This window comes from Triturus cristatus, chromosome 1_2, assembly GCF_964204655.1.
Source record: "Triturus cristatus chromosome 1_2, aTriCri1.1, whole genome shotgun sequence".
NCBI lineage: Eukaryota > Metazoa > Chordata > Amphibia > Caudata > Salamandridae > Triturus > Triturus cristatus.
In genome coordinates, this window is record NC_140580.1 from 62,634,468 (window position 1) to 62,878,260 (window position 243,793).

A 243,793-nucleotide genomic window follows, 5' to 3' on the forward strand; every position below is an offset into this window, starting at 1 on the left:
TTCATCTGGAACAATTCAATACTGTCTCCTAACACTTCTTTTGAGTGTAGAGGGCGTATAGTGTAATGTTCATAGAGTTCTTCTTTTCTGGACTTCTCCGCTTTTTCGATTTGTCCACTTGTAATGTCTGTTTCATCTTCTAAACATATTTCTTGTTCTTCTACATTTACAGTGTTATAGTAAATATTGTTTTGCACCAGATATATTTGGTGACATTGACTAACTCTTGCCGTATTTTCCTACTCTTTGTAGGTACACCATTAACAAGAATGACTACTGGTTCACTTTCCTCTCTTTCTACACCAACAGTTTCAAAACATTTCTTAAAATCTAAAGGTAAATACACAACTCTTTCTTTTAAACCTCTATGTAGATCTGTTGGAGGCAGCTTACCTGTTTTAGGCTCCATATGAATTATAGCCTGAAACGGGTGCACAGATTGAATAAGGATGGACTCATATGTATTTAAATCTTTAAGTTCAGGAGGTATAGCTACTAAGTGTAGGTCATTATGAACAGCTCTAGCTGGCATTTTGTTCTCTTCTAATTTATTGTAACATTATTTACAAATACATTGTTGACTACCCAACTCAAAACGACCTTCCACAAACAAATAAACAGCAAATTCCCTCCATTTATCATTGTTTTCCTTTTCACAATTTAAAAACACATCTACATTCCTAGTTTGAATTTTATAGTGACTACGTTGGCAACAGATACAAATATAGTTGGGAATTTCACCAGAAACTACTTTAAACTTTGCAATTTCTTTTTCAAACTTCACATCAGTATTATCTTCCATCTCTTCTTCAACACCTATACTTATCAAACTCTCACTTTCTCTACACTCCTATTGACCAGCAAAGAAACGTAACTCTATATCATCACAAACATTTTTTACATCCAACACTGGACCATGCAAAAGAGCTGTATTAATTTCAATTAGACATAATGAAGGGCTTTTCACATAGTATAATCTTCTAACTAACTTCTGAATTTCTGAATGATGTACAGCTAACATTCTTAAATGATGAAAACGACTTTGACACACTTTCCTAGAAAGACAAGCCAGAGAATGACCATGCAACCCTGTATATTTTCTCACTTTGCAAGGATCCAGTCCTTGTAATATCTTAATCTTCTGTTTCACAGTTTTTTGCCCATATTCTCTTAAAAAATTTAGTAATATATCAATAGATTCCTGTCGTATACTACAAATACTACTACAATGCCATGTAAACACTGGAGCCTGGGTACGTCTTCCTTGCACTTCCTCAGCTATTACTTTTTCCACATTTCTAGGAACCATCTTTTCCTTTTCAATTGGAGAACCATTTTTAAGTTTGTAACAACAACCACAGGTATCAACTGCGTGAACTAATGTATTTTGTTGAAAATAGCTTTCTTCATTAAAAAAAGGTTCTGTACTAGAAGTCTGCTTCCATTCCCCTGAAAATATTTTACAAAAGTGAGATCTATTCACAATTCTTTTTCTTTTACATTTGTCTTTCATAGACTTCATTATTGTATTTAAAGTTGTCAATCTGCTTAAAACTAAGATAAACAATTTTCTTTTCAATTCAAATGATTTTTCAATCACGCTTAGAATCTCCTTTTTTTTGTTTGTAAAATGCTGATCTCTTTTTTGATTTTTTACATTTTTTTAACAAATTTTGTAAGACTATTTTTATATAATCTTTTTCGAATCTCTAAAAATTGTTTCCTTCTCCTTTCAACATATTTGTTTTCTGATAATCCAATTTTGCACTTTCTTGTACATTTTTCCTTTCCTTTGTTTCACTGTATATCTTTTTTGTCTCTCTTCTCTATTTTCAAAATTTGTTAGAATCTTTAAAACTTTTTTCACAAATTCTTTACTTCTCTTACCAGAAGGCTTTATCTGTAAGGATCCATGTTGTACTTGATCTAATTGCTCCTTTCCTGTTTTCTTTACATAGGCCTCTTTTCTTTGTTGTCTTGTTGTTTGTCATTGTAACTCTGTCTTAATAGATATGCAAAATATCTGTAAAAAAAAGAAAAGTTTTGAGAACAATGTAGTATAATTAAAATAATGATATTGAAATATTCACGTTTAAATATAAAAATATATACAATGATACTACCACAATGATTAGAGCAGTGGAACGGTACTACCTGGGTAATTGGAAGAGTGCATGAGTAGTGTGTAGGAGATTAGAGTACAGCATGGATAGTACACAGGTGATTGTACAAGTGCATGGTTAGTACCTGGATCATTGCATGAGTACATGGGTACTGCCTGGATGATTACAGTACTGCAAGGAGTGTGCATGGTGAATTTACAAGTGCTTGGGTATTGTCAGAGTGACTGGATAACTACATGATACTGGCTGAGTATTTGGAGGAGTGCATAAATAGTGACAGAGCGATGGCTGGAGTGTGTAGATAGTTCTCAGAGGATTGTAAAAGTGCATGTATTAGTGCCTGGACCATTGCATTACTACATGGGTACTGACTGGATGATTAGAATACTGCATGATGAGTGCATGGTGAATTTATAACTCCTTGGGTATAGGCGGAGTAATTAGAAAACTACATGGTGCTGGATGGGTGATTTGAGGAGTGCATGGGTACTGACAGGGTGATGACTGCACTGCAAGGCTAGTACTTAGGGGATTATAGTATTCTATGATTTAGTGCCTCGATCATTGCATGAGTACTTGCATACTGAGTGGATGAGTACACTACTGCAAAGAGACTGCATGGTGAATTTATAACTGCTTCGGTATTTGCAGAATGTTTGCATAAGTACATGCTGCTGGATGGCTGATTGCAGGAGTGCATGGGAAGTGACAGAACAATTGTAGTAGTGCATAGGTACTACCCGGGTAATTGGAGGAGTGAATCAGTAGTGTGTAGCTGGTTAGAGGTCTGCATGGATAGTGCACAGAGGATTATAGCAGAGCACACATTACTGCCTGACTAATTGCATAAGTACATGGATAGTGACTAGATGATTACAGTGCTGGAAAAACAGTGCATGGTGAATTTATAAGTGCTTGGATCTTCTCGGAGTCATTGGAAAACTACATGCTACTGGATGGGTGATTGGAGGAGTGCATGGGAAGTGACAGGGGGTTTGCTGGACTGTATGAGTACTACCTACTTATTAGAGAAGTGAATCAGTAGTGTATACCTGATTCGAGGCCTGCATGGATAGTGTATAGAGCTTTGTAGCACTGCATATGTCAGTGCCTGAGTCATTGCATGACTACATAAGTAGTTACTGGATGATTACAATACTGCAAAGAGAGTAGATGCTGAATTGTGCTTTGATATTGACAGAGTGATTTTAAAACTACATGCTGCTTGATGGGTGATTGAAGGAGTGCATGGGGAATGGCAGAGGGATTGCTGTACTGCATAGGTACTACCTGGATAACTAAAGGAGTGAATCAGTAGTAGTATGTAGCTGGTTAGAGGCCTGCATGGACAGTACCGGCCTGTGGTGGGAGTGCTGCCGGGCGCTGACGTGGGGAGGGTCAGGGTGGGGGGTAGTAAACTGCAGAATGCAGCAGCACAGAGGTAAGTACATAAACAAATCCATAAAATTAATTTTGTTGTGCGCGCTGCATCACATTTGGCGATGCAGCGCACGCAACAAAATTAGTTTTATTTATTTGTTTGTGTACTTACCTCTGTCTGGCTGTATTCCGCAGTTTACTACCCCCCGCCCCACGTCAGCACCCGGCAGCACTCCTACCACGAGCCTTTACTGCATACAAGGTGCCTGAGTGATAATATCTCTACAAACATATCTCACACCTCACTTTTGTGCTGCTGCTTTACCATTTTACAACTACTTATAATGTTACATCTAGCCAAATATAAAGCAGGAACCGTTCACATGTCTCTGCTATAAGTCACACCGTATTCCTGAAAACATGCATGGATATATCTATATCTTAACACTATGTACACGTCATAAATTCACAGAACAAACTTCAAATTTAGATCAAACACTAAAAATGATTTGGTATATTTCAACTATACCTCTCTAAACTCTTATAAAAACTAGTCTAATTACTAAATACTTTAACCGAACATATACACTACCAACTTGAAAGCAACACCTACAATTATGCGGTATACTACAAATATACATATCCACACACTGAAACAAACTACCATAATCAGTAATCCATATTCCAAAATACACATAATACTATACAGAATCTATATCAAACAACATTTTAAATACATTACAACATGTCAAAGTTATTGATTTATATTTTACTTTTAAAAACAAAGCCAACACATAATACACTTCACAAATGTATAACTCACCTTTCAAATTGATTTGTAGATTATGAAATATAAGAAACTCAGAAAAGATTTTCTTATGCGCACAATCAATATGTATAGCACTTCTCTCACCAAAGCAAAACCAAAAATGGAAAGTTTCCCTCTCTATCTCCGCACATATACATGTAAATAACAAATCACATTGCTTCCAAGATTATTTCAAATTCTAAAACACATTTATTTTGGTTACACATATCAATCCTTGCCAAATGACTTCGAACTGAGCCCAAACTGCTGCTGGAATTTTATGAAGTCGCAACTCCACCGTAACCTGAAAGCGATGGCACCGCAATCCACACGGGAGTTCCAAAATATATTACAAATAATTTTACCACTTTTTTTTAATAATACACCAATTCTAAACATACAACTGAATTTGAAAATCACACTGCAATAACATATCACTTTAATATTTATAACAACTTCATATTTTAATGCCACAGTTAACTTTCAACTCTACCCCCATTCTGCTTAATACCTGTTTCCATAGTAACAGTTCATGGAACACTCAACTGAACTCACAGGTCACAAGTTCAGCACATTTCCAAGCTCATCACACAATGTTGCAAATACAAACTGCAGGTGTGGTTGACTTTACAAAATATGAGCTTATTCTATCTACTGTACCTTTCAAACATGTTTTACTAACCAATAAGAAACATGCTATTTAAAGACTGAAACATGTACCCTATTTTCCACTGTACAATGTTCTTCCACAACCAATCATTCCTCTTCTTTTTAAAAAACTGCATCTTACCCACCATTTTAGATACCTCTCATTCTAGCAACTGCCTACTTCAGCTACAGACATCTTTTCAGTGCATCCAGACTTCCCTTCAAGATGTTTAGAGTGTGGATTGTAGGACACAGCTATGTTTTCTGGTGCAAAAGGTATGCTGAACACAGAGGTATTGACAAAGATCTAGCTTTATCAAATATGAACATTAAATGGATTGGACAAAGAGGATTAAAGTGGCACCAATTAATGCCTCTGGTTAAAACCTTCGTTATGTTATGTTATGTTACAGAAATTTATAGAGCGCACGTATACCCGGGGGTGTCTTGGCGCTGGACATAACAATGATACAAGAATACTATTGCCCTAATGCTGGAAGAGCCAGGTTTTCAGTTGCTTCCTGAAAATCGTCAGGGAGCTGGCATTTCTGAGGGAGAACGGAAGAGTGTTCCACAATTTAGACGCTCCGTAAAAGAAACTGCGTCCACCCCAGTGAGTTTTAAAAATTCTTGGAACAGCGAGCAATCGAGCTCCAGTGGACCGCAGCTGTCTGGTGGGACAATACCAAGAAAGATGATCCTGCAGGAAACTCGGACCAATACCATGCAAGGCCTTACAGACGATGCACAGGGCTTTGAAATCAATAGGCTGGGGTATAGGAAGCCAGTGGAGATAGCGGATTCCATTGGAAACGGAGTGATATTTGGGTATATCCAGTATGAGGCGAGCCGCTGCGTTCTGGATCATCTGTAGTTTATGCAGATATTGCTTCTGTGCGTTCAAGAAAAGGCCATTACAGTAGTCAAGCCTAGATGAAATAAGGCAGGAGACCACTGTTCTCCTGGTGTGATTAGGGATGTATGGAAAGATTTTCCTGATTTTCTTGATAAGAAAATGCGAGGCCGACACTACCGCGTTTGTGTGGTGATGGAAAGTGAGCTTGGCATCCATAAGCACGCCCAGGTTCTTTGCCTTAATCACCGGAGTGGGCGGGGAACCCAGCTCAACGGGCCACCACAGATCATTCCACGGGGGCTGAATGCTCCCGAAAATTAGGACTTCTGTTTTGCTGGAGTTGAGCCTCAGGCAGTGTGCTGTCATCCACTTATTAATTGCGCTCATGCAATTCCTGAACTGTGGAGCCGGAGACTGTTGGGATTTGGAGGCCGCCACCACAATCTGAGTGTCATCGGCATAGGTGGTCAGACTGAAACCGAAATCCTGGATAAGGGGTGCTAGTTCAGAGACATATATGTTAAATAAAGTGGGGCTTAGAGAGCTCCCTTGTGGGACACCGCAGGGAAATGTGTAGGAGTCTGAGTTAAAACCATCCATGGATACGGTGGATGATCGATCGGCAAGGAAGGAGGCTATCAGTGCGCGTGCTAAGTCTCCCACTCCTAGCTTCTCCAGACGTCTCTGCAGAAGGCCATGATCCACCGTATCAAATGCCGCAGAGAGGTCGAGGAGCACCAGAGCTGCTGCACCTCCGCCATCCATAACTGCCCTGATCTCCTCTGAGGCTTTGATCAATGCCAACTCTGTACTATGGTCCTTGCGGAAGCCAAATTGGGTGTGATCCAATAGGCCATTAGCATTGATAAATAGGGACAGTTGGTTATTCATTATTTTATCCACTATCTTTGCTGGTAGCGGCAGTCTGGCAATGGGCCGATAGTTGGTGGGGTTAGTTGCATCGAGAGTGTTTTTTTTTAATAAAGGTAAAATGGAAGTCTGCTTCCAGCTAGTCGGAAAAACACCAGAAGAGAACATCAGATTATAAATATCGGTGAGTGGGGAACTCACCGACTGTACCAGTTCTTGATAGACCCTTGGGGGGCAGGGGTCTAGAGGTGAGCCCGACTTAGCTTGAAGGACAAAGTCTCTCACTGTGTCTATCGAGATTGCAGAGAATACAAATGCCCCTGACCTCATGATTGTGCACTGTGGTGGCAATGACCTAGGCACATTAACTGGGGTAGGTCTGGAGATGCTAATGAAGGACACCTTTGCAGAACTGATGTTGCTTATTCCCAAAACTTTCTTTGTATACTCTAACATATGCCAAAGACAGAAATGGAAGTGGTCCAATCAATTTTGTCCTCAGATTGAGAAAGCCAGAAAAAATGTCAATGAAGCTGTTTCTGCTTATCTGAGAGACCATAGGATGGGCTCCATATACAACAACAATCTGCGTTTCGATATGGATGGCATCTACAGGAGTGATAGTGTGCACTTTACAGATAAGGCAAACAGAGTCCTTCTCAATAACCTAAGGCTCTGCATCAGCACTTACATGTAGCTACAAAATTCTCCCAATAAAAACAAGGGCTCTTTTTAGAGCTACCCAATAAGCCAACATATAACCTAGCTGTACAATTTTTTAAAAATATTATTAATACTTGGAATCGCACACCCATCACGTTCACACTAAGGAGCCGCGCACCCATCGCGTTAACACTAGTGGGCCGCACTGAGAGCTAACATACAGCTCCATTTGCCCAAAAGCAACCCTGCTTTGCTTCATTGAAGCGAGAGCAGGTTTTCCTCCTCTCGCTTCAACTAAGCAACCAGGGTTTGCTATGACAGTTGCTATGACAATGTCCCAGGGTGAGCTCCCTGGGACATTTCAGGACCTGGCCCTGGGGCGTGGCGGTGCCCAGGGCGATCATGGGCCCCAGCAGGGGAGCCGCGTGGCCCCCCTCCCTCTATTTTCAAAACCCCGGAGAGATGGTGTTCCCCGAGACTACAGGGAGCACGTGAAGCCCCCTCTGCATATTTAATTAAAGCCCCAGGGGGTGCCGATCCCCGAGGCTTGGGGAGGGCTCGGAGGCCCCCCAAAAATGATAAAACAAACCCGGGGAGGTGACGTCCCCAGGGCTGCGGGAGGGCCGTGTGCCCTCTCACACCTAATTTACATAGCACTGGGGAGGTGACGGTCCCCAGAGCTGTGGAGACCCAGCAGGCACCTACAATATAATTACAGAATTGCCCCCGGAACCTGGCCCACCCGGGGGCTCATTTAAATGAATTGGGGGAGCCCCCGGTTCATTTTTTCAAATAATTTGTCATCCGGATTCACGCACACAGCGCGCATTCTGACTTGTTTTTTTAATTTAAATAAAAAATATTTTTGGGACTGGAGGTCCTTGTGGGACCCCCGTGAGCAGCACAAGAGGGTCAGGGTGTTTCTACCCTGCCCCCTTTTCTTCTCTTTTAATCCTTTTTTTGACTGCTTTCTTGTGACTCGCTTCTCTCGAGTCACAAGATGGCTGCCAACACTTCCTGGTTTGGAGTGTTGGCAGCCAATCATAGTGAATCTCGTGGGTGTGGCACCCAATCACTGTGACGCACGCGGTCAGGAGGGTGTGTGAACCCACCGCTGCCCCAGATATCGAAACTTTTATTTTTCGAATTTCTCAGCAACCACTTAATGGATTTACACCATTTAATAAAAAGTCGCTTTCTGAACCAAGCTCTACCTTTTCGCCAAATTTGGTGCAATTCCGTTCAGTTCAGACTGGAGCCTGTAATAAAATTTCCAATGGAAATTAACATGGAGAAAACACTTTTTGGGACCTCCCCTTTTTTCTCAGCCCCTGCTTGGCGAATCACCCCCAAGCTTTCAAGACAGGAGCTAACCTGGATAGACCTTTTTTGGGGAGAATTACGCGAACATTCCAGTAGGTAATATACATATAGATATATATATATATATAAATATATATATATATATATATATATTCACTGAAAAAACCATAGGTTTCAGGCACGTTATAGTTAGGAATTAGCATTTAAAAAACCTTAGAAATTCACTGAAAAAACCATAGGTTTCAGGGGCGTTATAGTTAGCTGGACATTTCCCTCGTACAAAACCCTAGAAATTCCCCTGTTATAGTTAGTTCAGCTAACTATAACTCCCGCCCCCCCAATGCACTGCTGATGATGTCACATATTACATCACTCATGACATGGTCAGTGACATCACTGATGACATCACTGATGACATCTCAAATGACATCACTGATGACATCACTGATGACGTCATCCATGTGATAAATTAGTGCATCTTCTCACACCGTAATATAACCTTTGATACACCGACTCAAAATTTCAAACGCCCATTTTGACAACCATAGATACTCCAATACCAATAACTACACACCCACTCATTGACTTTTAGGTCTACATACATGCCCACTCACTCACCTGTACAGTCACTCATACTTACAGTCACTCTGTGCATTTACATACCTATATAGACACTCACACACCGCCAATCGTCCATTGAGGTACTGACACATCTAGTCAGTCATGCAAATAATTAATCACAGTCCAATTTACTCACCTATACAGTTAAACAAACTCAAGTTCACTTACTCATAAAAATACTAACAAATTCTGTGACATCCTGCAGAAAAAAAAACAGCACATGACACAGATATCCTTGCACTATGGCGCATACAGCCACTCCCAAAATCACTCACTCTCACATATAGATAGTTATATACTCTTACACACATATACACTGCGTTTCACATATGTAGTTACTGACACATGTACAACTGAGATATACATTCAATCACTAACACACCCATACATACACTCACCCAACCATACAGTCCATCACAGATGCACTCTTAAAACCATGCACCCACTGAATCACCCACTCACACATCTAGTCACAGAGTCACACACACCCTACCCACACAAACACTCAGGCACCCATACAGATACTCAGACAACCAATCAATAACCCATATATACACTCATATAGCTATTCACCAAACCATGCAGCCACTTATACACCAACACACAGACACATACAGACAGTCACACAGTTTAGTCACTAGTCTGCAGTAAGATACATTTAATGACTCACTTATAGAGTCAGTTACACACCTAGAAAATCATCCATTCACACACTTGTACACCCACTTATTTTTCAACAGGCCTTTCCCTATATATATTAAACATAATAAAACTGTTCAGAAACACATACTCAATGGATGATGTCATCAGTGATGTCATCAGTGATGTCATCAGTGATGTCATTTGAGATGTCATCAGTGATGTCATCAGTGATGTCATTGACCATGTCATGAGTGATGTAATATGTGACGTCATCAGCAGTGCATTGCGGGGGCGCGAGTTATAGTTAGCTGAACTAACTATAACAGGGGAATTTCTAGGGTTTTGTACGAGGGAAATGTCCAGCTAACTATAACGCCCCTGAAACCTATGGTTTTTTCAGTGAATTTCTAAGGTTTTTTAAATGCTAATTCCTAACTATAACGTGCCTGCAACCGATGGTTTTTTCAGTGAATTTCAAAGGTTTTTTAAATGCCAATTCCTAACTATAACGTGCATGAAACCTATGGTTTTTTCAGTGAATTTCAAAGGTTTTTTAAATGCTAATTCCTATCTATAACTTATCTTTAAAGATATCATGAAAAGCATTCTTTTTTAAAAGTAGGGTGCACGGAGGAGCCTAGCGCGCAACCAAGATGGCCGCGTAGGCTTACGGCTCTCGAGGGCCTCCGCAACCTCCCACGTCTATCCTGACTTAATCCTGGTTTACTTGACGGGCTTTTGCAGATGAACTTGCGCTGAGGTGCCACCCGTTTTCTAAATTCAGATCGGACGCCGGGACCCGGAATGGTTGGACTCTGAAGTTTGCGGCCTGCTCTTGCCTTGGTCCCGATCTCGAGCTGGTGATGTGCCCGGGCACGAAGTGAACAACAGCGGCTGGCTGGGCTTGACCTGTCACGGACCCCGCACTTTCACTTTCGTTTTCAAGCTTGCTCTTTGATATCGGCCGCGCGACTCTGGTGTTTCCGAGGGGCGCGGATGGCGAAGTGTCTGGCCTGACTCTCGGATTATACATGGGTTGACTGTCGGCGATGGCTGTGCTCAACTGACTTAGCTACCTGGTCCCTTTTTTCCTGGTGCGGGCGGGTGCCGGCCTTGGTGGCCTCCGGATGATGGCGGCGAGACTAGACGGAGACAAGTCGAAACCCAAGTCAACCCGAAGGGGTGCCTATACCCAGGTCAATAACATGGATCGTTATGCGCTGGCAAAGGGATCCCCTGGTGGCTCGCATAAATCGCCTGAGAGGTCTAAGGAGGTCTCCGGCCCATCGTCGGAATTGACCCTGCTGGACGTCATGGGCGCCATTGAGGAGATGAAGACCGCTGTGGGTCAGCAGTTTGATACCCTGGCTCATAAACTGGACGCGGTCCTGATCGATGTGAATTTGGTCAGGGCAGACCTGTCCAAAACTAACGAGCGGGTCGACTCCTTGAGTCAAGCAGCGTCGAGTCTAACTGTGGACGTGGCCGCCCTGCAGACAGAGGTCCGTAGGTTGCGGCTAGCCAGTGATCTGATGGACCGTCGACTCGAGGACTCCGAAAGCAGGGCTAGACGGAATAATGTCTGTATCATTGGAGTGCCGGAAAGATCGGAAGAATCTGCTGCGGATCTTTTTGTCGAGGATCTGGTGACCAATCGTCTCGCGCCCAAGGGACTGAGTAAGTTCTTTGCAGTGGAGCGGGCCCACAGGATTCCGGGTGGTGCGCCCAGGGTGGGTGCTCCCCCGCGGCCTAAAAACGCCCGGCTCTTTAACTTTCGGGATAGGGATGCTATCCTTCAGGCGTCGAGGGTCGCCGGGCCGCTGAAGTTTGAGAACTCTAACGTCAGCTTTTACCCGGACTTCACGCAAGCGGTCCAGAAACAACGGCTGGGATTTTCGGGTGTCAAACGGCGCTTGAGGGACATGGAGCTGAAATATGCGATGCTATTCCCGGCGAGGCTGCGGGTTGAGTTCCAGGGTCGTTCCCACTTTTTCGACCGGCCGGAGGCGGCTGGAGACTGGTTGGATGCCCTGCCACGGGGACAGGATCGAGACAGTCGGACAGCGGAGAGCGGACGGGATTTGGTGACGCAGGACTAGAACTTGGTTCCTGGTGATGGACTGAACTGGTGGTGTTTTGTACCTTGGCTCAACTGGACCCTAGATTGACACTTTCTGCCCTTCAAATGTTTGGGGGTTGTAGGCAGCTTATTGGGGCCTTTTCCTCCTTCTGGGGTTCTTTTTGTGGTATATGTTAGGGCGACAGGCACACTGCGAGTTGGGGGGGCTGTTCGGGCTCAAGCAGGGGTACAGGGAGGGGGGAGTTATGGTTTTGGGATTGTGGGGGAGGGGGGTTGTTGGGGATTGTTTGTTTGTTTCGCAAGGCAATGTGCAGTTCTCTGTCGGGTTGTGCTTTCCGGGATGTGGGTATCATGCGCGGAGGTGGGATGGGGGGTAGGGGATTGAGAATCCTTTCGTGGAATGTGAATGGACTTGGGGACAGGATCAAGCGCGGGGTGGTGTTGCAGTTTTTGAAGCGGGTTTCGCCCGACATTGTTTTCCTGCAGGAGACACACGTGATCGGGAACTCCTTCCATGCCCTAAATAGGAGGGGTTATCGCCTTGCCGCTCACTCTGGTTTCACTTCTGGCTCTAGGGGAGTGGGCATTTTGGTTAGGGCCTCTCTCCCATTGGAAGTTGATGAGGTGCTTCACGATGATAGGGGGCGCTATGTGGCATTGGTGGGGAGATGGGAGGGCAGGATTATCTCGCTTGTTGCTGTGTATGTACCCCCGGGGTTACAGACGGCTACATTTGCTGATTTGGGGCGTTTGGTCCTGGGACTCCCTGGGGGGGCTCTGGTGTTGGGGGGTGACTTTAACGCCGTTGTCTCCGGGTTGGAGGACCGTCACCCCCCCAGGGATCTCCCTAGGGCTCAGGCCTGGTTGAGTGGCTTTTTGGACACGTTGGGACTTGTAGATTGCTGGAGATTGATGCACCCGGGTCAGGCGCAATACACCTTTCACTCGGGGGCCCATGGGAGTCTCTCGAGACTTGATTACATGCTTATACCGGCGATCCAGGCTGGGATGATTGGGGAGGTGCGTCATTTAGCTCGCGGTATTTCTGATCATTCCCCTATATGGTTGCAACTGAGGGTTGTCCCTGGGGCGGAGGGGAGAGTTGCGCCTAATAGCCCCTGGTATCTACGTAACCCTACGATCCGCGCGGAACTGGTCAAGTCCACTGATCACTACTTTAATGATAATGTGGGGTCGGTGCCATCGGCCGTCTCCCTATGGGAGGCTTATAAGGTGGTGGTCAGGGGGCAGGCCTTGTCCCTTATCTCCCATGCTAAGAGGTGCGAGAGAGCGGAGGTGGTTCGCCTGGAAACTGAAATAGCTGAAATGGAGGAGGACTTGGAGCGGGGAGTTACTAATGAGAAGGTGCATGTTCTCAGCCTCAAACAATCAGATTATAGGGCGCTGGTTACAGAAGCCGCTAAAGGGATGAGTAGAGAGCAGCAAGGACGACTGTATGATGTGGGGGATAAGGCCGGAAAGTTGATTGCTTGGTTGGATAAGAAGGAGAGAGCGAGCAGGGTGGTGCCCGTTGTGGAGAGAATGGATGGAGTGCGTGTGACTGACCCGGTGGAGATCGTTGACTGCTTTGCGGCCCATTTCCGCGGGGTATACTCTCCGGTCTCTGTGCGATCGGAGGAGGATTCTCATCTTTTGCTTAGAGACATTACATTGCCAACCCTATCGGAGGCTGATGCAGTATTGATGGAGGCGAATTTGTCGTCAGATGAGATCGCTCTGGCCACCCGCTCGATCGCATCGGGTAAAGCTGCGGGTCCTAATGGTCTTCCCATCGAACTATATAAGTTGCGTCCCGATAAAATAGCGCCGCATCTTCGGGACATGTTTCTCGCGGCACGTGCGGCGGGCTTCCTCCCCCCCGACCAACGCCTCGCCAACATAGTTGTGATATACAAAGAGGGGAAGCCGCGAGATCGCTGCGCCTCCTATAGGCCCATTTCGCTGTTGAATGCGGAACCCAAAATTCTGGCCAAGGTATTGGCTAATCGGCTGGTTCGGGTCGTGGGCGACTTGATTCATCAGGATCAGTCCGGTTTCATACCTCATCGGAATACCGCTCTAAATTTGAGGCGGTTGCACGGCGTGCTTGCTAAAGCGGAATCTATACGTGAGCCGGCCATCTTGGCATCTTTTAGATGCTACTATGGCGTTCGACACATTGGAGTGGCCATATATTTGGGCCGTGTTGGCGAAATTTGGGTTCGGCCCTGAGTTCATTGGTTGGGTAAAATTACTATATGCTGATCCTCTGGCTCAGGTGGTGGTGAATGGTAGGGTATCGGCTCCCTTCGCACTGGGGAGAGGTACGCGGCAGGGATGTCCGTTATCACCCCTTCTCTTTGCACTTTCTTTGGAGCCGCTCGCCGCCTGGTTGCGTTGGGAGCCGTCGCTGCGAGGCATTAGATGGACGCCGGAGTTTGAAGACCGTGTCTCCCTCTACGCGGACGACATCCTTCTGTATCTCACCTCTCCTCGACAGTCGCTAATTGTATTGGTGGACTACCTAAATTCTTTTGGTCGTAACTCCGGCCTGGTCATCAACTGGGCCAAGTCGTGTGTTTACGCCCTCTCGGGTGAGGCCCCCCTCCTGCCACGGGATTGCCCTATCCAGATTGCTACCCTGGGGTTCAAATATTTGGGAATCTTTATCTCACTTGATCCCGCGGTCCGCTATGAGCGAAACCTTCTCCCTCCCCTCCAGCGATTGAAGGCCGACGTCGCGAGGTGGCGCCGACTTCCGCTCTCGCCACTCGGACGGGCGGCATTGTTTAAAATGATGTCGCTACCTCGCTTTTTATACGCTTTGCAAAATACTCTAGATGTCGTGCCAGCCCGTTATTTCCAGGAGGTGGAGGGTCTTCGGCGCCAACTGTTTTGGGACGGGCGGCCGCGGATTGCTCTCGCCAAGTTGACGCTCCCCTGGTACGATGGGGGGGTCGCCCTCCCCGATATTAAACAATACTATTGGGCGTCTCAGTTGGCGTCGGTGAATCACGGGATATACGGTCCTGCCTTGAATCCGGCCTTCGAGATGGATAAATTTCTGCTTCCGGGCGGAGACTATAATAGAGCGCTGTACTCGGTGACCCCAGACACGCGGTTGACAGGACCCACGCAGGTTGCGGTACGTGTGTGGCACGCGGCGAATGCTGCGATGGGGTGGAGGGATCGCTTGACTCGGGCGACGCCGTTGTATGCCTCTGCGCGGTTGGGCTGTTTGTGGAGATCGAAAGGCTTTGAGAAATGGGATATGATTGGTATATGTAAGGTGGGTGATCTTTGGGCGAAGGGGTCTTTCAAAACGTTTGAAATGCTTAAAACTGAATATAAATTAAACGATGGAGAGTACTTCAGGTATGCTCAAGTCTACCATGCTCTATGTTCGGCTTTTCCAGACGTTGCTGCTATCCCTGAGTACTCCCCACTGGAGGATAGAGTGTTGGATGGCTACGTGCCCGACAGCACCATCTCTCTGATTTATAAGAAACTTATTAACGATCGCGCGGACTTGCTGCTCCATCTGCGGGAGGCATGGACGGGCGATGGCTTGGAACTGGACGATGAGGACTGGGTTTCGGCGGTGGCCTCCCCGAAAGAGGTGGCGATCCCGGCCCGCTTACGATTCGTACAGCTAAAGATCCTTCATAGAGTGTATGTCACTGGGCCCGGTTTGCTGCACATGGGTTACTCGATGGATGGACTGTGTAAGCGGGGATGTGGCCTGTCGGGTACCTTTCTCCATATCTTATGGGAATGTTCGGAGGTTGTGCGATTTTGGAACGGTATTCACACTGTAATGGAGGAGGTCACGCACGTTGCTCTGTTGCCAGAGGCTAGGAGGTGTTTGTTGAATGTCTGGGAACCGAATGATTGTAATGCGGCACAGACGCAGTGGGTGACCTTGGGGTACATGGTGGCTAAGCGTAACATTGCACAGCTGTGGGGCTCCCCGAGGCCGCCCACGATCGAGGTCTGGAAGGAGAATATGGACTGGTGTATGTTCAGGGAAAAGACGGTGTATGTGGCGAGAGGCAAACCAGGGAAGTGGACTAAGGTATGGGGTCCATGGAATTTATATCGAGGACGTATCTGCACCCCGCCTCTGCCATTAGAGAACGATATTGCTTTGTCCCCCTAGCCACGCATTCTGCGGGATGGTGTGAGGTGTGTTCCATGCTTTGCTCTCCCGTTGCCCCCCTCTACCGCTTCCAGACAAGCACTGCTCTGGACACTGTACGTTGTTCCCCGTCCTGGGAAGAGCACGCTGCTATTTCGGACTCTCATTGCCTTGAGTGTGTTTTATATTTAATAAAAAATGAAACTGTTTATTCCGATTGCTATTGGCCTATGGCCGCGGCCTGTTACATGTGCTTACGAACTGCCGGGGGCTTTGCCTCTGGTTCAGTCGAATGTGTGGTGTTGCACTGCGGGCCCTCGGGCTCCATAGCGGCCGGCCCTGGTGGTTGTAAGCCCTTGTCTGTATTTTATTGTGTACCAACGGTTTCTAATAAAAATTTTAACAAAAAAAATAAAAAAGTAGGGTGCACATTAGTTTTGTGGAAAAGCATCTTTGTGATTGGTTAAGAAAAAGCAGTTTCAACGTGGAGTACATATCATAGGATAAAATTTGCTCAGCTCAACCACACCTGCTACTTGCATTTGGAAGGCACTGTTGGAACTTAAAACAATCGTGAACTTTTAACCTGCACGTGTCGTTAAATGTTCAAGAAAATGTTGCTTAAAAATATCGTTAAGTTTTAAAAAATTGATGAACTTTTAACCTGCACGTGTTGTAGAATGTTCTAGAAAGTGTGTTGATAGAATACGTTGCACTTCTGACTTCTATGTGTTGTTGAATATTAAAAAAACGGTTCATATGGAAAACTAAAAAGAAACCAATAGAGAAGTTTTGAAACCTAAAAGAATCAAGGAACTATTCTAATTTATTCTTTACATGTATTTGTGTGCAGCAACAAAATTATAGACACAACAGCACTAGGAAGAGGAAGAAGTAGGGAGTGGGGGGAGGGGGGAGATGGGTAGAATGGCACACATGCACAATTAAGTACAACACACATTTAGACTAACAATGGCCAAAATGAAACACACCAACAACGAGCACAAGTCACACAACCCACCAACATCACACCACTAAACAAGCATAGAAGTGAAAACCACGCTGCATTCATACAGGATGTGTACAAAGGCCAGTCGTTGGTGTTGTGGGATGTCTGCGACCGTGGTCATCATGGATGAGATGCCCAGCATGTGGCACATGGTCGAGTTCACTGTGTGTTATGTTGCCAAACGGCTACTCCTCCCTCCCACGAGCCCCCACACTTTTGTACGGTGTGCTGTTGTATCTCATGCACTCGTACGGCACACCATTGTAATGCCTATTTGCGCATGTCCTGCTACATTCCAACTACACCATCACAGTGCCGTTTGGAGGTGGTGCATGCCACTTTACAACATCGACTGCTGCGGCTCTTGTAGCAGGCCACACCAGAACACAGAGACACACTTGCCGCACTTCCTGTACACGGACATGTCTGAGACACCCCGTTCCTCTTGCCGGATAGGCACACTCCTGCACTGACCTGTGAACCCCAGACCAGCACACGCAAGTTGTGCATGCAGGAGGATGCATGCGTAGCTACACGTCCAGGCTCACTGCCAACGCTGAGGTGACAGCACACTGTGATGTTGCAGGGCTCGTGCCTATCATGCTAAGACAATGACCACAGGGACACACTTACTAAGATGTGGGATTGGGGGGCATTGGCGGTCCTGGAGTTGTTGAGATGAGTCTTCTGGCCCTCATGGGTATCCCTGTATCATGCTCATTGACTCTATGGCACCTGTGGGTGTTCTGGTGTGGCTCTTGGCTGTGTTCCCTTTCATGGTGCAGGTAGTTGTCCTGCTTAACACCAGCAGAAAGCAGGTGTAAAATCCCTGGTGCTAACGTGTCTTATCGCCGGAATTTGTTTCGCATTGCAGTTGGTGTGAAAGTTGTGATGTGATTTTTTTCGTGTGCAGAACAATATACGAACTGAGCAGTGTATCTCGTCAAGATCCAGCACCTGACGCACTATTCCCAATCAATATAAATACAATGAGATTTCTTAATAGATTTTGTGTGTACACTGTAAGTGCAGCCAATACCTCAGTGCAATTCAATACAGGATTTTAGTATTTAGAATAAATTGGAAAGGTGCACCTCGTGTCTTTTTGCACGAGAACGGCTAGTCTCCATTTCATTATCAGCACTTTAACGGAAGTAAAGTTGAGATAAATCTAACACACTATTCAGAAGTTGGTGCAAACTGCAGATATCACCAGAATTCCAGCGATAAGTGCCCCAAAATTTAACACCATGGTGGACTCCATCAAATAACAGTAATAAGAACAAGAAAGAGTCACACAGCAGTTAAGAGAACAACCAAAAACGTTATTAATTTTTTTTCTTCAAACTTTATTTTTTATAATCATAAATAAGTAAACGATAAACTATTTTCAAACTTTATTTTTTTATTAACATATATATGAACGATAAACTAATAAACAAAATGTAACAACAATAATACAAAACAACAAGGCGGAACACTCCTGTGGACACCATGGATGTCAACGACAGACCTGGAAAAACAGAAAGATTGTTAAAAAAAAAACAACATGGTATTCTCAACAAAATACCACAAGAAACAAATCACAGATATATAAAATGCATACAGCTAACAAGATTTTATAAGTTTAACTTACAAAAATTGTAAATGTTGGCGCTATAAAATATTTCCCGAATCTGAGGATTTTTTTTTGCAGAAGGCACCACGCCCACAACGTTTTCCTTCAGTGGTGAGGAAATTAGGCACTGAGTGAATGATTAGAGTACTGCAAAGATAGTATCTTGGTGAATTTATAAGTGTTTGGGTTTTAGCACAGTGAATGGATTAATACATGGTGCTGAATGGGTCACTAGAGGACTGCAAAGGGAGTGACAGGGTGTTTCCTGGAAGTGTATGGATACTGACTGGGGAATTGAAGGTGCGAAAGGCAAGTGTGTAGGTGGTTAGACGACTGCATGCATAGTGGATAGGGGTTTGAAGCAGTCCATATACTAAGGCCTGGGTCACTGGATCAGTACTTGGGTACTGACTGAATGATTAGAGTACTGCAAGGAGTGTGCCTGGGTGAATTTATAAGTGGTTGGGTTTTGGTGCGGTGAATGGATTAGTACATGATGCTGAATGGGTCACTAGAGGAGTGCAACGGGAGTGACAGGGTGTTTGCTGGAAGTGAATGGATACTGACTGGGGAATTGAAGGTGTGAAAGACAAGTGTGTAGGTGGTTAGAGGACTGCATGCATAGTGGATAGGGGTTTGAAGAAGTCCATGTGCTAAGACCTGGCTCAGTGCATGAATACTTAGGCAGTGACTGAATCATTAGAGTAGTGGAAAGAGAGTGTCTTTGTGAATTTATAAGTGTTTGGGTTTTGGCACAGTGAATGGATTAGTACATGCTGTTGAATGGGTCTCTAGAGGACTGCAAAGGAAGTGACAGGGTGTTTCCTGGAAGTGTATGGATACTGACTAGGGAATTGAAGGTGTAAAAGATAAGTATATAGTATGTTAGAACACTACATGCATACTGCATAGACATTTGAAGCAATCTATTTGGTACTTAGAAACTGGCTAAATATTCACTACTTCTAGGACAGTGCTTAGGTAAAACTTTTAAATTTTCAGTTCTGCCACAGTGAACAGAATAGTACATGGTACTGCACCTTAGTGTCAAACCCTGACTCATTTTATCAATGCATAAGCAAAGACTACCTTCTAATGCTACTAAAACTTGACAACATGACAGGTTTTAAAAGAGTTATCTGCTAAAAAATACACGATGTTACCAAATGCTTCTCTCAGAGTGCTTCCCAAATGCACACAGACTCACAGTGTGATTCTAGACAAAAACCACTATACCTAGGAGTTTACCAAAAATCATTCACTACTGTGGAAGTGGTAAGGGAACTGCACACAATCTTCATATTTCAGGACTGCACTTTTATGTCAAAGCCTGACTCATTTAATCAAACCATAAGCAAAGACTGGCTTCTAATGCTACTAAAACTTGACAAAATGACCGGTTTTAAAACAGTTATCTGTCAGCAAATACACGATGTTACCAAATGCTTCTCTCACAATCCTTACCCAAATGCAAACAGACTCACAGTGTGATTTTAGACAAGCAACACTATCCTAGGAGTTTACCAAAACTCATTCACTAGTCTAGAAGAGTTAATGGTACTGCACACAATCTACATATTTCACGACTGCAATTTACTGTCAATGCCTGACTCATTTGATGAAAGCATTAGCCATAACTGTCTTCTAATGCTACTAAAACTTGACAACATAACATGTTTTAAAACAGTTATCTGTCAGCAAATACAAGATTTTCCAAACACTTCTCTCACAGTCGTTCCCAAATGCACACAGACTCACAGTGTGATTCTAGACAAACAACACTATCCCTAGCAGCTTACCAAAACTCATTCACTACAGTAGAAGTGGTAAGGGAACTGCACACAATCTACATATTTCACGACTGCACTTTAGTGTCAATGCCTGACTCATTTAATCAAAAACCAAAGGAAATGATAGACGGAGTGTTGAACATTGCAAGCACTCACCCCCAGTCAACTGATCTGGGTTTAATCCATCACCGTTCTTTAGCCCACTCTGCCACCCCAGTTCAGACATGGCCATATGCAAATCAGTCTGACCCTGTGCCTCATGGGAAAAGTCCAGCCCGAACTGCCAAGCCATGTCTTCCCTGGACCGGAAACAAGCTTCCTAGGACCGGTTTCTGGCATTTCAGCCGTCTTCAGCCAGGCTTGCTTGAATCCAGTGGCAAAGTGAGCAAGGGACTCACGTCTGAGCATACCCTGCCAACTTATGGCGAACAAAGCAAAAACCAAAGGAAATGATGGACGGAGTGTTGAACATTGCAAGCACTCACCCCCAGTCAACTGATCTGGGTTTAATCCATCACCGTTCTTTAGCCCACTCTGCCACCCCAGTTCAGACATGGCCATATGCAAATCAGTCTGACCCTGTGCCTCATGGGAAAAGTCCAGCCCGAACTGCCAAGCCATGTCTTCCCTGGACCGGAAACAAGCTTCCTAGGACCGGTTTCTGGCATTTCAGCCGTCTTCAGCCAGGCTTGCTTGAATCCAGTGGCAAAGTGAGCAAGGGACTCACGTCTGAGCATACCCTGCCAACTTATGGCGAACAAAGCAAAAACCAAAGGAAATGATGGACGGAGTGTTGAACATTGCAAGCACTCACCCCCAGTCAACCGATCTGGGTTTAATCCATCACCGTTCTTTAGCCCACTCTGCCACCCCAGTTCAGACATGGCCATATGCAAATCAGTCTGACCCTGTGCCTCATGGGAACAGTCCTGCCCGAACTGCCAAGCCATGTCTTCCCTGGACCGGAAACAAGCTTCCTAGGACCGGTTTCTGGCATTTCAGCTGTCTTCAGCCAGGCTTGCTTGAATCCAGTGGCAAAGTGAGCAAGGGACTCACGTCTGAGCATACCCTGCCAACTTATGGCGAACAAAGCAAAAACCAAAGGAAATGATGGACGGAGTGTTGAACATTGCAAGCACTCACCCCCAGTCAACTGATCTGGGTTTGATCCATCACCGTTCTTTAGCCCACTCTGCCACCCCAGTTCAGACATGGCCATATGCAAATCAGTCTGACCCTGTGCCTCATGGGAACAGTCCAGCCCGAACTGCCAAGCCATGTCTTCCCTGGACCGGAAACAAGCTTCCTAGGACCGGTTTCTGGCATTTCAGCCGTCTTCAGCCAGGCTGGCTTGAATCCAGTGGCAAAGTGAGCAAGGGACTCACGTCTGAGCATACCCTGCCAACTTATGGCGAACAAAGCAAAAACCAAAGGAAATGATGGACGGAGTGTTGAACATTGCAAGCACTGACCCCCAGTCAACTGATCTGGGTTTAATCCATCACCGTTCTTTAGCCCACTCTGCCACCCCAGTTCAGACATGGCCATATGCAAATCAGTCTGACCCTGTGCCTCATGGGAACAGTCCTGCCCGAACTGCCAAGCCATGTCTTCCCTGGACCGGAAACAAGCTTCCTAGGACCGGTTTCTGGCATTTCAGCCGTCTTCAGCCAGGCTTGCTTGAATCCAGTGGCAAAGTGAGCAAGGGACTCACGTCTGAGCATACCCTGCCAACTTATGGCGAACAAAGCAAAAACCAAAGGAAATGATGGACGGAGTGTTGAACATTGCAAACACTCACCCCCAGTCAACTGATCTGGGTTTAATCCATCACCGTTCTTTAGCCCACTCTGCCACCCCAGTTCAGACATGGCCATATGCAAATCAGTCTGACCCTGTGCCTCATGGGAACAGTCCAGCCCGAACTGCCAAGCCATGTCTTCCCTGGACCGGAAACAAGCTTCCTAGGACCGGTTTCTGGCATTTCAGCCGTCTTCAGCCAGGCTTGCTTGAATCCAGTGGCAAAGTGAGCAAGGGACTCACTTCTGAGCATACCCTGCCAACTTATGGCGAACAAAGCAAAAACCCAAAGGGAAATGATGGACGGAGTGTTGAACATTGCAAGCACTCACCCCCAGTCAACTGATCTGGGTTTAATCCATCACCGTTCTTTAGCCCACTCTGCCACCCCAGTTCAGACATGGCCTCTTTTGTACCGCTTTGTTCGCCATAAGTTGGCAGGGTATGCTCAGACGTGAGTCCCTTGCTCACTTTGCCACTGGATTCAAGCAAGCCTGGCTGAAGACGGCTGAAATGCCAGAAACCGGTCCTAGGAAGCTTGTTTCCGGTCCAGGGAAGGCATGGCTTGGCAGTTCCGGCTGGACTGTTCCCATGAGGCACAGGGTCAGACTGATTTGCATATGGCCATGTCTGAACTGGGGTGGCAGAGTGGGCTAAAGAACGGTGATGGATCAAACCCGGATCTGTTGACTGTGTGTGAGTGTTTGATTGGTTCTGATGCTCCATCCATCACCACCCTCTTTTGTACCGTTATGACTCATTTAATCAACGCATAAGCAATGACTGGCTTCTAATGCTACTAAAACTTGACAAAATGACAGGCTTTAAAATAGTTATCTGTCAGCAAATACACGATGTTAGCAAATGCTTCTCTCACAGTGGTTTCCAAATGCACACAGACTCACAGTGTGATTCTAGACAACAACCACTATACCTAGGAGTTTACCAAAAATCATTCACTACTGTAGAAGTGGTAAAGGAACTGCACACAATCTTCATATTTCAGGACTGCACTTTTGTGTCAAAGCCTCACTAATTTAATCAAAGCATAAGCAAAGACTGGCTTCTAATGCTACTAAATCTAGACAACATGACCGGTTTTAAAACAGTTATCTGTCAGCAAATACACGATGTTACCAAATGCTTCTCTCACAATCCTTACCCAAATGCACACAGACTCACAGTGTGATTTTAGACAAGCAACACTATCCTAGGAGTTTACCAAAACTCATTCACTAGTCTGGAAGAGTTAATGGTACTGCACACAATCTACATATTTAAGTACAGCACATCAGTGTCAAAGCATGACTCATTTAATCAACGCATAAGCAAAGACTGGATTCTAATGCTACTAAAACTTCACAACATGACAGTTTTTAAAACAGTTATCTGTGAGCAAATACATGATGTTACTAAATGCTTCTCTCACAGTGATCCCAAATACACACTAACTCACAGTGTGATTCTAGATAAGCACCACTATCCCTAGGAGTTTACCAAAACTCATTCACTACAGTGCAAGTGGTAAGGGAACTGCACACAATCTACATATTTCACGACTGCAATTTACTGTCAATGCCTGACTCATTTAATGAAAGCATCAGCCATAACTGTCTTCTAATGCTACTAAAACTTGACAACATGACATGTTTTAAAACAGTTATCTGTCAGCAAATACACGATGTTACCAAACACTTCTCTCACAGTGGTTCCCAAATGCACACAGACTCACAGTGTGATTCTAGACAAGCACCACTATCCCTAGGAGTTTACCAAAAATCATTCACTACTGTGGAAGTGGTAAGGGGACTGCACACAATCTTCATATTTCAGGACTGCACTTTTGTGTCAATGCCTGACTCATTTAATCAACGCATAAGCAATGACTGGCTTCTAATGCTACTAAAACTTGACAAAATGACAGGTTTTAAAATAGTTATCTGTCAGCAAATACACGATGTTACCAAATGCTTCTCTCACAGTGGTTCCCAAATGCACACAGACTCACAGTGTGATTCTAGACAACAACCACTATACCTAGGAGTTTACAAAAAATCATTCACTACTGTGAAAGTGGTAAGGGAACTGTACACAATCTTCATATTTCAGGACTGCACTTTTGTGTCAAAGCCTGACTCATTTAATCAAAGCATAAGCAAAGACTAGCTTCTGATGCTACTAAAACTTGACAACATGACCAGTTTTAAAACAGTTATCTGTCAGCAAATACACAATGTTATCAAATGCTTCTCTCACAATCCTTACCCAAATGCACACAGACTCACAGTGTGATTTTAGACAATCAACACTATCCTAGGAGTTTACCAAAACTCATTCAGTAGTCTAGAAGAGTTAATGGTACTGAACACAATCTACATATTTAAGTACAGCACATCAGTGTCAAAGCATGACTCATTTAATCAACGCATAAGCAAAGACTGGATTCTAATGCTACTAAAACTTCACAACATGACAGGTTTTTAAAAAGTTATCTGTCAGCAAATACATGATGTCACCAAATGCTTCTCTCACACTGATCCCAAATACACCCTAACTCACACTGTGATTCTAGACAAGCACCACTATCCCTAGGAGTTTACCAAAACTTATTCACTACAGTGCAACTGGTAACGGAACTGCACACAATCTACATATTTCAGGACTGCACTTTTCTGTCAAAGCCTGACTCATTTAATCAAATCATAAGCCATAACTTTCTTCTAATGCTACTAAAATTTCACAACATGACAAGTTAAAACAGTTATCTGTCAGCAAACACACAATGTTACCAAATGCTTCTCTCACAGTGGTTCCCAAATGCACACAGACTCACTGTGTGATTCTAGACAAACAACACTATCCCTTGCACTATACCAAAACACATTTCTTCATCTAGAAGTAGTACTACATTTTAGTATAGAAACATAACATAACTCATTTCACAAATTCATAAACAATGACTGGTTTCTAATTCTACCAAAATATAAAAACAACACAGTTATCTATCTGCAAACACATGAAAAACACAAATGCTTATCACAAAATGGTTTCTACATGCACACACACACTGTCAATAAGATTTTAGAGAAAAAAAGTACTCCCTACACTTTAGCAGGAGAAATACATTAGTCTGATTAAAATCAAAATAGTCTACATACATCCCCTCACAATTAAATAACTCATCTTTCAAGTTCTTTTGTAGATTAAGAAGTATATCAGTCACTCACCATATTTTCTTTTACAGAATCTCTGCACTGTGCACCTCTCAGCAAAAACAAAGAATAGAAAAGTTTCCCTTTCATTTTCCACACATATACATGTAAACATCAAATCACAATCCTTCACACATAAACTCAAAGGCAAACACACATTTCTATTGGTTAAACATTTCAACCCTTTCCAACTGAAATACATTTCAACCCTTCCCCCAATCTGCCTTCTGCCTGTTACCATAGAAACAGCTCATGGAACACTGCACTGAGCTCACAGGTCACAAGTTCAGCACACAATGTTACTAAACAAGACAGGAAGTGTGCTTGACTTTTCAACATATGAGCTTATCATATATAATGTTCCTTACAATCTGTTTTTGTTAACCAATAAGAATCATACCTTTAAAAAACAGAAATATACACCCTACCTTGCAGTGTAGAAAGTAGTCATACAACCAATGATTTCTTGTCTTTTTTCCAAAAATATTGCCGTGGATCCGCGCACCCAACGCGTGAGAATCCGTGCACCCAACGCGATAGGATGTGCGCACCGTGCGCGCATTTTGCCGTTTTTTTTTAAATAAAAAAGGGGGCCCCAGGGGTCCTTCTGGGACCCCCTAAGCACCTCTAGAGGGTCAGAGTATTTCCACTCTGCCCCCTTTATATGTTTTACACACTTATTCCCCTTGCTTCTTCAGCCTCGCTTCTACCGAGGCAGAAAATGGCCGCCAACAGTTCCTGGTTTCGAATGTAGAGAGACACTCGACAGCCAATTAGCATTCAGTGAGCGATTGGGAGGGTGCGCGCTCGGTTCGGGGAGGGTGCGTGTAGGGTGCGCGGATCCTCCACGGCCATAGATATTTATGTACTTTTAACTCTCATTTTCTCAGAAACTACTGAACGGATTCACACCATATATGCAAAAGGCACAAGTCCGAACTGAGGACTACCTCTTTGCCAAATTTGGTGTCATTCCGTTCAGCGGTTCGGGCTGTAGCTGCGACAACAGATCCTATGGGAAATTGCATGGGGAAAACGCGTTTTGGGACCCCCCTTTTTTCTCAGCCCCTGCTTGATGAATCACCACGAAACTTTCAGGGTAGGAGCGGAGCGCAGCTGGCCAAAAGTTTGGAAGATTTCGCGAGGATTCATCAACCAGCGCCAGACTTATTGGGAATAGAATGTTGCGGTTTTCCTATGGAAAATAGGTCCTAACTATAACTACCTACTGGCGACCGCCAGTACGTAATATATATATATATATATATTATCTACTGGCGGTCGCCAGTAGATAGTTATAGTTAGGACCGTGTTTCCATAGGAAATCCGCAACATTCTATTTGGAATAACTTTGGCGCCGGTTGACGAATCCTCGCGAAATTTTCAAAATATGTGGGGCGCTCCGCTCCGCTCCGCTCCGCTCCGCTCCTACCCTGAAAGTCTCGGGGGGATTCGTCAAGCGGGGGCTGAGAAAAAAGGGGGTCCCAAAACGCGTTTTCCCCATGCAATTTTCCATAGGGACCTTTAGTCCAAGGTACAGCCCGAACGGCTGAACAGAATTACTTGAAATTTGGCAGAGAGGTAGTCCTCAGGTCAGGGATGTGCCTTTTGCAGGTCTGGTGTCAATCTGTTCAGTAGTTCCTGAGAAAATCAAAAGTAAAATCATTTATATATGTGGGCGGAGCCTAACCACACATCTCATCTTGAGATCTGATTGGCTGTCAGCACTTCATCCAAGAAGTGTTGGCAGCCATCTTGGGACCAATATACATGATAGCACCTCATTAAAAAGCATTGCAGTTAATAGAAGGTTTTAAGACTTTAGTTACATTATAAATCATTTGTTGATGGTACCATACTCATTTTAGGAATTGTGGTATGTTCTAAGGTGATTTCACCATGTGAAAAAGCCTTCTGCTGGGATATCATGATTGAGAGAAAAATATTTTCTCATGCTTTTCCCACAGAGGTTTGGAAGGTGATCTATAAGCTAAACTGAGAGCTTATTTTCTGTAAATTCACATTATCTTTCTCAGTCATATGAGAATGAAGTCTGACATTCTCAGTAAAACATGTACATCCAACAAGGGCAGAGACTGTCAGTTGATTCCTTTGTGTTCTACTGCAGCTTCCCAGAGTGTTCCAAAGAACAACTAGAGCGCTAACAGTCCAACTTATGATAAACGTATGGCACACCTGAAGCCATCTTGCTTGGATTAAAGTGGTAACTCTTAAAACATTTAATTTAAAAAGGAACAAAATGAGGGGGTTCATTTTTCCATAAAAAGTATGATTAGTGCTGCAGAAAGAAAAATTAGGGCACATTTTGAGTGACTTCTCAAATCCTCTTCTATTTCATTAAAAAATTCTGACATGCAGACTGAAACATGCACTTTCAATACCAGCAGCAGTTTTCCCTGGTGAGCAGGCGCTTTACTACAGTGATCTAATGAGCAAAAAGAGTGCTAACATTCTGAATTTATGGCAAATGTGTGACACATCTGAATGCCTTTGGAATCAAAGTAAAAAACTGAAAGTATTTCCTACTGAGGAGACTGCAGTAAATGAGGAAATTAGGAAACTTCATAACAAATAAGTCTGCCAAGATGGCCACCAGAGACAAAAGAGCCCAAATGTAGCCCAAATATCACCCAGATGTAGCCCAAGTATAGCCCAATGACAGAATGTTCCAGAGTGTTCTTAAAAACAACTAGAGCGCTTACTGTCTTCATTATGACAAAAGTATGGCACACCTGAAGCCATCTTGATTGGAATAAACTGGTAACACTTAAAACATTTAATTTAAAAAGGAACACAATGAGGGGGTTCATTTTGCCATAGAAATTATGATTAATGCTGAAGAAAGAAAATGTGGGCACATTTTGAGTGACTTCTCAAATCCTCTTCTATTTCATTAAAAAATTCTGACATGCAGACTGAAACATGCACTTTTAATATCAGGAGCAGACTTCCATGGTGAACAGTAGTTTTACTACAGTGATCTAATGAGCAACTAGAGTGCTAACATTCAGAATTTATGGCAAATGTGTGACATATCTGAATACCTTCATGATGGAATCAAAGTAAAAAACTGAAAGCATTTCCTACTGAGGAGACTGCAGTACATGAGGAAATTAGGAAACTTCATAACAAATAAATCTCCCAAGATGGCCACCGGAGACAAAAGAGCCCAAATGTAGCCCAAAATCACCCAGATGTAGCCCAAATATAGCCCAATGACAGAAGTGTGCAAGACACTTATTATGTTGTGTTTTTGCAGTGTTATATAGTGCAGACTTGTCAGGTATTGGAGTGCTTTACATGAGCATTGGTTACATCACACAAGAACAAATTCATTTTGGTTGTAGACATGGGGAGACTAAGTGATTTGACCAGAATCACAGAATGTCGAGCTGAAGCAGAAACTCCAACCTGGTTCCCCAGTTGCAAAGTCTGCAGTTCTGGAAGTAACACCACATCCTCTCCCCTAAGTGCAACATTTAATCAAGTGGTCAACTGGATAAAAAAACATAAAGGTAACAAATAATTTAAAAGTGCTTTCTCGCTATTTGAAAACTTTAGTCTTTTAGAGCACTAACCATAATTTTTATGCCAATAAGACCCTCTCATATATGTAATTTCTAAAGGAAATGCTCTAGGTATTACAGTTTTGATTACATCAAGATGACGTCAGGCGTTCCACACTTTTGTAATAAATATAGAATGTTAGCAATCTAGTTGTTCATTAGGATACTGTTGAGAGGCAGAGGCCAGGGGCACGGACTCTGAAAATTGAAGGCAGGTAGGAGGGTGCAAAGGCAACAATTTAACCACACTGAGCAGGCAGGAAGGGCCGTGGCAGCACAACAGACTATGGAGGGCAGTGGAAAGGGGGGCAGGGGCAACAAACCAACAATACAGGACTTGCAAGAGAGGCTGTGGCAATGTAATAGACCATTGTGGGCAGAAGGAAGAGGCAATGGTAGTACAACCATACATGCCAACAGACCCGATTCAGCCAGGAAACGTCCAATGTTTTTAAGCTCAAATGGGCTTTATTTTATCTGTCTCCTGTCTACAATCTCCTCTTTTTCAATGTAACTTAAAGGGGAAAATCAATACCCCAGTTTTTTTTCAAAATCTCCCTCTTACCAAGTTCAAAACGTTCGCAAGTATGGTACATTGGATCATGGAAGGAAATGGGGTAGGGACATGGACTTGGATAACAGAGGACAGGAGGGACATGGAGAGGTGCACCAAACTGACCCTGCAGGGCAGGCATCAGGGTTTGCAGCAGCACAATACACCACACAGGGCATGCGGGACGGGAGTGCAGCACAACAATCCATAGAAAGCAAGAGGGAGGGGACAGGACCATGCACATGGACAACAGAGAACAGAGGGGCAAGAGGCAGGGCCATAATGGACAGACAGGAGAGAAAGCTGCAGCATAACAGACCATAAAGGGCAGGAGGGATGGATCAGGGGCATTACAATGGAACAGACAAGCCAGGAGGGAGGGAGTAGGGGTCTGCATATGTAAACAGAGGGCTGGGGGCAAGGGGGCAGGGCAGGAGCAGCAAGATAGCCATGGAGGTCAGGCAGGATGGGCACTAGAAGCAAGACACACCATGAAGAGCAACAGTGAGACTGTGATGGCATACACACAGACCATGGAGGGAAGGTGGGAGGGGTTCAGGGGCAGCTAACTGACCACACAGGGAAGGTGGGAGCGGCCATGGCAGCACAGAAGACCATGCATGGCAAGTGGAAGGGTTAGTGGTAGCACAATGGCTATGATGGGCAAGAAGGAGGGTGCAGGGGCATGCACAAAGGACGATGGAGGATAGAAGGGAGGGTCAGGACCTGTGCACAGACAAGAAAGTTCAGGGGAAGGGGCCTCACAACAGACCGCACGGGGCAGGCAGGAGGAGCAGTTGCAGCACAACAGACCAGGGAGGGCAGAAGGGTGTGGCAGTACAATGGACCATGTAGGACAGGAGGAAGAGGATAGGGGCATGGCATGTGGACAGGCAGGGTGGAGGTGGCAGGGACAGGTTACAGTCATCTGACAATGCTAGGCAGGTGGGAGGGGAGTGGCAGCTCAACAGAACACTCAGAGTAGATAGGAGTGGCAGGTCCATGGAACATGGTGGGCAAAAAGGATGGAGCAGGGGCATACACAAAGACATCGGGGGGCAGGGGGAAGGAGAATAGGGGCAGCAAGCTAAGCACAGAGTTTAAGCAGGAGGTCAATGATGGGGCATAGAATTGGGCAATGGAGGGCAGGAGGAGTGGACTGGTACATCATACTAAATTGAGGGCAGTGGCAGCACATCAGACCATGCATGGCAGGAGGGAGGAGGCTAGTCCATGGATTCACACAACAGAGGATAGGGAGGAGGAGGATGGGGCAGCAAGCTAACTGTTCAGAGAAGGCGGGTATTAGGAACTTTATTGTTTTTAAAACGTGTGTCTGTGCGAACTACTTAAAATATGAACAAGTATGCAGCATAATCTCACTTTTATTCAGGAAGAAGAGGACGTTTGTGACTGTGACTCCGGGCTCACTTGGCAGAAACACCCCCTGACCCTCCACCCCCTATCGCAAAATGTAATGCCCGTGAAAAGGGTAGGTGAACACAGTGTTATATAGAACATAGTCCTGAGAGCACGATTGAAAATGAAAACTAGATATAGTGTATGGTATAAACTATGCACCAAAAAGTGTGATATAAATTGAACTGGGCGTGAAATATAATATGCAATACATTGTGCGCAATGACAGATTCATTGGAGAGCGCGAGATAGCACAGGCACTAGCGCGTGCTATGCGATATGTGCCTTGGAGTGTAATATGCACAGGGCAGTGTTGTGTAACCTAACTAGTCTCTAAAGTTGTAATATAAAATATGTGCTGGGGAGTGTAACGTTGCATATGCACTGTGACAAAGATATGGATCCCAGATTGTAATATGTATGGCATAGCACTGTGCGTTATAACATAGGCATCGAGGAAGGCACGTTAGATGGGGCAATATAACCCGTGCGAAGACAAGTGTGGCATGACATATTCACGGGGTGGTGTTACAGTGCACATGGGCTAAAGAGTGTCATAGCATATGCACTAGCTAGTGGAATACAACACAGAGGTGTGTGGCACTCAGCAGGCAATGGTGGGTGTAACACAGCATTGGGCTCTGCCAGGAGCGCGCTGTGACTCTCAAGTGATGTTCGTCCCCTTTCCAGAGAGTAAAATAAAAAGTATTACACATCCGGCAGTGGATGTGTGTTTTATTAACCGTGAGGGGGGTTTCTTGCATAGTTTTGGTCTAATTTTTGTCGAATCCCCTTTGAATGGCTTGGTGTGCATGTGTATTCAATGTGCCGTCAATAGCTACCCATGTTTGTATAAATAAACAACAAGGGTGTCTACCGGGATTAGGCACGGTAGGGCATCAGACATGTCAGAGCTTCACTAGTGGTGTAAATACATTCCACGTGGATTCATTGTATGCATAGTCGCCTTTTAATGAATATCACGCAAATCGTCATGGTGATAGGTACGTACGGTTTGTCCAGCATGTCCTAGATGTGTCTATAAATATATATTTTTAAAAAATAATAAAAAACAGTGGCCGGCCCTGGGGATTGGGGTCAAAAAAATATAATTAGGAGACAGGCCCTGGGGGATGGGGTCATCAGGGCCAATAAATTAGAATAAGAAGGGGAACCACACAGCCCCCCTTCTTAAAAAATTAAAATAAATAAAAGACTGGCATCGTGCCGGAGGCCACACCCCCTCCTTGCAGCAGTCTGCAAACGCGCCCCCTGGCGAGTTGTAAGTTGGGGAATTAATTCCTCTTCAATACTGAGGGTCCCTGAGGGCCAACTAGCCCAACAGGCATCTCCAGTATGCACCAGGGAGCTGCGCTGCAGACAGGTGTTCTGAGGCCAAGCCCCTTTTTACACCTCTCTGCAACGCAGCTCTGTGGCACTTACTGGAGGTACCTAGTAGTCTAGTTTGACCCTAGGGACCCTTAGGATTCAAGTGGACTTAATCTCTCAACGTAGAACAGCCACAGGGCGCGTTTACACAGTGGTGAAGGGAGGGGACGGGGCCTGAGGTGACGTGTGCAAACACGCACTATGGCACGTTTTAAATTGGGGATATAATTTTCCTTCAATACTGAGGGCCCCTGGGGGCTAACTAGCCCACCAGGGGTTCCAGTAAGCGCCACTGAGCTGCATTGCAGAGAGGTGGTCCAGGCCGTGCCACTTTTTACATCTCTCTGCAACGCAGCTCTGTGGCACTTACTGGAGGTACCTAGTGGGCTAGTTGGACCCTAGGGACCCTCAGGATTCAAATGAACTTAATCTCCCAACTAAAAACGGACACAGGGCGTGTTTACACAGTGGTGAAGGGAGGGGACGGGGCCTGAGTTAACGTGTGCAAAAACGCCCTGTGGCCTGTTTTAAGAGGTAGTTTTAATCCCCCTGCCCTATTATATACTAGGGGCTTACAGAGGAGGTCATGCTAATCACAGGCGTACCCCAACGCATAATGTTCCTGAGTGTATGTAGGTGTTTTCACTGTATTCTAAGTGTCTTTTAACATAGCACTGGCTCTAGGACTGGTTAGTCAGACTCAGTTACCACCAGTATCCGTCTGAAAAAGTTGAGGGTACAGGATGATTTTGCAACAAGGCTTCTTTCTGCTCTTCTTTTTGTTCTTTCTGCACGTTATCCTTCTTCCTGCACTTTTCTTCGTCTTTGAGGACTTCTGTTGCTTCTTTCTGCACTTCTTTTTTTTCTTTCTGTGCATTTTTTCTTCTTTCTTCACATGTCCTATCTCTGTAGGCATAGTTAGAAATTAGCATTTAAAAAACCTTTGAAATTCACAGAAAAAAACATAGGTTTCAGGCACGTTATAGTTAGGAATTAGCATTTAAAAAAACCTCAGAAATTCACTGAAAAAACATAGGTTTCAGGGGTGTTATAGTTAGCTTGACTTTTCACTTGTACAAAACCATTGAAATTCCCCCGTTATAGTTAGTTCAGCTAACTATAACTCGCGCGCCCGCAATGCACTGCTGATGACGTCACATATTACATCACTCATGACATGGTCAGTGACATCACTCATGACATCACTGATGACATCTCAAATGACATCACTGCTGACATCATCCTTGTGATAGAGTGGCAGACCTCCTCTCACCCTAATATAACCTTTGATACACACATTCAAAAATAGAGACTAAACTTTTCAAAACAATGGACATACCAATACCAGTTACAACAACCTCTTCAGTAATTCTAAGATCCACATACACATCCACTCATTCACCAACAGTCCTATACAGTCACTCATACATGTATTCACTCATCATATGTACTCATACACCTATACATCCTGTTACACAATGCCACTCATCCATAGAGTTACTCACACACATAGTAATTCATGCTAATAAAGAATCAAACATACATTTATTTGCATATACAGTTATACACACACTACCACACTTACTTCTACGGAAACTTACACATACTTAGTCTTTTAAACAATCACTTATAGAAACACATACTTATTCATACAGGAACTCTTTCAATCTCTCACTCTCACATATACTCACTTATATACACCAATAGTCACATATACTAGTTTAAAACATATGTAGTTACTCATAAATACACTATTGAGACAGTCATTCACTCACTAACACACCCATACACATACTCATCCACCCATACAGTCCTGCACACATGCTGTCTTCAACACATACAAAGAGTGAGTCACTCATTCATGCACCTATGCACTATGTAATACCCCCCACCGAACCATGCAGACACTCAGACTGCTACTCAAAAAAACAACTAATAACCTATATAGACACCCATGTAGCTACTCACTAACCATGCAGCCACTTATACACAAAGTGAGAGACTGATACAGATATTTACATATTTAAACATTACTCACTAAGCCATGTATTCACTATGATACACTTAATCAGTCAGTTACACAATCAATTTTTCAAAAACAAATCATCCATTTAGACACTTATATACCCATTTATTCTTCCATCGACCTTGAGATATACATATATAAAACATATTTAATTTTCAGAAAAACACACATTCACTGGATGATGTCATCAGTGATGTCATTTGAGATGTCATCAGTGATGTCATGAGTTATGTCACTGACCATGTCATGAGTGATGTAATATGTGACGTCATCAGCAGTGCATTGCGGGCGCGCGAGTTATAGTTAGCTGAACTAACTATAACGGGGGAATTTCAATGGTTTTGTACAAGTGAAAAGTCCAGCTAACTATAACACCCCTGAAACCTATGGTTTTTTCAGTGAATATATATATATATATATATACACATTTATTTCACTTCAGAACACGTTCAGAGGGAGAGGGTGTTGGCATTTACGGCCCACCCTGCCTCACTTTATTGTGCTTAAACCAAGCTAACTACTGTCTCTTCTGTATACCACCTAGGGAGTTTCTAGGCAGCCTCTTTATGCTGATTTCACTAAGAAGCAGTTCTTATGGTCTGCACACTTTCCTTTTCTCTCTTTTGAGATATTGTTATCTCTCACACTTGAGATGCCTTCTTTATTGGTTTTGAATGGGGTCTCTTTCCACTTTTTTCCTCACTTTCTTGATGAGGCCCCTTGGAATGTTTACAATAATTTCGAGGATAATGTGCATGAGAGCAAACTACAACTCTAATTTTTGGGCGGCATTGAACCATGCACCCCTTTGTTCATGCACTCTGTTTGGTCTATCTTTCTGTGTGCCACCCACATTCTCACTTTTCTAGGATATTCTTCCTAGTTCACAAGTTGTGGCTCCCTATGTCTACTTGTGACACATTGACTAATTTACCTATATTATTTTACTTCACTACATAGGGCATTGTTGCCCTAACCCAGATCTTTTTCTATAATTATTTTGTAGATGTCATTCATCATGGCTTCCTGATGAAGGCTGTAGAGCCGAAACGTGCATAGGTCACTATTGGTCAAAATCTATTAGCCATGTTGTATTTCTATGTTTGAACCCATCTAGTGGAGCTGAATTGAATCCACTCCATCTCATTGTTGCAAGCCATGATATATAATGAAATACATGTGATCTCAACTGGACCACTAAAATATAATCTATTAGAATGGGATGTGGTACATATCCCTGTTTATTAAAAAATTTAGATGTAGATACACACTCCATAGGTTAGTTTTCTATACAAATTAACAAACCCATTGTATCTTTTGTAGAAGGATGAATGTGATAGTGTGACTGAATACTCAGGCTTATTCTATCCTTTTGTAGATGGATGAATACATTGCTCTTTTAAAATATTTATAATCATGAAGAACTTATTTTGGATTATGTAATTAGCTAATGTACATCGATCATGTATTTTGTATAACTTGTCTCTTTGATACTATTACATTGTTTTTGATATAGATATTGATCTGGGTTTTCGTCTTTCCATTTTGTTTGCCCACATTTTCAACAGTTGCCTCAGTAGTTATATTTACATTTGTTGTTCAGTCCCTGAATTAGGAACGCATCCAGTTACAGGGGTACCCTCATTGTTTGTACAATTGTTGATTGAACATATGACACTGGGTTGATTTATGTTGGCATGATCAGTTGTATTGTGCGGCAGGGCATGTTGCCTAATTACGAGTCTGCGGACTGATGGGGCCCGGCGGTGGCGGTCCTCCGACTGCCCCATTACAATTAGGGTAGTCGGATCGCCATCGCCCACGCTCAGCCGCCACAGAACCGCCGTTCCCTGACAGTGTTGCGGCAGTCACAAGGCTGCAATATGCTTGGCAGTTCCTCCTCCAAGAACACCGTGGCAGAGAGGAAACAAAGGAGACCCTACTGGGCCCCCGTGTACCTCTGCGACCTGGGGTGAATACAGGGGGGCACAACATGTACCCACCTGTGTGCATGCACCACAGTTCCAGCACGGCATGGACTTTATAGTCCATGCCATGCAGGAACTGTTTTTTGGCGTTCCCATTAAGGTGCCCATTTTCAGGGCACCACCATGGGAACGTAAAAACAAAGCCTGTCAGACAAGAGAAATACTCGTAATTTGGCGGGCAGCCCGACCCTGCCATCGCACCGCCAAACTCATAATCAGGCTCCTGGTGTGATCCTGGTATTGTGCGGGGTTACATTGCCGGTGTGAGACTACCATTTAAATAGAAATGGCTGGATCAAACTTAATGTTATTCTGTTGCCTTTTTGGTAGATAGGGTTGCATGTTTTGTGTTTTATCACTAAAGTATTATGTACCGTTTGGGACAGACTCAAAGAAAGAGATTTGTTGTGTGGGGTATCTTTGAATGTTGTGGTGGGCTGTTATTTGCAGATAATTGTTTTTTTGGCGAGCAGCTTAGGTGCTTTTGGGCAGTTTTAGTGTTTTCCTTAGGATGGGGCAGTTTGGTGGCGAGCACGGTTCCAGAGCACTGAAAGCTATGGGAAAAAAGACTCCTCAAATTTTATCTTTAGGTGTTTTTTTTTATTTAGTAGGTCTAGCGGGATCCGAGAGTGTATGTGGTTTGATATTTAGGGGCCATGATGTGACGGCGCACTGGGCTTTTGTCCGGTAGGCTCCATGTAAAGGGTCATACATTTGACTTTTGGGTTTCTGGAACCTTATCGATGCCTCATATTTTTATTGTAAATACTGGTTTCCGTTAGTTATTATGTTCTTTATTATTGCTTTCTTTTATCTTATTATTTTAGGTGAATTATGATATTTGACTGTTTTTTTTCTTCTTTTCTCCAATTTCATTTCTTGCAGGCTCTGATTAGTGGTGATGAGACATTCCTCCCTGCTCGGGCCACTCACTACTCCTTTCATTTGTATTAGCCATATTACATTGCTTATTGTTTGTTCATACCACTGGCTTACCCAAGACGCAAATTATGCAATCCTTTGTGAGTCTGGGTATAGCCAATGTGAAGCATTAATCCTTCATAATACCATTGCATTTTTTAAAATAGGTATTGAATTCACAGATACCCACCCTCCTTCCAGGAGGAGTCTTCACGTAACCAGCTGTTCTCCCATCCTGAATGCAAGATAGGCTGCATCCAAACCTAACCTGCCACTGAAGCACATAATCTTAGAATTTGTGAGAAACTGAATATTTGATGAATAATCTGAAACAATGTTCAGCAGCAGAAACACAGAAAAAAATCCTTCTTCACATGTAGAATGAATTAGGGACATTTGCTTGGAAGATGTCAATTTAGAGAGGACCAAAAGATTGCCTCCACTATGATTTCTCCTCTCAAATTAAAGGGGGATAGGGCTCAGAGAGGAAAACATAGTGCCAAGTCTTTTTGAAAAGTTGAGCAGCCTGAGAGGAAAATTGCTCTTAAAGACAACTGATATGACATACTTCACTGCAGAATGTGGAAGAGGGATAAAACCCCCATTCAGACAAAATGCAGTACTACCTAAGAGCACAAAAACTCCAGACCTCATCTAAACCAGAAGCCAGCAAAGACTGCACTCCAGCCTTGGGATTTCTGTCCAAGTGCAGTAAAGATGGCCAAGCACGGTTGTGCAAGAATGCTGAAAACCACCAGGAAGTATCTGAATGATTTGTGTAGAATGAGAAGCCACTCTACAAACAAGAAGCCAGAGAAGTTCAGGTCAAGAGCACCTTCAATCGATGTGTGGAAAATGAAATGTGCATAAAGACACCCAAATCTTCTCCAAAGTAGCAGACAGAGTGAAATGGAAAAAGCTGGTAATGAGTTGAGAGGCAACAGAAGATTGAAGTTCTAGATTGTGGAAGCCAGATCGCCCTCACCTATGAGCTCTGCCACATAAAGTAATAGAACTAACCTTCCTGACTGCTGGAAGGTTTGTCTCTACTAGGTGTTGGAGAAACTACCTGCAAATACATTGACTATATAAAGGAGAAGACTTGTATAACCTAACAGGTCACTGGAGTGAGCACTTACCCCCATCGTAAAGGCCACCGATAATGAAAAGAGAATCCCCTGTTATTTAGGAGCAGTTTGATGTGTGAGGAAGAAAATGATGTAAATTGCCTGGATCTAAATATTACACAATTAAATGTTATATCCGCATTGTCAGCACAAGTTTAAGAAAAAAAGAAGTCAGCCGCAAACCTGAAGGACCAGTGACAAACTCCCAAACTTTCCACCCAGAAAATGATCCTCGAAGATTCATTTGAGGGTGTGGGGCACCAAAACAACATTGATCAACATTGATCAAGGCTGCTAGTCATGGAAACTCCTGAAGGAGACTTTTTATACCCTAAAGATTCCCATTACATAACAACAACAAAAAGAAGAGGACTGTCCATTCAAGTTCTGATGATCACTGTCACAGACAATGAGACAACTCTGATTACAGGAACAAAGATTGACAAATTCCATCTGATGCCCACAATAGTCTAAGTGCCCAGTGTACAAATAAACCCCCAAACTGGATCCTACTGGATTGAACTTGGAAGACTCCATATTGCCAATGGGAGAAGGACAAACTGAGAGATAAACTGATGCAGAGATAAGGAATATTCTAAATATGAGTGGTCTGTGGGGTGGGACCCAGATGTTGAACTGTGCATCTGCCTGTCTTGCCTCTCTACATTTGCCACCTGCTTCAGTGTGAATAAGTACAAGAACATCTTGCTACATTTCTCTTAGTCAGAATCATTAAAGACTCAAGAAGTTTGTATACCTCCCTAATCATAATTTGCAGAAAGAGAGTAAATTGCCGTCAGGAACAAAATCAGAAACAAAATCAAACATTGCATAACGTTATGCAGAGTGACCACCTACTCCCTGCGGGAGAAGACATTGAGCTAACATATCAGCTACCTATTTTTCAGAATAACCCAAAACTTGCCTCTGCTCACAGGACGAAATATGAAAGAATCAGAAATAATTAAGTAGGGACAAAAAGTCTGTTAGACTCACCCTGGAATCTAGGCCGAAAGAAGCAAATCAGGAACACACCGAAATATATTAAATGAAATGATACACAAATCCAGATTATGAGGACTGGGAAGTTAGGGTTGAGAGAAGTATGCCACACCGTGTGATATTTTACGCCCTCCTTCCCACTCATGCGCTTGTAATTTCCAAGATCTTTAAGAGGGAAATGTAGCTTCTGAGACTTCTGGGCCATCACAAACATAAAATGGAGAAATTTAGATCCTTCTAGATGGTTTGTTTTGTCATGTTATATGAAAAAAGATCAGAACACTCCATCTATTGTTACTAAAAATTATCTAGTACATCAAATATTTTTTTTTTTTTTTTTTTTTTTTTTTTTTTTTAAACCGTTTATTGCAATCTCAAGAATATACAAGTATGGGCCTACAACCTTTCGGCCGGCCGCTAGAATGACAGGAGCATATGACATACGTACAAAAACACTTGGCGTTGCAAAGGAGCAAAGTAGGAGGTACCAGCGTCGTGGGCCACATCACTCTGACCCCACAATACGGTTTCATTTTATACAAACAACACAAAAACCACACCCGCAAGGCAACCTGCAATCGAAAGTAACAGCACGTGCTCCCCGAATGGGGGACCCCAGCCATCCACAGGAGTCTAAAGAGGGGAAGGGGAACAGATCGAGGACTGGGGGAATTCCGTGCTCAGGGCTAGGGAAAGGAGTCAACTAAGGGGACGGGGCTGGTGAGGCCGCAGGCAGCAGTGGTGGCGCGCAGATACCCCCGCGGTAGGCGTTCCAAGGGCCCCATACTTTCACCCATGCCCCAGGCTTACCCCTCGCCACATACACCACCTTTTCTCGGAACATGCACCAATCCATGTGTTCTTTCCAGGCCGACACCGCCGGGGGCCTCTGGGATCCCCACAGTTGAGCAATGTCACGCTTAGCTATCATATATCCCAGAGTCACCCATCGCGTCTGCGGAACCGAGTAGTCAGTTGGTTCCCACACATTCAGCAGGCATCTCCTCGCTTCAGGCAGCAGCTCGACATGCGTAACCACTCGCAGGACCTCATGCACACCACGCCAGAATCGCTCCACCTTCGGGCATTCCCACAAAATATGCAAAAAAGTCGCCAAAGCACCACACCCACGCTTACACAACCCATCCTCAGCATAGCCCATACGCAGAAGCCTCGGCCCCGTCATGTAAACCCGATGGAGTATCTTAAGCTGGACGAAGCGAAGGCGAGCCGGTATGGCCACCTCCTTCGGAGAGGCCACCGCGGAAATCCAGTCTTCGTCGTCCAACTCCAGCCCGTCGGCAACCCAAGCCTCGCGGAGGCCAGTCAGCAGGCCCGAGCGGTCATTAATCAATTTTTTGTAAATAAGTGAGATCGTGCTGTCCGGAACGTGGCCATCCAGCACTCTATCCTCCAGGGGGGAAGACTCCGGGATGGAGGCGACGTCTGGGAAGACTGAGCCCAGCGCGTGACGGACCTGCAAGTACCGAAAGTATTCACTGCCCTGCAGCTGAAACTCCGTCTGCAGCGTCTCGAATGTTTTAAATCCCCCTCTCGTCCAGAGGTCCCCCACTTTACTGATGCCGATCGTGTCCCACTTCTCGAAGCCCTTCGAGGTCCACAGGGAGCCCAATCTCTCAGACGCGTACAACGGTGATGCCCGGGTCAAACGGTCCTTCCACCCCATAGCTGCGTTAGCCGCGTGCCATACTCGTACCATGACACGCGTAGGTCCCGTCAGGCGGGGGCCGGGCGCGCCAGAGTAGAGCGCTCGATTATAGTCGCCACCAGGCAGGAGCATCTTGTCCATTTCAAATGCCGGGTTTAAGGCGGGCCCGTAAAGGCCATGATTAATTGCAGCTAGCTGGGAGGCCCAGTAATACCGTTTAATATCCGGGAGGGCAATCCCCCCGTCGTACCATGGGAGCGTCAACTTCGCCAGGGCAATACGCGGCCTCCCGTCCCAGAACAGGCGGCGCTGTAGACTCTCCACCTCACGGAAGTAGCGCGCCGGGACTAAATCCATAGTATTCTGGAGAGCGTACAGGAAGCGTGGCAACGACATCATCTTAAACAATGCCGCCCGGCCGAGCGGCGAAAGCGGCAGGCGCCGCCAGCGCGCGACGTCCTCCTTCAAGCGCTGGAGGGGGGGAAGCAAATTCCGCTCGTAGCGGGCCTCCGGGTCCAGAGTAATGTAAACCCCCAGGTACCGAAACCCCTGTGAGGCAATCTGGATCGGACAGCCCCGCGGGAGGATGGGAGCCTCCCCGGAAAGCACATACACACATGATTTAGCCCAGTTGATGACAAGGCCTGAGTTGCGGCCGAATGAGCGCAAAAAATCAACCAGGACAATCAGTGATTTACGCGGGGAGGCTAGGTACAAAAGGATATCGTCAGCGTATAGGGACACGCGGTCCTCATACTCGGGGGTCCAACGGAGACCACGAATGGAAGGGTGCCACCGCAGCCACTCCGCCAGGGGTTCCAAGGCCAGCGCGAACAGGAGCGGCGACAAGGGACAGCCCTGTCGCGTGCCCCGTCCCAGCTCGAATGGGACCGATACTCTTCCATTCACCACCACCTGCGCCAATGGGCCCGAATACAACAATTTGACCCAGCTAATGAACCCCGGGCCAAATCCAAACTTCGCCAGCATAGCCCAGATGTATGGCCACTCGAGCGTGTCAAACGCCATGGTGGCGTCTAAGGACGCCAATATGGCCGGCTCCCGCACAAACGGGACACGCGCGAGCACCCCGTGCAAGCGCCGCAGATTAAGGGCCGTGTTGCGATGGGGAATAAAGCCGGACTGGTCTTGGTGGACCAGATCGCCCACCACGCCGACCAGCCGGTTGGCTAGCACCTTGGCGAGGATTTTGGGCTCCGCATTCAAGAGCGAGATAGGCCGGTAGGATGTAACCCGGTCTCGAGGTCTCCCTTCCTTGTGGATCACCACGATTGTAGCCAGACGTTGGTCCGGCAGGAGGGAGCCCAACGAGTGGGCCGCCAGGAACATCGCACGGAGGTGGGGTGCCAGTACATCCGGTCGCAACTTATACAGCTCGATAGGGATGCCATTCGGGCCCATGGCCTTGCCGGATGCGACCGAGCGTATGGCGAGGGCAATTTCGTCGGAGGTAGGAGCGGCATCTAACGACACCCTGTCCTCCACCGAAAGGGAAGGCAGCGCGATATCCCTAAGCAGGGCATGGGAATCCTCCTCCGAGCAGGGAGAAACCGGGGAATACACCTCGCGGAAATAATCCGCGAAACAAGAGACAATATCTTCTGGCTCGGTGACACGCACACCATCCATCCTCTCAATCAGCGGGACCACACGACTCGCTCTCTCCTTTTTATCCAACCATGCAAGCAATTTACCAGCCTTATCACCCACATCATACAGTCGCCCCTGTTGCTCTCTATAGAGGCCCCTGGCCGCCTCCGTGACGAGGGCCCTGTAGGCCGCCTGCTTAAGTTGTAGGACATGTAGTGCAGCATCCGTCACCCCACCCCCTAGATCACCCTCCAATTCAGCGATTTCGGCCTCCACCCGAGTCACCTCCTCCTGCTCGCGCCTCCGGGCATGGGAAATAAAGGAGAGGGCCTCCCCTCTAAGAACTGTTTTGAAGGCTTCCCACAGGGAGATAGCCGAAGGGACGGACCCCGCATTCTCATCAAAATACCGCTGCAAGGATTTAATCAAATCAGCGCGAATGGTGGGGTCGCGCAGGTACCAGGCATTGATTGGAGCTACTCTGCCCTCCCCCCTCGGGAAGACATCAATTTGCAACAGGAGCGGGGAGTGATCTGAAATACCCCGCGCCAAATGGCGCACCTCTCCTACCCTCCCAACATAGGCCGCAGGGACAAGGACATAATCAAGCCGTGAGAGGCTACCATGGGCACCCGAGTGGAAAGTGTACTGCAGCTGCGTGGGATGTTTTAAGCGCCAGCAGTCCACCAATCCCAGTGTATCTAAGAAGCCGGACAGCCACGCCTGCGCCCGGGGGAGGTCCCTAGGGGGGTGACGATCCACGGTCCCAGAAACCACCGCATTGAAGTCCCCCCCAACCACCAGAAGCCCCCCCGGAAGGTCAAGGAGGAGGCGCCCTAGGTCTGCAAAAGTCGTAGACTGTAACCCCGGTGGGACGTACACTGAGACAAAGACAACTACTTTACCCTCCATTCTCCCCACTAAGACAGTGTAGCGTCCCCTCTCATCATGGCGCACCTCGTCTATTTCCAACGGGAGCGAGTTCTTCACCATGATGCCCACCCCCCGTGAGCCCGACGTGAAGCCCGAGTGGGCCACCAAGCGATAGCCACGCCGATTCATGGCACAAAAGGAATTACCAATAAGGTGTGTCTCCTGCAGAAAGACCACATCTGGCGAAAGTCGTTTCAAATACTGCAGGACCACACCTCGCTTAATCCTATCCCCCAGTCCGTTAACGTTCCAGGACAATAAAGTCAGGTCCCTACCCCCCATCACATACAGAAGCCATCATTCGTCCCCCGGAGAGCACCTTAAAAATACCAATACAATAAAGGGTTTGCCTTGCGGTAAAAACAAACAACACCCCACCCCAACCCACCCATCCCAACAGAACTCCCCCCTCCCTGCACCCCTGCATGAGCCCAAACAGCCCCCCCAAAGTGCAGTGTGCCTGTCGCCCCATGAATGATTAAACTAACTAGTCCCCCAGAGGAGGAGGGAGAGCCCCCAAGAGACCCCGTACCACCTCCACAGGAGGGAGACTTAACGAACAGTCAAAAATGACGACAATGTTGTCCAGAGCGAGGCCTACTATTAGTCCCTCAGTCCTGATCCGGCGAGCCCCCCCCTCCAACCGCGCCCCCCCCACCCCCCCGGCCCCGATCCCAGGGCAAGGAGTCCAACCAGTCCCCGGCTGCCTCGGGACGATCAAAAAAGTGCGTGCGGCCATCCACCTCCACCCGCAACTTAGCTGGAAAAAGCATCGCATACTTGAGGTTCAGGTCCCGTAGACGACGTTTGACTCCGAGAAAGCTCAGTCTCTGCTTCTGGACCGCTGGGGTGAAATCAGGATAGAAGTTTACATCCATATTGTCAAGTCTGACCGGTCCTTGTTGCCTAGAAGTCTAAAGAATAGCGTCTCTGTCCCGAAAGTTGAAAATCCGGGCAATGAGAGGCCTCGGAGGGGCTCCGGCCTTAGGTCTTCCTCCGGGAACCCTGTGGGCACGTTCCACCGCAAAGAATTTACTCAGCCCCCGGGGCTGGAGATGGGTGAGAATCAGGTCCTCCACAAACAGGTCCGCCGCCGCCTCCTCACGTCCCTCCGGCACCCCGACAATGCGGACATTGTTCCTCCGGGCCCGACCCTCGGAATCCTCCAGTCGACGATCCATCAGGGCGCTCGCCTGGCCAAGCCGGCGCACCTCCTTTTGGAGGGCCGCCACGTCCGCTGTAAGGCCCGAGGTGGTGTGGGCCAAAGAATCGACCCGGTCATTGGTCTTGGATAAATCGGCCCTCACCAGGCCAACATCCACGTGGACCGAGTCAATCTTTTGCACCAGTGTGTCAAAGCGCTGGTCCACCGAGGCCTTCATCTCGGCGATAGCGCCCATGACATCTCGCAGGGTCAGATCCGCGGGCAGCGCAGGAGCATCAGTCGGGCCCTCAGGGGACCTATGCGGCACCTCGGGAGATCCCTTCTGGAGGGTGTAGCGGTCCATGCTGTTGGACTGATGGGCTGCGCCACGGCGGGTCGATTTCACCTTTGCCCGGTCGCCATCTTGCTTTGTGGACATGGTTTCAGTCCCCAAATCGTGCCAATCACCTCGGAAAAGGCCGACAAACCAGTTCACGGGCTCCGGGGGGGGGCCACCACAGGTCCGCAGGACGGATCACAGCCGGCGGGCCAGCAGGGCACCCCAACGAGGCCACACCACCGCACACCGCCCCGCAACCCAACCTCGCCTACGCAGCAAGGAGGGTGCAAAAGCGAAAGTGAAAGTGCGGGGTACGCGAGTCGCCCAGCCCTGCCCGCCGCTGTTGATCACTTTGTCTCCGGATCGCCCCACAACTCCAATCCGGGGGGCCGGCGTGGAGAAGGCCGCAAATCTCAATCGGTGCTCCCGCCGGTGTCCGAGGTCCAATTTGGAAACGGAAAACGGGTGACACCTCAGCTCGGGCTCACCAACACAGTCCCCTCATCTAGGACAGGATATTTTCAGGATTTATGTAGGAGGTCACGGAGGTCCTCGGGAGCCTCGCACCTACGCGGCCATCTTGGTTGCGCGCTAGGCTCCTCCCCCACATCAAATATTGTTGATCACAAATATAGATTAGTGCACAGACTCCATTTGTATTTTCTTCGAGAGATTCTTATTATTCGCATCTTCTCTTTTTCTTTTTGTAAAACCGTTTATTCACATGTAGCCAATGCGTTTCGTCTCACACAAGAGACTTCTTCAGGGCTTATTAGGCAATGACATCTATGTTGACTGGTGTCATTCCGATAGTCAATCTATTCATGGATGTCTCTCCCACCTTATTTACAGGAGTCGATAGTTGTATCTTTTTTCAGTTTAAGTCTTCGTGATGGTTTATCCCCTGTTAAGTTCACTGCCAAATGATCAATAGTCATTTGTTCAATTATGTTTTCTGTTGGTACCCTATCCTTTCGGACACCAAGCATGCCGAATCCCACCGAGCAGCTTTTCTGTAGTTAAATGGCAATCCTATTGAAGAAAAAACGAATGGAATCTGTGCACTAATCTTAGCCTAATAATATGTACTGGATATTTCTGATGGAGATGGACACTTCTAGCTGCAGATTACTCACATTTTAAATATTCCCTAGTCATCAGATTGTATCAGGAAACCTTTTAGCTGTACCTCGGATCACCATCAGGGGGCGCCGCAGGGCAGCGCGGCTCTTCTGTGACACTGGTCCGCTCCAGGAATGACATGCAGAACCTTTAAAGGTGCCACCTCTGCGCACTGTCAGTTCCTTTCTTTCTACATCACTACATGCGGATCCAGAACTTCCTTCGTGTTTCTCAAAGGCATTTGCCTCAGTGTGCAGGGGAATTCACCCCAAACAAAACAGCTCTTAAGCAATGTAGGGAGTGTCACAAACATATGTCTGTGACAGATCCCCGTCAGGTATGCTTGTGATGTCTGGGGCGAGTCATCACTCCAAGACCTACAACGACTGCGCTTCAATGAGCCCAAAGGCCATCAGTGACCCCGAGGCGAAGCTTCCCATCACCAAGCATAAGAAGACCTGTCACCAGGACGACTCCGAGTCGCTGTCTGCATCGAAATTTCTATCCCGGTCCTATTCCCGTTCCCTTAGTAAACATAGCCGTTCAAGTGGCCATTATTTATCCTGGTCAAAATCGTCTAGTAAGTTGAAAAAGACCCACAAGAAATCAAAGCAGGATTCTGCCTCTTAGCACCACTCGCATTTGCCTGTACAGGTGCTGGCGCAGTGCCTCATCTTCCGATCTTGCTTCTGCAGTGGGGCAACTTCATAGCTGATCCTGCAGTTGATTCCTGGGCTATGAACTATATTACATAAAATCTAAGAAGTCCGTACAGTTATGCTCTGGTCTCCATATGCGACTGTAATCTGATCCTTACTTATCTGATGTACATTTAGTTTGAACTGCTTCACAGCTGTCCTTACAGCTCCTTACTGTTAGGACTATGTTTCTCGTTAACATTACCTCAGGGTGGCATGTGATTGTGCTTCAAGCTCTTTGTATCAATCCACCATACAGTACCTTCTTACCAGACATACTGGTTCTGTAGACTTGAGCATCATTTCTACCCAAAGTTGGGATGCTGTTCCACTATCACCCAGCCAGCGTAATTCATTTGGATCTCAAAAGAGCACTCAGCGTTTACATTGATCGTGGAGAGACGCACCGGGCGGATGGTCCCTTCTTTGTGTGGGTTCTCTGGAGTAAAAAATGGAAAGGTAGTGCAGAAGAGAACCATCTCCCGCTGGACCCTGTTCGGCATTAAGACCTGGTGTGCACTGGCCAAAAATTTGCCTCCAGAATAACTGCATGCTCATTCTACCAGGGCCAAAGCTGCTACCATTGCATTAAGATGCAGAATCCCTCTCCTAGACATTTGCCAGGCAGCTACATGGGTGTCCCGTCATATGCTCACGAATCACTATTACCTGACAATCAAGTTTGCTGTAAGGGCCATTTTGCCTGATCGGTCCTGCATGACTTTCTGGTTTGAGCCCATTCAGAAACCCATCTCTAAATAGGTACTACTTTTGCATCTATTCAAAAGGTAAAGAATCTGCAGCTAGAAGGCTCGATCAGATTCCTTACTAACCCTCGCTTCCGCGTCGTTCTGTGATTGGATGCTATCCATTAATAAGAACCCAAGTCTAGGACTCTGCACACTGGTCACAACCAATTCGCTCTTGGGGCTCTGAGTCTGGGGTGTGGACAGCCTTGAAAGCAGCTGGCATCAGCGTGCAGGGGTGGTGCCTGTATAGGATCCACACGTCATTTCCAGAGCTGAATGGCATCACTGCAGAGCTGCATGGTGCCACCTCACAGCACGCCTAGGTACTGCTGAAATGTTTCTGGATCAAGTCTGACGCCTGGCGAATATTCAAAAGATGAGGAACCTGCGGCTAGATATAGTCTCTACCAGAAAGGGTATTATTGAAGTTAAGTAACTTGTTTGTTGCTCTTTGAAGGCCATGTGCTTCTGTAGGAAAGTGCCCTTTCTGCTTGGTTGCCCCTAACCTTTTTTCCAGATACCTGATGCAATTTGACTGAGTGTGCCCTGGGCCCCTCCCAATCAGGTTTCCAGGGCCGGTGTTCTTTCACTAAACTGTACCATTGTTTCCACAATTGGCAAAACCAAGGCCTACACGTAAGCCCCTTGTAAAGGGTACCTATGGTACCAAGGGCATGGTAACCAAGGGAAAGGCCTCTGAGGGCTGCAGCATGTATTGTGCCACCCTCAGAGACCTCTCACCGCAAACAAGCCCCACTGCCATTGTAGTCTGCATGTTTGGGTGCAGCTAAAAGTGAAGAGTCGACATGGCACACATTCCTGTGTGCCATGCCTGCCCAATACTGGATGAGGCCTAGGTAAGCTACCCCTAAGGTAGGATGTACTATGCTTCATGTGAGGGCCTACCTGCATGAGTAGCCAGGCCCCTATATTATCTAAGGCCATTTTTAGATATTATTAGTGCTCCGTAAAGCCATCCAGAGTATGTGGTCTGGAAACTGGTCCATGATGATTTTCTGAACCCTGGGATGTTTGGTAGCAAACATCTCAGAATAATAAACCTGCACTGATCCCAGTGCCAGATATATTATTCCCTGCACTGAAACAAATCAGCCTCTGGTGGGTTTCCGACTGGTGACAACCAGCCTGCCACCACAAGACAAGTTTCTGGACTCTTGGGGTGGGAGCCGTTGCTCCCTGGGCCCAGAAACAAAGTCTTCCCTCAATGGAGGTGTTCTCACCTCCCCCAGGTCAGGAAGAACCATCTGTGGCAGAGGAGCTTCAAAGGCCTTGCCGACTTTGCAGACTGACCTACAGCCTTGCCTGATATCAGGAGCAGACCCCCCTTCCTATCTCACCCCCTTTTTGACAGGAAGACAGGTGGGAAAAAGTGGAACAGCTCAGAGTGCCCACCTCTGCCAACCTCCAGACCCCTAAAAGCCCCCTAAATACAGTATTTAGGGGACAACGCTGAACCCAGAAACTAGATTCAACATGACAAGAAGAAGAAGGACCGAAGAGCTGTGCTGCAGAAGAGCGACAACAACTGCTTTGGCCCCAGTTCTACCAGACTGTCTCCTGCTCCGAAAAACCCTGCAAGCTGAAACCAGTGTGTCCTGCAGCCAGCAGCCTCCAAGAAACACAGGGATCTGCCCTGTCTTCCTAAAGAACCAGATTTGTCCAACACCAACCCAAGCCAGGACTCCAGATTCAGCCAGATCCACGAGTCCTCAACACTCTACACCCGACACCCACGGCCCGGGTTTGAGAGCCACAATACCCCAGCGAGGTACCCCCGGTGATCCTGACTTGTGTTCCAGCACTGGAGGACTTCCACCGACCTCCTCCTCGACGCCTGCAGCTTCATCCTGAAGGCTCCCCAACCGCGACCGGATCCAGTGAGAACCAGACAAGAAAGGACACCTCTGCACCTGCAGCCCCTGAATTCTGTGATGCCCGACCGACAGTGTCCTGGTGTCCAGCAACTCTTCAACTTCAACCTCCAGTTGTTGGTTCCCTCCATCCAGTCTTCTGGCTCAAGCAGCAGTCCTTTTCCACAACCACCATCCTTCATAGGAAAGCATTGGGGTCCCGACACCTCTTGAGCACTTTGCACCCTGCCCATCCTGCATCGCTGGTCGTGTGGACTTGGTGTCAACTTGGGACCCCCTTTGTCCTAACCTTAACTCTAGGAGCTTGGTTCCAAAGACCGAGTGGCATGCCAGTGAGCAGCTCCCTCCCGAGGTGCCACCCAGCCCCATTGGCTAACATTGGTACCCTGCACTCTGCACCCAGCTGCCCTGATACTGCTGGTGGTGCCCCTTGAGTGCCAAGCTGAACCTTGGGGAACCTTAGTTCTACCCCCCAGAACTCCATACCCAAAATCATTTACTTACCTGTAAACTTTACTCTTCATTTCTCTCCATAGGATTGTATGGTTGGTTTTCTCTGAAACATATTTTGTGCTGAACTGTCTTGTACTGCAACAAAAGTAACTTAGTGCCTTTAAAAGAGTTAAACTGCTTACTAATGTCCTGTGTTGTTTAAACTGTGTTAGGAGTTTGTTTCATGCAAAACAAGAAAAGGAATCACAAAGTAATCCAAAGTATTCTGAAAGTAATTTTAAGTGTTTTTGAACAGTTTACAAACTGTTTTCTCAACTGCAAAGGTATTCCGAATGTTCCTATCAAAACCAATGTTCACTGTATTTTGAAAAGTAACATTGTATGCAGAGTTTAACTTACCTGCGACTAAGTAAATATTGGTTCTAGAAATAAAACAACAAAATAACTTTTTATACAAACAATTGGTCTGGATTCCATCTTTGAGTGACATATTTTCTTGCTCGAGTGTGTACAACAAATGATTAACACTACCCTCTGATAATCCTGACTGCTCAACTAGACTACCACGAAAGAGAGTAATGTATTATCTACTCTAGGCTCTGCTATACCTCTGGGGATCCACTGGTATCTGTGCAAACTATACCTTACTTTGGTATAGTATATATAGAGCCAGCTTCCTACAGCTTCTATCTACCCCCTTCATGTTTCGTTAGCTCATGTGTCCTTTCTCACCTGTTTGCCCCACCCACTCCATGTTGCTCTCTCGCCTGTTGCTTCCCCTCGCCATCCCCACCCTCTGCGTTGCTTCACCCCATCCAAGCCCTACTCCTCTGTTGTCTGTTACTTCTCCTCCCCATGCCCATGTTTGCCAGTGCTTATTTTTAAGGAAACTGTGGTTAAACTGTAGAGAATAGTGTTGGAAGTGACCTAGAGACCCCCTTAGAGTAGACAGGAGTCTTGGAGGGACTCAAAGAGAGGGTATGACGTAGAAAGGAAGAAGATGAGTAGAAGAGAGACAGTCCAGAGAGAGGAATGAGGAGTGTGGAGAGGAAAACATAGCAAAGGACCGAGAAAGGGAAAAAGGATCATGGAGGAAGAAATGGCACACCACTTCCCGTCCCCAAAAAAACAGTGGTGGCAGGCCATGGTGAGAGGAGGAGAAAGGGAAGGGGATGAGGGAGCGAAGGGGAGATTAAAAGATTAAGAGTGACCCTGGGAGCAGAAAGCAATGCTTGCAGGACTGCTGAAGAGGAAGTAAATAGAGGGAGCAGGTCAAGTGAAGGAAGGAAGAGGAGTGAGGACAGAGAATGTCGTGAGACCAACAGAGAGAAAGAAATAAAGAGACAGAGGGGGGTAAGGAGGGGTAAAGAAAGAGAGTAAGAGATGGAAAGATAACCAGAGAAGGGAGATCCCCATCCCATTTGAGTTAAGGGCAGTGCTGACAGGATTCTGGAGAGGGTGTAAAGAGTTGGGAAGAAGACAGCGGGAGAGTCACAGGGAAGAACGCATGAGAAGATGTGTGGGCATGGAAGACTAGAAAAGGTCCAGAGGAGGAAGAGAAAGTAATAAAGGAAGGAGAAGGGAAGGAATGGAACTATAAGTGGGAGAGATGTGAAAAGAGAAACATGACATCTCATGCTACCATCGAGGTCAGAAGCTGCATAATTCTTTCCTCTGATCCTTGTCACAAGGCATATAATGTGATGTCATGAGATATGATCATCAAGTCAAAGGTTATGTGGTGCCATTTGTAGAGATTTCATCAAAATGCTAATTAGTGACTAGAATTTGATAAATCATATCAATTGTTGGTCTCAGAATATTGAGAAGCATGTAGTGCCAAAGAGTTGAAAGGGTCTCACACTTTCAGGACCACAGCTAATAGGAACAGCTTCAGGCAACTGGTTCTGGGAGTTCCACGGGTACAATGCCATAACCTTCGCAAAAATCTGTAAGCCAGGTGTCCATCTTTAGCTGCACTCTTCTAAGGCATCTTCATGGAGATGTTAATTGGAAGTAAACTCTCAGCATATCAACAACACTCATATTTGCCAACATTCTGTAGCCAAAAAGAGATAGGTTTTTTCAGTTTTTTAAAACTGAATTATTGGCATCACCGAAACATGACATCAAATGAACCTGATGATTATGACATCAGAGGCAACTGTATTATACAAGAACTCTCAAATATGGCAAATGGCTGTGTTGCTTTTGATCCAGATGACATCATGAGAAATGCATGACCTGGCCTAAATGAGTGGTCTTTGAGTTCTGATGACCTAAATGAGTGACCTTTGAGTTCTGACACCAGTCTTAAGCTCAAAGATCTTATCATCTCCAAATAAACCAGTGCATCTGGACCAGTTTTTTTATCAAATCCATCTGTTACTCTTCTACGAAAGACATTGATTCACCAAGAGTCCCAGTTATCCTCAACTTCTTGGAAGGTACTTGGCCGACATAAACTTCATATAAGAAATAAAGGGGAAATGAGGAACAGTGAGAGCGACACCAGAGCTCTATGAGGTCGCTGGTCACAATTATAGCCTTTGCAGCAAATAGCAGTGCCCATCAGTCTCCAGTCTACTAATTTAACAAACTGATCCTGGGCAAATGCTTTTTGCCCCACGCCTCTGTCCACTCCTCTGAAAATATGTCAGCAGAATCGAAACTGGTTTAACTGAAAAAATAAACATCAAGAGAATGCATTCTGGATAGGTGCCCTGCATGATGTTCTTTCACAGTTATAAGCTGTTTATCAGCAGGTGGCTGGATTTGCATCTCAACTGCTGTACGTGCTACTGAAGCTGCATTGTGCAGAGCCGTTCTTGTGATGCAGCTCTTGTCTCCCAGCCCCCGACAAGCACCTCTTTCACAGCTCATAAAGCAGTGAGAGTTTCATGCCTTTGAGAAAGTTAAAAGCGGTAAGAAAATCTGGAATGCTGGTGCTCCAGCAGTGCCTCTGTGCGGGCATCAGGACAGGGGCGCTGGCATGGTTTTAAGTGGGGACGGGTCCCTCCGGTGTTAGCCCCAAGCGACTGAACTACGCCCTTTTACAGCATCTCTTATAGACCTCCTTCCCGACCTAGCCACCAAAACATTTCTTTCTGATTGGAAATCCACTTCCACCTGTGCCTTTGACAAATGGTGGAACCTACTATGCTCAGCCAGAATCACTGATAACACCTTACATTCTAAACTTCATGACTCCTCGAGCCCCCGACGGCTTTGGGACGTGCTCTATAAATATCTTCAGAAGAACAAACTGCCATAAAGCCCTCTACTGTTATGTGCAGGGTTCCGACCGCTGTACACTCCTTTGGCCCGACAGCAAGGATTTGTAGTAAATCACTCCAGATTTAGGATTAAGAATGGTCTTTTAATTGGAGTAGATATGAATACAGCAACCTCCAGCATTACATTTCAGTACTGGTTTACATTAGAATCCTGTCCTAGCTGTGACTCTATTACATCACAGCCTCATCATACAGTTCTAAGAATTACCACATATCTACCCCTTATAGAAATAATTAAACAAAACATATTAAAAATACATGACACACCATAAAATTGAGGAATAATACAAAACACACTAAAACATAGAAATAAAATACATGAGACTTATAAATGAGAAGCCTTACACAAATCTCCTAAACTCCATTTCTTCCCGTCGTCAAGAAGGGCCACAGAACCTTCCACAGATATCACTTTATGGGGTTGAGAAAACTTACTCTCCCCTTTCTTTACAAATCCAAATCTTCTTATCACTACCCAATCACCTTCCTCAAAGACTAATTCCTTTACCGCCTTGCTACAATCAAACCCAACTTTGCTACGCTTCTGACTTTCCAGCACTCTTAATCTCATCCCTTCTCTATCAACCCAGATCTGCTTCTTCTCTTGCAACCACATTGGAGACTCCTTAGTTCCAGGCTCCCTTCCTTTCAAAGCAACAAAAGGAGAAATACCCGTTACTGTGTGAGGCGTAATTCTATGACCCCACATCATCCTTCTTAGTTCATCCTTCCAGGACAACCCATTCGCCAATGAAAGCTGAATAGATTCCATAATGATATGATTTATTCTCTCCACAAGACCATTAGTTTGTGGATGGAATAAAGCAACTTTATTGTGGGAAATTCCAAGGCTACATAAATAACTGCTCATTTCTGATGAAACCAGTTGAACTCCATTGTCCGTTACCAGTGTTTTTGGCACTCCTTCTTCCAAAAAGACTTCCTTAAGAAATGTTATTACATTGTTTGTAGTTACATCACCCATGGATTTACACATAAACCATTTGCTATGGTAGTCTACCAACACTACCAAATACCGGTTACTACTACCTAATTTCTCAATTGGGCCTAATATATCCAACGCCAATTTTTCCCATGGTCTTTTTGGAAGTTCTATGCACTTCAAAGGAGGATTCCTTGTGATTTTCACTTTGTCACTATTGCTACATGCATAACATTCCTTCACTAAATTCTCTACATCCTTGTCCATTTCAGCCCACCAAAATGACTCCCTCAATCTCCGCTTGGTCAAACTCCTACCCAGATGTCCCTCATGTACAATTCTTAATATCCTAGGTCTCAACAAAACTGGAGGAACAATCCTACTCCTTCTCAGAACTGTATCTCCCTGCAAACTCAATTCGTCTTTCACTTGTAAGTATTGTTTATGTCTATGCATTTCAGTTGGATCACTCCAACAGTTCACGATGAGTTCTTTCAATCCCTTGTACTCTTCATCTGTTTCCATTGCTTTACTCCATTCATCCTGATTTATAGCGAATTCATTATCCACTTCCACAACCAAATCTTCCAAAACTTCCATACAAGAATCATCCTCAACTGGTAACCTGGAAAGACAATCAGCTATCACATTTTTGTCTCCACGCACATACTCGACAACAAAGTTATAATGTAAGACAGATAACAACCATCTAGATATACGGGGAGTCACACTACCATCCAGTCCACGACCACCCTTGAATATGTGAACTAAGGGTTTATGGTCAGTTTTAACTACAAAAGATATTCCCCATAAATAATACTTAAAATATGCTATACCCCAACAACATGCAAGCGCTTCCTTTTCTATTGTTGAATAACTTCTCTCTGCACCTTGTAGGCTTCTAGAAGCAAATCCTATAATCTTTTCATCTCCTTCCGACATTTGTAACAAAACAGCACCAATTCCCACATTACTCGCATCACTAACCAAAATAGATGTTCTTTTTGGATCAAAGTGTCCTGGCGACCGTGCACTAGAAAGACAACTCTAAAAATTGCTAAACGCTCTTCCACACTGCGAATTCCATTCAAACACAACTCCTTTTTTTAATAAAAGTCTCATTGGTTCCACCAACTCAGTGACCTTAGGAACAAACTTAGAGCAATATTCTTCCAGCCCTAAGAAAGATTTCAATTGCTCCTTATTGATAGGACAAGGTGCTTCCTTAATTGCCTTCACAATACTATTCTTTGGTTTTATTCCTTCAGCTGATATTTGATGTCCAAGATAATTAACTACTCCCAACCTCACCTGGCATTTTTCTTTCTTTATCGTTAATCCACATTTACTAATCCTTTGTAAAACTTCCTCCATGAGCTCATCATGCTCTTCAAATGATCTCCCTACTACCATTATATCATCCTGGAAACACAGTACCCTCTCCAAACCTTTAAATATATTCTGCATAACGCGTTGGAATACAGCAGAAGCTGATGCCAACCCAAATGGCATCCTACAGTATCGAAATGCTCCCACCGGTGTCACAAACGAAGTCAGATGTCGTGATTCCGGATGTAAATTTATCTGATGATAGGCTGAGGACATGTCTAAGACATTAAAAACACATCCTCCATCCATCACACTTAGCATTTCTCCAATGTTGGGTAAGGGTTGCCTATCTACCCAGATGTTTCTATTAAGGTCTCTCAAGTCAATACATAAACGAATTTTGTTGCCGTCCTTAGGGGCAACGACAATCGGAGATAACCACTCAGACGATTCAATCGGTTCAATAACATTGGCTTGTAAAAGCTTCTCTAACTCTTTCTGTAGAGGTACCTTCATCATGTGAGGTATCATCCTAACTTTATGTACAACAGGTTTTGCATTACTTTTTAGAATAATACGATGTGTGAATCCCTTCAACATACCTAAATTTTCAGTGAACATACGAGAGTACTTCTCCATTATCATTTCACTCCATTGATCATTAACATTAATATTAGCCAAGCTTGCTACATTAGTTTCAATTGACATTACAGGTTTAGGTGCATTAGGGTTGAGAATAATGTTCAAGTCCTTCTGGTGTCTCCATCCTAGCAAATTCGACCCCTTGTCAGTGACATAGATCCTTCCGTAGACCCCAGCCTTTTTAAAAACAATGCTCATCCACTGCATCCCTAATATATTGATCTTTGCACCTCCATATCCGACTGCTTTTACATCAGGAGATAAAAGTTCACTCATTTTACCATTGAGTTTCTCCTGAAAAGTCTCTTTTGAGATAAGGGTAAATAGACTACCAGAATCAACTAGCAGATTTACTACTCCATCTCCCACAGCGACTTCACAATGGGGCTTTGCCAGTCTCTCTGTACTCTCCATCTTTAAGTTCATACTATTCTTATCAATGTTCGAGACGATTTCCATATTACTTTCCTTGACTATTTCTGTCGTTTGGTGTTCATTTAACTCTATTCCATCTATAGTCAAGAATATTTCTTCGCATTCATCTTCTTTCTTTTCTACTTCTTTCACACTGGTTAATTGCATACCTCCCTTTGACCTGCACGCTTTTGCTAGATGACCTCTTTTCCCACAAGTTCTGCATGTAGCATTCCTTGCACCACATGCAAAACTTGAACTTACATGCCCTGGACATCCACACCTGTAGCAAATTACGGGCCTCCTTTCTCCTGTTTTAACTGGTACATTTCCATAGCTTTTATATGTCGCTTTCATAAACTCCTTCTTTACATCCTTCACTTCTGCTGATACTTCTTTTTCAAGAATTATTAATGAAGTCTCTGAATTTTTCTTTTCTCTATCAATCTCTTTAATCCAATGATCAGTATCTTCCATGCTTCTAGCAATTTGGATGGCTTGTTCCAAAGTAGGATCCTTTGACAATAATTTTTCTCTGACCCTTTTATTATTTGTACACCTGACAATTTGAGCTCTTATTAAGGAATCACACAAACTTTGAAATTCACATGTGACAGCCAATCCACGTAGAGTTGCTACATATGACACAATGCTCTCATCTGATTTCTGCACCCTACAAAAAAAATTGTGCCTCTCAAAAACAATATTAATTTTTGGTGTGAAATGTTTTTCCAACATTTGCAACAATATCTCATAAATGTTTAATGGTTGGCCATCTCCCATCCCTAATGAAATTTCAGGCAGATCATCATAAATTCTCCTACCCTCTACACCTAAGAGATGTAGGAGTATGGCTTGCCTCCTAACAGGACCATATTTATCACCACCAATTGCCAACAAATATGTAAAGAAAATATTTTTCCATCGTTTCCATGGTATGGCAGGTTCACCAGGCACAGGCAAAAAGTTTGGTGGTGCCGACATGGAATCCTCAGACATTTCTGAATTTGGTATTTGGTAAAATAATTAATTAACACAAGTAATTAACACAATTAATTAAAATAATTAATTAAAACAATTAATGAAAATAATTAATTAAAACAATTAATCAAAATAATGAATAATATGTATTTCTTCCCTATATTGGTTGTTTAGTCCATTTTTCTTTTTGTTCCTTTCATAAGAAACCAAAACAGTGTTCTATTTCCTCCACTTCTTTGTTTTACTAGAATAGTCCTTCTTTTGTTTCTTTGATGACTTTGTTTTACTAAATCAGTCCTTCTTTTCTTTCAATTCTTTGTTTTATTAGATCAGTCCTTCTTCACTTTCTACACACCTGAAGCAGCTACGAACTCTTAAGCCTTTCAGAGAAAATTTTCCAGGTAAAATGACCTTATTTACTTGATGATATCTAACCCTTGAGAGATTTTTTGATTGTCAATCTTCGTTTTGCTCTGTTTTGGCAAGTATATTATTCAATTAACTGATATGCGCGTCATCCTCCGTTTATTCAAACAAGAACAAACACGCGCGTTGATTCATTTCTGTGCACCTTACTACTTAAACATGAAATGCGCACACGCGTTGTTTCAGCTCCGTGCAGCTTACTATTTCAACATAAATATGCGCATTGACGGTAAACGGCCATTTATCCAAGCAAGAACAAACACGCGCGTATTATTTAATTAATCAACACACGCGTTGTTTTACTTCTGTGCACCTTACTACTTAATTCTGAAATGCGTACACGTATTGTTTCAGGTCTGTGTACCTTACATTTCAGACATAAATATGCGCATTGATGGCAAACGGCACGATGGCAAAAGTCCTTGCATGTCTCGCGCTTTACTGTTCTAAATTCGTAGAAGAAAGCAGGTGCTTAGTAACCATCGACTGTGTTTACATCCAAACCCATGCATGCTCACCAGTGAAATCTTTAATGTCGATATTGTTTACTTTAAAAAAAAAAAATCATCAACTCATTTCCTTCTGTATCGTACGAGCATGGCAAATAGATTATACTTTCATTAGTTCATTCAGAGTTAAAAGATGCTTGTCTGGAAATGAAAAATTATCTAGCAGTGGCTTAAAGCACACGAAGTCTCCGTATGAACTCGAGCTAATTAGCTTTCTCTAGCCAGCAGCTTTGACCATAAAACTTCCTTGTCAGTGATTTTTCATTCACGCTTGAATGTACACTAATACAAGTTTCAGAGGTTAACTGCTTGAAAAGATTATCTTGAAAATAACTTCAGTTAAGTTCCAGCTTTGCTTTAAATGAATTATTTTGAAAATATTGTCCCTTTCTGCAGTTAAAAGAGTATTTTAGTTTGCTTCACATATCTCCATACACTTTTTCAATAAATAAACTTAAAGTTGATGAAGAAAACAGCAGGAAAATTCTCCAATAGCACCAATTTAGAAATTAGTGGCGTTTCAGAGGTGGAGGTTGTTCACTTGTCCTCTGCACAAGATCACTCATCGCCAATTTGTAGTAAATCACTCCAGATTTAGGATTAAGAATGGAGTAGATATGAATACAGCAACCTCCAGCATTACATTTCAGTACTGGTTTACATTAGAATCCTGTCCTAGCTGTTACTCTATTAAATCACAGCCTCATCATACAATTCTAGGAATCACCACAGATAGACTTTTGGGAGAGGACCGTTGTCCTTCTCCGAGAAATGCAGGCAATCTGGAGGACAGCCACCGAAGCTCCGGAACTACAGCTCCCAGTGGCCTGTGCGGTGGGATACGCACGCGCGCCGGAAGTGACGCGGCGTTGAGTTCCGGACGGCTACGTAAGCCGGAGCTGGAGAGAAGAATCCCGCAGATTATATTGGGTACGCCGCAGGACACGACCGAAGGATTTGAGCTGCCATATATCCCGGGTGGGGTAAGGGTGTCGGTAACACCACCAAGAGTCTTTTCTTCCTCATAGCGCTATCATTGTAACAGCCGCTGAAGTAGCGCATGGATTTTGATACTTAGCAAACATTTGGCAAGGGGGTATCGGATTCCGTAAACATCCCCGTATTTGCTCACAGTCTCAGTAAAGCTCATGCGCCTTGGCTGGTATCTTTACCAGGTGGTATATTGTTTACCCTGTGTACTTAAACTCCACCAGGAATGGTTGCTTTATTTACAGTACTATGAAAACGCAATACTAGCTGCTTCGATATTTTCCTGTGATAATTACATGTTATAAAGTGTGTGTTTGTTATGTCTCCTAGCAGGGGAAATGTGAGAGATAGCTGAAGTAAAGCATAAACCTTCCTCCCTTGTGAGGCCCGCAAACACACCTTTTCTGGTGGGTAATATACACCTCCAACTGAAGTGTCTCTGGTATAAAAAGGTTTTGAAACATAATTTATATACATGTTTGTTTGTCCACAGTTCTTACGTCTGAGTATTGCATATGTTCCTTCTAAGCCTTAGAAGACAATGTAGCCAAGAGAAGGTCTTGATGAATGCCTAATCGTCCTTCTACTTGCAGCTGCCAGAACTGGTTATTTTACTTTACAGGTAGACCTGGTTAAAACATTGTTGAACAAAGCATGGAATGAAGGTTACCGTTGTTTCAGCGTAGTGTGTCTTAATAAGCCTTTTCTTTTCACAGGTCTCCCTCCCCGCTGTTCCCTTCCTTTCCTTCCCCCAATTGACCCCCTTAATCTTCCGTGCCTTCACGGCAATTCGGAATTGAGGTTGTCAATAGGTGGACACATTGAGCAACGAACCGGTCCTGAGAGGCCTCCGAGGGACCGTGACATCTACAGTCTTTCCTCCTAATGGGGAAACTGCCTGGAGCTATATCGTGTAGCTAGCTTTATCCTACCCAGCGTAGCCATTCCTTCCTTGCTTCTCTCTCCCCTTCTCCTGTCCTTCCGTCTCTTATGAGCCAGCAGATTCTTCTTCTTTTTCCTTTTTGTGGTGCATTCCATTTAGAGGGCCTGATCTTTTACAATTTCTTCAAGCTACCTATAGTGTCCTGCTGGACACATTCTAGTGTTCTGCCTGTGTAATACACCCACATTAACACCCACCAGGTGACCCTGCTAATAAAAGGGGCCGGGCGCACGTGCCCTGGGCCAGTTCCAGTACACCACTATAGTGTGTCTGTGTCATCATTAGTGGCATGTGGGTCCTGGGCCCACGATACAACATTGGTGACGAGGCGGGTCTGACCCCGCGTGCATGCTGAATGCCACTCAGCGATCCCTCGCAAGCATAAGTGGAGCTAAAGTATGCAGCACCCCTATACCTGCTGACGGCAGCTCACAGCTGTACTAAATACAAGAGGAGAGAAGCGTCGCACCAGCATCGAGCTTGGGGTGCCTCATCGTTGCCTACCCTTGCTACAGGAAGAGAGAAAACCCCCCTCACCCCTGAAGAGCTCGTGAGCAAAGAAAGACACCAATAGCGTGGCTGACGAGCCCGCAGGTGAGAGGGGCATGTATAGGACTTCAGTGTCCATCCGGAACAACACATCCCCTGGAGGGAGCGAAATGGAGCTGGCAAGGAAGACGTGGCCCGTAATGCTGTAGTCCTGGTAAGAAAAGGGTAGTGACACTCAGGCACATGGTGTAGAGCGGCCCCGACCAGGGTGAGAATTCTGGCAGGAGGAGCCGCCCTGCCACGCCAGCATCTGCAAGTCCCCGTTTGCTACTCACACCCCTGTGCGGCCCTCAACTACCGAGAGACTGCTGCATCAGGGAAGAAGTTACGGCAGCATCACCCAGTGCCTCTACACCTCACGCCGACACTGGCGAGAGCACACCGCTACGCCTGCAAGAACCAGCTGCCGCATTCAGGCAGTTACTGTGCTGATAAAGCAGCCCTGCCACCCCTGTGCATAAGTGCGAACTCCAGCATGCCCTCATGGGAAATGACGACTATGCGGAGTGGCTGCACCGCCAACCAAACTCCGCCACCAGAAGCACTGCTGAACGCAGTAAGGAGGGCATCCACATCTCCTCCACACCAGCGAAACCCTGCAGGGGGCCGAAAGCAACAGTGTCCTCCCCCACACTGCCTCCAAATGGAGTTGCCAGTGACCCAAGACAGGCAAGAGGAGAGTCACACACTCTGCATGGCAAGCTGCCACCGCACCATGTGCTTCAAAGACACGCAACATGTGGCCAGACGCCACATTCGAACTGCAAGCATGGACCATGTCACACGAAGTGACCAACCCCACCGAGCATGCCTGCATGGAGGCATGAGCAGGCACCGCGATGGCGCAAGGTTGAGGTGCAAGCACGATGCCCTCGAGAGAAGAGGTAACCTGTCATTCTGGCAGGGGACCACCGTGGAAATTCATGAGGAGGGGATGCTGCCCACGAAAGGTCCTCAAGAGGAAGAAGCAATTCCTACCGACAGGACCGACCTGCAGCAAGTAAACACAGTCCCAAGAACTGGACACGACCAGTAAGATGTCCATGTGGCGCAAACATGAGACATGTGTCAGGACGCCACACTCGAGTGAGGAACCTGGTTGAAGGAGAAGAGCGTGGCAGGATGCCACTCTGCAAAGGAAGAAAGGAGAGTGGCACAACACCACAGGGCAAACAACTACCACAGGCGCCCAAGAAGGAAAGGAGAAGAGCGACAGGACAGAGGACTTGTGCCAGCACGGGAGAAAGTGTCCATCAGCACAAGCGAGCCACCGGGGTGCAGAGACGTCACTGGAGACAGCTTCGTGGGAGGACCAACCGTAAGCCACTAGCAAGCGCGATCTGCGTCCAGGCCCCACGCTTAGCAGTTCGACCGTCCGCTCACCTGTCACCAGCTCCTTGGCATAGATAGCACCACGCCTAGCAAGTACACCTGGTGGAAGACAACTGCAAGTAGTCACGAAGTCCCTCCAGTCCTCCTCAATCCATGAGGTCACCGAAAGCAAGAGATCACTGCCTGTTTGCCCAACTGAAGGAAAGTTACCATGTTCATCATCCAAAGCGCATCATCACCAAGAACATCAAAGGAGCATAGCACCACCAGAGTGCATCCAAACACTCGAGACAGCCGGAGCTCAACAAGACATTCCTGGCGCTGTGGGACGCTTGCCACCCAGGAACCTTCTCTGAGTCCCCGTGAACTGGAAGCCTGCCGAAGAAGAGCGTTCTGACCATTGGACCATCCACCCTTGGGGTTACACAAGGCTCGGCCGTGGCCCTGTTGAGAGTTCTGCAGCGATGCCTCAGCGTGCCCTACGAAAGGCCCGCACAGCCCACACGGTCACGTGGCAATCCAGGGGCAAGGGCCTCAATGGAATTCCTGTGAGAGGGGAATCTGGATCGGAGAGATGCGTCAGCAGCAGCTCTATGACAGGCACAGGGAAGCACGGAGGTTACAGATTAAGACTGGTCACACAAAGAACATCCGAGGAAAGCACAGAAGCTGAGCCCTGATGACGAGAACACCCAGACTAAGACACCACCCTCTGTGGTTATATGAGCGACTTGGCTGTGGTCCTGTTGGCAGTTCCTCAGCGACGCTATCATGCGACCTACACGAAGCCCGCAAAAGTCCACACGGCCCCATGGTAGCCCGGCAGGAAGGCCCTCCAGGAAACTCCAGTGAGAGAGGAGTCCAGGCAAGAGAGGCAATTCTGAAGCTGCTCGGCTATTGGGAATTGGAAAGATTGTCATGTACATCGCCTCCAAGGAAGAGCCTTGTTCACCAAGGTCATCCTCAATAGCCGTAGGTTTGTCGTCCACTGGAATCTGAATGCCTGCAAGATCTTCAAAGTGGACTTCACCACCGCTCCAGATGCACTGCTATTAGAACGATGTAAATAGACTTCCACACCGCGAGACCAGGCCGGTCTGAACTACATCGCCACGGCAGACTTAAGCATCCTGACCATACGGTCCAAAGCTCCAGCGCAGCCTGGCAAATGGCCTGAAGAGACTCATCTGGTGCTGTGTATTGCTTGTTTTCCTTATAGGTTGGACGTTTCTTTGTTTTCTTTTTCATTAAAGTTTGGGAGGGATCTAGTGTCCTGCTGGACACATTCTAGTGTTCTGCCTGTGTAATACACCCACACTAACACCCACTTATCACAGGCGTCACCGTTCGGGTGACCCTGCCAATAAAAGGGGTCGGGCGCACGTGCCCTGGGCCAGATCCAGTACCCTACAACTGTGTGTCTGTGTCATCATAATCGTCATGTAATGCTTCGCAACTACCATGTCTTTGTTTTTCTCTTTCCACTGACTTTTGGCGTGTACTGCACATTGTTGTATTATTTTGTATAAAATAAACTGGAAAAAAATATTTCAATAGTAATTATTTACAGCAAAATAATTGTTACTCATTTATTCTTAAACAACTAACAACCATGGACAAAGCAAACAGTACTAGCTTATTTTAGGTGTATATCAGTTCCTGTGTAATATATCAGAATGCATTAACAGACAGCTGAGAGAAGCACCAAAATAACCGTCGGGTGGCACACCACTGGAAATCACAGAAGCATAGGTTGCGTGTTTAAATTAATTAATTGCACAGCCCACGCCCCTTTTAGAGGCCCCGCCACCTTTTTTATCCCACTCAAAGCCCAGATTGCAGGACAAATCTTTAAAAATGTGGGATGGGTGGCTCCCCTAGCCGTGGCCCTCTAGCCCTGCTGGAAGAACTTCTAGCTGTCGCTCGGCATGTCCCGAGGTTCTGTTTAATACATCCAGGGAATATGCCATGGATAGGTAGGGGGTTTCCCCATGTCTGTTCCTGGGGATCCGTGTCTCTTCCTTAACGCACGCGCAGTGTCCGACTCTGGTCCATCGCGCATGCTGCTATAAACGTGTCCCCTTGCGGAGCATGAGCATTGAACGGACTGCTGGCTCTTATCCGGTGAGGTCTGGAGAGAGCTGTGTTTAGGGGGTCTGAGACCCAGCGCCCTCCTGCTACGTTGTGACAGCAGTGACACGTGACACTGTAAACTTTGTAGAAAGTCACGCTCAGGAGAAAGATGTTACAGCAACCGGCCGAGAAGGTGAGTTGGATCGTGCAAATAAGATATGGAAGATTTGCAGTATATTGTCAAAGAGCTGATCATCGTAAATGTTGGGAATTCGACATGAGAACTACGCCATGTGTTTGTTTTCCCCACCTCTGTTCATATATTACTGTTTTATTAACCTACTATGTGTCCGTTTTCTCATCCCACATTGCCGAAACCCCGGCAGGGATCATGTTGCTAAGGCGACTCTAGTTAAATTATGTATGGCAATGTCATTTGGACAAAAGTGCCATGTCCAGATGGATTCCACCGTAACATTGGCATTTTGTAGATTTGGCGGTTCCTAGTTTTGACCCCATCTTCCACTCATCCAGTAAATCGGGAGTGTAAGCCAAGTAAACAAGCATTTGCAATTCAATAGGTCTCGCATTTGCAAGAGTTTAGCTATTGGCATCGTACATGACAATGCATTTTATTTATGTTTTAAAAACCATCTCATAAATAAAAGGCATTGTTATTTACAATGCCAATAGCCCAAACTCTCGCAAATGTGAGACCTATTGCATCGCAAATGCTTGTTATTACTGCTATTTTATTCATTAATACAAGACGCCGACAGACATCAAAAGCTATCACTATCTGAAGATTAATTGGCTATTTCTTTATTTTAGGCAGTCACAACCGTTAGGACCTCAAACACTGTTTCTAAGTTGCAAAGAAAACAAACATACCAGCATTCAAATGGACTCAAAGTGACTATATATTTTCTGTCACGTTAACTGTATAATAGATGATTTTATAACTTTGTTTGTGAGTTTAGTCCTAAATTTGCTGTTGTATTTTAATTGAAAAGTATTAGTTTTCCACACATTCAGTGCACTTGTATTACTCGTACAGTTTTAACAAAAGGCATCTACTTAAAAGTAATGCGACAGAAAGAAGTGTGAAGCAAGCAATAGTAGGCTGCCTTGGCTGGAAATTGTTTCATTACCTCTACGTCCCTCGTCCTCGACCCAGTCATACCTAATGAGGTATTCCACTTGACAGGAAACAAAACAGGAAACGCTTTTAGTCTCCACCCACCCTCCTGTCAGGGGCTATAATTACACAGCCTGTTTTGTTTCCTGTCAGTGGACCTGACTGGGACGCTGGGGTAGGTGCTGGGCACTTACCTGCTTCGTGTTGTCCTGTAGTTTCCTCATCTGCTGGGCTCTGGGGGCGCTGATGGACCTTCGTGGGAGTTCCTCGAGTCGGGCTGCTTGGCTTCCTGGACTCCTTCAGGCTCCTGGTTGCCGGTTCTGCTGGGCTGCGCTGGTTTCCTGGGATCCTGTTGCTGCTGCCGGGTGAGTCCTTCCCTGCACTGGGGCCCACCGTTTGTTGTGGTGCCTTCTCTTTGTCTCAGATTTCCGAGTCCCCGGTATTTCTGGTGATCGGCTCTCTTGCCGTCACGGGGTGTTTACTCCTGGCGCATTGCCGCTCGAACGCGGACCTTTACGAAGAGCCCGGGGTGGGGACCGGGTGCTCCGTGTGCGGGCTGCTTCCCTGGGTGTACGGACGTTTTCGGAGCTCCTGGGATGGGGTCCGGGCGCTCCGTGTGTGGGAGCACTCTGGTTTGGCCCAGAGTGCTCCACGGTGCTGTTTCTGGCCGATCTGGCGCGGCCTTTGTTGCGGACCCCCCGGGTGGGGTCCGGGCGCTCCGTGTGCGGTAGTTCCTTGGGAGCGCTCGGCTTTGGCCCCGAGTGCTCCGCGGTGCTGTTTCGGCCCGCTCTGGCGCGACCTTTGTTGCAGAGCGCCCGGGGTGGGGTCCGGGCGCTCCATGTGGGGCACTTTCTCAGGAGCACTCGGGTTGGGTTCCGAGTGCTCCGTTTGGCTTGCCTGGGTCCCGCTGTCTGCGTAGTGCGCCCGGTTGGGCTCCGGTAGCGCTGTGCTGTTGTGGTGCTCCCTGCCTTTCGGGCTGCAGTTTGGTGTGTTTTTCGGCCTTCGGCGGCCGCGATGTGTGGTAATCTACGTTTGGGTCCTGACCACGCCCCCTCCCGCCTCGCTTTCTGTTCAGCTCAGCTGTTTTTTGTTGTGGGCGGTTTCCTGCTTTCTTTTGTTTAAAAAGGGGGGGGGGGTCGCCTTCTGTTCTGTTCCTGCCTTTGATTGGCTTGCTGGGTTCCTGTCTTTGGTGTTTGTTTCACTTGCTGTTTGTTCGTGATGGAGAAGCATCACAAAAAGCGGAAGCATGTGTCTCCCGTTTCCTCTTCCTCTTCCCCTGTGGACAGTGGGGATTCTGCCCCTGCGGGGAAGCGAGCCAGGTTGGATGACGGCAGATTGAAGCACCTGCTTTTGGAGACTTTGTCTGATCTGAAGTCCTCCAAGAAGTCTACTGGAATTCGTTCTGGTGGGGGCGTTGCCTTCTATTCGGACATTTCTTCTTTCGAATCTTCTGATGACGCTTCCTTGGGGGCGGTGGATCTGAAAGGCAAATATGTTTCCAAGGAGTTGTGCCTGACCTGCTTTCTCATGTGCGTGAGAACATGGGTTTTCCGGATGATGCTGTGGCCAGTACTACCTCGGATGCTGTTTTGAAGTAATTTCGGAAGCCTGTTGCTACTTCTCTTCCTATCCATCCATTTGTGATGGATGTCCTCTTGAATGAGTGGAAGGACCCGCATCACATTATGATGCCACGCTTCATGTCGAAACTTTATCCTTTGCAGGACATGGAGGAGTCCTTTCCTGAGTCGGTGCATGTGGATTCCATTGTCGCAAGTTTGGTGGGTCGTCCTTCTATGGCGGATGATATCATTCTTCGTGATGGTGTGGATAAGAAGATTGACTCTGCATTGCGGAAGTCTTATGCTGGTTCTCACCTTGCCATCCGTTCTGGTGTCTATGGTGCTTATGTTGCTCAATCTTTGTAGACTGACTTTAAGACTTTGTTTTCCACGGTGCAGGAGGGCGGCAGTTGCCTGGACTTGCTGGAATCCATGGAGCGTCAGGCCGAATTCCTCTCGGACATTGCCTTCGATTCTGTGAGCGCTCCTGCCTTGTCCTGTGGTTCCTCTATCGCTGCTCGTTGGAATCTGTTGCTGAAGGGTTGGAATACGGACGCCACCCAGAGGTCCAAGGCTTTGCGTTTGCCCTTTACTGGCCCCCATCTATTTGGGGACGCTCTTGAGGATAGGCTTCATAAGGTGTTCAAAGAGCGTAAACATTCTTTTTCCTACCGTCGGCAGCCTTCTCGTAAGGATTTTTCTTATGCCAAGACTTTTCGTCAGCCTTCCAGGTTTCAACAGTCCTCCTTTAAAGGCCCGAGAGGCGCTGGTAGGGGTTTCCCTCGAAAGTTCCAGAAGAAGCCTCCCCGTGATGCTGGACAGGGGCCGCAGCGTTCCTGACTATGCCACCACGGAGGTTGGTCGCGCTGGTGTTGCGCCCGAGGTTGGTGGGAGGTTGTGGTTGTTCCTTCCCGCTTGGCATCTGACGACCTCCGATCAGTGGGTGCTGGATGTCCTGGATCGAGTTTCTGTCCCTTCCTCCTCCCTCGGGCGTGGTGCGGACTCCGACTCCCTTGAGCCGGTCCCGTCGTCAGTCCTTGGTGGACGGTGTTCCAGCTTTGCTCTTGAAGAAGGCGATTGTGCCCGGTCCCCGGTTGGAGTGGGGCCTGGGGACCTATTCGATTGTATTTCTTGTTCCGAAGGTCACAGGAGGGTTTCGGATTGTCATCAATCTCCGGAGTCTGAACTTGTTTGTTCGGAAGATCCCTTTCAAGATGGAGACCTTGCAGTGGGTGGTTCCTTTGATTCAGGCCGGCTGGGTGTTTGCTACGCTGGATCTCCAGGACGCCTATCTTCATGTGCCTGTGGCTCTGGAGGATCAGATGTTCCTGCCTGGAGGGTCGTCATTGGCAGTTTTGTGTCCTTCCGGTTGGTCTCCGGTCCGCTCCCCGCGTGTTCACCAAGGTGGTTGCTCCCTTGGTGGCCCATCTTCACCTCCTGGGTGTGTCGGTGCTCCCCTACCTAGACGATTGGCTGCTCCAGGCTCCTTCCCCGGCGGTCCTGTCTCGGCACCTGTCCTTACGCTAGAGCAACATGGATTTCTTGTGAACTTTCCGAAATGCCAGCTACTTCCTGCAACTCGGAGGACTTTCATAGGGGCCGTCTTCGATTCGGTCCTGGGCAAGATGTTCCTTCCGGATTCCCGGCTTCGGCGTCTTCAGTGTCTGTTGCGGGGGTTGTTGTCCTGGGCTGCGTCTCCCCTCCTTCAGTGGCTCGAGGTTCCGGGTCATATGGCTGCTACTGTCTTCACGGTGCCCTGGGCCAGGGTTCATCTTCGGCCTCTGCTGTGGCATCTTCAACGTTGGGTGCCGTTTCCAGTTCAGGACTATACACTCTCTGTGCTGGTGTCTCTGGAGGTGGTGTCCGCTCTCCAGTGGTGGCTGGATTCCTCCAATCTCTCCAAGGGGATGTGGATTCGCCTGCCACCTCCATTGGTGTTGACGACGGATGCCAGTGCGTCCGGTTGGGGGGCAACTCTGGGTCAGTGGTCTGTTCAGGCTTGTTGGCTCCGGGTGGAGTCCCGACGGTCATCCAATTGGAGGGAGCTTTCTGCAGTGGACCGTTTCTTCCAGGATCGTCTACTGGGGTGCAATGTCCTGGTGAGGTCCAACAACTCAGTGACTGTGGCTTACATCAACCACCAGGGCAGTACTCGCAGTTCTTCATTGAATCTGGTGGCCTGTGTGATTGCGGGTTGGGCGGAGTGTCATCTTCTGGCCCTCTCTGTTCAGCATATCCGGGGTGTGGACAATGTGGTGGCGGATGCTTTGAGTCGCAGGTTTCCGTCTTCTCTGACCCTGTGTCTCTGCCCCCAGGATTTTCCGGATGATCTGTCGGAGGTTCAGGACTCCCCAGCTGGGCTTGTATGCCTCCCGGGCCGATGCCCAACTCTCCCTCTTTTGTTCTCGGACTCCGGAGTTGGGTGCTTGGGGGGTGAGGGCTTTGTCTCTTCAGTGTCCCCCTTGGTTACTGTACGCCTTCCCTCCCTTCCCCCTGATTCCTGCCTTCTTGCTGAAGGTCCAGCGGGTGGGTGCCCGGGTGGTGGCTGTCTTACCTCACTGGCCTCGGAGGTCCTGGTTCCCTTTGTTGTTGAGCCTGGCGGTGGACCCTCCTTGGATTGTTCCCCGCTACCCGTCTCCCCTGAGGTCTCCCTCTCCCTCCCTCCTGGTCCCTCTCACCCTGGCAGTCTGGAGGTTGAAGGGTTGTCTTTTGGAGTCTGGGGTTTGCCTGATCCCCTCATCACTGTGATGCAGGGGTCCCGTAGGAGTTCCACTTTGTCCTCCTACTCTAAGCATTGGGCTTCTTTCTCCTCCTGGTGTTCGGGGCTTGGTCTCTCTCCTGTCTCTTGTCCTATCGCTTCTATCCTTCAGTTTTTTTTTGGATGGGTTTCAGAAGAAGTATGCCTTGTCTACTCTGAAGGGGCAGTGGGCTGCTGTTCGGGCTTTCCGGGATCCGGCTTCGCTCCCGTCTTCGGATGGGTTGTTGGTTCCCGGTTGTTCCGGAGTTTCTCTCTGTCCTCTCCTTCTACTCGTTCTCCGGTTCCTCCTTGGGATCTTTCTTTGGTCCTGGGTGCTCTGCAGTCCTCTCCTTTTGACCCCTTGGAGACTGTGGACCTTAAATTCCTCTCTTTTAAGGTGGCTTTTTTGGTTGCTGTTACTTCTGCTCAGCGGTTGGGTGAGCTCACTGCCTTGCGTTGTTCTCCTCCCTTTTTGCATTTCTTGGATGACACAGTGATCCTTTCTTTGGATCCTGGGTTTGTTCCAAAGATTCGTTCTCGTTTTCATTGCTCTCAGGATTTCATTCTTCCTTCTTTCTGTCCTTCTCCTTCCTCGCCTGCTGAGTTGTTGCTTCACTCCCTGGATGTGAGACGTGCGTTGTCCCGCACTACGGGGTTTCGTTCTTCAGATTCTCTCTTTGTGACCTTTGGTCTGGCTGGTCGGGGTAAGGCTGCCTCCCGTCTTACTCTGGGTCGCTGGATCAAGGCTGTCATTTCTCTTGCTTATCAGGGCTCTGGGTTGCCTTGCCTTTCTGGGGTTCAGGCCCGTTCCACTAGGGGTGTTTCTGCTTCCTGGGCGGCTTTTCATGGGGTTTCCCTTGATGAGATCTGTCGGGCTGGGACTTGGGCGTCTGATTCTACTTTTGTTCGGCACTATCATCTGAACTGTGCTCTGTCTGACTGGACCAATTTTGGTTGTGGTGTGTTGCGTGCTTTGGGGGTTTACCCCCCCCCCCCCCACCCCCCCAATTCTGTGTGTTTATTAAAGTTTTTTCACTTGCTGCACTTCACTTTTTGTGTTCGGTCTCTGTTCTCTGTGTGGTTTGCCAAAGGCCTGCTTGTGGGGTTGCTTTGGTATGCCTCATTAGAAATGACTGGGTCGAGGACGAGGGACGTAGAGGTAATGCTATGATTGCTTACAGGTAATCCCCATTACTCTTAGTCCTACTCGTCCTCGACCCAGTCATACTTCCCACCCACCCTCCCTGTTCAGGTCTTTGTTGCTTGGTATGTCAGGATGTGCTTTATGTTGGCTATGTACTTATAGCCCCTGGCAGGAGGGTGGGTGGAGCCTAAAAGCGTTTCCTGTTTTGTTTCCTGTCAAGTGGAATACCTCATTAGTAATGACTGGGTCGAGGACGAGTAGGACTAAGAGTAATGGGGATTACCGGTAAGTAATCATAGCATTACCTCTACGTCCCTCGTCCTCGACCCAGTCATTACTAATGAGGCATACCAAAGGCTGGTAAGTAATCATAGCATTATTTGTATGACAGAAAGTGCATATGTTTCAAATCTCTTTTACAACTGCAGCATTGAAATGAGTTCAAGATTTTGAACAAGCAAACCAAACAGAGGCATGACCAAAAAACCCAGGATACACTGTGCAGGTTTCATCTCAACCTGTTTAAAAAAAGTCTCGCTTCAGCACCTAGGCATGGCTGGCATGCCATCTAAATGCTACCATTTCCTGTTTTTTTTCGCAAAACGAAGGTTCATTGAATTAACTTAATAGAAAGTCACGATATCACCATTTGTTCCCTTCAAAATAAATAATTAAATCAAGGCAAGAAGACAGAAAACATGACTAACTATTAATTGAGTTGGGATTTGTGTAAAACTAGACTGCATTATCGGCTTGCCTGTACCAGAAAACTCTTACCATTAAAATCATCAATTCTTACCTGAAAGGGTATATAATTCCTCTAATCTGTTGCCATCTCCTCCTCGTTTCTATGTTGTGATATAACTGTAAGGTTTCACAGGGCACCCGGAATGAACCAGAGATAACTTCAGCGAGTTGTGTTCCAGCCTGCAGTAGATAAAACACGTGATCACGGCAGGTAGCAGAGCGCTTTTCATTTGCTGAAAAACTACTCCAGCAGTTCGCACTTGGATCCAATACAAAAAAATGTAGTATTCCGCTCAGCACAGATGTATGTATGTATGTATGTGTGTTCTTATATAGCGCTCGACTAACCCTTGGGCATCTCGGCGCTTGCATTGGGAACCCGTCCTGGCTTTTTCCCCTGTGAGATAACCCGTACTGGGCATCCCCAAGGTGAAAGCCAGGCATCCTGCCGTGGGGGGGGGGGGGCCGTAATGGAGATTAAGCAAGCTATTGCCCAGAGTTGCAGAGTGTGAACCCATGATTCGAGTAGGCACCGAAGTGAGAATTATCGAGTCCGTGGACACTTGGGCTCAGACCCTGCCGCGTCGGGAATTGAACCCTGGTCCCGGGTCTGACTAAAGTTAATTACAGCAGCAGGAGAGGCAGGGACACTGGTCTCTGCTGCCAGCGAGCTCAGCTGTGAGGCAGGCCAGGCTGGAGCCTGCTGTCTGATTGGAAGGGGGAGGCAGAGCAGAGAAAATACACAAGAATGAAAGGGAAACCAGTGTGGTGCTCGTGAAACGGGCGCAGTGCTGAATGTCCACAATTTTTAAAACAAACAACCTAGCAGGAGCCAGGGAGGGAGGCAGCAGTAAAAAGGCTGCAGTAGCACAACTGTGGCATTAAGAGGAGGTAGGAGAAAGAATGCTATATTTGAATGTAAGCAGCTACGGCTCTGAAGCTAAACACAGACAAACAATAACAGAGCAGGAAACCAAGAAAACATAGTCCCCCAAAGAACAGATAAAGAGCCATGGTGGAATTAGACAGTACTAAGTCCCCGCTCTGTAGGATGAGCAGAAGAGAGAAAGGAGAGACAGACCACTAGCAAAGGACACTTACATAGACAAATGAAAAGCAATGTCAAGAAAGAGGATGGAGTTGATGCCCACAGAGCGATTACAGTGGTCCTTGGTGAGGATCTGGCATAAATTAACAATATAGACTAGAGTCAGTACTATATTCCTACTGTCCAGCCGGACAGTGAGATTTAATAAATATCAAGTTAAGGATCTGGAAAGAACAATTAAAGTGGGACACAAACCTGTGTCCTACACATTATAGAAAACCGACAGTAACGAAAATGGTCCAAACACGCAGCCATTGAGGACCACTGTTCTTATAAGTTACCAATACCCAAGGTCCTTGTATACCCCATTGGGTCCCCTTGTTTTTGTTTAAATACACAGAGTGATTACAGCAGATCTCGAAGAGACAGCTGCGCTGTCCAGCTTGACGTAATAAAAACGTAATTGTCCTGTCGGCTGCTCCTACCCAGTGGGGCAGAGTGGTACACCCACAGGCTGCACTCATGCCTACATTTTGGGACAAATAAGGAGGTTTAGAAAAAAAACAAGGGAACTAATTTCTCTATGAGCTTGCATTAAAGTGAACGAAGATTTAAGCGGGAAAAAAGTAACATAATGTCATTCATGGTGTAAAAAAGCATGTGTCTCCCACTTGATTTATGTATTGGAATATGTGACTGGTGGTGTGGGAAGGACGGCATCACACCTTTATGTCTATAGTTTGGAGACATGAAGAGAGTTGGATTAAACTGATTTTGCCTCTGGACACAACATCTCCTCAAACAATAGGTAAGTTTCCCACATCTTTATTACAATTAAGCCAGTGTGGGGAACTCTGCTTCGCTCGTGGAGTTTGCAGTTTTTTGCACTCAGCGCAGCTTGTGGAGTTCTAAAAAACTCTGCTCCTCGAAGCAGCGTGAGTGAGGAAAATCCAAAGCTAGACCACTTCCCAGCGAGATTTCCCAACGTGAATGGTCGCGACCCCTCCCGTTAAGAAACCTTCCGTTCACTTTGAGAAAGCAGCCGCTCGAGTAGAACTTCTACATGAGCTGCAGAAAGAAGCAGCTCCCTCTTATACTGGGCGAAATGGTGTTGGCGCTGATTTTATAGCACAGGACAAACACCCAGCACGAAAAATCAGGGCTAACGGCGCAAGGTAACCCACTCTGCCACTTGTGGAATACTGCATATCTTGGCAGAGTTTATTTGTCACTTCTCCTCGAACTCCACCCAGACTTAATTACAATACAGTGTCAGTAGACCCAGCTCCTGTACAAAAGTTTGGAAAGCCTTTCTAGGCAAAGGGCTTTGCCGTAAGAAATAAGGAGTCTGCTGCCCAAGGCCTTGCGAGTTCTCTGAATCTTTATGCAATGCCTTGGGATCAGTATCTTGAGCTACATCTGGGTTGTCCAACAGTAGTTCCACCATCTTAGTTATTCTCAGTGCTTACTTGTTAAAATGAAATACGTGCCAGATACCTCATCAGGAGGCCCCTGCAGCTTGCACCACAATTTCCCCTGCTAGCACTGCCAATCATAGTCCTAACACAACTACTAACCATCACGTTCTTACAAGTGTGACAATCCACACTATTACAGGCCACCCAAAGCTATAAGAATGTCTTGGGTGGCATGTATTAGTCTTTTTTTAATGAATTAATAAACATCTCTAAATTAGACAGACAGCACCACCATGTGGCAGACTGCCATAAGTGCCAGTGTTGACAATCAAGTGCCGGCGCCGGTGCCATGCACTGGAAACCACTGGCTCAAATTAACCACTGGTTATTCTAAGCTTTAGTCTGCATGGGATTCTGACTTCGACGTGTTTGCAAAGTAAGAAATATTACTGGTCACTACTTATCTGTCTTGTGAGCACTGACAAGGATGTCTCTGACAGTTATTACTGCCTAGCAATCTGGCTCAAATGAGAGGAGAATTGATGGCGCTATCCAGAAAGACTAATGAATTGAAAGTGAAACAGCTCATCTGTCATTAAAACTCATAGACTTCTTGCCTGGAATATTGCAAACATGGATCCTAAAATCTCTTGAGGTGAGTGTTTTAGCATGTGTTGGACAGAGGAGAAGGGAAAACAGAAGAACTATAAACAGCTCCAATTTCTGCAGCTTGGAGAAACCAGATGGAGGGTGCTGGCCACATATTCTCATCTTATCAACAAGCCAGAGTCCAAGTGTTTTAAGTAAGAAAAGTTTGGCTCGACAATGCCCCAAAGACTGTTTTACCAAGTGGTTGATGGGTTATGTTTTCATTTATGCATGGGAGCCTGCTATCGCAGTATGAAAGCCCATACCTAATTTCCCTTTTACAGGCAAAGTGTGACGTCTGTAATTAAGGAAATGTCATGGGTGCTCAACTGTAATGGTATTACAGTTGAGTTGTGATGTCATAATGCCTGTTTATATAACTATGACTGTGTTTAAAAAAAAAAAATATGAGTTGTATTAAACTGAACCCAATATTTTTTTTAAAAAAAACATCTGACTGCTCTTTGGTGTATTTAATGTTGCAGCCCAAATTCTAATTTTATTAATCCTGTCTCTTTCATATGAAAAAGCATCAACAAGGAAGTCATTTGTGGGAGGGTGATGGTGTGACAATGTATTATGAGGAATAAAGTACCTTGTGATGTACAATATAGGGATATTGCAAGACACATCGAAGTTTCATGACCTTACAGAGAAATTCTTCCTTCAACGTCGTTCCTCTATACAGTACCTGAACTCCTTGGTGAGTTGCATAATCCTTAGAAGGTACGAAGGAGGTACTTAATCCCATATGTAGAAGTACTGAGCAACATTACCGAACCTAGACCAACACCGGATCACAAAAACAGTTGATTATTCCATATCAACTACCTGAAAATGTTTACCACAAGAACACCTGCAAGCCCTAATCACCATAGTAAAGAATTCTGACATTCGTAATCTACAGAGAGAATATATCGTATACCCTTCGGACAAATTTCCTGACCTAAACAAAACAGAAAACATGGGAAACGGAACACAAAGAGACTTGATGAAGTACTTTAGTCCTTTTCTCCAGATAAGCTTGGATGAATTTCACTGCAGCTGAATTCCGCCGAGATGCGTGCAACACAGCTTACACTGACCACCACAATCCAGCGCTCGGCTCATTCAAGACAAAAAGCAGAAACTGCTTGATGCCCTTATCATCAAGGAATCCACCAGTGAGGGGAATGTCCCAGTCGATTTGATGCCTAAATAAGATAGAAGTTCAGTTCTAAACTACCCAGGTGTACCAAGAGCCTCTCACAGTCCTTCATCCAGATACCCTGTAACCAAAACAAGGTCTTTGTTGTTTCCTGTGAGTTATCTAAACTACATAAAACAGTGCTTTGACTTCTAAATTGAAGCATGGGGTCTTCTAACAACATACCAGGCCAGTCTCAATGAATGCTTGATATATATATATATCGATCCCAAATAAATTTCTTCATAGAAGGTACTATAACCCCCCTCCCCCCACCTTCCTCCTTCCAGTCGTCGGCTGGCTACAGGATTAGGATGAATCTGAGATTTGTGTCACCATAAGAATTACCCATATGCATTAGCTATAGCGCCGCAGACGCGCCGCTGGCACACTGAAGGCGCTGAAAAATCAAGCCCGTCTGCGCCCAGTGACAGGGACCCTGCTTCACGGACCCCCCACCGATACGACTCAGCCGCCCTCCTCGCACTCAACCCCGAAAGGAACAACAACTGCCAGCTGTCTACACCGAAAACCACCCACGGCCAGTTCTCTTGCCGACCCTGCTGACAATCCTTCACCATCCTCCGCACTCCCACGACCACCGCACACCTGCCGGATGCCAGCACCTCCAAAGCCCTGAAGTGCCTCCTCCTCAACGTGCGCTCACTGCACAGACATGCCGTAGAGATCTGGAACTTCCTCAACACCCTCTCGCCAGACGTCGCCTCTTCACGGAAACCTGGACCAACACCTCCTCTGCCCCTGACATCGCCACTGCCATTCCTGACGGACACAAGATCCAGAGGAATGACCGCCCCACCCGCCCAGGAGGAGGACTCGTGCATCGCACACAAGAGCTCCCTCCGACTCTCCACCTCCAGCACGAGCGACTCCCCTTTCGCCACCAAACACCTTCACTTCCAGATCCAGCCCAGCCCCAGAACAACGCTTCACAGCACCCTCACCTACAGGGTCCCTGGACCTCATGCCTCTTTCTTTCACCACTACCATTGCCGACCTCATCGCATCCCACGCCATTACCTCCATGGACTTCATACTCATTGGAGACCTCAACTTCCACCTCAACAACCGAAATGACCCCAACTCCACCGCCCTTCTGGACAACCTCGCCATCAGACTGAAACAGCTCGTCATCACGCCTACCCACAATGTTGGACACACCCTCGACCCCATCTTCGCAGGAGGGAACAACATCCGCTTCAGCCACAACATGCAGCCCCTCTGGATGGACCACCACTGCATACACTTCTCTTTCAACACTGCCACCGCTCACAAACCCACTCCACGTCCACCATGAAGGAACTGGAGCAAGGTCACAGAGGAGCACCTCAACTCCACCCTCATCCTCGACACCCCCGCCCCTCCTCAACCGACGCCAACACTGCAGCCAAGGAACTACATCGATGGATCACTAACTAAGCAGACAAGCTCGCAACCCTGACAGACAACAACCCTTGAAGGCCACCTAGTTCACCACCAACCTCCAAGAATCCTGACTAACCTGCAGACATCTCGAAAAACGATGGAGGAACAGGAAAACCACTGAACACCATACCATCTACAAGAACGCCATGACAAAATACCACCAACTCATAAGATCCATCAACAGGACCTTCATCCGGAACAATATCCTCAGCAACTCGAAGGGACTCGTCAGCATCATCCAGCAATTCACCAAACCCCCCAGCGAAGCCACCAACATCACACCATCCCAGGACCTCTGCAACAAGCTCGGCACCTACTTCCTCTTGAAAATCAAGGCCCTCTGTGACAACTTCAGCGATCAGACTCCAGAAACCGCCTTTTCCTCCAGCGACGACAGCCAGCCCACTATCACCGCCTGGACCCCGGTCACCACCGAAGATACCTCCACGACCATGCAGAGCACTCACTCAGGAGCCCCCATGGACCCCTGCCAACTGCACACCTTCCTCAGAGCCACCACCGCCATAACGCCCGAGCTACGACGCAGCATCAACTCCACCTTCGAATCCAGCACTTTCCCCGACGTCTAGAAAGGCGCAGAAGTCAACCCCCTCCTCAAGAAACCCTCTGCAGACCCGACGGACCTGAAAAACTACCGGCCCATCTCTCTCCTTTCCTTCACAGCAAACGTCACCAAGAAGATCGTCAACGCCCAGCTGACAAACTTCATCGAAGCGAACGCCATCCTAGACTCTTCCCAATCCAGATTCCGCAGTAACCACAGCAACGAGACTGCCCTCCTCGCCGCCACAGACGACATCCGCACGCTCCTCAACCAAGGCCACACCACGGCCCTCATCCTACTAGACCTCTCCGCAGCCTTCAACACTGTCTCCCACTGCACTCTCGCAGCCAGACTCCAAGAAGCCGGCATACATGGAACCTCCCTCGACTGGCTCCGCTCCTTCCTCGCCAGCAGAACCGAAAGGAAAAGACTCCTGCCTTTCCTTTCCGAACCCACAGTGATCAACTGTGGAGTACCCCAAGGATGATCGCTCAGTCTCACGCTCTTCAATATCTACAAGGACCCCTCGCCGCCATCGTAAGACAGCATGGACTCAACTCAGTATCCTACGCCAACGACACCCGGCTGATCCTCTCCCTCACGAAAGACCCCAAAGCCACCAGACTCAGCTTCCAGGAAGGAATGAAATACATCGCAGCTTGGATGAGCAGCAGCTATCTGAAGTGCAACTCGGAGAAGACAGAAGTCCTCGTCCTTGGACCCACCCCCTCAGCTTGGGAAAACATCTGGTGGCCCACCGCCCTCGGCAACCCCTCCATCTCCACGGACCACGCCCGGAACCTCAGCATCATACTCGACTCCTCCCTCACCATGACCCGCCAGATCAACGCCGTCACCTCCACCTGCTTTAACACCCTGCATATTCGCAAGTCCTTCAAGTGGATCCCCCGAAGCCAGAAAGACCATCACCCACGCACTTATAACAAGCAGACTGGACTATGGAAACCCCCTCTATGCTGGAATCATCAAATCCCTGCTACGCAAATTCCAGACCATCCAGAACACCGCGGCCAACTCAACCTCAACGAAAGATTCTCCTTCCGTACCCATAAGTAACCGCCACTCAGCTGACCTCACCCTAGCAGAAACCCCATGCATATGCAGAACCAGAGCGGTGGAAGAGCCTTCGCCTACGTCACGGCTACGGCTTGGAACGAGCTACCTGTCAACATTAGATGCTCCCCTGTTCGGCACACCTTCAGGAAGTGCCTTAAGACCTGGCTTTTTGGCTAACTCTGAGCTGCAACCACCTCCCTACCCCCCTCCCCCCCCCCCGCCCCAGCACCTTGAGACCCTCATGGGTGAGTAGCACGTTTCACAATTCTCTGATTGATTGATTGATTGATTCAACTGCCCATGGATGTACAATATTTGGGGGAGGAAGCACTTAAATTATTTTTCAAAAATATGGTTGAAATTTATTATGGAAGAGAGACAACCACGGTTGTAGACATGTCTACAGTTTGCACTGCTGTTAGCCAGGAGGTTACTGGCTATCGTGTGGACGATTAAGGACTTGCCCAGAAATATCTGCTGATTCTGGGACATGTGTCACATTATTGTGATTCAGAGTACTAGAACCTTGTGAACAGTAAGCAATATGTGGTAAAGTTCCACAAACAGGTGTTGACTGATCTACAGAAGTGACCAGAATTGTATGATCCTGTCTAATGGCACAGGAGCTTACATTTTCAGCCATGATCAGAGTCTGCAAATGAGCGAACTGCAAAAGATCGGGGTTTAACTTAAGTGGTTGGTGGATTTGTTGGAGTTTGGCCTGACTTGCCTGTTTGTTCATACTTTGATTCATGTTGGCTGTACTATTGTAATCCAACAAGATGAAGGGTGTTTGGCCCTCATTATGGCTGGATTACAGAGCATATTTGTAGCCTAGAACTCCTAGTTGAGGACATGTTGCAGGGAACTCTTTGCAAATTTTACCAATCTCCTTAACAAAGTCTTGATAGAGAAAAATCTTTCATTTTAAAGTGGACATTAATGAAATTATAATGCCTTATGTTCTGTCTAGGTTTTGTTTAATGTGATGTATTTTACCTACTGTGAATGGTATTGCGATAATTGTAATAAAATAGGCATGAATCTTTCTGGATAAGCCCTCTAATCATTACCTTTCCCATCTTTTAGTAGAACATGTCTAAGGCTTAGTGTTTAGTATGATTATCTAAGATAGTTAGAGGTTTGTGCATAAGGCTGATATGCTCATTAGATTGATCTTTTTTAGAAGGTATACAATTTGTTTCTTTTAACCTTAATTTAAATTTTAGAAGTCCCTACAGTAGCTTCTATCATATCTCTTCTATTAAGTCAGAGTGAGTAACACAGTGTTAACTATAGTAAAAAGGGAGAGGCACTCAGGCAAAACCAAACACAAAACTCTCTTTGGCATATTCACCTTATTGCGATTAGATGAAGACAAGAGCTTTCATCTCCACCATTCTGCCGTTTTTATCGCACCGGATACAGAACCAGCCTTTAAAAACAAAGGGTCAAATATTAGAGGCGGAGCTATGAAATAAATCTAAAATGATGAACACGTAATGTATCATAACTGGTATCAAAGGTAAATAGGCAAATTCAATCTTATAAAACAAGTCATTGAACCATGTTAGGGAAGGCAAACCTGAGTTGACTCTGTCTGTGATCCTCCCATACTGCATACTACTGGATGGTCTACGTGAATTGTCTTTTAAGTCAAAGTGAATGTGAACAAAGGACAGAAGAGCTAATTCTGTCACCCATAACTGTTGGCAATTTTGAAATTCATAGGAATTGACAATATTTTAGTGGGCATGAAATCAACTATTATAGAAATTTGTTGATGTCATTTTGTTGAAAATGTTGTATTGGTTGCTTTTAGGATTGTTTAGGATTTTAGCGTTTTGGCAGGAATAAATGTATCCATAGAATCCCAGCTTTTCCCCAATGCGGATGACTCTCAGTTTTTGTTATGTCTGAAGAACGGGGAGACTTCTCAAAGCTGCTATGCTCTTTATATATGGATGAATTAAAACAAACTTCTCAAAGCTAAATTCGAAAAAGATGGAAATTGTTGTCTTAATGGCCATATAGGATTCTGATCAGATCTTTACTGGCCCAGGGAAATGGGCACAGCACCTACACCCAATTTGATGGCAAAAAGTCTGGGTATAATAATCGAACACAAACTCTCAATGAGACAGCAAATTAATTATGTGGTCTTGAAAGGCGTTTTTATTCCTCAGACAACAAGGAAACTCACTGTATACTTTTCTTCTGTTGCACTGAAATCAAACATGGCAGCAATGATTGGAGGAAGGATTGACTATTCTAACAGTATTTAGTCAGGACTGTGAGCTAAAACGCCTTCAGAAACTTTAGAATGATCTAGCGCGGCTGGTGCTACAGGCTCCTTATAGAACACATACTCTCCAGTTGTTAAATCAAATTCATTGGCTGCTAATAGCAAAATCCATCCAATTCAAGGGCTATTGCTTAACCTTCAACGCTGTTCATGGCTTAGTCCCAGATTTCTTTTATAAAAGGTATACCTAGGCATACGCCTACTATAGATTTACGTTCAACCACGGCTTCTCTTTTAGTGGTACCCAGGTACCGTAAAGTAGAGTAGGAGGTTACAGGTTCTCAATTCTAGCCCCCAAGGTATGGAACTCCCTTCCAACATCTATTAGGACAGTAACATCCCTGCAACCTTTCAGACTGGTATTGAAAACATGGCTATTAAAGAAAGTGTTTGGTTCTGGAAGGTAGCAACTGACCTCATAAGAGCAGCACTTCCCAAGGGCTTAGCGCTATGATACCTTTGGGTGAACGAGTGTTATACAAGTCCTCATAGCCATAACCCTTTGTAATGCCTAATTGAAACACACTGAAATAGTAGCTGTTCTGGATTTTGAAGGTATTGCTTATTCCTAAAACAAAAGCAATTACATTTCTTCTCGTGCTTGTGTTAGTGTAGATATATAAATGATCAAGATTTGCAAGTTGATATTTCAAATGAATAAACATATAAATATTCATTATGTTAAGGTACACATTTTTAAAAGGCTTGTTGTTGTTGCACATAAAATGTATTTTTATCCAGTTGTAGCCGTAGGATGGCAGCTTCATTATCATATTTTCGCCCCATTAGATGGTTGCAACGTGGACTTTCTCAATGCTTAGGTTAATGATCACAATCTGCATCCTGATGGTCGAAGTGAGCAAGTCAATCGGGCCTGAAAGCAATATTTTGGTGGTTTTGAGGCTGCACCCAGAAGGCTGGGTATGATATCCAAAAGCAGATGTTATGTAAAATAGCTCTCAGCTAAAAGCTTCTCCACTTTTCTGTACTTCTGGATTCCATCCATGAATGTACCTCTAGGCTTACCCATTTGCCCTGTGCCATCTTTAGTCAGGTCCATGCATTCAATTCATAAAGAACTAGTCCTGCATCTCAAGCAAGCTAAAAGCACATACAATAAATATGCTGATTCACACTGTAAGTGTGCACCACATTATTCTGTTGGGGATTCGATTTGGTAGTCACCTTATTTACAATTCTCTGGTTCTCTCCCCAAATTCAAACCGCAATTTGTTGACCCAATCCACGTCATTAATCTCATCAATCCTGTAGCTAAGCGATTGGCCTTGCTTGCACATTGCAGAATACATCCTGTTTTCATGTGTCCCTGCTTATCTCTTGTACTCTCATCCTCTTTTTGTTAAACTCCTTCCCCCTGTTTTTGGATGAGCCTGAGGAAGAATAAATGTTGAAGCTATTTTGTATTCTCGTTTTAACGTTCGAGAATTGCAGTACTTCATTGTTTGGAAGGGGAGACAGTCCTTCTGATAGATCCTAGGAGCCAGACTTCTATGCGTACTTCATGAAAATGTCTGGGTTAAAAACAAGTCAGACTCATTATTCCAGCGAGTACTGCAAAGAGTTGCCTGACAGTGCTTCTATATTTGTGAATTTTCTACTTCCAGAAGTTCGTTTCCCCAGCCTAGGCCCCTCAATGCCCCCCCCCCGCTCCTCCCCACCCCATTTAACCTTTCTTTTTTTGTGGCTCTCTTTGCAGGTATTTCATAAGGCTTTTTTAATGTCTGTCTTCTGGCTAATCTTTGCTTAGCTTACAGCATTCCTTCCTGCTTACTAGTTCAGAACCAACCTGAGACCACTGTCCCGTTCCACCTTTTGAGTCTTCATGTCCCTTTGGCTCAATGGTGTTGAGTATTATACTGACATTGGTGTTACCTGACATTTACGCTATAAACAAATTATTGCACATTGAACCTACTCTGTTACAGGTCCCGGTGCGAATCGGATTCTCTTGTACTCCTGTTCTTTCTCTCCCTTCCCTTATCCAGTTTCCCCATAACCTGGCATTTCAGCTCCTTTTCCCTCTAAACAGGAACTGAGCATCCTAGGTGCTATGGAGTAGACGGGCTACCCTTTTAGTCCTCTTGATGGGCCCTAACACTTTCTGTTAAAAACCTGAGTGCCTTTGAGTTCTGTAACTTGCTAGCTGTAGGGATTAGAAATTTCAGTAATTGATCTTGTAAGTCTGATGGCCTGTGTACCACCATAGCAGTGCTGCAATGTGTGCAGAACAAGCGAAAGACTTGTTCCTGAAGAGTCCAGCCAAGTTATAGAATTTAAAGTCTATAAAACGTCCTTGCAGATTTCTTTGAGTGGGCTCCAATACTAATGGAGTGGTAGAACTGCTGAAAATTGTAGAAAAAATCGGAGTTAACCTGGGTTTAAAGACTGCATCTGTGGGCAGCAGAGCCTTAGCCATGGAGAAAAGTGTGAAGGCCATTTCTTCCATTACTAAGAAGTTGGGTGCTAAGAGGATCAATGTTATTTAAAAAAGTGTATGCTGGAAAAACCGTCACTGCAGTATCTTACGGGGCTGGGGTCTGGAGGATGGTGGCAATTGATCCACTCCAAAGAATAGAAGATAGCTTCTATAAAAGACTGTTAGCACTTCCAAGCAGTTTTGCAAATTACATGTGCCACACTGAGTTAGAGGCCCCATAAAGCTCAGATATAGTGAGACTCAACCTGATTATGTTATGGCATTTGATTTGGAAGAGAGTTATGGTCAGTGTAACCCAAAATATCATCAAGGACTGTTTGGCCCTATACAATGTACACAGGGTGGCCTGGCTGCAATATGTAACAAGCATTGGCATAGCCAATAGGTCTCGCCTTTGGGACCTTATAAGTGTTTAGCCATGCAACAGTTGCATAACTAAACACTTATAAGGTCCCAAAAGCGAGACCTATTGGCTATGCCATGCGGCCGTGAAAGTGATCGCGATCGTGATCAAACGTCAAAGCGGCCGTGCGGCGGCGAAAGTGAAAGTAATCGCGGTAAAAGTGGCGCGCGCTTCCGCACACATGCACTGTAGCTCTAGGCTGGCCTGGTAGCACTTTTTGGAGCCCTCCCAATAAGTCTCGCCAGACCAGCGCATGCGCTGGGTCAGGCGAGACCTAAAAACAGCACTGGGAAGTCTGGGGGTGGGGGGACTTATTTGTTAACCCTTCCAGCTGCAGAAAGAACTATGTCCAAAGATAGAATTAAGCAAACCTTTTGGACAAATCGGCAAGTGTTTGAGCTGAAGCTAGTCGCACTGAAAACTCAGTAAAGTTATATTTCACATGCCCCCTTTTCACCCAGGTGGACGAGTCGCATTTGATATTCGTGATAAACCCGTAACACCGTTTTATACTAGCTAGATTTCGTATGCATTTTATTCCGTTAATGATGGGTTTCCCAAAGACTACTTTTTTTTCACTAAATGATCTTGCAGCATGTTCCCGTGATAAAAGGTCTGCAAGTCTGATTTGCATATATTATTCTTTTGTGGTTTTTACACCTCATAGAGAAAGAGTTATATTCTCTCCCTTCTGAGAAAATTCAATTTTAAACAATGTCGTCCTGCACTCTATTGCATTATACAACCATCTAATCCTTTTACCTGCTATAGCACGGCATCGTTCTTATGGTCCTCGTGGACAAATAGGAAGGCCTGACAGAGACGGATAGGGGAGGAGAAAAGGGTGATGTCGGACTTTAAGACTGATGGCATAATGTATTTTATGCGTATGTGGGGTTGCCCTTTTTAGCTTATGTTTATATATTTAGTTTTAAATATATTTTAATGGCATTTGCTACATGATATCTCTGTATATTTGATGACAATATCAAACTACGAGACAGGTCGGAGAGATTGGATTAGCAATGCAAAAAGGGAATTATTGAAACCATCTTTTGAGGGCACAATGCACTTCATATTATTGTGATGATTTAGATCAAAAGCACAACGCACTTTAAATAGGTGGGGTGCCCACATTTGAAGCTTCAACACACTTTATATATTTATATCCATGTGGTATGTGTATATGTTGTTGATTACCATTAATGAATTTTTATCTTTACCCACGTGGTATTTTATCATAGATGTTTTTAATTATGTACTTTATATGCTCTGGGAACTTTGCAAAATAAAGACTTGAATGAGTGATTGATTGATTAACTGCATCTGTCAGACCTATACATGACTTTATCAGCTAATACCAGTTATTGAAAATGTTCATATCTCTCCTTCACAATCTTACACTTGTTAGGCCTGAGCAAGCTGACCCATCCCCCAATTAACAAGAAAGAGAAGCTTTGTAAAAGCCACAAAAATAGAACTGAGGAAGAACCATCAATTGGATATAAGTCACAGAGAAGCATCTTCTACTGCCTGAAATGCCTTTACATTAGATTTTTCTTTTTTACCTCAATAGCCTAACAAATCTGTTAAACACTTTGGAATCTGCTTTTATAAATGAAACTTGGGGGCCCAAACCCCCCAAAAGAGGCTGAAGCAGTGCTTTTTCATCATCAGACTTTGATGTAGAGTAAAAGAGAGCAAAACACAAAAAGGAGAAAGAAGGAAAAACCGTGAAAGGGAGGAAGTAGAAGTGAAAATAAACATGCAAGAATGAGATAAAAAGCCAGGGAGTGTCTGGTTGTAGATTAGAGAGGAAGGAGGTGTAATCAAGACTACAAACCCTCTGTATTTGGCACTGAGACGTTTGATAGCGCCGGCTGTGGGCTTCTGAGCAAAACTTTATTTGTATACAAACTATGCACTGTGCTAAAGATATATGTTTATTCACCAGGCCTAACCCACAGTCCATACCTGATCCAACATGCTCTTGGATATGATGACTTTTTGGATAGTGCCTACTAAAAAGTCTGCATACTTTCTCCATTTGTACTCTGCATAGATTTGCATTGATTACTATAGGAGCCCATGTAATAGTTACTCCCAGTGACTTTCACTGGAATGGTTTAAACTAATTTTCTCTACTTTCCTTTTTTCCATTATATTTTTCGGTTAAAAGTTAGTCTGTTTTCCTTATATTTTATATTCCTGTAAATGCATCATGATGTTGTGCTTTCCAAAAATATTGCTCCAGCGTATTCTGGCACACCCTAAAGAACTGAAATACATTTATAGTCTGTTGTAGTCATGTTATGTCATCCTTCTCCTAATCATGTCATGTTCCATTCCCTCTCTCCTTCCTCCACCATTTCTTGATGAGATTTGGGAACCATCCATACCCTGGAAGGAATGGGAAAAATTGATTGTTTCTTATCTTATAGCGATAGGGGCAATTTCTTTTTCTCTCAGGAAGCAACACATTTTATTACATAATATAGGTATTCAGGGAAGAAAAGTGCATGAAAATATAACTGATTCGGAGTGTGATTCGGGGGGGGCATCAAGAAGATGTTTATACGTCAACCCTTCGCAAGTTGGAAAAACATTTTGATCAAAGAGTAAACGTAGTATTAGAAAGATATTCATTTTTGTGCAGAGTGCAAGGGAAAAATTAGAAGGTCACAAGTTACATAGCAGTGTTAAGAGGAATGGCTAATTTATGCGAACTTGGTTCCTTGAGTGATTCCCTCACCAGAGACCAATTAGTTGTACAAATAACCCAAAAATTCAAGACAAGCTTCTAACTGGCAATCCCGATTTTAAGGTCGCGCTGGAACTCGCAAAGAGTGTTGAACACACAGCAGAATGCATTAGAGAAATGAAGCAGAGTAACATTTCAGACACAATACATGTGGTAAAGAACCCTTCTAGCCCAGACGCACCAACAAGTGAGATTGGAGAAGAAAATAAAAGCATGGATCAACTTAACAAGAAAACAGGATAGGAAAGAAGGGAGAGAATGAAGTGTTATCGCTGTAGTAACTACAACCATTTAGCTAACTATCTGTACTGTCCAGCACGTACTGTGGTGTGTAGGAAATGCAACAAGATTTTGCCAGATTGTGCAAGAATCTCAATATAGATAAGAAAAATGTACATACAACTTGTGAAGTGGGGGATGGAGGGGCAAGTACATATTCCACGTTGTGAGCCAGGTTGCAGGCGATGAAATGGAAAAGGAATACAGCCACCTCACTTGTGATATTGCATTGGATGGAGTTAAAGTGAAGGTCTATGCGGATTCACGATCACCTTATACATTCTTTTTTTTATTTTGTTTTTTTAATTGATTATTTGATTATATTAGTTTAAAGAGATGTTTCAGGGAAAGAGCTATGTAATTCAACAGGCTGACATTGGGATACAATAATGACCCAGTACTCTTAGAGGGGATGTTGACTATGCAGATTTCATTCAAGGGTCGCAGTACAGTAGGAAAAATGTACTTAACAAAGAAAATATCTATCTTCTTAGGCTGGGCTCACCAAAAAGATACGGAAATCAAACTTTTTTCCATCAACTCTGAACCTGTCTTCATGGTAGGAGAGGGAAGTCGTTGTGTTGATGTGTGTAAGGAATTCTCCAAAGTTTTTTCTGAGGAGTTAGGCTTCTTAAAGAATTAGTTCCGGTGGTACAAAAAGTTAGACCTATACCGCATTTAATGCAAGACCCACTTAAAGAGGAATTAAATAGATTGGTGTCCCAAGGCATTATAGAACCCATAAAGCGCTTGTTATGGCTTGCTCCGATTGTAGCCACCCAGAAGTTGAGGGTAGAGGCTTACGGCTCTGTGTGGATTTGAGAGACCTAATGCTAACATTTGTGTGGACAGATTACCCCTTCCCTGTATAAATAAGATGATTATTGTGATGGGGGAAGCTGAATTTTTTAGTTTTATTGACCTTTCCTCCACATACCATCAAATTGAGTTGCATCCTGAATCTAGATGTTTAACATCCTTTATTACACCTTTTGGGGCCAATAGGTTTTGCAGAATGCCATAAGGCCTTGCGTCAACGGCTGCAGTTTTCCAAAGAGTTATGCAGAAGGTCTTCTAAGGGATAAAAGGCGTTCTTTGCTTCCAGGGGGACATTCTGATTTATGGAGTTTCCGAACAGCAACACAATTTCACATTAAAAAAAGTTTTGAGGGCCCTCAGGAGGGCTGGGCTAACAATCAGGAAGGATAAGTGTCAAATTGGTGTGGAGTCTGTTGACTATTTAGGTCATACTATCTCAAAATTGGATTTGGTCAAGGCAGTGAGGGAAGCACCTCCTCCCATAAACAGAGGAACTTAAATCGTTCCTTGGATTGGTTGATTACATGTGTAAATATGTCAACATTTTTGCTGATTTAACTGCGCCTTTGAGATCCTTATTAAAAAAAGGAGTTTAGTTTCAATGGGGTTCGAAATGCCAGCGTTCCTTCGAGGCTACCAAGAAAGCTATTTTTGAAGCACCGTCTCCAGGGAACTTTGACACCCGCAGGAAAAATGTTTTTGACAACCGAAGCTAGTGGCTTAGGTGCATCATTGACTCAGATGGTTGAAGGTAAAGAAATACTTTTTGCATTTGCTTCAAGAGCTATAAAGGATGCAGCGCGCAACTATTCCACTGTCGAGCGTGAAGCTGTAGCATGTTTTTGGGCCATTGGCAGGGGTGGAGGAATCATATTTCCCGACGCCCGACCATATTGTTTTTATTGGTGGGCAAGAAGATTTAATGTCTATTGTGTCCGACGGACAAGTAGACATTAAATCACGTAAAGAAAATAGGCTGTGGGCACTCTGGAGCTCACAGCCAATCATACAAGCTTGCCGAGAGCCTTTGGAGACCTCCGATTGGCTAGCAGCCCATGACTTCACTGGGCTCTAGCCAGTGATTGGTTGGGGAGTGAATCGTCACTCAATCTCAGCAAGCAGTTGTACTTCGGGACCGTTGCGAGCGAGGCAATTACATTTGAGGTAAAATTAAAGCACTGCCATAGCGCCCGCCACCACTGCTAGAGTGTTATTTTGCCCAGCTTGCATACAGATTGCACTGAAATATTGGAATAGAACATGTCTGCCTGCTGACGGACCGTCTCTAATGCGGCGTCATTGTGGCTGCAGAAAGTGCAGGCTCTCATCGCTGCTATTGCCGACTGCGCACGTTTCTATTGGTATGCAGAGTGGATTAAAACTCCCTTTCATACCAGATGTCTGACACAGATTGGGCAATTTCTCTCACAAATGGGCGATATCTTTCCCATTTGTGTGAGAAAATGCTCAATTGGCCAGTGCCTATTTTTCGGGCTTAATTTAGCCCGTTGTGCGCATTTTTTTTTAAGCTGCAGCGGCGCCTCAGCGTAGTCGCTGCAGTTTATCTTTCCTAATTGTAAAAGGACACTTAACTGTTCCCATGACATTGCGGGCGGCATGGGCACTGCACATATCAAGTTGCATCACATTAGTGCCTGGACTTCATACTCATCTGCGGGAGTTAAAAATACATTTTATTTTTTAAAGCGAAAGTAGCCGTCTCAATGTTCTGATGCTGAAGGCTTTACGTAATGCTCGTTGTGACCGGGATTAGAAGTCACATTAAAAGTCAGAATTTCTGCTGAAGAACGCTCCCTCCATCGCAAAAGGTCACGAAAGGCTCTCCAATTCCATCACCAAGGAGGCATCTATGATGTTTGTGTTTTTTTGCTGGGCAATTGATCAGCTTAATGTTCCGGCGCCATAAAGTGTGGCAGCGCTGCACTGGGGAGAAGATAGAGGCGCGCATACAATAGCAGATTAAAAACCTCAGACTGAGAAAGTGAAGGTGGAGGCGCGAGGAAAGGAAAGCTCATGCAGTGACATCAATCGTGATCTACATTGGCATAATAAAGTTAACTGCAGGCGTGTGCTTATTTGGTACGGAAGGGCGCTGCCTAACTAAGTGTAAGGAGCAACTGTCACAGTGAGCCACACATTGATGTACTTAATTTTGCAACTTCAGCCGCGCCACGCTCCAACTAGAAGAGAATGCCTAAGGCGGGTCACAGGGAGGCACCTGATGTACCTTGAGTCTAGCAGAAACCTTGGTTTTCATTCCGAAGACTACAATGATCGCCTTAATATTGTATCGGCGTCTGCCAGAATAATGTCCCCTCTGGAGGCTCTGCATAGGTTCATATATCATTTGATATTTCTCGTGCAGCTGCCAATAGTGCTACAGTGAGAGATAAATGAACGTGTCCTTGTAGTAATGTAACTGGCGCTCATCTAAAGTGCTCCAATACGTTCAGGTCGAGTTTGCGCTTTTAAACTGCAAAAAATAATGTCATTCTCTTATTAGAAATACACTCTCAGTCTCAAGGTCATATGCAAGCGTAGTCAAGTCTTAAAATAACTCGGGCTAGAATATTGGAATCAAGTGAAATCTGGAGGTGGTGAGGAAGATATGAAAGGTACTACCATTAAAGAAGAAGAGAAAATGCTGATTTCACTTGGCAGGAGTTCAATTCTGGTGGTGTGTTCATTTGGTATGTGCTAGTTTATACAAATAGATATGCAGAGCTCTGCCGATGAACACAACTAGATCACTCTTGACTGTGCTTGAACAGCTCTGCAATGCACTTCAGTTCTGCCTCAAATAGCTCTGCAAATGCACATTCACGTTATATTATTTAGTGTAGGATTCTTTTGGTCATTGTATCTCTACAGTCTTACTTGAATCTTATGTTTGCGATGACTGTCCGTTATTTGTGATATGTCTGCATGCTCTGGGATAGTCCAGTATTCTAGATAGGTGTGGCTTGTTGGCGACAGATGTTCATTTTTAGTGATCCTGATTTTTTTTTTTAAGCGGTGAGTTAAGTAAGTACTGGTTGCAATTACTTGTGACATTGTGCAACATCCTGTTTGAGTGCTGAGTTTATCTACAGTAGTTATCTGCTATTTGTGATGTTGCAGAATTCTTGACAGTCCGGAACTATTTAGATAGGCTTTGTGAAAGAGAACCTGGCTTGATAAATTAAAAAAATTGCTTCCATGCTTAAATTGTGTGATCTTATATTTTATTTCACCAAATCTAACATTTTCTTCATAATTAAGGCTCCCTGCTTTCAGTTTTTACTGATTTTTACAGATAAATACAGACAGAAAACCATTTATTTTCTTATCTGTATTTATTTTTAAATGTGAATAAAAACGGAAATTGGGTGCTTTTTGAGTGATTCTAAATACACTTTTTCATTATTGCCAGGCCAATAACTGTGTGGATTGATAGGTCAGGGGGTTAAAAGGAATCTTAGCAAAGAGGCTTAAACAGCAGTAGATATGCACAAGGCTGATACTGAAATGTGCATATTTTCACATAAGTGCATTGATGTATCTTCTGCATGTGATCATATCACTGAAACCTGGAAGGCATTAAAGCGTGACTGCATATTTATTGGTTAAAGAAATGCGGAAATATACCAGTTTTAGCTTTGTTTTTTTCACAAAACTCATAATAAATATGGATAAATACAGATAAAGTTGACAAAAAATAAATATGGATAAATACAGACGGAAATGTCCCAAAAATAAATACCATAAAACCGAGAGCCCAATTCATAAGAATGGAAGCACTTTTGCATGCTGCGTTCAGAATACCAGCTGATCGTAGGACACATTTGAAGTGAGTCCATGGCATATTTCAGTTGTATCAGTTCCTACCTTCTTCCAACGCTGTTGTAAATTCCGTTTGAAGTCGACTACTGTTATTTCATGGCATTCCTGTGGACTCTCTTTCAACAATGGTTCTTTCTTAAACTTTGCCCAGGGAGAAAAACACATTTTATGGTGTTTAATTTGCAGCAGTTTAAAAGAATATATATATGGGGTGTAATTTGGTTCTTATACACTCTTCCCTTCCATTTTGGTTCTTTCCGTTTTACCTCCTTCATTTTTCCTTCTTTCTTTTCTGCCTTTCCTGGTTTTCTTCCCTTTTGTATTTCCTTTCTTTTCTTTCTTAATTACATTCCTTCATTATTTATATAATTTTTCTGTCCTTTCTTTTTGTCCCTTATTTCCTTACTTTTACCTTTCCTTTTTCCTTTCTGTTCATTCTTTCCTTTATTATCCATAATCTTTCTTGAGCTGTCAATTACACGTTATTTCTAACGTTTTTCTTTTTTTTCTTCAATGGTAACATGGGTGGTTGGTAGATTTGAATCACTTTTATCTAAACTTGTACTTTTCCAAAGCTCAAATCCTTGTTCTTACTTATTGTAAATCTTTTCTTGGCTTCTAGGTCTAGTGTACAGCCAGTGTAGCACCCGTCTTCAGTGTTTTCACAATTTGGCATGAAACAGAATTGTTACGAACCGTAGTAGCAGCATAGAGGATAGTTCATTGCAGCAGACAGCCTCAACCTTTGGTTCTCAAAGAGTTTGGAAAAGTGTAGGAGGAAACCATCATTCAAGATTTAGTGCAAGCTCTTATGTTGCCATAAATAGCTCAACACTTCTGGACAGTGAGTTTAAAACTGAATTAAGTATAGTCTCAGACTTGATCACTTTGTCCAGTTGATAGGCAAATATGTCCCAACAAAGTCTATTCAGCTTTGGATTAAAAAAAAGTAGTGATAAAGAAAACCCTGGAGAAGGAAACCAAAGAAAAACAACTGAGGTTGGGCCTTGCACCACTGAACTGAATCCCAACACAACTAAAAACCAAATGTATGATGCTGAAAAAAAATAAAACGAGTTTTTCAGTCACACTGGGTGGAATTTTGGCCATGGCTAGCCCTGAAGGAAAGTCCGGAGGGAGAAGGACCAAAAATTTACTGCACTATTTGCCAAAAATATCCTACTATAGCAGTCAGCTATTAGGGTTCAGGTAGAAATGCATTCTTAAGTGGATGTGACCAGTTGCGCATTGAACCAATCAGAGCTCATGAAACTAGTAAGGCACATATGACATGTGTTTTATGGCAGTGCCAGGAAATGAAAGAAACCACCTTGCAGTCTAAGACTCCTATAGCAGGTACCTCACATTCCAGTGTCCCTACGGAGCAGTCCCTCATCATGCAAGCACTGCAAAAACTGAAGGAGACAGAAAGAAAGAAACTGACCATCTTGTTTACCAATGCTTACCTAATTGCAAAACAAGGTAAGCCACTCTCAGACATGGACATCCTATGTAGGGCTATGAAGAAAGCAGGTGTGGAAATAGGAGAAAATTATGCAAACAACGAAAAAGCCTCAGAGTTCATTAGATGTGAGGCGGATATACTTCGACAGGACATCAAAAAAATAGTTTCAAATTCTCGCTTCATCTGCATTATTGCTGACGGAAGCACAGATAGTGCCATCACTGAACAGGAAACTGTGCTGGTCAGAGTAGTCAATGGTGGGAAACCCTACACTCTATTTGCAGATCTTGTTCCACTTGAACATGCACATGCTCAAGGAGTTCTGGACGGTATAGTTAAAGGAATCAAAAGGTTATCTTTGGATTTAGTAGATATGAGGTCTACAGAACATCCAGGCCCATCACTAATAGCTGTCAATTTCGATGGTACTGCAGTTATGATGGGATCTAAGGGAGGGGTTGCAGCACTCCTAAAGAAAGATATTCCTTTTCTTCTGCCGTTCCACTGTGTAGCCCACAAGCTTCAGCTTGGGATTCTAGATGCTGTAAAATCCCATCCCTCTATTTGTCAGTTTGAGCAAACTTTGAAATGGATTTTCAAATTTTATCGGTATAGTCCTAAGAGGCGAAGAGATGCCAAAGAAATTTCAAGAATAATTGATGAAAACTTTGCACATTTCTCTGATATTAAACAGGTTAGATGGGTATCCAGCAAAACCAGGGCTTTGGCAGCCATGCAACAAAACCTGCAGAGAGTGGTTCTACACTTGGGACAGGTTGCAGCTGGTAGTGATGATTCTGCTGCTAAGGCAAAAAAGTACCTCTCAGTTGTTACTAGTTCTACATTTATAAAAAACCTTTACAGTCTGAGAGATGTTCTGAAGCCAGTGTCTCAACTTTCAGAATTCTTTCAGTCTAATGAACTGCTTTTATTGCATGTTCCACCTGCTGTAGAGAGGTGTGCATTGACCCTAGTAGGCCTAAAGAGTGAGTTGGGTGAATATATGCAGCAGTTTAGAAAACTGTATCACCCTGAGGAAAAAAAGTTTGGACACATTTCTACTGATGGCTGGGAAATAAAGTTATCAGGACACTGCCCACCAGCAGCAACAATCCATAGTGACAGTGAGCTCATCGACAGTGTGGTTAAGTACATTGATAAGAGGTTTGAAAATTGTAATTGCATGCCGGTTCAAGGTTTTCAGGCATTTGATTATACACTGTGGCCAGAAAGTAGAGAGGAACTCTATACATATGGGCTCTCTGATATTGAGGCAATTGTATAACAGTTAAGGTACTTTTCACCACAGACGAGAGGTTGGCAATTGTGGAGGAGTTTTGTGGACTTAAAACCCATATGAAAAGCTTTCAGACCAAAGGTATTCCTGTATTGCCTGCATATTCCACCCTGCTAGTAACAAAACCTTCCTCGTTGACTAATATATTAAAGCTTGCGGAGATGATGTTCACATTCAGTGTATCTACGGCAGAAGCTGAACGTGTGTTTTCTGCCATGAATATCATTAAGAACCCACTAAGAACACGGTTAAATCAAGATGTTCTCCAAGACCTAATGCTTCTCAAGGCAGAAGGACCCAACTTTGAGGATTATCACCCCAGCAGAGCTATTGATCTCTGGCTTACAACAGGAGGCACAAAGCATGTGTGCGGACATAAAAGGCCACATCAATCATAACTGTTGAAGTATTGCTAATATGAGTCTTACAGCATCCTGCCATGCAAAATCATTTATTGTTGTATTTCTATATGTTTGGGTAAAAGGGATAATATCGCTTGTCAAGTTTTCTTAAGCATTATTATTGCACAGCATTTAAATGGTTTACTGATTTAAATAAAACAAAAATATATTAATGTTTCTCTGTCAGTCGGAGCCCTTATGTTTGATGTGGGACGGGAGTAGTTGGGACAAGTGGATTTTCCAGGACATGTAGATCTCAGTTGCATGTTGTCCCTTAGACAAGTAGATTATTTGGAAAATTCCACACCCCTGCATTGGTCATTTAAAATGTTTCTTATGGGATTTGCCTTTTACACTTCGTATAGACCACAAACCCCTTGTTTGTATATGTTTTCAACTAAGGGTAGAGAGATTACTACTCCCTTTATTGCGAAGTGGCTCATTGATTTGGAAGAATACTATTTCGAAATAGAGTATGTGTCTGGCACAAGAAATGTAGTTGCAGATTGTCTCTCTAGATTACTGTGCGAAGGGGAAGATGGAAATGGTAATAATGTTGTGGATCTGGTGGGGCTAGTGGAGGTCCCTGTTATCTCAAGCAAAGAATGGTAAGCATGCATGGGCAAAGATCCTTCTCTAAGACTAGTGAAGGAAACTATGGACCAGGGTTGGCCTATCAAACCTTGACAATGAGTTACGGATTTCTGGGCCATACACCATGAATTAAACACAGTCAAGAACCTGGTTATGAGAAGGGAAAGGCTAGCACCCCCCCCCCCCCCCCCCAAAGATTTAAGGGACAGGATAACAGAGTTAGCTCATGAAGGCTACCTGGGGAGTAGTCTTAGCAAATCAAAGGTTAGAGCCACATACTAGTTCCCCAGGATGGACATGATAGTGGAAGCTAAAGTTAAGGATTGCTTAATAGGTGCAATGAGTGATAAAACCAAATATGCTAGAGATGCCCCTTTGTCGCCTGTAATGGTACCTAGCAAACCATGGGACAAGTTAGGTCATGACATTATTAGTCCTTTGAAAGTTTCCATGTGGGCTGGAAAATGTATGCTGGTTCTGGTAGATTACAATTCCCATTGGATTATGACCAGGGTAGTGGGTAATATCAATGCCATATATCTCTGATAAATTTCCTAACTGATGCATTTATGACATAAGGGGTGCCAAGCACCATCATAACAGATAATGGTGTACAGTTCACTTCTGAAAAAATGTGTAAGTTCCTGAAGAAGATGTCTATACAGCATTATAAGACTGCATTATACTGTCCTAGGGCAAATGGCTTAGTGGAACGTTGAATCAAATGATCTGAGTATTTACAGCTGGTGTATATGTCAGGTCGATGAGCAGACAATGTCCTACAAAATATGCTCTGGTCTTATCACACTATATATTCGATCACCCAAGTGTCACCCTTTTTGACACTCAAGGGTAGGCTCTCGGTAACAAAAATGACTCCTAATTGGTTTGGGGGTGGTGAACCCAAATAGACAGACAGACATGAAATGAATAAACAGGTGAAGCTGGATCAAGAAGGGTACAAGAAAAGAAATGATTGTTAACATGGAACCAAGAAAGCCAACTGGAAGGTGGGTGATGTGGTTTCGACCAAACTTCTTGTGCCGCTCCAAGTTTTCCAAATCAATGAAAATAGTTGAGTTTAAGAAAAATGTAGTGGTACTAGAGCACGGGAGAACATGGAGTATGGACAGATTAACACAATGTCACTCATATTTGGAAAGTCAAGCCCCTTTACATTTTTCCGATGATGATTTGTCTCATAGAGGTATACACAGGGATGTTAGGCCTCGTAATGTCTCTACGTTTTTTTTCCTCTTCTATCCTTCTGCTATCCTTCCGAATCCAAATAACTGACTAGCCATCCACCACTTAAAATTTACTTGCATGTTTCACTATACTAATTCAACACTAATCCTCTATGGGTCCCGGGGTAGCGTGCTACTCGCCGAAAAAGCGCTTTGACGACTCGTATGGGGTAGTAAGCGCTATATAAATGCAATTACAATACAATACAATACGTTGCACCAAGACTACATTTTTAACTAACATTTGATTAAGCGTCCAGGCTACTGTATACTTCTTGCAAAGACTCATTTTCAACTAACATTTTGATCAGCAACCTAGATACTGTATGCTTCTTATCTGTTATGTTCCTGTGATTACATATTCTGTTTTCCATATTGCCGTGTTCTTTTTCATTTATATGAGGACATGTTTTTTTTAGAGGGAGAAGTATTGTAGTCATGTTATGCCATCCTTGTCCTAACCTTGTCGTGTTCCATTCCCTTGATCCTTCCTCCCCCTCCCCTTTCAGTGGCTTCGTATTTACCAACATTCCAGTGACAGTTGGAATGTCAGTTATGGAGCTTAGCGCTGAATGGAACAGCTGAGGTGGCAATGAAGCTGTCATACTTTAGCTTGAATATAAGTCTCTTAAGATTTCAAGTAGCGTTTATCTTCTTTTGTTATAGTCCCCTTCTGAAATTCTAAATCCCATGGTTTTTAGTAAATTAATATAAATATAGTGTTGGAGAAGGCATCGTCCGGGGTAGTAAGCGCTATATAAATGCAAATGCCTCATTTCGGGCCATTGATTTCTGTGAATCTTCCCTAATAACCTTGGTGAGAGTCGGACTCACATGGTAGAATGTGGATCTAGTTAGAAAGTAGCTATTTCGGGTTCTGGTTGATAGTACTCACCTAGAAGAATGTGGAGAAAAGATCACTTTACAGGTGTTCCTGCAAGGTAGAGTCTCAGGCTAATAGCAGCTGTCCTTATCCCGGGGTGCTGAGGTTATCAATATATGCCAGCTTCAAGATTTTTACATTGTAGGTATAGAGCAGTGGGGGTAGTACAGTGAGGGAGGATTCTTTTTTGTGAATAAATAGTCATAATGTAACCTATTTAACTGAATAGAGATGTAGAATAAGTGATGCCACATTTTGTGCTTGAGACACAGGTTGCCTACCACGATTCATCTGCATATTTCTCGGAAGAGGAGTGGAACATTTTACATCAATGGCAGGAGGAACTTCACCAGAATGTGATGAAAGAAATTGACCACGCTCTGGCCTCACTGGGTAATATCACACGCTCCATCTTTAACTAGTCTTTACAGACTATAAAATGTATGCTCTGTTTTTTTAAGAGTCTTGGAATGGATTTAGATGTTTGATCTTTCCTTTCCACAAAAGGTTTGTAATGTTGGTCAGATATTAGGCATAAAAGACGTGCTGTCAACTATCCAAATGCAATTGAATGGTAGGGCGATTTCAACAAAACATTGAAAGAATCAATTCAGTTGACCAAAGGCTTTGGGAAGAATTGAAAAGACGAAAAAGGGGTTTGGGCTGAGATCTACACTTTGAATCCGCCCTCGATGACAGTAGAAATCCAGTGTGAGCTTTTAACAAGTAATGGCTGAGGTCTGATTTCTCTCATTAACAGGTCCTGTTATTGCCACCATGGTCGTTTCATTGAGAGCTAAAGCAGGAGAAGAGCCATGCCTGACGGAGGACCATAGGGCAGAGGGAAGACTTAATAGCCATACTTTGCCAAGTAAGTGAGGTGTGCAGTAGTGTAAACCATGTAGTAATGGCTTAGGATCACTTTCCCCAAAAGCCATAGACACTCACCAACATGTTCGAATGCAGATACTCTTGCATAGATACATACATCACGACACTCACTTGCACCTGTGCTCACAGACTAAGAATGCTTAGCTGAGGACACTATTGATGATCTATATAAAAGATGGACAGACACCTCTGAGCTCATAGACTGCAACACTCCTCCAGAGACCGGGAAAGAGAAAGAGACACACACACACACACACACACCAGATTAATTGTTGGATTTATATTGTGCAGATGCTTCTCATATGTGTCCTGGTGCTAAATTCTCAATCACCAATAAAGACAAGTAATAAGACAAACTCGAAGGCTTCTAATCTAAAAAGAGGTGTGTTTTGAGTTTCTAATGGATGGCCAGATGGTAAAAAAACAATAAAGATTGTCTTGGGAAGCAAGAAGAAGAATAAAGATGGGAGATGTTTTGTAGAACTATATGAACTATACTATCAACAGAACAGTAAATTAGGCATAGGGCCTGATTTAGATCTTGGCGGATGGGATACTCAGTCACAAACGTCACGGATATCCCATCCGCCATGTTACAAGTGCCATAGGCTATAATGCACTTATAATACGGCAAACGGTATATCTGTCACGTTTTTAACGGAGTTTCCCATCTGCCAAGATATAAATCAGGCCCCTAGTTTCTTAAGGGTTACCCACTTCTGTACCAGGATCCACTGGCAATTAAAAACTGAGTTCACTTAGCTTCAGCATTTTGCATCACTTGCAACCAGTAGATCAAGCATTGACCTAGTACAGGCATGACAAAATTGTTGTTTATACTACCGTAAGTCTTCCCTCCTGGGGCAAGGTTATCTCCAGATGCTGACAGAAGAGTGAGCAGACACGATGCATGAGAGTGTAACTGTGGGTGAATGTTTGGTCCCTTAGAATGCCAGAAAGCGTTGTGACAATTGAAGCCCAAAACGCCTTCTCCAGTTGCTATACTTTGGGAAAAGTGAAGGTTTAGAAAGCTGGAGGTTTTTCAGTCTTAAAATTACTTGTAGTAAAAACATTTATGTTTTATCCAAGTATTCATTGACAATCAGGCACTAAAATCATTCTAATTACAATGAAGGCAGGTCGGCTTACTGTAGGGAAATAAAGTAAGTGTTTCCCCACTCCTGTTTATTACCACTGTGCTCCATTGTTAAGGTTCTATGAAGTGGTATTAGGTGTGCGCAAATGTGAGCACAAGATGCGGCACTCAGAACAATCTCAATGTTTTCTATAGAAGGAAATAACATTCAGCTATTTAGCTCCCATGGCAACTAAAGGAAAGTATGTCATTAAATAAAACTAACAGGTTACATATTTTTGTAGTAGGGTAAGGGCACTATTTAGGGCTTTTGATCACAATGTCAAGGTCCAGAATGCTTCACCCTAGAATAAGATATGCTATATGATGTTTGCTCATCTAGAAGCTTATAGGGGTGCACATACAAAAACCACAGTACACTCCATTAGAAACATGCAAGCATGCCTTCGCTATGGATATCAGTGCTCACAGACCTTGTCACATTCACCAGAAACTCGCAAGCCTACCTGTTTCAGATCTATTGGGCCACAGTGGTTGCAAGTGTAGCATGCAAGAGGGTATGTGCTACAGGTACACCTGTGCCCACAGATAACAGCACCTTCCAGACACAGGCAGGAGCACATGCACATAGTAGACTCAAATGAGCTCAAAGACTATAGTTCTCTCATCCAGAGGCACACATGTGCATAAATACAAACCACCTCACGGACTACAATGTTATGCTATGCTGATTTGTAGAGGGCATAATCACCCGGGAGGTATCCTGGCATTGTGCAGCTGTGAGTCTAGCCCAACCTATGCTTTAGTGGGACTACTCAAAAAGCCAGCTCTTAAGCAGTATGCTCACCCATAGAAACATGCACACTCTTACACATGTGAAGCAAACCAAACACACATTTACTTATTCTCTCTCTCTCTCTCTCTCTCTCTCTCTCTCTCTCTCTCTCACACTCTCTCTCTCTCTCTCTCTCTCTCTCTCTCTCTCTCTCTCTCGCTCGTTCTCCTTCTTCCTCTCCCTCCCATCCTCCTACCACAGCAAGCTCACCTTCCAGATGTATCGCTAGCTTAGCTGTCACACTCTGAATCTTCTGTGTTTTCTTTGTTAGTTTCCTTAGTGAGTCAGATACAGAATAATAACACAGAATAATACAACACACCTAGAAAGTAATACCATGAAAGACTCTGAGATGGCTGAGGTGAAGAAGAGAAAAAGAATTTAAGCAGTGAGTGAGGCTCAGTGTGAAGTACCAGGGGAACAGAACCACAAAGTCCAGATAAAAATATCAGTCACACGTGAGAGAGAGAGAGAGAGGGAAAAAATCAACGTGGAGAATGATAAAGAGAATAGATCTCACTAATGAATAGAGAAGGCGATATTAACCAAGTGCTGTCACAATGTGGAACCAGAGAGAAGAGGAAAGTGTTAGGCACCCTTGGTTGACCATATTTGAAAAGAGATGCTAGCGAAAAACATTAAATGTACCAAAAATAAGGAGAAAATAGACATTCCTGAAAATATCCACAAGAAAGAGAAATACACTGCTTAATGTGCAAAATAGACACATACACAGGGCAAAATGTAGATCACAACCTATAGGAATGTTATATTACTCTGTGCTCTGATGAGAGTGGGTAGTACCTGATGTATATGTTAAATTTGAAAGGTACAGTAGTTATCTTTGTGACACAGCACAGGCATGAGGTGCATGGAGAGGTAGAGGAGACAACGTTATTCTATTAAATAAAAGATGATTTACTCTCTGGATGCTGGTTGTAAAGAACAATGGGGCACATGCATCAAGCATATATTTAGCGATTCTAAAATAGCGATTTTTACCGTTTCGCTATTTTGGAATTGCAAAAAGCTATGCTTATGGGAATCACAACATAATCTCCGATTCCTTAACATTAGCTAATAGCGATTTGGAAATTGTGAATCGCTGTTAGCTAATGTGACTCCATTCATTCCTATGGACCTTCAGGCCCATAGGAATGAATGGTAATGCATTTGCAAATTGCGATTACCTAATTGGTAATCGCGAATGCAAATCCAAGGGTGCCCGGAGGCCAAAGGCCCCCCTGAAACACCCCCTGAAGCACCCCCCAAAAAAGGTAAGTGTGTACATGTAAAGCACACACATGCGCGCTAGTTGGCACTTTGAAAAATGCATTTTTGTGCATTTTTCAAAGCATGCACAAATTACCATCAACTTGATGATGATGTTTTTTTTTTTTTTTTTTTTTTAACTTTATTTATACTTTTCAAAGAAATATGCACAGCTTGAACATGGGTTGAGAATACAAGGTGCAATTACATCACATACTATACAAAGCAATGACATTGTCCCAAAGGCAGCACATTACCTAAACCATCAAGAAAACAGTTACAGTGTAGTATGCCCATGTTAGGGAGGTGGGCCTTATGACAAAGCTAGGATATTTCAGACCATCCAGGCCTGGATCATCTGACGACATCAGGTGACCCCAATGCTAGCGGCTGTACCCACTTCCAAATAGACTAATCTGCGGAACCTGTAGTAGCGACGACACCATCCTCGGCATTTTCCTCGGGATGTGACAGAAGATAACCTTTCAGGGGGTCCCAGATATCAACGGGTTTAGAGGCGGTGGGCAGAAGCTCCGCGTATCTGAGCAGTGTGTCCTGACAATGCACCATGTCCTGTAACCATTCTTTGAATTTTGGGGCCCTACCCCTCCCCCACCGACAAGCTACTCGTCTCTTCGCCAATAAAAGAGCCGTAGTCATGAATCTGCGGTATGGCCTTTGAATTGTTTTGGTGTAGCCCAATAGCGCCTGAGTTGGAGATGGATTCAGTGGGGTGTTAATCATCTCCGAAAGGCTCGAGTACACCTGCTGCCAATATCTATCGATGTCAGGACATCCCCAAGCTAGATGTAAGAAATCCGCCGCCGGCGCTCGACAGCGCCCACAGAGGTCATCCTCCCGGAGGCCAAATCTGCACATCTGAGCAGGAGTGCAATACAGCCTGTGCAGGAATTTATAGTGAATGATCCTGAATCTGCTGCTGGAAGAGATCTACTCCGTCTGTTGGCAGCAGAAACCCCAAATCTCGTCTTCTATGGATGTACCCAACTCCTCCTCCCATCTACTGCGCGCTCTGCAAGGCTCAAAATCAAGTGAGGTGTGAAGTGAATGATATAGTGTAGAGACCGCGTGTGCAGGAGAGTCCGCGCTGAGCAGCTTATGCAGTGGAGCCAATGTGGGTGGTTCGTCAGGGAACGTCTTGGTTACCGCCTGGATCCCACTGCAGAGGCGGATATACAAAAATGTGTCCATGGGTGTAGGTGTCCTGTCCCCAAACATATGTGCCAGTGAACGGAAATGGCCTCCCTGATATAAGTCCCCCCATGTCTTAATGTTAAGTTTAGTCATGACCTTTTTAAACAATTGTTCCTGTAACAAGGGCAGTGAAGGGTGGTACGCCAGTGGAAGCAATGGGGAATAAGCTAGTGGTGTCTGGACTTTTTGCGCAATGTGACGCCAGGCAAGGATGGAGCATGTAACAGGATTATGATATGCCGCCTGTGTCTCAGGTGTACTGAATAGTGCCCCCTCGAGCGGGACAGGGTCCTCCAGCCAATGTTCGACCGCCACCTGTGGCATAAAGGGGGGAGGATGAATCCAGTAATAGACAAAGTGGGCCTGTGCACTATTATAGTATAGTTCGAAATCAGGTAAGTCAAAACCACCTTGCACGAAAGGACGAGTCAACGTATCCCAGCTCAAACGGGGTAGCTTACCTCCCCATACCAGCCGGATAAGCTCAGAGCGCAAGAGTTGGAAAAAGGACTTGCCCGGGTGAAAGGGGATGTTTAGAAACAAGTAAAGGAGTTTCGGGAGAATAATCATCTTAATGAGGGAAGCACGACCCGCCATTGAAAGAGGGAGAGTGATCCACCTAGTCACACACGTCTGAATGTGGTCCATTGCACGACCATAGTTTGAGCGCATTAGTTCCTCTCGATCCCGAGAAATCATTATACCTAAATACCTGACTACACCGTCACACCATTGTAGTGGGTAGTCAAGGGGGAAAGGCTGCGCTGCCGCGGTAAGAGGAAGTATAGTAGATTTTCCCCAGTTAATATTTATACCGGACAGTACAGCAAATCGGATGAATTCCCTCAGGATAGGGTTAAGATTAATGGATGGCTCTCGTACATATAGCGTAATGTCGTCCGCATAGAGGGAAATCAGAACCTGTCTCTGAAAGCAGCGCAGAGCTTTTTCCCGATGGTGCTGACGGAGCCGGGCTGCTAGAGGTTCCATGGCCAGCCCAAATAGGAGAGGTGATAGGGGGCACCCCTGGCGAGTGCCCTGTGATATAGAGAAGGCCTCGGATATACGGCCGTTAACACTTACCCTGGCCATCGGTTTATGATAAAGGATCGTGATCCACCGCAGGAATCCAATGGGTAGTCCCATATTACGAAGGATACAAAGGAGGTAATCCCATTCCAGGGAGTCAAAGGCTTTGGTGGCGTCTAAAAAGACCGCCACCAGTGGTAAGTCAGGGTCGACATTTTGCAATACCGAGAATAAGGTCCGCAAGTTGTGGGAGGTGGCTCTGCCGGGAATGAATCCCGCTTGATCAGATAACACCAGTCCCTCCATCAATAGCTTCAAGCGATTTGCTAGGACCTTAGTCAAGATCTTAGCATCACAATTGATAAGAGAAAGGGGCCGGTAGGAATCGCAGGACCGAGGTGGCTTCCCGGGCTTAAGTAGAGAAGTGATTAAGGCCTCTTGCATCGACGGCGGCAGTACCCCGGACTCATGTGACTCCAGGAACACCTCCCTAAGCACCGGCGCCAGTAGGTCCACATAGGCCTTATAAAAGTCCACAGGGAGACCGTCCAGTCCCGGCGCCTTCCCGGACGCCATCTGCCCTATTGCGTCCTTGATTTCGTCCAAGCCAATGGGCGCTGCCAAGAATTCTCGCTGATAGTCTGGCAGCCAACCTAAGGTGAGCTCCCGCATGTAGTCATCCATTTCCAGGTCGCCCACCCTAGTGGTGGTATATAGCGATGCATAGTGTGTGGTGAAAGCGGCCAAGATCGATCGTGTGTCCCGCAAAAGTGTCTCTCCGTCACCCTCCAGCTCCAATATAGAATTAGACCGCTGAGGGGGCCTCACAAACCCCGCCAGAAACCGTCCCGGCCGTTCTCCCTCTCCGTACGCCCTAGCCGTATAGTACTTACTCCGGAAGTGAGCCTCCCTATCGGCAGTGGATTTATATTCAGTCAATGCTATTCTGAATTGGAGTTGTGCATCTGCGTTAGTAGCGAAGTCAGATCGGGTTTCAAGAGTGCGTAGTGTGTGTTCTAGTGTATGTAATGTGGTACGCAGCGCGCGTAGTACGCCCGAGCTCTTGCAAATACAAATTCCCCGCACCGTGACCTTCAGCGCTTCCCACATAGTCGCCATACACTCCACCGACCCCCTGTTGTGTGAGAGGAATTCCTCTATTTCTTGGCCCAACTCAGTTCGGAAAAGTTTGTCAAGTAAAATGTGAGAATGCAGTCTCCATATGCGTGATGACCCGACTATGTCAGGCAGCCGGAACCTAGCCAGGACCGGGGAGTGGTCGGAGAATGTACGGCCCAGGTGCTTCGCCACCGCCACCGACGGGGCTAGCCCCCGAGAGATTAAAATGTAGTCTAGTCTGGCCCAAGAGGCGTGTGCAGTATTCCAGTGTGTGCCTTCCAGCAAAGTCGGGTGTAGGTGCCGCCAAGCATCTATAACGTCTTGGTTGTCGCATAGGTCCCGCAAGTATCTGTATGTGCTAGTGTAGTGATGCGCAGAGGGGTTCGATCTGTCGACGGCTGGGTTAAGCACTGCATTAAAGTCCCCTCCCCATATCATATGTGTCGAACCTATGTCACGTATCTTGTTCCAAAGGGCCATGAAACTTCTAGGGTCATCGCAGTTGGGTCCATAAGAGCAGGCCAACGTGATTGTTTCATTACCAATCCTACCCCAAGTAAGGCAGTATCGCCCCTCCCTGTCAACAGCATCTCCCAAGGGAGTATAGGGGATATTTCTTTTTATCAGGATAGCGGTACCTCTAGCGTAGGAAGAGTAAGGTGCGAAGACAGAATGAGCCGCCCATCTGGAAGCAAAACTGCCCCTATGCTGCGGATCCATGTGGGTCTCCTGTAAAAATACTATGTGCACATTTGATCTATCTAATGCATTTACTATCTGTCGGCGTTTTCTAGGGTTTCCCAATCCCCTGACGTTCCAAGTAAGAGCAGAGATCAGTCCCCCCGAATTAGCATCGATGCTGCCGTCATGACTCATATCCCCAGCAAGTATGGGTCCATGCAATATAGGCCCGGTCAAGCGCCAATTCTATTGCTGCCTTTGCATTGAACGTGATAGGAAGGAACTCAGCATTGTGTTTTTTCTTGCAACACTTTTCATTCTCAACCATTACATACACAATTCCCTGTGAATACCCCCCCCCACCCACATCGACATCCCAACCATGTCGGACATGATTCCCTCCCCGCACAAACCCAAAACACCAAATCATCACCCTAGAGGGGAACACCCATGGTGGAGGACAATAGGGGTCCAGACCCGCCTTCCATCTCCCCCGATATTACACCCGCAGCACGCCAGCCAGAAGAGCTAGCGGCAATTGCGGGATGGGGGAAGGAAGCGCCAAAGCGATTAGTAGCAAAAGCACAAAGGAAACCTTTAAGTTGCTGGAGTTGTACATCTCGTTAGGCGAGTAACTGAAGCCCAAGTGCGAGACATGATCAGCAGGTATGATAACTACAGATCAAAGAGTAGAACTAAACATAACAGCAAACATGGGAATTATATGAAGAATAGAAGCAAAATCGGAGTATATCCACCCATCAGCCCAGTGCGGAGGTGGGCGAGCGGGAACGCGCCCGACCCGAGGGGGACCCAGCCCCACCCTGGGGCCGTTTGTTTTCCTTGAGAAAGTGTTCAACTTGTGTAGGGTCTTGAAATAGGTGCTGCTTGCCCTGGTGGAGTACACGTAGCTTTGCTGGATACAGCATTGAATATTGGATGCCACTTTGCAGGAGCCTTTTGTTTTACTGCAGCAAACTTACGCCTCGCATCCTGCACCGACTGGGTGAAGTCCGGGTAGAAGGAGAGTGTGGTGTTTTCAAACTGAACCGGTTGTTTTTCACGGGCTAAGCGTAGTAGAGTGTCCCGGTCTCTATAATTCAAGAAACAAATAATGACAGGTCTAGGGGGGGCCCCAGGTATAGGCCTGGGGCCTAGAGAGCGATGAGCACGTTCTACCACCAGTTGTTGGGAGAAGGCCTCCAGGCCGAAGAGATCAGTCAGCAGTTTCTCTATAAAGATTTCCATTTTGTCCACATTTGTGGACTCTGCAAGGCCAATAAGGCGCACAATGTTTCGGCGCGAGCGCGCTTCTAAATCTTCGTTCTTGTCAGCTATCACTTTTAAAAGCCTCTCCATTTGTGATACTTTGGTGGCATTGACCGCAGCCCCGTCCTCTAGCCCAGAAACCCGTTGCTCCGCCTCCTTCACTCTTTCCTCCTGTTGATCTAGTCTGTGCACCACAGAATCAAGGCGATTGGACATGTGGTCTATTTTAGCGTCTATGGATGCGAGACTTGTCTGCATATTGAGCAGAATCGCCTTCCAGTCCACCTCCGCACCATCATCCCCTTCAGAGTCACCATCCACCGTCTGTGGGGCTCGGGATTTTTTCTTGTGGGACTCAAAGGGAAGCTTAGATTGTTTGGCGTCAGTTTTTCCCATGCTGGCGGCAGGGGTAGGGGGGGCCCCAACCCAGGTGATCAGAACCGAGGCGTCCCCGCCACCCCACCGCCAAACAGAGCCGATAATTCAAGCACAGATGGGAGCAGTATGTGGCACGTCGAGGTGTTCGGCAAAGGTCCCACAGATGCCAGTACACAATTTAAATGATTAGGGGCGTTCTGGTGAGCGACAGGACGGCCCGCCTCGAGCTGCAGGAATGTCCTCTCACTCTTGAGGCCTCCACGTAGGTAATGCCCCACTCCCTTGCATTCAGTGGGGTACTGTGTCTGTGAATAGCGCAACAGAGGGCTCCCACGCTGGTACACGCCTGGAGCAAGGCTGGGGCTCCCCGAGAGCCACACATGCAAGGCTGATTGGTCTACATTGCCTCTTCACCCATGTGTAGGATTTATCGTTGTTTTTTTTTTTTTTTTTTTTTATATTATTTTCGTTTTCTCCCCTGATTGCACCACAAGGCTCGTTATACCGCCTCCGGGGGCTGGCCGGGTGTAAAAAGCGAGGCTGCCTCCCCCGATTGCCGCCACCTCACCTTGCATGCCACTCTGATCCAGCAAAGTCTTCCACCGTTGCTCTGGGGCTTCCGGGCACCGCTTCGCAGCCTATGTAGTGGCAGTTTGAGCCGCGGGGCCCTCAGCTCTCCGCGAGACCACGGACTTGCGCGGACACGTCCGCCGCCGCCTCCTCCAGAGATTCGCCGCAGCTCCGCCCGCCTGCAAATCACCGCTCACAACTCCGGAACGCCTGCACCATACAACTCCAAATTTTCAACGAGTGCGCCCGCACTCGATCCGGATCTGTATTCCCCGCAGGAATCGGGTTTCCGCGCTTCAGGATGGACTGGAGGATTTTACTATCGCCCGGCTGGCGAGAGCCTCACAGGTGTGCGGCCATGTTGGTCTGGCGCCACCTAGCGCCCCCTCAACTTGATGATGATGTTAATTAGCATTTCCTAAATGCACAGTTTGCATTTAGGGAAGGCTACATACATCGCCATTAGGTAATCGCAAATTGCGATTCCTTAAGTGCATTTGCATTACCTGAATTGCGAATGTCAAGCCTTTGATGCATTAGAAATGGTCTTTTTCTGTTCACCAAATGAGCAGATTCACAGAATCGGGTCATTTGCGAACAGAAAATGGCTTGATGCAAATGCTTGAACTTCAACGGCAACAGATGCAATAACTTACCAACTCATGATAAAAAGGCTATAAAAGCATTAGCAAATAATCCCAATCTTAACTTGCAACCAGCCGACAAGGGCGGAGCAATTGTTGTCATGGACACCTCATTTTATCAAGAAAAGGTTAATGCACATGTTGATGATGGAAACACATATCTCCACTTAGCTTATGACCCCACGTTTCTGTTACAAGGTCTGTTGGAGAACATTCTGCAAAATGCATTGTATCAAGATTGGATTAATGCACAAACCAAATAATTTCTTACCACTAGCAACCCACGAACGCCCAAGCTATACATGATACCAAAAATTCATAAGGATGCACTTTATTCTCCATTCCAACCTATAGTTTCAGGGTGCAGTTCGATTTTTACTTACAGCAATTTGTACAAGGATGGCAATCCTATCTCAAAGACACCACTCATTTTTTACAGAAATTACAAGAGGTTGAAGTGGAGAGCTCAGACAGGATATTACTATGTACCATTGACGTTACAGCTTTATATACATCCATACCACACAAAGCAGGTCTAGAAGCAGTGGAATGGGCCCTACTCCAAATGGGAGACATTGGCATGGAAAACATTTTCATTCAACAGCTGCTAAAATTCAGTTTACAACACAGCTATTTGTCATGGCAAGGCCAATTCTTTGCTCAACTGACGGGGACCTCCATGAATTTTTTGGGGGCTTCTGCATGCGCCAATACCTTTATGGCACTATTTGAGCACGAGAACATCATGACCAACCCAATATGGTGGCACAAGATCAAAATGTATTGTCGGTACATCGATGATATAATCATTATTTGGACAGACACCAAGGAAGAACTAATAACAATGATTGATACGTTGAACCCCATCAATCCCAGGATACAATTCACTTACAATATTGAAGATCAGAGCATCCATTTCTTGGATGTACTTGTGAGCAAATCTTCCTGAGACACAAAGTTTAACACTCAAATCTACAGTAAACCCACAGACTGGAACAATGCATTGGCGTATACTAGTTTTCACCCGAGAAGTCTGATTAAGAACTTGCCTTACTCACAATTCATCAGGATTAAAAGGATCTGCTTGGATCCGAACGTCTGTACCCAGAAACTACTTGAATACAAACAACGGTACCAAGAACGTGGTTATCCTGAAGAAATATTCCAATAATGTTTAAGACGCGTTGAGGAAAAGAAACAACCAGATTTATTCCATAAGCAGGATATTACGGATGAAAAGATAATTGATTTTTGTGTCTAAATTTTCAACTTCCTCAAACTAAATAAAAAAGATCATCAACAAAAGATGGGAACTATTGGAGAATGAAACCGACTACAATGATCTCTTCCGATACAAACCCTTATATGCGTACACCCGGGGCAGAAACCTACGTACAATCCTATCCATCCCTGAACAACAAGATAATAAAGAGGATACTAAAGGCACTAAAAAATGCAATAATTGCGTACATTGCAATAACATTATAACTGGCAACACCTTAACACATCCAACCACCAGAAAAAAGGTACAATTACAACATACAAGTGATTGCAATACTAATATTGTGGTTTATTGTATTAAGTGTCCATGTGGCAAGGCTTATGTAGGGAAGGTTCAGATTTCAGAACACAAAAGTTAAATTAGAACCAGAAGTACTACATCAAGTTTAGCACTCCATTGGGAGGAGGCTAAACACACCATATCACAACTCAGGTTCCAAATCATAGAGAAGGTAACATTACGACCAGGGACTGACAACACCAAGAAACTACTTCAAAGAGAAATCTGCTTGATCAAGCATTTGGACACGATGATACCCAGAGGCTTAAATGACCGTCTAGACATGAGTTGTTTCTTATAACTGAACAATTGATAGGGATAGATCTTATAATTACTTTAAGATTAAACAGTACAACTGCGCAGACACATCTTGCAGAATATCACTCAACCAGCATAACAGCTAACTCTCATGGTGGTGGGACACATATCCCTTTTGGGGCACTAGTTGGTTTTACTTTCCCGAGTTTTCTTTGTTTCTTAGCTTATCAGCATTGTGTATGTTAGGTACTTTTCTTCAGATGGTTTGAACACAGTTCATTCACAACGTATGGCTTGTTATTCTTAGTATTCTGTATTCTTTCTCATAGGCTTGCTACTCATACTTTTTTACTGAGTCGCAGCGGTTGAACATAGACTGACATAGTTGCTTTGTGATTCGTTTAATATGTAACAGTCGTATAGCACTCCCTCTTAATGTTAGAGGGTCTTTTTTTTTATTCTATCATACATTAACAGCAATGCTGAATTTAGCACCTCCTATTTCTTTCATTAGTTTTCACTATTCAGTTTATGCTCAATTTCATTTTATTTAAGCAAGTGATAAGCAAATACTAGGTTGATATTGTAGGGACTACATTGGCGATTTACCCGTTTAGGATTCAAATATTTACAATACATTATCAGTTACCTGAGTCGTATTTCTTATGCTAAGATGGTGGCCGTCATCAGGCTCGCGCAGTCTTATTTTGATCTCTATGATACTAGAGGGTAAATAACCCGGCAGGCACTTCGGTATAGGACGAACACAGCAGCTAGGCACGAGCAAGTGTGAACGCAACGGCGGTCTCGTCGGTAAGCTATCATGCAGAGGTGGTTTTTGTTCTTTGGAAGTTGGTTCAACATTTTAAGTCTGTGTTGTTTTCTTCACAGGACTTTTTTCTTCTTTCGGTCTGCTAGATATTGCGTTAGGCAACTATAAAGCTTCCAGGTAAGCGTGTTTATCACATTGGTATAACACCTGGATTTCTTGTTTGTATTGATTTTGGTTAAGCTGAGATTTGCTCCTATTCTGTTCTAGCCCCGGAAATACGGCCTTCTAACGTCATTTAGTTAAAGAGGGAACATCTTCTATCCACAGGTGAGCCATCGTAGGCTATTGCATGCTCCGTATATATTAGTGTTCCCGGACACAGTGAGCAATACACGTTTTTTTCCTCACATAGGGCAGGACTTACGAGTAACACGCTACAGATTGACAGTGTTTACACACAAGGTACTTCTATCCATTAGATTTTCTTGAAGTTCTATCAGCACATGGGTGTTTATGCACTATATTCCTCACTACTCTTTGAAACTTGGTTTTATCATCAAACACCAACGTTTGATATTCTGGGCAGCTAATGGTGTTTGTATTTCAGGACACAAGATTGTTTTACGAGCTGTAATTATGATTTATAAAATAGATGTCTGGGTTATGTCTCTGTGTAATCATTGAAATTTTTCGATGAGTTTATAAGTGTATCCTTTTCCTTTGTAGATTGGCCCCTGAGGAAGGGACTGAAACTTCCCGAAATGCATCGGGCATCTTAATGAATGTTGCATCCTAATTTATAATTAGCTATAAAGCTAATAGTAGAATTGTTAATACAATAACAAAATAAGAATTTAATTCATGTAGAAATGATCATCAGTGTTGAGCATTACTTTAGAATGATATATTTGGATTAAATGTAAGGGTTTGGTCACAACCTAGTGAACAGTACACACAAGTTCCCACCCTTGTAATAGCAACCCTTTAGACAAAACACTTGGACTGACAGCAAGTGTAGCGCTGTAGCACCATTAAACAAGTAGTTTGCGTTTAAATATTTTGAGAAAGCAAGAATAAATAGGAGTGCTCTTCCAACCCTTTATCTCCATTGATGCATATGCCTTCATGTGAGTCAGTTCTAGCTGATTCAGAGGCAAAGGACATGGTTGTCTTTTAAGATTACACTAGTGGCAATCATGGTCAAGATGAATTTAGATTGAAATTGACCTTCAGCCGAGAGTCACATATATTCAGTAGCACCCTGTTCTTTGGTACAGCCTAGGTGGATACCTGATGAGATGGTGTCTAGAAATCCCTATTTGTCTGGGTATTTTTGCACTTGTGGGACTTCCACCTTTTTAGGTCTCACCTGGAACAGCACTTGTAAGACTGTTATGTACAACAAGGGGCTTGCAGCCCACCCATTGCTTACCGTTTGTTAGCTTCTTTGTCACTGTTGTTTGGTGTCTCCTAATTGGCCAGTGCAGACCAAGCGTCACTTTATTTCCATTTGGTGGAGCATGGACAAAGCACAGATTGATTCAACTTAATTAGTGCTTGTCCGCTGCTCGCGCTGTTATTCAGGTGCTATTTCTTCTTACCTCCTCTCACTCCTCCTTGTTTTCCCATCCCACCATTGTCAGTGTTGCACCCATACACCCTACCTCCATCTCTGATGCCCCCCTTCCTCCTGCCGGCAATAAAAAAAGGTGTTATAACGTGAGCAGCGCTGGCCTCATAATATTGCACTTTTTTTTAAGTTTCAGCCATAAACAATCATGCTATATAAATGCCTTAAGGAGATGCAAATTCTCTTTCAGGTTAAAAGTTTTAAAGATACCAAGAGTGTCTTTAATTGAACAATGTACATTTAACTTGGAGGACAGGCAGTCTCAGAGGTAGATTAACCAAGGGTTTTAAAGAACACAATGCAACCTGAGGGTGCACACACGTGTTACCACACAACACCATTTCTCCTTGCACGTTTGTTACCAAAGGTGACTTTGCATCTGTTGTCTCCCTGCACATGTCCAGGACCAGCCGCCACATCGACATGCTCATGGGGGCGCAGTGAGTCTCAGAGCATAGCACAGAATGGCGCAGATAAAGCCCAGGGCTTCCCTGCTCAGCCACAGATCTCTCATGCTGCATGGCTGAGCAATCCACTCTACACCCTTAGCCAAACCATTCGCAGTGAACTCCAGAGAGGAGTGAGCAGTACCACTTTACCAATGGAATGGACACAGAGCACGCGATGATTGCACTAGTTATATCGCAGATGATCTTGTTAACAATGATGATTTACACATGCACACCACAACACTAAATTGTATGTGGATACCTAAATAATAGGTGTTATTAAAATGTTTCTCACCTTACACGCAGGCAAAGGTGTGAGGGATGTGTTGGGTTATGAAATAATGGATTCTGTGAAAGAGATGGTACCTTTTATTGGGCTGCTGCAGATAATAATTGTTGAAAATTGGGTTACTGGTTGAGGGGGGTGTAATCCTACTCAAACAGCAAACACAATTATTGTCCAATTGAAACACAAGAATACCCAAAATTAACCTGCGCTCAACCCTCTGGTAACTTGGCACAAAGCAGTCAGGCTTAACTTGAAGGCAATGTGTAAAGTATGCAGTACTTCAAACAGTAATAAAATGAGAAACACAATACTAGAGAAATCACACACCAATTTAGAAAAATAGAGTTACATTTAATAGATTATTTGACTCCAACACAACAAAAATCTAATCCGTAGAAGCAAAGAAATGCTATTTCAAAGATTTAAATAAAATTAGTGTTGAAAAGAGCAAAGTGCCAACTGTGTTTATCTGGTTGCGCTTGACTGGGACAAAGTCGCAAGTACAGGCTGACTTCGATGCCAGGTCCTGCATCAATGATGCATTGCGTGGCGACAGTTCCAAAGCTCTGCGGGCCCTGCATCTGGGATGCGTTGCGTAGCTGCAGTTTCAATGTGAAGCTGCGTCGGGTTTGCTGAAGTCCACAGTTGGCTGCACCTTCAGGCCAATTTTCAAGTGTCCAGGACTCTGTTGGCACCACTTTGGGGGCAGGACTCACAGGAGGCAGCGTTCGGGTGCAGTGTTCATGGTTGTTGAAGTCTTCTCTGTCCCTGAGTCTCTAATCAGGAGGTCAGCCAACTAGCCCTTGGAGTCACTTTGGTGACTTTGGGTTCAAGACACAGGTTCAGTCCTTCTTCCTTAGACAGCAGGGCAGCAGAGTAGCAGTCCTCCTTGCAGTAGTGCAGCACAGCAGTCCTTCTGAGTCTTGGACAGGTCCTGAGGTGTACTGAAGAGTTTGGTCTAAAGGCCAAATAGTGTGGTAGGTGACATCTCCTCCATGTTATCAAGATGGAGCTGGCCCATCCTGCCAACACCTAGCTCCCCTTTGTCTCACTGTCTGGGAGTAATACACGGAGACCAACTGCCAGTTACACCTAGTCATGTGACCCAAGATACATGCTGCAAGCACCAAATAGGTGGGACAAGAAAATGCCACCTTTCTAAAAGAGCACTTCATGCTGGAATCTAGCATGTTTATAATATCGTTGACAAGTTGATGGCTTCAGTAATATGTCCCCCATTCGATTGCAGGGATGCAATGATTACAGAAATAGACGCCTGCCTCTGAGCAACCCGGGAACGTTTGAAAGGTACTTTTTGACCTTGTCCCGTCGAGTTGCCCAATGTCCATGTATTTAAATATACTAAAATAGACACAATCATTTTAAAGTTTTGTAGAAATTCCCCCCGCCATAAACTACGCAGCGCACTGCAACAGCTCTGTCTGAGAATCAGGTAACCGGGTACAGAAAAATTGAATTAAGCATATTTAAGGAGAGTAGTGTTTAATTTTCATTTTCACTGATGCAGACTTTGCATCATTCATTTATGTTTTTTTAGAAATCGCTGACCATTAACATGAAGCCCTGATGAGAGTCCTGGTACCAGAGGACTGGGACTTGAAACGCGTCAGCACTTTTTTTCAACACGGAGGAATTTGAATAAACTTGTTGTGACGTGAGGGATTTGTATTGATATGTATGCCCCACGCACACACTCTAAACATTTTCCCGTGTTTGGCACATTTTTGGCCCCAAAAACAAGATAGCGATAAGAGTATTCTAGTTTCTGATGTTACGATGCAAAAGTCCAACGTTGTTGTATATAAATGGTTTTGTGTATAAGTATTTCATGCACTGTCTATTGTGAATTGTCATAAGTATTTTTCATGTTTTGTATGTTAATTTGAAAAATATGTATCTCTTCACTTCTCATGAAACTAGAATCTTTTTGGTAAATATAAACAATTGCAAAGAAAGGAATGGTTTAATACAAATTCCATTGAAACAGAAAAGATAGTGGTCTGTTTGTTGCTCAAAAATAATAAGAGCATAACGTCAAACGGAGCCAGGTTCCCCTTTTTGTATTCACCTTTCTAAAAGTGACATTTTCAGAACTGTGACTTAAAAGCCAACTTTGCCATTAAAGTGGGGTTTGAATTACAATTCTTTAGAGACCAAACTCGACATTCCTACCTTATCCCAATTGAAAGTTATCACTTACTAAATGTAATAAGCTAACCTAATGGTATTCTAAGGGAGAGGTTGTCCTTGCAATAGTGAAAACTGATGTGGGTGTTTTTCAGTACCAGGATGTGTAAAAGTTTAAAGTACATGTCCAACTTTTTAATTATACTGTACCCTGCCATATGGGCTGTTGAGCCCTACTCTATGGGTGGCTTATATGTATAAAAAACAGAAACTGCAGGCCTGGCAAAAGGTTTATTTTGCTATGTAGAAATAGCAGTGGAAACAGCACACACAGGCTGCAATGGCAAGCCTGAGATACGTTTAAGGGGCTACTTAAGTGGGTGGCACAATGAGTGCAGCATGCCTACTAGTAGCATTTAATTTACAGGCAGCGCGTGCATGTAGTACTGCTTTACTAGGGGCTTACAAGTAAATTAAATATGTCAATTCAGTGTAAGCCAATTACAACATGTTTAAAGGAGAGAGCACAAGCACTCTAGCACTGGTTAGCAGTGGTAGAGTTGTCAGACTCCTAAAAGCCAACACAGCGAGTTCTGAAAACAGGAAGGCGAGGGCAAATAGTTTGGGGATGACCCTGAAGAGAAGGCTAAGTCCAACAATAATAATACACAGTTTACAGATATATGTGGCTTTACAGGTCCACAAATTATATTTTCCGAGGTGGAAGAATACATTGGGAGACAGGAGCTCACAGAGAAAGGCCAGAACTATTAGAAAATGTTAATCAAGGATTGTTTGCAGCAGTACAAAACAAGAAGAGAAGAGCAATAGTTTTTTGTAAAACAACCACTGGTAAAGCCAGTAGGGCTCACCTATGAGAGTTATTGACTTTGGCAATGTTTTTTAGCTATGCTGTACAGCAGTGTGGATGCTTTGCAGTGTGGCTAAAACAAATTTTAAATAGCGGTATGACGCAGCCAGAGCAAATGATTTTATTTTCCTAAGTGCATTAGCGCTGGATGCATCACAGTTCTTTTTTAAATATTATTATTTTTAGCCATGCTGCATGGCTACAAATCATTGCCAAAGTCAGCAATGCCCATGCTGTACAGCATGAACATAAGGTCCAATAGTTCCAAAGGTGAGACTGATTGATTTTGCCAGTGCTTGTTGCTTTTTGGCCTAGATTAGAACATTGGTATCAGACATCAGAATAGGCATCTCTGGATGTTTATTAGACAATCTGGAAATGAAACTTCAGATAAAGTTAAATTGCAAATGTGATCACGATGGCCATCATTGTTCAAAATGTGTGCTGGTGTTAGGTGTTTCAGTGGCTTGGCTGGGCTCATAGACTGTAGGATGTTGTGGGTGTGCTTTGGCATGGCTGGACTGATGTTGCGTGCTGGGAATGCAATGTGCATAGGGTAGGTGACTTGGCTCGGGCACCTAAGGACAAGGAAAGTGAGTTTTGGTTTCAATTAATTGCTTCTTAGAAATAGATTGCTGTTTTGTTGTACAAATATGTTGAGGTGTCAGGCTTTACTGTCAGACAGGGCATTGTAGTAATCAAGTCCACAAGAAATCTGTAGTAATCAAGTCCACATCCAGAATATAGTTTGAAGTAGATTTATTGAAGTTGGTTACAAGATATAGGTTCAGTGGTATTCAGCAGAGAATCAGCCCCACCAGGAGCAGCCAGCAAGGCGCTCAGCCCTCCTCCAACTGTGGGTTTCATAGATGAACATTCCACATTACATCATCTCCACAGTGTTCCACTGGAGAAGCAGTGGATGACATGAACAGCACTAACACCAAGATATCACATATCCTCCTTTCTTCCAGAAGGAAAACAGAATGGAGAAATATAGAATCAGATATAGAAGCAAGAAGAACGAAATAGAGAGGAGAGTACTAGAGAGAAACAAAGTAGAGGTAGAGAGAAAGGAAGCAACAAGTTGAGAGAAAGGAAGCAACAAAACAAATATTAAAGAAACAGATAAACATAACCTGTTTCCCATCCTCCTTTCTAAAAATGGAAGAAATAAAGAAAAGGAAAAGAAACCATCAATGAGTACTCTCTGTACACCAACTGGAAAGGTAAGTATCCGAGAGAGCAATCCACATCAGGAAGAAACAAGTTGGCAGAGAAGAAGAGAAATACAATCACAGAGAAGAAGAGAAATACAAAAGATTACTCATGTTTCCCTGTAATAGAAAAATATTAAGATAATAAAATATTAACAGCACTGGGTGAAACAGTCTACTAAAACAAGAAGCAATACGTAGAGAATACACCTAACACCCAGTGTACTGAAACCCTGCACGCCAGAAAAAGGACAAGAAAAATTCATACTATGCACCCAGTAAGGGTAATACTAAGCGTGTGCAGGAATGACCTCGAGAGGAGATCTGAATATTGTGCACTGTTAATTTCGAAACGTGTCAGGCGGTGGAATTGTTACCCTGATTAAAAGGCTTACCACCTTGTATTTGTGGTCGAGTGCTGACTCAACGTGTGGGAACTGGGAACTTGGAGCCTTGAGATAGATAGGTATATATATATATATATTTATACCCTGATTACCGCATTCGCCAGCCTCGGTAATCCTCCGGACACTCACAAAATGCAGGTACACGAACCAAATAAAGTGCAAAATCAATTTTATTTGCCCAGAGCGACGGCCATAACGTTTCGGCTCCTCAGAGCCTTGCTCACATGACAGCGTCATTTACAAAGTGCCGGTTTTTTAAAGTGCCAGTGCAGATTAACAATTGCATCACGTGGGGGAGACATCGTAGCCACTGAAGAAATACTACTACAGTAAACATATTTGGACCATACAAATACGTAAATGGCCCCACATAGTAAAATTCACATTGTTGTATCATATGTAATATATACAATACTGAAATCCAATAATGGCGTAAATGCCAATTCACTCAACATGGAGTAAGTATAAAATAACAATATGTACAGTAACTGATTGCCATTGACTAATGATACTGCCATCTATATGGAAATGAAAACAGCATGAAATCAATAACTAGTGATAATAGTAGTCCTCCCCCTATCTGATGAAATAAAAAGAATTACCGTGCAATTTAAAAAAGTGTAATAGTGCTTGTACTGGTGGTTGAGAGAACAAAAGTATCAGAAATGTGCATCATCAAGAAAATCATGTATTCCGGTGCATCACTTAAATATCTATTTTGCTAAAAACAATAACATTTTAAGTCTATAGAGTCAGAGTAAAGTCAGGAGTCACTAATCCTCATAATGAAGGCAAATTTGGTAAGCTCCTAGGCTGCTAGTGTCAGAGTCATCACAATATACCTCAAAATCTGGTCCAGAGTATAAGGGCGGATACAAATGTGCAAATGTGCAAACTTCCTACATACAGTACAATTTGTCTGTAATAAATAGTAAACTAAATAACAAATAAATAGCCATAAAACAGAGGAATAAATAGATTAAGACCAATGTCTAAAAATATAAATTGCTGTATACACATCTGATCCTATTACCTTGTTACAAATCAATAGACAAAATCATGTATGGGATATAATCATGGGTCTCATATAACTTTTCTTCACGCAATGTAACTGATACAGTATTTTGGACATATGATTAGCCAAAACACGTGTATATGTCCTCTGTTATGTTAAGACCTGATGGAGACTTTGTCTCAAGTTGCAAAATGTAACGTGTTTCCAGTCTGCGCAAGCTAGATTCTCTGTCCCCACCCCTCCTGCTGGGCACAATGGTATCAATAACATAATAGCTGAGACCCCTGATGTCACTTTTGTGAGTTTCTCTGAAGTGCCTGGCAACAGGGTAGGTATTGTCCTGATTGGAAATTGCACGTAAATGCTGCAGTATGCGCTTGTGTGCAGCTAATTTCGTACTGCCTACATAACTGAGATTGCAAGGGCAGGTGAGGACGTAGACAACATATTCGGTTTTACACGTCAACAATTTAGTAATTTTGTGCTGTCTACTACTAAAAGGATCAGTATATGTTTTGGTGTTAATCCCATGGGCACAGGCTTTGCAGGTCTTGCATTTGTAGAAGCCACTGTTAAGCTGCAACCACGAAGTTTTTTCAAGTATCTCTGGATTCGTATTGACCAAGGCATCTCTCATAGTGGGGGCCCTACTGTAAGTTATCATGGCCCGCTGGGGGAGCATTGGACCGATGATGGGGTCGCTGCGTACAATAGGCCAATTCCTATTGATAATTTTGCGTAAATCAGCCTGTTGTCGACTATAGCCCATGATAATCCTAAAGGCGTTGGGGGGGGGGGGATTTTTTGCATTTTTTACTGTGTTATCCCGTGTTGCTGCTATCCTAGATATATGAGTGGTAGGCTGTAGTAGTTGTTCTCGATTGAGATTATTAGTTCTTGAAATAGCACTATCGATAATTTTAGTAGAGTAACCTCTTTCTCTGAACCTTTGTTTACTCGAGGTCTGTGCCATTTTTAAATCGATATAATTGCTACACACTCTTCTTAAACGCAGCATTTCACCATAGGGTATACTTCTAATAAGGTGGGAAGGATGAGCGCTGGTTGCATGCAGTGTAGAGTTACAAGCAGTCCGTTTGCGGTACAGTCTAGTCTCAATGTTTCCTGCATGTATATAGACTTCTGTATATAAAAATGTGACATTAGTTTGGCTACATGATGCTGTAAAATGAAGATTAAGATTATTTACATTTAAAACATCAATAAAATTAGTTGCCTCTTCCAATGTGCCATTCCATATCACAAATAAGTCGTCAATAAAACGCAACCAGACAACTATATTTCCTTTCAGGTACTTGGCATGCTCATTCTTGAGTACCCTCTCTTCCCAAAAACCCATATGTAGACAGGCGTAGCTAGGGGAAAAACTAGCCCCCATAGCTACGCCTCTCAACTGGCGATACAGTAGATTATTATACATAAAATTGTTATTGAGAAGACAATATTCCAACATCTCAATTAGCATCTCGTTGTGATCTTTGAACTGTACTGGTTTGAGTGAAAGATAATACTTCGTGGCCTGAATGCCGTCACTATGCCTGATACTAGTATACAATGACATCACATCCAGTGCCAACATCCAGTAGCCAGTTTCCCATTTGGTTATGCTAATTTTACGCAAAAAATCCCCTGTATCCTGTACATAAGAGTCTAGAGATTTGACAAAGTCCTGTAAAAAGAAGTCAATATACTGTGATGTTTTCTCGTACATCCCATTACGGGCAGAAATAATTGGTCTGCCTGGAGGCCTGTTGTAATCCTTATGGACCTTAGGGATAAAATATAAGGTAGGAATGACCGGGTTACCCATCTTCAAAAAACCATACTCGGCCTCAGAGATTAATTTTTGTGTCTTCCAACCAGCCAATATGCTATAGAATTCATTGTTGGATGTTTGAATAGCTGCTGTAGTAGTGCGGGCATAGCAGTCTCTATCATTTAATTGAGAATACGCTTCTTGATCATATTGTTCTTTTATTTGTGGTCGAGTGCTGACTCAACGTGTGGGGACTGGGAACTTGGAGCCTTGAGATAGATATATACATATATATTTAATATTGTTGCAAAGTCATCCTGTGCCCTGGGCACCCTCCAACTTTTTGCTGACTGATGCTGGTGGTAACTGACTCTGGGCTCTGCCTAACCAGGGCCAGTGCTATGCTGAAAGAAACACATTAGAATACAGTTAAAACACCTACATACACTAGGGTACACAATGACATGGTGGGTACCCCTGTGATTGGCATGACCTACCCTATAAGCCCCTAGTATATAATAGGTCAGGGGCATTGAAACTGCCTTGAAGTCCCTAGTACCCTAGGGCATGGCAGTTTAGAGGCCAGCAGCTCTTTTTGCACTTGCATGTGTGCACTGCTGAGGTCTGAGGTCAGTTTAGAAGCTGCACTGGGTGCCAGGACTGCTTTTAAAAGGTAAATTGTGCCCAAACTCGACTTTGGTGTGTGGGGCACTTAAAAATGGATAACCTACAATGTTTTGGCATCTTAGGGACCTCCAGGGTCTCCCCTAGGTATCTCAGGGGTGGGGGGCAGGTATTCATAAGGTAAACCCTTATAAAATTACTTTTGATATGCCTGGGTAAAGTGAAATTTCACATTTCACTCCCCCCATTGTGGTAAAGTGCTGCCCTAAAGTCTCCCCTAGTTGCATATGGGATGGGGTTTCTGTGGATATATGGCAAGTACTTATGAAATATGTTTTTGTAAGTCCTGGAAAAATGGCCCAAGTCATTTTTCCCATTGCAAATCCTCTGTTACATAGGTTAACATGGTAGGAAGTTATTGATTAATGACTCTTGATTGGAGAGGGATAGAAATACCATTCAAAGACTTCCCAGAATGTTATTAATACATCCAACAATATCATACTGTTGAATTTCTCCTAAAGTGTACATACAAGAAGTTATAAGACTTTATTGTTTGTAAGTCCAAATTCAGCCTTCCAGTGGTCTGCCCTGATTGGTCAGAGTTAAGTGGATTAGCTAGGCTGCCTTGAAGAGGTGATAAAGAGCCCCTGGGGTTAACCAGCTCTGCTGGCAGGGCAGTGTGCTGTTCCATTGGAATGCCAGGCCAGGGGGAGGAGTCGTACACTATGCTCTTCAAAGGGGAGAGTAGAGACCATTTTCATTTACAGCTCTGAACTTCCCACTTTAGGCAGATGATGGGATTAAGGAAAGTATGATCAGATGTAGGGGGGAGAGTCTAAGCAATTAGCCATCCTAGGGGTGTGTTTAGCCAGCTTTTACCTCCTTGATGGAAAATCAGCAATAATGGATTTGGAAGATTTGATGCACTCTGGGACAAAATAATGCCACACTCTACAGGATGTGGTCATAACTTTGAATAGTTACCCTGCTCCCATAGGTCAGAAGTGACCTCCTGCATGACCCAGAGAACTTGGACTAAGTATCTGAGAGGGGTAGAGCCCTCCAGATCTGCTGCTTGAAACTTACTGAAGCAAGAGTACCCTTCTGAAAAGTATTGCTGTGCAAAGATTTCTAAGGCCTGACCTCTGAAAACTGCACCACCTGAAACTACAGCCCTGTGGATTATGTTGCTGAAAAAAAAACCTAAAGAGTGGACTCCCTGAAAGCTACAGGTTAAAAAAGCTCAACTGGAACTTCCCCAACTAAATCTACACCTTGGAGAACCATCAGTGGATTTGTAAGGGTTTTGTACCAGTGGATTGTGGGAACTGGCGTCCTCAGCTTTCAAGGACCATCTTGGAGCTTCCAGACACTTGGAGTAAGTTTGAGACACTTTGGGACCCCTTGAGGAACTTCAGGTAGAAGTTCAAGAAGCTTGGAGAACTTTGGAGCCACTTTGAAAAAAGCTCCATAGAGGGACTGACTCAACCTGGCCAGCCAGGCCGCCTGCCTTCAACCACGAGCCGGCCACGCCAACCAGGTTCGTCCCGCTAAAAGCTCCATAGCCTCAACTTCCAGGGATTGACCGGGACTAAGAGAAATCTGAAGCCGACAAACCCTCACCAGATCCGGCTACATGAGGAGCATCGAGAGACCCCGCCAGAAAAAGCTCCAGAAAAGTTTCTAAGTCCGCTCGTAGAAAAGGTGACCGGGAGCAACCGTGAGAGCCAAGCCGCCTGCCTTCCATCGCGTGACAGCCTGGATTTCTGGGTTGTCCCACTGAAGCAATCTTGAAATATTTTCTAAGTCCGCTCCAGGGAAGTTGACCGGGACCTTGCCACAAGTCAAGCCGGCGAACCCTCACCGGATCCGGACTGGATGGGAGCTTTGAGGACCCTCGGGAAGTAAAGCTCCTAAAAAGTTTCTAAGTGTGAAGGTAGAAACTGAGACCGGGACCTGCCAGGAGCTGTAGCCGCTCAGGGCTCCAACGCGCCCGGCCCGAAACTTTAATTTTGCCCCGGTCTATCGCGAGCAGGTATCACAATATGGTGCTGTAATCTTCTAAGTGCTGTATTTTATTAAATCTTTGGAAATTCATATCTCTGGTTCCCTACATTGGATATTTGTCGTTTTAAAGATAAAAATATATCCTATTTTTATAAATTGGTGTTGGAGTTTTATTATGTGTTGTGTCTTAATTATTTACTGAAATGGTATTTTTAAATGCTTTACACACCTGTCTTTGAAGTTAAGCCTGTCTGCTCGCAGCCACATTACCAAGGGTTGAGCATAGGAATAATTTTCTAGGACCTATGCTGAGTCCTATTATGTGTAAGTGGCCTTATTGCCAGTGGCAGACCTACGTTTGCCCCTACCAATAACCCACTTTCCAACATATGTATATATATATATATATTACCTACTGGCGGTCGCCAGTAGGTAGCTATAGTTAGGACCTTGTTTCTATTCAAAAAGCGTTTTTTCTTTTGCCAATATCTTTGGCGCCGTTTGATGAATCTTCGCGAAATTTTCAAAACTAATGGCCCACTCCGGTCAGCTCCTGTCTTGAAGGTTCGGGGTGATTAGTCAAGCGGGGGCCGAGAAAAAAGGGGGGTCCCAAAAAGCGTTTTCCCTATGTTAATTTCAATAGGAAACTTTAGACACGGCTACAGCCCAAACTTCTGAACGGAATTACACCAAATTTGACAAGAAGGTAGCTCTTGGTTCAGAAAGTGCCCTTTTTTAAAAAAATGGTGTAAATCCGTTCAGTAGTTTCTAATAAATAAAAAAATATAGATATTTGGGCGGAGCTTAACCACACATCTCATTGTGAGATCTGATTGGCTGTCAGCACTTTATCCTGGAATTGCTGGCAGCCATCTTGGGACCAATATACATGATAGCACCCCATTGAAATGCATTGTAGTGAATAGAAGATTTTGAGGGTCACCAAAAGGAGAACTATAAAGGGTGATGACAGACTTTAGTTACATTAGAATTCATTTGTTGATGGTACAGTACTCATTTTAGGAATTGTGGTGTGTTCTAAGGTGATGTGAAAAACCTTCTGCTGGGATATCATGAATAATGTTTGAGAAAAAACTATTTTCTCATGCTTGTCCCATAGAGGTTTGGAAGGTGCTTCAGAAGCTAAAATGAGAGCATATTTTCTGTAAATTCACATTATCTGTCTCGGTCATGTGAGAATTAAGTCTGACATTCTCAGTAAAACATGTACATCCTACTGTCAGTTGATTCCTTTGTGTTTTACTGCAGCTTCCCAGAGTGTTCTAAAGAACAACTAGAGCGCCAACAGCCTTACTTATGGCAAAAGTATGGCGCACACCTGAAGCTATCTTGATTGGAATAAACTGGTAACACTTAAAACATTTAATTTAAAAAGAAACAAAATGAGGGGGTTCATTTTGCCACAGAAATTATGGTTAGTGCTGCAGAAAGAAAAATTAGGGCATGTTTTAAGTGAGATCTCAAATCCTCATCTATTTCATTAGACAATTCTGACATGCAGACTGAAACAATCACTTTCAATACCAGCAGTAGACTTCCAGTTAACTCCTTGGTTAGCAGTAGCTTTACTACAGTGATCTAATGAGCAACTAGAGTGCTAACATTCTGAATGTATGGCAAATGTGTGAACACATCCGAATGCCTTCTTTATGAAATCAAAGTAAAAACCTGAAAGCATTTCCTAGGGCATGTTAAAATAGGAAAGGCCTTTCACCCAGAGGACTACTTTTCGTGCCGGTTTCTTGACACTGACTGCAATAAGATCCATTGAAGGGGTATAAAATTTAGCCGTACCAACACAAAAACTTTTACTGACGGTGCTTCTATTCTATGTAAACATTAATTACTTATGTCAGTTGCCCTTTCCTTGAAGAACAACATTCGCATTTTAATCAGTTTTCACGTATGGACGAACATCACTATCTATATCTACTATTGGAAAGTCCTTATGATGCATAAACCATTTCAATATGCAATTTGGACATCTAGTTGTCTCCTAAAATAAGAAATTCAGAACTCGTGTGACGCCTTCATACTTAAAGATTAACAATTTTGCTGCCTTAAATTGGAGATCAGTGTCCCGGCCCAGGAATATATAGAAAGTTGAGATGGTTCCCCTGAGAAAGGCTTATATGCCGAAACTCCATCATGTTCTCCTCGACCCCCAGCCTTTGAATTATTTGCCAACACACCAACTCCTTCTCCTATTTTTAAAAATAATTTGTTTGTGTTGGACAGGCCTCACAGACGGCTTGCTCTCTCCCCGCTTGACAGGGCCCGAACTCCGGCCCACCTGGCATATCCCCACGACAAGCACCTGTACTCCGTCTCCCGACGGACCCTCTGCCCTCGGACCCCTACTCATCACGGGGTCCAGCCCCACCGGCTTCCCCGGCCGGGTCAAGCCGCCATCTGGGGCCCTGCACCACGCGGCCGCATGGCCTCCCCTCGACCCTAACCCCGGGCCTGGCCGGCCCCGACATCCCGGCACCACCATCCACCCAGGAGGTGAGCGGACCACTTGGCAAGTCAATGGGAGAACGAAGTGTCAAGGGCTCTCCCCCGCCAGGTGCCGATCGCCCCCAGCTCCCCCAGGCACTGGCTCCACCCCCTGCTGGGTGTCTGGACACCTTCATCCCGGACCCTCCGACCTCCAAGTGCGAGGGTCCGGACATCAAAGGGCACCAGCCCTATAACTGAGTCAGCTCCGGAGCAGGAAGGCAGTTGTATCCTGGAGTCGAGAGACACCGAGTGAACTCAACCTTGACGGTCTACTGGCGCTGCCGTAGCCCGCTCTTGTGAACCATCGTCCTGCCTGCTGGCGCTGCCGCGGCCTTCTGCAACAGTCATCTTCCTGGGACCTGCTGGCGCTGCCGCGGCCCGTTGTAACGACCATCCTCACCGGGACCTGCTGGCGCTGCCGCGGACCGTATACCGACCATCTCCACCGGGACCTGCTGGCGCTGCCGCGGACCGTATATCTTCCGGGGACCTGCTGGCGCTGCCGCGGCCCGTTGTATCGACCATCCACACCGGGACCTGCTGGCGCTGCCGCGGCCCGTACCACCTACCCACCAAGCTCGAGGATTGTGAGCTCATCATCATCTCATCCGAACTACCTTGCGAGACTCTAATCGAGGGGACCCCTGAGTCCAGACCTCCTTGTACCATTCAACCGTACCTTAAATAAGTGCTTATAAAGAACGCTGAACCTTATCCGTGTGTGATATCTGTCTGTGGGGGGGAAGTTACCTGTCTGTACGATCGCTGGAGACGGCTCTCCCCGGAGACCTCTCCTCCTGACCCCGGCCGACCCTCCCGATCCGTCTACCTCTTCTAACAGTTTGTATAGCACTGTAAAAAAATTTTTTTGGTATAACATTTTGGGTTTTTGTACATATGTGTTTGTGTTCATGTAATGTAAACATTGGGATATTTTTTTTTAAATACACTATCTGTGTGAAATAATCATTGAAAATATCAAAATATATAAAAAAAAGGAATAAGAGAAAAATATGATGGAAAAATAAATAATAAAAAATATATTTTGTAATAAAAAGAATTGTTCCTAGTCATATGTACATGTTTATCTTACATGCACTCTCTATCTTCATATGTATTGATTCTAGTTAAGATTCAAGCCTGATGTACTGTGGTGATTAAATAACATAGATCTTGTGCTTAGCCCTTCTTTTTACCCATTAAAGCAATAGGGAGGGGACAGGACCATTCACATGGACAACAGAGAACAGAGGGGAAAGAGGCAATGGGAGCAAGCTGACCATACTGAACAGACAGGAGAGAAAGCTGCAACATAATGGACCATGAAGGGCAGGAGGGAGGGATAAGGGGCATGACAATGGAACAGACAAGCCAGGAGGGAGGGAATAGGGGTCTACACATGAAAAGGGAGGGCAGGGGGCAGGAGCAGCAAGCTGACCATGGAGGTCAGGCAGAATGGGCACTAGAAGCACAACACACCATGGAGGGCAACAGTGAGACTACAATGGCATACACACAGACCATGGAGGGAAGGTGGGAGGGGCCGTGGCAGCACAGAAGACCATACATGACAAGCAAGAGGGTTAGTGGCAGCACAGTTTGGCCATGATAGGCAAGAAGGAGGGTGCGGGGCATGCACAAAGGATCATAGAGGTTAGAAGGGAGGATTAGGAGCTGGGCACAGACCAGAGAGTTCAGGGGAAGGAGCCTCACAACAGACCACGTGGGGCAGGCAGGAGGAGCTATTGAAGAACAACAGACTAGGGAGGGCAGAAGGATGTGGCAGTAAAATGGGCCATGGAGGACAGGAGGAAGGGAATGGGGCATGACATGTGGACAGGCTGGGTGGAGGTGGCAGGGAGAGGTTACAGTCATCTGACCATGCTAGGCAGGTGGGAGGGGAGTGGCAGCTCAACAGAAAACTCAGAGTAGATAGGGGGCAGGTCCATGGAACATGTTGGGCAAAAAGGGTGGATCAGGGGCATGCACACAGACATCGGAGGGCAGGGGAAAGGAGAGTAGGGGAAGCAAGCTAAGCACAGAGGCTAGGCAGGAGAGCAATGATGGGCAGGAGGAGTGGACTGGGTCATCATGCTAAATGGAGGGCAGTGGCAGCATATCAGACCATGCATGGCAGGAGGGAGGAGGCTAGTGCATGGATTCAGAGGATAGGGAGGAGGTGGATGGGGCAGCAAGCTAACTGTTCAGAGAAGGCAGGACGGCCAGTGGCAGAACAACGGCCACACAGAGCTGTAATGAGGGAGCAGGGGTCTGGACGTGGACAATGGATGGCAAGGAGGAGGGGAGGCAGGAGCAGCAAGCTAGGGTGGGGGGCAGCACAATTCCAGGTCAGGCCCTGCTTACAACCCCCCACCATCCATTGTGATAGGGATCTTACTTAATAAAAAAAACTAGAAATTTGCTGAGAAAAACAAAGATTAAAGAGACGTTATAGTTAAACTCAGATTTTACTCGTACAAAACCACTGAAATTCAGCAGTTCTAGTCACCTGAGCTAACTATAACTTACGCCCTCGCAATGCACTGCTTATGACCTCAGACATTACATCATTCATGACATGGTCAGTGACATCATTCAAGACATCACTCATGACATCTCAAATGAGCTGTGAATGGAATGGAACTATAATCACTAGAACTTTATTTAGGTATATTGTTATGTTAAGACCCCTTTTTATGTCTTTTCTTTCGTGTAAGAACCTCTATAATATGCAACGTGCCCAGATCAATCTGGCCAATAGCCTTTCACTTTAAAGTAATGTGTAGTCCATTGTTTATGTTGACGTTTACAATTGCAGGTATGTTTAGTATGAACAAGTCACATTGACGAACATACAGGTACGGCGGTCATGGGGCAAGATATGCTGAAATTACACTGTGTGCATATTAACACTTATTTTCTTTTCTTTATTGTATGAATTCCTGAATTTTCGCATCGTGACCAGGCCAATATGGCTGACAGCTTTTTGATTTAATGTAATATGTAGTCCTTTGTTAAAGTTGACAACTGGAGCAATTTCTACATTTAAATAAGGAAGCTACAATGACGTCTTGTATCGTGATCAAGATTCGGAGTAGCCGAAATGACAGGATTGCATCCTCTGCAGATTAAATACTTCCAAACTACAACCCGAGTGGTGATTCCTTCCTTGTAGGAGTGAGAGGAGATTGAAAATATATATATATATATATACCTCTCTTGCTTCTTTCTGCACCTCTCTTGCTTCTTTCTGCACCTCTCTTGGCTCTTTCTGCACCTCTCTTGCCTCTTTCTGCAGCTCTCTTGCCTCTTTCTGCAGCTCACTGTCTTCTTCCTGCACCTCTCGTGCCTCTTTCTGCAGCTCTCTTGCCTCTTTCTGCACCTTTCTTCTCATTTCTGCACCTCTCTTGCTTCTTTCTGCAGCTCACTCTCTTCTTTCTGCACCTCTCTTGCTTCTTTCTGCGCCTCTCTTGCCTCTTTCTGCACCTTTCTTCAAATTTCTGCATCTCTCTTGCCTCTTTCTGCACCTCTCTTGCTTCTTTCTGTACCTCTCTTGCCTATTTCTGCTCTTCTCTTGCCTCTTTCTGCTCCTCACTTGCCTCTTTCTGCACCTCTCTTGCCTCTTTCTGCAGATCACTCTTCTTTGTGCACCTCTCTTGCCTCTTTCTGGACCTCTCTTCCTTCTTTCTTCAGCTCACTCTCTTCTTTCTGTACCTCTCTTGCCTCTTTATGCACCTCTCTTGCCTCTTTATGCACCTCGTTTGCCTCATTCTGACCCACTATTTCCTCTTTATGCACATCTCTTGCCTTTTTCTGCACCTCTCTTGCCTCTTTCTGCACCTCTCTTGCCTCTTTCTGCACCTCTCTTGCCTCTTTCTGCTCCTCTCTTCTCTCTTTCTGCAGCTCACTCTCTTCTTTCTGCACCTCTCTTGCCTCTCTCCGTACCTCTCTTGCCTCTCTCCGCACCTCTCTTGCCTCTCTCCGCACCTCTCTTGCCTCTCTCCGTACCTTGTGCTCTTGCCTATTTCTGCACTTCTCTTGCCTCTTTCTGCACTTCTCTAGCCTCTTTCTGCACCTCTCTTGCCTCTTTCTGCACCTCTCTTGCCACTTTCTGCATCTCACTCTCTTCTTTCTGCACCTCTCCTGCCTCATTCTGCACCTCTCTTGCCTTTTTCTGCACCTCTCTTGTCTCTTTCTGCACCTCACTCTCTTCTTTCTGCACCTCTCTTGCTTCTTTCTGCACCTTTCTTGCTTCTTTCTGCACCTTTCTTCTATTTTCTGTACCTTTCCTCCTCTTTCTGAACCTCTCTTTCCTCTTTCTGCAGCTCTCTTGCCTCTTTCTGCACCTCTCGCCTCTTCATGCTCTTCTCTTGCCTCTTTTTGCAACCCTTGCCTCTTTCTGCACCTCTCTTGCCTCTTTCTGCACCTCACTCTCTTCTTTCTGCACCTCTTTTGCCTTATTCTGCATATCTCTTTCCTCTTTCTGCACCTCTCATGTCTCTTTCTGCACTTCTCTTGGTTCTTTCTGTAGCTCACCCTCTTCTTTCTGCACCTCTCTTGCCTCTTTCTGCTCCTCTCTTCTCTCTTTCTGCAGTTCACTCTCTTCTTTCTGCACCTCTCTTGCCTCTTTCTGTACCTCTCTTGCCTATTTCTGCTCTTCTCTTGCCTCTTTATGCTCCTCGGTTGCCTCTTTCTGCGCCTTTCTTCCTCTTTCTGCACCTCTCTAGCCTCTTTCTGCAGCTCTCTTGCCTCTTTCTGTACCTCTCTTGCCTATTTCTGCTCTTCTCTTGCATCTTTCTGCTCCTCACTTGCCTCTTTCTGCACCTCTCTTGCCTCTTTCTGCAGATCACTCTTCTTTCTGCACCTCTCTTGCCTCTTTCTGCACCTCTCTTCCTTCTTTCTGCAGCTCACTCTCTTCTTTCTGTACCTCTCTTGCCTCTTTATGCACCTCTGTTGCCTCTTTATGCACATCGTTTGCCTCTTTCTGACCCACTATTTCCTCTTTATGCACATCTCTTGCCTTTTTCTGCACCTCTCTTGCCTCTTTCTGCACCTCTCTTGCCTCTTTCTGTACCTCTAATGTCTCTTTCTGCACTTCTCTAGGTTCTTTCTGTAGCGCACTCTCTTCTTTTGGCACCTCTCTTGCCTCTTTCTGCTCCTCTCTTCTCTCTTTCTGCAGCTCACTCTCTTCTTTCTGCACCTCTCTTGCCTCTCTCCGCACCTCTCTTGCCTCTCTCCGCACCTCTCTTGCCTCTCTCCGCACCTTGTGCTCTTGCCTCTTTCTGCACTTCTCTTGCCTCTTTCTGCACCTCTCTCGCCTCTTTCTGCACCTCTCTCGCCTCTTTCTGCACCTCTCTTGCCTCTTTCTGCAGCTCTCTTGCCTCTTTCTGTACCTCTCTTGCCTATTTCTGCTCTTCTCTTGCATCTTTCTGCTCTTCACTTGCCTCTTTCTGCACCTCTCTTGCCTCTTTCTGCAGATCACTCTTCTTTCTGCACCTCTCTTGCCTCTTTCTGCACCTCTCTTCCTTCTTTCTGCAGCTCACTCTCTTCTTTCTGTACCTCTCTTGCCTCTTTATGCACCTCTCTTGCCTCTTTATGCACCTCTGTTGCCTCTTTATGCACATCGTTTGCCTCTTTCTGACCCACTATTTCCTCTTTATGCACATCTCTTGCCTTTTTCTGCACCTCTCTTGCCTCTTTCTGTACCTCTAATGTCTCTTTCTGCACTTCTCTAGGTTCTTTCTGTAGCTCACTCTCTTCTTTTGGCACCTCTCTTGCCTCTTTCTGCTCCTCTCTTCTCTCTTTCTGCAGCTCACTCTCTTCTTTCTGCACCTCTCTTGCCTCTCTCCGCACCTCTCTTGCCTCTCTCCGCACCTCTCTTGCCTCTCTCCGCACCTTGTGCTCTTGCCTCTTTCTGCACTTCTCTTGCCTCTTTCTGCACCTCTCTCGCCTCTTTCTGCACCTCTCTCGCCTCTTTCTGCACCTCTCTTGCCTCTTTCTGCAGCTCACTCTCTTCTTCCTGCACCTCTCTTGCCTCTTTCTGCACCTTTCTTCTAATTTCTGCATCTCTCTTGCCTCTTTCTGCACCTCTCTTGCCTCTTTCTGCTCCTCTCTTCTCTCTTTCTGCAGCTCACTCTCTTCTTTCTGCACCTCAATTGCCTCTCTCCGCACCTCTCATGCCTCTCTCCGCACCTCTCGTGCCTCTCTCCGCACCTCTCTTGCCTCTCTCTGCACCTTGTGCTCTTGCCTCTTTCTGCACTTCTCTTGCCTCTTTCTGCACTTCTCTAGCCTCTTTCTGCACCTCTCTCGCCTCTTTCTGCACCTCTCTTGCCTCTTTCTGCACCCCACTCTCTTCTTTCTGCACCTCTCCTGCCTCTTACTGCATCTCCCGTGCCTCTTTCTGAACATTTCTTCCTCTTTCTGCACCTCACTCTCTTCTTTCTGTACCTCTCTTGCTTTATTCTGCACCTCTTGCCTTTTTCTGCACCTCTCTTGCCTCTTTCTGCACCTCACTCTCTTCTTTCTGCACCTCTCTTGCTTCTTTCTGCAGCTCTCTTGCTTCTTTCTGCACATTTCTTCTATTTTCTGCACCTTTCTTCCTCTTTCTGCACCTCTTTCCTCTTTCTGCAGCTCTCTTGCCTCTTTCTGCACCTCTCTTGCCTCTTTCTGCTCCTCTGTTCTCTCTTTCTGCAGTTCACTCTCTTCTTTCTGCACCTCTTTGCCTCTTTCTGCACCTCTCTTGCCCCTCTCCGCACCTCTCTTGCCTCTCTCCGCACCTCTCTTGCCTCCCGCACCTCTCTTGCCCCTCTCCGCACCTCTCTTGCCTCTTTCTGCACCTCTCTTGCCTTATTCTGCACCTCTCGCCTTTTTCTGCACCTCTTGCCTCTTTCTGCACCTCACTCTCTTCTTTCTGCACCTCTCTTGCCTCTTTCTGTACCTCTCTTGCCTCTCTCCACACCTCTCTTGCCTCTCCCCGCACCTCTCTTGCCTCTTTCTGCAGATCACTCTTCTTTCTGCTCCTCTCTTGCCTCTTTCTGACCTCTCTTCCTTCTTTCTGCAACTCACTCTCTCCTTTCTGTACCTCTCTTGCCTCTTTATGCACCTCTCTTCTTTCTGCACCTCTCTTGCCTCTTTCTGCACCTCTCTTGCTTCTTTCTGTACCTCCCATGTCTCTTTCTGCACTTCTCTTGGTTCTTTCCGTAGCTCACTCTCTTCTTTCTGCACCTCTCTTGCCTCTTTCTGCTCCTCTCTTCTCTCTTTCTGCAGCTCACTCTCTACTTTCTGCACCTCTCTTGCCTCTCTCCGCACCTCTCTTGCCTCTCTCCGCACCTCTCGTGCCTCTCTCCGCACCTCTCTTGCCTCTCTCCGCACCTTGTGCTCTTGCCTCTTTCTGCACTTCTCTTGCCTCTTTCTGCACTTCTCTTGCCTCTTTCTGTACCTCTCTCGCCTCTTTCTGCACCTCTCTTGCCTCTTTCTGCACCTCACTCTCTTCTTTCTGCACCTCTCCTGCCTCTTACTGCATCTCCATTGCCTCTTTCTGCACCTCTCTTCCTCTTTCTGCACCTCACTCTCTTCTTTCTGCATCTCACTCTCTTCTTTCTGCACCTCTCTTGCTTCTTTCTGCAGCTCTCTTGCTTCTTTCTGCACCTTTCTTCTTTTTTCTGCACCTTTTTTCCTCTTTCTGCACCTCTTTCCTCTTTCTGCAGCTCTCTTGCCTCTTTCTGCACCTCTCGCCCTTCATGCTCTTCTCTTGCCTCTTTTTGCACCTCTCTTGCCTCTTTTTGCACCTCTCTTGCCTCTTTCTGCACCTCACTCTTTTCTTTCTGCACCTCTATTGCCTTATTCTGCACATCTCTTTCCTCTTTCTGCACCTTTCATGTCTCTTTCTGCACTTCTCTTGGTTCTTTCTGTAGCTCACTCTCTTCTTTCTGCACCTCTCTTGCCTCTTTCTGCTCCTCTCTTCTCTCTTTCTGCAGTTCACTTTCTTCTTTCTGCACCTCTCTTGCCTCTTTCTGCACCTCTCTTGCCTCTCTCCGCACCTCTCTTGCCTCTCTCCGCACCTCTCTTGCCTCTCCCCGCACCTCTCTTGCCTCTCCCCGCACCTCTCTTGCCTCTCCCCGCACCTCTCTTGCCTCTTTCTGCACTTCTCTTGCCTCTTTCTTCACCTCTCTTGCCTCTTTCTGCACCTCTCTTGCCTTATTCTCACCTTTTTCTGCACCTCTTGCCTCTTTCTGCACCCCACTCTCTTCTTTCTGCAGCTCTCTTGCTTCTTTCTGCACCTTTCTTCTTTTTTCTGCACCTTTCTTCCTCTTTCGGCACCTCTCTTTCCTCTTTCTGCAGCTCTCTTGCCTCTTTCTGCACCTCTCGCCTCTTCATGCTCTTCTCTTGCCTCTTTTTGCACCTCTCTTGCCTCTTTCTGCACCTCTCTTGCCTCTTTCTGCACCTCACTCTTTTCTTTCTGCACCTCTATTGCTTTATTCTGCACATCTCTTTCCTCTTTCTGCACCTTTCATGTCTCATTCTGCACTTCTCTTGGTTCTTTCTGTAGCTCACTCTCTTCTTTCTGTACCTCTCTTGCCTCTTTCTGCTCCTCTCTTCCTACAGTTCACTCTCTTCTTTCTGCACCTCTCTTGCCTCTCTCCGCACCTCTCTTGCCTCTCTCCGCACCTCTCTTGCCTCTCTCCGCACCTCTCTTGCCTCTCCCCGCACCTCTCTTGCCTCTCCCCGCACCTCTCTTGCCTCTCCCCGTATCTCTCTTGCCTCTCCCCGTACCTCTCTTGCCTCTCCCCGTACCTCTCTTGCCTCTCCCCGCACCTCTCGCCTCTTTCTGCACCTCTCTTGCCTGTTTCTGCATCGCACTCTCTTCTTTCTGTACCTCTCCTGCCTCTTACTGCAGCTCCCGTGCCTCTTTCTGAACATTTCTTCCTCTTTCTGCACCTCACTCTCTTCTTTCTGTACCTCTCTTGCCTTATTCTGCACCTCTTGCCTTTTTCTGCACCTCTCTTGCCCCTTTCTGTACCTCACTCTCTTCTTTCTGCACCTCTCTTGCTTCTTTCTGCAGCTCTCTTGATTCTTTCTGCACCTTTCTTCTATTTTCTGCACCTTTCTTCCTCTTTCTGCAGCTCTCTTGGCTCTTTCTGCACCTCTCGCCTCTTCATGCTCTTCTCTTGCCTCTTTCTGCACCTCTCTTGCCTCTTTCTGCACCTCACTCTCTTCTTTCTGCACCTCTATTGCCTTATTCTGTACATCTCTTCCCTCTTTCTGCACCTCTCATGTCTCTTTCTGCACTTCTCTTGGTTCTTTCTGTAGCTCACTCTCTTCTTTCTGCACCTCTCTTGCCTCTTTCTGCTCCTCTGTTCTCTCTTTCTGCAGTTCACTCTCTTCTTTCTGCACCTCTTTGCCTCTTTCTGCACCTCTCTTGCCCCTCTCCGCACCTCTCTTGCCTCTCTCCGCACCTCTCTTGCCTCCCGCACCTCTCTTGCCTCTTTCTGCACCTCTCTTGCCTCTTTCTGCACCTCTCTTGCCTCTTTCTGCACCTCTCTTGCCTTATTCTGCACCTCTCGCCTTTTTCTGCACCTCTTGCCTCTTTCTGCACCTCACTCTCTTCTTTCTGCACCTCTCTTGCCTCTTTCTGTACCTCTCTTGCCTCTCTCCACACCTCTCTTGCCTCTCCCCGCACCTCTCTTGCCTCTTTCTGCAGATCACTCTTCTTTCTGCACCTCTCGCCTCTTTCTGACCTCTCTTCCTTCTTTCTGCAACTCACTCTCTCCTTTCTGTACCTCTCTTGCCTCTTTATGCACCTCTCTTCTTTCTGCACCTCTCTTGCCTCTTTCTGCACCTCTCTTGCTTCTTTCTGTACCTCCCATGTCTCTTTCTGCACTTCTCTTGGTTCTTTCCGTAGCTCACTCTCTTCTTTCTGCACCTCTCTTGCCTCTTTCTGCTCCTCTCTTCTCTCTTTCTGCAGCTCACTCTCTACTTTCTGCACCTCTCTTGCCTCTCTCCGCACCTCTCTTGCCTCTCTCCGCACCTCTCTTGCCTCTCTCCGCACCTTGTGCTCTTGCCTCTTTCTGCACTTCTCTTGCCTCTTTCTGCACTTCTCTTGCCTCTTTCTGTACCTCTCTCGCCTCTTTCTGCACCTCTCTTGCCTCTTTCTGCACCTCACTCTCTTCTTTCTGCATCTCACTCTCTTCTTTCTGCACCTCTCTTGCTTCTTTCTGCAGCTCTCTTGCTTCTTTCTGCACCTTTCTTCTTTTTTTCTGCACCTTTTTTCCTCTTTCTGCACCTCTTTCCTCTTTCTGCAGCTCTCTTGCCTCTTTCTGCACCTCTCGCCTCTTCATGCTCTTCTCTTGCCTCTTTTTGCACCTCTCTTGCCTCTTTTTGCACCTCTCTTGCCTCTTTCTGCACCTCTCTTTCCTCTTTCTGCACCTCACTCTTTTCTTTCTGCACCTCTATTGCCTTATTCTGCACATCTCTTTCCTCTTTCTGCACCTTTCATGTCTCTTTCTGCACTTCTCTTGGTTCTTTCTGTAGCTCACTCTCTTCTTTCTGCACCTCTCTTGCCTCTTTCTGCTCCTCTCTTCTCTCTTTCTGCAGTTCACTTTCTTCTTTCTGCACCTCTCTTGCCTCTTTCTGCACCTCTCTTGCCTCTCTCCGCACCTCTCTTGCCTCTCTCCACACCTCTCTTGCCTCTCCCCGCACCTCTCTTGCCTCTCCCCGCACCTCTCTTGCCTCTCCCCGCACCTCTCTTGCCTCTCCCCGCACCTCTCTTGCCTCTTTCTGCACTTCTCTTGCCTCTTTCTTCACCTCTCTTGCCTCTTTCTGCACCTCTCTTGCCTTATTCTCACCTTTTTCTGCACCTCTTGCCTCTTTTTGCACCCCACTCTCTTCTTTCTGCACCTCTCTTGCTTCATTCTGCAGCCCTCTTGCTTCTTTCTGCACCTTTCTTCTTTTTTTCTGCACCTTTCTTCCTCTTTCGGCACCTCTCTTTCCTCTTTCTGCAGCTCTCTTGCCTCTTTCTGCACCTCTCGCCTCTTCATGCTCTTCTCATGCCTCTTTTTGCACCTCTCTTGCCTCTTTCTGCACCTCTCTTGCCTCTTTCTGCACCTCACTCTTTTCTTTCTGCACCTCTATTGCTTTATTCTGCACATCTCTTTCCTCTTTCTGCACCTTTCATGTCTCATTCTGCACTTCTCTTGGTTCTTTCTGTAGCTCACTCTCTTCTTTCTGTACCTCTCTTGCCTCTTTCTGCTCCTCTCTTTCTACAGTTCACTCTCTTCTTTCTGCACCTCTCTTGCCTCTCTCCGCACCTCTCTTGCCTCTCCCCGCACCTCTCTTGCCTCTCCCCGCACCTCTCTTGCCTCTCCCCGCACCTCTCGCCTCTTTCTGCACCTCTCTTGCCTGTTTCTGCATCGCACTCTCTTCTTTCTGTACCTCTCCTGCCTCTTACTGCATCTCCCTTGCCTCTTTCTGAACATTTCTTCCTCTTTCTGTACCTCTTTTGACTCTTTCTACACCTTGTGCCTCTTTCTGCACCTCTCTAACCTCTTTCTGTACCTCTCTGCACCTCTGTAGCCTAATTCTGTACCTCTCTTGCCTCTTTCTGTACCTCTCTTGCTTCTTTCTGCACCTCTCTTGCTTCTTTCTGGGCTTCTCTTTCTTTTTTCTTCCTCTTCCTGCACCTCTCTTGCCTCTTTCTCCACCTCTCTTGCCTCTTTCTCCACCTCTCTTGCCTCTTTCTGTACCTCACTTGCCTCTTTCTGTGCATTTCTTCCTCTTTCTGCAACTCTCTTGCTTCTTTCTGTGCCTTTGCTTCTTTCCACACTTCTCTTGCTTCTTTCTGTACTTATCTTGCTTCTTTCTGCACTTCACTTGCTTCTTTCTGCGCCTTTCTTTCTCTTTCTGCACATGTCTTACCTATCTAGGTGTAGTTTGAAATTAGAATTTAAAAAACCTTAGAAATTCACTGAAAAAACCACAGGTTTCAGGGATGTTATAGTTAGAAATTAGCATTTAAAAAATCTTAGAAATTCACTGAAAAAAAATCACAGGTTTCAGGGAAGTTATAGATAGAAATTAGCATTCAAAAAGCCTTAGAAATTCACTGAAAAAAACATAGGTTTCAGGGACGTTATAGTTAGTTGGACATTTCACTTGTACACGTCCAGAGACATTCACCCGTTATAGTTAGTTGAGCTCACTATAACTCGCACCCCTGCAATGCACTGCTGATAACATCACATATTTCATCATTCATGACATGGTCAGTGACATCACTGATGACATCACTGATGACATACATTGACTATGTGTTTCTGTAAAGTTTAAATATGTTTTTTATATATATATATATAAATATATATATATATACACACCAAGGTGTATTGATGAATGAGTCGGTGTAGGAGTGTCTGGATGGTTGATTTAGTAGGTGGTTGATTGACTGTATAAGTGAGTGATTAATCGTGTCTTACTGAATGCATGGGTTAGTGACTAAGCTGTGTGAATGTCTGTATTCTGTCAGTTGGTGTGTAAGCGGCTGCATGGGTTGGTGAGTAGCTACATGAGTGTCTATATGGGTTATTGATTGGTTGTCTGAGTATCTGTATGGGTGCCTGATTGTCTCTGTGCATAGGAGCAGGGTGTGTGATTCTGTGCATGGATGTGTGAGTAGGTGACTCACTGGGTGTATGGGTTCGAGTGCATCTGTGAAGGGCTGTATAGGTGGGTGAGGGTATGGGTGTGTTTGTGAGTGAATGGATGTCTCAGTGGTACATGTGTGAGTAACTACATATGTGAAAGGCAGTATATGTGAGTGTTGGAGTATATACATGACTATTTGTGAGAGTGAGTGATTGTGAGAGTGGCTGTATGGATGATTGTGTGCTTGTGTCCATGATTGTAGAAGAGAGTAAGTATGTGTTAGTATCTGTATGAATAAGTGAAGTGCTGTGTGTATAACTGTATACGTAAGTAAATGGGAGTGTGATTGATTCTTTGCGTGACTGACTAGGTGTGTGCATAAATCTGTGGGTGAGTGGTGGTGTGTGGGTGTCTGTATAGGAGTATGAGTGCTGTATTGATGAGTGACTGCATGTATGAGTAACTGTATGGATGAATGAGTGGACATTTGTGTAGACCTAGGAATCAGTGAGTGGGTATGGCATAACTGGTATTGGTGTGCCTATGGTTTCGAAAATGGTAGTCTACATTTTAGAGTGGGTGTATCAAAGATTATATTAGGGTGTAAGGAGGTGCATCAGATTATCATGTGGATGATGTGATCAGTGATGTCATCAGTGATATCACTGACCATGTCATGAATGATGTAATATGTGACGTCATCAGCAGTGCATTGCGGGGGCACGAGTTATAGTTGGCTCAACTAACTATAACGGGCAAATTTTTTTCAGTAAATATATAGATAGATATATATATCCATATCCTATTGGCTGTCGCCAGTAGGTATTTATAGTAAAGACCATGTTCCCATAGAAAAAGCGTTTTTTGACTTGCCTATATCTTTGGCGTTTTTTGATGAGTCTTTACAAAATGTTCCCCAAAAATTATCCTAGTGAGTTAAGTTGTGCATGGAAATTATCAGGCAGACCCGTGTAGAGGAAGTAAAAAAAAGGGCGTTTCCCATGCAGCTCGAACCCCTGGATGGAATTCCACCAAATTTGTCAGAAAGCTAGCTTTTGGTACGCAGATTGTGCTTTTTATTATTTGGTGTAAATCAGTTCAGTAGTTGGTGAGAAACGTAAGGAAATCCAAATAAGGATATCTGCGATCGCGACGACTTGGCAAATAATAATGAGCTTTGCTCTGATTGGTTTCCATGACTTCAACCAGAAAGTGTTGGCAGACATCCCAAAAATGGGAAAAAAATTAAAGGGGGTAGGGTAGAAATACCCAGCCCCCCAAGCCACGGCATAAAAGCATGTTTTGCTAAATTCACGGTGATTTTCGCAAAATATTTGCAGATATCGCCATGAATCCCCCACAAAAAGCGTGGGCTCCTGCACTTGACTTAATTGTAGTCACCGGGTGGCCAGGTCCCGGGGGTATATGGGATTATTAAAAAAACAGAGGGGCATGCATGGGGCCCATCTCCCAGGGCTTAAAAATACCCCACAGACCACCATCCACTGGGCCTACACATTAAATGCTTGGTGAGGCCTTGCGGACCCTCTCTAACCCTGGGTGCCACCACCTCCCTGGGGCTTAAAATACTATGCTTGGTGGAAGCACAGACCCCTGAGCCCCGGGGACCACCCCCTCTTTTGGGATACTTTATATATGGAGCAGGGCCTGCATGGACCTCCCAAGGGACCACCACCTCCCCGGGGCTTTCTATTTTTGAAAGAAGGAGCCATTCTCGGACCCTGGGACCAACACCTCCCTGGGGCAGGCCCATGAAAGTGAAAAGAGCAGGGACACTGGCCCTCCTCCTGGAGCCATTAATGGCCCTGGGGACCGCCACACCCCTGTTCCAGCTCCTGCTATGTCCCGAGGTGCCCACCCCCGGGAGATAGCCGCTTCCATTGACTTAGCGGTAGTTTTGACCGCTCCAGCCAAGTTAGAGCAAACAGTCCACTTCCAGCAAATGGGACCTGACAAAATGCTCTGGCTTGCTGGAAGCAGAGGGGTCATCTGTTTCCCTGCCTACTGTCAAGCGAGCAGGGAAACAGACAAAATGATTGCTCTCACAGAAAAGGAACTGCATGTTTAGCAGCTGCCTGTTTGTGAGAGCAATGCCTGCTCCTGCAAGTTCTGTGGGAGCCTTGAACCTCCCACCGGTGTGAGAGCAATTTGTTGTCTGTTTCCCTGCCCCCTTAACAGCTGGCAGGGAAACAGACGAAGCCTCCGCTTCCAGCAAGCAAGAACATTTTTTCAGCTCCCACATCCTGGAAGCAGTGTGCTTGCTTTGACTTGGCTGGAGCTGTCAAAGCTCCCGGCACGTCACAGCGAACAGCTTTGCCCCTGTGGTGGACACCCCGGAACATCGCATTAGCCGGCCTTGAGAAGTGGTGGTCCCCAGGGCCACTATTGGTTCCAGGAGGAGAGCCCCCTTCTTTCACATTTATGGTCCTGCCCCGGGGTAGGTAGTGGTCCCCCCTCCTTCTTTAAAAAACAAACAAAAAGAAATCCCTAGGGAGTTGGTGGTCCCCAGGGCGTGGGGGGTCCGCGTGGACCCCTGCTTCATATTTGTTAGCCAATAGGAGATGGTGGTCCCTGGGGCTCAGGAGTCCCACACGGCCTCCCCAAAGCATTTTATTTTTAGCCCCAGGGAGGTGGTGGTCCCTGAGGGTTTGGGGGTCCTCCAGCCCCCCTTGGACATTTAATATGTAGCCCCGGAGAGGTGGTGGTTCTCTGGGCCCGCGGAGGGTCCGCCCAGCGTCCCTGCTTCTTAATATGATTAGCCTCAAGGAGGTGGCGGTCCCTGGGGTATTTTGAAGCCCTTGGAGGGGGGGCTCTGCGTACCCTCCCTCTATTTTATGAATAATCCCTGCATACCCCTGGGTTCTGACCCACCCGGTAGTTACAATTAAAACAAACCCATGAACCCGCGCTTTTTTTTTTTAATTTGCACCGATATTCGCAAATATTTCCCGAAAACCCCTGTGAATTAAAAAAAAAGTGCTTTTATGCCATGGCAGGGTTCAAGGGGAAGACCAAGGCTTGTGGGGGGGTCAGGGTATTCCTACACTGCCCAAAAAAGGACACTGTTCCTATCGCATTTTGCAAACAGTTACCCTTGCGTGAGGGTGCAAAAAGTCACCCGTGTATCTGACAAGAAGAGAAAGAGGTCCTAGGTGAAGGGGACCCACCAGTGAAATGAAAGAACACATTTTGTCCTCTGTTGCCCTCACACACCCCAGGGAGTGTCATGCTTCATCATCGGGCGTTTGTTCCTCGTAGGGCCGGCGCTGCAATTCCCTACGGGTCCCCCGAAGGGTCTCTTTATCGGAGATCTTTTCTAGGACTGCCGGATGGTGCATGCGGGTGTGTGGGGTGGGGATCCAATGAGGGTGAAAAAAGTGCGTGCCTAGTGATAAATAGGTTAATAAAGGGTAAACAAGCAGCAAATATTTAGATTGTATACCCTTAGCAGACTCAACTGCTGTTTAAAATCTTGCCCCTGCAGCACACTATGCCCAGGTGTCAAAAAGGTCATAGGTCGACATGTTTCGCGCCTGCGTCGCCTTGAGGGTCGTTGGCGCTTCTTCAGGACCAAAACTATAAAATAAAAGTGCACATGAAACAACCAATTAAAATAAAATACCCTCCAAATCAATCAGGGCGGGCAGTAAACCTGTATGCAACTACATAAAAGGGACCGGGGGTCTACAAAGAAACACAGTAAGTGATGTATATGCTAATGGAAGGTCTTCTTTTACCCCTGGCAATCCGAGCTGAGCATGATTGCCATCAAATTATATCATGTGATAGAGCTAAATTGTCAAGCCCTGTGAAGTCATTATTATCACGTGGTAATCTGCCACATCCATGAGGATGACCGTTAGAACGTAAGGGTCTCCTCCGTGGCGAGCTCATATGCTCTCCGTGGATGCCATTCCCCACCGAGGCAAACAATTCATGCCACAATGTGTGCAGAAAAACATAGAAAAAACTATGAAAAAAACTATGTAATGCAGTGCAGTGAAAAATAAAAAGGTTATGTGAAAAGATGTTTTGGCAATATCTCTTTCCTCACACCTAGTAAAACCAAAAGGAGTTAACTCAAGCTCCCGCTATTGATTCATAGTAGAGCACTATAACTCCTTATATAAGGTCAACATGTTTCAGCCTAAACGGAAGTGATCCAGGCTTTCTTCAGGACCAAATCGCAGCTACTGCATATTAACCAAGCAACTTCTAAACATTACAAAAAGAAGAACCATACAACCTCGCTTGGTGCGAAGCCTTCATATGCAGGATGCAATCATCACCTACAAGAAGATAAATCAATTATCATACTTTGTGCTATTTAAGAAACTAGAAACCAGCAGGCATAATGTTATGTCCCAAATGGCTCTAATGTATCCGCTTACCCTGAGTGGTCAAGGTCCAAACCTCACCTCCCTGGAACCTTCCTCGGGTGTAGATGAGGCCCCGCTCTATAATAAGACAGGGGAAAATAAAAGAAGATGGGCTCTTCAACCAACCTCAGACTTAAACAACCAAGGAAAACCCCATCTGAAGTATAGGGTCCAGCCAGGTTATGTGTCAATTATCCTTCTCTCCTTTACACTCTTTAAAACAATTAGACCTGCCAGATGTCATAGACCTGTTATGATCATAGAGACTACTGTTGTGCAAAGAAAGCACAGTCACAGGCTCTGCTGGCTATGTGCTTCTTGTATGCCTCTAGATCTTCATGGCTAACCCGTTAGTATTCAGTGGCTTAATGGGCTCAACAACACACTTAAACATCAAAATCAGCATGGTGTTTGTTAAATCTACGTCTAAATAATTCACTTATGCCGGACAGGAGCGAGATAAATGTCTTCATTCTAACATATGTTCTCACTCGGCTACGGCTCCGAGACCGCTACATACAGGGACCCTCATTCAAGGATTCGTTTCCGTTGCGCTACGTAACTGAGTCAATACCACTCAATTAGGCATACACTGACCTGTCCGTCGGTACCTCTGGACTCCCGCCGAGTTCAGGGAAGGAGGCACCAGAGTCTTGAACATCTTCGATATAAATACCCTTTGTTGTGATGGGTCTACATCCGGTTTCGAAAAGCGCGCGCTCTTGTTGGAGGCGGAGTAGCAGCGCCGAACTACATAATGACGTCACGCGCGTCTCTTTTGTAGTTTAAAGAGGCGCGCGATCAGTATCACCCAACGTGGCGCCGCTAGACTACAGAATGACGTCACGCGCAGTTGCCCTGTAGTTCAGTTTGTCGTCTAACACCTAAATCAAGCACAGATAAATCGCGTTAAATCTTGAAGTGCACTATCATCTCAAAGATTTATTTTGGAAAGGTGATAGTGCTCAATTCTCTCCCAAATATCAGTAGGAATAGAGGGAAAGGCTATTTTCTTGGGCAGTCATTTGTGTCAAAGCGCCCCTGGTCAGCTTATGGTGTTAAACAAGGTAGGACTAGTACCTCTATAATGATGGAAGAAGCATGCCCTGCTTAGTGTTGCCCTTTCAGTAAAAATCACCCCAGACTCCAAATCTTGTCTAAGGGAGCAAGCCGAATAACAGTACGTATTCGTCTCCACGTGTCACTAAATGTGAAGAAAAAAGTTGTGTGTGTAGTTAACAATGGGTAAATGTGATAGTCCTCACATCCCTATTACTCATACTGAGTTATTCAGCACTGCTAAAAGGGAAAATGAACATCCTGCGCCTGGTGTGAGCCTTCACCCCAATGATGTCACCATATGTATCTTAAAAAGGCATGCCACTGATAGGTTCTGTAGTCCCGAGATATACATCGTTGCATTGTCTAATGGCCATCAAGTACTCGTGGTAGCCATGATGTTTAAGTTACATAGTGACCAGTCCAAACCGTGGTCAACTCGTCATGTATGTAGTGTTCTGAGACTCAGTTGGGCCTGCCTATAAATTAAAGGCTAACCCAGGGAATGTCATCATTCAGACCTAGAGTGTCACTGTGTAATCTGTACACCCATTTCTGCTCTTTCACAAATAGATATCTAGCTATGTCACTGACAGATAAGGGTATACTGGGTTTTTCAAGAACAGTCCATTTAAACTCTTCTGGTCCATGATGTTCATTGAAATGTCTCATGAGTTTTGTAGTGAGCTTCTTGCATCTAAATGTGCTTTTGTGCTCCAACATACGTGCCTTAACTTTTCGAGTGGTCATCCCGACATAGTTAGTTCTACACGGGCAAGTGATCAAATAAATCAGATTACTGCTGTTGCAATTAGTGAAATGATACTGAATCCAAGGTTTATTGGTTCCTATATCAATGGTCGTTGAATGTGAAGTCTGTGGACAGATAGAGCATTCGCCACAGGGATGGTGGCCAGTGGCCGCCGGTAAACCCCAGAGCGTACCCAATTGTCTCGGTAACGGTGTCTTAGGGCGTGTATGAACCAATTTGTCCTTGATATTACTGCCTCTTTTAAATGCAAACAAGGGAAGAGGAATCTTGTCTTTGCTCGAATTCAATAAACGCCAATGGTGTCTAATACACTTCTGTACTTGGTTTGAGAGTGTACTAAAAGTATGTACAAAGGTGAGTCTATCTACAAGAGGCTTTTGCATTGGTGGCTCTAAAAGGGACTCACGGTGATTGTTGGCAGCTCTCTTGCGGGCGCGTCTTATCAGACTCTGAGGGTAATGTCTTTCCAAAAGATTGGTAGTCAGCAACTGGGTATGAGTTTTGAAACCCTCCGTTGTTGAACAATTTCTCCGCACTCGAAGAAATTGTCCGTAAGGCAGGTTGTCTCTGAGTGCCTTTGGGTGCTGGCTGTCATATCTGAGGAGCGAGTTCCTCGCCATAGGCTTTCTATAGATTTCGCTCTCTAGGCCAAGAGATGTTACAAAAATGGACAGGTCAAGAAATGACAATCTGGTCTTACTCGCTTCCACTGTGAATTTGAGGAATTCGTTTTGTGCATTTAACCATTGATGGAACTCAGAGATGGAATCAAGGTCTCCACGCCAAACGACCAGGACATCGTCAATATATCGCTTCCACAAGCGAATCGATGCCAAAAATGGATTGGTGGGAGCTAGGACGTGTTCCTGTTCGAATGCATGCACGTATAAATTCGCCAGGCTGGGCGCGAAGACACTTCCCATACTTGTCCCGGAGGTCTGCAAGTATAAGGAGTCTTCCCTGGGTTCTGACCCACCCGGTAGTTACAATTAAAACAAACCCATGAACCCGCGCTTTTTTTTTTTTAATTTGCACCGATATTCGCAAATATTTCCCGAAAACCCCTGTGAATTAAAAAAAAAGTGCTTTTATGCCATGGCAGGGTTCAAGGGGAAGACCAAGGCTTGTGGGGGGGTCAGGGTATTCCTACACTGCCCAAAAAAGGACACTGTTCCTATCGCATTTTGCAAACAGTTACCCTTGCGTGAGGGTGCAAAAAGTCACCCGTGTATCTGACAAGAAGAGAAAGAGGTCCTAGGTGAAGGGGACCCACCAGTGAAATGAAAGAACACATTTTGTCCTCTGTTGCCCTCACACACCCCAGGGAGTGTCATGCTTCATCATCGGGCGTTTGTTCCTCGTAGGGCCGGCGCTGCAATTCCCTACGGGTCCCCCGAAGGGTCTCTTTATCGGAGATCTTTTCTAGGACTGCCGGATGGTGCATGCGGGTGTGAGGGGTGGGGATCCAATGAGGGTGAAAAAAGTGCGTGCCTAGTGATAAATAGGTTAATAAAGGGTAAACAAGCAGCAAATATTTAGATTGTATACCCTTAGCAGACTCAACTGCTGTTTAAAATCTTGCCCCTGCAGCACACTATGCCCAGGTGTCAAAAAGGTCATAGGTCGACATGTTTCGCGCCTGCGTCGCCTTGAGGGTCGTTGGCGCTTCTTCAGGACCAAAACTATAAAATAAAAGTGCACATGAAACAACCAATTAAAATAAAATACCCTCCAAATCACACAGGGCGGGCAGTAAACCTGTATACCCATAATCTGGCTACAGCTGCATGGTGTGTACCGCTCATGATCGATACCTAGGAAGGAAAAACACAATAGACCACAAATATGAGCATCAGTAACAACTTTATGCCACATAATGTGCCACCGCTATGTGCACATCAATTACATAAAAAAGCAGAACAGGCACGCAAGACACATGAATAAAACATAAATACTCAATGGAGCCCATACCCAATGCAGTGTCACAGTCCGGGTCTACAAGGGACCCCATATATGCGTTAACTATGTCATCTAGTTATCGCATGGATGGTAACTCCAGTGATCTAATGTGTCCAAGGAGCACGCTGTCTGAAAGTCTCAGCAACTGATACTATCATATAAATATGGCGCAGTCTACAATAGGTACCATAAAAATTATTGAGTCTTAAAGAGTGCTTACCTCGCACTGTTGAGGGAGTTCCTCCTCTGGCTAGAGTGATGGACGCCTGCACATTATCGGGCTAGAAAACACTCAAAAGTAGACAGGAATGTGCAACCATAACTACAGATCACAGTTATTTCTAAACCAAGACTTCACGATGTCCAAGTCCCTTCTCAAAAAATTAATTTACTTACAATTTCGCCGGGATGCTGCCTACTTTACACCTACCCCGTCCATGCGTCTGCCAGTAGTGAGCAGAAAGTGACAAGACGCTCGTACTAATAAAACAGTTAGGTCAGGAGTCTGGGCGTTTACCCTTTCCGGGATGTCCTTCGGAATTCAAAAATAGAGCGCATGCACGAGAGCAGGAGTACAATGCACATGTGCATTCGTAAGGAAAACTACTACCCAGTACATGCGCAGAGACTTGCTAAATAACAGAATACCGGTGTGGACAATTCTTAAGCTCACCACAATGTCGTCAGAAATGCCCACAAATGAAAAATGCCTGCAGTACATTGTTAAACTCGCGTTCCAAAACTAATCATTGCATACACGTGGACTTCCCGCATAGATGCAATTCATACCTTGCTGTTCCTGGACACACCCCGTGCTAAAGAGAGGCTAAGTTGGTAGTGCCTGTGCGTGGTGACTTAAAAGAATAATTTTAAACAAAATCCTGTCAACAAAATCCAAAGCGCGCTGAAGTGAAATGTCACTAGGGTTGCAACCTCTGCATATCTTCGTGCCTCCTACCTCATCAATCTAGTTATCCATCTAGTTATCAAATGTGGAGTCAAATTACGGAATACCGCTACAGCAAAAGTGCTGAGGCGGAGTCCAGAAGCAATTCCCACTGTCAATAGGATAATGACGTGTGCAGTTACATTTATTTTAAGTAACTATAACTTGCACCCCCGCCATGCACAGTGCTGTCCTCTCTGATGTTGGTTCAGTTGTTATCAGTAATTCTGCCGTTGATGTCAAAGAACTTGTCTTGAGTGTTGTAATATACGAAGTCATAAGCAATGCATGGCAAGGGCGTGAGTTATAGTTAATTGAAATAACTGTTACATTTCAGTTTTTTTTTTTCATTTAAAATGTTTAAAAGGACCATTTCACCTTACTATGACAGCACTTTAACCTTTGTTGTTTTCAGTGAATTTCTAGCTTTTTTTTTTTTTAAACGTAAAGCAGTATTTTATTACCATTTGTAAGGCCCACCCGCTGCACATGACCAGGCCCTGTATCGAACCCCACCCATGGGCAGCCGAACCCCTGCCGCACACACCTGTTCGCGGCAACCCACCACAGACACTCAGTCATTGCCCTACTCTTTTTGTTTATTTTACCGATCCGACAAGACTCTTGAGGGAGTCACTGCAGTCCTTATGCTCTCCTGTGGGACTCCTCCGGTGGTCCATGGGGACAGCGCTGACTCCCATGGGATCGCAGAAACCCAACTAATGTATATATGTTTTCAAATTTACTCCGGGTGTCCCCCTGGGACTCTCTCCCCCTTTAAGATCTAGGAGGCAAGGGTTCCCCGACCCTGCACCCTTATACCTTATTTATTTATCTTTTTGAATTTTCAGGACATGAAGACTAAGTCCCGGTGTCTTGAAATGGCGGCCACAACATTTCTCTTCATGTTGCAGCCAGTAAACCAGAGCGTTAGCTCCCACAGGAGTTTGCAGGAGCGTTCAGCTCCCACAGGAGCTGCGCCAATGGGGGAAAAAAAAAGATCCCTCAGCCAATCAGATCAATCTATTATTTGAAGTTGCGTGATCTCGGCACTCTTGCGAGCCTCCTGCGAACCCAACCATCCAGATATGCAAAGTTTTCAAACCTTAATTTCTCAAAAACTACTGAACAGATTTACACCTAATCACAAAATGTTTGCTTTCTGGACCAAGATCCTGCCTTCTTTCAAATTTGGTGTAATTCCATTCAGCCATTTTTGTGTTATTGCTGTTCAATTTTCCTATGGAAAATTGCATGGGAAAATTGCATTTTGGGATCTCTTTTTTCACAGTTGGGTTTTAACAGATCACCCAATAACATTCCATGGAGGAGCTGAGGTGGATGATCTTCATTTATTTCGAAAGTTTAGTGAAGTCAGATGGCCCCAAAGTTATTTGCTAACCAAAAAACCCTTCTCCTTTGGTAACTAGGTCCCAACTATAACTTCACAGTCTCAACTGCCACTGTGCAGTATGTGTATGTACGTGTGTGTGTGTGTGTGTGTGTGTGTGTGTGTGTGTGTGTGTATGTGTGTATATATTCGTAATGGGATGGGGGATTAATTGTGAGTGAAAATCATTTCTTTTGTCTTCACGCAATAGGTGGCATGATTATGAATCCTGATAAACTATTCAGAATAACAAAAAAGGAACACCTACACATGAACGGCACCCAGGACACACATGAAATCGTAAGAAATGACTGCCTCAGTACAGGTGAATTTATGCTACTCTGACTCAGAGTACATTACAAAGTCTGAAACTTCATACCATTGGAAATCATAAAAATATTTTTTTTGCTGACTGTGATACTTTTTTTTATTGGACCAACATAAAACATACAGTGGAGAGTCCCTTTTATGTACCTTATAAAATTTCTGAAAGTATCAGATTCCTTTGGAAAGCCAATATTTGCATTTGTTATATTGCCCAAACAAATAATATGTTTGGATGAACCACATTGCTACATCTGAGGGTTCATAAATGTGTGCTATTGAACCAACGATGTCTATAAGAAAACGGAGAGTGTGGGACATTTTCCTTAGCGAACAGTACAACTCCACTAGAAACTTTTAACGTTATAGCATTTTCTTGATAGATGCTCTATGCACAATGCAGTAGAATGAGTGAGGTAGTAGAGGATGTGGTAATATTTGAAGTATGGGGCTTGGTAGTTGGTGTCAGCCTAGCAGGTAAGCTAAGTTAGTGGTGGCTGTATCTTTGAGAAGATCTGTACCCAATGAATCTTTATCTTTAGGCTGGTCACCTAATAAAGGAGTTGTTATCTACACCTAGGGATATCCTAAATCATTTATTAAAAAGCTTTCACATCAGCTTCAGCATTTTACAAACTTTTGATTTAAATTGGTAGATGTACATCGAGTGTAATTTTTTGAAGCATAACACTTGTTGCCTTGTGTAACTTGTTTGTCTTTCTTTTCTCAATACTGGTGTGTCTTTGACTAAAGAAGAACAACAAACATCAATTTTGATTGATGATTTTGGGGAGGAGATTGGAGAAAACAGCACTGAATCCCACTCAGGTGAGTTACAAATAATCCTAGGTTTTTGAGTGCTAGGCCTGTAGCTACAATGGCTTCTTGTTGTCACGTTTGTTCTTTCCTACTTAGTTTTTCTATTTATTATGTGCTCATAGTAGTAGCATTTCTTGGGTTAATACAATGTGGGCTCTGTCATGTAGACATTGCAGGTTTGCACTTATACTGTTACACTCATGGCCTTTGACTTGAATTATCCCATTCCTATTTATTTCTTTGCAATACAAAGTTGTATAAAACAGCATCACTGTTTAATAGCTTGTGCCGATGTATATGTACATATTGAATTACAGTTTTTATAAAGTCATATTTACAAGGTGACTGGATTTTCATTCTAATATTGTCTACACTTTGAAATGTAAACATTAGGGGTGATGGAGTGAAATTTCTTCTTTTCTAGTAAGACACTTTGACAGACGTGCAAATGACCACATTTTCCACCAAATCCACATCAGTTCATTGTAAGAAAATGCGTTAAAAATGTTATCCGTGACTACCCATACAGATGTAGTTATTTGTTTACTCAAAGAAAGTCATTCTCACTGAATATGTATCTTTATTATAATATTATACTGATATTTATATTATTATTATATAACAGGACATGATAGTATTTCCTTCTACATAAAAGAGGAGGGAGGTGCCTATTACATCAACACTCAGGACCATAAGCAAAAGGAAAGTACCTACAATTCCACAGGTGAGTAAACCATGCTTAGCTGCCTGACGTAACATTTGTATTTCGAGGCATCCCCTCATAAAGTGCTGGATATCAATATTTTAATATTTTATCTAGTTTCTTGGAAGGCGTCAGCAAAGCTTTTCAGATCGTCTCAGTAAATGCCAAGTCATTTAAGCAGTTGCACTGCTCTGGGAGCCAAATACCACATGATGTTGAGCCCCCTGGGATTATTATGGGTCTTCGGGTCTATGGGGGTCCTCTAGCTGGATGATTAAACTACAGCTGTGTTCCAGAGAGGGTTTGGTTAAGGGAACTCTTGCATATGGCACTTGATGAAAAAATACACAGCAAAAAAGTAGATGAAATAATCGAAGGATAAAGTGAAGTTATGGTTAGCTTTGATTAGAACACCTCAGCATATGTTTAAAAAAACACTTAAAGTGTAGGTATGGTTACAAAATAAAAACGAAAAACCATAGAAATTTGCAAGTTATGGTGAGGAACAACATCCACAACTCACGCAATAGCCATGCAAACCATAGCTCATTTAGGGAGAGCTCATGAGAATTGTATTTTGTGTGTGAGTTGTAATTTGCCTTCCAGGTCCTGTAGCAAGCAAATCATATGGTTTGCATGACTGCCCATGGAGGGTTGAGATCTGGGCCTAGCCATTGCTCATGCCATGCAGCCAACTACTTTTTCACATGGCTAAAGGCCTTGCACTGCAGGGGTTGGCTGCCCATAGCAGGTTGGGCACATAGCCTGTAGACATTTCCTACTGCAAGGAGGCAAAGTCCGTGCACAGAGATTTTGTACTCATAAACAGAAGTTGAGGTCCAAAAACTGTCCCATGCAGAATATGATAAAAAATACCAAAGGTTATAGTGAAGTGGTTAGCTTTGCTTATAAGACCATAAATTATGTTTAACAAAAACCCTTAAATTTGCTGAACCACAATTAAAATACGGTTGTTGTAACAACACTAAGTCTCCCTAATGCACTATTTATGACCACACAAATTATATCACTCACCCATTAATGATATCATTGATGACTCCATCCAATGGTACCAATACTCTGCTCATTTCGCTAAAACTACTGTTGTTCATGATGATAGAACTATATATCCACATTTTTACCTATGAATATACTGTGTAATAATACGGTATACTTTACTATAAAAATATTACTCCCTGCAATCTTATCAAAAATAAAGTTTATGGTAACCACATGCAGCAGTATTGAGGCAGTGCACAACTGTTGTAAACCACTTTTAAACAGCATTAACAGATACCCATGATTTCATTAGTACACATGCACAATCACAACATAAATCAAACACCACAACAAAGCTTAAAACTGCTGTTAAGAAAACGAGCCAGTACACCCTATGATTTAAAAACATTTCTGTGTAATATAAACATTCTACTGGTATCATATGATCGCATATCCCCAGATGAATACGAAGATAAGCCTAGTCAATTAAACTACCACAAGTGAGAACAGATATATCACTTTCTACACGCTGTCACCATTGAGCAGTCAGACTTTGTCAATACATCTGTGATGTATAAAAACAATCTTGAACAGAGAACCCAGATGGCCTTGAGGTAGGAGGAATAGGGCGACAGGTGTTTAAGCTTGGGAGCTTATTTATTACTCGGTTTTAGTTCTTTTTTTCTTATTTGTTCCCAGAGCATCAAACCTTTTACAATTTCTAACGTTTTTTTCAAATTGTTTTTACACTATTAAATGTAATGATTCTCGTTTAGGAGACCCTATTTTACATTAGTTCTCCAGGATAACCTATTTCAAAGGAAATTGGTAACAATTACTTATCTTGTTTCCATTCAGTCAAATGTTTGACTGCAGCTACTGAACAATTCCAGTGATGGCTTGTTCATGCAAATATTGGAGTTGTATACTTCATTAAATGTAATAATGTGATAAGGAGACTGACTTGAGATTCAGGTAGGACCTTTCTAAATGTGTTTGACTGCACACAGTTAGAAGAAATGTACTCTAGTTGTGCAGCTTGGTAGTATTTGCTTTGTTCGGGACTCCTACCATCTTACGGCATTCTTCAAAGCCGTTGATTCTTTTAAGGTTTTACATTCAGCTGACATGAAGAATATTACAGATCATCTTATTGTTCACAGAGCATGTCAATTGGTATGAATTCCATATTTTATTACATTGCTTTTAGACTAGTGTGCCATAGACTTTCAGGGCCCCATTAGGAACAAGGAATATGTTGTCATCCCTTCAAGTTGAATACAAAGAAATGACAATATGTTCTGTGCACTCGCTAGCTGCTGGGCCCCATCCCACTACTTCTGCCTCCCTAATAACAGCAAAAGCCTGAAAGTAAGGTTCTTCTTTCCAAGACTTCCACACCAGTCTTCAGCTCTACTAGCCTTTGGTCTTTTTTCTCAGACTTCAGTTTGTCAGATAATATTGTTATCCTTTGGTATTCCCCATGCTTGAATTGCAAGTGATGAAAACAACATTGCTTTAATTTGATCCTGCAAGTCCAGTAACATCAGGTGTTTTTCAATATTGTGTCCTTGACTTGGTTGCATTTTTAAATGTGGCTACATAAAGTGCCCAGTCTGATAAAGTTATTTCTGTCTATTGTCTAGACAAAACATCTAAGGAAGATTAATGATGTGTTTGTCATAAATGGGCCGGTTTGAACGGGTTTAAACATATCCGAACAATCCGGCTCTATATGCATATTATCTTGCATTATCCCCTGTTGCCATAAAAGTTGTAAGTTCTTGATCAAAATCTCAATTTGTTGTAGTGTGGTCACATGTTCAAATAATTGTTTTTTAATTATATTGTGATGATCTTTATGCACATTTGAAAATGTGATTAATTCAGTAGTTGTTGTAGTAGAAGTAGTACTTTATTTGGTTGCTGTGAGCCATCAAAGTATACATACACAATGCAATCAAAATATGTCACATTTTAAAATATTACCTAAAACAGCAAATATCCAAGTCGATTTTAAAAACATTGGCTCAAACATGAAATAAAATCTTTACTAATATAATTCCATCCCTATATACAATCTGTGCAATATGCAGCCCTATGCCGTGTGCAAAATGGCAGAACATCAACAATTTCTTCATAGATTTCATAAATGTTTTAATAAGTAAAAAAATGTTGACTTTGAAAAATGTTGAGAAATGTTTTTAATGTATAAGTGTAGTCGCTAAACTACTGCTGTTATAATTTTACTTCTCTTGTACCAGACGGCCTCTAAACATTTACTCACAGCAAAAACAGTTACAAGAGTAGTATCACTTTTTAAGATTCTATGGGCTATAAGATATCTGGTTATACCCAGATCCCGACATATTGGGCAGATCCATTTGCGGCGACACCCATAATATTTTGGGCAAAAGAACATTATATGCGTCTCATTTTCATTACCCTGGCCACAAGCTGAGCAGATGCTAAAAGTTTGGTTCTTGTTCAATTTGTAAATAAATGAACTTAGTGGGAGTGGCCCATAACAAAAACTAATATATAAACTTTTGGCTAGGGGTGATGAAACTAAATCTAAAAATTGCTCTAAAAGTGGAAAGGGCTTAAAATCCAAAAAATATTGGTCAGGGAGTTATTCAGTAATTATTTCACTTATGTCTTACAAAGAGCATGTTTTCCCCTTGTCAATGTGACTATAAGCCGAATGGCATGCATAATATATTCTCTTCTAATCGGATCATTCTATGCTCCATTCCAAGGGACTGTCTATTGTACTGTAGGTATTTGCAGTCCCTTTACTTCATTTTTTCCCTCCACAGTGATTAGTGTTACTTTGAAGGTAAAAAGTAAGTTCTCCCAAAAATACTTTTTCCTCTCTGTAGTTTTTAACTGCTGTTGTGGTACTCTTAGTGTCTCCAAATTTCCATTATTCCTTCTTGTATACCATACACTCTTCAGTTATGAAGAACCATCTTCTTCTGAAGTCATTTATCCTCTCCTTCTCCTCAGGTTGTGAATTAAGGCTGGCCTTTAAGCACGTAAAGTATCAAATGCTATTAGTACTTTTTCCTAGAAAACTAGAAACTCTAGAGCATTGTAGTTTCTGTATTGACAGTGGCTTTTATATAAATTTAAACAGTTAATACAACCATTGGTAAGAGTAATACTCTTTTGGGATTCAAAAAAGTTGAAAGCCAAGATTTAAACAAATCTTTTTAAAAGGCACCTTACATTTCTGTTAATGAGGAAAGAAAAGTGGCACTTCAGTCCAAAGTCAATCTGAATCCATCTTCTATATCCACTACTACAGTTTTCTAAGAGCTTCACCTGCTCTTGTATGAAGGAATTGTCAGTGTACTTAAAATGCTAGTAAATGAAATAAGAGCAAAATAGATCTTTAATCCAAGTCCAATTTGATGTTATTTCCTTTTTTTTATTGACTTAAAAGCTGTCTCCAGAGGGCGTGCCAGGGAGGCCAATATGGCGGATTTGTTTTAGAAACGCTCCATACCTTCTCCACCATCCGGACTCCCCAGCTGCTCGCTGCAGCCATACTCTGCCTTTACCTTGGCTCCTGTTGTTCCCGGAGACCTTCGGGTGGCCCACCTGGACTTCACGTGTCCTGCTGCCCCGTGGACGGCGACGAAAGCTGTGGTGAGTGGCAGCCTGCTAATATGACAGCCATCCTCTAGGTGGAGTTGGTTGGTCGCCCGGAGGAGCATCTGGTGCTCGGCACAGCATCCAAGATCTGCAACCTAGATACTGGTGGTCCTTGTCACTGCCATGGAGTGCTCGAGCAGCCTCCTGAAGCTGCTGCCCGCACTGGGGGAGTTCGACAAGGCCCTAGGTGCAGTGTTCTATGCCGGCTTGGGCCCGGCTGTGCCTGTGTTGTCAACATTGGACCCCTGACTAATTGGTGGTTCTCACCCTCTTGCTGATGACTCGGAGGCCCTCATTGTGCTCCCCCCGCATAGCGAGCCCACCTATGTTACATTTGGACCCTCAGAAGGTGGGCCTGCCGTGGGTGGGGGCTGCAAGAGGGTTAATGCAGTGGACTGCTCCTCTCCCCCTCCCTTCACCGGCAGTACTTTGTTGATCAGCCACCACCTAGAGCCCACAACTTAGGAGGCCATGGCTGTTGGTGATGCCCTGCTGTGATTGGGGAGTAAGCGGGCTGAGTTTGCCCTTCTACTGTGGAGTGGTGTCAGGGATCGGTCTCCACCGCTGGCTCTCCTAGGACCTCTGACAGCGCCACGGGTGACACGTTCAAGCCTGGGTGCGGTTGGTGCCAGTCCTTCCCCCTGCTTTCCCTGGCCTTGGATCTGGGACTGTGCCCGCCCTTGCATGGTGGCTCCCGACTCTTTAGCGAGTGGGAGCATCTTTACAAGGGAGACTATTCTAAAAGTCTTTATGCAGAATTCTCCAAAGAGGTACTCAATAAGCTCACAATGGTACAACATGCCTCTGCAAGCCTGGTATTGAAACTTTCCAGATGGAGAGCAGCCTCCCCTAGCCCTCAAAAAACTACACTGGCTACCTATCTATTAGAGGATCCTATTTAAGATTCTCCTACTGGTTTTCAGAGCCCCCAAATACCTCACTGTCCATTTCAGCCACTACAAGACTCAGAGATCATTCAATGCTAATCTATTAAAGCTCCCACCCTTTAGACTTAAAACCCAGATTGGAAAGTCCTTCATGGAACACCTGGAACCAATTTCCAAGCTCTCTCTGCTTTATGGACTCTGAATACATATTCAAAAAGACCTGGCTTTTTCTAGCCCCAGAATCTCTCTGTTGCTCATTAATATATTCCCTTCCTCTGACCTCCTGCTCTCCCTCCCAGTACCTTCACTCTGGATTTATGTGGAATCTAACGTCAGGGCCAGGTTGCAAGTGACAGTGCACTCTATAAGTTCCCCATTCATTCATTCATTCTGCAAGTAAGAGCCAGGCCCTTTGACTTCCCTTCGCTCCCCTCGATTGAGTGCCCGGCTGGAGTCTCACGCATTCTGACAGCAGGGAACCCTGCCACCTCATCAGCACCATGGTGAAGGACAAGGGCATGACACCCCACAAACAAACGCATATTGAAACATTTCCGATGCCAGTTATAAATCATCCCAAACCATCCAACAACTCTGTGAGGGAGCGTGGCTTGGAAATTGCCAATGTGTCAGCCATCCTCTAAGCTATCCAGACCTCACATGAGGTGATCCAAGCAAACGTGAGGGAGGTGGGGATGGATATGATTCCCCTGCGACAGGTACTTCCGAACGTTGCGGGTAGTGGCCGAGGGACAGAACTCCAAACTTGAAGACCAGGTTGCTGATGCCAAGAAGTCGGTAGTCGCTGACCACCACCTCCCGTACCTTTTGAAGATGCTGAAAAACAGTTCTCTCTCACATAATCTCCTCTTCGTAGGCTTTCCTGAGGGAGTTTCCCCAAGCACTTTCTAGAAGCCTGGCTCAAATCCTGGATCCCAGACCATGGTTTGTCATAGAGAGAGCGCTCACAGGGCTTTCGCCCAGGGGCAACCTCCTGGTTCCCCTCAAGACCTATGATTGTTCAGATACTGAACCACCGGGACCGAGGTGCAATCCTCCAAGAGGCCCGCAAAAAGGGGTCTCTCCCACTTTGACTTGAGTTGTAAATGGTATTTCTGGACTATACCAAGTTGGTTCAGGCTCAGGGTAAATCCTTTGATGCAGTGTAGGAAGCTTGGTTTCTGTTGCAGTAAGCCCCCCACTTTTTACCAGATTTCTGATTCACTTTGGCTTGATGTGCACTGTGTCCCTGCCAATCAGGTTCACAGGGCCTGTATGCTTTCCCAAAACTGTATCTTTGTACCCCCAATTGGCTCCTCTCTGGACACATGTAAGTCCCTTGTAAAAGGGACCACGAGTACCAAGGGCACTGTGACCAGGGAAGTCCTCTAAGGGCTACAGCACATATTGTGCCACCCTTAGAGGTCCTGTACCTTAACACACACACACACACACTGCCATTGCAGGCTGCATGTTTTGGTGCAGCGAGAAGTCAAGAGTTGACATGGCACACATTCCTGTGTGCCATGCCTGCAACCCACTGCCTATGGTATAGGTAAGACACCCCTCAAGCTAGGTGGACTGTACCACTGGTGAGGGTACAGTTGCATGGGCACTGTACCCCTACAGTGTCTAAGTCCATTCTTATACACTGTAAGTGCAGTAATGCCATAAAGAGGATTTGGTCTGGGAGTTTGTCATTACGAACTCCAAAGCACCATAATGGCTTTATTGAATTCTGGGAAGTTTAGTAGCAAATATCTCAGCAAAATAAACCCACACTGATGCCAGTGTGGGATTTATTATACAGTGCATTCGGAGGGCATCTTAGAGATGCCCCCTAAAAAACGACCAACCTCTGGTGGGTTCCCTGATTGGTAAACTCCACCATGCCACCACAAGACATGTTTCTGGACCAATGGGGTGGAAGCCTGCGCTCCCTGAGCCCAGAAACAAAGCATTTCCTGGGTGGAGGTGTTCCCACCTGCCCCAGATCAGGAAGACTCATCTGTGGCAGTGGAGCTTCAAAGGCCATGCCACTTTTGTAACGCAACCTCCACCCTCTCCAGCTATCAGGAGCAGCCCCCCTTCCTGTCTACCCTCCTTACCAGCAGGAAGACCGGCGGGAAAAATTAGAACAGTCCCGAAGATGTGCCCACCTCGGCCAACTCCACCCTTCAGGTGGGAGAGTCGAGGTGAACCCCACTCTTCAGTGCCTGCCATCTTGCAGATGGTAGGCACTCTCCAATCAGGATTAGGGATTGTGCCCACTCCCCCACATGGGGTGAATACACCAAGGGTGTAGTCACCCTAAGGTCAGTAGCCCTTTGGTTAAAGACCTCAATACCCCTAAAATTCCCCTAACTACAGTATTTAGGGGGTAGCCCTGAACCAAGAAGGCAGATTCCCGCAACCTATGAAGAAGAAGGACTAAAGAAGATGCCCAGCAGAGAAGACTGCAGAGAAGAACTGACTTGGCCCCTGCCCTGCTGGCCCGTCTGCAGCTTCTGGAGAAAAGTCACCTTGTCCTGCAGCCAGCGACCTCTAGAGCCCCTGGGAGGACTGACTGCCTTCAACAAAGACCAGATCTCCTATAAACAACAGCTCTGTTTAAAAGAAACTCCCAAGACAGATTCTGAGCCAGCTGTGGACAAAGAAACCAGATGCCTGGAACCCCCATTGCACCCGACTCCTACGGCCCGAGTCTGAGTGGCCCACCGGTCCCAGCGAGGTCCCCCAGCACTTCAGAGCACGAGTCCACCATGGGTCGACCCCTCCAGGACTCCCTGATGTCGCCTGCAGCCTCTGCATGGAGACCCGCCCCAAACGCAAGTGGTCCGGTAAAGTGAAATCCTACCTCAAAAGGCATCCCTGCATCCAGCCGCCCTGCACCCTGGAGAAGAGGACCCGAGATGCACCTACGTCCCAGAGCACTCCAACTTACCTGCCCAGCTTTTGGTTCCTCCAGGAATAATTCCTGGACCAAGCCTGCAGCTAAAAACCAACAAGCATTGGCATAGCCAATAGGTCTCGCCTTTGGGACCTTATAAGTGTTTAGTTATCCAGCACAAAATCCTTGATGCAACAATATCAAGTGTTGCATGGCTAAACACTTATACGGTCCTAAAGGCGAGACCTATTGGCTATGCCAATGCTTGTTCTAAGAGCGTCATACCTCTATGTATCAAGAGAAGAACTCCAAACAGGAGAATTCAAAAGAAAACTCCAACACAAAAAGTGAGAAGAAAGGTGAGAAAAAACTACACCCAACAGGAGTACGACCAAGCAAGAATTTAGAAGTGAACTTGAATTGCCAGGAAATAATGAAGGAAACTATGCGCATATCTGAATTAGAATCTGGCAGAAACTTTGACGAAAAGTCAAATACACGAGTTCCGTGCACTGAACCGCTGAGAAGAAAAACTCATGAGTTTAAATAAAGAATCATTAATGAAAATGCAGGTGTCAAACATCGATGCTCAGAAATTTCACAAAATTAAGTTATATCATTGAAAGAACGGTAAAACCTGCGAAGAAAATTCAATGAATCATCATAACATGCGTAGAAAGCATGAACAGCTTACTAAAAGTAATTTAAGAATTAAAAGTATGCATTGAAACATAATGTTTTTATGAACAGCTTACTGAAAGTAAATTAAGAATCAAAAGTAAGCTTTTAAAACATAAAGTATTCAACGAGTTGTATCATATATGAATAAAAACACAAATTAATAGTAATTAATTGCACTAGGGCAACTCGCGCAAGGAATAATAAAAAGTGTGCACAACACTTAATCAATAAATTATTCAGAATCAGACTCCGGTGAGTTAATACTTCGTTGAGAGGAAACATGCATGAATATAAGTAAGGTATACAGTGCAGTACTTTAAAAAGAAAAAAAGTAAAATAAGAAAAGTAGTCACCGTTGTTGAAAACAGGTAAAGTCTGAAAAAGGGAATCAAAAACCCTGAAAAACAGTACCTTGTATGCAGAAGTGAAAGGCTGCGCGCAGGAGAACAGGTCCTTGAGGAAACATTGCCGATTTCATGCATTAAAAAACCTGAAAAAAATAGTAAGATGTACGCTGACGGAGGTATGACGTGTTCTCGGTGGCATGCTGTTTTTGAAGTTTTGTCCGTTGCTTTTGAAGAAAGTTTACGGTGAATCTCATGAAGAAAAACGTGGTTGGCAAAACGTTCCGCGTCTGCAGGAAGTAAGCAGAAACATGGTTGGCATGTTAAATGCTGGAATTGTAATCCGGAAGGCCAAGCTTAAAATGCCGGCACGTTTTATACGTAGTGCCGGATGGTTGTCAGCACGTGAAGGCAGAAAAGCGTCCAGGAGCAGCAAAGCAGGACGAACTGCAGAACACTACACAGGATTCATGGAACTTCCAAGAAGAATGCAGGCAGAAGCAGGTAGGCGCGCGCTGAAGGTAGCTCGTGCGGTATTTGAAAACGGCAAAGCGGAGCGCTCGTGACATATTTGAACTGTGAGGATGTAGTTAAACTTCCTTAAAGGGAAAACCAGCAGTATAACAAAGCGCAACAATAAAAATGAAATTAAAGTACTCACTGTCATGAAAGGTACATAAGAGCAGATCACGCTGGCCTCAGGTTATGGTTATTTTCATCAGTAAGGTGCAGCAATAAACTAAGGAATAAATTCTCATCTGTAAACCGCCTCAAACAAAGATAAGTCCAAAGTCCAAACGCTTGAATGATGTTACTTGGGTGGTAATTGAACAGAGTGAAGCAGGGCTCGTAGTGTTCATAAAGGCTGAAGCTCTGAAGAATAACGCTGCACATAGGAAATAGAGCCTTGTGTACGAAGGAAAGATACACTAGCTTAAGGGCAGCAGGAGAAATAAAAAAGCAGCACGGCAAGCATGCAGAAGGCAGACATGAAGAAGGCAAGCAGGAAGGTGAACGCTGCTGTAGAAAATTGCGCTTTGAAGAAACCCAATTTGAAGGGAACAAGTGTTCTTCTTAAATGGGCAGTCAGGAACTGTTAAGCAGAAAGTTGTAGCAGGGACTGGCACTGTTTGGAATAGGGCGACCAGAGGTTGGTCACTGGTGGGACTCGCCAGTATGCTTGAAAGTCAGTTGAAGGAAGAAATTAAAGTTCATTACCTTGTTGAAGCTTAGTTATTGAAGGTCCGTTTAAGAAAGAGGCTGAAGTTCGCCCAAATCGTCGCCATAAATTGTGTAATGATGGAAGGATGATTACGGTCCGAGTAGTTGCTTGTAGGTATACTTTATTTAAGTAGAATGGTACAAAGTACATTCAGAGATAGTAGATGGTAAGTAATAGTACAGAAGTTGAGCAGATATTGAGCCCCACCAGGAGAATGATCATCACAGCTCAGCCCTAACTCTCAACTGAACCTGAAAGTCAGGCAGCATTCTATTGCATCATATGAATGGTAACATTCTAATGAGCTAAGCAATAAGCTATGTAAAGAAGAAGAAAGAAGCACAGACACTACAGGGAGGAACAAAGGACTAAGGGCAACAAGCCCGGGAGTTGTGTGCACGTGCGCGCGCTAAAAGAAATTTTTTTAAAAAGCATGCGAGTGGTGCGCGTGCGACGGCAAAATTGAAAGCAGCTGCAGCGTCACGAGTAGTGTGCGATGTGTGTTCACCATGACGAGAGAGGAAAGCTAGATGGCGCCTCTGCTCGTAACTGTGCGCGTAACCGCACGCTCTATGCCACACAAAAAGCTGTGGTCGGCTTTTTAAAGCCCACTCACTAAATGTCTCGCCAGGGCAGCGCAAGCGCTGGCTCAGGGGAGACCTAAAAATGGCAATCCCCTTTGAAAACAACAGGGTACCCAACACCAAAACAGCACCCTGCACCCGGCCGCCCCTGTGCCGCTGTGGGTGCACCTTGTGTGCCAACTCGGATACCCCTTTGCCCTGAGCTAAATCCTAGGAGCTTTGCTCCCGCAACCTTGTGGCCTGCTTGTGAGCAGCCACACATGGAGGCCCCCTATCCCCAATTGGATAATATTGGGCCTCAGCACCCTGCACCCGGCCACACTAGTGCCGCTGAGGGTGTTTTGAGAGTGTATCCTCAACCCTGGGGGAACCATTGTTCTAACCCCAGGAAACCAACTCTCAAACTCAGTACTTACCGTCAAACCGATAACCTGTTTTTTGTCCCATAGGACTGCATTGACTGCTTTCTTGTTAAAATTGTTTTAAGTATGCAGTTGGTGTGTGTAAAATCTTTAAAAATGCATATGTACAAAAGCTGATTTACTTACCTTTTATCTAGGAAATGTCCCAGTGTGATTACTAGGCGTATTTAAACTGAGTAGAGAAAGTAACCTTAAAAATAATTTGAAAAGTAACTTGAAAAGAAATCTGAAAAGTAACTGAAAAGTAATTCAAACTGTTTTATAAACAAATGACTTACCTGTAACCAATCCAAATGCATACAAACTGCAGCTAACTGCATTATTCTTACGAAGTATTATTATAAAACCCAACTAAATAATATATATATACACACAGATTGGTCTGAGTTCAGTCTTTCCAGTCAAGGGAGGACCTGGCTTGGCAGTTTGGGCTGGATTGTTGCCATGAGGCACAGGGTCAAGACTGATTTGCATATGGCTGGGTTCAAACTGGAACGGCATGGTGAGCAAAAAAACGATGGATTAGGCCCAGATCTCTGTACTGGGGTGAATGTATGATATTGTTCTGCATTCTGCACATCAACTGTTGTTTTTGCATTTGTCACCCCGAGTGGGAAGGGTATGCCCAGACGTGGGTCCAGATCTCTCCATGCCACTGGAATCAAGCTATCCTGGCTGAAGGGGGGTAAATCCCAGAAACCGGTCCTAGGATGCTTGTTTCCAGTCCAGGGAGGACCTAGCTTGGCAGTTCGGGCTGGACTGTTCCCATGAGGCACAGGTTCAAGACTGATTTGCATATGGCTGGGTTCAAACTGGAACGGCATGGTGAGCAAAAAACGATGGATTTAGGCCCAGATCTCTGTACTGGGGTGAATGTATGACATTGTTCTGCATTCTGTCCATCAACTGTTGTTTTTGCATTTGAGTGTATGACATCATCTCTTGCCTGTGCACAATAAATTCTTAACACTACCCTCTGATTAAGCCTTACTTCTTGCCCACACTACCACAAATAGAGAGTAAGGTATTATCTACTTTTACCTCTGCCTACCTTTGGCGATCCACTGGACTCTGTGCACACTATACCTTACTTGTGTATGGTATATACAGAGCCAACTTCCTACAGGCAGTCAAAACCAAATTAAGAGACCTATTCCTGCCCAGTATGCTTGTGTACCTGGCTAAGCTGAAAGTGATTTGCGTCTCCGCTTCCACTTCCTTATGAACCCGGGGAGGCCTCTCAGTGGGTTTATAAACAACCGCAATGGACCGCACTCCACTAGCTCCTCCTCCGGGTTGCCCCAAGGGAAGCTGGTACATGTAGTTCTTGAGTGGTTCACCCCAGTGGGTGCAAGTAAGTACTTGTTGAACTGATGATCTCTGATGGAGTTCTTGAGTGGTTCACCCCAGTGGGTGCAAGTAAGTACTTGTTGAACTGATGATCTCTAGACCCGATACATGTCCCGGGTTTTAAAATATCGCCCGAGACATGGCTCGGGTTTCGGGATAACTTCCCTCCTCAGTAGAGAAAATAGTTAGGGGTGGAAGAGAGGGCCGCCAAGCAACTGTCAAGGGCCTCAGGGCCCGCACAGGCACGCAGGTGCGTCGTCCAGGAGCTCGTCAGCTCAAAGCTCGAGGGAGCCATCTTTATAAACAACCGCAATGGACCGCACTCCGCTAGCTCCTCCTCCGGGTCGCCCCAAGGGAAGCTGGTACATGAAGTTCTTGAGTGGTTCACCCCAGTGGGTGCAAGTAAGTACTTGTTGAACTGATGATCTCTGATGGAGTTCTTGAGTGGTTCACCCCAGTGGGTGCAAGTAAGTACTTGTTGAACTGATGATCTCTAGACCCGATACATGTCCCGGGTTTTAAAATATCGCCCGAGACATGGCTCGGGTTTCGGGATAACTTCCCTCCTCAGTAGAGAAAATAGTTAGGGGTGGAAGAGAGGGCCGCCAAGCAACCGTCAAGGGCCTCAGTGCCCGCACAGGCACGCAGGTGCGTCGTCCAGGAGCTCGTCAGCTCAAAGCTCGAGGGAGCCATCTTTATAAACAACCGCAACGGACCGCACTCCGCTAGCTCCTCCTCCGGGTCGCCCCAAGGGATGCTGGTACATGAAGTTCTTGAGGGGTTCACCCCAGTGGGTGCAAGTAAGTACTTGTTGAACTGATGATCTCTAGACCCGATACATGTCCCGCGTTTTAAAATATCGCCCGAGACATGGCTCGGGTTTCGGGATAACTTCCCTTCTCAGTAGAGAAAATAGTTAGGGGTGGAAGAGAGGGCCGCCAAGCAACCGTCAAGGGCCTCAGTGCCCGCACAGGCACGCAGGTGTGTCGTCCAGGAGCTCGTCAGCTCAAAGCTCGAGAGAGCCATCTTTATAAACAACCGCAATGGACCGCACTCCGCTAGCTCCTCCTCCGGGTCGCCCCAGGGAAGCTGGTACATGAAGTTCTTGAGTGGTTCACCCCAGTGGGTGCAAGTAAGTACTTGTTGAACTGATGATCTCTGATGGAGTTCTTGAGTGGTTCACCCCAGTGGGTGCAAGTAAGTACTTGTTGAACTGATGATCTCTAGACCCGATACATGTCCCGGGTTTTAAAATATCGCCCGAGACATGGCTCGGGTTTCGGGATAACTTCCCTCCTCAGTAGAGAAAATAGTTAGGGGTGGAAGAGAGGGCCGCCAAGCAACCGTCAAGGGCCTCCGTGCCCGCACAGGCACGCAGGTGCGTCGTCCAGGAGCTCGTCAGCTCAAAGCTCGAGGGAGCCATCTTTATAAACAACCGCAATGGACCGCACTCCGCTAGCTCCTCCTCCGGGTCGCCCCAAGGGAAGCTGGTACATGAAGTTCTTGAGTGGTTCACCCCAGTGGGTGCAAGTAAGTACTTGTTGAACTGATGATCTCTGATGGAGTTCTTGAGTGGTTCACCCCAGTGGGTGCAAGTAAGTACTTGTTGAACTGATGATCTCTAGACCCGATACATGTCCCGGGTTTTAAAATATCGCCCGAGACATGGCTCGGGTTTCGGGATAACTTCCCTCCTCAGTAGAGAAAATAGTTAGGGGTGGAAGAGAGGGCCGCCAAGCAACCGTCAAGGGCCTCAGTGCCCGCACAGGCACGCAGGTGCGTCGTCCAGGAGCTCGTCAGCTCAAAGCTCGAGGGAGCCATCTTTATAAACAACCGCAATGGACCGCACTCCGCTAGCTCCTCCTCCGGGTCACCCCAAGGGAAGCTGGTACATGAAGTTCTTGAGTGGTTCACCCCAGTGGGTGCAAGTAAGTACTTGTTGAACCGATGATCTCTGATGGAGTTCTTGAGTGGTTCACCCCAGTGGGTGCAAGTAAGTACTTGTTGAACTGATGATCTCTAGACCCGATACATGTCCCGGGTTTTAAAATATCGCCCGAGACATGGCTCGGGTTTCGGGATAACTTCCCTCCTCAGTAGAGAAAATAGTTAGGGGTGGAAGAGAGGGCCGCCAAGCAACCGTCAAGGGCCTCAGTGCCCGCACAGGCACGCAGGTGCGTCGTCCAGGAGCTCGTCAGCTCAAAGCTCGAGGGAGCCATCTTTATAAACAACCGCAATGGACCGCACTCCGCTAGCTCCTCTCAGTGGGTTGCTGAGTGCCTTCAACTCCGCCAGTGGGACCTGCCTTCCTTTCGCCGGTGGGACTAGGGACCTCTATAGCTCAAGCGGTGTGGGATGTCTGAGCCAGGAGGGTCTTTAGCCCCCCGGGAGGCGGCAGAGAAGCCGCAGGGGTTGACTCGACTCCTCTGGAACTGATGGGGGTCTCGGGCAGGAGAACAAAGATCCCCCACTCTGGAGTGCCCTACACCCCTCCCCCAGGTTACTCACAGGAGAATGCCTCTGATGGGAACTGATGGGTGAATGTTTGCTTCTTTGTTTCCGATCTCCCCCATGGCTGTAGCGAACCACAGCTTTTCCTTTGTTGCCCTCACCGTAGTGAGTCTGTCTTTGAAGGGCAGATGAAGTCACTGAATGGGTTGATTCTCGTGCATACCCTCAGGCTCCATGTCAGTTGATCCTTTGTAGGAGGAAGTCCATCTCTAATGCCTGTTCTTATGATAAACATTATGCTTGTAGTACTATATTGGGGCAACAAATACTGCTGGGGTGGAAGTGTGGGAAAGGAGGAGTAGGGAGGTATTGGACATTTTCTGTTTTTTCCTGTTGCTTTTTGCTTTGAAGATTTTGCTGCACACGCCAAGCGTTGCACGCACTCGCCACTGCCCTACACTTGAATGCTTTCCACAGGGGAGCCGCTTGCGAATCCCCACCATGACCCCAGGCCTAGGACATCTACCCATTGGCATGGCTAATTTCCAAGTTTTGACGTGGAACGTCAAGTCTGATGGACCAGATCAAGTGCACAGCCATCCTCCACTAGTCTAAAAGGACCTGTCCAGCGGTCTTGATGCTGCAGGAGACTCCTCTCCTGGGCACCAACTGCTACTTTCTGTGTAGGTTCTGCTATGACCAAGCCTACCATGCAGGACACAGCAGGCAGTCCATGGATGGGACTATACTCTTACACAAAGCATTCTCCTTGGCAGTGACTTGGGCGGCCTCATATTCACAGGGCTGCTGTTTAGTGCTGGAAGGCATACTAGCCGGTAATCATATCAACCTTTTTAGTGTTTACTTATCACCTCACTTGCTTACATATGAGGATCGTCTCCGGGTTTCCCCAAAGGACTACTATCGTTCGGGTTTTGGGGAGACTGCAACACAGCACCAGACCCTGAGCTGAATTTCTCTGGCCCTCCCAGCGGGCATGGACAGAGAGCGGCATGGCAGTTGGGATCCTGAATGGACTCCCTAAGTCTGTGCGACGTGTGATGAGCCTTGCATGCTACTGAATAGGGAATATACACACATGGTGGCCTCGACTAAGACCTTCTTGAGAATCAATCTCCTTCTTCTCCCAACCACAGATATTCTTCACATACCTGCAGAGTGTATACCCCCTAGGGGCATTTCTGATCACTCCCTGGTGCTCGTTTATTTTAGGGCTCCAGTCCAAACTAAGTGCCCGGTGTGGCGGCTTAACGCCCGGTGCCTTACGGGTAAGCGGTTCAGATAGCACATTCAGACGGAACTTGACTTCTACTTTGAGACCAACTCGGGTTAATTGACCTCCTCTGGTTCTCTGTGGGCGGAGAGCAAAGCCGCGATAAGGGGAATTGCTAAATCCTACCTCCGCAGAGTGGAGAGGCTCAAAGGGGAGGATCTTGCATGTCTAGAGTCCGAAATACTCACCCTCAACAGATGCTGCTTCACCGGGGCCCCTGAGAAGATTCATAGGCAACTTGAGGTAGACAGGGCCTCACTGCGCTAGCTGATGCTTGATGAGTCTCATTGGTGTTGGAGGGGGTCCACTCATAGTCTATGAAAACGGTGATAAGAATGGGAAACTCCTCTACTGGCTAACAATATGGTGGAATCATTCGCTGCCTATTACCAAGCCTTATATTCCCATCACCTTCGGTCCACGCAGTAGTGTACTAGCCTGCTTCTTAATGATGTAACTTTGACCAGACTCACTGCACCCCAAAATGAGGACCTTGAGTCTGCAATCCTGACAGACAAGTTAGAGGCGGCCATACACCTCCGGGACAGATGGGTTGCCCGCGGAGAACTATTGGTGTTTTTGCTCTGTGCTTACGCCTTACCTGGCTGATCTATTCTCTGAATTTGAATGGCAGGGCTCCTTCGACCCGTAACCGGATGTGCCTCCCCATAGTCATCCCAATGAAGTGGCAAACGTCCGCCACCTGTGCCTCATTCCATCCCATTTTGTTGATCAACACAGAACTTAAAATTTTCGCCAAAGTTTTGGCGAACAGACTGCTGCAGGTGCTTCATTCATGCAGAGAATGCAGCTTTATGCCCAACTGCGGAACCCATCACTGCATTCAGTGCTTTAACACTGCTTTTGGCTATAGTCCCGAGATTACTGACCCCAGTGTGCTCTTACTAGTCGATTTCGAGAAAGCATTTGACATGGTTGACTGGTCTTACCTAAACCAGGCTGTGCATCGCATGGGTATCGGCCTCTAATATCATAGCTGTGTCCGACTCCTCTACAGGGAACCTCCACCCAGGACCTTATTACTGAGTGCTCTCCACACCCTTTCCTATCCACAGGGGCACTAGACTGGCGTGCCCTCTCTCTCTCCTTCTCTTTGCCCTGGCTATAGATCCCCTGGCTACACTCATCTGGCGCGATGCTTAGGTGTGGGAATGGAAGTGGGGGGAAGGCACCGAGGATAAGATAGCCATATATGCCAACCATGTGCTACTCTTCCCGACCCAACTACTGCTCTCGGGCCCTCTGGTTCTCCATATTTTGTGGGTGTTTATGGAAGCTTCTGGCCTCTGTGTGAACTGGCCAAAGTCTCTTTTTGTCGCACTGAAGGATGATACGACAATAGTGAGCTGGATGAGTTGTGCTCCACTTGCTCTGAACAAGAACAAAATGAGCCCCTTTGGCAGAGGTCTGTGGGGGTCTTGTGAATGTGTTTGATAGAGAAAGTTATGCCTCTTCCTGCCCAGGAGAAAACCTTAACTGCAACAACTTTTTTTATTGTTACTGAGTTGTATCCAAAGCAGATAAACTGAAAAGATTAACCCAGTTTCTTAGCAAGTTTATCCTTGAAAAGGAGACTGATTAACGAGGGACCCAATAGTCTTGAGGCTATGTCAGTGGACCAATCCTCGCCAGCATTACCCTTCCCAATTCAACTTGATGCTTCCCTGAACCGAAGACCTCTGATTCCAGCCCCTCAATAGTTGTAAATTTATGGATTTATGGAAGGCCATAAAATCTTCTTTTATCCTGAAAACGTGGTCTCATGTTCCTAGATTATTGAGGATTATATCTTGGGAATCTTTCAGCACTTAATTAATTCATTTCTTTGAAACCTACCTTCTTTTAAAGAGATAAGGAAGCACTACAGAATTGATATCCATAAGTGAAAGTCTAGGACTTTTGCTTGTCTGTTCCTACCCATAAAGGGAGCTTTGGATGCAGAAACTAGGAAACTGTTCTGCAGATCAAAATGACACTCAATCATGTGTGGGATTGAGTTGCTGGAGGTACAGAAATTCTTTAGTTCATCAGAAATTACTTTGCCTTCGGTGTTTTGAGCAGATTTTATTGTTTTTGCCGAGATTCATCATGCCGGCGTTACGTAACTATATTAGAAAGGACAAAGACTGCTCACAATATCATTAAACGATCTGTTGTACAATTGGTAGATATTTATTTTTATTAATACACAATGTCAAACTATTGTTCATTCCTCATGACCAACTTACTAAAGGGTTTGGTGTAGTACCTTCTACAGTTTTTTTCAGAAAAGGCAAGTGGTAGCTACACTAATCTTAAGTAGTCAGGGCTGACTTTAGTATTGGCGGCGCTCAGTGTGACAGTTCTTTGTTGGTCGCCCCCTCTCCTGCAGTGTCTTCGTTCTTTATAGATTCTCTCACTATGAGCCTCCAGTGGTGCCGCTTATACCTCTTTAACATTTATTAGCGCTACGTATCCCATTGTAGAGTTTCAGAGCACTTTACGTCACAAACGTATTATACAGACACAATGGGTCATACAAATGTGTAAATTCAGTGTATAGGAAATGTTATTTAAACAAATTAGGACTACAAGGTGTAGTAGTCACATGTTATCCATACTGATATACATTATATGTAGAATGCTTAATGTTCAGAAATGGGCAGATTTACCAAGTTTTGTTGTAATGTATTAACCACTGTTGCTGCGTTGCGATAAAAGGAGCAAGCACAACAGCACCATATCTACCAACATATTATACTGTTGCTCTCTCCCCTTGTGCTGGCATCCCTTAGACTGCCTTGCACATACCCGTGCATCATAGTGCAAGGGTTTGTGCTTAACGAGAAGCATTCAGACAAAAATGTCTACGCTTTGACAAAGTTTAACACTTTAGGGTGCAGCACATATGCAAAATTGAAAAGTCTGGTAGAAATAAGTCTCTTCTCCAACTTTACCCCTGGCTTGAGGAGGCGTAATTATTAATGAAAAATACCTTTCTACCAAAGAAAAGATTTATGGGTGGGTGCATGGGAACATTCATGCACCACCCATAGTACGCCTCCTTGACGCAAAGTTGTGCATGTTGCTACTTTGTATTACGATATAGCAGCTTTCCAATGCAATTCAGGATTTGTCCTGGAAAGTACACCCCAAAACAACACCCCCTTCCAAAACCCCAAAGTAAACCACCCCTCCCCCCAAAAGCCCAAAATAACACACCCCCTCCCTCCAAGAGCCCACCTAAAAACATAACACTTACTGCAAAATAAAACACAACTACTATACTTACATGCATTACACATATCAAATAAAGGAAAACAGCACTTACCCATGGGCTGCGCTTCCTCTTCAGTGTTCTACTCCTTCTCTGATGCATGAAAAGCTCCCCTAATCAATCCAGACACTGCTCTCATGCTGCTAGCCAGCATGAGAGAAGTGCGTGTATTGGATGGAGCGTGCTGGGAGGACACTCCTTCAGGCCCTGGAGGCCTGTGCTTGGTATGCACCCAGCTGTCTTAAGACAGCTGAATGGAGTGCTTCAAAGTGTGCATGTCACTTTGGCCGGTGGAAAACTGCAGGCCAAAGTGACATGCACACTTTGGAGCATCCAGCCTGCCCTGCTTCAGACTCCTCTGCTGCCAATCTGCAGCAGAGGACGCTCCCAGCATGTCTCTGGGGTGGGGGCTGGCACTGCTGCAGTATGCACTGTGTCTGAAAAAAATAAAATGGTAATGAAATCATTTCATTGCTGTTTTATTTTTTATTTTTTCTACGTGGCTTACAGCTGTTGGAAGAGTGAAACTTTTATGATGCAAACCAGACGCAAAGGGTTACTAAATCCAGCTCTTAAAGTCAGGATTTGAAACTTACCACAATGATTAGGGGTCTACTAATAAAGTTGTATTGCTACCCAAATTAACCCTTTTTTAGCAATCTTTAAATAACAAAAGATTGAGGAGAAATCAATAAGGTTCTAAACCTATGTTTGCAAAATGAAAGAAGCGCTTTGATGCCAGTTCATAGCTCAATGTGCTGGATTAAAAGGATTGTTACTTACTAACTCCAAGTGAAGAAAGGATCTCTGTGACAAAAGCAGTAACCAAGTGAGCTATCTACATAAAATTCAAATTTGTGATCTGCATGTTGCACATTGTGCTTTGCAGCATGAACTTTGATGCTCAGTGCTACTTTATAATCAGTCAAAACTGTGATTAGACAGCTCACCAGATCTCTCCATCAAGTGCATTAAACACTAGAATTGTCCTGTCATTGTTATTATTCCCTACAAAAATGCTGAGCATACAAAAATCTCTGAGGGCTTTGCTTATCTCACTTCCGCTTGTCATGAAAATGGTACCTCTTTGAGTTCGACGCCGGGTACATCAGCACTGGTCACGCTACCCTAAAGCTGGCAGTGTAAGCAGTAGTATTCATTCTCACGGTGTGTGAAGTTAATAGTCACTCATTACAAAACATGACCTATGAGCCTTTGACCGTAAGAGGTCTTGTGCACAGAATCACACTGCACTACTGATAAGCTTGACTGGTGTTTGTGTGCTGTTTTATCAAGTAGTAACATAACTAAACTCATTTTAATTCTGGAGGAGAGGGGAGCAGGACGAGGAAAAGAAACTGGTTTCTCCATATCACGTGCTGAAAAAAGAACAGCAGGCAAGGTTTTGCATGAGGAATATAAAGTGAAGGCCCTTAAGAGCCCAGAGCAGAGAGTAAACTCTAGCAGTCAGCTGAGGTCTGAAAGTAATCAGAACCTGCAAGAAAAGCAAACTGCTCAATGTGAAGGGGGTTTAATCAATCAAGAATTTCCTGAATTGAACCCAGGGACATCCAGCATAGTGAGGGCCGACTCACCCAATGAGGTTGAGTGTGAGCTTTCAAATGCAAATCTTCTTGTATATCGACTAAACACATGGATCAGTCACAAACCATATGCCTGTCATGAATGCGAGAAAAGTTTCAAAACCAATCAAGATCTTACCAGGCACCAAAGAACTCTTTCTCAACAAACATAAGAAAAAGCATGCTGCTGACCTTGGAAAACAATGGGGAAGTATTGTTGCTTTGACACGTTTGAGGAATGATCTGGCAAACAAACATGAATGCACCTAGTGAGGCAAAGCTTCACATGGAGAAAATTATTTATTTTGCACAAGTAAAAATAGCAAGAACAATGAGATAACATGCCCGTTCTGACAGTCAACTGCCTGCCTGCTGCTGCTTGGGTGCCTCGGACTACAGGTCCCAGCTCTAGTGTTTCACGCCTGTTCCACGCTACTTTACTGCGCCTGGCGGCGCTTCATTAGCGGCCACAGGCTCCTGCAGCGCGGGACGCGTGGGGGCATGCCCGGGCCGTGCCCGGCGAATCCCAGGCCAAGGGCGGGCCCGTGTGCCCCCATCCGAGCCCAGAGAAGGCTGGGCTGGGCCTACTCCCTTGGTTCGTCACTGGACACATTTCACTACCTCTCCACAGCAATATCCTGGGCCTTGTTTCAACGCTTTTGTGCACCTGTAAAGCTTGCTCTTCAGTAACACCTGTGGCGGATGAAGACCAGGTAGTAAGGCACTTTGCCCTATCCTCCCCTGTATAGAAACTGTGCATGGGTGCGGGTTAGTAAGCCGGGGCTTCGTTTTTTGATTCTCGAGAAGATATCTCTTATTGTAACCTTAAACCAAGCCAATATACTTAACCACTAGAACCCTTACCAGCCTCTGGGACATTCACCTGCTATAAGGCACTTTATCCTGGTTTTAATATGGTGAAGCACAAGGCGACCTTAGCCCCTGGGAGTGCACCGGCAACTATGGATGCATTTCTCCAGCATGCTGCGGCTGTACTGGATAAGGAGATTGAGCTGGTCAGTCGCTGTCTCTCCAGGTCCACGGTTAACTCTCCATCTTCCAAATTGGTAGATATTCGACCGACTCTGCCCATTGGCGAGAGCAATCCATCAAACATCTTGGGTTCACGCAGGATTCCATCGAAATAAATAGCCATCCCATAGCTCATCAGCTATCTCTTCCTCCGGCAGTCATAATCACCAACCAGGCGGATGATAACGCACCTTCCAATCAAGGGCACGCGGAAGTTACTCATTGTGTGCACTTGGTTTATCAAAAAGCTGCAGGTCCTACAACACGAGGGAGCCTAATAGTGGCTGAGTCTGGTAGCTCAGGTACAGACACTAAACGAAAATTTCTAACAATGGGGGGCAAGGCTAAAAGATCAAGACCCAATCTGATGGCACACGAGTCGTTGGCCAACCAAACAATGACCAAGGCCGACCTGATGGGTGTTTTAGAAGCTTTCCAGGAGTCGAAGTCTTTATTGGATGCCAAATTGGGTCCATTAATCCAACGTTTGAATTTGATTGAACAAGGCCCATATGACCTCAAACACTGTGTATCAACAGCAAGGGGAGTCGTCAATCCTGGTTTAGGCACCCCACCTGCTCCCTTAACCTCAGATAGCCCTAGCCCAACAGGCCTACCTACAAATGTTAGGGGTCGCTCACAATTGTTAGGGGGAGAGTTACAAGAAAACCCCCAAGTGTCCGTTTGGGGTGTACATCACAATTCCATGGACAGGCCGGTCAGGCGGGATCCTTCAGCCCTAGAGAATTTTCCAGCGGAGGGGCACCCTCAGGGGGCAGGGAGCCCCCCATGCAGATTTTTCCAGTCATCTACCTGCCAGCAGAATCTACACCTTATGTTGTGATATTGGGGAACGTGCCAACCCTCTCCCAGGGCTCAAAGGATGACTTCTGTCAATTAAAAAATAAAGTCTTACATTGGTTATCACAGAACACCACCTGGGGATTGAGGGCGGGCCATATATATCATGGTGCGTAGGGATAGCTGGATTGGAAGCTCCCTTAAAACTTGTAAGGGCGACTGTGTTATTATAAACTTTAACAGGCCCCATATTGCGGAAAGGATCCTACTACCAGACCTGCACCTTGCTCCTCTTGGTCACAAGCCGTCAATCATGGCCTTACCCCTTGGCTTCTTTTATAAACCGGTGGCACGGCGGCACAATAACATGAACATCGGCAACATGGCTTCTCGTAATAGCTGGATGTCGGTATACAGAGCCTTCAGGAACGCCCGTCCAGGCCCGCTTTCCACCTTAGCTCACCCGAACCTGTTGCCCTCAAGCAGACAGGACCTTGCCCCTCCCCCCGAGCTGTCAAACAGGTTTTCCTCTCTGGCTGCGATGGATGCGTGCGATTGACTTGGTGGCCCCCCTCTCTATGGACCCAGCGAAACCCGCCGATCAGTGGGCTTGTCCACAACAAAGCTTTGGGAGTTCTGGTGAAAGTGCTAGTAATTTTATATCTCGGAACGTTGCAGGACTAGCTAACAAATTCTCTGATCTGCTGTGGATTGCATTTGTGAAGCAATTCTGTGTGATATGCTTGCAGGAAACTTGGCTGATGGATAGTAGCTTATTGTTAGAAGGATATAAGTCTTTCTTTGTTTCCACATCCCCCTCTCCAGCTGGCAGACCAAAAGGTGGCCTTGTAATTCATATTTCTATAGTGGTGGACTGCAAGATAGTGGTCCTGCCTACTCCTAGCCAGTGCATACAGTCTCTAGCACTAAGAAAAGAGTCAATCAATCTGGGTCTTATTAACTTTTATAATTCACCAAGGGCGGGTGTAACATCACGATGTTGGGTTGTTTCATAAGGCAACACCATAATACCGCTCTTCAAAACATCATGCTTGCTTGGGATTTCAACATCCACCCTTGTGGAGTCCCAGGGGTGGCAATGTTGGCCGACCTGGGATGTCCATGTGTGTGGGGAATTCATTTTGAACACTCCTCACAGGGGGACATGTTGAATGATTTTCTCCACTAATTTGATTTAATGTCTCTTTTATTCACATGTGACCCCCATAGCCAGGCTAAAGGTAGAGGAGGAGGCTCACTGATTATAATCAATTTTATATTAATTTCAGCGTGTGTAAAATCTTTATTCGCGGGATTCAAGATCCAAGTAAGTGCCCACAGTGACCATAATTCCTTGCGTGTTAAAATTGGGGATTCTTTATTGGTGCCTAAGAAAGGAGTTGGGCAAAGAGGGTCTGTGCGACCTACAGACGGTAGAAGGCAGCTGAAGTGGTCACAGATCTTCACAGATGATTTTTACAAGTCGGTGAAAGACTCATGTGCTAGTGAATTAGCACTGTGTACTTCATTGCAAACATCTTCTGGAGAGGTCAATAGCGCCTTCATTTCCATCTCTGTTAAGGTTGGTGACCTCCTAAGTATTCCAGGCTGACGCCCAGCCACTGGGGGCCCCAAGATGGTTTGACTCCTCCTGTTCTCTGGTGGCTAGAAAGCCGCAGGAAGCTTTAAACTGTAGCCCAAGAAATCAGACCCTGGTCAGATTGTGTCGGAAAAACTATAAACTGGAATGGGCCAAACGTAAATCTTTCTTGAAGGAAGAGGCATGGAGAGGGTTGATTGAGGCCAGCACGCTGAGGGACAGCTCGAGATTCTGAGGCATTATTAACAGTCCTCTATTAAACCATGACGGTGGCAGTGCAGAAGTCGCACAGATGATGAGTGGGTGCTCCACTTTGAATGCATGTTTGAGAACCCCATCAAGCTAAATCACTTGCCTAAGCTTGAGACACTCAGCATTGATCTGGTTTTTAGCATAGATGAGATCAAGGAGGGTATCGTCGGGTTGTCTAGCAATAAAGCCCCAGAACCCGACGGTATCCCCCCGGATCTCTATAAATCCAATCAAATTGTTTGGGCTCCGGTCCTTGCGGCAGTAGCTAATGCTGCAGCAAGGGCAGGTTGCCCTGAATCCTGGGCCACTTCGACCATTGGGCCAGTTTTTAAAAAGGGAAATCGTGATAGCACCCATTGTTATAGACCGATTTCACTGTTAGATTTGGTGGTTGAGGTGGTGGGCCGAGTACTCCTAGAAAGGATGACAAGCTGGGCAGTGGAACACGCTACATTATCAGAAGTTCAGTATGGGTTCCGCACAGGCCGGTCCACGGTGGACCAGTGCCTTAACCTAATCATGATTCTTAATAAATATACAGTTACTCGTTCTGGTACCATTCATGGACCTGTCCTCTGCGTTCGATCTTGTCCATGATCGATATCGGGGTCGATAGAAACATTGTCTACTTTTTAGAAGATCTTCATTGTGCAACCAAGGCCCACGTTAGATTCTCGCCGGATTTAATAGTTTCATGCAATTTTGACATAAGGAGGGATGTATGCCAAGGGTGCATCCTAGCACCCTTTTTGTTTAATCTATATATCAATGATCTAGATAAAGCCCTAGTGTTAACAGTTGGCCGTCGTGGTCTCCCAGTCCTCCTTTAAGCAGGTGATGCGGTCCTTATCTCTAGGACCGCTAGGGGGCTGCAAACCCTCCTTGATGCATTCTCTGCCTTTGTCAGAGCAGGACCTATCCATAAATGACTCTAAATCCTACGTTATGCAGGTGGGTGTCCGTCCCAAAAAATCCCCTCAATTTTGGGTTGGATCTGCTAAAGTACCCCGCACAGACGTCTTTTCGTATCTGGGGGTAGTAATGGACGGGCATATGAAATGGGGCCCTTTAAAACTAAGAAAGAGGGGAGACTTGGTACGGGTGAATGCAGCTATTTTTAATTTTGCTTTGAAACTTGGAAGGAGACTTATCGCAGCTCTCCTTAAGATTTACCAGGCCAAGAGTGTAGCGACAGCTTCTTATGGTAGCGAAATATGGGGCACGTTACCACAGATGATTTACAAGTAGCCGAGACTGTATTTCTGAAATGTTTACTGGGTGTCCCTGCGTGGCAACCCCAATCTAGTGGTACATGAAGAATTGGGGGTGCCTTATTTAAGTGACACATTGGCCCTCCGCCCCTTATCCCTCTGGATGAAAACTTGGTTGATTAAGGAATCATCATTAGGTCAACAGATCCTAAAAGAATGCATGACCCTTGGCCAACGCTTCACATACCCTGGCTTAGATATATCAAGAGCAGTTTTGTAAGGCTAGGAAGAAACGAACTGTATGCTAACCCTGAACAGGTAACTAGAAAGGATGTGGGGTTAATTAGGGAGTCCTTTAGCAGCTTAAGGAAACTGGAGAAGGAAGAACTGGAGCTGAAGAAACCCAGTGTTCCTAAATTCATCATGCTGAAAACAACACCGTTAGCTGAGCCGTATCTCTTGGGGTTTTTAGTATATATGAACGGTTTTTACTAACCAGGTTTCGATTGGATCTCTTCCATTTTTTTGTTGGCTATTCCGAGGGGGGCTTGCCTAGGGCAAGTGTTAGCATCCTGTAGCTGCGATGATGAGTCTCTACAGGATTTGCTTCACCTTAAATTATTTTGTAAACTTTATGAAGTCTGTCAAATCTTTTATCTCCACGATTTAAAAGAAGATGAATTTTACACAGGCCCGTCCAGCCCTCATTTATTTACAGATGTTGCAAGATGAATGTATTTTCTTTGTTCTCAGTTTCCTGAAATCTGCTATGAAGGCTAGGTCTTGCCTTGATTAAAGTTGAGCATTGGCCAAGGGTTTATGCCACCTCAATGATATACATACTTAAGAAAGATTTAACTGTTTAAAATCTTAATTATGGGTCAACGGTCCATGTTTTTAAACTTTGCACCCTAGACTCTGAATCAACAAGGACTCTCATGGAATGTGTCTTAACTGTGATGACCTGTATTATCTTTTTATGATATTTTATGAATCGATAATTTTTAACAGCGATTAATTGGGTTATCTTTTTATGATATTTTATAACTTTTATGGTTTTATATGTTGAATAAAGTTGTTTGATTGATTGATTGACATACCAAGGTTAAATCTTGCTATAGCATGAAAAATATAACCACTATGAAATTTTAAATATTAGATATCCTCATGGTCTTCTCAGGTATAGAGTAGTCACACCATGCAAATTCCTGAAGGTTACCAGGGATTAGAATACAGACAATGAAAATAAAAATAACGTATGGTGGTTCAGATCATTGTCTTAGAATATGCAAAATCAAGAGCTGATGTTCAATACCATCACTCCATTTATGCAAATGTTAAAATAAAATGGATTAATTGGGGTGAAAGCGTAGTTACATACCCAATATATTTCACTTCACTTGGGAGGAGGGTCAAATTTCGCTCAAGAGAACAAGTATTGATTGTAGTCGTACTATTATATTTAACCACTTTCCACTTTCAAAAGCTTTTCTTCATTAAAGAGGCCTGAGTATATTTATATCGTAGATTCAAATGTAATAAAATGTAATATCTTTTTCCATGCAAAGACTGCGTCATGCTGAAAAGCTTGGCATAAGTGAAGCTGATGCAGAGTCTTAAGGCTTTTACAATTTTTTGCCTTCACCTTTCAAAGGATAGCATGTGTGAGTGGCACATAAACACCTCTTTCTTTTTTTACTTTTGCAACCACACCTTCATTTTTAAACTCTTCGTTTCCCTATCATCTCTTGAAAGACTGCAGTTGTGAGCCTTACTGATAAAACGAGGGTTTCTTGCAATAAGCAGGTAGCAGCTTGCTAATGCTTGATTTGCAGTGTTTTTATATCTTAACATTGTAGCCAGTATTGTCTGCCTGTCAATCTTACTTTCCCCTAACCTCAGCTTTTTTCAGGAAATGTGTAAGCTCTATAACATTTAAGGCTATTTTAATATGGAAGGCAAGGAATGAGTTATTAGGGCATCTTCTCCTTACTCCCACATAGAAAACCTAGATGCAGTTATGAGTAGCTATGGTTCTTCTTGGGCAGCCAACTGACGGCTATCCCGGTTATCTGTTGACAGTTGCAAACAAGACACCCGGGCAGCTGTGAGCTGTTTCATCTCTCCTTCCTCTTTTTGGAGGGCAAAAAAGTCAGATATTGCAGGAATTGGAAAAAATGTCTAACCTTAACCCCCAAATTGGAGGGGATGGAAAAGAGGTGACTCATGGGGGGGTGGAGTCATGGGGGCTTGCATCAAGATCAAGAGAGGTCTCAAGGGAAGTAGTAGAGTCGATTTAAGTTAACGTAATGTCTGGGAAGACCTAGGGCTATTTTCTGATCTTTGCTTGCCAAATCAATTGACAAAAAAGAAAAAGTAAAGCTCTCCTGGATTAATTAATTGGGCATAAATTAATGCATCTTGAGATTCAGGGCATAACGCAGATGCTGTGCGCAACCTGTGTGTATCCATCCAGTCTGAGGGTATAATAATGGTAAGCTAGCTCAGGTGGTCAAATATTTGTATTCTGTGTAAGACAGCTTTTTTTAAATGTATTTATTTATTTATTTTCCATAAACTGCACATATGTATATACATAAATAAAGAAATAAAATGTACATAGATAAAAATATGTTGACTTATACACTGGAAAAGAAAAGATGGCTTACTGTAGATACTCTATTAACACCCCCCAGATCTAACCAGCCGGCGTTTCTGAGAGCCCTTAAGAGCGTAGAGACTATATTCTAAGTTACAGATAGAATACAGTTTGCCCCTCCACATTTCAAAAGATGGTGGATCTTTCTCCCTCCATAAGGTTGCAATACACAATCTTGAAATCACCACGGCTATAAATATGAAATAGCTAAATGTATACATCCCCTGTGAATCTACTCCTTCCTCTACTACTCCAAGCATCATCACAGTTGGTGTAATCTCAATCTTATTTAGAAGCTGTCTCAGATCTGGGCATTCAAAGAACATGTGGAGGTTATCTGCTTGATCTGATGCACATCAAGTACTTTACCTTCATTTAGACCCTTCCATCGAGCAATTTTGTCAGGCGAGTAGTACAGATCAAATATAGTTTTATAGTGTTGTGACTTAAGACTAGAAGAGAGCAGAAGCTTTTCTGCCAGTGACAGTGACTGCTGTAAGAGATTCCCTGCCTGGTTTAATTTAATATTCCATAAGACAGCTTAGAGAGCTTTGGACCTGGGTCTGGGATCCCACAGCACACAGTGTTTTTTAGGCCTTGACCAAGTCCATTTACCACTGCCATCCCAGGGGTCTGGCTAGTATGGATGCTGATAAATTTGCACCAACTACATTTCTTTAGCATTTAAGGTTCAGGGTAGAGATACGATAAGTCCAGTGCTTACTCCAGAGAGGTGGCATAGGGTTACAGACTCCGAAGTGAACAAAGCACTCAGTACTACGCAATAATGTCCCGCCAGGGCTTTTGAATTGATAAGAAATCATACCTTATTATGCCATTACTTAATAATACAAAAATATATGGATCATCGAAATGCAAGGCTACTGATAATATGCTATTATCTAAGACTTAAGAGATATGAACTATAGGGGAATGTATAAACATGTGCTGCTCACAGTAATGTGTTGTATTTGTTGTTTGCCCACAAATCTAGTCTGTTGAAGTTGTGTTACCATGTGGGGGCTTTCATTTTGAGGAAGCCAGGTTTACCTGCTGTCTTTACAGCGAGACCTCAGACAAAAGGCCACCCCCTATGGATTCAGTTTGCAGTCCACTCCAGCACTGTCTGACTTTATAGATGGGCCACCATCCAGCAAGGGAAAGATCGAGGTGCTCATCAGGCCCAAGGCAAACCATCCAGCCAAACAAGTAGCATAACCTACCCTCTGGATTTTAAACAAAACCCACACTCTAGAATCCCAGGGTAGGGTGCCTTGGGTTGCTGGGTCTTGGAGAAACAGAACAGCGCCACAGCAATCAGTCACTGCCTTAGGTCACTTTTGCCAGCTTAACACACACAGCTCTGCCCTTTTCAACTAAGGGATGTGGTTTAGTTTTCTTCAATGCTAGATGCTGAAGGTCAGTAACACTATCATGGTAACAATAACAGCAGGCTGTAGTCTTTAAAGGTGCATCTCTAACTGGGTTGCTGTTAGTAGTGCCCTTCTGTTGTTTTTCTGTCAGCCCTTCCAATCACTCTCAGGCCAGGCCGTGGACTCGGGTAATGAGACTCAGTAGGGGGCAACTGGTTACACACTTTATTAGCAGAGCCTGCTGTGGACTCAGTTTCATTGTCAGGCTACATGCGATGTTGTCAAAATGATTCAGAGCAATTCTTCAGTCCAAAATGATTCAGGTCGTGCAACTCCCATGCAGATAACTATGACAAGAGCTGTCCTCAAGCCAAACTCCTTCCTTCAAGGATACACGCAGGAACCCTTTTAGCAGGAAATGCAGTATTTTCTTCCAGGTAGATCCACAGTCCCTCCAGCAGCCTGTGAAAACCTCTTCTGGTGATGTCCCTTCACATCTGGTAAGCTAGCTGCCAAAGGACACCAACCCTGAATCTTAGAATTTTTCTCCAACACCATGAAAAATTTAATCTATATTGGTCAGTGACAAGTTATGCACCACTGGCGGTTTCAGTCTCCTTGTACTGCTTTTTCAGACATGATTTATGTATTCTACGTGATGCCCTAGAACCAGTTTGTGGTAGGGCCATCACTTTGTACATACCTCTTCTTCAGTCACACCCTTTGTCTCAAGGTACTGGCAGTCCCTTGGAGGTGATTTGAGAGTCTCCACTGGCAGAAAATCATAACATGAGTGCAAAGAGGAGAAAAGCCTCCACACTTGACACCCATTAACACTGTGAGAGCAGAGTCTCTGGGAGAGCAATGACCAACCCTCCCGCTCAGACATGAGTGCTGTCTCAGGACTCCCCACACCCTTCATCTAATCTAAGGAGTGCTGCAGGAAGGTACAAAAGCGAGGGCACAGCACACAATTGCTTCTGCACTTCTTTTTTGATAAACAACTTTTTATTCATTTAACAAAAGAAAAGCACTAACCAATCCGCACCGTATTGCAATGATCGAGGATTACAAGCACGAGTTCTCAACACCCAACATGCAGACATTAATAGAGCAGAAATAAGATGTAGACAGTCAAACCCCTCACAGTTAGACCCCCCTCCCAACTATTTCCCCCAAATTCTGCGATATTTCTTGAGACAACCACGTGCTGCATACATGACTTTCTCCTGTGTGGCGCACCAGTCCACTCCATTCCGCCAGCGCCCCACCCCTGGGGGTTCGGGGCATTTCCAAGAGGCCGCACTGTCTCTTTTAGCTACCACCATAGCTGTAGTAAAAAACTGTTTTTCGTTGCGCGACCCGTCCAGCCCATCAGTGATGCCCAGGAGCGTGTGTTTAGGGTTGTGTGGAACTTCCCAACCCAAGACTTCAGAGAGTTCATCCTCGATGCCCCGCCAAAATCCCACCAAGAGGGGACAAGCCCAAACCATGTGGAGGAAGTCAGCAGGCTCATGTCCACACCTTGTACAGGCTGAGGACAGACTAAGCCCTGCGCGATGAAGGCGTGCAGGGGTAAGATATGCAGCATGTAGATAGTAGAGCTGTACCAAGCGCAGCCTAGGGGAGGCAGTGACCGTTCTGGGGGCCATAAGGGCATCCCGCCAGTCTTCTTCCTCCAAGGGACCCACCCAGTCCACCCATTGCGTCCGCAGTCGGTCCAAGGAAGTCGGGGTATTGTTAATCAGTGTACGGTAAATGCGGGAAATGCCACCTCTCCCCAAGTCCCCAAACATAATCTGGGCTTCAGGCGGGCTATGATCTGGCAACCTTGTGCCTGTTGTGAGATGTGAGCGTAGGGCATGTCGCAGCTGAAGGTAGCGAAAAAATTGTGAGGAATGCAGTGAGTACCTGGTTCGGAGATCTTCAAAGGAACGCATATGGTCCCCCACCCACACGTCCCCAAGCTGCGTGATGCCGCTGAGGTCCCAAGCTTCAAATCCTCGAAGCCCAGTCACCTCCCTGAGCCAGGTCCCGTGCCACAAAGGTGTGCATTGGGTCAGTGTATGTGTCCAGTTGGTGTGTCGCAGAGCCGCCCGCCAGGCCAGTAACACAGAGCGCGTCACCTCCGGAAGACGGGGTGGAATCGGGGTCCCATATAGAAAGGATTGGATTCTAGCGAGGCCCAGCTCCCCCAGTTCAAGCCTATAGGCCGGGTCAGACCACCCCCGTTGAACCAGTCATGTATGGAGAGAAGTCGTGTGGCTAAGTAGTATAGGTAAAGGTGAGTCATCCCCAACCCCCCGTCGAAACAGGGGATCCTGCAATTACTGAGCGCTAGTCTGGACCTACCCCTTCCCCACAAGAACTTGCTGGCTAAGCTGTCAAGTTCACGGAACCAGGCTCTGGTAAAGCACGTGGGGGTGTTCTGAAGCATATAAAGAAAGCGGGGAAGCACCATCATTTTAAAAAGGGCCACCCTCCCCATGGGGTTGAGGGGTAGCGACTGCCACCGCTGGAGATCCGTCCTGACCCTCTTCACCAGCGGAGTGACATTAAGGGCCCAGCTGAGCTCAGGCAGCAAGGCCACCCAGATCCCGAGGTATTTGAATGATTGACGGCGTAGAGGCATTTCGAGCTGCCAGTCAAAGCATTCTCGTGAGAGGTGAAGGGGAACTGGGACCGATTTATTGGGATTCAATCGGATGCCTGAGGCCTGTGCAAAGGACTGTAAGATACGTAAACAGTGGGGACCGGACCGGGCGGGATCCGCCAGGTAGATAAGGACGTCGTCCGCGTAGAGGACGATTTTATCCGGTTCAGCGTTGGGCCACTCCCAGCCCCGCACCTGATCGCAAGACCACATCAAGGCCGCCAAGGGCTCCATCACTAAGGCGAAAAGCAGGGGAGAGAGGGGACAGCCCTGCCTGGACACTCTACAGTCCGAGAAGGGCTCCGACAGGACTCCGTTTACTAGAACACGAGCCCTCGGGAGAGCATACAGGACCTTGACCATGGCCCGAAAGCGGGGACCGAGTCCCATCATATCAAGAACATCGTGGAGAAAGCCCCAGTCCACCGAGTCGAAGGCCTTCTCAAAGTCTACCAGGAGAAGCGCTAGGTATGGGGTGAGGAGGTGTCGGTGGGCCAAGGTGGAGTGCAGCCTGCGAAGACAGTGCTGGGTGCCACGAGACGGCAAAAACCCGCATTGGTCAGGGTGGACCAACCTAGACAGATGAGGTTTGAGGCGCTGGGCAAGGAGGGTGGCGAACAGTTTGACCTCAGTGTTGAAGAGGGAAATGGGGCGGTAGTCTGCGCACTGTGGTGATGGGGGTTGGGATTTTGGGAGGACTACAATGGTGGCTATGTCCGTTTCCTGGGGAAGGAGCCTTTCTCCACCGCCTCACGAAATAACGCATCCAGGTGGGGGATGAGAACATCTCGGAATTGGGAATAGTATTCCTGGGGAAGGCCGTCAGGGCCCGGTGTTTTGCCGGATGACACAAAAGCGATTGCGTCGCCAATTTCCTCGCGAGAAATGGGGCGATCCAGATCGACCCGAGCGGCGGTGTCCACACATGGAAGGCGTCCCCCTTCCGCGTCCAGCAGATCCGCCAGGGACAGGGATGGGGTTCGGGCCTCATAGAGCTTGTGGTAGTAGGCGGCAAAGGCTTGCGCCATTTCTAATGGGGCACGACACAATGACCCGTCCGGTGCTGCTATTTCAGAGATGATACGGTTCGCCCTAGGATACGTAGCAAGGCGGTGAAGGAGCGAACCATTCTTGTCACCCCATCCATACACCCTGGCCACCGAGGAGCACCAGAGGAGTTTGGCCGCGTACAGCGACAGCTGTTTGATCTCCGATCGGAGCCGGCTCAGAAGTCTCATGGTGGAGGCATCTGGGGATCGGGCCAAGGCACGTTCGAGGCACAGAGCCTGCGCCTCTTGCAAGGTAAGGTGCTCCAGCTGGGCTTGTCGCTGGAGCTTGAGTTGACCCTTGGCGACCCCCCTAATCGTGGCCTTACCCGCCTCCCACAGGGTGCCAGGGGAAGACAAGGAGCCCTCATTAGAAAGAAAGTACTGTATTAGCTCCTGCCTCACCACCCTCCCGAAACCATTGTCTTGGAGAAACCAGGCATTAAACCGCCAAGTACGTCGGACTGAGGTGGGGGGGGACCCGCATGGATCATCACTGGCGAGTGGAGGAAGCGAGACGTCTTGAATCAGGAGACAATCCGTAGAGGGAACAAAGATGGCGTCGATGCGTGCCTGTGTATGGTGTGCCGCTGAGGTGTGCGTGAACTGTTTAGAGTGGGGGTGCCATAAATGCCAGGCATCGCAGAGACCTAGCGACGCGGACCAAGACCTCAGCTGCCTAGTCTGTGCAATTCGTCCAGGGGATGGAGGGCCCGTTGTCTCAAGGTCAGGTGATGAGACCGCATTAAAGTCACCCCCGAGAAATATGAGACCAGCGGGCAGGGATGCCACGAGGTCATAGACTGAGCTAGAACCTTCGTCAGCCTCGAGGGGGGAGAGTAAAGGGACACCAGATTGAGCGGGTTGCCGTTTAGCGTGCCACTGAGGGCCACGAAAGTGCCCTGGGCGTCAAGAGTCGTCTGGACAGTCACCAGAGGAAGGGAGCGTTTCACCAGGATCGCCACCCCTCGGGAACCCCTTGTAAAGCCTGAGTGCCATACTCTGTCATAGCCGTACCACGTTAAGAAGGGACAGCGATTACCCAGCAGGTGGGTTTCTTGTAGGAGTAAGATGTCCGCCCCTAAGCGCTGCGCGTACCTGAGGACAGCCATGCGCTTGAAGCGATCCAAGAGACCATTAACGTTCCATGACATAATGCGCAGGGGGGCGTTTATCAATGGTGTGTCAGACATAGCACTTGGGATGTTAGTGGGACTACAAGTCTGAAAGGGGAGGACCATTCCGGTTGCCCTATCGGGTGTACGTCAGGGAGCTTCGTGGATACTAGTGTGGCAGAACCAAAACAACCAAAACATAAGAACCGGTCAATTGGGGCCTCCAAAGGGAGATCTGCATGTCTCATGGGGCGCAAATTCCTGGGACAATGGTCCCACCCCCTCACCCTCCTTCCCTCCCCCACCCTACACTTCAGGAACGGAAGCATCCGTCGCCCTAACAATCAACCAATTAGTAACAACCAAACTAAAATGCTTGGGAATGGGATAGCGTGGAGGACCCCTCCTCATGTCCGGATATGTGTATACAAGTCCATCGGGAAAGGAATAATGATCTGGGTTGGAGCACCGTGGAGCTAGGCCCGGCAGGCAGAGACCAGTTCAAGCAGGATCGTGCAGGAGCATCGGGCTACGGGAGAGGTCAGAGTCCGGAAGGTCGACCACCGGGGGCCCGGGCGAAGCACCCCCTCCATCCAGGCAGCCAGAAGAGCCGGAGCGCCCCCCAGTCGAGGTTCCCCCAGGGAGAGACACCGGCTGCCGTGAATGTCCCGGCGGGGGGGCCGAACGGGCCTCTCTCTGCCCACGGCGCCTGCGGGAGCGATTACGCTGAGGTTGAGGAGCAAAAAGAGCGGGGCGGTCGGGACCTCCCTCCACCCCCTCCGAGTCCAGCGCCCGAACCCCGGCCCGCAGGGGGCGCTCCTCCGTCGCCCAGGTCCAGGCCGCCGTCGGGTCATCAAAGAACAGTGTTTTGTTTGAGAACACCACACGCAGGCGAGCCGGGAAGAGGAGCCGGTATTGAATGTTGAGTGCCCTCAGCTTCTGCTTGACCTCCCCAAAGGAGCGGCGCTGGCCCTGGACTTCGCGGGTGTAATCCGAGAAGATCATAATAGCACAATTTTCGTAGCGCAGCCTCTTGTTTGCGGGCCTCAGCCAACACAGTGTCACGGTCCTTGAAGTTGAGAATCCGCATGATAAATGGGCGGGGGGCGCGTCCGGCGCCGGCCTCGGGGCCAAAGATCGGTGGACCCGCTCAATCCCAAACCATGGGGAGAGATAGCCCTCGGGGACCCACGACCGCAGCCACTCCTCCAGGAAGTCCGCCGCATGGCCCCTCTCCACCCCCTCCGGAAAGCCCACCAGGCGGAGGTTATTGCGCAGTGATCTATTTTCAGCATCCTCTGCCCGGTGATGCAACTCTTGAATGTGCAATTGGAGACGGGCCACCTGCCCCTTAAGTTGCTGAACATCATCTTCGACAGTGGAGATGTGGATTTCGGTCTCTGTAATACGGACAGTGGCGTTACGGAGATCCTGCCGAATGAGGGTCATGTCGACTCGCACTTCTGCGATTTTGCCTTCCACCGAGGTCTGGGATCCGTGGATGGCCTGGAGGATGGTGGCCAAATCCGTAGATGGAGGGGCCTCCTGTCCAGGCCCACCCCCGGCAGCCCCCCCCTCCGAGGTGGTGAAGCGATCCATCTTAGTCTGGGTGGCCAGAGTTTTCGCTGACCTCTCTGTACGGCCCATGACGGCTCCCGGGAGTCAAGGATTCTTCACGTCCCCACAAGCAGACCCCAAAGTGAGAAGACAACAAGCCAGAGCGGGAGAGCAGTGGGTCAGCCGGTACAAGCAGCTAACGCAAGGTTACGGTGTGGGCCAGGGTGCCACTGCCCGAAATGCGCGGCCGGAGTCAAGGAGGAGGAAGGGAGAAGGAGCCTGTAGGGATCACCCTCCTAGTGGCCTATGGCGCGGAACAGAAACCAGGCAGGGTCAGGAAGTTGCTAATCATAGACCCTTTATTGTGTGTCTCACAGATAGGGAGCTACCGTCTAAACAAGGGTTGTGGTCAAAAGAAACAAAGTAACAGGATTGTAGTCTCCACGGAAAGTAACAATTCGCCGCCTGGGGCTTGAAGGGAGATAAGCGTCCCCAGAACTTCTTCCTTTCTTTGCAGGGGTTTTGGTCTTCCTCTCTGTCTGCAGGGGTGCTCTTTCTCTCGGGAGGTTCCAAGGACCGGTGGAGCCAAAAGAAAGAGAAAGAAAAAGGTACGTCTAGGTTAGACTCACTGGTCGAATATGGGGGTTTTTGTGCCACCTTCACCGGTCGTTCGTGAGGGAGAAGGGGGAACCGAGGGTAGGAAAGGGAGTGATGGTGAGGGAGTGGGGTTTTGTGCTACCTTCCTTCCCCGTGTTTTTAAACTCTAGCTCCCCAGCAGCCCCACCAAAAAGACCCCCGCAGTGGCACTTGCCTGAGGCCACGACCCGTGAAGCGGGCCGCGGCGGTTGGACCCGGGGCGTCCTCTCCTCTTTCTAGGCCGCCGGGCTTGGAAGCGGTGCACTCTCTCTCTTTGCTGGGGCCGCGTCCTCCGTAGCTCTCTCCGTGGTCGCCTGCCGTCTCGGCCCTCTCTCTCCTGGATGCGTCCTCGCCGCTTCCGTCTCTCCTTCCGCGCTCGTTGTCCTCCTCTCTCCTGGTCACCTGCACTTTCGCCGTCTCCTCTCCTCCACCGGGCTCCTCTTCCACGCTGCTGCTGCCCGTCTTCCTGGTTCCGTTCTCGTCTATTTCAGGTTCCGGACGGCCATCACCACGCCTCCCACGCACCACTAGACCGCGGGCCGTTTCCGGTCTGTGTAACCCATCGTCAGTCGGGCTGCCCCTCTTCCGGTTTGTCGGGCTGCCACACTTCCGCCTGTCCGCGTCCTCCGGCTCCGCGTCCTCCGGCTCCTTACATTCGCCCCCCCTCAGGAATGGACGTTGGGGCCATTCAATGCCCGGATGTCTGGATAAGTAATCAGCACATACTTGCTTCGTACCCGGCATGTGGATAGTCTGAAACGAGAAGGGTTGTAAGGCAAGAAACCATCTGAGAATGCGGGAGTTGGTGTCTTTGTTCCGTGCTAGCCACGTTAGGGGAGCGTGATCTGTAAGGACAAGGAACTGTCTGCCTAGGAGGTAGTATTGTAAGGACTCGATAGCCCACTTAATGGCCAAACACTCCTTCTCTATAGTAGAGTAGTTTGCTTCCCGGGGAAATAGTTTCCTACTGATATACAACAGAGGTCGTAGTTCCTGGTGGGGATCTGGTTGATACAGGACTGCCCCCAATCCATGACCGGAAGCATCAGTTTGAAGCACGAATGTGCGACTGAAGTCAGGACACCGTAACACGGGGGCGGTGCAGATAGCACGTTTGAGGGTCTCAAAACTGGCTTCCTGTTCTGTGGTCCATGTCCGGATGTGTGAGGGATGTGTTTTGGCTAGGAGGTCTGTGAGGGGGCTGGCAAGGGAGGAAAAATGGGGAATGAACCGTCTGTAATAACCTATAAAGCCTAAGAAGGAACGGACCTCTCTCTTAGTTTGGGGTCTGGGAATAATGCGGATGGCCTCGACTTTATCTACTTGGGGTCTGATGTGCCCTTCCTGTATGGTGTACCCCAGGTATTGTATGGTGTTGGTTCCTAGGAGGGACTTCTTGGGGTTGATGGTAAGACCTGCGTCCTGTATAGCAGTAAAGATGGCCCGGAGATGTACGAGGTGGTCTTCCCAGGTGGGGCTAAAAATCACAATATCGTCAAGATAAGCCGCGGCATATGCCTGGTGCGGACGTAGTATTTGGTCCATTAGTCTTTGAAATGTTGCTGGGGCCCCATGCAACCCGAATGGGAGCACGTTGAAATGGTAAAGGCCGGACGGCGTGGAAAAGGCGTTTTTTTCTTTGGAAGGTGGGTCTAATGGTATTTGCCAATAGCCCTTCGTTAGGTCTAGGGTTGACATATAGCGAGCTTGGCCCAGTTGCTCCACCATCTCGTCTACCCGTGGCATGGGATATGTGTCAAACTTCGTGATGGAATTCACTTGGCAGAAATCAATGCAAAAGCGCAGACTACCGTCTGGCTTTGGCACAATTACGACCGGAGAACACCAGTTGCTCTGGGAGGGTTCTATGATACCTGCCCGGAGCATATCAACCACTTCTTTTTCTACCGCCTCCCTACGTGCCTCTGGTATGCGGTAAGGTTTCTGTTTTATGACTTGGGGATGTAAGGTCACTATTTCGTGCTGGACCAAGTTGGTTCTTCCAGGGTTTGTGGAAAAGAGGTTGGGAAATGTCTTGGTTACTACACCCAGTTGGGTTTGTTGGTCAGCTGTTAACAGCTCCCCAAAGGGAACGGGATGTTCAGTGAGGTCGTTGACTGACAGGAGAGGTATTTGTAGCTGTGGTGAGTGACAGGCCAATAAATCCGGAGTGTGTTTCTCCTCGGGTTCCTCCCACTTCTTCAGGAGATTCACGTGATATATTTGTTTGCCTCCCGCTCTGTGGGGTAGTAGAATACTGTAGGTGACGGGTGTAACCCTTTTTTCCACTACATATGGCCCCTGCCACTTCGTTAGTAACTTGTCGTCTGAGGAGGGGAGTAACAAAAGGACCTTGTCCCCGGGCTGAAACACCCTAAGACGACTGTTGTGGTCGTAATACCGTTTTTGTGTCTCCTGAGCGTCCTGCATGTTTTCTTGCACTAACCTCCATATATGTGTTAGGGAGGATTTCAGATCTGTGGTGTACTTCATCAGGTTCTTTCCCTCTTCCTCCTCCTCCTCCCACTGTTCGCTAGCCATGTCTAACAAAGTGCGAGGTTTTCTCCCAAACAGTAACTCAAACGGGGAAAACCCCGTAGACCTCTGCTCATGTGTCCGTAGGGCGAAGAGGACTAAAGGCAACTGACGATCCCAATCCCTCCCTGTGTCAGAGACGACTTTGCGGAGTAGGTGTTTGATGGTTTTGTTGTACCTCTCCACCAGGCCGTCTGTTTGTGGGTGGTACACCGAGGTCCTTATTTTCTTTATTCCCAGCAGGGTACAGATCTGATTCATCATCCGTGATACAAACGGGGTACCCTGATCGGTCAGGATTTCAGAGGGGAAACCGACTCGTGAAAACAGGGTAATCATAGCCTGAGCCACCGCCGGAGTGGTCATGCGGGATAATGGAAAAGCCTCAGGATATCGACTGGCGTAGTCGACTATGACTAATATGTAACGGTGTCCACGGGCTGAGGGAACCAAGGGTCCCACTAAGTCCATCCCTACGCGTTTAAATGGAACGTCGATAATGGGCAGAGGCATGAGGGGGGCTTTAGTGACGGACCCCGGACTGGTGTATTGACATTGCCTACATGTTGTGCAGTGTTTGGCCCCGTCCCTATATACACCCGGCCAGTAAAACTTCTCTAGGAGATACTTTAGAGTGTTTTCTTTTCCATAGTGGCCACCTCCCATTTTATTGTGGGCCAACTGGAGTATATGGTTTCTGTAAAGTTGGGGAACCAGTAATTGGGTTCTTACCACCGAATCTCTTTTTTCGCTTCTATATAACAACCCCTTCTTTACTAGAAAATATGGTCCTACCTTGTCTGGTGACTCGTCCTGAACCTGTTCCCAGGCGTGTATGAGGGATTGGTCGTTCCGTTGGGCAGTCCGGAAACTGTACGGGGCTGTTTCCTCGGTATCTGCAAGTGAAAGGGGGAAAGCAGTTTGTGACAGAGGGGAACAAACAAAAGATTTCTTGTCAAGTCTTCTTTCTCGTCTACTCTTCTTGTCTCTGGTGCTTTGGGACTCTATCTCTGCTGAGACAAAAGGAGCTTCGTCTAACCAGGTGGGCATCTGTCTTTTTGTTCCCTCAATATAGGACTCAAACTTTGGGTGGTCAGTCCCTATGATAACGGGTTCGGGTAAACAAGGGATCACTCCCACCCTTTTCAGGTGTGGGTCGTTATCCACGTCTAATAAGACTTCGGCCGTGGGATATGATTTGGTGTCCCCGTGTACGCAGGTTACGTTTACGAGCTCCGTGGTTTGTAACTGGTGTCTCCCAACCAAGGACCCATCAACCACCGTAACATGACACCCAGTATCCAACAGCGCCTGTCGTTTCTTCCCATTTAAATAAACCTCCGTTTTGTATCTGTGGGAACCCTCCCTAGTTAACATTATCCTGCCACGAGAGTACCCCACCTCCATGGGCTCAGGGGGGCTTGCGCGGTGGGGACACTGCCTGGCTATATGTCCCCACTCAGCGCAGCTGAAACACTGAGGTCCCTGTCCACTAGTAGCTGTAGGTATCTGTTTTTGGAAGGGGCGGGGGGCCTGCAGAGGCCGTGGTTCGGGTTTGGGAGTAGGTCGAAAGGAGGACTGCAACGGGATTCGGGCAAGGGGAACCGGAGTCTGGGTTCGCACAGTGCCTGCTCTAAACTCGGGTCCTCGGTGATAGGCGCAAGCTATCTCAACCGCGGAAGCAGTAGTGAGATTTGGGTGTTGTTTCACCCATGACTTAGTGTTGGGCGGCAGGGCATCTAGATACTGTTCAAGAAATACTTTTTCAGTTACTTCTTCTATGGAGGATACATGGGGCATTAACCATCTTGTTCCCAAGTCCCGTATTCTATAATACAAAGCCCGAGGGTTGTCTCCAGCAGTCCACTTTTCTTTTCTGAACTTGACACGGTAATGCTCTTGGTCGAACCCCAGTCTCTCCAGGATCGCTTTTTTAACTTCCACGTATGTTGTTGTCCCGTCCGGGTTGGCGGCCTGATAAGCGGCTTGTAGTTCCCCAGAAAGGAGCGGGGCAATGTATTGGCCCCATCGCTCTTGTGGCCAAGCTGCTGTGGACGCCACCCGCTCGAAGTTTAAAAAGAAATAATCCGGGTCCTCCCCTTCCTTATATTTTTGGAGGACTGTTCCTGGGACCGTGGGGTTAACTCGTGTATGAACTATGGCGTCAGTAAGCCGTAGTAGGGCTGTGTCTTGTACTTGTTGGTTCGTGGTCGCTACTGTTGCCTGGTCCTTAAGGGCGACCTGCAGTGCTTCTCGCTCCAGTCTAGCAGCTTGCAACTGTTGTTCGAACACCAACTGTAAGTGTCTCTGGCCCTCGGCCAACTGAGTAAGTACGTCCTCTATAGGCACGGGCTGTGACATGGTTCTGTACACTTGATCCCACTTCTGACACCACTTTGTAGGGATCACCCTCCTAGTGGCCTATGGCGCGGAACAGAAACCAGGCAGGGTCAGGAAGTTGCTACTCATAGACCCTTTATTGTGTGTCTCACAGATAGGGAGCTACCGTCTAAACAAGGGTTGTGGTCAAAAGAAACAAAGTAACAGGATTGTAGTCTCCACGGAAAGTAACAATTCGCCGCCTGGGGCTTGAAGGGAGATAAGCGTCCCCAGAACTTCTTCCTTTCTTTGCAGGGGTTTTGGTCTTCCTCTCTGTCTGCAGGGGTGCTCTTTCTCTCGGGAGGTTCCAAGGACCGGTGGAGCCAAAAGAAAGAGAAAGAAAAAGGTACGTCTAGGTTAGACTCACTGGTCGAATATGGAGGTTTTTGTGCCACCTTCACCGGTCGTTCGTGAGGGAGAAGGGGGAACCGAGGGTAGGAAAGGGAGTGATGGTGAGGGAGTGGGGTTTTGTGCTACCTTCCTTCCCCGTGTTTTTAAACTCTAGCTCCCCAGCAGCCCCACCAAAAAGACCCCCGCAGTGGCACTTGCCTGAGGCCACGACCCGTGAAGCGGGCCGCGGCGGTTGGACCCGGGGCGTCCTCTCCTCTTTCTAGGCCGCCGGGCTTGGAAGCGGTGCACTCTCTCTCTTTGCTGGGGCCGCGTCCTCCGTAGCTCTCTCCGTGGTCGCCTGCCGTCTCGGCCCTCTCTCTCCTGGATGCGTCCTCGCCGCTTCCGTCTCTCCTTCCGCGCTCGTTGTCCTCCTCTCTCCTGGTCGCCTGCACTTTCGCCGTCTCCTCTCCTCCACCGGGCTCCTCTTCCACGCTGCTGCTGCCCGTCTTCCTGGTTCCGTTCTCGTCTATTTCAGGTTCCGGACGGCCATCACCACGCCTCCCACGCACCACTAGACCGCGGGCCGTTTCCGGTCTGTGTAACCCATCGTCAGTCGGGCTGCCCCTCTTCCGGTTTGTCGGGCTGCCACACTTCCGCCTGTCCGCGTCCTCCGGCTCCGCGTCCTCCGGCTCCTTACAGAGCCCCACTCCAGGGCTAAGCAGGGACCCCCCCGTGAGGGCCACAGAATGTTCTGTAGAGCTGTTTCATACAATGTTCGCAGGGATAGTAGCGGGTCCAGGCCTGATGTGGCAGGAGACCACGGGAGCTCAGTAATGGGCCGTGCCAGACCCGGAAAGGAGAGGTTCAGCAGGGTCCCCTCACAGTAGTTGCAGGTCGCAGGAGGTGCACCGGGAGTGGGGGAGAGGGGGAGGAGACCGGGTGTGGGGAAGGAAGCCATGTTAACCAGGGCCCCACGTACCCGCCTGCTGCCCGACCGACGGCCGAATCCTCCACCCAAACTCAGAAGCCTCGGCACCCCCACTCCTTACCTCTAGTCCAGGGTGCAGGGATATGCCACCCGCCACAGAGCTCCCACCGACCGCCAGCGGTGCCATCAGCAGTGGCACCGACCTCAGGCTCAGCAAGGGCAAACTGGAATAGCACAGGCCTCACCACGTGGATTCCACAGATTCTCCAATCCCCGAGAAGCCGCCCAGGGGGCAGCGGGGGGGGGGCCGTGTCCTCAGCAGACTGCCCAATGTCACCAACGACGTCCCTCAGGCACTCCGACGTACCAGCGCAGGCCTTTATTTACATTGAAGACACTTGGAAAGCGAAGGGAAACCAGCACCGAAAGTGCCCCGGACGGCACCACCAAGAGCCAATCAGTGGTTGAGGATCTCACAGAGAAGTGGTTCTTGCCAGGTAATGGGAGACCCCCAACACGCCTCAGCACCTCGTGTCTCTCCAAGGGGTCCGTAGAGGAAAAAGTCGCTCCTGCCCTCTTAGGCACCGCCCGCTGCCAAGGCAATGCGGTGTCAGGCCTCCCCGCCTGCAGACCTCCCCCCTCAGTGGCCGACACCGCTAATCGACAGCTCGCTGCCCCAGATGCTCAGAGATGGCAGACAGCACCATGACAGGCCCGTCGGGGTTCCAGGCTCCGCAATACGGGTGGACACAGGGCCGCGCAGCGCCGGATGCAGCAAGCCGCCGCGGGCGAGCACGGATCCCCCGGCCGTCCGATAAGCAGCCAGGCGATTGTAGTCTCCCCCGCCTGATATGGCGGACGGTGTGACAGCCACGCCACGGGGGCACCAGGGGGCGGCCACGGGAGTCTCCAGCGGGCCGTGGCCGAGAGGGCAGCCCCGCGCCAACCGCGGCAGATACAGGAGCGGCAGGCCAGACCGGGCCCCCACCGCCGCTCACTCCCGCACTCCAGGACCAGAGAAAGGTGCAGGCTGCGCTCCGGAGCTCACAGCTCTCCACCGGACCACGGGATCATGGGGGAGGAGGCCCCTCCTATTGTGCAGAGGATCCAAACCGAGGAGCGGCCTGCAAGGTCCAACGGTCACAGGACGCGCCGATCAGCGCGGGGGAGCCGCCATCTTGATTGCAGGTCCCCGCCGGGAGGCAGAGTCCGGCGCGAGGCATCACACAGATGCGGATCTCACAGCCAGAGGTGAGACAGTGATCCAGCCACTAGTTTAAGGGTCAGATGGCTCTCTGGACGGGCGGATCACACTTAGGGTGCGTCCACAATCTTGGCTCACCAAGCCACGCCTCTGCTTCTGCACTTCTAAGGGTAACTTTGCCTCCATCCTCCCCAATCTGTAGATTCTAATGCTACACAAAAGTGTCGGTAATGCTAGCAATAATTCATGCTTGCCTTTGAGGCTGCCACCAACCTCCATCTTGTACCACATGCTTTCACTGGGAATCCAAGTTAGATTCCTCTGAACTTTCATCCACACAATGTACTCAGTCCAGGCACATAGTACCACACATCTAGGCTACACACATGCACTGTCCAGTGAGGCTGGTAGGCCACAGGCCAATGTGTAGACAACAGGAAAAAGGTCAACTTGTGACTATGATTACAAAATGCATGCTGCTAAAACTGGCTCGTTTCTGTGAGCCGACAAGTGGACAGGAGTCCCAGTTGCTAAGTAAGGTAGGCACAGGATGCCCCTCCAGACCATAGAGCCCTCCTCTCGGTCTCATATCTCAATAAATTAAAGTGGTAGTACTGGTATATTCATGATGGCTATGTGTTCTGAGGCCAACAAAATTGATAAGAATGCAGATACTTGTATTTGGGTTACTCAGGGCAGGGATGTGTGCTTGCAGCATCAGGCAATGGACATGTTGTCCTCCCAACAGTAAGTTGAGTTGCTTGCAATGACTCCGGTGTAACTCATAGGACACAACTTGCATCACGATTAAATTAGCTTTCTGTATGCTAGTTGCATGTAATAAGACTGATAAAATATGTTCAGGGGAAAATATGAAATATTTAATTTTGAGGGAGCCCAAGAGAATGTTTGTTGTGAAGCAACATTTTTGGAATTCTTTGCTGTCCACAAATATTGCATACAGGGGATTGGTGTGTTGTTTGTTAGCCCTGCTGCCTTAGGCATTGGTGTGCAGGCAGGTATTAGGGGCCTTGAACCCCACACTCAACTTGCCCATGGGCAGGGAGGATATATACCCCACCTGTTGCCGTAGGGCAGAAAGTTGGGCAAGGCCGGGAAGTGGGGTAGGGGGGTGTTTTCAAAAGGGGGTAAGTCTGGAGAAGTGTTTAACACTCCACAGAGGTATTTCTTACCTCCGAATCAAAGAGGTATTTGTTACTGATCCAAAGGTCCACCTCCAGTCTTAATACATTATTGCACTACGAAAGCAATTTCAGTTTGCTGGTTGGCCTATGTATCTACTTGAAATGTCAACATTGATTTTCAGTTTTTAATTTAAATAAAACAATAGTTCCTTTTATTTCAGACACCAAATTACAGATTGGCATCACAGTAAGGGAAACATGAAAATGGTTCCACAACACTGTTATCTTGACTTGGCTTCAGTTGGTCTTTTTAGGTTGACTCACTAACAATAAGAGTTTTAACCTTGGGAATTGGTGTAAGAAAGTTACTTGAATCTCAAGGAGTTTATAAGTATTTCACTTCTGAAAAGAGTGTATGAAGCAATTGTTCTCCTCTGCTGTGGTATGGAAATTATTACAACTCTCAAACCATAAATAGCTGTTGAATACAGACAGAATAACATTTTGAAACTATTTCTTCAATTGTGTCATCCCATATTTTTGTAAGTGATAGAACCTGAATTGGGCTGAAAGAAGAGTGTTGTGCTGCTGTTGTCCACACATGGCTTGTACTAAAAAATAAATAAATAAACCTTGGGTGCAGTGATCCTCTTGCAGTCTCTTCTACAATGTTTTAACATCATTGCTAAAAACAAAACGACATGATAGTGACTAGTATTGAAAATGATCTTCATAATCGTGCAAATCAGTCATTTTTATATCCAGTTGTGATGGGAGCTTGCTCTTGTCATATAGCGGGATATTTATGTTTATTGTATCACAATGATACAAGACAGATGTATGCACTATGTCTTAAGATGTATATAATTAATGAATATACTGGAGAGTATACTCATCAAGTGGAAGGCCATGGTCCTTCAGTGTATAAAAGTAATAATTCTGTACAGGGGCATTACAGAATTTTAAACATGTTTTGATTCATGACCATAATTAATTACAAATTGGAAAATTGAGCAGGAAGGGCAAAACAAAGGGCAGAAAAATGAACAGGAAAAGACAAAACAGAGGCCAGACTTATAAATGGTGCTAATGGCCCTAGCCCAAAGGAATAAATCATATGGCGTAGAAAGGGCCAGCTTACCCTATCAAAGGCAGCGTCGAAAGTAAAGATGGTAAGAGGTAAATTATTTGCAGACGCTATATCAATTGCGCCTATCAACTTGTGTGTTAGATCGTGTAGTTGGCGACCTTTGATAAATCCCTTCTGATCGACCTGGACCAATGAGCCCATCACAGGTTCCAATCTCCTGGCTAAAATGTGTGCGTAGGTTTTATAATCGCAGCTCAGCAAGGAGATTGGTCTGTAAGACTCACACCTTTTAGGCTCTTTATTGGGTTTCAGAATTAGACTAACAGCTGCTTCATCCCATGACTTGGGGATAGATAGGACATCAGAAAAAATGCTGTCAATAAATTTTGCCAAGACCATGACAATTTCCTCATCGAGGGACATATAAAACTAATTGGGAATACTGTCTACCCCCGCAGCACTACCTCATTTTAAATTCTTAACTGCCGCCTTAACTTCTTTTAAGGAGATATTTTGATTCAATCGTTGTGCTTGGTCGTCGGCAAGTAAGGGCAATGCTATGCTATCGACATAGTCTTTAACCTGAGATTCAGTGGCTAAATGATCCTCAGTATACAGATCTTGAAAAAAGGACTCAAATGCTTGTTCTATCTTAGTACTCTCTGTACAAACCTTCCCCGACTCAAAGTTCAAAATTTCTTTAATTATATTTCTTGTTTGGTTACTACAAGATTTCCAAGCCAGCAGCTTCCCACACGCTTCTCCATATTCGTAGTTAGCTAATTTGCTAGCCTCCCACTTTCCCATTATAATATTATCCAAGTAATCTGCTAGAGATTGCCTTTTTGTTATTATTTAGTTGTTGACCTTGATCTGCTCCTGACCGTCATACTGTATAGTTCTCATACTCAGAGCTCCAGAGATGTAATCTTCCAATCTTTTTATCATAGCTCTGGTTTCCTTATGCTTTTTTGCAGCAAGACTAATGACTCTGCATCTTATATATGCTTTATAAGCATCCCAGATTACATGCAATGGGGTCGAGGAGTCGTTAAATAAAAAAGGTCAGGGTGTCTGTCTTCAGTTGTGTTATTGCTAATGCATCGGAGAATGGGATCTATCAAATGTCCATATTCCATTGATAGGTCCTCTTTCTATTTGTAGCTCCAAGAGTACAGCAGAATGGTCTGAGAGATGCTCAGCGATATGTGCCACCGTTTTAACACTATCAACCAGCCTAGAGTCTACTAGAAAAAAATCTATTCTAGAAGCATGCCCATGCTTTTTATTATTAAAGGTGAAACTTAAAGGGCCACTTAGTTCTTTATTTTTAGCTCTCCAAATATCTATAAGACCTAAATCTTCCATAAATGCTCTGATAAAACGTCTCATTTTTGTAGGGCCTGTGCCCGACCCCTTTGTTGAATTTATCGAGATTGGGATTCAGCAGTATGTTAAAATCACCTCTCATGATAACTAGGGAATTTAATTTTTAGAAAATGGTTATAAAGGGAGTTTAAAGGAGCTTCATCATCTATATTAGGCCCATAGTACCCCACTAATACATTCCATTCATTCTGAATTTTAACATTGGCAATGATCCATTGCACCTTAGCATCAACCTTAACAGGCCCTAACACAGCTTTGGCAGACTTCTTGGTAAGTATAGCCACTCTTTTCGTACAGCAAGATTGAGTTGTAAGGTGGATAATTCAATCCACTTCTGTTTAGATAGAGTAGCCTTCCACTCATCGTGTGTTAAATGTGTTTCTTGTAAGATTATAATATCATAATCTTTCAATACTTTAGCCAAGCTGACTGTCTTTCTTCTACTCGCTACTCAGAGGCCATTAATGTTTCATGTTAAACAAATTCTGGGGTACAAATAGGCATTTAACTCTTATCCCCAAATTCTGGATACTCAACCTGAACTGTGTAATATCGTCCTATATACATGTGGGATGGATTTATCACCATATGAGAAGTAGGTGATACAGTGATTAGATATTGTTCAGTCATTCTCTTAGGTGAGATTAGGCCTTGGATGAATTTACTATTCGTTTCTTTTCCCTCACCATAGATTACTACCAGAGGCAGTGGAGGTATTTGGCAATGTTTTATTTACGCATAATTTTTTGGAATTGGTTTGTGTATGTTGCACTTTATCCGTCTTTTCTTTTCTGCTTTCCCGCATATCATTGATATGCGGCTGTTCTTGCATCACGTAGCCGCTATATTCATGCACATTATTATTATCACCACTTAAGAGCTGGGAGTTTATTGGTGTCCCTCTAAACAACGGGATTATAAGGCCTTCTCCACCCACCTGTTTTCTTCCATTTTCAATTGGGTTGCGAGTTATCCACATTGTGCATGTATGCTAATTTGTCTCCAATCTGCGATTGGAGCCATACGAAGTCACGGTGGGACTTATTTATTTGTCAGATGTACACCAGTGTCTGTATGGAGTCACAATGGCCTCTTTATTTCTTATTTCTTGATTTAACCTAGATAAAGTTGCGCGACAATTTCCCAGTGTAGTAATGAAACACATTTTGGCTGGCTAAGAACTCTATAAAGTAACAAGAGAAGGAAAAGCATAAAAGAAAGAAAGGATTACGCCTACTTTGTTTATAATTTGTGTACACTATTTCACATTATTATTGTCTTTACATTGCAGGCGTGTGCGGAGGATTGTATATACGTCTTGGATTTTAGATTGATTCCTTTCCGATATAGCAAACTTCATTCTAATTTCTGTAGATAAGGCCTCTAACATTTCGGCCAGTCCCAGCTGCTTTGGACTATTTGAACTTGGGAGATCAGTAGAAACCCAGGGATCAGACACCTGTTTCACCTCAACAGAGGCGTTAAGTGGATTACTATCACAGTCGCCTAGAACCTGAAACCTGTTAGAGGTAGCGATACTGAAGTGGACAGCTACTTCATCTTGGTTATTAGGCTCCATGCTTACGTGTCCCAGGCCTGAACGTATCCTCAGGATCTAATCGATGCTCTAGTGGTCCACCTCTCAACCACCCCAAGTCTGGATACAAATCATACGCAGACTAAAGGGTGGTTAAGCGGGGGAAGGAAAGGATGGGGACAGCAGGGAGGAAGACCTGTATAAAACACAAATGAACACGGGTTATTACAAGAACCTTACTCCTCTTCTCCCTCACCCTCTTGTTCTCTCGGACCCATACTTCCATTAACCTGAAAAGGAAATTAACAATGATATTAAGGCTGAAAGAATCAGTAGGAGGTACACCGCGCTGCGATGCACCCAACGATTAGCTGCATAAGTTTGCTAACCTCTTCTGGTAGAAACCGATACTCTCCCAATAGAGTTACGTCACTCATACATGTGCAATGTCACAAATAAATGGCGGTGAACTGTGGGCGTAGAATCTGGTACACTCCCAATAGAGTTACGTCACTCATACAAAGTGTAATGTCACAAATAAATGGCTGTGGACTGAGGGCGTAGAATCTGGTACACTCCCAATAGAGTTACATCACTCATACAAAGTGTAATGTCACAAATAAATGGCTGTGGACTGAGGGCGTAGAATCTGGTACACTCCCAATAGAGTTACGTCACTAATACAAAGTGTAATGTCACAAATAAATGGCTGTGGACTGAGGGCATCCCCTCCTTAGTTATAGGTGTAGTGGTTCTTTCCCTCGCATGAACTCTGCAATCATATATAGTTAGGAGTTCGCCAACATAGGGAAAAGCACACCACAACATCAAAGTATTTTGGTATCATATCACTGCTACCAACAGGGCAAGCGTTCTAGATGCAACAACAGGCTTGTGGTACTTTGCGTGTAACTTGTAATCAGGAAAGGCAGGGGCAGCGCAGCTCGCTCACAAATATTCCCAGCGTAGTCACACTTCCGTATCCGAATACCCTCTTCACAGAATACTCCTCAATATAGAACGAGTGGTGCCAATGGCACCCTTACCCGCCCTTCAGGCTCAGCAGACGTCCAGCAATGACCACAATTCCGGCGGAATAATCGGCAGTGTTTCCTTCTGCCGCCTCGCCATATCACCGCTTCCGCATCACGTGGGTCGCGGTGATTGGCGTCTGATGTCACGCGGCATGCCGAGGCTGCCGGGAAACGTAGTTTTTCCCTGCCCTAGCGCCTTCCAGCGCGTACGGAGCCGCCGTGACCCCTGACAGGACATCCCCTTCCCGGGGAGCACTGGCAGGCGCACAGCTTATCAGGATGTTTCCTATAAAATGCAGCAACCAGTCGAGGGGCATGTACTGATGATTCAGGCTCCCAGGAGTTCTCATCAGCGCCATACCCCTTCCAGGCGATCAGGAACCAAAGCTTGTTCCGGCAGATTTTAGAATCGAGGATTCTCTCCACCTCGTATTCCTCCTCTTCATCCACCCAAACAGGCGCCGGTCGAGCAGGCGCCGGACCGTGTGCAGGCTTCAATAAAGAGACGTGGAACACAGGGTGTATTCTCATGTGTGAGGGTAGTGCGATCCTCACTGCTACAGGGTTAATGAGTCTCACCACTCTGTAAGGGCCTATGTACCTGGGATTGAACACACTAAACCTTTTAAAACGGATATTACGTGTTGACAGCCATACCCAGTCCCCCTTTTTGTAAGCGGGCCCTGGTCTACGATGTTTATCAGCACGTCTTTTATATACTTCCTTAGCCTGTAGTAAGTGTTTCTTTGTGTGCTGTAGTATTCCCTGTATCTGCCTTATCCTATCTTGTACTTCTGGACTACGCTCTCTCCTGCCAGGCGCGCTGAATGGGAGAAAACAAGGGTGAAAGCCATATGTACTGTAGAACGGAGTGTGTTTAGTGGAACAGTGTAAGGCATTGTTGTATGCAATCTCGGCTAACCATAGCCACTCCAACCAGGTCTCGGTGTTATAGTCAACATAACTCCTCAGATATTGCTTTAGGGTACGGTTTAATCTTACTGTCTGCCCATCAATCTGTGGATGAAAACTGGTGGACAGGGCTGATGAGATGTGCAACGAGGAACACCATACCTTCCAGAATTTAGCTGTGAATTGAGTCCCGCGGTCCGACACTATAACTTTGGGCAATCCATGTAGTCGTACGATATGTTCCATCAGCAGTTTGGCTAGTTGTCCGGCTGTGGGAAGTTTTTTGCATGCCACGAAATGTCCCATCTTCGTTAAATAGTCAATGACTACTAGGATCACTGTATGCCTCTTGTCAGCGGGAAGCCCCACTATGAAATCCACCGAAAATCTTTCCCAGGGAACGTCTGGAGTAGATAGGGGTTGCAACAGCCCTTGAGGTTTCCCCGGTAGGTTCTTGGTTTGAGCGCACACCTTACAGGCTTTTATCCATTCAGGAATGTCTTTTCTGAGCGACGGCCACCAACACTGACGTAGGATTTTTTCGCAGGTTTTTTCCTTTCCATGATGACCCGCACTAGGGTCCGTGTGGCACCATTGGAAAATCTTTTGTCTTAATTTTATCGTGGGTATGAGCATCTGAGTCCCTTTCATGACCACTCCTTGTTTCGTTCTCCACTCGGGATGGTGTTTTAGCCATTCTCTCCATGGCACGGTCTGAAGTCCTCTCCTTACTTCTTGTAGGAACTGGTCGATCTGTACCACCCCGATAACCTTATGCAGGTCCAGGACAGGTCGTTCCGGCTGGGTACAGGGTACTGTGGTGGAGTCCTGTCGGGATAACGCATCTGCTTTTCTGTTCTGACTTCCTGGGCGAAAAGTCACGATGAAATCGTATTCTTCGAAAAACGTCATCCATCTGAGTAATCTCGGGGTGAGTTGACGAGCTGTTTTCAAAAACTGGAGATTACGGTGGTCAGTGTATACTGTGACTGTATGCCGTGCTCCTAACAGCCAGTGCCTCCACTCGCCGAACGCTTCCTTGATGGCCAGCAGTTCTTTTTCGGTAATTGTGTAATTTTGTTCTGCTCCATTCAACTTCTTGGACATGAAGGCCACTGGGTGCAGTTGGCCTGTGGTAGTGTCTCACTGAGACAGTACGGCTCCAAGCGCCACATCGGAGGCATCCGCTTCCAATATAAATGGTAAGACTGGATTGGCGTGCACCAGAATGGGAGCATTTATGAATGCTTTTTTCAGGATATCGAAGGCTGTCTGTGTCTCTTGCGTCCACTGAAACTTCACGTTCTTCTTTGTTAGGCGTGTAAGGGGCGCTGCCTTGTTGGAGAAGTGGGATATAAAACGCCTATAAAAATTCGCAAATCCCATGAAGCATTGTATGTCTTTCACGTTTTTTGGACTAGGCCACTCGGTAGTCGCCTTCACCTTACGCTCTGCCATTTCCTGACCTGAAGGGGTGAGCATAACTCCTAGAAACTCAACTGTAGTGACATGGAACTCACATTTGTTTATTTTGCAGAACAACTGGTTTTCTCGCAATGCCTGTAGGATCAGACTCACATGTTTTACGTGTTCGTCTTTGTGCGTAGAGTAAATTAAAATGTCGTTGATGTATACTACGACTATCCGGTCCAGGTATTCTCTTAATACGTCGTTGAGGAAGAATTGGAAGGCTGCAGGTGCATTGCATAGGCCGAAAGGCATTACTAAGTATTCATATAGTCCATACCGGGTCTTAAAGGCCGTCTTCCATTCATCTCCGTGACGCATCCTTACCAGATGGTATGCCCCACGAAGATCCAACTTGGTGAAGATTACCGCTCCTTTCACCTGTTCCAAAAGCACTGAAAACAGCGGGAGAGGATACTGATTGCGTATCGTGATGGAGTTTAAGGCGCGAAAGTCAATGCAGGTCCTTTACTCCCCGTTCGCTTTGGGTATAAAAAAAACAGAGGAGAAGCCGCAGGAGAACAGGACGGACGGATAAATCCCAGAGCCACATACTTATCCAGGTACAGGCGCAAATGTTTATTTTCTGGCTCTGTTAAAGCGAACACTCTGCCACAGGGTACTACGGAACCTGGCTTCAGATCGATCCTACAATCATAGGGCCGGTGTGGGGGCAATGCTTCCGCTTTCTGGTCATCAAAGATGTCCTGGAACTGTCGATAGCATAACGGTAGTACCGTCTCTTTCTCTGCAGCGGTGGCGATCTGGAGATAGGTGTCTTTGACGGGAGCGAGAGCTTTCCAACAATGTGTCTTGCAGTACTCGGAATCCAAAACCATAGTTCTCTGACTCCAATCGATTCTCGGATTGTGAATTGAGAGCCATGGTAATCCTAAAATCACCCCGTATGACGGAGCTTGAATGATGTTAAAAGACAAGAATTCTTGGTGTCCTTGAAAGCATTCAACCATACAAGATTCAGTGACTTGGCATATGGGACCAGAATCCAGTGGTTTGCCGTCTACTGCAACTACCACTTTTGGTGTTTCCATGGACACCAGTTGGACCCCTAATCTGTGTGCTTCGGTTCTGTCCACAAAACATCCTGTGGCTCCAGAATCCACCATGGCTCGCGTGGTACAGGTTTCTTTGTTGAGATGCAGACGTATGGTTATGAAGAAATGTTCTTTCTTGTTACCCGGCTCATTCTTAAGAGAAGGGATACGTAGCGCACTCAAAGACTCCCCTTCGATAGACTTCGATCTCGTTAGTTTTCCGCCTCTGCCTTAGTAGTATTCCACGTAGCAACCACTGCCCGTGAGCGACTGCTCTTGGGTTTTATGGGACACTCCCTCAAGAAATGACCCTTCTTCCCACAGTATAAGCATAATCCGTTTTTCCTCCTATGGTCTCTTTCCTCCACTGTCAATGGGGCTCGCACCGTACCGATGTCCATTGGTTCCGGGGACGACACTCCAGACTCTAGGGGTTTTGTTCTTTCGAAACGAATGGGATATCTGTCCTTCTTCTTGCCTTCGCCTATGCGTTCCCTCAGACGGTGATCTAATCGCATGGATAAGTCAATCAAAGCAGCACATGATTGGGGTTGGGGATCCACTTGGGCGATCGCGTCCTTTAAGTCATCTCTCAAGCCTTGATAGAAGATAGCAGAACGTTTGCTTTCGGGCCACTGAGTTTCTGCTATCAACCGTCGGAAGTTGTTGAGGTACCCCAAGAGGTCTTTGTTTCCTTGCTTCAACTCAAATAATTCCCGGTCTGCCGCAAAGGTATCGGCTCCACGGTCAAAAGTTTTTTCGAATTCCTCTTTAAAAGCGTCCCAATCATACAATATCGGATCATCTTGTCTAACAAAAGGGACTGCCCATTGGGCTGCGTCTCCAGCTAAGTATGAAATCAAAAATGATACACGAGCCTGGTTGGTCGAAAACAGCTTAGGCTTGCAATTGAAGTGTAGGAGGATCTGAGTCAAAAACACTTGTACCTTATGTCTCTCCCCCATGAAGCGTTCAGGGGGGGCCAGAGGGATAGGGACTGGAATTTCCACTACCGTAGAACCGGGTGTGGGTTGTGTAGGAGTGCCATAGTCAAAAGGGTTACGCTGTATTCTATCTACCCTTGCTTGTAACGCCGCGGTTTCACTCCGTGAAGCCGTGAGCTTTACCTGCACTGAAGCAAGGGCCGTCATGATGTAATCTAACGTGGCCATCGTAGAATCAACTCGACCGGGAGGATAAATCTATTCGTGGCCCGATTATTCTGTCCCAGGCCTGAACGTATCCTCAGGATCGAATCGATGCTCTAGTGGTCCACCTCTCAACCGCCCCAAGTCTGGATACAAATCATACGCAGACTAAAGGGTGGTTAAGCGGGGGAAGGAAAGGATGGGGACAGCAGGGAGGGAGACCTGTATAAAACACAAATGAACATGGGTTATTACAAGAACCTTACTCCTCTTCTCCCTCACCCTCTTGTTCTCTGGGACCCATACTTCCACTAACCTGAAAAGGAAATTAACGATGATATTAAGGCTGATAGAATCAGTAGGAGGTACACCGCACTGCGATGCACCCGACGATTAGCTGCATAAGTTTGCTAACCTCTTCTGGTAGAAACCGATACTCTCCCAATAGAGTTACGTCACTCATACATGTGCAATGTCACAAATAAATGGCGGTGAACTGTGGGCGTAGAATCTGGTACACTCCCAATAGAGTTACGTCACTCATACAAAGTGTAATGTCACAAATAAATGGCTGTGGACTGAGGGCGTAGAATCTGGTACACTGCCAATAGAGTTACGTCACTCATACAAAGTGTAATGTCACTAATAAATGGCTGTGGACTGAGGGCGTAGAATCTGGTACACTCCCAATAGGGTTACGTCACTCATACAAAGTGTAATATCACAAATAAATGGCTGTGGACTGAGGGCGTCCCCTCCTTAGTTATAGGTGTAGTGGTTCTTTCCCTCGCATGAACTCTGCAATCATATATAGTTAGGAGTTCGCCAACATAGGGAAAGGCACACCGCAACATCAAAGTATTTTGGTATCATATCACTGCTACCAACAGGGCAAGCGTTCTAGATACAACAACAGGCTTGTGGTACTTTGCGTGTAACTTGTAATCAGGAAAGGCAGGGGCAGCGCAGCGCGCTCACAAATATTCCCAGCGTAGTCACACTTCCGTATCCGAACACCCTCTTCACAGAATACTCCTCAATATAGAACGAGTGGTGCCAATGGCACCCTTACCCTCCCTTCAGGCTCAGCAGACGTCCAGCAATGACCACAACTCTGGCGGAATAATCGGCAGCGTTTCCTTCTGCCGCCTCGCCATATCACCGCTTCCGCATCGCGTGGGTCGCCGTGATTGGCGTCTGACATCACGCGGCGTGCCGAGGCTACCGGGAAACATAGTTTTTCCCTGCCCTAGCGCCTGCCAGCGCGTACGGAGCCGCCGTGACCCCTGACATTACGACAGGCACCCCTATTTCTCGATGCAGCTCCGCAGTTTCGGGGGTTGTTAACCCAGAAACTGTTCCTTAGCCTGTACCTTAAAAAATTATCTAAGGGGTGGGGTTATCCTGACTTGGGCTGCTTCCTTTCTCTGTTGCGTCAAAGATCTAGAAGAAGAGTCCTGTGGGTTTGAGGTGGTGTTGCCCCCTGTCTTCTACCAGGTCTTTTGGTCACAGTTTTTCCATAAACGGGGTCTAATGGGTGTGTATGAGGATGTGTAAGAGTCTCCGCAATACCAATTTTTTTATTCCATAGCGCATATCTGCTTGGGGAATTCAACCACTATCCCACCAGATAGACCATCAAGCTGTGAAGGAGAACCCACTGACTCATGCAAATCATGCACAGCAGAAACTTCCCCCCTTCTTACTTGGTCACCTTGTGTGGTATTCGCCTTGGGAAGCTTCTCTTTTTCTTTCTTCCGTGGTGCTGTTTTAGAAGTGCTGGTCGCACTCAGCTCCCTGCCACCAATACTTTTAGCTCGTCTAGGGCTCAGGGGCAGAGGAAGCATCGTAAGGAAGACAGGAGACTGACGCTCCCTGCAAGTCTGAGGGAGAAGCCCACGGGGAGACTCAAGCACAACAAGCCCCCTGGAAATAGAGCCTGTAACACAGGCACCCAGCAGGGGTTGAACCTGCCTGGAGTACCCTGAAAGGAAATCCGTGATGCAGTGCGCCTGTCCAGGTGTATGCCGACTGCAGCCTGCAATAATCGCATCCGCCTGAAAGCGTGAAGCAGAACCACACCCACCAGCCAGCTCCGCCACACACGAATGCCGAGCGCCAAGCGACCGGGAACCGAGAAAGTCCTCAAAAACTCTCGAGCTCCTCCGAGAACAGCAGAACAAACACTGCTCGAGCACCAGCCCAGACGAGGGACCCAACCGAGCAGAGGTAAGGCCAGCAGGGCTCAGGACGTTAAAGGAAAGAGACAAGCATGGCCGGAGGAGAGATGCGGAGCTCACGGCCGGACTAAGTAGCCGCCATGTTCCCCCATTTACAACACTCCTAAAGCGAGGATTGTGGTTAATCGGAACCTCACTAACTCAATTAAGCTGGAGCGAGGAACAAGACAGGGTTGACCCCTCTCCCCATTACTCTTTGACTTGTATATAGAGCCCCTAGCATGTAACATCAGGGCCAGACAAAATTTCACACCGTTTGAACGGAATGGGTGGATAAAAAAAGTAGCCCTATATGTGGACGACCTGATGATATTCACAAAGGAGGGCACCAATATTTTACCTTTGCTGGAGCAACTCCTAATGGATTTTGGAAAGGTCTCCGGTTATGTAATTAACAAACATAAAACAGAAATCATGTCCTGGAACACACACTTCATCAACTCATTGATCAAACAAGAAGTTAAATATTATATGGTGCAGGTAACTCATGACATTACCAAGCTAGCCCAGGTAAATCTTGAGCTAAAAATGAAAGAGTCAAGATTACTATTAAGATCCTGGGGGAGTCTTCCTCTTTCTATTTTGGGCTGCTCCGATCTGGTTAAAATGTCAATCCTACCAAAATTCACATTTATTGTTGATGCAATACCTCTATCCTTTAATCTTAAAACAATAAAATCACTGCAAGGAGATGTATCTAGTTTTGTCTGGTCCAGTTAAGAAGTGAGGATCGCCTTGAAGAAATTGGGAAGTTTGAAGTTAGAAGGTGGTATCGCAAGCCCCGCTTTCTGTTTTTATTAATGGGCCTTCCAGTTAGAACATGTGAGATCTCTTCTTTTTCGCTCTTCATGCTTTCCTCCCTTCCTCCAAGCTATGACAAAAAAATCTTCCCTTGGGTGGTGATGGCTTTCTTTTTAAGTTTGGTCTCCCTACATTTTTTAAGAAAGTCAAACTAAAGGTCTTGAGATCTGCCAACAAGCTCTGGTATCAGGTTAGAAGGATTTTAGGGATTCCATATTATAGCTCGGGTGCCCCTATTTGGAATTCCCCAGGCACGCTCAAGTGCCGTAAGGACAATCTGATTGCTCCGTTGAAGGAAGAAGGTATTGACACATGGTATCAACTTTTGCAAAATAGCAAGCTACATCCTTGGGAGATTTTTATTTTTAGTTTTTTTTTTTTTATTAAACAGTTGTGATTGTAGATTGGATGGTCATGAGGCCGCAGAGTAATGAAATACAGTCGTAAAAGATCCTTGGGAGTTTTTAAGTAACATCACAAATCAGAGTCTTTCTAAATTAAAATTTAACCAGTTATCAAGCTGGGCTGCTAGTTTAGGTGAACATGGGGATGGAAATGAAGATTGTGAAAACATTCTGCTTGGGCCACTCTACCAATGTAAAGAAGTTTCCAAATGGTACTGAATGTTGGTAAAAGGGGACCCACCACCAATGCCTATGGAAGAGCCCTGGAGGAGAGACTTGCCATCGGCCGATATAACACTCTTACGGCAAGTATGGGTGCGCACTATATGGGTTGTTGTCACAGCTGGTCCTCTTAGAAGGAATCATCTTTTTAAACTTCACTTAGCATATTGGACCCTTAACGTCTTTCAAAGTGGTAAGTGAAGGTGCTAAGGCCGGCCTGAAGTGTGCCTCTGTGAATGCAGATGACTTGCATATGTTCCGGCAGTGTCCCCAGATCCAGGGCTTCTGGCAAGACGTTGGTAAGATCATCTCAGAGGTTCTGGGGTAAGAAATTGAGGTAAGCTCTGCCCTAGTTATTTTTGGGGTCCTACCAGGAGAGAGCAATAACTGTAAACTTACAAAACTACAAGTACACTTATTATTCATCTTAATCCTCCGGGCAAGAAGAGAAAGCTGTTTAAAGTGGTTATCGCCCCTGCCCCTGGTGCTTCTGGATTGGGTCACTTCAGTTAATAAGTTGGATCATGGTTGTCTCTCTAAAAAAAGAACTAGATTTTGGGAGGATTGGGTCATTAAGTTACACAATATATTCTCCTAAACTGGTCCTATGATTCTAAAATAAGTAAAGACTATGGCAAGGAGGCTGTTCTTTGGGAAAATCATAACGTTTCACCTCCTTTTGTATAGGAGTCTTGAGGTTGGCCCTTCATGATTCTTGGAGGTGGTAAGGCAACAGTTGGAAGATGAGACCTCCCTTCACAGAAGCCGTTAAAGAGCCCGTACTCTCTAAGAGACAATGACTTAATTATGAATGAGGACAAAACATAATAAATAAATCAATAAATAAACCAAGGACAGAAAAATAAGTAGAAAAAATGCCAAAACCGAGGGCAGAAAATGAGCAGAAAATGCAAAAGAGAGCGAGAAATGAGCAGAGGACGCACAAACAGAGGGCAGCAGGTAGACAGGCAACAGGGGGTGTCAGACTGGGGGCAAGCTAGATATCAGAACTGTTGCAGAGGGAGCTGGCACGAGGACCTGCTAAAATGCACCATTGATTGAATGTGAAAGACAGGTTTTTGTAGTCCTGTAGAAGTGGTGTCAATACTTTTGGGTTACTAACATGGAACAGTGGTATTCCAGATGATTGGTTCACTCAAGATTACAAGAAACAGAATATGTATTTAAACATATTTATTTTAAAATATTTATTTTAAAACTCCGTGTTCTAGTGCACACATTAATATCTCAGAAGATTAAAAAACATCTAAGCTTTTCAATAACCGTGACAACAAAGGAAAATTGTAAAATCACAATTTTAGCCCTTAATACCCTCACTATGCTTTCTCTACGCACTATGCTGGTTCTAGCATATGAATAAATAATGAAGTTAGAGTTTCTGAGGTGGTGGGCATACCTGGATACCTTGATGACATGATTTGTTGTCTGTTTGGAATCGCTTGCCAGCCATTTCAAGCACAAGGGCAACGAGATTGTGTCTATGCAAATACAATCCTGGCACCAGTTAATGAAGGCTGAAGGGAATGCTTTGCAGAGCCTCTGAGAGATTTGCTGGAGGGTTCTTCAATCAAGACTGAATATCTGGAACTGTGATCTTCAACCTGAGAAATAATGTATCCCTCCAATTTGACAGGGATTTCACTGGGTTTTTATAGTATTAGCGACCTAATTAATCTCTCTTTAGGAATGTCTTGACATAAACATATACATCAGTAGATGTACTAATAAGGTAAAACTATGTCAATACAGACTACATTGTCTGGGTTATAGTTGCTATTTGACCTTGAAAAAGGTACCTGTCCCAGACAGATGTTGCACTAACTATTTTTGTCTATGTCATTGATGTAAATATTTGAACCATTTAGAGTTCAAAAGGATGTGACATATTTACAATTACTCAGGGAGATAAAGGCCCCCATGTTTTAGACTTAGGAAGGTAAAGACCACCATTTTCTAGACAGGCCAATGACAAAATGGAGTGGGCATTTATGTCTTCAAGAATCTAAAACTAAAATAAGAAGCCTAAAAGTAAGTGATTAAAATAGATGAAATTAAAGAATTATGGAGGGAAACAGTCATAACATTTATGACATTCCTGGTATCATTTCTAAAGTAAATAATGCATTGATTTGTATAATCTGGCTTATCGAAACTTTGTGACATATTTCTTACACATTTACAGAATAAAACATGTAGGAACGACCATTTGATGAAATAGTAATTAATCACTTCTTACATCTTCAAACTGAAATTAAAAAATGGTCTCTGCACTGGAAGTCATGATCTTTACAACAAGAGGGTATAAAACTCTACAGCAGCCTCTGAATATAAAACCAGACAGTTAGACTGTTTCAATCACAAGAAATTGGAGGACATCACCACAGTGCTCAAAACCCAGCATTGGCTCCCGGTGGCACAGAGAATGAAGCTCTCACTTCCCTGCTCTGACTTCAAAGCATGGAGGGAGTTGGCCCAAAATACATGCAATCGGTTTTCACAAACAATACAACGTATCCTGAGATTCTGCAATGCTAACCTGATCCCTCAGGTCAGGCACAAACACAAATCTCATGGAGGAAAAACCATCCAAGTGATGATAGGATCACTGCTCTGGAATGATCTACATCCAGATCGATTTGCCCAACAAAATCTGTTTGCTTTCAAGACTTTTACTGCAGTCAAATTTCTTTCAATCATAGGTACTAAATACATTCAGTGTGAAAAACAAACCAAATTATGAAATAAAAAAATACTACAGATTTTGCGTCTGATCACTTCATTTGTTATTCTTATTGAATAGACATGGTGGCAAAACATGGAAGTTAAGAGTCAACGGGCATACAAACGCTGATGGTGTTCTACCTCGTGAGCAGACAGCATTGTTTGGTTAAAAAAAAAAAAGTCCTTCTCAGACAACACTAGAAATGGTAGTCCTGCATTCATGTCCTGATTAGGCTTAGTTGGGATATCGCAACCCATTTTGTCCTCCCTTAAGGTACTTGAGGTGCTTTTGTTAGGACTGCTGGGAAACCTCAATGAGGTGCATCCTTTTTAAGATGTAAGAATCATGTCAGCATTTATCATTGCTTGTGTGTACAACTAATAGCTGACAAGTAGCAGTTTAGATGTTTTTTTGGCAATTTGACACATAACTAGAAAGACTAGGCAAATGCTAGTTTTCATTAATGTCATGCTCATCATTTATTTTCCAGTAGAGTGCTGGGGATAGATTAGGGCTCAGTAATGTAATATGGATTTGTAGAGCGTGAACCTTGTCACTTGTCAAGGTATCGAGGCACTGAGTAGTTGCGGGGTATGCAAGTAGGATCAGTTGAAGAGCCAGGTTTTCAGTTTCTTGCGGATATCTGTAAGTGACCCGGCTGACCTGATGTGCTGGGGGAGTTCGTTCTGGGATTTGGCTGCCAGGCCCTACCCTCTGTCTTGCTTCTATGGATATGAGGGGTTGTGAATGAGCGTGAGTGATGCAGAGCAAGATTCCTGGCTGGTTGGTGGAAGTGTAGACGGTTATTGGGGTAGGTGGAACCTTGGTTGTGAAGTGCCTTGTTGACATGAGTGAACTGTGGACGTTTCTGAATGGGGAGCCAGTGTAGTTTTCGGAGGTGAGGTATGATGTACGTGTGGTGAGTAGGGTGGAGGATTAGTCTGGCTTCGGCATTTTGTATGGTTTCCAGCTTGTGTAGCAGGCGTGTGGATATGCTGTAGTAGAGGGTATTGCCATAGTCCAGTCTGCTTGTAGTGAGGGCTTGGGTGACAGTTTTCTGGTGTCAGAAGGGAGCCAATTGACGATTTGCCTGAGGAAGTACAGTGTGTGAAAGCAGGCGGAGGTGATGGTGTTGATTTGATGTCTCCTGGTCAGATTGGTGTCAAGGGTAATGCCCAGGATTCTGGAGTGGTCGAGTGTGAGGACTAGATCTGTGGGCCGCCAGGTGGAGTCCCCGGGTGAGTTATTGTTGCCGACAATCAGTACTTCCATCTTGTCAGCATTGAGTTTGAGGTAGGTGTCTCTCATCCACTCGGCCATGTTGGTCTTACACATTTTTAAATTACTTTTGGTGGTGTTGGTGTCTTCTGAGAGGGATAGGATGAGTTGGGTGTTGGTGTAAGAGCAGATGTTGAGTCTGTGGGTCTGAAAGAGTGAAGAGCCTTGCGGGTCTCAGCAGATGAGATTCTTGGGTTCGTGGAACAGAGGGAGCTTGACCCATTAAGTTCTTCTAGTCAGGAAGGAGGCTATCCTTGGACTACGGTTTCGTGGAGTCTGGAGATGAGTGTGTTGTGGGAGACTGTGTTGAAGGCTGCAGAGAGGTCCAGGAGGATGAGTGCAGAAGAGTGGCCTCGATCTAGTATGGAGCGAATGTTCTATGAGTTGCAATGAGGGCAATCTCCGTGCTGTGGTTACTACAGAAACCGGATTGCAAAATGTCCAGGAATTTGTGGTGGGAAAGCTGAAATTTTATGGCATTTCTATGACTTTGGCTGGGAAGGGGAGCAGACAGATGAGTCAGAAGTTGCTGAGGACTTTTGGGTCTGTGCATGATTTCTTGAGGAGTGGGGTGACTTCTGCATGTTTCCTGTTGTCCTTTAAAGTGGCTGTAGCGTTGTAGGTGTTGATGACAGTTGTGAGTGCCTTGCTTATCGTGGTGCTCCTTAGGTTGAAGAAGCAATGAGAACATGGGTCTGTAGGGGTCCCAGAGTGGATCGATGCCATTCTAGCCAATGCCATTCTAGCCGCTGTGTCTTCGTTGGTGATCGGAGTCCACTCTGTGAATGTGTTGACCTTGGTGGTGGAGATCGGAGGCAAGGTAGGGTTGTGGTTGAGTGTCAAAAGTGTTTGCAGACTCCTTGTGATGGGGTATATTTGCATATTCTTGGGTCTTATAAGATACTGTAGCCCAGGATTGCTGGTCTTTGTCAGAGTGATAAAATGATAACCAGTTTAAAAGTCAGTGGATGTATCAATAGTCGTGGAAAGTGTGCCTTTCCCATATCTTTGTTGAAATCAGTGAGAACTAGAGAGGCAGTGCTATCTGAATTTCACAGTTAAGTTAATGTGACGTGCTGCCACAGAGTGAACCCCGAGTTTGAGAGAATTCGAGAGTGATCAGGTTGAAATGCTTCCATGGGAGATAGGTGATACATAGGACTTTGCCAGCTTTCAGTACAAATTTGAGGGGCAGCGATTAAGTGGAGTTTATTGGTTCATTTAATCTGTTATTTTGCACAGATGTGACAGCTGAATCAGGGATATTGGAGGCATATTTAGTTTAGCAAATGGATCATAAGTGTATGTCGGTAAGACCAATGAGTGGTTAAAACCCTTGTTCAGCACCCTAGTCGTGATTGAGGCTTTCCAGGTTGAGAAGAATGAGAATCATAATATTTTCTATGTCATTGGGTTGTCTCTTTTCAAGTGAAAAGGTTGTCCTTCATGGAGTTTGCCAACCATAGACTGCAACACCATTCTACCAACCCACTGTATTAGTTTTGCTATGTTATAGGGTCACCAATAAATTGATGATCCCTTCCACTGAAAATATTTAAAGTTCAAGCACTAAGGCATACTTTTCTACAAATACCCAGTGTGTTGCATGTGTGTCATTATGTAAATTGCCTGTCCTCTCTCTTCATTGAGTTCAGGGGTCAGAGCTTGCTTGGTGCACCAAGAGTGGCTGGTGAATTGGGTTACAAACCTGTGCTCACTCTCCTGAGCTGTAGTGCAACTGCATACTTGTGCCCAATTCCCCCCAGTGTGTTAATGTAGACATCTTGCATTCTGTTGTATAGTTTTCTCTGTTTGCTCTTCCTTTGTGTTTTTTATCAGTCAATGAAAAACAAGTATTAGAAAAATAATTGGGGCTTTGTAGTAGCTGTGCAGTGTGTGGATTTAGACTACAGAGGATTTATTTCAGGTGCACATCCACGTAGAGGATGACGTATTGCAGAGAGAGACACAAGAAGGTGATGGTGGTCAGGGAGGTTCATGAAAACGGTAAGGCTCCTTTCAGAAAACATGGATTCAAAGGCCTGAGTACTGAGATCCAGCATTTGGTGGATTCGAAATCTGAGACACTGATCTTGTTAGTCTACACCCTGCTGAGCACAATGCATTGGGATGGACTTGTGCCTTGCCTCATGGAAAATTCCATCTCAGGAGTGACTCTTTTTTCTAGCAGTCCGCTTTGACACGACATCTCCTTGATGGAGGCAGTCCAGAGAATTAAGAATCTATTTACAGAAGTATTTAAGCTCCCTTAATTAGCGATTTAACCCTACACTGCCAGGTTATTTGAGCAACAATGTCTGACTCTATGCAGCTGTATATCAGACAAATGCCTTCACAATTTTCATGGTTCAAAATACTTAGATCAGACACAGAATATGCACTTATTGTGTGTTATGTCTAGAAACATACATGCCCATAATGCAGTAAAAAATTATTGTGCATCCTCAGGATGTCTTGGGCGTAAAAAAAGAAAGATCCTTGGTGTGTATAAAAGGAAAAGAAAATTATGATTTGGAAAATGTTAGAGCTTTAACCTGGTTTTCAATTGCTTGCATTTGAAGTGATGTAGATGTTGCACATTCATTTAGTGTAGATGTTCTCAAATCCGCATTTTTAACTGAAATAATATCTTGTTACTTTGTATGTTGTAACATATTTTCATTCATATTATTTAAATAACAGGACATGACATCATTTCCTTCTGCATAAATGAAGACGAGACCTGCTTTGTTGACAAACAGGAAACAAAGCTCAAGGAAAGCACGCACAACTACACAGGTGAGTACCCTTTCTCAACTGTTTCAGATCAGACTGTACAAGACTATTGACATTGCCATATGTAGCCCAGTTGACCTCATGTGTAGTTCAAGTCATTCTCTGACCATGCAGAGAATGCCACGCCCCTCTTACTGTAGCTAATTTATTGGAGAACAACCACGGTGCATTTCAGACCGATTCAGCAAATGTCCATGTATGCAAGCATATCATGGCCATTTTTCAGTCTCCAGTAGTAGCATGGTGCTGCCTGGCAGCCCTTGGGCTCAGAGGTCACAAACCATATACAGATGATAAGTGACATAAGATACATGTTGACCTTCTGTAGTTCTCATCTTTGTTCTTCAACTAACCCCTTGACAACAAATAGAACATAGTTGAATGACTTTGGGTGAAAGACGGGGGTCCACCCTTTATAAACCCTTTTTAAATCCTCCCTTTATTTGGGCAATTACAATTTAGCAGCTTTCTAAAGCAGAAGCAACGGGTGGGATTTAGATTTTTATTAAACAGGCTTCACACTGTTGGCTTTTGGTGCATCAGTAAATATTAAACATTTGTTGAACATTTTATGTACATGAAAACAAGGAAAACACGATTCAGTGTGTGCTAAACACGCACCTGAAATACGATGGAAAAGGAAGGATGTAGAAACATAACAAACAATATTAGGTAGAAGAATCCATTGCGTGTGTGATCACGGGAGAAAAGAAATGTGTTGCCTAACCAGGAATCACAATTACTTTTGGAACTGTCCTGTGAAGAGTCAGGCCTTTTGTGAAAATGATACATTTGGGGGCAAGAGGTGAAAAATAGCATACAGAAGCTGCCTCAAGGTTGGTTGAGACACCCTCACTGGTATAAGAATCAAGTATCTAGGAGAAAAAAGAAGCAGGTGCCTTTCAGTAATTGAAGTCTGTAATGCCACTTAATAGCAAATTTTATGGCTAATAATTATATTTCTATTCAGTGGAGGAGGGCCATGCACTAGGTTCAGTGTGCTTGCTGCATTTAGATTGCCTCCGTGCAACTTAAAAAAAAATAATAACTTGGTAGGTGGCTATCACCAAACCCTTGTGGGTCAGAGTCAGAGTTTCGCCCACATTCAGTCCCCATTTGTCTCCTGGCGAAAGTAACATTATCAGCACACACAAGACCAGCTTCCAGACTCATTACTATCACTTGCTGTCATGTTGTAAACTCCCTATTCAGCCACAAATGTACTCTACGATACCTAGTAACTTGCACATGGTCAACAAATCACACAGTTCCTCTAGCGTACTCTTTCCCTGGTTTCTTGTTTTGAAGTCGTGCTGGGCTCCCACCCCTTGCTGAAGGGCCACAGGGAGGCCTTATTTGGATATTAGTTGAGAATATATGAGTGCACCCTACTCCTTGTTCAGTGTTAGTACATGAAGAAAGCTTCAAGGTTTCAAATTTGGATTTTCTATTTTACTTTTATTCATGGTTTTAGAGTTTTCATCACTTTTCAAGATGTTACAGTATTCAGTTTGAAACTTTAAACAGCCGACACGTGTTTCACCCTTATATGGTCATCTGGACCAGGACTTCCTCAAGGCTGTGATAAATGTAATAAGAAATCTTTTACAATTGTTAATAGCAGTTCTTAATATTTCGTTTTTGTTGCAAGTATTTCTCTTATTTCACACTTTTCAAAAATCAGGAATAAATATTTGGTTGCTGTCTGTTAGGCAGCTTCCTTCTATGTAAAATCCCGGGCCGCAAATGGTTGACCGGGTAAATTTCAGGATTTTACATAGAAGGAAACTGCCTAAAAAACCTCATATTTAATCCTGACACAAGTTTTATACCTGACGTGAGTTACCCAAGAGCCTAATGAATCATGAATCCTTTGGAATTGTATCGTCAAATGCAAATTTGATAGTTATGGCTCCGTTTATCAACATATTACCATGCTGTGGTACATTGCTACAATGAAGAAAATGCCCACAGCAACAGGAAGTGTCTTTCCAAGTGACTAGTGCTATTGTTTTTTTTCCATTTCAAAAGTGTTTATTCCAAGAATATTTGTATACACAATCATAATTAAAGGTGTACTTGCCTAAAGATATGATGTGACATACCAATAAATGGATACATCTTGAATTAAAAGTAATGACAATATTATGAGCACAAGAACGGTACCCAAACATCATGTGTACAAAAATAAAAAAAGTCAATGAGCGGTCCAACGACACCATGGCTTGTGAAATAATAACAGCTGTATATATTGAAATGCAATAAGTTTAACAATTACAATCTTAATAATGAGAACATTAAAAAATCTTCTGAATCGTAGTTTCAATGTGTTGCCAAAGGGGGCAGACATGCCTACAATAGTAAAACATGTGAGTGGAGTCATCAGGAGCCATTTTACAATTCCAGCATAGATTTGATTCTAATAGCCCCAATCTATGAAGTTTAAATGGTGTCCAATAGACATTGTATATGATCCATAGCCTCACTTGTGCAAGTGCAGGCGCGAAATACCCTACAGGAGGTGAACTCCTTTTTTTTTTACCATGGCAAGAGGGGATAACCGCATCAGGTTCTAATTAGGAAGTTGATGGGGCCTAACTTCCGGATTCCAGATTTTACCTTTAAGAAAATGTGAAAATCAAGGTTAGACAGTTTGTGTTTGTCCTCAATAACCACAAAAGAAAAAGGATCTGTACCAAGATCTTTGAGGAGGAAGATGCCTTTCAATGCCCATTCCTTCCCAAAATCATCTTAAATATCTATTTTGATCTGTATTTTGAACCACAAAGAAGCTAGTTCTGATTTAGGGAGTCTTTGTAACTGTTTTCTGTCGACGGATCGTAGGGAGCCAATGGTATCCCGTATCGTGAGAACTGAATGAGGTATGTTAACACAATAAGTATTGTGTATCATTAGAAAAGCACATAATGGAAGAGGAGCAATCAAGTCCCTTTCTATAGAAAGCCATGTTGGAATATTAGAGATGACATTAGGAAACCATTGGGCACCTTGCTTTTTGAAGAAGGCCCGTTGATATCTAAGAAAGTCTGGGAATTTAACTCCCCCTTCCTCCTAGTCCATTCCCATTTTTTTATTAATGGATATCCTGGCTGTTTTGCTTGTCCATAAATAGTCCATCAAAATGTTATATTTGATTTAAAGAAGTTGTTTGAAAGTTTAAAGGGGATCATTCTAATTGGGAAATTGGTTATAAGCATAGTTTTTATTGTTTCAAGACTATCACACCAAGTGATGAATTTTGGAGGCCCTGTGTGATCAGTTCTTTAAATGTTTTATGTTTTTTTCTTTATTAATTAGCAGTGTTGCTTGAGAGTCCTTCCCAAACCACATACGGCTGTTCTGCCTTTTGAGGCCAGAGTTTCGAATATGAGGAAAAAAGCAATGAATATTTATGGGGAAGACCTCAGTTTTCTCTTTACTGAGGGTGTAACCAGACAACTCTGAGTATTCCAAGATAACTTTTAGAATGTAGTCTTATACGTCTTTTCTGTAAGGATTAAAACATCATCAGCATAGGCCGCAACATTTTGTGGACAAGAGGGAGAGGGAATACCTTTGATGCCACTTTGATTTCTAATTATTTCAAGCAGAGATTCAATGGCTAGTACAAAAAGAAGTGGGGAAAGAGAACAAACTTGATGGGTACCTTGTTATAAGGGTAATACTTTTGAGGTACACTGATATGGACTGTAGCTTTTGGTTCATAGTAAAAGGCAAATGTCATTTTAATGAAGTTATCTCTGAGACCAAATCTCTGTAAAATGGCCCGCAGAAAGGTCTACAAGACTTTACCAAAGGCTTTTCCTGCGTCTAAGGCTATCGTGGCAGAAGGGGAGTGTAGGGACTTAGCCTTTTCTAGAGCATGGCATAGAATCCTAATATTTTTGCTTGCCAATCAGCCTTTATGGAAACCGGTTTGTGTCAGTTGTATCAGATTGCTCAAAATGATTTCTAATCTCATGGCTAACACTTATGCATAAATCTGGCAGTCAATGTTTATAAGTGAAATTGGACATTAGTTTTTAATCTCAGGGGGATCTTTCCCTTCTTAAGGAATAACAACTATTGTTACGACAGCATCAGAGACTTGTATTTTCCTGTGTTCGCAAAAGAAACAGATTGTGTAGGGATATAAGCAGCTGTCTGGCATATGTCTTGTGAAATTTACTTTTAAAACTGGCCCGACCAGCTGGACTAGAAGTGGCATTCAGTATTTCGTCCTGTTCTATCTGATTATTAAGAGTGTCTCTTGAATCTGGATCTAATTTTGGCAATGATAAATAGTTTAAAATATTCTTACAGATATGAACGTCAATTGAAGTAAAGAGGTATATAAAGATTCATAGAAGTCTCAAAGACCCCACAATATTTGTCACAGATGTAACATTAATGCCATTGACATTTTTAATGGCTGTGAAGATAGATTTGTACTTGACAAATTTTAAATATTTGGCTTAGAATCCTCCAGCTTTATTCTTTTTGATATTTTGTTCTGCTTGTTAACCTCAACCCATCTATGACCTTTGGTACTCAACGTTTTATTGTATTCATATTTAAATGCTTTAAGCTTAGAAAGGACCATGGAGCCCTAAGTGTTGTAGTTTGAATTCAAGAGCCTTAATCTCAGTCTCCAACACATTTAGGCAATTATTATCTCTTTTGAGTTTAGCCGAATTAAGGTTAATCATGCTTCCTCTTGTAGCTTTAAGTGAGTCCTAGAATATTTCAGGAGGAGTCTCCTCTATGTTATTTTCATTTATGAAATGCATAATGTCTTCTTGGATGGAGGAGTTCATAACTCCATCATCTAAGTCATCCATTCTCCACTGTTTAGATATTGGGGCAGGAGTATCCATTTGTAATTCCAGAGAGATGTACACATGGTCAGAGACCACAATTGGTTCTATCTTAGGAGAGGATGAGTGCTGAAGAAGTTGGTCATTTACTAAAAGGTAATCATTCCTTGAAAAGAAATCATGAGGGTTTGAGTAAAAAGTATATTCACTGCCTGTAGGGTTGTGGATCCTTTAAATGTTAATGAGATTATGTGTGGTGCATAATTTTGTAAGTTGAGCATGTGCTCGATTAAGTTGAAAATTTACTTGAGATAAGCAATCAAGTGAGCCATCCAAGGGAAGAGTACTATCTCCCCCCAGATTGCAGCAACACATTGTAGGAGATCTGTAATTGACCTATTTAGAGAATACCAGAATTCAGGGTCATCCTCATTGGGGGCATAGACATTGATGATATAGAATACAAACTTTACTATTTTATTAGCTAAAACGATCACCCATCTTCTTTCTTTGTTACATTCCTGGAAGGTGGCCGAAATATCAGAGTTTTTCGAAAAACGTTACAGCTCCTTTTTTCTTATGCTCTGCAGGTGAGTAAAAGCAACCATTTATCCAGTGATATTTGAGTTTCAGATATTCCTTATGCTCATGCCAGTAATCAGCTATTTACCTTCTTTTAGCAGGATGATTAGGGCCCTTGGTATTAAGGGAGAGTATTTTCAGTAAGTGTATGTTGGAAGTGCCCATATTGTTAGCAAGAAGATTACAGTATACAGTGATATATAAAGTATTCTTTTGGAACCTTATATAACACGATGGACTGGGCTGACATGAAATAAACGTGGTACCCCTGTGAAAAATGTAATTGAAATAAAAGCCTATAAAGTCTCATCAAAGAATCTGCCTGAAGAGAGAATAGCAATTTGACTAACCAGATATTAGGGAGCTGATTAATGCAGGGAGGAAGAAAAGAAACAAGAAATAAGCAGAAATAAACAAAACTCACCCAACACATACAAAGGAGCTCTGAGGTTCAGAAACCCACCCAACATTTTTGACAAATGGGCGGAGAACGAGATCGCTATGAGGAGTTCTCCCTCAAGATAAAGATAGCAATTGTGGGGAAACAGATAATTGCACATAAACAGTGTATGAAAACACCTTGGAGCATATCTTCAGTACCTTAGGTAGAGAAGTAAAGTTACCCTTTCATAACAGGAGTGAAAAGCAAGAGTTCAGTATTGCCATTATTTTGAAGCGACAACATCGCTGTAGCTTCTAGCTGCTATAAAGAACATAGACTAAAACACAGTGGCACATTGTATAAGTATATCATGGCTGTGTTAGGACCCTGTTCAGATCCGAAATTTGTATGAAGCAAAAAGAGCTACATTAATCCACATTAACTAGAAAAAAGATTAAGCATCACAGGTGAAAATAAAAGGAGATCACAACTGGTTTAGCTCACTGGTCCATTTTGGAATGTTTGATGTCTTGAAGGAACCTCTGGAGATCAGCAGGATTTGAAAAGGGTCTGGATTTACCGTTAAAGATGATTTTGAAGCGAGAAGGATCCACAAAGAAATGTTGTCTGGAGTCAGACCTGAGTTTGTGTCTAAGAACTAGAAAACTCTTCCTATGGATGATGGTGTCAGTTGCGAAATCCTGTGCAATACCAATTCTTGCTCCTTCCCAAGATATGTACTGATTTTTTTTGTATGTTTTAGAATCTCCTCTGTGTGTTGCTATCAGGGAGGTTTAAAAATCATGGTCCTCAATTGTTGTTTGCTCTTAGAGGAGTACAGAGTGGGTCTGCCAGAGTGGATCCTATGAGCTTGCACATTCTCAAAGTCTTTAGCGAAGGCAAAATTTTGAGTACAGGGAAATCATTTCTCAAGGAATTCCCCACATGAGTTTGAAGCATCTTGAGCTTCTTCCGCTAGCCAAAAAATTGTAGGTTTCCTGTGCAATTGAGGTTTGCCAATTCTGTAACTTCCAATGAGAGGGATGCCAATTTAGAGCACATTGAGTAGGAACGTTTTTGAGAGCTCTTTCTGTCATCTTCCAGGTAGCTTATATGAATGTCAGATTGCATCAGATCTGTATTAGTTTCCGTGCTTTGTGCCCGACCATGAAGGGCAGTAAGCGATTCAAGAATAGGATCCATTTTAGTAGATTTATCTGATTTATATTTTAATGGTGATTCTGGTAAAAGATTAGTAGATTTAGGTCTTTTTTTACCCATTTCGAGCTCTTTGGAATCTTTCAGTTCTCTGTCCCTACCTTCGCCCATGCTTATTTGGAAATCAATGAAAAACCTCTGGTAGGTGTTAGCGTGAGTTAGAGGTTATAAGCAATGACTATCTAGCATATAGAAGTTTATGACCAAGAGATATGTTAGAAAGTATAGTAATGAATTAGACATAGGGTTAACCTCCAATCATAAAGGATAGCCACAATAACAAAGAATTACATTGCTGTAAAAGCAGAGACAATTATGTATCCAGACACACCTTGTTTAGGAATCAGGACCACCCAGTAAAGCAGAAACCGTGATTTACAGTCATTTTGAAGCAAAAAATTATCCATAGCAGCCATTTTATCTCCAAAGATGGTGGCTGACTTTCAGATTATAGGGCACAGGTAACGATGTAAATTCCAGAGTCTTTCCAGAAATCAAGTATAATGTGGAAGAAGTGGGTGAAACCACTTTCCAAACATTATGTCCATTCACCCATATAATAATTTCAAATGTAGGAAAAGCATGATGGCGGCTGTTTTGTTGTCTGACCTTCGCAACGGCCGTATCGGTGCTCTGGTGTCCTCAACATTTCTTATATGGGGTAAACAGTCACTGGAGCTGCAGCAGTGTTGTTGCAGGTCAGCGACGTCATGGCCAGTCTCTCACCATGCCATCTTATCCCCGTATTCTACAGAAGGCACTCTCGATCAGCCAGAGAGAGCGCTAAGGTTGCTCTCTTAGTTGCGCACTAGCCACGCCCAGTCCTCAGTCAGTGATACTGTTAAATGTGTGGAGAGTTTAATTTCTTTTGAGAGGAAAGCTGGCGTAACATAAAATCTCCCGGAGGTAGTTGTACTGGGTACGGCAAACCTTTTCCCTAAATATATGAAGATGAAAATTGAAAAGGATTATTGAATAGTTCCTCTGAAAGAAGTAGATGCATCATTTAGGCTCCTATCCCTCACGCCAGTAAAAACTGCTCAACATCTGGGATAGAGTTTTTAAAATGCAAGATGATATGTCATTTTGCAAATGTTTGTAATAATAATGGGAGAAGAAATTCTGGAAAACCGGTTGAAAAGGTTACCACTGATGTCAGAGAGAACATAAACTGATCACATACAATGAGTGTAGTCGAAACAGAAGGTGTACAATATTAATGAAGAACCTAATGTTCCACCTCAGTGTGACATCAGTATTGGTAATAAAATTTCCCAATTATTAGTGGACTCATAATCACCTTTTACAGTTATTTCTGACACAGTCTTTGAAGACAATTGGAGTAAAAATATCAATATCAATAAAATTGAGGCTCCCAATGTTAGGACATTTTCATATGGTGTAAACACCATTAAAATGATGGGATTTTTCATCTCCAGTGTATAGATTAAGGGTAGAACAAATTTAGGAACGGTGTATGTCAAGAAAAAAGGTCAAATCTCCTTGGTGGCTGAAACAAAAGTAATTTAGGCATGACACTAAATCCTGATGCTGTTGTTCCCATTGCATGGTTATTGGTGCACAACAGTGATGTTCAACAACCACTAGAAAAGTATAAATATGTCTTCAGGTACAGGATTCTGCTGTACCTGTGAAATACACGCTTAGAAATGTAAATTACGCGTTAGAAAGGAATTATCCATCTAAAAGCTTGTGGAAAGAGGAAGCATTACAGGTTATAGAATCCTCAAAGTGGGTGTCTACCATTGTCATAGTTTGGAAAAAGACTAATAAACTCTGATTGTGTACCGATTTCAGACCCCTTAACAAGCAAATGCTGATGAACTTTTATCCCCTTTCCAAGATTCAGCATTTATTTGATACATTGTGAGAAGTCCAATATTTCTGACTTTGGATGTTGGCAGTGCATATCATAAGAGTTGAATCCAAATTGTCACCATTTCAGCACATCCCTTCCATCTGGCGTTTCTTTTTGCTATTTTTGCATGCCTTTTGAGCTTGCATCAGTCACCCACGTGTGTTCCAATGATTCATGTAGAGTCATTTTGGAACCAAGGAGGACTTTCCTGCTTTCTAAGACTATATGCCTGTATTTGCAAATTCATTAGAAGAACACAATGCTAGGCTGAGTAGAGTATTCGAAATTTTGAATAGAAGAGATATGACCCTAAAAGTGGATAAGTGAACATTTGTGTTGGGGGGGCGTGGCCAAGATGGCGGACGCATCTCCCTGAAGCTCCAATCGGCGGCCCATGCAATTGCCACTAATCCTAGCCCCATGTACCTGCAAGCTACATAAAACCCAGCATCTGAGCCTCGACAACGCTGGGCTCGCAAGGATGAACTCGGACCCATAGCCGCAACCGCACAACCGGAGCGACCTCCAAGAGCTCCCCAGGACCGTTGGGCAAGATGGCAGCCCTGCCGAAACTCGGCGCGACGAACTGAGGTATGGAGCGGTCGCCTCCTTTCCAGTGCTGAACCTGCATGATCAGACAGTGGAATCAGCGGAGGGACTGTCGGGCGGGACAGGTGAGTGCGCAGCGGTTCCTCGACCGGCCTCGGGGTGGCGGGTGTCTCCATACACCGGAACACCGAGGTACGCCCCCGTGAGTGGCAGGCCGCAGTACATAAGCCCCGCATCATCTCTGCGCCGAGTCGCCTTCTGGCAGCACAGGGCCCCTGTGCAGTGCCGGGACTCGAGACGCGCACAGAGGGTGGTATCACCCGGGCCTCCACACCTGAGCCATGGCCACGGGGAGCCCGACCAGACGGGCCCGAACCCATACCTTGAGCCCCGAACCACGAACTCCCGGACTGTTGGCAAGATGGCGGTCCCGCTGGAGCGGAGCGCAAATGCCTGAGGCGTGAGACGAGCGCCTGCCTCCCGTCGCTGACATAGCTGGCGGGCAGGACAGGTGAGGGCGCAGCGATCAATGGACCGGCTTCTGGGTGGCAGACATCTCCATGCGCTGGGATACTCACGACTGCCCCGTAGACGCCAACCTGCAGCGCCGGAGCCCCGCACTGTCAAGGAGCACAGTCCCAGGCCCCTCTCTGCACGGCACCAGGACAAGGCGCGTAGAGAGGGGTATCACTCAGAAAAGCCACGATCACCTCTCTGCCCACAAGTCCACGGGGATCCATGAAGTGCGCCCAGTACACTATGTCCATGGAGGAGTAAAACCCCCCACCGTGTAGGCCACACAGCAGAGGCTGACAATACAAGGCAGGGACACCCCTACACACATACTGGACACAGTGACTGGACGCTGGGGCACAGTAGCCTTCCCCCACACGGCGCTGGGACTCGAGGCGCGCAAAGGGAAGAGGAGAGAGATAGTCAGCACAATTTGAGCCACACGCCAACGACCGGCAGCCCTTGCTTCCCCCTCCACGCGCCGAACAGCATTGCATGAGTCCTGTAATGACACCTCGGAAGCCACCCCATCCCAAGGCATAACCCCCCTTCTTGCACGGCGCCGGGACCCGAGGCGCGTGGAGGGGGGCGACCAGCCGGCAGCGCTGCCAAGAGCGATTCTCAACCTGTGTACCTACAACGCTACAAAACGCACACTGGTAGGGTGCCCCAAAGTCACGGATCCCATCAGAGCCGGCGCGGGCCAGCTGCAGCAGGTGGGCTGAACCTTGAATAAAGCGTTACAAGCCACAACAAGAGCCACAGCCCTCCAGCCAGACGCGAGCACCACGTACCTGCACATGGGTTACCCACCAGGGCACCCCTGACTGCTCTGCCCGCATCTGGGACACGCGGGCGAGCGAGGACCCGCCGACTGGGTCAGGGGAGCCCTGATCTGCACACCGAACGCACCGGGGGGCGGACCTGGGCGAGGGGCCCATGGGGAAGGCAAGGAGTGACAACAGCAACCCAGGGAGTGCTAGACGTGCCCACCTGCCCGACTGCTGTCCCCGAGGCGAGGACCAGAGGAGAGTGACACCAGGCTCCAGCCGCTGCAAGGTACGGGAAGAACTCCCGCCATGGGCAGTCAACGCGCAACAGGGGCGTCGCAAGCCCCGGAGCAGCAGAGAGCAACTTCCCCGGCGCCCGTCGTGAGCCGATCAGGAGAGGGGCCCTCCGGCGAAGAATCCATGTCCAGGAAACTGGATAAGGTCCTCGCGGCCATAGAACACTTCAGAGTAACTATGGAAAATAAATTTGGTGAACTGGCCACAGACCTCAACCTCCTTCGAGACGACCACAGGAAATTGGCAGATAAAGTCACCCATGGGGAGAAAACGATGCAAACCATGGAACCGCAGATACAGCAGCAGCACGACGCTATAAAAGATCTACAATCGCGGATAAAGATCCTGGAAAACAAAACGGACGATTTGGAGGGGCACTCCCGATGGAGCAATATCCGAATTATGAATCTTCCGGAAGGAGTGGAGGGATCTAACCCGATCAGATACATCACAACTTGGATCACAACGTTTATGTCAGCAAAGGACTTGACCCCCTATAGAGAGAGCGCATCGGGTCCCGGCCCGTAGACCAAAGCTGGGCCTGCCGCCTCGACCATTTCTCTTGAAGTTACTTCATTATCAAGACAGAGACACCATTCTTCGCGCAGCTAGACAACGCGGTAAACTGCAAGTAGAAGACAAACAGGTCATACTATTCCCGGACTACTCTCGAGCTGTCCAACAACAAAGAGCCACCTTCCTAGCAGTTAAACGCACCCTGCATCAAAAGAACATGCAATACGCCCTTCTATTCCCTGCCAGACTCAAAATGATCCACGACGGCACCACCCACTTCTTTACGGACCCAGCGGAAGCAAACACCTGGGTGGAGCAACACCTAACCAACTTTACTAACACCGCAGGTACGCAAGTTGGTCGAACACCCGGATGCTCAGGACGACGACTCAGAAGGGTCACCCTCACTCAACTCGGCGTGCAGCCCAGCTCAGTCACCACCATCTCCCCGGACCTCGCACAAATAATAACAGAGCGCAGGAGAGCATTGCAAGCAGTGGCAACACTGAACCCCACAAGGGAGGGCCCGGACATGGAGGGAGGCCCGCACTTGTTCAGCTCGGAAGAAGAAGGCAGTGATGCACCCACATCCCGAGAAGGCTCAATGACGCCCCCAATAGTGACCCCTCAAACGGCAGACACACTGAGACACTGAGAGGGCGGCCTGGCTTCGGGTTGGGGCACTCGCAGACGGGACAGTGTCCCGCCCCGGCATCACAATACCGTTGTCATTCAGGCTCGTCACAACAGCCGCAAAAATGAACATTAATCCAGTCCGAAACAGGCGAGTGAGAACAGAAACTGTATTAGTGGGCGCTTCCCTTATGACATCTATAGACGGGCAGCCGCAGTGGCAGTGACAGGAGGGGATGCAGAGCCACCGCCCCACAACCACGAACTAAAGTTTGTACATGAAATTCAGTTTGGACGTATCGCCCCGAGCGATGGGTCCCCAGAGTTGGGAATGTTTCCCATTGTTTGAGTTTTACCCCCCCTCTCCCCGGATATCCCCTGGGGGGGCGAAGAAGCGGACAATGCAAAAAATATGTAAGTGACTGGCGGTGGGTTGACGGGCGGGAGCAGTGGTTGAAGAGAACGTCGCACTTAAGGAAAGCACCGATTCAACATCGAACTACATGACACCCAAGGTCCCTAACACAGACATCAAACTCATCACATTAAACGTTAGAGGGATGCATACGGCAAACAAGCGATACTCCGTCTATGCATACATTAAGAGGCAACAGGCACAGATAGCTCTTTTGCAAGAGACTCATCTGACGGAGACAGAGGTAGACCGTCTGCGTAAAAAATGGCGAGGCATTTTTCTGTTTTCTTCTTATTGAGGCATTATCTGTGCCACAACGTACTCAGCATTCGCCAGAGGCACACTCGTATGGATTAGGCCAGGGGTACCATTCAGGGAGCAAACCCGGCTAGTGGATAAGGACGGTCATTACGCACTGGTGGCGGGACTATTAGAGGGCCAACCAATACTAATAGGGAGTATATACACCCCCAATGAGCAGGATCAATATTGGGGTCGTCTCACCGGGGTACTAGCCCAACACACATCGATCCCATGGCTCCTCTGGGAGGGATTACAATTGCACTCTGGATGTTCACCTAGATAGATCGCACCCCCCGTCAGTGCACTCACCTGCATTGAAACAGACAGAGCACTTCCAACGGTGGGTGGATCGGTGGGTGCTAGTGGATGCCTGGACAGAATGGAACCCGACCACTAAAATCTATTCCTTTCACTCCGTCCCCCACAACTTGAGAGTCAGGCTTGATAGGTTTCTTTGCTCCACAGTTCTCCTACCCAAAGTGCAACACACAGACTACCTAGGCAGGATAGTGTCAGATCATGATGCGCACACAGTGACCCTTAGCTGGAGACCGCCCCATCCCCCAGTTTCAACGTGGAAACTACCCCAAGAGTGCCTCACTGATCAGGCGTTCCGTCAAATCCACGGGGAGTACATCCAAGAACACTTTCTACTGAACTCCGGCTCGGCGTCCTCCAGATTAATAGAATGGGACACGTTTAAGGTCAGCGCCAGGGGACACTGCATTCAACAGGTAGTGGGTGTGCGGAGAACGCTGGAAAGCGCCCTACAAAACGCAGAGGTTAAACTGGCGGACCTGTCAAAAAACATGGACCAAGGGAAAGCCACGCTGGCGCAGCTTACAGAAGCTAAAACATCTTATGCAGAAACCATGCGAGACCTACGCAAATAAAACTTTCAAGCATATGCAGCAAGAGCGCACCGGGAGGGTAATGGAACGGGGTCACTTCTAGCCTGGCTAGCAAAGCGGGACACAGCGGTGCACCCGATCACAGAACTCACAGACAAAGCGGGACACCCCAAGTACTCACAAATCGACATAATGCAGATATTCCATGACTACTACGCAGAAATCTACCGTGCCCCAACATCGGAGACGCCCTGAGAACTGACCCGGTTTCTCGGCCCGTCGCCCATGCCCTAAATCTCACCCACGGACAAAAAGGAATTAGAAGCGAAGATCACGCACTCGGGCATAACTCATGCGATCAGAACATTAGCACGAAAAATAGCGCCAGGTATGGACGGTTTCACACTCGAGTATTATAGCACATCCGTGACTCAAGTAGCACCTCGGATGGCATCCATGTACGAAGACGCACTAACTAGAGGTGAACTCCCGGGTTCGCTCCGGGAATCGATCCTGGTGACGTTTCCGAAGCCGCATAGAGACCCCAAGCTCCCAGCCTCATACAGACCGATAACGCTCTTAAACGCGGACTGTAAAATTCTAGGGAAAATATTAGCTGACCGATACAGTAAAATCCTTCAGGATATGGTACACCCAGACCAATGTGGCTTTGTCCCATGAAGTAACACCTCACAAAATTTGCGCAGGTTGTTTCATATCCAGGACAGGGCAAAAGACCGGTTCCCATGTGCGGCATGCCTAATCTTGGATCTCGAGAAAGCCTTCGATACCCTAACGAGGTCCTATCTGTTCGCAGTCCTCCGGAAAATAAATGTCGGCCCCACGCTCCTGGCATACACACAACTCCTCTATAAGAACCTCACTTCCAGGGTAAGAATTGTCAAACTTATATCAGCCCCGTTCCTGGTGGAGAGGGGAACCCCCTCCTATTCGCTCTGGCAGTGGAGCCCTTGGCCATAAGATTACGACGGGAGGGGGGGACGTGGGGAATCCCAATAGCGGACACAATGCATTGCGTGTCGCTAAACGCAGACGATCTTCTGATTTATGTTCGGGACGTCACAGACGACCTCACCATGATATGGGCAGCGCTGCGGGACTTCGAGGAGACCGCGGGTCTTAGAGTCAACTGGGACAAATTACGATTTTCCCACTCAGTCCTCACCTGGCACCCCTGGACGTCACAGTGGGAGCCCAGATACTCACATGGAGTACTGCGGCCCCCTGATATCTAGGAGTGCGGTTATACCACTCCCCCGCAGATCTTTATGAGGGAAACCATCGCAAAACACTGGCAGGCCTGCGGGCGGCAGTGGGTTTCTGGAAAATGCTGCCCTTGGCACCTATCGGACGCGTAGCCATAGCCAAAATAATTATGGTTCCTAGACTGCTCTATCACTTCACGAATCTTCCTGTGATACCGCCGCGCTCCTTCTTTCAGGAGCTAGACACATTACTCACTGCCCTGATATGGCGAGACGGCCACCACAGAGTAGCCCTGCGCACTTTATATTTACCCACGACCCGTGGAGGGCTGGGAGCTCCATCCTTCGAGGCATATTTCCTAGCGGCACAACTCCAATGGCTAGCTCACTGGACGGGGGAAAGACATATAGGGGAAACAATAACCGATGAAGGACGATTTCCCCTCCCAGCTATCAGGAGAATGTTATTGCCGGGTACCTAGCCATTACGCACACATCCGCTACAGGTTTCCCTGGCCCGCAAGTGTATGTTACAGGTACACCGCATGTCGAAAGGACAGCCCCTGTATTCCCCGTTACTTCCCCTAGTAGGGTTCCCCCGGAAGGACGAATACTACACTGCAGGAGCCCTCCAGGTGTGGACCGACCACGCTGTAACAGAGGTGGAGTCTCTATTCCATGAGGGACAGTTGAGGACGTATGCCCAAATGGTCGAGTGGTATGACCTCCCGCCGGGACAATTCCTAATGCACAGGCAGCCCTTAGAAAGCGGTCGCCAACACTGGGATCTGCGGGAAGGGGAGCCCCCGACGCACCCAGTGCTGCACACAATACTGCGGATGGGAACGGGCATGCACTTAGTCACTTGGCACTACAGGGCGATCTGGGAGCTAACTAACATTTCCCTAGACGGGTTGTGACAGACATGGGAGAACGACGCATGTCAGGCATTCCACGATAAAGAATGGGAGCAAGCGCTAGAATATCCCAAAAAGGTCTCTAGGAATGCGCGTTTCAAAAACATACAGTTCAGTGTCCTACACTGAGCATACCTCGCAATAGATAAATTGCACCGTTTCTACCCAGACACACAATTTGCGTGCCCACGTTGCCAAACTCCAGAGGCAAACTTCAGACACATGTTCTGGGATTGCCACACCATACAGCAATACTGGGACAGGGTACACCACACGCTCCGAGCAACGGTCAATCTCCCGGACATTTCCACATGGGAAGCATGCGCTCAGGGTATTCTCCGGGGAAAAAAAGTCTGCAAAATTACAATGGTGCTTTGCATCATTAGCCATTCTCCTAACAAAGAGGAGCATAGCCATGCATTGGAGAGCCCCAACAGGGCCCCCGGTGGCGGCTTGGGTGGGCGCAATGAACAAATGGGGGGCAGCAGAGGAAGAGACACTGAGGGAGGAGGAAGTGAAGGGCATACGTAAACATCCAGTATCCATGGAATGCGCACAGTTGTTAATCCAATTCAAACATGAGACAGCAGTTGGAGAAACACCTGAAGTCTCGTAGCTCTCACCCAACACCCCACCCTGTCTTCCGCGGCGCAGATCCCAGCTACCACTGCGTAACGTCAAGGCATGTAGGACGGACGGCTTGTCTGGAAAGCACTCGTAGGGTTATTTCCCATCCCCCATGGCCGATCTTCCTCCCCCCACTTACTCCACAATACAACCCAACTCATCCATAGCTAGACAACTCATCAGCCGACAAAACGGAACACCCTTTCCACTTTGCACGTTCCCCCCCCCCCCTGCTTTCCTCCCCACAGTTCACAGTTTTAATTCCCCCTCGGCAGTTCCGATGCCAACTTAACCTAACAGAACAGATGATCAGGTACCCTAAAGGGGACGAAATACCAGAATGAAGGAGAGGGCGATATACCAACTTTCGCCACCAAGTAACTCATCGAATCAGACACAGCAGACTATATTACCATACAGCGAGACTAGCCAGCTGAAGATGTCTGGACTATGGTATGATGACAAATTTAGTGGGCTAGACAAAAGGCGACATTGCAAACTTTGTAACTATTGATGATGCGCAAATACTCATAAATGTTTGTTAAACTGCGTTATGACTGATGTCTTAAATGGAACGCTGTACTGTAAAACCCCAATAAAAAAATTTAAACAACAAAAAAGTGAATGTTTGTGTTTAATGAATTGGAATATCTGGGTCAAAGGATCCCAGATGATGGACTTAAACTGAAGGAATCTTTGCTCAGTTCATTAAGGAGGTGCCTTTTTCTAAGAATATGGATCAGTTGGCATAATTCTTGAATCTCTGTTACTGTTATTCACAATTTGTAATTGGGTTTTTCACAGAAACCTATTAATTGAGGACTTTGTTAAAGAACAATGTGATATTTCACCCGATGCAATAGAGGAGGAAGAATTTTGAGAAAGTGAAAGTGAAGATGATTGATGCACTGGCATTGACCCCTTTTTTGGACAACTGTGAATGTTGTGTCTCAGTGGATGCAAGTGGAGTTGGTGTATGTGTTACCTTATACAGTTAAATGTGAGAAGGATAAATAAAGCTAGATGTTGTTTGGTTCCAGAATGTTTACTGAACAGCAGCACACATAGAAAGAGGAAAATGCCTCAGGGAATTGTTTTTCTGCAGGTAGGTGTCCTTTCCTGCATAAAAACAATCCTGCTTACAACGCAGGCACCCCTGCAACATGGTGCAGGAGTGCCTGTGTTGGCGCTAGGCAGCACATTGTGCGCCTGTGCTGGGAAAAGACAGGAATGCGCCATATTATTTGAAATGTGGCGCATTCCTGCCCTATCCCTGTCACTCAGCTCAGCATTGTGACTTGCTGAGCTGCGTGACTTGTTGGTAAATCTGCACGTAGTTCCATTGTAGAATCTGTTTTAAAAAAGGAGAATTGTAAAGCTGATAGCTCGACTAGATTGTTAATGAGCACTGATTATGAAGACTGGTGCGATTAGTGAGGATTGTGGCCAAGGAAGAGAGCTTAAGCTACTGAACCACACACGTTTTGGAAGGTTAAGAATAGATTAGCTTGTGTGGATGAGATTATTTTAAGAATGTCTCTCCTGAGAATGTTAGCATGAGAATTATTAATTAAGAGCTCATATTGAGCATTTAGACAAGATGGCTAAAACAAATTGTTCATGTTAGTATACAAGGGCCCGTATATTGGTGACTTAATTAGACATGTTAAATAATGTGTCAAATCTGGGAAATGTTTTAGAATTCACAATGTTCCATTGATTGCAGTGTGCTTCACTGAAGGTCCATGGCAAAATCTGGCTATGGATTTTTAGGTTCCGTTTCACCATTTTAAGAATGACATGAGGAATTTCATTTTATTGGTTGACTTTTTTTCTGAGAGGGTGGAGAGGAAGGTTGGTAGAGATATAACGGCTAGCAGGCTATTGGCATTTTTAATTCCAAAACAAAAGAACTGCAGTGTACCTACCACCGCTGAACATTTTGACAAGCACATGGTTATTTTTCTTGGAACGTGACAATTGCTCATTTATGCTTATTCTAGTCCTATTTCACAAATGGTTGCAGCCCCATGTTTATTGTAAATGTAACAACACTCCAATGTGTATTTTCAAAAAGGTTGTATCTGTTTTTCCCCAGTGCTTCATGTTTTTTAACGTATGTGTATGTGGTTATTGACAAGTTAAAATTTTCTAGAGTGCTTTCAAAAGCAAGTTTGGGTACATTTAAGTACGCATGCATCTAAACCAGCCTTCTAGTATGATATGGTGTCTGCTTCATTGAAATACAAGGACGAGGAAATCTGTCAGCTCTAGGAAAATTCTGAGGTTTTCAGCACCCCAAGCCTCACTCTTATTCAGGTACTTTTTACAAGTGTAGTATAATTAATTTATAACGTTCTCATAGAGGGAATGTCCCTAAAAGTGAAAGGTTCCACCAAGTGTCAGCCATACACCTGCGGAACAGGGGGCGTTGTAGCTTTTCAGTGGCAAAAGCTTTTCTTCTGTTCGACGAGATGTAAAACAAGGAAATAGTAGGTACTTTAACTGCACAAAGAGATGTTTAAAAGGCTGTATGTGGTTTAAATTTTCTCCTTAGTGTTTGAGGTAAGCGTACACTGTAGCAAAAGGAGGTGCACACACCAATTAGGGTGTGTAATTTAGGTGCAACAAGGAATACCAAACAAAAATGCTAGGACAGGCAATAAAGTGTCAAGTGGTATGCTGTTCCAACCTGTACCATCAGCCGGTTATCTGGATGTCAACAACTTAAGTGGCGTTCAAGCCACTGAGGAGCTCCACAGGATCTACAATGTTAATCTGCTAAAGCCCTATCTCTGGAGAGAAATGGTTTAAGCTCTGCTTGTGGCTACATATCAGGATAGGTGGACTGTGAGCTACTTTTTTGCCTATTAACCAAATCGAACTGAATGAACCAAAAAGAATGGCTAAGTCGAGGCAGTGAATCTCAACTCCAAGCTGAAACCTGAGTAAGAAGGAGAATGTATCACAGCACAAGACTTCCCTGCCTGTCTCTTCTCACAAACCCACTTTACATTCTTGTTGTCAACACAGGATATAGAATACCTGTTTACAGAATGTTCTGCAAGATAGCATTCAAGGTCCAGAAGTACATGATAGTAATCAATAAGATGGTGGAACTAAGAGTGATTGAGCACGTTTGTAGTCCACAGACCTGTAATTCTCAATTCCCTGAAATTTTTACCAAGACTGATGCTCACCCCATTACTCAAGTTGAAAAGCTTGTGAATAATTTGGCCACTTAAACCTACCTTGGTACTTTGAGTTTGAGCGGTGGCTTCTGGCGAATCCCTCTTTTGCACTTCTATCCAACTAAGGGATAGTATATTTGATACTAAAGGGTCTGTGGCAATTGAAAATCGATGTGTTTGGCCTAACAAAGCACCTGCCAGAGGCAAGGTACTGGCTGGTCTAGAAGCATTCTATGTCACCTGCATAGATGACATAACAGAGTTCCGTAACATCTGGTTGAGGTACTTGGGAGTTACTCCACAGTGTGTGATGTGAGGACCCCAGGTGAGACCAGCACCAGAAAAATTAACCGGGTACGTTGTTTCAGCAGGGAAAAAGAAATTAGCTGAAAGGAGAAAGAAATGACAGAAGTTGAATACTGAGATCTGAAGACTAGACAGAAGCTGGGTAGTGTCTGGTAAAAACACAACTAGAAGGACAACACCTGTACAGTACAATAAATAAGGGGAAGGCAATAGGAAAATACAGAACAGAAGACAAACAATTGTAAGGGATAGTTTGTGTGCTCTGTGGAAAATTATCTGTCTGTAACGTGAAAAAAACACAATAAGACAAGAAGCAGTTATTCTCACAGAATGTTGTGAGGCACCCAAGAGCTCTTAGTAAAGAAGAGCACTAAGTGAATCTATTTGCATGAGGCACCAAGCCTCCGATCTCAATCTCACCCTCTGATAACATAAACTAAGATTAGAATTCAAATATAAGAGAGGACACGGGAGCAGATCAAGAAATAAGAGAATTCACAAACTGGGTTCAATAAAAGGCAGGACAAGATTTAACCAAATATGAAATGGGGAAAGCATGACAAAATACAGAAAAGCAGACAGACCAACTTACTGGTAAAGCAAAAAGGATACTAAAAAACTAGCAAAGGTGATAAGCAGCTGGAGCAAAGATAATTAGTATTCAGATGGAATTGGAAACTGCAACATTAGAGACAAAATCTAGAATATAAACAAAAGGGCTGGAAGCATGCAGATCAAGAATACTGCAATACAGGACAAGGACTTTGCATACAAACGAACTGGACTGGAAGTATACAGACAGAACAATGAACTCTGGAATGCAGGATAATGACTGCACTCAAACAAGAACAGAAACTGGAAATCAGAAACCATGACAGTGCAGATCATGCAGAGACTAAGAACTGGCTTTCAAGGGAAGCAGCAAGTCAAACCGCGTTCACACAGTCTCAGCATTAAAACAATGATGCAAGAACTCTAAGCGCTGTAGACAGAGGGAAGAAACAGATGGAAGCTAGGAAACTGAGCTCAACCAATAGAGGGAAGGTTGCTCTGGCATTTTGAGAAGTCAAGACTAGATAAACCAAAAGGGAAACAAGGAGCAGAGTGCAGATCAGAGTTGAGGCAGACTAAAGTCCAGAAAGCATCTATACACGGGTCAGTGAATATCTAGAGACCAGAAACTATGTTACCAAACAGAACTTCACCTCCAGGATGTGACATTCCTAAAGACTGAGGACAAATAACTATTTGGGCTGTAATACATCAGAAGTGGTAGGATGGAAACCAGAACTGAGTTACTTGTGAAGAACAGTAAAGTACCAGATTGCTCTGCCTTGTCTCCTTGAAATCAGTCAGATGCTGCATTGAAACTAAATGCTGATGACGAGTGACATTCCTAGGGAAGACTACAATGCCCTTTTTGAGTGGTGTAGCTGAAATAGGATATTTTTATAGGAGTAAGGCGATTGTTCAGCTTGAATAAAATGTTCTCTTATAGGAACTTGAAGAATTTGTCACTTGGGTCCGGGGATTATAATCTAAACATTGAAATAACCAGCATTTGAACTGGAAATGTGTGTTTCTGTGTGTTTTCTTATTGGCTGAAGGGTCGGTTGCATATTAGCAGCTATGCTGTTGCCTCTTCAGGTTGCTCTTGGATGGTTTACTCCTGCTGATTTCGTGCGAGCCGAATGAGGCTGGTTATCACTTGGATTTAGACATTTTGTTAGTGTGGGGACGGGAGTTTTGATGGATATTTGATTTTCATTATCAATACAATTAGCTTGTCACTCTTCTCGGGTTGTGCATGACAGAGTGAGGAGCAGCTAGTGGCTAATGAGTACTGGGAAATTAAGATGTCGCTCTAGTCAGTCCATCCTAAATCAACCAAAAGGCTCTTTATGTGCAAGAGGAGATGGAGGGTATTTACTTTGCTGCCTGGTAGGAATGTTACTTATTGAAGCAGAGCGAAAAATAAGCTGTTCAGTTTGGACCAGGTCTAGTGTATCTTAAAACCACCTGCAAAATAACCGCTGAATTATTATGCTATCATCTTTGTAATAAGGTTTAACAAATGTTCAGTGAATGGCTGTTTTGTCCTGGGAGCGGATACTTGAGTTGGTCGGAACCTGATTTAGAAGCAGTGGTTCGAAGTGAGATTGATGAGATGGTGCAGAGATGAGAAGTGCTGCTAGTGTCATAAATAGGGATCATGCTTGCTCTAAACATCAGAATTTATATGCACAATCATAAAAAACTTCAGTGCAGATCGTAGCTGTTTAACACTCAGAGCCTGCTAAAGACTTTGCTAATGTGCTAGTGGTAAAAGCTTACTGAGTGATTATTTCTGAAGCTCGATCAAAGAATCCCGTTGTTACAGTTGGCATGGCAAGAGGATATGGGTGGAGCGTAACAAACATGTACTCTGTGGCTCTTTTTGAGGTGTTTTGGGGTGGTGGGCTAAAGGCTCAGGATCGATTACTGGTATTAATTGGGATAGGTGCATAATACCGTGAGTTCTGAATTGAATATAGCTCTGTAACTCAAAGGTATCTGAAGTAGTAGAATTTGACTAAAGCAGGGTTCTCCAAAGCCGGTCCTGTGGGGCCGGACCCATGGCAGATTTTCTCTATATCCCTTAAAAAATCTGGCATGGATTTGGCCTTCCAGGACTGACTTTAAGGAACCCTGGCCTAAAGCATGAACGTACGTCAAGGTAGAAGAGTGCTGATACCTACAAGTGTCAGCATTTAGAAAGGCTGGTGAACTCACTTGTATGTGTCAAATATAGGCAGACCCTAATGGGGAACTCGGCATGGAGATTATTGTAGCACGCCAAAGGCCTGAGGTATGGATGGAGGGTGTGCGGGGATATATAAATAAGGGGGGAGTTTTATGCTGAATGACGAGATTCAAGCATGCATATCATCAATATGTACAGAGGCATGCATATGGATCAGCTCTTACTAGATCCAATTATTGTACCTCTCAGTGCAGATCTTCTTTTCCAGATGTTCAGTGCATATCTTCTTTTCAAGAAGAAGCAAGGGGTGTAGTGGAGAGTGAGGTTCATGTACAAGTACTAGAAAACATACTGCCACCTCTTTGACTAATGACTTGATTTTGAGTGTTACGCAACAAAATTATACTGCATTCTTTACTGGAGTGAATAATGTTTTTTGTGTTGTTCTGTTTTACGTATAACAATCTGATGACAAAACTCATTTTAACTCAACAGATGTGAAAAGTGGGACGAGGAAAATGAAAACGGATCACCTTATAGCATACACTGAAAAAATAACAGCAGGCAATATTCTGCATGAAGAAGGCAAAAGGAAGGTTCACCAGATCTCGGAAAAGGAAGCAAATGCTAAAAGTCAGCAGTGGTCTGCAACTCATAGCAATATACAAGAAGAGAAAAGTACCCATTGTGAAGGTAGTTCAGCGAGTCAAGAATATGCCATACTCAATCCGTGGGCATCCAACATACCGAAAACTGATTCACACAATAAGGCTTTGCCTCATCTCTCAAATGCAAAGATTCCTGTATGGCGACAGATCAATTATGGACCATATGCATGTCCTGAATGTGAGAAAATGTTCAAAACAAATCAAGATCTCCGAAGACACCAAAGAACGCATTCTGGAGAGAGGCCATATCATTGTGCAGAGTGTGGGAAGAGATTCGCTCGGAGCCACCATCTCACAGCCCACAAAAGGACTCACACGGGTGAGAGACCTTTTCAGTGTTCTATATGTGGTAAAAGCTTCAGTTTAAAAGGAAATCTGAAAGCACACCACAATACGCATATGATGGCATACAGAAAACAACGCAATTGGTAGTCCTCACCTGGAACTTTAGGTTGACAAGTATATCAATAAAGAAACTCTATTAGTGTATGTACCGAAGAAACATACTTCAGAAGAGAAAATAACGTATTTTTCACAAAAGAAAATGAACATATCCTGACTCAAGATCAAGGTTTATTCATGTCATTGCACAAATGTAAATCAAAAATGTAACCCAATGGAAAAATATTAAATATGCATCTTTGGTACAAAGAAACTCATTGATTAAAACGTGCCTACTGAAAATAATTATTGCATTAAACGCAAGAGAAACATTTTACTGGTATGCAGTGACCTAAGCATGAGGTTTATTAGCGTAGATACATGTATGGTGAAAGAAAACCATCAGGGCTTTTCAAGGGTGCTAAAAATTGTTGGCCCTTCAGGCCTATAGGTCAGCACAAAAGATTATGATTGTGAATCATTCTCATAAATAATTAAGCATTATGTGGGCATCATCTACGAGAAAAGTATGCAGCGTGGCGCTGCAAGCCATTTAGTGAAGCTGTGCTGCATAATTTTCAAAGCACAGGAATGCATTGTATTAATACAATGCATCTGTGTGCTTTCCCCTGTGCTGGTGCACAACTGGCTACCATGCTCAAGCGCAGGCACCCTTGCGTTGCTTTGCAAGGGTGCCTGTGCTGCAGGGATGATTGTTTTTGTGCAGGAAGGGAAACCTTCCTGCACAAATACAATAATTAATGGCATTTTCCTCTTTTTATGGCAGCACGCATAAAAAGAGTTAAAAACACGAAATAAAAGTAGTTTTCCACGTTGCTCAATTCCCACACCTCCCCTGTGGCAGCATAGTATTCTGAAACATTCCCTGTTTTACAAAATGTTGTAAATCTGGTAATGAGTCAAGTTCCATGGATGTTGCGTGGGAACACCCACAGCAACATCCATGGAAAAAAGGTGGAATTTCTAGTGCCTTTTTGGGAGTTAGTTTTTTTTCTTCATACTCCCAGCACACTGGCCATTGGGTAGCAATACGTTCTGTCATGAGTCAGCATGCCTTGATGCACAGAAAGTGTTGTACTCCGAGGTGTAATGGAGCACTTGTATGTTTCTTGCTGGTTTTGTCTCTGCATATGTAGGTCCCCTATCCCTACAGTTCAGTGTTTTGTGCCATGCTTCTCTGATAACCTTTATTCATGTTGATTGTACTATCCTGGGGCATATTTTATAAGTGGTATTCTCAAAACTATCTCAAAGTCCATGTTTTCATCCCTACAGGCATAATTACAGTTCACGCGTGAGCTAGAGTGAACTTGCTTACCTCCAAATCTATGGGAATAGATCTTTTCAACTCTTCTGTACATCTTACCATTAAAGTAAATCTCCCTCTTGCCTGAATTCAGAGGGTTTGCTTGGTGCAACATTCTAAGTTCCTTGTGTGTTGATGGCAGATTTGTGAATTAATCATAGCTGCCTACTTTAGGTCCTTCGGTATAGATTCATTAACATGGTATCCCTTCGTACCTCTTTTCAGGTGTACATTACTTTGGTGAATGTTAGAGCGCTTTACAGATAAGATTGGCAGGGCACTCTAACTTCCCAGAGGCTACATAATGTTTATATATTTATTTTCAACTGGTGTCACTGATATAAATCTCTAAACCCAAGGGAAAAGAGAGACCGCACTCTGTCAAGGGTGAACTCAGTTGCTTTATTCAGCCGAGCAAACAAATAGGGCACTTTTCAGCTTCGCGCCTTCTTCCACTGTTACAACGAGCTGAATGTTTTCGTCATATTTGTAATAACAAAATGCATTTACTTCCGGTGCACCTTAATTCACAGAAACAAATAACGACCTGTTACTAACACAGTTTCATAAGTGCCATCTTACAGATGCAAAAAACCAATCAAATCAAAATTAATCCTATTTGCACTTTTTAGCACTTTTCAAAATCGAATCAATCGTGATTATTGTGATGCAATACACCTTGCTCCTGCTCTGCCTTTTGTTCAGATATTTACTAAATCAGAGATAAAAACGGCAAACTATTTCATTTTGTGTGTAAAACAGGTTCTATCTAGAAATCATTCTCAAAATAAATACACAATCAT

The 243,793-nt window shown here is 45.4% G+C and overlaps 1 protein-coding gene across 4 annotated transcripts; it reads left to right on the forward strand.

The window, feature by feature from the left end:
- Positions 1-64,653: 64,653 nt before the first annotated feature.
- On the forward strand, positions 64,654-243,191 carry LOC146866791 (uncharacterized). Of its 4 annotated transcripts, none has more exons than XM_085601341.1 (8): positions 64,654-64,824; positions 98,375-98,495; positions 98,863-98,973; positions 150,029-150,142; positions 150,898-150,969; positions 151,586-151,684; positions 217,787-217,882; positions 241,110-243,190. In XM_085601341.1, exons 1-8 carry the CDS (start codon positions 64,801-64,803, stop codon positions 241,712-241,714), a joined length of 1,242 nt encoding a protein of 413 aa, XP_085457467.1. In that variant the 5' UTR covers positions 64,654-64,800; the 3' UTR covers positions 241,715-243,190. The 4 variants fall into 4 exon arrangements, with proteins under 4 accessions (XP_085457467.1, XP_085457457.1, XP_085457476.1 ...); XM_085601331.1 differs by having other exon boundaries at positions 150,895-150,969; positions 241,110-243,187; XM_085601350.1 differs by lacking the exon at positions 64,654-64,824 and adding an exon at positions 223,225-223,286 and having other exon boundaries at positions 98,348-98,495; positions 150,895-150,969; positions 241,110-241,239.
- Positions 243,192-243,793: the final 602 nt, after the last annotated feature.

Excerpts from the sequence above, each read along its gene's own strand:
- LOC146866791 (XM_085601324.1), top strand. The coding sequence starts at position 98,348 with ATGCCACATTTTGTGCTTGAGACACAGGTTGCCTACCACGATTCATCT. Across the intron at positions 98,496-98,862 it reads CCACGCTCTGGCCTCACTGG|GTCCTGTTATTGCCACCATG; the intron begins GTAATATCACAC and ends TCTCATTAACAG. Across the intron at positions 150,143-150,894 it reads AAATGACTGCCTCAGTACAG|AAGAACAACAAACATCAATT; the intron begins GTGAATTTATGC and ends CTTTGACTAAAG.